This window comes from Apodemus sylvaticus, chromosome 2 (genome assembly GCF_947179515.1).
Source record: "Apodemus sylvaticus chromosome 2, mApoSyl1.1, whole genome shotgun sequence".
Lineage (NCBI taxonomy): Eukaryota > Metazoa > Chordata > Mammalia > Rodentia > Muridae > Apodemus > Apodemus sylvaticus.
Genome location: NC_067473.1, coordinates 128893997 through 129182354, shown reverse-complemented (window position 1 = coordinate 129182354; position 288358 = coordinate 128893997). Strand labels below are relative to the sequence as shown.

At 41.4% G+C, this 288358-nt stretch overlaps 1 protein-coding gene and 1 pseudogene across 11 annotated transcripts; both read right to left on the bottom strand.

The window, feature by feature from the left end:
* Positions 1-50769: 50769 nt before the first annotated feature.
* Positions 50770-267576, bottom strand: Mitf (melanocyte inducing transcription factor). Of its 11 annotated transcripts, none has more exons than XM_052174402.1 (10): positions 267323-267576; positions 135202-135451; positions 80965-81192; positions 79818-79901; positions 77764-77859; positions 70229-70346; positions 68041-68115; positions 63064-63139; positions 58542-58689; positions 50770-54466 (listed from the first exon to the last, which is right to left on the bottom strand). In XM_052174402.1, exons 1-10 carry the CDS (start codon positions 267424-267426, stop codon positions 54065-54067), a joined length of 1581 nt encoding a protein of 526 aa, XP_052030362.1. In that variant the 5' UTR covers positions 267427-267576; the 3' UTR covers positions 50770-54064. The 11 variants fall into 11 exon arrangements, with proteins under 11 accessions (XP_052030362.1, XP_052030365.1, XP_052030367.1 ...); XM_052174405.1 differs by having other exon boundaries at positions 68041-68097; XM_052174407.1 differs by having other exon boundaries at positions 81133-81192.
* Positions 267577-285476: 17900 nt separating this feature from the next.
* On the bottom strand, positions 285477-285600 carry LOC127679593 (uncharacterized; annotated as a pseudogene).
* Between the last annotated feature and the right edge of the window lie 2758 nt (positions 285601-288358).

The following is a 288358-nucleotide window of genomic DNA, read 5'->3' as shown; positions in this document are numbered from 1 at the left end:
CTGGCTTAAAACCAAACTCTCTAAAAATCTGAGCTGGTTTCACTTGCCAAGACAACCACTATCGCACTAACTATACATACACCTAAAGCAAGAATTCTATATTCTCCTGAAAAGATGTTTGCCATCTGCTAACAGTGATAGTCCCTATCATTGTAAGCAATGTATAAACTTAGCTTTTCACTTCTGGGCCTACTCAGTCTTTTCTCTGGCCAACAGTATTCTCTCCCATTTGGATGTGAGTATCATATATATAAAACATAAAATGGATAACCTGTAAGTACACAGCTCCATTGTACTAAATGGTTTTACATGCTGTGTAACTATTACCACCTTTCTAGAATTTTCCATCCTTGTTGAAAGAATCACCAAACTCATAAATTAGTAACTCTCCATCTTACCCATTCTCTAGCCCTCAGTAACCCCTCTTTTGTGATCTCTGTGGACTTACCCAGCACCTCATTAAAGTAGTATCTCTTTTATTTCTGTCTTTATTATTTCACTTTAGCATAATATATGTATTTCCCCTGTATGTTGCTATGTCCCCAAATTGTGTTATGTTGTATAGCTGACTAATACTCTACTTCCACTGTACTTATTAGACAGGTTCTCAGCCGTGCTTCTTCTCAAGGACACTTGTGCTGGTTCTCCTCCCTGCTACTGTGAGTAATGGTGCTGAGAATCCACACCAGCTTCTCTCTGAGAGCCACTTTTCATTAAGTTGGGTACACGCTTAGTAGTAGACCTGCTGGCCCACATCATAATTCTTTGTTTACTTTGTGAGGAACTGACAAGCTGTTTCCATGGCAGCTGTGCAAGCTTCCATTCCTATCATCAATGAGTAGGTTCTAATTTCTGCATATCCTTGACAATCACTCCTATTTTATTGTGTTTTAAATGATGGTTGTGAAGTGTTATCTCATTGTGTTGCTGATGTGAGATACCATTCCCTAATGTCTGATCATTTTTAGTAGCTTCTCAGCTGCTCTTTGAGTATCCTTTGTGAAAACGTGCCTATTCAATTTCTTTCCTGCAGACCCAGGGCCTCATACATGCATGGCAAGTGCTCTACCTCGGCTATACCCCCAGTCCATTCACCCACTTTCATTTTTTTAATTGAAAGTAATTTTTTAATACAATATATTCATTCCAAAACTAGAAGAATGGACTCTTAAAACACTACAACATTGGGGGAGGAGATGATTTTGGGGGTAAAGCATCTAATCACAAGCATCTCCAAAAGCCACGAAAAGCTGGAAACACAAGGGCACATCTGTAGTGCCAACGCTTAGGAGGTAGTGACAGAAAGACATCTGGAAGCTTGCAGGCAAGCTAACCTGACATAGTCAGCAACAAACAATAAGAGAGTCTGTCTTTTTTTTTTTTTTTTGCTATCTTAATCATTTTTTTATTCGATATAATTTATTTACATTTCAAATGATTTCCCCTTTTCTAGCCCCCCACTCCCCGAAAGTCCCGTAAGCCCCCTTAAGAGAGCCTGTCTTAGGCAAGGTGTGGACCAATACCCAAGGTTGTCCTCTGACCTCCACACCTGTGACAAAACATCTTTATACCTACATTCATACATCACAACATACATACGTGCATACACACACACACACACACACACAATTTTTGTAAAAGTATCAGAACTGCACATGTTCTGAATACTTGTACATTGGGCAGAGAGAAGGGATAGATTAAGCATATAACCAGCAATAAACCAGGCAATGGAACTATTTAAGACTGAGCCTATGACTAAATGCTCATCTTCTGATGTTGTGATGTGAAATGAGACCCAAGATTAATTCTAAAACATCTGTGATGCAGTATGGTATAACTTTCCTCAGGAGCCAGAGAGTCCAAATGTTGGATCTATAATGTCACCTGGAACAAGTGGCATTCTCTCTAAGCCCATAATTCATCTCTCTAATGGATCTAAAAGCTGTGCATGTCTTTACTCAGGGCACAATCTATAGAAACATTGGAAACAGTGGCTAGTACTGCCTAGACATCTCTCTCTTACTACAGTCATTCCAATGGAGTCAGTCAATTGGATGAGGAAAAGGCCATGACTACATAATGAAGATGGTATATCTTCAAGATGCTGGTTTCTTGATCCCCTCCTGACATGAGACAAAGGCTTGATAGCTTAGCCCAAATTTTAGGGCATTTTGTTTTCTGGGCAAATGTTTTCTCCTGCCAGTGGGATCTCCGATCACTCACTCAACAAGTTCAAGGCAGATCAGTACATGTTTATAAAATAGCCGCTGGGAAGTCAGCCGTCCTTTCTGGTTTTCAAACATGGACTAACCCTAAACCAGTGAAGAAAGAACCTTCACAGATATTTAAAGCCTCCAGCCATGAAGGAAAAGCTGGGCTTGGCCTTCGGAACATCCCCTGAGCTTTTTCTCTTTTCCTCTTGCGTGTGTGCTCCCTCACTCCTAATAAAAGTCTTTCTTCAACGGCTGATTCTGTCTGCTCCTATACGCTCGTGTTCAGCATTTCTCTGCCATTATCCATTGCTCTCACAACTGTCCCCATCTTTTAAGTGTTTAACTGGCAGAGACAATAAACCCAATCAAAACTCTTTATGTGGTAGCAATTCAGGGTGATATTTAGACTTAAAATTTTTTGACCCAGGAAAATCATTTTTCTTTTGAATATGTCTGAGGAATGTGAATGGCTCCATCCACAGATACCCTATCTCAGAGCATCAAGAAATGACTCTAGGCCCTATAGTGATAACTCAGTTGGTTTTGGTGAACTTGTGTTTAAAAAATAAGAATATAAATGTGGAGGTGTGTGTTTGTAATCCCAATGCTGGGAGGGGAAGACAGGCAGGTCCAGGCCAGGCAGCCAGCAGAGTCAACATGGTTTGTGAGTCCCAGACAAAGAAAGAGAACCCCTGCCTTAAAACCAGGATAGATGGGACCTGAGAAACACTATCCAAGGTGTCTTTGGGGTTTCACAGGCCACATAGGTACATATACATGCACCTCTACACAACACACACACACACACACACACACACACACACACACACACACACACACACACACAGAAATGATTCAATCATAGGTTTAGCAAAACCTGACAATATCACACAGCATACAGAAATGATATTCACCAAAATATTTTGTTATCTGAATTACTAATCTGCCTCCCAGTTTTTCAGTGATCAAATTTCTTCTTGCCCAACACATAAAATGCTGGGCATTTCCTGGACATGGGTGAAAGACAACCCTGATACCAATGGGCATCTACCATCCACCCTTGTGGGTAGTGTTGTAATAAAAGTTTCTCTCACCACACTTGCTGGCTGACCACCCTCCCCGAGGTGGTCGGAAGTCTTAGGAATAGATCTGCTACTCAATATAAAGAGTTTTGAACAAACGGTACATGTTCAAAGGAGCGGAAAGCCCATCATTCCCAACCACCCCCAAGAGACAGCATGACTTCAACTTTGTATCTCCTTCCTGTCAAACAAGACTCCTGGGTAAATTTTAGATGTCCACAACAAAGCAAACCCTCTTTAAAAAAAAAATTGAGAAGAGGAGGAAATAGGAGGAGGAGGAGGAAGAGGAAGAAGAGACAAGGCAGTAGATCAGCAATGATGCTTAATTGAAATAAGCAAACTGGTCACGTTTGTCTCTCTCTGCCTAAGCGTATGTTACAAAGGGCTTAGAATGCTGTCTAGTTCAACAGCACCCTCAGTGAGAGTGGCTTTGAGATGTCGTCTGCGTTCCTTGCTCAGGCCTGAAAAAGAAATGGCTGCATCCCCTTGCATTTGCTCTTAAAGTCATTAGCCTTCGACAGCACTATCATTTAAGAAATTTATCATCAGTGCTGTCCTTCGCACAATGTATTAGCGTAATACATTATAAGAACACCTCGCTCTGATGATGTATGGCTCCAAAGATGGCAACATCTGGGGACAAATGGGTCTCGGAATAGACGGCATGAGAGAATGAATGCAGAGACCCACCTGGGCAGTGTTGTTCTAAAATAGGTCAGGATTTGTTGCTCGCAACCAGCCCTCCACTTCTTGGCAAAAATCTTTCAAGATACTTTGATTTAAAAAAAAAAAAAACTTTTTTTATGACATTAAATTGATTTCTGATGACAAAGAAGGACAGTTTCTAAAATTAGTGGGCTGGTACATTGAGGGATAACACAGCACACACTTGATGATAAATTTCAATCATTGCTTTCAAGAAAACTCTAATTTAATCCACCTCTTGCTCACTTAAATTTTTCAGGAGATTCTCCAAACGAGAAGAAGGAGATTAACGTCTGATGTCTTCAAGGGTATTAGAACAAAAATTGAGCCACAATTAATTAGTCTCGACCAAAATCTGGCTTTCTACATGGCTGATGATACATTTTTTTTTTCTCAGAAGCTTGATTTTCCCATTTCCATTCTTCAAAGTCTGGAATGCTGCTCTCTCCATTACTTTGTCTAAATAGCAGACAAATATTTTAGCTAACTACAGAAATAAATCATTATGAACATTTAACCTCAAAGAAAGTTATAGCAAATAAAAATGCCTCTCTGGCCTGATTCATGCACAGGAGAGCCTTGTGCAGGGTCACAGACGTCTGGGTTAAAATGGGTTCAGAGCACCCACTTTACAAACTCCAAGGGCGCCTGGGGAACTGATCCCACTTGGTCATTTTACGCACCGTGCCAGCAAAGCTCAGCACTGAAGAGAGGCCTCAGTCCAGTTCACAGCCTAGAGCCACTATCAGAGGATGCTTCTTTTGCTGGAGTTGATCAATATTCTTTATGCTAAAGGAAAAGAAACGCCTTTGGGTATAAAACCTCATTCAGAACTGCATAGCTATAATGTGAGGGTGTTGATGTGCTGAGCTGTCTGAAAATCTTAATACAGTGATCTGGGAGAACATCATGTCCTTTCACTCCACGCTCACCAACGTGAACGTCTTTTGTCCTGGAATCCCTCCCAAGTGGTCACTTTCTATGACCCTAACAATTCTCTGTCTACAGGATGTCATGAGAGAGGAAACCAAGTCCGTACCATTTGTCTAGGATCCTGGGTGTGGTCTTGATGTCCTTCAGTCTGTCACCTCTTAGACTGATAGAAAACCACAAGCTAATAGTAAAAACCTCAACCATTACAAGAGAATCTGGATTTCAGTGGTCCAGAAAGAGACGGAAAGACACACAGGTCAGAATGACTGATAGATATGGAAAAGCAAGAGAGAAGAACAAAAGCACAAGAAACAGGTGGGAGAGAGAAATCTCTGTGCTATTCCAAGAGCTGACCGCCTGGACACAGAACCCTGGTTGCTGGAGTCACTAAGCCTGTTGCAGCGTTAACACAGAACAGGATCCGTCTTCCAATGTTAGTTTCCAGTCAGGAACTCGAGGGTCTGCAAACCTAGCAAAATAAAATAATGAATTAAAGAACATATCATGGCATTGCACAGTCTTCCAAAATTCTTCCCCCCCCCCACCTTCACTTTTATAAATAGCCAAATTGTCATTGCTTGACACTTTTACTGCAGTAAACTATTCTCCATTCTGTTACTGTCTCTTCTAACTTAGCAAACAGGACTTCTGCCAGCACAGTGGCTCATACCTAGAATCTCAGTACTTTGGGGGCTGAAGCTGGAGAATTACCTTGAATTTGAGGATAGCATGGGATATACAGCAAGTATGACCTTGTCTCAAAAAGCAAACAAAAAACAAAAGATAATGTCTGATCTTTCTAATGCAAATGACTATTTAATTAAGTACAAAAACAAACAAACAAACAGTTGAAGGGCTGGAAAACCATTCTGGAGTTCATACTTGTGGAAAAGGACAAAGTTGTGAGCAAGACAAACTAGACAGGAAGGAAACAGCAGTGGGTCTCGGGCTGGTCCACAGAACAACCAGTCCTGACCTTAAAAGTAGATACTTTTAAGCAACAATGTATCTCAGAATTTTGTTCCACTTTCCCATCCTTTAAACATTGTAGTTGAGCTAAGTTCACAGTAAAATAATGTAACTGTTGTACCCAGGACAGTCCCACCCAACAAGGGCATCTGCAGTTCCTCTCTCACTTCTCCACTCAACTGAATAAACAGACCAGAGGATCTAAATGTTCTAGAACTTTCCACCTCTCCTTTTCCTTTACATCTTTTTTTTTTTCTTTTTTTCTTTTGGTTATCACTGTTGTGAAGATTCTGGATTTGATAAGATAGGGGTGCAAGGAATTTGACTCTCTTCAGTAGGTTCTCATTCCTGAAAAGGAAGGCAAATGGCCCACTGTGGCCAGCCAGCTCAGAGGGCAGTGTGAAGCCAAGCCTCCAGTCCATAGCGACAAGACATCTTGCTGCCTCCCTCTGTCTCTTCTGCACATGCATCTCAAGGAGCTCTCATGGGAGAACCACAAAGATGTGAGCAAGACAAACCAGGCAGGAGAAGGAAGCAAGCGCATCGTGACTCGGTGTGCTCCGTGAACAACCAGTCCTGACCTTTGGCTGAAAGCTTCCTTCCTTCCAGCCATCACATCAACTGTAGATATATAGATGTGTAAATTGTTGATAAATGTCACAGAATTGTTATATCATTCCCCCAAAATATGGCCAACACAGGGCTAACACTCTTATTTTTCTCTCTTTCTCTGTTTTGTGTATTTCTATTTCTCTATTTGCTCTCTCTCTCTCTCTCTCTCTCTCTCTCTCTCTCTCTCTCTCTCTCTCTCTCTCCTCATTTATATACTATATCAGAGGGAAATGTGATGTCCACCTCATTTTTAATTTGTGGCAAGTGGAAGAGCATGTACTATGGGAAGCCATGCACTATGAAAATTAACATCAAGCCGATGTGGTTTTGACAGAATCCTAAAGGAAGAAGCAGGAAAATTGTGTATTCGTTAACGCTAATGAACATCAATCATCTATTTCATGTCTAGACTTGTGTCAGTCACTGGGAAATACAAAGAAGCTTTGAGATATTGTGTTTGGGGTCCAAAGGTTTCTCAGTGCAGCTGAGGAAGTGGCACAGACATACAAATAATGAGGTATGAGTCCCAGGCAGAACCCAGACCTGAAGTGAGGGGCAGACCAGTGTGGGTGGTAACAGTTGAGAAGGAGAAAAGAGGGGGATGCAGAAGTCTGGATACAAATGTAAGGTCTATATTACAGGAGAATACAGAAGTAGGGTGTTCTAGGAAGGCTAACAAGAACACAGGGATATGGACAGAAGTGGACCTTGTAAGAAAATGAAAGATAGGAAATGTATCTTGTTTCCAAAGATAGCAGGCGAGCAGTGGGGCATGGTAATTTAAATTCATATCAGCTCTTGGGGAGGCTGAGGTGGCAGGATTTTGAGATCAAGAGTTGCCTGGATAATATAGACAGTTCAAGTTCAAAAAATAATAACCTGTGTAGCAAGAAATTGCTCTACTGAAAACAACAAAAGCACAATTACAAAGGCAGGGACATTCAGGTGTATTTTAAACAGTTGACAAATGGAAGCCCTCCCTAGTACAAAAAAAAAAAAAATCAAACAGAGCAGGAGTCAGCAGACTCAGTAGTCAGAGGTTTATTTCCTGTGAATGTTGCCCTGCGAATGTGAGTTTAAAACAGCAGTAAGGAAGCATAGTTACAGTATAAGAAATCTCTGAAATTAGTGAAAAAAATAAGGAGAAATGTCATATGATTTCTACACTTGACGAAGGGGAATTATTTCGGCGATATGATTAGTATGTTTAAGGAGCCAACATCAGGGGCTGTATTATGAGATGAGATGAAATGAGATTTTTGCCACTCTGAGGTCATTGGAAACATCTTAAGATCTAGTGGAGAGCCCCAGAGGCTGCCATCTGCTTCTCTATTTTCCCAGTTCAAAACAAATGTTTAGAAAAACAGAAAGTTGTGGTTTGTGAAGTTTTTGTTTTTGTTTGTTTGTTTTGTTTGCCATGAGAAATGAATACGGTCATTCTTTTCTTCCACCCAAAAATAAAAGCAATAATCAAAAGCGCTTTTCTTAAAAACCACAGAGGCTGTTTCATTTAAAAAATGGCAGCAGGGACCATGTCATTCCAGGATGAAAATGTTAAGCCAAATCACACTTGAGTCTGGCACGCCCTTCAGATGTGCACCAAACCTGATCAGAATCAGTGAATTCTTTAATGGTATTTTTGAGAAGCAACCCAAGAAGACACAGTGAGATAAGATACTGAATCCAAAGAGACTTGACTTCATCCACTCAATTAGAATTGCCTCTGGAGTTTACGACGCAAGTCAGAGTCCTGTGTAGAATTTTGCAGTAAGAAATGTAATTAATTCCACAAATGTTCCCAATCTAAGGACCACAGACCCAGAAAACCACAGAGACTCTTATAAATAACCAGGTGTCTGTTCTGCACCATCAGCCTCCCTAGCACAGGCCTTAATGATGTCAGGCTGAGCATCCTGGGGGCCTTGTTGGGGGATAACCTGCTGCCATCGAGTTCTCACGGCTTACAGAAATCCCTGTGCGTCCTCGGTCCCAACTCAAGGACAACTGAATATCCAGGGATAAAATCTTCAGGCCAGTGAAAAACAAAGGGCTCCTCTCTCCCCTTGCTGCCTGCTAGCTGGCACTTCTTCCCAGCAGGCGTTCCAGAGCTCTGTCACCTCCCACCTCTACATCTGGTGCCTGAGTGGGTTTAGTCTTTCTTCCTCTTGATAAGGACTACCTTTGTGAAATCATTGATAGAGCTTTCATAGGTCTCTTTGAAAATAATATTAGAAACAGAAATGATTCTAGCTTTAAGCATGCATAGAGATGAGTCTCCACTGCGAACAAGATTTTTAAAGTCAGGGCCGGTGCTCCCAAACATGTGAATCTGTGCGAGTGGATTTCAGGTCTTGCAAACAGAGGGAGAGGATGCTCCAGTTACTTTTGTGACTTGAGAACAATCCCAGAATCTAGAGCTGTGTAGTAAGGAGGTTGGGTTTGGGTTTTTTTTTTTTTCCTTTCTAGTATCATTGATGAGAAATACTTTCAGCTGATGAACTGAAAATGATGTGACTCATTAATGACAATTAATTAGAGAAGTAGAAATGGGTTTTGAAAAGTGCAACAATAATAATAATACTGCCTAGCAAGTACACAGGTGGGATTATTTAGACGAATATGTTTTTAATCAGTTGTTTTAATCATTTGCTAATCTTTCATTATAAATACTTTATATGATAAACTCTATTATCTTTTCAGCTATTTTTTTTAAAAAAAAGAATAAGTGGTTACATGTTGGCTTCTTTTATATATAAGTAGTTTAATTTGTGGGGGGTGGGGAAGTGGGTGTGGGTGTGTGCCTGCTTATCTGTATGTGCCCCACATACATGGAGTGCCTACAGAGCCCAGAAAGAGGGTATGCGATGTCCACAGAACTGGAGCTGCAGCCATTTGTGAGTTTTGTGTTGAGAACCAAACCTGGGTTTTCTGTAAGAGCAGCAAGTACTCTTAACCACTGAGCCTTCTTGCCAGTTCTCCTGTTAGCTTTTTCCTTACAAGGTAAACATATTGGGCAGAAACAAAAGAAATCAGACATTTTAAAAACCATTCGTTTTCACTCAAAACAAAAACATGCCACACTAGTTACCACACAAAGGGGCTTTAGGTAATTTTTGCTGAAGAATTCCCCCCTGGCCTCTTATTTTCTACACACACACACACACACACACACACACGCGCGCGCGCGTGCGCGCGCGCGCAGCGCGCTTTCATAACTCACTAATGTGGTGAAAGGAAGGCACACTCTAAAATCATGTTTCCTGGAAATGAAACTCCCACTTCTGGCTCTCTTCTTAAAGTTATCATATCAGAATCTTCAGGCTTCTTGTACTAAAATACAAATATTATAACTAGGTAGCTCAAACTCATCATTCACCATAACCAGCGCAGATAAAAGTAGCTGGCATTTTCCCTCTATGGCACCAAGGAACCTTCTCTTACACATTCTAAAACTTACATCCTCTCTTGGTAAAGAGCAACACATGTTCATTTAACAATGGGCATTTCATAGGGTGGCTGAGAAGGGGAGGGGGTGACATGTGAGGAGAGACTCTCAGTGTGCCTGGTAAATTATAGAAGGCACTCAATCAACAGTAGCTGCAGCTGTGATGATCATTATTATTATAAATTAATATTATTACTAGTCCCATTAGCTAATGGAAAAGGAATGAGATCCAAGCTTTCCCAGTCAGAGAGGTGGAAAATGGAGAGATGATGGGGGTGGGCGTTTTGATGTTTCTGGTGCCTGGCTACAGGAATAGTTCCCTGGCCCTTTTGCTGGCAGCCAGGTATGACACTTTGGGTTGACCTACCACTGCCACAGCTGTAGACTGGTGAGCAGTCGGTTAGAGAATCTTCAAAGAAAAAATGTGTGAATAAACGCCTTCATCATTTCCCATGAGGTGTTAAAACTTCACTCCATCTGAGGTGCCTAAAAGCCCCCATTCCTGTTGAGATTTTGCATGCTTGTATATGTCTATGTCCATGTGTATGAGTACTCATGTGTGTGTGTGTATATCGTGTGCGCATGCGCGTGCGCCGCACGCGCGCGCGTGTGTGTGTGTGTGTGTGTGTGTGTGTGTGAATATGGGTATGGGTGTTTATGCTGTATACATGTAAATACTGGTGTATCACTTGTGGAACCGATGGGTTACTTAATATCTGCCTCTGTTGATCTCCACCTTATCTGTGTATGTGTTTGTGTGTGGAGTGTGTGTGTGTGTGTGTGTATGTGTGTGTGTGTGTGAGAGAGAGAGAGAGAGAGAGAAAGAAAGAGAGAGAGAGAGAGAGAGAGAGAGAGAGAGAGAGAGAGAGAGAGAATGTGTGAATAAATATGGTATGGGTGTCTGTGTTTATATACATTAGAGCCCATGGGTTACATGATATCTACCTCTGTCAATCTCTGCCTTATCTGTGTGTGTCTGTGTGTTGTGTGCATGTGCTTGCGTGTGTGTGTGTGTGTGTGTGTGTGTGTGTGTGTGTGTGTGTCTGTGCTTTATATATATTGGAGTCCATGGGTCACTTGGTACCTGCCTCTGTTGATGGCCACACTATCTCCCACTGAATTTGGAGCTTACTGATTGCTGAGACTCGCAGGGAAGCAAGGCCCTGGAATCCTGTCTCGCTACCCCTCATTACCTGGACAGAGCACTGCCACGCCTGGGCAGTACTTTACCCACTGAGGCAGCTCCCTGGTCCTTATCGTTTTTTTTTTTTTTCTGAGACAGGCTCCCTCACAGCTGTAACTCACAAGTAAGCAAAGATGGCTGACTAGCAAGACCCAGCTAACTCCAGCTCCTCCCCCCCACCCCCTGCTAAGATTACAAGCATGGCTTGACTTTTCTCTTGGTTTGGGGGATCAGACTCTGGTCCTCATGCTTGCAAGATAATAAGTACTTTACCAACAACCTTACTTTCTTCAAGTCTTTGGCAATTTCTTGTAAGAACAAAAGACAAGGAAGAGGAGCGGTCTTACCAGAGGGAAGGGAATAGAGCCGGCTTTAAAACCCAAAGTTACACTCGGCATACATTTCTGTAGGTGCCGCGAGAGAATTGGGCTCATCATAGAGGATGGGTGGTTGCTACTTCAGAGAAACGCTGCCATTTGTCCAGTGGTGATTTATGAAGAGGAGGATTATGACTGAGTCTTCTGTCTAAAACAAGCAGAGCCAAGCAGGACTTTCCCAAACTTTTGTTAGGGTTTTACGCTGTGACAATATTCTGACAGAAGGACCTTGAAGAAGGAAGGTCAATCTTAGCTCACAGTTTGAGTGTTACTATATGTCGTGGGGTGGGGGGGGGGGGTTAGGGGGGGGAGGATGGCCGGTCGCTGGGGGGGTGTGTGGCACAGTGGCCGGGGCTGGAGAACGGGCACAGTAGCAGGAGCTAGAAGCAGCTGGTTCAGCTGTGGAAGTACTCAGCTAGCAGGTACATAGTGACCTGCTACTCACTGCCTGTGTTCCACACAGTTCAGAACCCCAGCGCACAGAATGGCACCCCCACTTTTTAGTACGGGCCTCTCACCTCAGTTAACCCAATCTAGCATCTCCTTCCCAGGTATGCCCAGTGACTTCTCTAAGAGAGATGTCGCATCCTGCTGACAAAACAATGCTAACCATCAGAGCTGGCATATAGTGTCCCAAGTGTGAGACAGATCACTGCAGGCGAAGGTGAGTAAAATCCCCTTCAATATGCTGACAAGGAATCCCACTTTCCCTCATTTCTGCTTCTCACAAACCATTCCTTGGACTAAGCAAGTGCCTGTGTAACTGTGCCTGAGAAGGACTCCAGCTCAGCTTGGGCTGGTCTGAAATCTTATGCAGTTTGTCCACTTTTTTATTTTTTGATTCTGTAATCAAAGTCCATATTTGTCTCTTTTTAAGAGAAGGACTTTAGAATTCTCATAGCTATTCTTAGTAAAGCTGAGAGGATATTTGTCTAAAACGCAGGGTACTGAATCTTTAAAGCAACACGTTTTGGGAGGATATATAGGAAGACGAACATGGATTGACTTCTAGAGAAACAATATTTTCCTTAACTCCTGTCTGCACCTGAGGATTAACTGTGGAATTATAATGCATACTTAAAGGAGCATAGGGTGATTTCTGTGTCCCTCAACACATTGCCCATAAACAGTACTTTCTCAAATTCTAAGGTGGTCGCAGACAGATTTCTCTTGAGTTTGTTTATCTCCACACATGACCAGAGGAAATGGAAAGGCAGTGATTTTTGACTTCCCTGGAGGTAAGCACAGGGAAAGGAGATGAACTTACACCAGGGCACATAGTGTTCAGAGGCATCGTCTTCTCTGAAATCTTGCAGCAAATAAGCATTGGTTGTGTCTATAATCCCTCCAGTTTATTTTGCCTTATTAGCCTTGTAGATGCCCCCATATGCTGGTGATATGTTGAGGTAAGGATGAAGACTCTCAACTCCACTGGAAGGTGGCTAATAGCCACTGATTATACTCTCTCTGTTCCATGGATAAGTACAGGGCCCAAGGTCAACATGAGGCCTAGAGGAGAGAGGTAGTTTCTTCCCTTGGCAAACGGTGACTGGTGAAGGCCTGTGAACTGGAGCTAAGCCTGCTGTGCCCACTGGGGAGGAGATGCCCTTCCTGTAAATGGAGCCAATGCAATGGAAGAGAATACTTGGAACTTGACAAAATAAAGGTCCCTGACAGCAAAGCTTTGGATCCAGCCAACATTCAGAAACACAGCTCTCCAAAGCTCACCTCCCAGGAGAGTCAGGTGATTTCTTCTGAAGCCAGTTTCCGGGGGGTGAGTGTTGGGGGAGAGCTACTTCTACGCTGCAATAAAGAAGTAGTTGAATAATCCACTCCTACTCTTAAAAATTCATGTAAAATTTGCATTTCTCCTTCATAATATAGCCATGTTTGTTTTAAAAGAAAAATACGTTAAATTATTTACCTTTGAGCAGAGTTGACTTTCCAGGGAGACGTGCCATGGGTATGCAGTGTTTTTCTTACCTTCTTTATTACCGAGAGCTCACAGTTGGGGAGCCAGTTTTCAGTTCCCTGTTATGAAGTAAGAATGATCTTAAGCAAGGTTAGAATATGAATTTTGTTGGACACAAAGGAGACTGACTAGAGGCCAATAGATAACTGCTTAATGGTAATTTTCAGCTTCCTGATTTCAGTTTGGGTTGCATTTCTCTCCTCCAGTTCAGGATCCCAGGATGGATACAGTGTCTCTTGTGGTCTGTTTAGGAGCTTGGGCCAAAGGATGATTATTCATACAAGGATCTCTGTCCTTCTGTCCAAAATCTCCGACGCTTTAACCCATCTCTGTACCTCCTGCCTGCCAGACTGCCAAGCTAAGGTCTTCTATGGCAGTTCCCTCCACGTACACATTCCTGAATAAGTTTCCACAGGTCTCGCCTTAATAATTGTACTTCAATCATCTTTGGAGCAGAGGTTGTTTCCTTCTTTAGGGCTGAGATCATTGGTTTCCATGCTTCAGAGAGAAGGTGGTTTATTTGTTTTGTAGTCTGGGTTCTCAGATTCTATTCCAGCCGTCATCAGATTTTCCTGTCTTTGTTTCCTTTGCCTCATAGAACTGAAACACGGTGTCCAGACACTTCACAGTTAGCTAACATCACTTCTGAAATTTAAACAGGGCTTTAAAGTAGGCCTGGAAGATAGCTCAGAAGGTACCAAACAAGCAAGAGAACCTGATTTCTTTTTTTTGGGGGGGGGGTCAGTTTCAGCTTGATATTTCTTTTTTTATTATTTGATATATTTTTATTTACATTTCAAATGATTTCCCCTTTTCTGGCCCCCCTACTCCCTGAAAGTCCCATATGCCCCCTTCCCTCCCCCTGTTCTCCCACCCACCCCTTCCCACTTCCCTGTTCTGGTTTTGCCGAATACTGCTACACTGAGTCTTTCCAGAACAAGGGGCCACTCCTCCATTCTTCTTGTACCTCATTTGATGTGTGGATTATGTTTTGGGTATTCCAGTTTTCTAGGTTAATATCCACTTATTAGTGAGTGCATACCATGATTGATCTTTTGAGTCTGGGTTACCTCACTTAGTATGATGGAGAACCTGATTTCTAATCCCCAGTATCCACAGAAAAAGCCAGGTGTCACAATGTGTATCTGTTACCCCAGCCCTGGATGGAGAGGAGACAGGCAGATGCCTGGTATGCGCTAGCCAGTCAGCCTAACCTAACCAGTGAGCTCCAGGTTCAGATGAGGCCCTGACTCAGAAAGTAAGGTGGAGAATAATTGAGGGAGACACCTAACATTGAACTCCTACCTCCATGTGCATAGTGCACACATGCATGTTCAATCACTCACATACAAAAACACTTAAATAGCATCTTTACATCCGTTCATTTTAGTCTTATATCCAGCTTCCCATACTGGAGCTTGGGAGGAGAACCCTAAACCCTAACATGTCCTTTCAATGTATGGCCCAATCCTTAGGATTCAAAGAAGTCCCAGGATGGGATACGGAGGCAGGGCTGGGTAGAACTGCATTGCTCTACATAGGAAGCCAGGAGATGATTGTCCTTAGAAGGAGCTGTAGACAATATGCAAATGAGTGAAAGTAATCTGATTCAGTAAACTTTACTGAAATGCATGTGACTTGGTCCTAGGCCACAGTTTGCTGAGTTCTAGCCTAAACCTTTAGACACTCACCTCTACCCTGATGCTGTTTTGTTCTGACTGAGCTCCTTAATTATGTTTCAAAAGAAGTTGTTCCCTTTTTTTTTTCTGTAGATTTGGGAACATCAATTTGTGGCATCTTCACTGCTAAGCCAAAGGGTCTGAAACACAATCAAGGGGAGGAACAGCAAGTTGCAAAATCCAGTTCTGTGCTTCATGTATATACACCTTCGGAGGCAATGGCTCCGAACAGATTACATAGGCTGTCAACAATCAGGTATTGGGGGGGAGGAAATGAGGGGGTAACAGAGCTGTGGTCCAAGAGACTGGTGTCAGAGAGAGCAGCAGACCCTTGTCCCTGCAAACAACCTTGCCCTGTGTGTGGTGATAATTTGACAGGAGCATGGGATAAAGCCTTAGGACTAATATCGAGACATGTGTTCCCTTTGAGAGGCAGCCAAGGAGGGTTAGAAATCACTTGGACACTCAACGTCTTGAGTTCAAATCCTCCTCCCGCCTCTCCTGTTTGTGTTATCTCTTTAAGTCTTGGTTTCCACTCTTATGGATCTTCAGTGGATTCATGAAAAAACACAGACCATGAGGAGCAGGGCTGCAGAGCAGCTTTCAAATGTCCTTCAAAGGCCTGTGTGTTAAAGGATTGGTATGTAAGATGCTCTTCTTAGAAGGTGGTGGAATTTTGGAGAGGTGTGGCCCTTTGTGAGATCACTAGGTTATTGGACCATGCCCTTGCCAGGCCATATGAAATCCCATCTTTTCTCACTCTCTTTTGTTGCCTAGCCCTGGCATTGATAGCTTAATACTACTGCTCCTGCCAAGGTGTGCTGCCAAGCCACAGGCCCCATAAGAATGAGGCCAATTAAGCATGGATTGAACCTTCCAAACTTGTGAGTCAAAAAGAACCTTCATTCTTTATAAGTTGGTAACCTCCAGTATTTTGTTATAGTGATGGAAAGCTGACAACACAGGTAGGAATTTAGCACATTTTTTTTTGTTCTGGCTCTTCCATATGCTGTGTTGATGGGGTTCCCTGAGATAATTTGAAAACAAAAAGGGCTATAGTATTTCACAAGCATCAGAGTATAGCTGCTCATTCAGCATTTCCACTTTTATTAAGCAAAATGGTAAGACAGATTCTGTAATCAGCACATGTTCCTTTTTTTGCCTAATGACACTAATCTGTTTTTATCTTAGTCATTTAACTGAGCTTCATGATTATCCCAGGCAAGGGTTTAGGGATTTAAATCATTGGTTTGATGTTTTTGCTTTCAGGCATATTTGATTATTTATTAAAATCGATAAAATCAGCTGCATCAACTAGTTATTAAAACTATAATTCCTTTATTGTCGAACACCAGGAGGGCTGAAATAAATGAAAAACTGAAAACCACACATGACTCTTTGATTATGCAGCAAGTTTCTACAGGAGTGGCCTACATCCTCTGCGGTAACTTAAGCCCGTTCACAACAGTTAGTCTGCTCTAACTTTAGTCAATAAAGGACCAAGTGCATCAGCATATGTGCAGCTCATGTTCTGATTTATGCTTTAAAATAAACACACGTTTGAAAGAAGCAATGCATTCTGGTCTCCAGAAAGGACTAATGGAGAGTAGTGGCTAGTTCCTATTAACCCCTTCCTAGTTGGTATGTGCATGGGATTCCAGCCACCAACAAGAGGATCTTTTTTTCCCCATCTCTGAATGTAGAACTGGTGTAAACTTCTGTGGCTAGTGGACTATGGTGGGGATGATATTACCCATTGAGGTAAAGAGCCCAGCTGCTCTGGCTTCTAAGTCATCATGAGGAAGGACTTCACGGGCTCTGCACTCATGATGAGCCAGATGTCAAGCTCTTGAAAAAGCTTAGGCCAGAATACAAAATGATGAGATATTCTATGGAGAGAGAAGACCACACAGAGAAGTAGATTGCTGCAATGGTGGTCAAGTAGCATCTTCTAGTAGCTTCTAGCCCAGACCAACCTAGAAGTGACAGAACTGCCCAGTGAAACAATCAGCATTCTGGATGTACACCTTGTGAACAAAAACAAGTCAACACCATCTTCAGTCATATTCAGAGCTATTCTTTATTCAACAATAGCTAATGTAAATGGAGGAAAAAGGTAAGCACATGAACCCAGATTTCTCAGAACAGTGCTCAAAGTAAAAAATACCTGGTTGAAAAAAGTTAGATCTCATCCCTCATCAAATCCAACCCCCAACTGATCTATTTACGGCCCAACTCCCACACTAAAGGACCAGGGAACATCATGGGAGAGGGAACAGAAAGATCATAAAAGCCGGGGGACCAGGAAGTCTTCTCTGAGGTTGTGACTCCTAGAAATGGCAAGGAAGCTTCAACTGAGATACCTCAATGACATGGCAGCCTAAACAAGCCCTGAACAAGGATGTCACCATGCTAATGCTGAAGAGGATGTCTCGCAGAGTCCCATCACTAGGCAAAGAACTACTGCTATGCAAAGAACAGTGATTACCTGCAGATGACTGCAGGAAGAAGGAGAATTAGTCTCCCCAGGATGCCTCCTGGTGGATTACTCAGTACCAAGTGGTCAACCCCAAAAGCATAGACACACAGCAACACTAAAGAACTCAGCAGGTTGCATATTTCACAGATGTGTGCACATGCGCGCAGTGGATGATGTATACTTATATTTTAAACTTTAGAAATTGAAAAACAACAAAAATAAGATGCCAAGATGATTGAAGTAGTGACCATCTGTCTGTCAGCTCAGTATTGGTATTCCCCTTCAAAGACATTTCAAAAGAAAGATCTCTTCCAAAATCCTGCAGGAAAGGAGCAACATGAAGGGCTGCACAGCTCCAAAGACATGAGTTTAGAAGTAAGAAGTCTGCACTAGCTCTGCCCCTCCGTATGAGAAGATGCTGGGGTTGTGATCCATCTTCTGAGATTCTATACCATCACTAGAACAATGAGAAAGGCTGGTGACAGAGACAATACGAGAAAGGGAGGTTAATAAGATCATTTGGCTTGTATTTACAGGCTCAAAGAGGCATATGCACAAATGCTAAAGCATGATATCTGTGTATCATATCATATGCAATCAGAGAACAATACTTGAGAATGTAAAATATATTATATTTTATGCATATTTAAATTCTGTTTCATTAACTGGTCACATTCATTGCCTCTTCTATAATATTAATATTGACATTCAAATGATATTACTGTATTGTATTGTGTATGTTTGCTAGTCATTTTAATTGGAAAATGCCAAAGAAGTGTAATTTTGCCACCAATTTTAGCATTAAATTGTAAAAATTTGCATTTATTTGCATTTGTATGTGGATATTCCTGATTTTCTATATGTTTGACATGTGAATGCACTGCGAGTAGAAAAGGTGTGTCGCATCTCCTCGAATTGAAGAGAAAGTTGGTTGTGAACTGCCTAATGTGGATGCTAGGAACTGAACCTGAGTCCTGTGCAGGAGCATCTAGTGCCCATAACCACTGAGTAATCTTTCCAGGCCAATTTTGGCCTTTCTGCACTTGTACTATATTGCAAGTCATAGGAGATGGGACTTAACCTGCAGCTATTTTCTTCTCAAAGTAATGCTGGGTATTGTCCAGCTTTGTTCAGACCTCCAATTAAATTGGGATTTCTGGTTCAGAAAAGATTAGCAATCGTGCTCTATGAGGATGCGAAGAGAAACTAGCTATGAACCCTTACAGTGTCCCCCTTCATGGGATACTTGCGTAGTGAGTCACCTGATGTCTAGTTGTTCAACTGACAGCCAGAGGGACCCTCCCATGGGAGGTTTCATTACAGTGACACACCCTTTGAGGCTTTTGTCAGACCCTGGGTTTTGTCATAGCTGTCATGACACCATCCTGGTATTGGAACTGATGCTGTCCCATGTCATAAGCCTGAGGCAGGCTCTGGTTCTTCAGATGGAAGTGTAAATCCCAGGCAGTACTTCTACATGACACAAATTCCAACATCCTAATCAGGTGGCGTCCAGAGAGAAGTCCTCTGTCCCTGAGTCAAGGGAAGCTGGAACAGAAATCTGGGGCTGAGAGGTGTAGCAGAGGAAGTTCCCTGAGTGAGTAGAGTCCTTAGGAAAATGGACAGGGCAGAAGCCATTTCAGCATGGAGAGAAATAGCTAAATGGCTCTGTGACAAGAGATGCCTGTAAGTTTCAGTCTTGATACAGGCTTGATCTACAGTGCAGAGCTGGAGACCCTGTTGAGAGTAAATTAGCTACATTCTGGTATGAAAGACTCAAATTTCCTCTTAGAGTGAATGTCAAGGCCTGGGGATCAAATTCAGTAGTAGCCTGTGTGCAGAAGATACTGGGTCCATCCCCAGCATCAGCAGAAAGAGGAAAGAAAAAGACTAAGAAACAACAACATCTTAAGAAATCATAGTAGCTTTTTAGCTCTAAAAGTTGACTGGCACCCAGGTTGCTATAATGTATGCATAATAATACTTTTATGAAGTATAATTTGTAGCTTTTCTATCAGGTTTTCATGGTACCAAGACATCTTTTTGGGAAATTAAGACATCCTTCTGAACTATTGAGGCTCATCAAGGGATACAAACTATTAAGCCTGTAGTGGGAAATGAGAGGAACTGTCAGTACAGCTTGGTGGCCTTGGAGGTATTGATTAAGTTTGGCCACATGAAGAACTAACTTAGAAGTCACAGCAACTCTTAGACCCATGTTTACCATCTTTGTGTTTTGCATGGACATATACAGGACAAAGTCCAGGAAAATACAAAATAGCACTTCCAGTTGTATGAATAACCCAGCCTTTCCTCCTCTTGTGCAAAAGAAAGGAAAAGGAGAAAAAAAGAGATGCTTTTAGCACTGCTAGAAATTAAGTACCCAAGAGAAGAAAGAAAAATGGTAGTAAATATATAAAATCTATGCAAATTAAATCAGTATGACACCATTATCATCTGTCAAACTGGCAAATTAAAAAAATTAATTCCCAATGAAGGCAAAATAAAGACACTTTCATTCTACAAGACTAAAAGAATTTGTCACCAGCAGATACTTACTAAAGAATATATTAAGGAGTATTCTTTAACACGGAGGAGGATTCCAGAAGAAAGAACACAGATGCAACAAAGGCAGGAAGAACAAGGAAAGGTAAACATGTGGCTGTGTCAGAATGGATAGAAGATGTACAAGACAATAATGTTATTGTCTTGCTGGCTTTGGCTTTTGTAAAACGTAAGACTAAAATCCATGCATAGTATTCATTAGTAGGGGGGTAAACAGCCTTAAAATGGCTAGCGAGGAAGTTCATGAAGAGGTTAAAAAGATTAGACTTCCATAGTCGAAGATGGATCCATAATCGCGTGAATACCAAACAATAGAGGAAAAGTTTCACACTCTCTTTAACCTTCCAAATTGGTACCTCCCAAAATGATGATAATAATGATGATGATGATGATGATTATGATAATAATAATAATAATGATGATGATACAAGAAAAACAAAGCAGCATGGAAGGAGAATACACACTATGTCAACAATTGCAACAGCTGTAAATGCCTTATATGCTTTATTTTAAATGACAAAGATTAGCCAACTTTATCTCAAGAAAAAGAAAAACACAATCTTATTAGTACATGCTGATCTGTAGAAACAAAAACAGTGTGATGAAAATATGCTATTTCACAAAGGGGAAAACTGCATAAAGAACATGGAAGCAGTAAAATTAAAAAAAAAATGTATTTCAACTCCAAAATATCACTGGGATTGAAGACACAAATTTAAATAGGAAATACTTTTCCCATTATGAAATACAATGACTTTAAATTTGTTCACACTCAATAATTGCATGTTAAAATACAAGAGGCAAATGTTTTAAAAGAAAACCAGAAAACCCTGTAATGATTGTGGGAAAGCTGGTGAATCTTTCTGTTACTCACAGAGCAAATAAACAAAATCAGTAAAAAATACAGGGTATTGGAAATACCCAACTGACAAATTCAAGTTAAATCAGTATGGAGAATGCTTTCTCAAACCAGAGAACACACATACATTCTTTGTATACACACACACACACACACACACACATTTAAAAAGAATAAGCATTGCTGGGCAGTAGTGACATACACTTTTAACCCCAGAAGTTGGGAGGCAGAAGCAGGCAGATCCTGTGAGTTAGAGGCTGGTCTGGTCTACAGAGCAAGAGCAAGTTACAGGACAGCCATCTACATATAGAGAAACCCTATCTTTAACAAATAAATAGATGGATAGATAGATGGATAGACAGACAGACAGACAGACAGACCACTCCTGGGCATATACCCAGAGGATTCCCTAGCATGTAATAAGGACACATGCTCCACTATGTTCATAGAAGCCCCATTTATAATAGCCAGAAGCTGAAAAGAACCCAGATGTCCCTCAACGGAGGAATGGATACAGAAAATGTGGTATGGAATGCTACTCAGCTATTAAAAACAATGAATTCATGAAATTCTTAGGCAAATGGGTGGAACTAGAAAATATCATCCTAAGTGAGGTAACACAATCACAAAAGAACACACATGGTATGCACTCACTGATAAGTGGATATTAGCCCAGAAGCTCGGAATACCCAAGACACAATTCACATATCAAATGATGCCCAAGAAGAAGGAAGGAGAGGTCTCTGGTCCTGGAAAGGCTCCATGCAGTAGTGTAGGGGAATACCAGGACAGGGAAGTGGAATGGGATGGATTGGGGAACAGGAGGAGGGGAGAGGGCTTATGGGACCTTTGGGAGGGGTAACAAGGAAAGGGGAAATCATTTGAAATGTAAATAAAGAATTTATCTAATAAAATATTTACAAAAACACTACAAACAAAGATAGATAGATAGATAGATAGATAGATAGATAGATAGATAGATAGATAGATAGATAAAGATGACCACAATGAATACTGACACATAAGTAGAAAGTTCCTATAAATCCTAAAAGTAAGAATCTGTCCTCCAACTAACAGCAATAACATTGGAAAAAACAGCAAGCTCCATATAATCACTATTTATGGAATATATTTAGCTATGTCTATATCTATGCATGACGACAGTCCTCTTCGAAACAAACTTTAAAAGTTTGGGGCTGGGAACAGGAATCAGTGGATAAAAACCTGCCCTGCAAGCATGAGGATTTGTGTGTGGGGTCCCAGAACCCCCATAAAGCTGGACACAGGAGATACATGTGTAATCCCAACATCCTGTGACAAGAAGGGAGGTAGACATGGGAATCACCTTAAAGCCCATGGACCAGCTAGCCTGGGGTACATAACAGTGAACAGAGACCTGTCTCAAAAGGGTGGAAGGGGACGCCTGAGGTTGCCTTCTGACCTTGACAAGTTCACAGATAAAGGGGAGAGAGACAATTTTTTAAGTAAAAAGTTGGATAAAAATTGATATCTATAAATGAATATTCTAACAGTATGTATGAATAAAGTGTATGTGATTTGATGGCTGGCTGTCTTCTGTTTAAAAGAAAATTTAGTATTTCTTACTTATTATAAGTTCAATAAGTCTGCCTTCTTATTTGGAGACCATAAAACTAGTATGAGCAAACTCTCAAGAACTTTTTTTTATGTCCTCAATCAATAATTTCTGTTCTCACATAAGGGTCTTAGGCAGTTTGGTCTTCCTAAAAAGGTACAAATCCTTTAATCAAGAACTTTCTTTTTATGGCAATTGATACTCCCAAAATCTATCAACTTATCTGTTCAAGTGTATATCTATGAATATATACATATTTATATTTGTAAATATTTATTGACATAAGACTAGCAGTGGCATAATTATCTGCATATTGGATGCTAGTTAGATGAACCTCTAGTGTAACACAATGAAATCAAAAATGAAGTCAGCACAGGTGTGCAGCTTTACTCTGATTTGGGGTAAAGATCTTTAGCTACAAGACATGTCATATGTAAAGCTGAAATACATCTTTGAATTGTAATATATTTTCTCTTTCCAAATTAGGTAACCATAGCTGGTTATTATAAATAATTCTTAACTACTTAAGTATAAATCAAATGAGTTGGACCTGTGTTGGTTGGTCTACAAGATGGACATGAAAATCGAGGCAGCATCATGAACTAGAAACCCTGGACCCCTCAGCATAAAACAGTGATCACTCATCTTGCCTGAATGTTGGGCTATTTCTTTCATATGTGTTCCATATTTCAAGATCTCCAGCTGCAAGTTGCTCTAAAGAGAAAGAAAGAAGTGAAGACCATGGGTCGCACACCCAATCCTTGACTCTACGAGGATACCAAACTTGAATCACAATCCCAAGAGGTGTCTATAGGGAGACAAAATAAAATCAAGATGCTCTCTAGAAAGCAGGAAATGCTGGGCTACTGCTTTGTGGTATTCCCTCTGAGAGCAAGGATGTAGCTTCCATGCATGCAATCAGATCTTTAGAATCTTTAGAACACAAGAAACTTCCTTGTCATATTCTTCTAGATTATTAGTTCCATGAGAGTGAGCATTGTGTGTTCTCTCTCTCTCTCTCTCTCTCTCTCTCTCTCTCTCTCTCTCTCTCTCTCTCTCTCTCTCTCTCTCTCTCTCTCTCTCTCTCTCTCTCTCTCTCTCTCTCTCTCTCTCTCTCTCTCTCTCTCTCTCTCTCTCTCTCTCTCTCCTCTCTCTCCCTCTCTCCCTCCTTCCCTCCCTCCCTCCTCACCCTAGTACCTCTCATGCAGGCCTCAAATTCACTCTGAAGTCCTTTAAGGTTGATTAACCTTAAACTTCTGATCCTGATTTCTGGGATTACAGGTCTGTACTACCATGCCTGGGGTTGGGTAGTTGTAAGGATTGAATTCAGGACGTTCACCCTGCTGGGCAAACACTCTACTCAGCCTAGTTTCTCTTTCATTTCTCTATTTCCAGCCCTTAATAAGAATATCTTAACACCCATGAGGTAGATAATAAATAGTGGCAAAGGGAAATATTTAAAATGTAATTCAACAAAGGGAAAAAAAGAATGAAAAACAGAGAGAGAGGTGGGAGGCTTTCAAGTACCTGTGGTTTCTTTGTAATTATAGAAGGGATAAAGAAAATTAATCATTACAGTGAGTTATTTAGGCCTATAAAAGTGCTTACTTCAGGATTTTGTGGTATCATTGTTAGAAGGGCTCTGCCTCATCCTGCCCTGCCCTGACCCATCCCATTGTGTGTGTGTCCACAGAGACAGCCAGGCAGAAAACACTCATTGTCCAATGGAACAGACTAGCTTCAGTGGAGAACCCCCTCCCTGGCCTGCACACGCAGCAGCTCGGCTTCTCCAGGGCCTGGGAAAATAATGACTTGTGGAAAGATAAATAGCGCAGGGTTATTTGGCCATCGCACTGGGGCTCCAACTCTTTAGAAGTCTGCACTGACAGCAGAAACATTGTTGAGTGTCTAAATAATTTGAATGATATTAGGGGGGAGGCTCTGGTGAGTGGGGGGCTGTGATGGCTCGATGACAGCAGGCTGACAGTGGAACAGAATTTCGTGGGCTGAGACGATTGTAAAAGCAAACAATAGGGATATTGTCCTGCTGTTATTGTGTGATGCCGTAATTTATGGGTGAAATGGAATTTCCAACAAAATAAACAGACTTGAATTTGTTAACTAATACAGTAAGCAGAGAACAGGCTGTCGTAGGAGAAGGAATGAGACTGTTTTCAATGCTCCGGCTATTTGCTAAACAGAAATATGTTTATAGTTGGCAGGAAGCCTTGCCTTTGTTTCCACTAGCATCTTGACAATGGCCTTCTATCTTTAATCCTTAGCACAGATAGAAGACATAAGAGCAGAATACTGTGTATATCATATCAATAAACAGCTATGGTTATAGTTCCTGAAGTTCAAAAAAGACTGCCTTTCGGCAGCCAGGAAAAGCCTCTGTAAAAGTGACAGTGAATTTATTCTCATCTTTCGAATCTCCATGTCACTTTCACCATAGACTCTGTGGCCTTGTGAGGCCAAGATACTAAACCACTACATTCAGATTGCTTCTCTACCACCAATCATCTGTGATGCTATGACAAAGTACTGGCTGTCGGGAATATTATTAAAAAGTACCCACTTCTCTCCAAAGTATAAAAGGAGGTTAGTGAGCATGGCCAAGCCAGTGATAGATGACTGTCATTTAAAGGCTTCTTGGATTCACCTTCTACACGGAGGCAGAAGGCAAAGGATATACCTTACATGTCACTGATGTCACTCATGTCACTGCTGAGAATAGTATCTTTCATAGTAGGCAATAAATACATGTGAGTGTATGTATGTGTGTGTGTGTGTGTGTGTATATGTGTGTGTGTGTGTGTGTGTTTAAAAGAGACCACGTTCAATTCTTCTACAGGTAAGGTCTCTATTTAACTCATACATTTGTCAGTACAAAAAGAAGTCTGAGATAAAATGAGGCAGAGACATTTCTTCACAGAGATGTGGCAAGGGGACACATCTGCTGCTGCCTTCATCTCAGCAGCACACTGACTCTTCTAGGGTGTAAAGTAAAGTCTGAGACAGCCTCCTCGCATGGGCAAGCATCCCACAAAGGTGGGTTTCCAGAAGCCAGTGTGCATGTGTGATTGCTCTTGGCAGGCTGCAAGAGGACAGACAAGCCATCTGGGACTTCAAGGATAGCTTCGGACATAGATTTTCAGTGCCTGATCGTTTCTACCAACTTGTGGGATCCACTGAGCTGCAGTTTGTATGGCCAAAGTGTCCTGATGGACCTTTCGAGGAAAGCTAATGGGCAATTATTGATACCCGAATACACTCACATTCTCTTTCTCCTGCTTTGTAACTAAATAAACAACCTCTTAGAAAATGTCAAATAAATAGGCAAAATAAAATGTCAAATCAAAATTCTATGACCACCCCAAGTTCTAAATGAAATAAAAACAAAATATAGATAAAACTCCATACAAATTCATTTCAGGCAAATAAATATGCATCTTTCTATTTTGTCCTTACTTAATCATAAGCATGTTCTAGGGACAAAGATCTTGTAATTCCTACAGAAATGTAGGTGATTTGGTTGAGAGACATCACCACTAAGATTCCAGTCCATGTTTTTTTTTATAGGTAGTATTATATTTACCTTACCAAAAAAAAAATCCTTCTGAAAATTCACAATTTTAATATCAACTCTGTCCTTATTTACTAATGTATGAAACCTCCATCTGGGCAGAGCAAGTGACCATGGGACATTTTAAGTAGAAATTAAATAGACCTTTGGCTTCATGCCCATGGGGGGGGGGGGGAATGTCAGTCCTTATACAGAAAAACAGGCAAGAGATAAAAAGATTCCATTCTATCTATAATCCAATCTTCTTATGGCTGTAGTACAAGTTTCTTCTCAGCTAACAGAAGTCCCTGCAGAAGGTTTAAACAATCTCAACAATTTCATTATGTGAGCGCAGCTAAATTCAATAATGTAAAAGGGCCCAGAGAGGCTTCCCATATGCTCCGTCCCATAGCCTTTCCTTCCAGGGGAAGGCAGAGAACTTGGCTCCCTGGAAACTGAATCGACTCCAATTGCCTGGAGCACAAATCTTGCTTTGTTGACATCAACCAAGCTCTCCTGAGGACACACAAAGAAGAGAGGGAGCCATTAGAATTTCTCGTGACTCTGCTCTGAGCCAAATCCAGTCTCCCTGAAATGAATGGAGATGCTTGTTACGTGGCCCAAGAAGCTATTTTGTCCATTTGAAAATTAATTAGACCGTAGCTCCATGAACAATCCAAGGATGCCGTCCCAGTGTTCTTAGATGGATGACCCTGGCTACGCTCCTAATATTAACAAGTTTACCCTGCAGCAAAAACATGGTCCTCTGGCTGAGCCGGGGCTCGGTTCCTAATGCTTTCCTGAGTGGTAGCCAACTCCAGGCACAGTCTCACTAGAACGAAAGTTCGAAAGAGTTGTTAAAACTTTCCCATGCAATGGAAAAGTTGCAATGGAAATAAAAGATACTAGAAAGGAAAGCTGTTCTTTTCCTTTAAGATTTATTTTTAACTGTGTGTATGCATGGGGGGGAGGCATATGTAAGGGAGTGTGGGTACTAGAGGGGGCCAGCAGCACTAGATGCCTGAGGCTGGAGTGACAAGAGGGGTGTGAGCCCAGGGACATGGGTGCTGAGAACTGAACCTGGGTCCTGAGCTAGAGCAGTCTGCATTCCTAAAGCTAAGCTCTATCTCTAGGCCCAGGAAGGCTTTTCTTCTCAGGCACTAATTTATTTAATCACTTTCCAATAGGCATTAGAGAAAATGTTAAAATCTATAAAAACTGATGCCACTATCCACTTTTGATTTAAGTTCTGTAAGGGCACAAGTGGTGTGGCTCCTTATACTCTTAGCGGGATGATCGGGATACAAGGTAGGCTAGAAGCATCAAGCCTTTAAGATGGCCTTTAGTAACTATATATGGTGACATAACTAATATTCAATTAACTGCAGTGTACAGGTGAAAGCAGGGATAATAGAACTTGCCATATAATATGTAGAAAATAAAATTCCAGAAACTACCAGGAAGTAGAGAAGTGTCAGAAAGCACAGTCAACTTTTCAGGAAGTGTATTTTCAGTCAGGCAAAGAAATTGTCACCCTCACAACTGATTGAAGGAAGGACAGATTTCTGGCTCTGATTGAATGAGTCCATTGGCAGCTGGTAATCAATTATAGTCTCTCTCCCCTTGTGCTCTATGGCTCAAGTTCTGTGCAAGGCTCTGTCCTTCTGAGGCAGCTAGGAAGTCTGTGCACTATAGACAAACAAACACACAAATGTCAGTCAGGTTGCATAGACCAGCAAAGAAACAGGTGCTTAGCGAGTGACAGACAAGAGGGCTTATCCCTCTTCCCCCACCACCATCTTCCTTCTCTCCCTCCCTCCCTGTTCTCTTTGCTCTTTCCTTTCAAATTGGAAACATACTCATTTTATGACACCACCATCTCCTCAGAAAAGCATATACATTGTATAGCAACTATCTGGGAAGACATTGGAAGTCAACTTCAGGCTTATATACACACATGCACCCAACATATGCAAACATGAACACCCAGACATACATACACACACACACACACACACACACACACACACATATGCCACAAATTTGCACAAAGACCTTTAACAGTAATGATAAATTCCCCCTCCCCTACCCCTATACCAGGGATTCATATTGTTTACATGCAGAGACATCTGCATATATAAGCTCTTTCTGGCTTTCCTGATGTAACTAATTGGTTTTTAGACAGCTCTGCTTATCTTTTTTGATTTAGATTTTTCTATGCCTTTATATGATCTTAACAGTGAACAACCATCTTCCCTCCATCCCCTCAAAAAGACTTGGGTAAGTCCAGGCTCTTGAAATAAACAGAGTCAGAAATCACTGGGTGGTGCAGAGCATGGATGTCAAAATATGTAGCTCTGAGAACAGGGCATAAAGTAAACCCCTAACCCCTGTGCTATAGAAACTGATGAGGACTTACCTTGGGCTTTATAAGTCTAGGTTAAAATGCAATGCCTTGAGCTGAGGGAGAGTAGTCACATGGAGTAGTCCTCTGTGGAGCCATAAGACCTGTCCAAGAAGAAATATATTCCAAATGATAAGGTAGGGCCATCTCTTTACAAGCTATCTGAAACCTACAGGCCACTCTTACCTGCAAGGAGACAGGGTTCTGAGATCCTTGTTGCTTCTTCAGCATATGTTTTTGAGCAACCTCTCCAGGTTTGCTGAGATCACCCCTACTTTCATCCCCATAAACTCCATTTTTATTACATTCACTCCAAAGTCCCGTCTGCACGATTTTCTTCACCATTTTCACCTTCTGCTCAAACAAATACCACTTCCACTGAACACAATGAACAAGCACTCAAACAATGGGAGACCTCACATTTCTAGTTTCTGTCTTTCTACTCCAGGGTGTAGAGAAGAAATCACCTTCAGACAGTGAACTAGCAAAGGCTTACCAGGAAGTTCCATGGAGAAGCCAAGCTGACCCACAGCTCTGTAACATGCATGAACAGTTAGTGGATAAACCGGCAAATAGAGGTCCTCACAAGCAAATTAAAGTGGTAAACGGAAAATCTGAAATCAATGTAATAATAAGTCAGGTCTCACTAGGAACTTTACAGTTTTCAAAGAACGCTAAGATCTAACCTTGTCCCCACTGAACCTTACAATAGACTCAGAGAAAGGCCATTTGGATTATTGTGTCCAGACTACTTGGATAATGTATGATCATACAAGAGGAATTTTCTACAATTGTAGCTGAAAATGCACACTGAAGAAGCAGAGGAGTGGAGTGAAAATTTGATTTTAATATGTTTAAATTTTAAGTGTGTGTGCATGCATGCTTGGGTGGTGTGTGTGGGAGGGGTATGTGCGCATGCAGATATGTGCATCTGTTTGTGTATGTATGCTTGCATACAAATATGCATGCATGTATGTATGTATGTATGTATATGTGCATGTGTGTCAGTGTGTGTGTGTGCACATGTAGGCATGTGCATCTGTGTGTGCATGTGTGCATATGTGTGTGTTTGCATGCAAATGTGCATGAATATGTGTATGTGTGTAGGTGCATGCATTTGTGTGTGTGTGTGTGTGTGTGTGTGTGTATATATGTTTACATGTGCCATGATATGTATGTGGAAGTCAGAGACTCAGTTCTTGCCTTCCACTTTGCTGACATAGGGCCTTTCTTGTGGTTCATGTGGCAACCCCACTTGAGAATGTCCACAAGCTTCTGTGCTATTCTCTTGTACCCCCTTCCATCCCCACAGAAATACTGGGATTAAAGATATGTCTCACCATCTCCAGATTCTTCAGGTTACCAGGACCATGTGGCAACTGCCTTTGTTTGTGCTGCCTCTCCAGCCCCCAATTCCCACTTCCAGGTGGCTCAATGGGCTGGGACAAGTTGACCTAGTGTTCTGTCATTTACCTAACTAAAAAAAATTGGACTATTTTTGTGGTGTAGAAGCCACAAACTGACAAAATTTTATGTCCTAGCACTACCCTGTGCATTATGGAATCTGTTTCATGGGTGGGAGGGAAGGATAATTGGTAGTCAAAGAGCTCAGAACTATACAAGTAACAAGGAACAAGGTATTCCTTTCCCACCTACCCACACCCAAAACTGTGTGTCCTACAGACTCTGTTGGCCAGACTTTTTATCAGTGTTACAAACACTTCTGACAAATGGGTTAATGGAGGAAAAACTTATTTTTACTCATGACTTCAGTGATTTTGGTCCATAGTTGTTTTTTGCTCTGTTTCTAAGCTGTAGTAAAGCAGAATATCCAGGCAGAAGGCCGAGGAAGAGCCAAGCTGCTCTTCTAGGAGCTTCCAGAAAGCAGAGAGAAGTTCAGGAGGAAGAGACCATGGACAAGATCCACTATCACTACAGAGTATAACCCCCGCGCGGCCAGCTCTTTCAACCAGGTTCCACTCCTTATGTCCTGTATCTCTCAGTGATGCTGTCATGCCATAAATCCAGTGATGCATTGATCCCCTAGTAGACCAATCTCCTATCAATAGACTCACAACATGGACAACAAGCCTTAAGCACTCGAGCCTTTGGAGGCCATCTCATAGGCAAACCACAGCCCTGGCTGTGCCTCTATTAAGTGGCAGCTCCAATGGGAACACTGCTGTTCTGCTTACTCAGGTGGCCTTAGAACAAGGAAGGGCTCCTAGCACCACACAGGTGCTCAGAATCACTTGTGAATGAACAGCTCTGTCAATGAATGAGATTCATTGCAATCTTCTTCAGATTACAATAGAGAGAGAGGGTCCAGAGCAGAAGCATGAACTTTTCCTTCCGGGTATGTCCCCTAAACTGACACAGTAAAGAAATTCAGATAACATGAAAGCAAAGGCTATACCATAAGATATCTTTGGAAGCAAAGTTAAATACTCAATTAAAGTTCACATCATGCAGGGGAAAGGTGGGGACTGTGTAGCAAATGTGTTCCCATGCTGGCCCACTAGAGATACAAACGCTGCTGCCATCTTCCTCTAGGTGTCCCCACCTTTGGTTGCACCCCATCTCCTGTTCAGTTTTCAAGATTTCTTAGATTAGAAGCAATCCTGCATACGTCTTGCTACTTAGAGGCCAGAAGGAACTCACCACCTCCTGAGTCCTGTCTGCCTTCCTTCAGCCCTTGTGACCTTAAATGTCCCTCAAAGAATCCCCATAAATGGACTAAGCCATGAATTAAAAGAACTAGATTGAACTGAGGCAGGAGAATGAAAGTGTCCTTTAAATGCTAGTAGGCATTGCCTTTGGCATAACAAAAGGAGTTAAAACATAATTAAGATCTGAAGGCCGATTACAGGAATGTGTGCGATTATTTTTTATTATTTTCCCTCTTTCTATCTCTGCGATGGGATGTGATCAACCTCTGCTGTGCTCCGTTGCTTAGTAGCAGACAGTCAGAGTTTTAATTATACGCTAACATAAGCTAAGGAGCAGAAAGCTGCCTTATGTCTAATACGTATACATCAAGAAAGACATGTGACAGCATCGCAATTGCTTTAGTGCCTGATAAAGAGTGTCTCCAGTAGGGTTGTCATCAAAGGATCAGGAACAGAGTGGGAAAGTATTATTAACAAGGCTGCAACTCTATTTATATGTCCTCCATTGTTTGTGAGTTCTTGTTAGAAGCTAGAAATGAATTTTTATCCACTACTAATTTCATTGGCTCTTATTTTATTTTTTTAAAAGTCTGCAAGAATCAAAAGAAAACTTTCGTCAATTCCACTGCCAACCCTTTTCCTCCAGATAGAATTCTTTTTTGTTCCATCAAACTTGCAATTTCTAAAATATTATATCTTGCAATAAAAAAATTAAAGCATTAGTTCATTCATTTTTCCATCACTCAGCAGAGATGCATTCTGGGAGCAAATCCCAGAGGAGAACTCTGTCCTCATTGAGAATATATGTTAAGGGCGAAGAAAAGCAATCAAACAATAATAAAGCAAAGAGAAGATAACCACAGGCTGTAATCAGGGATGTGAAAAACAGGGAGTATATTGCACAAGATTAGGGTAGCTGAAAACGACAGAACATTCAGAATTACTTGGTTTAAATCGGGGCTAATCTATCACATTAACAGCATTTCTTTCACATTGACATATCTTTGGATTAATCAATGCCCTAGTCTATTTGGTTAAATCAAGCTTTTATGTCTGACCACTGCTAGCTATGTTGAATATTGATTTTGATTTTAAAAATATATTTTGGACTTTCATATGACAGAGGGTCAGACCTTCAGAATATACAAGGGAGCTGAGTAAATTGGCTACCATGGCATCTGTATTGTTCATTCTTCTCAATAGATGTGTTTTCACCTGGTGGTCCTTGATGATAGCTTGGGCTTCATCTGCACAAAAGACAAAGGCCATACATTTACATAGCCATGAAACTCACACCATGGCTGTAATGGAAGCTGACCTAGGTAGCCTTCATTCTGGGTAGTCACACACACACCTGGAAAAACAGTAGAAATATGTGACTAAGGAAAAGGCACTGAGTTATTGAATTTATTCCCATGCTGGCCCACTAGAGATACAAACGCTGCTGCCATCTTCCTCTAGGTGTCCCCACCTTTGGTTGCACCCCATCTCCTGTTCAGTTTTCAAGATTTCTTAGATTAGAAGCGATCCTGCATACGTCTTGCTACTTAGAGGCCAGAAGGAACTCACCACCTCCTGAGTCCTGTCTGCCTTCATTCAGAAGGCTAGCAGTCATGCATATTGTCACCCAGGGTAATGTGGCAGCATAATTGGTACAGGGAAAGCCAAAATATTTCTCAGGAGATATCAATTGAGATGACCTTAAAGAATGAAAAAAAGGGGGGGGGAGCTAGGGAGATACTTCAGTCAAAAGAGAAGTTGGTGCATAACCATGAAGACTTGTTAGGATCCCCATCATCTACATTTAAAAATAAAACTAACCAAAACAAATAGACAACAAAAAACCAAGCATGACTATGTGTGACTATGACCCCAGTGCTAAGGGAAGGAGGACAGAGAGGTAGAGGGTTGCTGAGACTTGGTAGCTACGAGCCTAAATGAAAATCAATACAAACTCCTGGTTCAATGGGAGATCTGACTCAAGGGAATATAAAAACTAGAGCAACAGGCTTTATCTAGACACCTCTTCCAGCCTCTGCATGGGAGCATGGGTGTGCAAATTCACTACACAGATACACACATGCATATATGTGCATGCATATACACACAAAAGAATGCAAGGGACCTTCCTTTATGGAGTTGGGGGAAAGGGCTGGAAGCGGGATGGATACTTACAGCAAACCATGTGCTCACAGTGTAAGCCTATCTTCTCTTTGCTATATTATGTATGCTACTATAAAGTTCTGTATGGGATGATAATCCCTCTTTTCCTATATTTTTATATTTTCCAACCCTCAAAGTGCATTATACTATGGCAATTTGAGTAATAAAAAAAAAGCCCCTCAAGTACTGTCATCCCATTTTGAGCATGTGGGGAAATGTTTGAGAGCATATTCAGTAGTGACTTGGTATTTGACATTTAAGTGTACACATATATGTGGGATTTATGGAGAGAAAGAGGTAGCCAAACAACTAAACATCTCTGCAAACCAGCATGTGTGGTATAAATAACATACCAGGTTCAAATAAAAGCACTTACAAATTAGGGTATTAAATCACAACCCACATTACAATAAAGTGATTTGGTTTGGTGTTCACCAGAACAGAGCTGACCGTATGGAACTAATGTGATGTTTTGTGTGAATGTCACATTAGTTATGCATTTGTTATACGATTTTCATGGGTGCCAGAATGTAATTCATTGGAATAAACAGAAGAACTGAGCGGCATCGAGCCTAATGCTATAAAGGGGAATTTGCCTTCATTAATCCCTCTCATACAGTAATTAATGTGACATTATATCCAGAGCATTTTCTTAATGAATATCTTACACTGACATCAAACAAAAGGAGGAATCAGTAATACTGTTTATTTCTGCGAATTTCCTGTGAACAAAGATCACTGAAGTGCACGGTTTTGTCTAAACATATCATAGGATGGCAGCTATGAAATCCTACTACTGACGACAAGGCAGTGTGGTTGGATATCAGAGCAAAAGTATTTCAAAGCTTTGCCTTGAGGCCCCTGGCCACAAAAGGCAAGGGTCTGACGTGGAGATCATTCCTTACTGAGCATCTGGAAGGAAAAACTCCAAGTGCATAAATGCCTTCTCTGAACTAACAAGATTTCTCACAATCTTGCATGCATTGAGCTAAAAGCCCAAGACCTAATCTGTGGCACCCTAGAACTCAGGTGTGTTCAGAAGAACTGGAATATGAGCATCAGTTTCAAGGGCATACACTATGCCCCTTTTATCTCTGTAACCCTAAATTCCTAACAGAATATTTGGTGCATATATATATATATATATATATATATATATATATATATATATATATATATATATATATATAATATTATATAGTACACATATTGAGATTTAATGTAAATGAATGCAACTGTTGTTTGCAATAAGTTCTGTTTACTAAGTTGCTCCTGAAGTCTCTCTCATTTGATGTGTTCAAAAGCCTGGCATATAATAAAATGTAAAGACAACACAAATCAGACTTACAGAGATATCAATGCCATATAGCGTTACATTGGAAATGCCCTACTTCTTACTGAAAAGTGTTGCAAACACTAAATAAATATGGTCAGTATGGGTTGCAATACACCTACATGAAATGTGCAAAAATAATGTTACTTGTCTTCTTTTTTCTAATCAGTATGAAGGAAGTGAAAACCTAACTTTTTAACTCAGGGTTCTCAACTCTTTCCTAGGGATATGTTTGTTTATGTTGGAAGGGAGTCTATGGAGAATAGATAAAGGGGAACAGAAGGCACCAGGCCCTCAATGTCAGCCTCTCTGACCTTTGTTATATCCCATACAAGAGATTAAAGATTGTCTTTCTCCTCTACATGGTCTTTGCATGATTGGTTGTTTCTTTTGTTGTTTAATTCCAGATATTTCTAAATGGGTAGTTAGGCTGTCTAAAGCTCCATCCCCCTGCCAAATATATTCTATTCTCTGGGTTCTTACTCTCTCCCCGTGAATCCAAGGTCCTTCTAGCAAGGCTTGCCTGTGCTGCACTGTACAACATCACCACAGCCTTGGTTCTGAACCTAAAATTAACACTAGGCATTGTGCATGCATTAAAAATTGCCAGCAACCGATGCTGGGAACCTCTTAGCTCAGATTTGAGATTTTATGTCTTATGATCTCCAGTGGTTTTACTGTAGATATAAAGCTACCTGTTCATACTGAAACAGCACTTTTATTATTGAAAACAAACACTTAATATTTTGCTGCCATTGTATAACATCAAATTAGTATATGTTTGTACTGTATTACATTAGAATATTTGGTTTGAAAAATTGCTATTTGAGAGGCTGACAAGGTACAAAACAAATAGTGAAATTTGGCTTTCAGTACAAATTATCATAATAATTACTGAAATGGCTCTAAGTGTACTTCTTTCAGTTTGTACCATGTGTTTGTTTTGAGACAGGGTTTCTCTCCATGGTTATCATGGAATTCACTTTATAGACTATGCTGACCTGAAACTCATAGAGATCACCTATCTCTGCCTTCTAAGTGTTGAGATGTGCTGTTTTCAACAATAGGGCCTTACCAAGATGTTATAGAGGTAATCAAGATTATTAGCAATAGCATGCAATCTTTGAGGGTGTCTATGGGACCTGATACTGGGAGTCTTATTTTATAACATATGCTATCTAGTTAAAATATTATTTCCTCTATTATATGGCAATTCCATTTAAATTGTTTTTATATATTTATATATTTTAGTAAGCCTGTACAGTAGTAGGCTTTCATAACTTTTCCTAAGATCTTCAGTATTAATGGTTCATGTTGCCTCTTTAAGCCTGCACTCCTAGTCTCCTCCCCACTTAATTCCTCTAGTTTAGTTTCCTATTTATCTCTTTATAGCTCTATGGTCCATTTCCCTTTGTGCATGTTCAGTGGGTGATTACGTGTTGGAGGGTGTACATGTACACATATGCACATCCATGTGGAAGCTGTAAGTCAATCTTGAGTTTGTTCCTTGAGAGCCATTCATCTAGTTTTCTAAAGTGGAGTCTCTCCTTGGCCTGTAGTTTGCTGATTAGGCTAAGCTGACCTGGTCTTGGGAGCCCTGGGATCCACCTGTCTCTGATCTTCCAGATTACACATGTGTGCTATCATGCCCGAAGATTTTTAAAAAGGTATTCTGTAAATCTTTGTTACCTGACAAGCATTTTATAGACAAAGCTCTCCCAGTAACTCAATATTTTTTAGATGACACTGAGACTCAGAAAGCTTAATTATTTTCTTCAGGTTCTACAGTAAGTCACCTTTTATCCCAAACTCTGTTTCTTCTGGGCATGGGAACTCAAATAGCAAAGGCAAAAAACAACCAATATTTGTGGGAGTTTCTTCCTGTAGGTAAAACCTATATACTCCAAATAGAATTATAAATTTTTAAGGGTTGGTGCTAACCAGTTTGAGGGTTTTATAAACTAATAATCTGCCAATATCTTCATAAAAAGCAACAGGGCCCTTGCCTGAAAATTAATAGAAGAATGAATATGTTCTTAATTAGGAAAAATAAGTATATTGTCTTAAAATAACACACAATCTGTTAAACTTAGTGTGGTTAGCATTTTGGAAAGCTCAGGAAACTTCTCTTATATTTCTTATTTTATCATAAATATATGAATGTCATGCCCTACACTATCATCATCAAGTAGAATTCCAGAGTCAATGGCTTAGTTGCCTTTAACAACTACTGTCTATTCACTTTGTGTAGATGCGTGAGTATGAATGTCTATATGAATGTTTGTATATGAGTAAGCAGACACATGTGTATTCAGAAAATAACAAGGCTAACTGATAGCTTATTTATAGAAAAAAATCAATTGTTTATACAATACCATTATTGATGATGCCCAACTAAAGTAGGTCTAATGTTCCCAGCTATGTACCATGATCTAAACATGACATGACTGGGAGAGCCTTAAATTCATTCTTTATTTCTGTCTGGCCTTCAACTTGACATTCTCTTTGCTGCAGTCTCCTGAGAAGTAGAGACATCAGCCTTGTACCACCAGACATGGCTCCAACCATTTTTTCCTTCCTTCCCTTTCTTTTGTGTGTTGGTGTTGTATGTGCATGTTCCATGTATATTTTCTTCTCCATGTGAAGGCCAGAAGCAGATGTCAGTTGACTGCCTCAAACAATATTAATTTCTGACACAAAGATGGACATTTTTGGGCTCTATATAATGACCAGTGAATTGTTAAATAGGCTTCTCTCTGCCTTCCCTACACAGAGATTACAGAAGCATGTGACAGGCCCAGCTTTCGTGTGAATCATAGGAATCTGAATCCAGATCCTTGTGCTTGAATGGTAAGTACTTTACCCACTGAACTATTTACTCAGCCCTAAAGACATGTTTTTAACTCAGCATCCTCCTTGGCTGCATCTGTAAGGACCATGCCCAGCCTGAAGTCTAGGGAAATTCTTCTCTAAACTTTAAAATGTCTGCCTTCTAGCCTAGAACAGCCTCTACATCATTTCTCTGTACTTTCCTGGCACATTTTAAAAATTAAGATTCAACTTATAAAACAAGAAATTCATGATCTGGAATGTACATTTCAGCAGATGTTATAGAGCCACAATGTCCTATAATCCTAGTAATGTAATTCCAAAACATTCTTATCATCTAGACTCAATTATGCAAATGCACTCCCAGATTTTCTTCCTACTTTGTCTCAACTCATATCTTGTATACTCTGAAATGTGATTCACTGTATCCTAACCACATTTCTTGTATCTATAAACAGGAATCTTCAGCAATCTGTCCTGTGCACATGCTCTGTATAACCTGGTAATATGTATATGTCACCCCTGTTTTGGCCCCAAATAACATTACCACCTTTGCTCCTCTCTGGTGAATGATTACATTCCCCCATGACTACGTTCTGCAAACACAAGCCAAGCAATCCAGAGTTCACACCTCCACATGCTCCTGGTAACTTTCCACTGCTCCAAGTGTCCCAAGGCCAGGCATTGGTCAAGAAGGGCTGAGTCCTGGATGCTGATCTCAAAAAGACTCCACAAACTAGCCAGCATGATTAGTTTGCCTCTCCTATTTGTCCTGAAAAGCCATGGTAAGGGGTTCTTAGCATCAATTCTGCTTCATAAGTGACCTTGGTAATTCCCACATGGTTCCTATAAAAGTGAGTGTACTTCCTTGAGACCATAACAACAAACTATGCTTTCAATAACCATTTTCCACTCATGTCTAACAATGTTTCAAGTTCTATAATAGACTATACTTTAAAACATTCTAGGCTTAGATTTAAACTCAGAGGTAGAACAGTTATTGAACATTTGCAAGGTCTTGGGTTCAATCCCTTGGTACTACACACACACACACACACACACACACAAGCTAAGTATAGTGGTCTATAATCTCAGTACTGAAAGGGGAGTCATGAGTTCAAGTCCAGCATGCCTTACATAGTAAGTTATAATTGAACCTGAGTTACATAACAAGATCCAGTTCAAACTCACAAACCAACAAATAATGACCTAGCAAGACATAAAACATAGTGCTGGACCCACAAAGATTCAATTAACACAAAATCAGGGACTATTACCATGAAATATCAAGCAGTCTAAGCTCTGCAGGGACATTCCTGTGTGACCTAAGGGATGTTAATTAAATTCTATGATACATTTTTTTTTATACTGTAAAGTGTTTAGTGGTCCTTGACATTTTCAACACACACCTCGTTTTTACAAATACTCTTACATAGCTGTTGGTGGGACTGGAGTGACCCCGACTCACTTTCCCTTATCAAACTCTGCCCATCAGCATCACTCAGCAGTGAGTACAGCTACTTTCTTTGGTTTTTGGGAGGTTTGGAGACTTTTGAACTCATACACAATAGATAATTTGCTACCCCACCCCTCTTGCAACTTTTTTTTTATTTAAGATGAGGTCTTACCAAATTGTCCAGGCTGACCTGAACTTATCTTCATGAATATTGGAGATTACAGGCCTACCTTCTGTAATCTGGCTCATTTTTTTGATATAAAATATTTTTACTATTTATTTCAAGTAATTTAGAATGGTCTGTGCTCTGTTGTAAATCACTGGAATTGTTATTTCGAATCTTCCTCTAAAGTTTGGGATTCTATTAAGAATACAACAGGCATCCAATTCACGTTACATAAATCGCCACATTGATCATTGGCTGAGATATTGATTGAGAACTTATTATGTGTGCAGTTCTTGATTAAATCAGGGACAAGAAGATGAAAGGAAATGAGGGGGCAGAATTGGCTCGTCCTGGGTGATCACTGGGAAGTATCTGTATCTTTCTGCACTCATAAGCTTCCTGTAGGGATGTCTTATTTAGGGAGGGAGTAAATTATTGAAGTGTGGTCCTCATTGAAGCTGGAGTAGAGAGAAAAGCCACCTACCTGTAATTCTGGCACTGGGATAAATGACACACCTGTAGCATCTCTTCCCATAGGAAAATTTATACACAAATAGGCAGAAGCTACCAAGGGGTGCTGTTTGCACTGAGGAGACAGAAGCTACAAAACAAGTTTCATTTTCAGAAACTGCCCTGGCTATAAGCTATGCCTACTAAGGACTGACTGTCTCTGTGTGTCTCTGTGACTCTCTCTGGTTCCCTACTCCACTGTCATAAGCAGATCCTCTGTGTGCTAGGCAAGCCCTCTACCACTAAACCATCCTGAACTCAAGAACTATCTCTGGGGAATGGTGAAATCCGGACTCAAAGGAAGACACACTACTAAAGGACCAATAGGATCATCAAGGACAGTGGCTTTAGGAGGGGATGAAGTAGGGGTGTCATTCCTGCCACTTCGAGGTTATTTTTTAGTTGGAAAGATCTCGAAAAGACCTGGAGAAACTGGACATAGAGAAAACACTGCAAAGATATCCTGAAACACTCTAGTCTCGGGATTCTCATAGCATATTGTTCTTCTGTACAAAACAGCCAACTTCTGGGGGGAGGAGGAGAAGGCTCTGGTTTTAGCAAGAGCTCATATATTGCAGACACTCAAACTGGAAAGGGAAAAAGCCAGCATGGTCCTCATATACCACAGCAAATCTCAGGTCTGGCAGTAGTAGCACTTGCACCGATTTCAGTCCTTCATGTGTAATTTTTGTTTTGCACAATGTAAAGACATATAATGCTCTCTTGCCAACAGTCTCTCATTTCAACCTAGGTATGATTAAAGAAAACCTTCAGAATCCAACAAAAGAAATAAATATTAAATACTATCATCGGTCTTTTATGATAATCCAAATAAACAGATAGCATCTGACGGCCGGCTTCACCCATCGCAGGAAGCTACGTGTCCCATGATTTTTGTTCCTCGCTATTACAAAGGAACAGCTACATCTCACAAGCTTTGTTTAGGAAACATATCCAGTCCATAGACAGCTTTTAAATTCTAATTCAACTATTCTTATCTGAGCTACAAAGGAAAATTTAATTTATTTTTTGCTCAAGCAGAAAAAAAACTCATTAATTTAGATTACTGACTCATAGGGGTAGTAGGAAATAGAGCAAATTATGAATTAATATCATTGACAAAAAGGATAAAGAAGTAGAGCAGAAAAAAGAAAAAAAAGGGACAGGGAAGAGAAAACCCTTATTTTTAAGTGCAAAGAGAATAATTTGTTTGTATAACGTGGCTAAACTGTCATAACAAAATATCTCAAGGCCACATCTTATTCAGAAACATTTCTGTCCTGGGCACGTAAACACACCCCAGAGGTGACCAGTTTGACAATATTCAACTGAGAACATTTTTTTCTCCATCTAAGGAGGCTATATTTGCTTTCAGCACACTAGGGGTAGGAAAGGGCTGGGAGCTGCTCAGATCCCACTGTGCAGAATTTAATGGAAAGGGCACATAAGTTGCAAAGAGGTGGGGAATATGGAACCCAGCAGTATGCTGTATGTTCAGCTTGAGTCCAGGGCAGTTCTGCACTAAATGGGGAAAGAATGGCATATCCAGGGACCACTGTTAACCTATTTGACTCTCTGGGCTTCCTATAATACTGCACTTGATCTTAGCCAAAAGGCCGAGAAGCGAGTGGCTCCCTATAATACAAAATACTATGTCATTCAAAACAGAAATCCACTTTTTCACGTGTAGATGTGTTCCCCAAATTATATCTGATTATTAATAATAATACAGTGCATGGATTCTCTCCAACAAAACATTCTATGGAAAACTGTTTGTTCCATCATTGCATAAGTACCAACATATATTCCTTGATTTTGCCTCTTCACTTTCAAAGCCTTTACAAAAACAGCCAACTATGGTCACCATCTGAAATGGACCAAGCTCATGGAATCTGTACAAAGTATCTGTTACAGATCAATTGCAAAGCTGTCCCCCATGGGCACAAGGTTTAATGCTCTGATGGCTTGTTCTTGAGACTCTAACTTGGGTTAGACAGTGAACAAGTAGGAGGCAGGGCCTGGATGCTGGGAGGAGGCACACTGCTGAAGAGTATCTCTTGTCCTTATCTCTGCTCTGTTGTTTGCACATGAACTGCTCTGAGGTAAGAACCTGCAGTCCTACACCACCATCTCTACCATGATGCTATGCCTTCCTGTTGGCCCACATCAAGGAGCTAGTCAACCTTAGATGGGAAATCTCGGAACTTGGAGCTTGAATAAATCTTCCCTCTTTTTTTTCCTAAATATTTTTGCCACAGTAATAGAAAAGAACAAACAGTAAATGAAGAATGGTTCACAAGTCAATCAGCAACTGGGATCCCATCACCATAAAGAGGTTTGTCCTGTGTTGCCATTTATTCATTAATAGATCAGTTGGCCTATTGACTCTCTCTCTCTCTCTCTCTCTCTCTCTCTCTCTCTCTCTCTCTCTCTCTCTCTCTCTGTGTGTGTGTGTGTGTGTGTGTGTGTGTACATGACACAAAGCTCAATTAGTGATCATAGGACAACTTACAAGAGTCAGTTCTTTCCATTCATGGTGTGGGTTGTAGGGACTAACTTCAGGTTATCAATCCTGGCTGCAAGCACTTTTAACTGGGGGCCCATCTCATCCGCCCTGTGTTTCTAATTATAGTTAAACTTCTTTAATGGGATCACACATCTAGTAGCTTCCATTAGCCAAAGTCTACTAGATGCGTGGGAAACTAGAGAAGGAAAGAATTTCTGTCTAGCTGAAATCAGAGCACTAGAGCTTATATAGTGCCCATAAAAGGGGAATACTGAGACAATTTTATGTGGCACATCTGCTTTATCCAAGACATAGTTCTAATAACGAGTAATTAACTAATTGATCTAATGCACAGCCGTACAGTAGCAGAAAGTTTGAAAGGACCAGAAGGAGACAAAGATTGCTGTTCTCTATGATCTCTTAACACAGGACTAAGACCTTCATGAAATCTCTGGGGTTCCAAGGACAGTGATATATAATAATGACCTTAAACATGACAGTGAACCATCAACTATAGGAAAAGGTGAATGCATCATCTTCTTTCCCAGAAGTAGAGAGAAAGAAACTTAAGAAAGATGCATCAGGGGCTGGGAGCTGCTCCAGAGGGTGGGGTACTTACTGCACAAGGGTGAGGAAGAGAGTTCAGAGCCTTAGCATGAAAGGCAAAAAAGGCGTGGCATTTTGCCTGTAGTCCATGCACTCAGGTGGCAGAAAACAAGGAATCCTCTAAGCAAGCTAGCTAGAATAACTGCAATCAAGGAACTCTGGGTTTAGTGAGAGAGCATTCTTCAGTTAAAGCAAGTAGAGCGCCATTAAGAAAGGGATATCCAGTGTTAACCTCAGATCCCCACACATGTACCTGCACATATGTATACCCACTTGCAAATATACTTAATGCAAGCACACATACAGAGAGAGGGGGGAGGGAGAGAGAGAGGGAGAGAGAGAAAGAACCATCAAAAACACTGAAAACAAACTTGTGTCCATTTGAAGATAAACTCAGCGGTCTGTAAGTTAATTGGTATGGACCATTCATCCTCCCAAGCGCTCATGTAAATGAACCGTGATGACAGGCTGCATGTAAACAGCTAGCTCCACAGCCCTAGCAAACAGATTCTCTTGCCCTCATACTTTCATCTATTTTTAAAAAATAAAACTACGCTCCTATTGACAATATTGTGGGAAAACTTGTCAGCCCTTGTCCCCTGATCACTCATATGAATATTTTATACCCAAATGACAAGAAGCCATTTGAACTTGGCTTAAGGAACAAAACAAAGAAAGAAAAGGCATCCATGGAAAAAGAAACAATGGCATGTGAAGAAAATGCAAATGGAGCGCTTCCTCTAGGAGACAGAAGGAGCACTTCTCTGAGTGGATAAAGCAGTGTCTGGAAGGACAAGCTCCAGAGGAAATGACTTTGCTTTCTCCTTGTGCTCTGAGCTTCTGCCTCAAATACCAAGAGAACAAGTTAAGCGCAGGAGGCTCTACCATTGACTCACATTCTCTGAGGCTTCACTCTAACAAACCATTGTGGGGAGGATGTGCAGGTGTAACTTGCTTTTAAGATGTCCAGGAAACAGGATATGAGTAAAGGAGAGGACTATGAGAAGATCAAGCTCCCAAGGATTTTGTTCCAGTGATCTTCAAACAACCCTAATTTCCATAGCTCCCCGCAACTCCCAAAAGTCTATTGAGATTTTGGATTAAATCATTCATGAAGTCAGATCAATCATGGTCTATTAGTCTCTGGAGACACCATCATAGACACCCAGAGGTGCACTTTCCTCCTCTTCTAGGCATTCTCAATCAAACTGACAATCAGGATTAACTGTCACACCACTCCTGGGGGACAGGATCCACCCCAGTTCAATGCAAACATACAAAGAGCCTTTCTATTTCCTATGCCCTGGCAATAACGAGTGGTCCAGGGTTAAGCATACTTGTCAATTTCCACCAGTGACACCAAGAGACGAGAAATTCCCCACTCCTGTTGATAACTGCAAAGGTGTGTTTTGGGACCCCTAGCCACTAAGTCACTGCATAGACCAGAATGGAGCAGAGGCGAGAGCAGGAAATCTCAACCAGCCATGTGATGTCATTCAGTTCTCCTCTGAGAGTCTCACTGCCAGGGCTGCTGTCAGACATATCATCACTTCTGGGTAAAACAATGGATTTTGGTTTCTGCTACATGCAACTGAATGCATCCTGAGGAGCCGGAAAGCACTGGAAATGGCCTAGGGGACAGTTCTCATGCATTCGGTGGCATGCACTTGGAAAGTCTTCTGAGCTAAGCTTGCTGCTTAGCTTTATTCATAGGGTCTCTATAGAGGGCTCCATTTCTGTGTGTGTGTGTGTGTGTGTGTGTGTGTGTGTGTGTGTGTGTGTGTGTGTGTGAAAGATAGAAAACTGTTTAGTGAAAACTAGCTGTAACAGAGGAAGGCAGGAATATAGTCAGGGAGATTCAATACTTTCTACTTCTGCATTTCCATCACCTTGTAGTTGAAGGCAGGCAAAGGCAAAACTCCCAAATATAACATCTGGGAAGGGCATTGTATTAGTCAAGGTAGACTCTGTCCGATTCTATTGAAATGGATAGTAATGGGCATCTGTTGTCATACCTGCCCAGAATGATCTTCTCTCCTAGAAGCATTAAGGTTCTCAGCATCGGGAACAACAGTCCCTTATTATTTAGATACTGCAGAGTGAACCTAGTAGGTTAGACACATGGCTCAGATCCATGTGTGTGATCATCTTTGGGCCTTGATGAACACATCCAAGGAGATGTGATCAGAACTAACACAGAGACATTACAGATGTAGACTTTGGCATATGAACCAAAAAAGGGATGCTGGCTCTCCCCTGTACTGCCAATGGTGACTTCACAGAAACCACCCATTGCAGAGAGAGGGGCAGAGTCAAAACAGCAGATCAAGGCCTTCCTTAGGCCCTAGATGCAGGCATCTGTGAAGTTGCCTATATCATTTACATAGGTTAGAGTTGGGTTTTTTTTGTTTTTTTGTTTTGTTTTTTGTTTTTTTTGGTTTTTTTTTTTTTTTTGGTCAAGTTGACACCTTTGGTGTCATCTGGAAAATAGGATTGTTGAAGGAGAAAATGCCTCCAAGATATTGGCCTGTAGCAAGTCTGTGGGGTTATTTTTTGACTGATGACTGGTGTGAAAAGGCCCAGTCCAGTGTGGGTGGTGCCACCCGTGGGTAGGTGGTCTTTGATGGTGTAAAAAAGCAGACTGAGTAAGCCCTGGGGAATAAGCCAATAAGCAGATTTCCTTTATGATTTCTCCTTCAGTTCCTCCCTTGAGCTCCTGCTCTGACTGTTGTGATCATAAAAAGAGAACGAGGTAGGAGAGTATATTCTATGGTGGGGGGAGGGATGGGGGGAGAGAGAAGAGCCCAAGAGAGAAGCTGAGAGTGAGAAAGAAAGAAAGGGAGGAGGGGCAAGAAGCCCCTTTTATAGTGGGCCAGACCTACCTGGCTGTTGCCAGGTAACAGTGGGGAGGGGCATACCTGGCTGTTGCTAGGTAGCTATGGGATGGAGTTTAGACAGAATCCTAACTCTGGGATCACTCAGTGATGCACTATAACCTATGAAATTACTTTTCCTCCCCAAGTTACTTTTGGTTGTGGTCTTTATCATGGCAATAGAAAACCAAACTAAGACGCCATGTGACTTCATTGTAAAACTCTGTTCTGTTGCTTAAGCCAAGTTCTTCCATTGCTGTTAATGTACTAGCAAAGAGTAAGTACTCAGAAAATATTTTTAAAGGTACGAAATGAAAGAATTATCTTAACACTCCTTATAAAGGGCTGGAAAAGCTATTTGGATATGCTTTCCTTGGTTTTGTTGTTGTTGTTTTGGTTTTCTCTTTTTCTTTTTTCTTTTTTCTTCTTTTTTTCTCTCTCTCTTTTTTTTAAACTATCACTACATAGCCCAGGAGCTTGCTACATCCAGGAGCTTGCTAGGTAGACCAGCATGGTCTCAAATGCATGTGATCTGCCTGTCTCTGCCTCCAGAAAGCTGGAATCATTAAGGGCATGACCCATCAAAGCCAAATGTCTTGGGTTTTAAACATTTTAAAAATATGAATGTAGCTTTGTGAACTGGCCTATATCCAATAAACAAGTGAACTTTGGAGGTATAATCTAGTCTATGATTGGTCTATTGGTATCTTTTAAAAGGGTATCATTGAAAATCATTTTAAACAATCAAATTCTTTGTAATGTCTTCCACTAACAACTGATTATAGCAACAAACCAATTATCCTGCAGCAAAAAGATCTCTGCTTTATGTCTCCACTATTATTTATTCATGTCTAAAATTCTAAGCAAAACACACTAGAAATGACTGATTTGTTGCTGTTGTCACTTCTAGAGAAGGTGGTGTCTTAGACTTGTGCTCAAGAAGAATTGCTGTTTTCACAGAAATGAAAACATTATTTTTAATCTATTATTTTTAAAGTCAAAAGTTGTTTAACCAGAATCATGTTATTTCTTTGGAGGTGAATAACAAGGTGAATTTGTTCTTTTAGAAGTAATCAATTTCTAATGACAGTGGTTTCTACTGATAAACTCACACTCAAATATAAGCACGCCTTTCTTAAGCAAATGGAAGAAATTATCGTCATTGCCTTCATATATTTTCTATGTAATTTATACAACTCATCATAATACTCTTTGGAACCATTAGCAGGTATTTCTGTCTGTCTGTCTCTGTCTGTCTCTGTCTGTCTCTAGCTCCCTCTCCCCACTGGCTAACTGGAGACATTGAATACTATTCTGGGTCTTGAAAACTCTCAAGGCACGCTAACATATTTTAGAATGTGAGAAGTCTTGCAGTTAGAGATAATCTGCTCAAATTTGCTTAGCCCAGCATTTCCCAAAGTTAACTTTCTCAAGATTAACTATAGCGTTTCACACCCCTCCATACAACCCCACCTCCAGACCCCCCATTCCTCAAAGCAACTTTGGGAACAGCTTGCAGAACTAGCTCCATAAAGCAAAGTTTGGGGACTCTGCTTTGGTGGTTTCTATCTCCACAGATTTTGCTGTCTGAATAATATATAAGGAGTTTTGAGTGACAATTGCACCCATTTGAATATATCTTCAACTGACTCCAAAATTAGAAGTTTAAAATGCAAATTTTCAGAAAGCAAACTGTCTTTCCCATTTAGACATGTTGCTGAAATGTATTTGATTTTGTATAGGCTCTTATCACTTGCCACCATATCCGCTAGAGGTTATGGGATCAAAAGACTGATAAATATTGAACACAAATATGATTAGTTATGCTTCAATTTTATCTACTTAGAGATCCCTGACAATCTTAAAATGATGACTACATGCTTCAGTTTGTTTATCTAGTTATGTTTGGTATATACCTCTTGAAATAATTGAGATAATGAAAGTGTCTTCATTTATCCTCTGTACAAGATGTATATTGTACACCTGTGTTGGTATGATCGGGAGGACACGAGATGCTTCAACTGTGCCTCAGATGTGGCAGCTGAGAATCTTCAAACATAATAGAAGCCAACGTCGCATCACTTGTCTTAAACAAGCTTTTCTACTTTAGCTACTTGGCTATGCATTAAATCTTGGCATACACAGAACAATAAAAACAGGGCAATTTTTGAGGTATATCTCTGCTGGCTGGATTATGAAGATTAGCTTCTTAGCAGATGTTCAAAGAAGTCATTGAATGTAAGCACAATCGAAAAAATAAACTACCCCCAAACCATTTCAATATCAACAGGAAATGGAGCAGACAGGATGTAGTCAACATACCACTTTCTGCTACATACCATCAGCCCACATCACAAGGGATTACCACATTTAATTCTCTAAGGAATGTGAAAATCCAGCTCCAAGCAAGGCTTATCATCAGAAAATGATATAATTATTCTCCTGGCAAAGGTGTACCTACAGAATACACAGGTTTGATGCAATTTCAAATTTAGAAGTTATTGGTATTGAGTATAATTTTAAATGGGATGAGTTGAATTTTTTTCTTTTTCTGTTCTTTTATTAAATGTTCTTAACTCATATTAAAAAAAATCCTGATTATGGCTTCCCCTCCCTCTATACCTCCCAGTTACACCCCCTTCAACCCAGATCATTCCCTTTCTGTCTCTATCATCTCTCATTGGAAAAGAACAGGCTTCTAAGAGAAAGTAATCAAATATAACAAAACTAAACATAATCAGATAAAGCCAAAACTGTTATATTGAAGTTGGACATGACAAACCAACCGAAGGGAATGAGTCCAAGAGAAGGTACAAGAATCAGAGACCTGATTATTCATACACATAGGAATTCCATAAAAACATTAAACTGGGGGCCATAACGTATACATAGAGGACTGGGTACAGACCTGTGCAGTCTTCGTGCTTAGTGCCTCAGTCTCTATGAGTTTATATGAGCTTTGCTTATGTTGATTCAGAGCGTCTTGGGTTTCTTACTAATTTTCTAAAATATTCTGACACCAGTTTCTAGAGAGAGAAAGGTATTCCCCTCAGAGCAGCCTATGTCTGTTTTCTTTTGCTTCGTCCATTCATGTAATTCTTACTAATACTAGAGACTGAACTTGTCTATGTTGGCTGAGTGTGACAATACTCTTGGCTTCACACAAATGTACGAATCTTAAACTTGCATTACTGTGCACTATGCACCGTTTCTTCTGTCACTATCCACACACGGAGTGATTTCAGCTAACCTGGGTAGTTTCCATGTTGGTAAAGAAAGTGATTAAGAGAATAGAAACATCTGCTGTTTACTGAGTATCTTGTGCTGTCAAGCAAAAATTCAGATAATAGTTGATTGGTCTTCCCAAGACCACCCTATGCTGGCTCTTATTGTCTCCAATGAAGACATCTCTCCAGTGGAGACACTGGGAAGATACATAGTCTGCTCAAATCACATAGTGAGAAAAGGCCCAAGAAGTCCAGTGCTAAGAAGTTGAGTGGGAAGTCCCACTTGGTCACTTTGTGGATCTAATGCATGGGCTGGCTTTGGACTGAAAAGACCACCTGGCTCAGCTTTCTACATAGCTAGAAACCAGGTCTGCATTAAGGTATTCAGAGGGACAATATTTCTAATGGAATTCCCCAAGTAAAAGTTTAAGAAAGACATGTCTGTGGATATAAAATAAAATCAGACAATGGCTCAGTTGGTAGAACACTTAACTTTTTTGTTTGTTTTGTTTTCAAAAAGCCCAAGGTCCAATCTCTAACTCCACATTAACTGAGTACAGTGAAGTCCACCTGAAGTCTTAGTAAGCACAAGGACAGGACAGGAAGAGCAGAAGTTTGAAGTCATTCCTGGCTGCATATCAAGTGTGAGCCTAGACTTCACATTCCATCTCAAAAAATACAAAAGAAAATAAAATAAAGCTATTCAAGTAGTATATGAATATCTGAGGAATGGTCAGTGGTGCTGGAATACGTATGTGTGTGTATTTGTATTTGTGTGTATGTGTGTGTGTGTGTGTGTGTGCCTGCATGCACGTGTGCATGTCTGAGTGTGTACACCTCAAGACTAAGACTTCATGTGCTCCCAAGGCGACAGTCAATAGACCAGCAAGAGGCAGAAACGGAGGTTGAGTACAGCCACCACCCTCCAGAGAGGAAAAGCCCGACTTTCACCCTACCTGCTTTTCGTTTTGCTCAGAAAATTGTCTTGATCAGATGGGATCTTCCTATTTTTGCACATACATTTTTTTTAGATATCATATAGTCATATTTCTATGGAAATATAAATAATTCAAATAATTCTGAAAAAGAAAGGCCTCAATTACTGTACATTACAATTTGAGAAAAAAATTAAAGTTAAGAAAGAGCTGACAGTCAGATCATAAGCATTATAGCAAGTTTCTGAAGTCTTCTCTCGTTCTCCAGAGGTTCGAACAGATTTTTTTTTATTTTTTGGGCAAGGGCAGAAGTTTAAGGTCTGGCTGGGGAATAAAGACCTGTTCTGTCTGACACTTCCCAATTCAAATCTAACATTTATCAAATGATTCATAAGTACTGCATTTTTTAACAAGGAGCTGGCGGGCTGGGTATATTAAGCATTCATTATTATAAATTTGTATTTTAAAAACCCAGGATCTTTTCAGTAAATATGCAAAGGTTTCTCTGACAATTTCTCTCCTTTTTAATAAAGCCACCTCTCCCTGAAATATTTTACATAAACCCCTTATATCTAAAGTGGATTTCTGGCATCTGGGAGTTCAAAGTCTCCCCAAATTCAGTTCAGGGGAAATGCTACATAATTATAGCTCATTTGAGAGTAAGTCATAAAGTAATCAAAATTGTTTCGAACCAAAAAAGTACCATCTTCAGATGACATTTAAGCTAAACAAAGAACTGCTGGCAATTAGACTTTTCTAGCAATTTCTTACTCATGAGCTGAGAGGACGGGGTATGCTATCATTGCTTAGAACGTTTACATCAGTCAAAATGGGTATTAACTGGACACAACTGGCCAACACAATGTGAAAAACCAAATGCTTTAATGAGGCTATGAAGAACAACAGTTCAATTATCTCATTGGATACATTAACATCAATCATAATATACAGTGCTGTGGACCATACAGAAAGTATTGCTGTACCCAACAGCGGGGGCTGTTATTGACATTACAGTAGCAAGTGTCCGCAAGAGACAGTCATTTGTTGTCTTTGTCAAGAAGTTGGGTTTTTTTTTTAATACTATTATCAACATCAACTTCTCCCCAGTGCATTTTTCCCCAGAAATATTAACAAGTTACATTCCTTTGTGCTTTGTTTTATATCTTTTAATGTCCTGTGCATTGTGTTTATTCTTATTGCTTTATTGTTTACAAACAACCAAACTGAACTGTGTCATGCTCTGGGTATGACCAGATTGCTTGTATAGTTTTTGGCAAAGTCAGAAGGTTTGGTATTTCCATTACCTTACCCAGAGGTGGGTGGGTAATTTTGGTATTTTGAGCACTCTAAATAAACGGAGGTCCAACCCTGAGACACAGTTCTGCACCCAGGAGTTGGGGAGTGGCAAGGATCATTCTCTCCTTAAAAACAGTGAGCAAAAACACTGCCTCTTGGCTTAACCAGTCCCTGAAAAAATCCACATTCTGGCTGGCACAAAAGAAATAAATAAAACCACTCCCTATGCTGCCGCCTCTGAATTGCCTGCCTGTCTCTCCCAGCAGCTACCTCTGACGAGGAAGGTGCCAGGGAAGCCAGTGACGGCATGCTTCGAGGCTACAGGCCAGGGTAGTGGTGCAGTATGCCATACTTTCTCTCAACAAAGCTTCCTAGAAAGTTGCTCTGCCTTGGCCATAGTCGCTTAGCCGTGGGTCAGTCAACTTTGTGAAACCTTGTTCAATTATTTAAAAAGGAAAAACGAAAATGTCAGAATCAGCTAAGAAAACCTAGCATCATAGCATTGCAATCTTCAACTTCTGCATCCAGCCCTCTTCCCCCCACCCCACATATAAATATGAAGAGAAAAACAGACAATGCTATGATTGTATCGGTGAACACTATGGTACAATTATCTTTTCATGCACATTTGCATTTCTATTCTAGGAAAAGAGTCACACACTTAAGGGAGTTGAAAGAATGGGAACTTATTTTCCCTACCCCCTTAAGTAATAAAGCTACAAGACTGGATAGCATCATCAGTGTTTCCAAAGATTTGCATTACCCAACATGCATGGGAACCGCGCACTTGACGACTCTCACCACGGCCATCCATTCATACATCTGACAATCACTGCTCTGGGATCTCTCCATCACCCATCACCAATTCACATTTGACATTTAAACACTTTAAAAAAAAACCCTCCTGAAAAAGGTTTCCTGATGAAAGAATTTGGCACTGTCAGTAAAATATATTTCATATTAAAAATATCTGAAGGGAAATTGGAAGCTCTTAGAATGTCTACAGAGGCACCATGCTACGTCTTCCTTCTTCACTCCCGATTCCATCTTGAAACTTTCTCCAGTTTTACAGTTCAGTCAGTGCTGGTCCAAAAAAGACTGCTGGGATTTTAAGGCACTTCATTCTGAAAGGATGTTTTATGCCACTCACGATTCAATCACAGGCTGCTACTGAGAAATTCCATTAGACAGCCTGGCTTGTACCAGTATGTATCACCTGCACAAAACATCTAGACTTAATACATGTAACTCTACAGATATTGCATAGGGCTATGCAAGTAGGTAATGCACAGAAACTAACTTTACAATGTTGCCACTTTGTCAAAATGTTATCAAGTAATCTGCCAATACAGTGTTTCTCTCTTTAAAAAGAATCCAGCTGGTTTGTTGAAATAAATCCCAATTGAAATGACCATCATGGGCATGGCAAATGCTATGGCTATCAATCTTCAAGAATACAGTTATTTTCATACCCTAGAAATGCATATGTAAGTATTTTTTCCTAGAAAGCCTGGTTGTTAATCTATTAATACTACACCTTAAATGTGTTGAAAAACAGTTTCAAGTGATAGTGGAATATACAAAATATTTGCAAAGCTCTCTTTGAACACAAGACCTTGCATAAAAGTAGTCTTTCTTGGGTATACAAAGAATGCAGAGAACCACCAGTGAGTTGTAAAAGTACTGAAAACTCACCATTTTAAGATGAATATTCTTACAAATTAATACAAACACTGAAAAAAATGATGATAATAAAGAATCTATACAATTAAAATGGCTAAAACATAATTTAAAAATAAAAATAGTAAAGCCAATTAGAAATACGCCCAGTTCAGCTATCTTTATCAAAAGCAAAAATGAAAAAAAAAGTGAAACAAACTTCCGGTGCTCCTCAATATTTTACTCAGAGAGGACATTCATTTCCATTAAAAAAAAAACCTTATGAAAAATTGAATTACACTTATGAGGAAAACTATAACTGTGCCCAATAAAAGCCAGCAGGTCAGATCTTAGGTTTCATGTCTTGTTCTAATAACTTCCTTCCATTTGGGTTAGCATAAGTTACATTTTCTAGCCAGACAATCCTCATGAAAATGACTGCTAGATTCGTCTATATATAATATAGTCTTCTTTTATGCAGTTTTCAGTACAAAGATGTAGTAATGCTGGGAGGGCACTGTGTCTTTAAGGCAGTACCAGGGAACTGACGCATTTATAAAGTGAGAAAGTCATGGATGTCTTTTCCACAGTTGTCGTCGTTGTCTTCTTCTTCTTCTTCTTCTTCTTCTTCTTCTTCTTCTTCTTCTTCTTCTTCTTCTTCTTCTTCTTCTTCTTCTTCTTCTATCATCATAATTATCATCATCTTTGTTTTCTTCTTTTGGTTGCTTTACATTCGTGTAATTAAACTTTACATGTTAATTTCAAAGGAGGTCACAGACAGACAAAGCTCACACCAAGTTTTCCCCTGAATGAAAATGGACAGACACTTCTCTGAAGCAAAAAAAAAAAAAAAAAAAAAAAATTCCCCTTGCTCAAAAACCTCACGCTTCAAGAAATCAGTTCACAGATACTGCACGCTGAAGGTACAATACTTAGGAGGCCTTTGGAGTTGTAAAATAGAATATACAAGTCTGGCTCACAAAATTCTAAAAATAAAATATATCCTGGGCTACTGATAAAGCACGAAAAATTCATATTAAAGGAAAATTATCAAGAAAACCTCTTCAGGTAAATTATAAAGTCTACTGAAGAGAGGGAGCAGTCTGTGCAGAGGCTGAACAAGGCAGGCCCGCTAACACGCATGCTCTGTTTCCTGAAGAGAGAGGGTGCAGTCTGCAGAGGCTGAACGAGGCAGGCCCGCTAACACGCATGATCTGTTTCTTCTGCGCTCATACTGCTCCTCCGGCTACTTGTTTTCGAAGCTCCTGGGGACACTGATGACAGCAGTGGGTCGGTGACACCAACAGGTGAGAGGGCATCGTCCATCAGGATGTCTTCCAAGTTAGAGCCCATCTTCCTGGGGATGTTGTAGGCCGGGCTGCTCTCCGGCATGGTTCCAAGGTTGTTGGTAAAGGTGATGGTACCGTCCGTGAGATCCAGAGTCGTTGTACATGTCAGGTCGGCCTGGTGCTGTACAAGTTCCTGGCTGCAGTTGTCAAGAACTGGTTCTTGCTTGATGATCCGATTCACCAGATCAGGTGAGCAGAGACCGGTGGATGGGATAAGGGAAAGTCCGTGCGCTCTAGCCTGCATCTCGAGCTCCTATGACAAAGTCAAAGTCAGACCATTAAGTAAGCTGTGTGCCAGCCACCTTTCACCACATTGAAACTGTGCAGTCAGTGTTGGATGCGGTTACCCAAATCCATGGAATATATATCTCTGTGAGTGTCTCTACCTACGGTTTTGGAGGCTAAGGAGAAGCTAACAAAGGGGACACTGTGGTGTTCTTATTGATGATTGGGGGGGGGGGGCTACATGTCGGGTGACATGCAGTGCTCTCTAGCGTTTGTATTCTACCATACTGTGACCTGAGACTATTTTTAATGATTTAAGTCTAGTTTCTATTTTTAAAACATCAGACCCAAGGACAACTATAAATTGCCAAAGCAAAGCTTGCTACTTTAAAAAAAATAAGTTCTGCATTTCCCAAAGACAGGTGGTATTAATAATATAGGAAATACCTTTTTAGATGGTATATATTTTATTATGCATTATAAATAGAAACACTCTTACAGATATGAAAAATCATTAATAAGACAAGGATAAGCACCCAAGTCTGACTGGCCATCATCAAAAAACAAAAACAAAACAAAACAAAATAAACAAAAATCATCTCTAGCAAATGCTGGCACATGTACTGTGGGGAGACAGGGATTGGTGGTGAAATGTGAACTCATACGGCTACCATTAGCAGCCCATGGAACTTCTTCAAAGAATTAGAAACAGAAGTACCATATGACTCTCCCATTCTAGCCCTGGATACTTTCTCCAAGGGTTCTATGTCAGCAAACACAGATGCTGGCACGTCCATGTCTGTGTGTAACTGTGCTGACCACAATGGCCAGGATGCAGCCAACCTAGATGTTGGTCAACAGATGAGCTAATAGGGAAACCACAATATACCTATACAAAAGAGCTATATTCAGCACTAAAGAAACACTGAAATCGCTTGCAGGAAAATAAATGCAACAGGAGATCAGTGAGTAAAATAAAACCAGCCCAACCCTGGAAGCTACTGTTCTCTCTCCTATATGGAATCTGGATTTTTTTTTAAAGCTTATATGTATGTGTAAGACATGACAACAAAAGGAGACACTACAGGGAAGGATAACGAGGGCCAATGGAAGGAAACTGGGTGGGACAAGACAGTAGTGGGGACGGTAGATATGTGAGCAAAATCTAGGACACATATATGAAAATGTCACAGGGAAACCCATCTTTTTGTACAAGACATATATAATAATAAAAATATAAAACAGGAGCTAACAGAAATATGCTGAGCAACCTGTAATATGACGGTATATAAACTGCTTAGGAGATACTTTAAGATTTCAAGGGAAATGGTGATGGTTTCTCAAAAGCCCCGGAGAGTCCCCTGATTTAGAATGAGTGTGCTACACTCATTTCAATCCCCATTTTCAATGAGACTGTGCGACATAGTTCTCAGACCCCCATTTCAGGGCAAGTGTGTTACCGTGTGTTATACACACTTCTGTCCCCAGTTTCTGCATGAGTGTGCTACACACTTTTCAGCCCCCACTTTCACACTGACTGTGTACATGCACACTGTTTGTTGCCTCATAGCACTGCAAAATGGGTTTCTGGAGAGACTGTAGTGACAAGGCTCTCATGAGCATTGGTATGGATAAGGTAAGGAGGCTTATCTAATCTAATGATAAGGTTTCTATAAACTGTGCAGTGTCTAGTAGTACATGTCGGGAGTCTTAAAAATCAAACAATTAGTAAGCTGTTTAGACATAAATACTCAATATACTGTTTGGGTGTGACCAAAACAGTAGGTATTTCTTCTGGGCTCAGGATGGGATGAAGAAGTTACTAAAACATTAATGGTACCAGAAAGTAAAGTTTGTGGGGTGGAAGCAAACGTTCTCCAGGCTCTGAATGAGCATCCAGAGTTCTGGGAAATGTGACCTACCTCTCTCTCCCTTGCAAAGGGAGACTGTTATCTTTTAATTCAACACAGAAGTCCTCATCTATAACATGAATACTGTCTTACCATGTATACTTTCTTACTATTGGCTAAACTGTGCTCCTAAGTCCATGGACTGAAGTCCTAGCTCCAATACCTCAGTGGTGAGCAGAGCAGCATACAGGATCTTTGAAGATGCGATGAAGGTTAAGATGAAGCCAATCCTGCTGACAGGGCTGATCTGCCACCAAGCCAGTGAGAAAACCAATCCCTGCTATCTAATCTGTCACAGTGGCATTAGCTAACTGACACACCCTGTAAGTCTGTGACTTTTCAGATCTCCTCAAGATGCCTTAGAACCATGTCATCCCCTCCCCTCTCTGACTTCTGATGAATCCCCATATTCCTAAAGTGAACATCAGGAATTCCCTACTGACACCCCAGTTCTTCTGCCAGATGTTAATGCTTGCCAGTGTTTGTGATAAAACAATATATTAAAATAAAATATAGGTGGAAAGCATGTCCTTTGTATAGGAAAAGCACTCTGTGCATGGCATGGCCTCTCTGCCTGGCCAACAAGTGTGGGGGAAACCATGGCTGGTCTGTGCTCCAATGTTTGGATCTGTGAGTGCCTACTCTGGAAGCAGCATGAGTCAGAGACACAGGAGCATACGATGCCACACATGTGTCTGCCTGCTCCTTCAGACCAGCTCCAGAAACAAGCTTCCCTAGGCACCACGCTAAAGCCGTGGGCCATTTAATAAAACAATTCCCCTGATAATAAGGCTTCCAGTTCTTTCTTCCATGAAGATTTCTGCATGCACCACTGAGACTGAAATGAAGGAAAAGCCCCAGGCCTTGGCTGAAAACACAGGCTCCTGTAACTCCGCACCAACACAAAGAGTAGCAGTGCAGTTCGTCTTTTCAAAAAAAAGGAAATTAACTGGGGGATATGCAACCATATTACTGTACTCCTCTGTATTCTAACTAGAAGTGTTTATCAACAAATTTAAATACTTACTTCAGTTTCTAAATGAGCTGTTAAGCCTCATGGAGAGCCCCAAGGCTTTATGGTATTGTGTAGAGCTTGCCTAATTAATGTTTTTTTTTCGTATAACCTACAAAAGTGGTAGCTGACCTCACAGTCAACAAAAGATAGTCAATGGGACACTGCAATGGAATTTTCAAGGCCAAAACTCCACAACATTCATATTTAAAATGAATATGTAAGTTTGGAACCTCAACAAAGCTTCTCCTTAGAAAATGTAAGCAAGGAAAATATCTAATAAAAAAGAAAAACTGTCTATATTTTAATCATTTAATAAGGAAATAATGTAAGCTACCTTATAAACACATATATTAAGTACCAGGTACAATATACCTAAGGCCATTTTATAGAAGAGATATTACATAAGACAAATAACAGATTAAAGGAGGGATAAGGAGGGATGGGGGCAGAAAGATGCTTAATTTACATCTAGCCTCTGTTTATCCTCCTGGATTAGAGGAGGACTACCTTCTGCCTCCTTGCCCCATACTGAGGATCAGTGCAGCCACAACCAATGTGACAGTGTGTCACTGTGTTAACTTACAGGGCATGTGAAGTGTTCAGGAGCACCGGGAAGATGAATACCATGTGTACCATGCACCAAGTGTACCATGATGTACACTCGCAAGCAGAGTGCAGTGTAGATTCATTCACACTGAGCACCCCTGGTCAGGAGTACTAACTTCTGCCTGGACGAGGCTTCTCTGATACCCAGACAGTACCTTATGACCTTCTTAGCTGTAAGAAGTGTATACATGCCTCTTATGAAGCTTGGAGGTCAGGGTAAGATAAAAAGTCCCCAACAAAAATGACAACACTGTAGGGGACAAGACACTTAACAGACTATAATTCAGAGGGTTGCCACAAAAAGCCCTTGACCTGGGCTCATCCTCTGGGCAAAGACCCTGCAAGCAAGTCAGATTTACCAATCTGCTCACATCGTCCAAGAGTGATGTCTACAAACGTGTCATTGATATTAGTTTGGAATTGCCAATGTTTTACCAGCAGGCAAACTCACAATTATGGGGCCAACAAACAGGAAGGAGTCCCTATATTAAGGCAGTCTCCAGCTCCTCAGGGCTCACTACATTGTCCTTCCTCTTGTCCTGAAATCAGTTAACATGGCACAGGGCGGATACCTGTACTCTGAGCAGCAGATGCCGGTTAGCATGCTCCAGCTTCTTCTGTCGGTTTTCAAGGTCCTTAGCTCGTTGCTGTTCTCGTTGCAACTTCCTGATGTAGTCCACAGAGGCCTTGAGAATTGTTCCCTTATTCCACCGCATGTCCCTGTGATAAGAAAAGACAATGGATTGTTTGGTTTTCTGGAGTCTAACTTCTTGAGTTCTTTATATATATTGGATATTAGCCCTCTATCTGATGGAAGATTGGTGAAGATCTTTTCCCAATTTGTTGGTTGCCGATCTGTCCTTTTGATGGTGTCCTTTGCCTTACAGAAACTTTGTAATTTTATGAGGTCCCATTTGTCAATTCTTGATCTTAGAGCATATGCTATTGGTGTTCTATTCAGGATAGCTAAAACTATTCTCAACAACAAAAGAAATTCTGGGGGAATCAGTATCCCTGACCTCAAGCAATACTACAGAGCAATAGTGTTAAAAACTGCATGGTATTGGTACAGGGACAGGCAGGCAGATCAATGGAACAGGATTGAAGATCCAGAAATGTAAATCAAAACAACCCTGAGATTTCACCTTACACCAGTCAGAATGGCTAAGATTAAAAATTCAGGAGACAGCGGGTGTTGGCGAGGATGTGGGGAAAGAGGAACACTCCTCCACTGCTGGTGGGGTTGCAAATTGGTACAACCACTCTGGAAATCAGTCTAGCGGTTCCTCCAAAAACTGGGCACCTCACTTCCAGAAGATCCTGCTATACCACTCCTGGGCATATACCCAAAAAATTCCCCAGCAGGTAATAAGCATACATGTTCTACTATGTTCATAGCAGCCCTATTTATAATTGCCAGAAGTTGGAAAGAACCCAGGTATCCCTCAACAGAAGAGTGGATGCAAAAAATGTGGTATATATACACAATGGAGTACTATTCAGCCATTAGAAACAATGAATTCATGAAATTCTTAGGCAAATGGATGGAGCTGGAGAACATCATACTAAGTGAGGTAACCCAGACTGAAAAGATGAATCATGGTATACACTCACCAATATGTGGATATTAACCTAGAAAACTGGAATACCCAAAACATAATCCACACATCAAATGAGGTACAAGAAGAATGGAGGAGTGGCCCCTTGTTCTGGAAAGACTCAGTGAAGCAGTATAGAACAAAATCAGAACAGGGAAGTGGGAAGGGTTGGGTGGGAAAACGGGGAGGGAAGGGGACTGATGGGGTTTTCGGGGAGTGGGGGAACAGAAAAGGGGAAATCATTTGAAATGTAAATAAATATATCAATAAATTTTAAAAAAGAAAAAAAGAAAAGACAATGGACACTTTCAGGAATTGGGAGTTCAAAGAAAATTCAATATTTGATGTATAGTTGGAAAGGCAATTGCAAATACGTAATGGCTAGATCCCATTAGGTGCTCACCCCACATTGGCTACTGGTCACTTATTTGGTATATACTGTGTTACTTTCTCCTGATGAACATTCTACATAAGGTGGAAACATTGTGCAGATGTTAAAACCAGTACAATAAAAATTCCATCTACATCACAAACCTCTCATTAGGCGAAACCAATTAATTTATGTACGTGGATTACTATATCTTATATATAGCTGGGACTATAAAGATTTAGTCACCAGTGACTAAGGATGAGAAGAACCAAAGTCCAATGAGAGCCCACTACTTGTTTATAGTTTGAGAACGCCATCTTGAATTTTTATCATGAATTAGGATGGGTATCATCTAACCTCTCTCTGCATCCATTTTCTCATCTGTGAAATAATGTCACTACATGCTTTTGAGCATCCTTGTAAATGAGTAATTGAATCAAAGGAGATGCTTTATATGAACTTGAGAATATCGATCAATACTGGACCAAGTACAGTGTCAAGTGTTTAACACAATAATGGCAACCGCCACCGTTAGAAACCTGGCAAGACACTGCCCTGGATTTCCAGTCTCAGTGGCTACCAACAGTGTGGCTTTCAGACTCATCATTATGGTCCCAATGTACTAAACATGGATAAATGCCAGCTTATCCATAAGCTAGGGTCATTTGGGAAGAGGAAATATCAATTCAGAAAATGCCTCCCTCAGATTGGCTTGCAAACACATCTGTGGTAACATTTTCTTGATTAATGACTGTGATAGGTTGGCCCAGACTATATGAGCTATGATTCCCCCCCAGGAAGATGGTCCTGGGAAATATAAGAGAAGAGGCTGAGCAAGCTTTGTAGAGCAAGTCAGCATTTCTGTATGCCCCTGCCTCAGTTCCTGCTTACAGGTTCCTGCCTTGCGTTCCTTCAGTGATGGACTATGATTGGAGCATGAAAGTCAAGTAAAACCCCTCCTTCCCAAGATGCTTTTTATCAATATTTTATCACAGCAATAGAAAGCAGACAAGGACAAAACTACACTAAAAATCTTTGAGTACCCCAGAACAAACAATGGAGAATAAACTACATTTATAGAAGTAATCTTTCCAATCCCTTTAGTAGACAATTGTCACAGTGATGACAATAGTGGTGATAAAATAAAAATCACTCTGAGGTAAATAGAACTGTCAACCCTATCACCTATAGTTACTAAGAGCTGATCAGAGTGTCACGTGGAATAGGTGAGGGGCAGACCATTTAAACGAGCCACCTGGTCACTGATTCTCACATGGGTTGCCTGAGGAACAAAACAGACATTCTCCAAGGAGAAGAATAGCTACAGTCCCCCACAGAAGTCCCCCAGGGTCCCCCAGTGTCTGAGCATCAAAAATGGCAGCCCAGGGAGGTATCCCAGCATACCCCGAGTAAGCACTGTGACCAATTCTCAAAGCTAAAAAATGAAAACAACGAAAGCTGTAGCAGCCAGCCAGAAACACAACTGTAATGGACCATGCCTCATACAAGCCACCAAAGAGAGGAGCCAGAGCAGGGCTTTCTTAAGCCAAGCTGTTGGCCACTCAAATCTCAAGACATAATTCTCTCAGATATGGGGGGGGGGGGCTGGCATGTGCTAACTTGAGACTCAATCAATTACGTTTCTTGGCTAAAATAGATTCAAATGTTGTGTTTTGGATATTTTAGAGAAAGCCTCTTTTTTTTCATGGGCAAGTATATATGTTCCTTAAATATATAAAATCAACTAAAGCACACTGGCTCAGGGGAAGGAGCTGGGACACTAAGTGTGTCTGTATTTCAGTTCCAAGGCACACTCCAAATACCTGGTTTAGAAAACTCATAGTGTAGTTTTATCTTAAGACAATGTCCACCAATGCAAACTCCCCATCAGCTCCTGTTGTACTCATGTAAGCACTGCATTACAGTGGAGGAGACATGTAAATCTAAGCTTACACGGGAGCCCCCTAATTTCATAATCTGTTACTGAAGAGATTTGCATGCTACAGTTTTAAAAGAATATGCTAAAAAAAAAAAAGAGGGAGAGCTGATAAAGAAGAGGAATTGGGAATTCAATTTCAACTATCATGCAAGACTGACTGTAGGAAATGAAGGTCACAGCCTTTAGGAGGATAAATTTGTGCAGCACAATGGAGAGGCTGGCTGACTCCAGCTAGAAAATGCCTCTCCTTGAAGCCTGGGAAACCAAAAGTGTTAGGAGACAGAAACGGCTGCACATTCATCAAAACCACCTCACAATAGGTAATGGTTTTATTTTATTTTGCTACAAATTCCCCGACAATAATGTGAGTCGTGAATTTAATAAGCCTTGAATGAACAATGCTTGATTGCATCTTTACTTTTTATTAGATAGCTAAAAGGTCATATTCAAAGGCTAATTTCATAGAAAGCCTGTGGGGGCCATTAGAATATATACATCCCCCCCCCCAGCTCTTCATCTCAAATGGGCCAATTTCTAATGGATAAAAATTGTATATTTGTTGACCAGTTTGCTGACGTAGCAGATAATGTGGTAAGAAAGACTTGAAAATTATCTGTTAGCTGTTATCTCCAAGAGAGGAGGCGGAGAGGACCAAAAACTGAAATGGAGATCAGCTGACTTGTAGTTTGTAAGAGGATTAACCATTGCTTTTCTTCCCCCTAGATTGGTAAAACACACAAAGAATATGCAAGTTTTCATAAAAACTACTGACCTTTCTGCCTTCCCAGTATCACTGAACTTAACATTCCCGGTGTCTGCTCATCAATGCCTACTTGGAGATGCTACAGAGTTGAGGTTCACACATGCCACACATGTATGCCTTAACAGCTTATTGGGACCTTGTTCTGTGACCATGAAAGCCTGCCTTAAGCCTGAGCAGCTCAAATTTTTTTGCCGAGTTCTCAGATTCTCATAAACCCTATTCCCCACATTCAAAGCTAACTAGTTCAGCGCGTATAACTCAGTACATTTCTCTTGAAATTTTAGTTTGGTGAAATTAAGCAGAGGAAATGCTTAGAAAAGGAAGCAAGGGGTGAGGGGAAGAGAGAGGGTTCTTTAATTTCTCATATGAGAAAACGGAAAGGTGTGAAAGTAGATGATGCAGATTAACATGCAATTGTACTCACGGATCATTTGACTTGGGGATCAAAGTACCTAGTTCCTTAATGCGGTCATTTATGTTAAATCTTCTTCTTCGTTCAACTTCAAGAAAAGAGCATGGGAAAAGGCCATTAGTGACTGTGGGGGCAGGGGCGTGGGCGCACATACACACACACACATACACACACACACACACACATACACACACACACATTCAGCACATCTCATTAAAGGCAGTGCACACTGACTTTACCAGCCAGGAGTTCGTAAACTTGAGCCTACATCACCCCGCGCTTATCTTGCCTTTTGCTATAAGAAGGGATGGGCTGCCTTAGGAGTGCCCTCACTTATGAAGCTCTTGGGTATGCAATTTCCCTCTTAATTCTATAACAGCCCTGAAGATCCTCAGCCATACATCAAAACTGGACACATCTGTATTGTACTTGTTTAAAGAGGAAAAAATTTCGGCTCATAAAATGTGTACAGATCTGTAATGACACAATTTAAAATGACTGCAGTAACAATTTAGCATAACTTGGGAGGCACACACCCGCTCCCACACAGCAGCAGAATTACTTTTGATGCTGAAATTTGAATTTTACATAATTTTTCTGGTCACAAGATATCACTCTTGTTTGGATTTCCTTTTACCACTTAAAAATAATAACACATTTAATTTTGCTCGGGAGATATATAAAAACTCATCTTCTAGCCCAGGACTGACAAAAATAAATATACAAGTTACACATGTAATTTTAGATTCCTTAGTGGCCATGTTAAACTAGTAAAGGGAAAGACATTAAATTAACTTTAATACTCCATTAAATTCATTTTCTATAAGCCATTATCATTTTAACAGGTAATGAATATAAAAAAATTAAATTAGAAGGTGCACATTCTTTTCTTCACACTAAGCTTTCCAAATCAAAATATTTTACACTTCAGCATATTTTTGGGTGGAATGCTAAGTATCAAGCCCAGGGCTTTGCACATGCTCAGCAAGTATTTCACCAGGCCAGCTCCCAGACCAGCACAGCCCCGTCTGAACTAACCAGGATTCGGATGCTCTGGGCATTAAATGGCAAGCAGCTCCCACACTGGACCGCGCACATCTATACCAGGCATCCTGCAAGCATCCTCATCCTGTAGTCTATACCCACCAGAACTATCATCCTCAGGGGATGATGACCTAATAAGATGACAGTAAATGTTTTCAGTTTACCTAATCTAACAAATAAATCCGAGTAAGATAAGGTCTAATAAAATGAGTTTACTTTAAGTGCCCTAATATTTTATTCATATCTGCCCCCTAATATTTCACGTGTGTAGATAACTAATGTTATCTATAATTTTCTTAATACAAATAACCATGTCTTCGCTGAGCAATTATTCCAATGATTAAATATAAATATATTTATTTATATTACATATATACACAAATATATCTATATAATGCTAATTCCTAGTATTAAGAGTTCTAGAAATATAAGAAACATACACAGAAATACTATATGACAGTAGATGGTGCAGATGAAGCGAAGTTTAGACACGAGACCTCACAGTTTTCAGCTCAGCTTCTCTGTACCTCAGGCTAAATGGTAACTTGCCTCATTAGTATTGACGTCCTCTCAAATGTCTAGGCTGGAACCCTGAAATCAGCTCCACACCATTCTTCCTCTCATCTTCTTCATCTATCATCTAATACCTTCTAATATTTCCTGACTCTCCTCTGGCACCTCTCCTGTTTCCTGCCGTGGAGTGCCACCCCTTGTCTGGGATATCATCACCATCTTTACTGGCACCGGTGAGTCCCACAAGCCCACGGCACCCTCTACCATTTGACCAGGGGGGAGGGGCTCTGCGAAGTCCCAAGTGAGGTCATGTCAACCTGAACCCCACCCCATCGCGTTCCATTTTATCCAAGGGAAAGTCAAGTCCTTGAGTCAAGTCCTACAAGGACCTGGTGGGCCTGCACTGCCCACATCGCCCTTTGTCCCCCTTCCAGTGTGACAGCATCTTCTCAGGCAATGGGCCTGCGCTCGTCTGCTTTGTCTCTACGATGCTGTCTGTCCCACATCCAAGGCAGATAGATATGCACTGGCCGTCTTCCTCTGCTATCCCCTCTGCCTAGAACACTCTTCCTCCAAACCCCTAAAGAGCCGTCTCCTCCTGTGAGCAGTAATTCAGGTTCACCTATATGAGTTCCCAGGCCATCCTATTCTAAGTGACCCATGACCCCCGTGCCTATTATGATGCTATGTCACTGGGAGCCACCTCTCCTTCTCACAGAACTCTGAATCTCATACGTATTATTTACCTATTATTTGTCGCCTTTGCATCCCAGGCAACCACACGCGCTGGCATTGTAAGCGTAACAAGATTCTCTTTATTAAAATATCCCACACCTGCCTTCTCTCACTCCCCTGCATGCCTCTGGGATCTCTTGTGTCAACGTTTAGAGATGCCACAGCTACCTTTTGGGTAGGATTTGCCTCTTCAAACATTTATTATAGAAGTGATGTGACATTATAAAACTTTAAAAAACAAAACACCCTAAAGTGTATGAAGCTAAAGGTCAAAGAAATTCTTACCATTGCTGGCATCCACATGCCCGGGCAGCTCTCACAGACAAGCTGCTTTCTAGATCTTGGCCAGTGGACCCACAAATCCAACTAGGTACATCCTTCTAGTGTGTCTCCTTTCATAATGATATCTATGGCTACCCTCCTTCTTCTCAGTGATCAGTATGTGGCACCTGACATCTGACTTGAACACGCCTACCAGTAGAAAACCCGTTTGTCCAGTTGCCCCAATAGAAAAGTTCCTTGTGTCAAACTGGAACTTGATAACTTGTAATGGTGGAAAGAATAACTAAATACCTTAAGGCATTCACTTGCATGTTTCAGCCAATATTTTCACAAGCTAAATCCTAGAAAGGGAGGCCGGAGTCAAGGTCAACAGGACCCTACTACGATTTACTTCCCAGGAGTCAGACAAGACTTGGAGACTATATTCACAGCATTCCAACTGAGAAATGAGCCCATCTGCAATTTACTGACAACATTGAGTGAGGGCTCTATGGGGACCTGGTTAACAGGATCCAACTTCATTTCCGACATCTCAGTTATGTGGCGCTGACACTACACCATTATTTTATTTCTGGGGAGTTTTAAGAGAAAGATGGACTTTGAGTAAAATTATTAGAAATCTGGGGGAAAATTTTAGGCTGCAAGCTCAGATCTTTAGTTTTAAAATGAGGAAAGCTTCTCTTGTGGGAAGGGAAGGTGGGAAGGGCTGTGCTGCAGCCCTGAGGGACATGGCTGATGTGGGTAGGTACCCAGGGCCTGCAGCCCTGAGGGACATGGCTGATGTGGGTAGGTACCCAGGGCCTGCAGCCATGAGGGGCGGGGCTGATGTGGGTAGGTACCCAGGGCCAGCAGCCATGAGGGGCGGGGCTGATGTGGGTAGGTACCCAGGGCCTGCAGCCATGAGGGGCGTGGCTGATGTGGGTAGGTACCCAGGGCCTGCAGCCCTGAGGGACATGGCTGATGTGGGTAGGTACCCAGGGCCTGCAGCCATGAGGGGCGTGGCTGATGTGGGTAGGTCCCCAGGGCCAGTAGCCCTCCTCAGTATTTTTCAGTACCCAGCATAGAGAGGTCAATATAATGTTCCCAGGTCAATGGACTTGAGAAAACTAGCAACAATACAGCAACACAGTGGCGAAATGGCTGGGAATTGAGAATTGAGTTACAACATAGAATAAAAACTATGTGGCAGTATTTAAGAAATAACATTAATTCTTACCACACACTGCTCAGGTAAAACTAGATAAATAGAAGGCTAGTAGCGGCAGAATGTGCACACTCTGGCTCTAGGCATTAAAGCACAGGGAGTTTACACTCTCTCTGTGCACCTAGCTCCCTAGGAAGGTCGGGGAAACAACAGCTACCTGAAAACTAGACGCCAGCTCCCGGCTCTTAGAGCAGAGAGGGGCTCTTCTCTCTCTCAAATCGAGAGCAAGGTTTCTAGACAAGACTCTCGGTCTCAAACTTCAGTGGAACAAACAGCATAAAAGGAGGCCCCGTGCTACTCCTCAGTTCTAGGCCCAGCCTTATTTTCACTGTGTAGTCTCTCTTAAATGTGTATCTGAAACATAAAGCCTTCCCAAACATTCTAATGTTACATCATGTTTTATAGTAACAGCTAAACATAATAAATTTGAAGGGCTACTTCACCCACGACAACCTTCTCTGTGTTTCTCTCCTTTTCTTTTGTCTTCTTTTTTTTAACCTTGAAATCTCATCGGAAAAGGTTATCTCCAAATTCCCTTTTGCTAATAGGCTCCAATGTGTAGTACTTATAATTGGGTAGTTGGGATCAACTCTCTCTCTCTCTCTCTCTCTCTCTCTCTCTCTCTCTCTCTCTCTCTCATATATACACATACATACCTACTACCACAAACAAACCAAAATAGTTCTTCAAAAATATAAAACTTTGCCTGGCAGTAGTGGTGCACGCCTTTAATCCCAGCACTTGGGAGGCAGAGGCAGGTGGATTTCTGAAGACCAGCCTGGTCTACAGAGTGAGTTCCAGGACAGCCAGGGCTACACAGAGAAACCCTGTCTCGAAAAACCAAAAAAAAAAAAAAAAAAAAAAAAGGAATATATATATAAAACTTTGCATCTCTCCTCTCTATATATCTCTATATACATATATATATACACATGTATATATACTCTCTGCTCTATCTCTGTACATATATACATATGTGTATATATATGTGTATACAGAGAAAACACATATGTAAATGTATGTATATTCTGAAATATATATATAAATGGATATAGTTTGGTCTAAAATAAAATCTCTCTGGAATACTCTCACTAAACCTTTAACAAGAGCGATATTATGTTTCCTGTGAAGTTGCTGGAATCACCCTTTTGACACACGAAGAACACTGACTTTAATGTCTGATGCCATGGACATAAATTAAGCAAACTTACTCAAGTTGTGATTGTCCTTTTTCTGCCTCTCTTTAGCCAATGCTCTTGCTTCAGACTCTGTGGGGAAAATACACGCTGTGCACGTGAATGAAGTCATTAGAAACTGGAACTTTGAGGGACATAACAATTTAAATTACAAAGCATCTCTTCTGAACATTTGAAACTTAACTCACTGGAGTCTAATGAAAATGCTACTTTTTAAATTACACTTTCTACAGGCTTCTGCCTCTTCTAATGCTACATACAAATGCCAAAGCTCTGCAAAGTCAGTTTCTACAAACCAGATGGCAAGCCACAGTACACCACATCCACACACTAGTACTAAAAAGAATGAAATAAATAGAAACTATTTGATGTCATATCATTTTTAAAATTTACTTTAATTTTAATGTGCTGTGTCCATGCACCATGCATGCAATGCCCAAGGTGGCCAGAAGAGGGCATCAGATCCCTGAGACTTGAGTTACAAGTGGTTCAAGAGTCACCATGTGCAGTATTCTTAAACACTGACCCCTCTCCAGCCCCGGCCCTTGATAGCATGTTCTATTACTCAGAGTCAAATTTTATTTTCAAATAACTTTCCAGTATTTTATGCCTTTGTAATGCAGTAACATGGAAACTGCCTGGGAATGTTTCTGAATCTGTTTTCATGGCCTCTGACTAAGTCATAAGAATGATTTGTTGTTGTTGTTTGTTTTGTTTGCCTTTTGAGAAAGTGGAGTCAGGTTCTGTCAGCAGCGACTAGAACAGGATCATGTCACGATCCTTGGGAGTAAGTATGTATTCACTACTTGTCTAGCTATAGAAGTGCAAGTTAGGAAGGGTCTAGATATATTTGGTGGCAATTCCATTTGAAAAATTGTATTATATTTTAGTGTTAAGAGATCTTTTTTTGTCATGTGAGAAAAAAATAAAAGTATTAAACAAATTGTACTGTTTATTGATTTTGAGACTTAATATACCATGTTAGTTTCCTTTCTAAAAACAAGATATATATATATATATCTCACAAATATAAATACCCATGTCACACTGCATTAAAATAGACAAAGAGAGGCTGTGCACTTAATGTAAATTAGTAAATATAATTAAGAGGACATTTATTACAGCCTTCTTGGTCTATGTAAAGCCACACTGTGAAGTTCATACCACAGTAAAGTTATCTAGTGACCTATTTCCAGAATGTAATCATGAAACACCTAAGTTCCGTGCATATGCATGAGTGTATGGGTGTGCAGACAGAATTAAAATTAGAATCTCCCAAATTCAGATGGTCAATCCCAACCATTCTCTCGATAGCTTTCTCGAATGGAAGGATAAGAAGGTTTGACTGTCCATTGCTCCTTTATGTTTTTTATCGTTTTGCTCCTGGAAGTTTTTGCTTATTAATAAATTATCTTTTAAGTCCCAATTAATACTTTCGGGAAAAACTGTTATTCCTATGTTAAACTTTTCTGAAATATTTTTTGTTGCAATGCTTTTGGATAGGACAGCAATCTTTACAACAAATCCATACCCCATATTCTCAACTCTACCCCCAATTCTGCAAGAGGCAAGAACTAAATAATAAAAAAGGATTTGGGGCAAGGACCATAAAACTCACCATGGTAGAATGCTAGTTCTAATACAGTTTCTGTCATGTTTTATTGGTCAAATGCCTCCCCTAAAGCATCAAACAAAGTGGCAAAATAGGTAATTTCACACTTGCCTCAAGAGCAAACATTCTGATGGCTTCATTTTATGATTTATTTCTCCTTCTATAATAAATCTCTTGCACATGATACAGGAAAAGGAGGAGAAGGCATCGAAAGATATAAGAAATAAATTCTTACTCAATCCCAAGTGAGGACTCAAATGGAAAATTCAAAGCAGGATCCCCTAACTCAAGTCTCCAGGGGCTTGGTAAACAAGATATACGGCGGGTAGGGGAGAAGCACTTTCCAGGGGAGAGTACTGCCTATAACCCTGTCCCAAAGGGCATGGACAAAGGCTCTCAGCAATCCCTGGAAACCAGCAATTTAACGGCTTAATACTGTATATTAAATTACTGTGCAGAGTCTCCGGAGCCACAGACACTGGAAACACATCCACTAGCTGCATAGCAAACATTGATGTTACACTGATAATGCTCCCCGATGGGGAAGAGGAGAGAGTATCATAGTAAGAAGCCTAAACACTAGGTACCTACCTGTGAGCTCCCTTTTTATGTTGGGAAGGTTGGCTGGACAAGAGTTGCTGATGGTAAGGCCTGGGGGTGGCAGGCCCTGGTTGCTGTACAGGTCGATCAAGTTTCCAGAGACAGGTAACTAGACACAGACAAGAAAAGCAATGAGTTGTTGACTGACTGCAGAGGTTTTTTTTTTTTTTTCTCCCCAATAAAACTCATACTCTATTCTGGGCTTTATGGAAAGAACACTTTGCTATATAGATTTTTAAAACCGGAAAGTGTGAGCATTCGCACAGACTTACATGATCTGTTTATACAGGGAGTAAAAAGAGCAGCCCCACTGGCTTCTGTCTGGTGGGCGCATTCCAAGCACGTAGGCCAGGTGTGACCTGCCGCCCAAAGTGGCAGATGTCCCATGGGCGCCAGGTATTCCTGTGAAATACAGGTCCACGTGTGGCTTCCATCAGAGGACTCTTCTCTTCCTCCGTCTTTCACATCTCCCTACTTTTCTCTTTTTCTCTTATAAAGAAAAGCAACAGCAAATATTTCCCTTTTGCAAAGTGGTGTCCTTAGGGCAAAAGGAAAAGCTGGCTTCCTTGAGATTGAAATTATTCAAAGAGCCACAAGAGGGAGCTCAAAGACTTTAATAAAATATTTTCAGCCTTCAAGAAAGGATTAAAGACAAGCCTTACTAGCTTAAATTACATAGAGGGGTGCTGCTGTCCCCTCGGGGTCTCCTGGGATGTTTTAAAGCAGCAAACTCATTTTCATTTTTTCTTGACAATGATGTCCCAGTCAGACATGGATTTCCTCGAAGCTAGCTGGAGAGGACGGTCACAAGTTCTACGCCCTAGAAATCTTTCTACCCAATAGCTCTGCGTCACGCCTTCCATCCAGGGCCCTCAGCATTTCTAGGCGATTTCAAATTATTCCTTGATACCCACATCACAACGCTTTGTAGATCAGCCTCCACTCTACCTGATCATAAGCTCTCTATTATGTGTTAGACAAGTAATTTCAGAAAGCATCTAAGAGGAATTAAACCATGGAGTGACCCAGAGATATACAGCAAGGTGGTACTCAGCATACAGGATGGGTCAGCTTTACTTGAAAACTTTGGTACAAGAAGGGCTTAGGATTGTTTTTACTTCTTTATAATTTTGTGATGTTTATACACACATTTATCTTTGGGATAATACCTAGATGCAAACATGAAATTTATTTATATTTCATTTACATCTTATACATATTTGGCCAAAAGATAACTATGTAATATTTTTTTAGTTCATCAGCATTTAATCTGTGACCTAGCTCATGCACTTAGGTACTAAACTCTAAGGCAGCAGGTTGACACTAAAAATGTTTTGGATTTGGGAGTTAACAAAACGGCAGAGTGGGTAAGACATTTGCTAAGGCTGACAATCAGAGTTCAATTCCTGGGGCCCCTGTATTGACTTCTAAATTGACATCTGACTCCCATATCTGTGCTGTAGCACTTATGCACCTAAACACAAACACACAGACACACACACACAACACACACACACACAATGTAGATGGGTAGGTACGAAGGTAAATGATAGACAGACAGATGGATAAAGGGTTGTAGAACTTTTTGGTTATTTTAAGTTTTAGATCCAGGAGATGGGAAACAGTTCAGTGGGTAAACTGCTCGCTGTTCAGGCATAAAGACCTGAGTTTGTATTCCCAACACTCACATAAAATCTGGGCACATATTTTTGATATCTCAGTGGTTGTTGGACAGAGAATCCCTGAAGCTTACCAACAGCCAGCCAGTCCAGCCTAATTGGCCAGGTCTAGGTTTGGTGAGAGACTGAGTCTCAAATATAATAGTTGGGAGACTTCTGATGTTGGTCTCTGGCCTCTGTATAAGCATGAGCTAAAGTCCTGGCTACTCTCTGATATGTGTGTTAGTAAGATTGTGGTGGCAGGCGAGTCAAGTGCGGGAGCCAGGCAGGTGGGCAGGTCTGGGGGAAATGAGTACTTATAGAATCTGCATAAACATAATACCCACACCCAGGCTGGGCACACATGCCAATGAATATGCACTGTGCTAATTTCAAATGTCCTTGGGCCACATTTCAATGCCTTCCAGCTAAGGCTCTGATAAAGGGAGCCTGATTATTAGCAGTCATTACTCTGAGAGGTTCTATTGAGAAACAGGTCACCTCAGGGTCAGCCTTGCTTTCTGTGTGTTTGATTTTGTTCTTGTTCAACTTAAGGGGATGTGAGAGGCCGTAGCATGTTTGCATAGAGCACTGAAAAGGGCCGGAAAGATGAAAGTTGCAAAAGCTACTAGGAACTTAAGTCTAGACACATTTCCCAGGTCCAAATCTTTAGTTTTAGAGAGACTTATGCCTGAGCATTAATAAGCCAAAAATGCAAATTAAAACTTGGAAACAGTTAGCTATAAGATTAATCCAGTGGCTCTAGAAACAGAAACTATGTGCGCCTTACGTCCTCATAAGCAAACTGGATGTGAACGTGGACTTCTGTTAAGATGTCCTCGTGTTAGAGGCAAATGAGAAACATGTGCAGGCACAACAAAGTCACAAATGGGCATAGTGACATATACCTGCCATCCAGACTTTAAGAAGCTAAGGAAGGGGGATTGGGAGTTCAAGGCCAGCAGGGGGCTACATGAGATCCTAGCTTAAAAATCCCCAGTCAAAACCAAGTGAGCCAAAGGAAAGCAAGTCTCTAGGTCATCAGAGAATGTACTTTGAAGAGAGGGAAGGGAAGAAAGAGGAGGAAGAAATGGGGAGAGGGAGAAAGAAAGGAGGAGAGAAGAAAATGGGGGATAGAGGGGAGCGGAAAGGAAGGGGGAGGGGAAAAGGGCAAGGACAAATTTTGCAGTTCTCTTTCTGGGTTAGAAAAATTCCCTTAGACACACTGTTAAGTTATAACCAGGTCAGAATAACAGCCCTGGGCTAAGAGAGGAAAGACACGCTCAGTTGGCTGATCTACTACATCTTTGCTGGACTTTCTATGCAGAGCGTTTATACCTCTGGACAAGATTTCACTTCCACACACAAGGGGCAGTGTGGACCCAGAGAGCCACAGTCTGGTCAGCCCAGGTGAAGACTAGATAAGGGTGCTGCTGCCTTTGCCCCAGCCACAGTCTTAACTGAGCGGACTGGTGCCTCTCACCACCAAGAGGAATATTTTCCCAAGCAAGTGATCACTGTAAAATGTTATTGTTTTTCTCTGTGGATGGGCCCTTCTCCATCTGAATATCAATTGCGCAGTTAACACAAGTAAACAGGGACTTTTATTCTTTGTTTGGGAGAATACAAGAGGGCCCTTGTGCCCTTGGAACAGTTACCTCTAGACCTCAGTTCCCTTAGGATAGCTTCCTTCCTACGGTTCTTTCCACTTTTTAAGAAGTCCTTAACTTGAAACAAAGCATTTCAAAGACTCAAATAATCAGCGAATAAAATGCCGAAACTAAATTTAACAGTCAAGTTCAACTTTACTGGGGTGGGGGTGTAAAATGGAATAGGCTGCATTTGGTCAGTTGTTCAACTTATAAAACTGAACCCCAAGATGATCAAGACCCAGTGGTGGTTCCTGCTTTGACAAGAGCCTATTAGGGACAGGCTACTTCTGGTGGATGAAAATGTCAAGTTCTCCCATCAAGTCAACTGCAGTTGATACAACACTTTACAGACAAGGAAACTGAGGCAGAGAGGTCAAATATCTCACTCAACAGTGCATGCCTAAGGGCTGGGTATGTTACAGCTCTGTGTAGGACCACTTGTGTAACATGTATGAGGAGGTCTGGGGTTCTACACACAGGATGGCATTTATTATTATTATTATTATTATTATTATTATATTAAATATTATTATTTATATTATTATAAATATTATTATATTTAAATAAATATTATTATAAATAAATAAATAAATAAATAAGTAAAATAAAATAAAAAGCACCTACATTTAGAGTCTGCTTCTAACCTCTACATAACGCTGTCTTTCTATCAGCAGAATTATGTCAGGACAAGAAGCCCTTGAGGTGGCACTTTGCCTGATCTAGCCTGTGACTGGAAGAGAAGCAAATATGGCAATGTGACCTTAACTTCTGAGGGTAGCTCTAGGATACTAATTACTTCCTGGTTTGGAATGGGTTCACCATTTCCTGTGGAAGATTGCTATGTGGGACTCTCCTTGACATGGCCACACTGCTACTCAACTGTGAGTTCAACTACGGTGATCTCTTCCAGGCTGTGAGTTCGAGGATAGAAAGCTTCCCTTTACAGCTCCTTTATCTTGCCCTGGATGCATCTATTGTTGACCTCAGAATTGAACCTAGGACCTCATGTATCCTAGGCAAATGCTCTACCACTGAGCTATGACCACAGTGCTCTGGATAGATGTAGAGAGATGCTGTCAACCTTGGGGAAAGTTTCTCAGGGCTGATTAGCTAAGGCAAGAACTAGACTTCAGTGTCAGTGTAGATGGAGAAGCACTGTATGCATTCTCGTCTATAGGAGCAGGTAGAGTCACATCAACTGTCTTTAGAAGGATTGGCCAAGCACAGTTCAGCTGGAAGCAAGCTGGTGCTAATATGCAAATCACTGTGAGGAGCACCATTGGTTATAAAGCTAGTGTTTCTAACACAGAGTTTGGAACGTTGTTGAGTCTTAATGAATATCAGCTGAATAAACCCACACAATAAAAAGTATTTGATCTTGCAATGAACAAATTACAAGGACTAATTTAGACAGCAAGGTTGAATACAGTTGTTTTCAAAGCTAAATGCTATTTACTCATTGTAATTTAAGAAGATAAATGAGTTAGACATAATTAGTAGCTCTTCTTCCTTTCAGATGTGGAAACATGGGACTTTACGACAGCAGGCAAGCCCACAGAATAAGGGTACGTCCAAGGAGCAGGGAATCTGATATTTTGTATGAATTTGAACAATATGCAAGAGGAAGTTAGTGGAGAGAACATTGGTTTGGATCTAGTGAGTTCAAAGTTCCCCATCACTGCAAATTTTATTTTAAAAATCAATGATAATATGAAGTGCATAATTTCACAGTACTTTTGCATGTGCCCAGGTATGCATTTATCAACCTGTCAAAAAGGACCACCTCCTTCCTCAGCAAAATCCCTTTGAGATGACCATGCTGTTGCTAGCTCAGACCTCAAATGTGCCTGTGTCTTTTGGTCTATTTTTAAATTCCCTAGTGGAAGCTTCCCACGGTGTCTTATTCATGCTTATCCCAGGATTCTGGCCACTGACAAAGCACAAGAGCATGAAAGGCAAGGGTCCCATGGGAGCCAAGGCGCACAAGGAGAATTTGGCACAGGCGCCTTGATCAGACCCACAGATCACGTGGTTCTTCAAAAAAGAAAATCACAGTTCAGGGCTAGAGAGATGGTAGGGTGGATAAAACTGTCCCATGTAAGCATGAATATCGGAGTCCCCAATACCCACATAAAAAGCCATGTGTGAGGAGTGATCTCGTCCTGAAAGCCCAGCACTTGTTCAGGAGGCAGAGAGAGATCTCCAAGGCAAGCTGGCTAGAAATCCAACCAAATCGGTGAGCTCTAGGCTTAGTGACAATCCTTGCCTCACAAATGAAGCTGTCAGAAACTGAGGGAGACTCCCAACGGCAGCCTCTGGTCTCCATGTGCTCACATAAGCCACCAGGACACACGTGGACACCACACAAAAGTGGCCACAAACTGAGTTTAGCTGGGCTGGAAAGAGATGCTAGCTTTTTAAGGGGGAAATCTTGAGATTTTGGGAGACACCACAGAAATTCAAAAACAGCTTGGACAGGATCAAAAAGAAATCGGTATATATTTGAAAACAACAAAAACAAAAACTGAATTAACTGAATTTTTGTGTTTGGTAAGTAAATAGGGGCTGCCTTGCTCCTGCCTGAGGGCATTTACTAGGAAAAGTTAGTAATTTTTTTTTTTTGAAACAATCTTAACTCTGTTGGGAGTAAAAAAAATCACACAATTCAAAAGTTAGCATTTTTGAGCATACAATTTCTGTTACACATATTCGTATTCTCTTTGAAACGGCACTTTTCTCCTTGAAGATGAGACTCCATACTCCCTCAGTACCCCCTTATGGCTTCTGCTTAATACAGGTTAGTCTTCTAGACAGCAGTTGTTGAAGAATGTGATAACTTACATCTTATTTCATGAACAAGTGAGCAGAGCAGGATCTGCTTACTGTCTCCCACAGGCTGCCTAACCCAGCGGTAACTCAGACAGCAATGGCGCCATCCCAACTCAGGCAGTAGCAACTAAAAGCAACTTCCGAATGGGACTTTTAAGTCTTTGGCAAGACAGGAATATAAATACAAATATAAGGCCCGAAATAGAATAAACTATATGGGCAAAACTGCAAGTCATAGAGGGAGAGGTGACCCATATATGCACTGTCAGCAGATGTAAATTCATGAGGACTGGCTCATAAACGCCAACTGGGGTCCGCTGTTCTGCGGGGGGAAGGGGACCTCAGCGGCTCCCTACCACCTGTGAATCTAGGACCCCACCTACAAATCGTATTCATGTTTTTAGGTCAAACTGACACAGCTTTGAGCAGCACAGGTCCCAGTGATTCACTGGGCTAAAGAGTTGGATTAATTTGCCAAAAGTGGAACCTTTTTATCAAAAGTGAAAAACGTTTAACAAAACTAAAAACTTTTTTCAAACATTGTATCATTTTATCAAAAGTGGCCTGGGAAGGTAGCTCAGTTTGATTTAGTGCTTGCTGCTGCAGGCATAAAGCCAGAGTGAGTCCAATCTACAGGCCCACCCCACCCCCTCAATAGAAGCCCCGCCCTGTTGGTACAGACCAGTGATCCTAGCACTGAGGGAGAAGAATCAGGCAGATCGTAGGGACTGTGGGCCAAAGAACCTCTCTGGACAGTGGCTCCCCTGCGAGGACCCCTCTCCTCAGAGTGATAATGTATGGTACATTAGCTGTGGTAAATTTCTAAGCCAGACAGCATCTCAGCAATGACATCCATCCAAGGTGGACATATGCTTTCCACATACATGGGCACAGTTTTGCATATACACCTGTGTACATGTATACTTGTACAAATACACACACACATACACACATGGGGGGAGAGAGAGGAAGGGAGGAGAGAGAGAGGAAGGGAGGAGAGAGAGAGAGAGAGAGAGAGAGAGAGAGAGAGAGAGAGAGAGAGAGAGCACCCGAGGATAAAGATCAGTGGCAGATTATTGGCATTGCATGTGTAAGGCCCTAGGTTCAGTTCCCAGCACTGAAGAAAAATACAAAACAAATAAAATCAAGACAAGGTTGCACTTCTGCACACAGAGCATAATTACAGTGCTCCTGATAAACTGAGCAAGCTTCTTAATTTCTGATGTCAAAATTACTTACTTCTTTCCTATTTGATTACTAATAAATTTCTCAAAGAATCCTTGTGAGTAAAGTCAGCTCTGGGGTGGGGAGGGGTGGGGAGAAGGGAATGAACAGAGAATGATCTCAAGATTTTCTTGGAAAACAAAATAAAAAAGGCCATCGGTACCGTATTTGCCATTTGCAAGGCTGGATCCATCAAGCCCAAAATTTCTTCATTATAACTTGATTCCAGGCTAATGATGTCATCAATTACATCATCCATCTGTAGATAAAAAGAGCCACAATGAGAAACAGGTGTAAGGCCACACCCAAAAGGACTTTTTTGGTCCTTTCTTACCTAAAGCAACAGAGTCTAAGAAGTAATTATTCTGTCCCCAAGTAAAATCAAGATATTACTGAAACCCACTCACAGGAGTGGATGATAGAAACTTCACTTAATAACTAGCATTTCAGCCATTAGTAAGTATATCAAAAACTCAGCCTGGGTGTTTCCCTCTGGTACTTTATCAAGGGGGAGAGAGTTGGTACCAGCCATTGTTCAGGTGTAATGATGAGAAGCAGCTTAAAGCCACACCACAGAGCAAAGCTGGGCTGTGATTCTGTTGAACACTTTACCCTAGAAAGATGAGCCAGGAAACCCCTCTTGCACAAAAGCTACCACTTCCCTTTTCCTTTCCCACAGCCTTCGAGAAGAGAAGAAGGAAATATAGCCAGCTGGTTCGAGGCCCTTGCATTCCCACTGGGCCCCCTGACTACTGGCTGGATTGTAGAGTCACTTGTAGGGAAAACACCTCCTTGTACAGGTGCCAGTGAGCCCGGTGCTCCCAGAGGAACACACCAGGTTGAGGTTATCATTACAGTTGTGGAGCTGACATTCCCACTAGATCAATTTTATTGCTTAAGTACCAAAACACCAGTTAGCATCATAAACAACGATGATTACACGCGCATTGCAGCAGTGACAGCGTCTGTGGAAACACTTCCATGTAAACACCGTGGCTGGCTGATTGGGTCTGTGCCTGGGTCTGAAGAGTTCTGTGAGGATACACAGTGAACTCTAAGAATGCCCAGGGCACCCCTGAGTTCATGTGTACCTCCAATTACAGAGGTGAGGTTCCCCAGCATGATGAGGACTGGGTTCAAATCTAATTTCACCCTCTTCCTGGATAAAGGGCAAAGCCTCCAGTCTTCAGAAAGCTCAGTATGCCAATCTATGGGATGGGGACAATAATGTATATTGTCTCACTGGGGATGGATGAGATTTCTGGAGAAATCTTTCAAATGACTGAGAAAATTGAATGTAGTAAACATCTAATCTAAAGAATGAGTCGTAGTAAGTGATTCCTCTAAAGAATAACTGGTGGTCAGATCTGAATAGAGCTAGTATACTTCATGTTAGTGTTCATCCCTAGGCATATCAGCTTTACTTGCAATAGATGACTTTTTGACTGAGTTGATGAATAGGAAAATAAGCTGGGGACATAGAAACCACGTTTCTTTATAAATTTTGACTTCAGTTTTCGGAGAGCAAAATTAGTGTCCTTACTGTATCATTAAAATGGTATACATTTACAAAATACATAGTATATATTTTAGTATACATACATTAAAATATGTATACATTAAAATAGTTTACATTTATATAAAAGCAAACAAAACATTGTGCTGTTTATATTATTTGTATCTGATATATCTGAATAAGCACATAAATGTATAAATAAATAAATGCTTCCACTTATTCAGTAAATAGAGTGTAAATAATGATCTTCAGATACTTGGGGAAGTGCTTATGAGCTATTATTAACTTACTGAAGTTTAATAATACAGAGAGCAGGAGGTTCCATTTATAAGACAATGCAGAGATTGACACAGCTTAGTTTAAAAAATGTCTTAGACGACTGGTCCAATGCTATACAAAAGATGCTGGAGATTTATGCAAATTAACTAAATCATCCTGCATTTTTTACAACAATCTATGTATATTTCCCTCTGTTTATGATTGTGGGAAACTTAAGGGGCACACATATTTAATCTTCTTAGTTGTTACCTAGTCATCCATGAGTTACTATGAAGAAAAGTCTGTTCATAGATCTTCCTATCAAAAAGTATCAATGGGAGAAAAGGAGGCTATGAAGTCATCAGGAGCTTTGATCGTACACAAATATAGATTCTCACTCATTATCAAGTGTTACATCCTTGGCCTGCCGGGTCATTCAGTACCTGCATGCACGACGCTCGAGAGTGCGTGTTCATACCTGGGCACTCACTCTCTGCCCTGCTCTGCTCCTCAAACTTATAAAATGCCTGCAGAAACAGAAGCAGAGATAGTCCATGACTTGGATTTGCAAACACCTTTCAGCAACACATTCACAGGACGTTAGTGCCATAGCAATGGGATGGATGGAGCTCTCAAACAAGTAGATGCTAACCAAGAAACACTATAATGGTAGGGGACTTGGGTGAAGGCATATGGCATATATGGGTGGATAAGAAGTGTTTGGTCTGGGCAGAGGGGAAAAGACTTAGTCCCTCTGGTGACTGAAATAAACCAAAAGTTATGGGACAGTCATTTGTGAACTCACATTAACACTTCCACATTTAGTAGAACTGTACTAAAATGAGACTCCAGTTCTCATATTTTGGAAATAATGGGCACCAAATTACAGCAGTGCCCTCCCCCCCAATTTTATTCTCCAAATTTTGATACAAAAATTAGCTTCAGGGTTGGAGTCTTGTCTCTAATCCAGCCTCTATCACAGCAGAGACTGGAACCAGGCAGCCATTCATTATGAGACTGACTAGAATAGAACGAGGCAGACATCCTTATGAGAATGACTAGATGCGGCAATAAGCCTTGATCTTCCTTTAAAAATGCCATACCATTCAAATCCACCCATACATGGTCTACGTGTTTCTCTTTCTCCAACTCCGTGAAACATAAAAATAATATCCCAGACATTCACAGCAAGCAGAGCTCCTAAGCCTCCTGCCGCGCACCTTTTCTATTTTTGCTTTTCCCTTTCCACCTTCCCCTTCTCCTGTCTGCATGCTCACTGCTTCGCAAATCAGAAGGCATAGAAGGGAAGAAAACACTTATCTAAGGAAGGGGATGGGAGTCACGGAAGCATCCTAGCCTCCACGTTCAACTTAGAGCAAGTCAGGTCTCCTGCCGTGTGCAATAAACCCAGTAGCCTAGTGCCAGTGACCGGAGGCTGAAACGTAAATGGTCACACCAGTAAATCTAGGACAGAGGCCGGTGACTATGACCAGGTGGACAGAAAACAGTCCATTGCTAAGGGCAAGAGGAGTATCCCACAGACAGTTAGCGGAATGTAAGAGACGGAGGAGAAGAGGAGACGTGAATTACCTCTTTTTCACAGTTGGAGTTAAGAGTGAGCATAGCCATGGGGCTGTTGGGTGCGCTGCTCCCCGGCACTGGTGGCATGGCATGGTCGCCAGGCTGGTTTGGACATGGCGAGCTCAGGACTTGGCTGGCATGTTTATTTGCTAAAGTGGTAGAAAGGTACTGCTTTACCTGGTGCCTCTGGGCTTGCTGTATGTGGTACTTGGTGGGGTTTTCCAGGTGGGTCTGCACCTGAGCATGGCCGTGGAGGGAAGAGAAGATAGCAGTGTTATTCTAGGGTTTCAAGTAGCTCCTCCTGTAGCATACATCGTGACACTGACCATTCGACCAGTAGAACAGGTTATCAATCCCCTGTAAGGTACTGGCCATTGTACTAAAAGAGAAAAATTGGTAGTACTGAAGTTGAAAATCTAAATCGCAGGACTTAGAGCTCCTAGGATCCAAGGTACTAAGTATCTGGTTTGACTTCCCTGATGATTAACTATACATTTCATTGTATCCAGGCGCCCTTCTTCTCATGGCTAGTTATTAAAATCTGTAAGTATCAACGAGGTGAAAATCTCCCCAACACAAAATCAAAACAACAAAGTTAAAGACGCCCAATTCCTTTTATCTTCATTTTCCTTGGCAAATAGAACAGCTTTCTGTTAAAACATACGTGCGTGCACAAAACCACACAACCATGCTCACACTCCCACCTCCAACCTCACACACACACTCAGAATCATACTCACAGATAAACGCACGCACATACACAAAAACTCCACACACACAAACACACACGAAATCATTAAGAACTGACTATAAAACTGTCATAGAAATAATCAGAAATATTGCCATGTTTAAACCCAGGAGTTATTGGTATTTCCTTTCATATACAAAAAATATGGAAAAATAGTATTCAGGGTTTTCATCTTGAATAGACTCGATGGAGGAAGCAATTCTATACAAAGCAGTTACATTCAAGTCAGTATCGCTTGTATGTGAGAGTTTTTAAAGGCATATTTATTAACAAACCAACACGGTATTTGCTGTCCTTTTCCATAAACACTACAGGGAATTAGAAATGCTTTTTTTTTAAAAACAAAACCAATGACATTCAATTTAAAGTTACTTTTCATCGACAAATGCAATTTTATCTTATCTACTCTAAACAAGAACTGGTGGGAAGAAGGCAGTTACCTAGTAGGCTAGGAGATAAATCTTACTGTTATTCACTATTTCTAAAACTATAGTAAACTACTTCTTAGGGCATCAGAAAATAAATAGCATTAAGGGAACTGATCTATCCTTATTTCAAATAGGGTCCTTAGTGCAATTAAAGATTAATTAAAGAGACGGATTAGCCCATGTATAAACCCTTGCAGTCAGGATATATATATCCGGGTGTGGATAGGAAGGAAAGCTCGCTCACCTGGTAGTGACTGTATTCTAGCATTTCCAGCATAGCAATGTTTCACCTTTGCAGACACTGCAGACCACTTATTCCTCTTCCCTCTACTTTCTGTAATTCCAATTCGAAGAGCGACCGGCATAAAGAAGGCACCATAAACAAGGCATCCCGAGGCACCGCCAGAGACGTTATCACAGCAGCACAGCTTATAATAACCTAAGCTAATTAGTTATGCATGTAAAAAAAAAAAAAGCTGTCCTCACAAGGGACTTTTTTTTTTTTTAATTCCTACTAGTTTGGTCTTAAATATTGATATCAGTTTCCCTGCTGGCTTGACGTCATGCTTTTTTTTCATAGATATAAAAGAACCTTTTTAAGGATGAGCTATCAAAGTCAAGCTCACTGTCAGATCAAGGCCAAGTCCCCATTCATCTTTCGTTCCAGTAGTATTAATGGACAATGGTGTTTCTCTTCCAGCAATAGGTTAAGAGCTGGATGCCCCCTTCAGAGGAGACATTGCCTAACAGCTACTGTCACACTTGAGACTTCCCTAACAACCAAATAACGAAGCCATGTGTGACTGCAAAGAGATAGACTTTTAGGGTGGAAGACACCCTCCAGCCTCACCGGCTTCATCTTCCACCCCAGTCTCAATGGACAGCGTGCTCAAAAGTAAGTGGAGAGATGCAGAGCCTGCCTTTTGACCTGAAGTCAGCAACTGGGGGAGCGCTCTCTCTCTCTCTCTCTCTCTCTCTCTCTCTCTCTCTCTCTCTCTCTCTCTCTCTCTCTCTTCTCTCTCTCTCTCACACACACACACACACACACATGGAAAGAGACACAGACACAGTGACCTAGGTTCATACTCACATAGAAAAGAAAAAAGAAAAACTTTCTCAGCTAATCCTCAAATTAGGAAGCACGCAAACTCTTACTGGAAACTGTGATACAATGCAGGGATCCACAGTCGGATGGATGCATGCCCCTTTCCATCTGTCCATCCCACTATTTACTGGTATTATATGCTAAACATGTATATCACAGTCCGTTCGCCATAAGCAGTCAGAATATAGATAAGATTTCTAGCTTTATAAAACAATTTGCTACCCCGGGTGAAGCAAAGGTAGAAAAGAGACAAGTCTATATTTAGAAATTAGGATAAATGCTGCTTACTGTTGAAATGAGCTGATATTTTAAGCATAAATATTTGCAACTCATTAATTTTGTCAAAATCCTGTGGCCACTGAAGTACTTTGGGCTGACCACCTCAAACCTGTCTGGCCTGACACGCACAATGAGTCTCGCAGGCATTTTCAGTTTTGTGAAAGGGTCCAGACGCGATAATGATGGGTACAATAGACAGGACCAAAATAAACATGAAATGAGGGCAGGAGCGGAATTTGCTTATTTCACTACTCCCTTAAAAAGAGACACGGCTGCATGTTTAAAAATAAACACCAATTCACTGGCGGAGCCCCTTTTTTAATGAATCAGAATGCCATGCTTTAGTAAGGAAGGGACTCGCTCGCCCCGGCTCTGACACAGAGGTCTTTACTACACTCAGGTTTGGAAGTAGAGGGAAATTTTCTTTGCAACATTTCTATCAGTTCTCTTGGGTTTTCAAATAAGTTAAGACGGCAGGGCTGAGGAGATGGCTCAGTTGAGTAAGACGTCTGGTCTCACGAGCATGAGGAGCTGTGTTCAGTTTCCAGGAGACACCTTTTAAAAAGCAGGCCAACACTTGTAATCCCAACAGCACTGGCCATGGAGGCAGACGGGTCTTGGACTCACTGGCCAGCCTCACCATCCATCAGCGAGTGCCCGCTTCAGTGAGAGTAGCTGTCTCAAATACAAACAGTGCATAGGAGCTGAGGAGGATGCTGAGGCTGACCTCTGACGTCCATGTGCTTACACAGGAGGAGCTGAGGGAGACGAAGAGAGAGCCTGAAAATGCTATACTGGGGACAGAGCATCAATAGGTATTCCCAGTTAGATACCATACACAGGTAACATGACTGAGGGGCGCAGCCGTGAATGAGGCAATAAGGAGAGGGCAGGCCCGAGGCCACTGGAGGCCACTGTTTCTCTGGAAAGGATCATTGGATTCAGGCTGCAACTGACTCACTGTATGGGCACACCAGTCTATACAGCTTAATTGCCCAGATTTTCAAAGGTAGCTGACAATGTGTAATTTTTAAGTGAGATTTTTTTAATTAAAAAAACCCAATGTACTATTTTTCATATAGCTTAAGACAAAGCAGACACACTTGGAGTGGAATCAGCAAGCAAACCACTGGGGTATGTTTTCTGTTTCAGTGTCTGTGGGCACGACCTTACTGGCATTCCTGATGGGCTGGGCTGAGAGGAGTTGCTGTTCTGGGAAGACAGTGCTCAAAGCTCACTGTTTCCTGGAAGGTCCCTGGGATCTGGGTGCCTGATCATAAGGTCAGTAAGGGAGCTGAGGACTCGACACCCGTGTTTAGACTCAGACAGCACAAATGACTAAGTCACTACTTCTCTAGGCCTTGAGTCCTCATGCACCAATGTGGATGATAAGAGAGTGGTTCAGCCTGTTTGCAGTGTCACGTGAGGCCCATCAAATATCAGAAAGAACAGTCCACAAAGCGTTGTCATAGGACCCTGTTAAGTTCTTCCAAATTGCTGTTTAGGTGAATTCCATCAATATTCACCAGCTTAGCACGATAATGGGAAACTTAAAAAGAGAAGATTACGAGCTAGCACCGCAATGATAACTTTCTAAGATATCACACTCTTCTATACCCGAGTGTGTGTGTGTGTGTGTGTGTGTGTGTGTGTGAGGGAGGGAGGGAGAGAGAGAGAGAGAGAGAGAGAGAGAGAGAGAGAGAGAGAGAGAGAGAGAGAATATACAGTTAGTTTTCAGCTTGGAAACACTTTGAGGGTCTTGAGTCTTCTGCTCACACTCTAAACCACTGCTGGTAGCACCGTCATGGCTGGGTTGCACGCCACCGTGATCAGGTCTAACCCTGAATGACCTGCTCTTCTCATCCTGAAGGTGCTGAAGAAGGAAGCTACACTGTTCTCACCCCTTCATACCATCCTTACATGGCTCTAAGGTAAAAGCCTGAACGAATAAAATGTTGTGCAAAAACTGAGTGTGTCTGAGCATTTGCAGTCTGAATCACAAGGCTACAGTATTGTACACATTTACCACACTACAGTATTTACTGACATTGTTTGCATTTCACACTAGCTATCCATGTGAAAATCCACAGGGTCTCACATGCCTTTGTTCTGGTTCCTCTCCTGCACTCCCGCCTTCTTCATTAAGATCATGAACTGATTGCAGAGCTGGAGGGAATGCCTTCCTGATGACCACAGGGTAACTGCCACTCCCTGGTGACACTGACAGCCCATTTCCCTCCCCATCACCAGTCAGTGTTAGATGGTGGCCACAGATACTGCCCACTGTGCTACCTGACTCCCAGACTCACTGCTGCAAACACAGCTCATTTGAACCAACATGTCTCTTCTTCTCCTTCCAACATTTGCTACTGTGAATTTGAACAAAACCACAAAAATTTCCCACAAGCCTGTCAGTTTATAATTGATTTTATTTTATTTTATTTTTCGTTCAAAAGGGCAACAAAAAATGTTAAGGTTTCGTTTACTTGTGTTTTGGGGGACAATTCTTCTTTACCACACACTCAAGACCATTCTACGCACACTGCTCTTTACATGGAAGTTTCCAAGGGTGGCCAATGTGCAATTATAACAGTGAAAGTTAGCTTTCTCAAGTGACCTGGGGAAAGTCTGAGAGAGGAACCTCAGAGCAGCATCTGAGCAGCTTTTCTAGGCAGATTCCTGGTGTTATAAGAGAAAACACCAGCCCAGAGTTCTGGGTCTGGTAGAGATAACCTTGCATTCTACATGATCCATACCAAAGTTTCCTTGACATAAAAAGAAAAAACAAGGGAACGCGGAGACAAATCCTGATATAAAGAAGAGTGGAAGCTGATGAAACCAAAAATAGAGAGAACCTGAACAGAGAAAGACTATAAAAGACCAAGTTCACCGAGCCTGGGGCTTTCCTCAATGATAGGGGTTTGCCCCCAAGCCTTCTGATTGAAGATGGATTTTGTATTTTTAAATAATGAGAAAACAAAAGAAAAATTATTGTGTTTCATGACAGCTGATGCTGGTATGAAATTCAAATGTTTTACTAACACACTCCTGCAGCTCATTTGTACATTGTCCATACTTTGTTTCCTGCCACCTCTGCAAAGCTGAAGATTAAGCAAGATACGAGGGAGGAGTGGCTAAGAGGAGCCACAGGGAGCCAATATCTGAAATATTTATACTTTGTCCCTTTATAGAAGGTGCCAGAATAAAGACTTCCTGGTGCATAGACATTTTAGCAAGATTTTAAGGAAGGAAAAGAAGGATCTTTATAAAGAAAAAAGATATACACCCAAATATATGCATATGTGCGTGCGATATACACATTTGTATAAATGGTTCAATAAATTTTAGGAAGTTAAATCAGCCGCTGTTCACTAATGCCATGTCACACTCTTCTCCTACTTCCTTTTAAATGGCAATTTAGAAAGAAATCAATATGCAATGGCAATCACTGAAAAAATGGTAAGACCAACAAAGCTAGCTAGATAGCTAGCTTTCTTTGATTTACTCAAGTTGTATGTGGTGTGGCGTGGTGTGTGTGTGTGTGTGTGTGTGTGTGTATTCAGTTTGTTAATGTGTTCCAAATATTGTCTTAACTGGATAAGTGCCCGTGTAAGAATAAATTACCCTATAAAGGATCAGAAACTCAAGACACTTGACAGGGTTACAAGCTGGGATCTTGTCTCACTGTCTCACCAGAGTGGCCTACTCTGAGACACATTTCAATGGTTTCTATTTGAATCTTGAGTTATAAGTGAATAAAGAAGGAAAAATTGACTGTTTCTAATCAAGCAATGTGAGCACAAGCCTTCTTCATGTGTTTAAACAAACATGGATTTGCATGCAGATTCATTGGTCTGGATAGTTACACATGGCCTCCTTTTTTATTACTCTCTAGGCTTCTGGACTCAGAGAAATGTGGTATAAGTACATACACAAGAATGAAGAACGTTTTGTTCCTAAAATCCTAACGTTATTCTAAGCTAGACTTGCTCTATGGAAAATTCCTAGTAAGCTTGCTTTCCTTAGGTAATAAACTATTTTAAAAAGTGTCTGTTTATGAAGTAAGAGGGATGCATGCTTTGGTTTTAGGATGAATGATATTTAGAGGCCTCACAAAAAATGTATCTGGGGGATTGGAAAGATGGTTCAGCAGTTAAGAGTGCTAGCTTCTCTCCCAGAGGACCCAGGGGTTCAATTCCCAGCACCCACAACTTTCTGTACCTCCAGTCCCAGTGGCCTCAATGCCTTCTTCTGGCCTTCCCAAGCACTGTATGCACAAGATGCACAGACTCACACTGGCAAAACACTCTTACATGTAAATGAAAATAAGGTTTTTTTTATAGTATATTAAAATTTTACTATATTAATTGTTATATATTAACATATTTATTATTAAATAAAAGATTTTAAAATACAGAGAACAGAATTTGTATGCATTCATTTACAAATGTCTGTCACGTTCCCAATAGTACATTTTATAATCAATCTTGTAGAGGTGTTGTGGATGGCCCTGGTGAAGCTTGTATTTTGGTGTTCATTCCACTTCCCCAGAAGGGATTGTCTGGAAATAAGAATCACTTACTCAGGTGACTTCTTGTGATCCTCCCCTGAACCCCCATGAATAAAAAAAAAAAAACAATCACTGGGCTAGTAGGCGGGACTTCCGGGTTGGACAGAGGAAGAGAGGAAGCAGGAGAGAGTAAAGGGCTTTTTGGATGAGAGCAAGAGAGCAAGATGTCTCCCAGGTATTATGGCACCAGAGGATTTAGATTTAATGTGGCTTACAAGATTAGGATTGTAGTTGTTGCACCCAGCAATTGAGTTACCATTGTTTCTAAACTAAGTTTGTGTGGTGTTTTCCTTCACAAGGGGTTTTGACTGGGTTCAAGAGAGAAAGGTACGGTGGCAAAGCTTGGTTTTGCCTGATGTGCACCTCAAAGGTCTCGGAGGTTGTGAAGCATGGGGCTGGTGTGGTAGCGACCTGGGGATGGGAACTTAGTGAGTTGGGTAGAGAGATTTTGGAGCTCTGAGTCAGAGAGTCTCCACGAGCTAAGAACAGGTCAGCAATTGCCCTGCAGTGTATGACCAGGCAGCCCACCAGGGCAGAGAGTAGCCGGGTATAGCACAGGAACTTGCCATTCTTTTTAATATTTCTCCCGCAGCAGAGTGGGTCAATTCAAATCACATGTCAAAATGAAGCCACTTGAATAATGCTATAAAATAGCCTTCAAAGTTTCTATGTATACTTCTTTCTTGTAATTGATTGAAACAGACTAGAAAGGCTGTAAAAACAAAGGGGATAAGGAAAGAAGCCTCACTCTGGGATCCGGTTTGTCTTTCTCACTAGCTGAAGTAAGAAGTCAAGCCCTGGAAGGCTATATATCCATGAGTATGTGGCACCACAAATTGGACTTAATGAATTTAATAAGAAAATAAAACTGGACACAAAGTTGGGTAGTAGAGAAGGGGGCAGTGTCCCTGAGAGAAGTTGGGGATATGATCAAAATACATTGTATGAAATTCTTAATAACTAAGAAAATAAACAAGAGGGAGAAAGAGCTTCAGTAGGATTGATAACATCAGAGTTGCTGAGTAGACTGCATGCAGAGACAATGCTCCTTGTCTGAGAGATCTCTCCAGCAAGAGAGAATAGCTAAGAGCCACACCTGAGGAAAAAGCAATACGTGACTTTTGAGATTGTCTTTATCAGCACCACCGAGCTCTCATTCTCAAAGCTGAACGGCTCATACAACATGTTAACAGTTTCCTCATGGAAGGAGAGATACTTTAAGAGAAACACGTAACACAGCTCATGTTTTAAACTTCATTTCAAAAGTTTGCATAGTCATTGAATCTGTTTGAAAATTATATCCTTTGAACAAGGTAATTTTGATAGCTAAAAAACCATATAAATAACTATTAAGATACATGAGAACACGTATGTGTGCATTTAAATCTACAACATATGCTACCTCTTTGTAAACCCCAACTTTGCTTCATAGAAACTCATTCTGAAATTCATTTTCAGGGGAGAAAGCAAAGATTGTGGTCTTCCCTAAAGAAAATACCTTCAGAGGAACTCTTGTGCAACACCTGGTTGAGTCTTCTGCTGCTGTTAACATAAGACAACTTCTGAATGAATACCCAAACAATTCCTAAAGAGATCTGATTTTTGACAGTTTTAGTACCTTGGTTTAGGTTGTTGCCATCAAGAGATATTCATTTGTCCCCCTCCCATTCCTGGATTGCAAAATACACATGTGCACTAGACTGCACATGTGCAAACCATTGAGGGATGTTGTGAAATGCAGAGTATGCATCCATAGGTGTGGGGCAGAATATGGCTCAACATCTGTACTACTAACAGATTGTATTATTCCAACAGAATGTAAGCTTCCAACAGATGCACATGCAGTTCATTTGGGGAAAACACTATATCCTGACCATAAGACTTCCGAGGTTTTCATCTGAACTCTTGCTTCCATCAGAAAGTTGTATATTCTCTATTCATTTAACAAAAGACTTGCTTTTGCCTTAGCTAAGAAGCAGGAAACTGAACTTTCAGAAGGTGTTTCAGAAAAGGACCCAGTGAGTCTGTGGTGTTTAAATGCAGGTCTGAAGTTGGAAAGGACTGGCCTATCAGCAGGAGGAACCACCCAGGCAAGGACAGAATCCTCAGGTGTAAACATGCCTCACGTGATGTAACCACAGCAAGAAGACTCAATCCACATTCTTTATGTGGTACCCACTTGACCACAATCAGTGTGTTTTCTCTCTTCCATCCTGACTTCTGAGCCTGTTTTGTTAGTTCCTTCTTCACATCTTATCCATGAAGGCTCAGACTGGATTTCAACTGTCTACACTCACAGCTCTGGTGATGCAAGCCAGTCTTGTGAATATAAAGCACCTATCATAGACCTCTCTGAATTCCAGACTCATCTCTACCTGTCTACACAGCTCACAATTAGCATGCCCTCCAAGTCAGCTCCTCTATTTCAATAGTGGGATGGTTGAAACACATTGTACTGCTGCTGCTGCTGGTAGTGGTAGTGGTAGTGGTAGTGGTGGTGAGTTGGGGTGGTAGTGGTACGTATTTGTGTTTTGTACTAGGACTGAGCCTAGGCCCTTACTCATGCTAGAGAAACATCACTAGATCACTGAGTAATACCAGAGCCTTCTTTTCTGGTTTTGTTAAAAAAAAAAGGGGGGGGGGGTGGATCTCAGTAAGCTGCTTAGGCTGGCTTGGAACTTACTCCATAGGCTGTTAAGCCTTAACCTTGGAATCCTCCTGCCTCAGCTGCCTGAGCAGCTGGAGTTATAGACACGCATGTGCCACTAAGGTTTTATGGACTTTGCTGTTTTTTATAGGTCAGAGGTCTTCATATTCCAAACAACTTGATGACCTTTGACTCCTTTCTCCCCAATGTATCTACCATATATATAGCTCATCGATAGCTGTTGTCTATCTTGAGGATATACTCAGAATTTAACCAAATTTTACCATCTAGTGGGACTACCACCTCCATTTGTTATCCAGATGACTGAAAGTATCTCTTGGCTCCTCTACTTGCTTCTGGCTTTGACCTTGTACAGCACATATTCAGTGCACATCAAATTACCAGTCCCATCTGATCAACCAAATGGGTGGAACTTGCAAATAGAAAGGAAGATAAACTGACACTAAAGCACAGTATTACATGGGAAACATCCCCACAGCTTCATGGATTTGAAAACTCAGTCCCCAGATGATGATATCATCTTGGGAGGTTGTGGAACTTCAAGGGGCAGGGAGGCTGAAAAAGGTGGGTCATTGCAATGTGGGCCTTGATGGTTAGAGTCCAGTCTTACTCCCTACTCTAACAGTAGACTCTGTGGTAGGCCATGATCTAACAAGGCTGTTCTGCACAGAGCTATCTGAGCTGCTATGTGTTCCTCTCCCTGAAATGTGCACCCAAAGCTAACTCTTTCCTCTTAAGTTGATTCAGATTTTGTTACAAAGATGATAAATGTGACTAACACACATACATTTGTCTATGTAGCCATCACACTGTTCAAGGAACAGTAATTTTAAGTTTAAGACTCCCATTAGAGCAAAAACTATATCACACACACACACACACACACACACACACACACACGAGTTAGAGTAATAATGAGGCAGTGCCTAGTTGAGGTGTGAACTTGTATATTGCTATAATGGGGTCATACTCTTCACTGTGGAGGTACTTGGGTACCTGTATACTGTTAGACATTTAGTGGCATCTCTGGTATCTTCCCTGTTACATGCCAGGAGACTCATACCCTAATCCCAGCCCAGCTGGCATAACCAGTGATGCCTCCAGGAACTGACAGAAGCCTCCCAGGGAAGGAATACAACTGTCCCCATGAAGAACCAGGGCACAGAGGTGGGCACTACATAGTCATCGAGGTCCTTATTGTATAGACCTGTGGAAGAAGGTGTGGAAATTCTTAACCTAAGTAAGAACACAACATCAATTTTAACAAGTTTCTACATATGCATGGGCAAAATAAAATCTATTGACAAATCACTGAGAAAGCTTTTCAATGTTGGTCTCTGGGTGCTGCAATTATAAATAAATAAGGTTTTATTTGTATTTATTATTTTATGTAATATATAAAGCACAAATTTTGTTATTTAAAAAAGCTACAAATCCCACAAAAATAAAAGCCTATAGATCGAATAAATAAAAAGCATATTCAGGCAAAATTCTTTTCGTTTGAAACTTTTACAAATGATATACTAAGCCAGGAAACTGTTGTTCAGCAATAAAAACTGCCTTGTTTCCTTTTTTTTTTCTTGAAATATTTGATCAGATTAAATGGGCTCTGCTATTTATGAAATTTCTAGTCTCACATTCAAGCACAGTTTACGTTTGTCTAATACTTGACACATTTTTCTGTTTTTGAAAAGGGCTGTGATTACGTGGTTTCAATGGTGCCCTTATAATGGCCCATTGTAAGGGCCAGAGAGCCTCCCCCTCGTTAAGGGAGTAGCCGGGGCAGCATCCCACGTGCCCCAACTTCTCTGTGCGCTCCAGTTTAGCACGGCCTCAGCATGGCAGACGTCTTTTTGTCTTAATATTTCCTCTCAAACGAGGCCATTGTTCACAGTTTATCGGGTATTAGGACCGATTATATCCAGGCAGCCGAGCTCTGCCACATAAGGACTGGAGCTCTTAAGGAACTGGCAGTGGGCAAGTTTGTCACAGAGGAAAACATTGCCTTGGGCCTAAGCAAAAGGTCAGTCAACGAGCCCCTATCAGACATGAGAGCTGAAGGCTACTGGTTTGAAGGTCAAGTCCACATGAGCTAAAAATTGGCAAAGAGGAGCCACGTCGTAATAACAGCAGCTTCAGGGCCTGTGTCATGAGACTGAGGGGTCTTGGCCTCGGAGGAACTGCACTGTCTTTGGCAAGTCCTAAAACCAGATTTATACATTGACACTTCATAAACAACAGCAGCAGGCCAGGAGCACCATTTGAGGGTTCCAGGCACTATACCGAGGCTTATGAAGGCCGGAGCCCCCCCAACCTAACTCATCATTTTCTACAGCTGGGCACTGTTCCCCCTGCATAGCAACTTGAATAAGGTAGCGACTGGGTAGATAAATGTATGTATGCATAGTAATTACTTCTATGATCTTTGTGACAAAATCTGAGTCTACCCTGATGAGTCCATTCATTGTCAAGATAAAGACACCCCGTAGGCGAGATGGAGTCAAACTGGACAGGGCTTAGGCATCGCTTTCTCTCTATCTAACTCAAATATCACAGAGAGGATGGGGGAGGGGATGGACTGATGGGCAGAAAGCATGCATGCAAACTTCTGACTTGATTTTTTTATGTGCTCAGTTAAGGACTAACTATGGCTACTGAAAGCGTGAGCAGGGTTTCCATTTTGGAAGGGAGTTCATAAGAAACAGCACAGGCCAGATCAATAATGAGGCAGGGTTACATCAGCACAGTGGGTTCCTACACCACTCTCAGTGCTGTTAAGTCTTCAACATAGCCACGGAGTGGACAGGTGCCTATGCATTAGGCAATCTTTTTTTAATTCATTTTCTATTCTCTTGTTTCACAAAATGGCAGCATCGTACTTAGTTAACACAGCCCACCCATATCCCTACCACAAGCATAAAAATATTTGCATGCAGCTTGCTATTGCACACCTCATACTGTATGGGTTTTGTTTGTTTTGCAGGCTTCTAAGAGAGTGTGGTCATGTGCTCCTAACTGCTCTGGGTTTCCTGAGATCCCTGGAACCCGTCTGTCCTAATGTTACAAGGAAAATCAGTGGGATTTGCCCATAACGATCTTACTGATCAATCAGGAGACTCTGTCTCAGCTACAAAGGACACATTTTCAAACATGTAGAGAGTACAGAACTGAGTTGATAATGATTTTCAGATCAAAGCAGTGTTCAAAACCAGACCTTCCTCTTTCAAGAAACATGTCCAATGCTCTCCATGTACGCCTTATGACAGCTGAAATGTCCTAAATTGTGAACTTAGTTATAACTAGCACAGCTTTTGTTATCTCTCATAACAAACAAAGCAAAACAAAGACCAGACACATGCACATGTAGGACTGCACCACTTGATCCATTGCCTTCTCCAAAGCAGCATCTCAGAAAGATTGTCTTTTAACCATAAAAATGTATAAACATAGGACACAGCTACAAAAGACCAGTGTACAGGGTTGACTGTGTGCATATGTGCAGTAAAGGTGGTGCTCACACTTAATACCAGCAACAGGAGGCAGAGGCAAGCAGGTGTCCATGAGTTCAAGGACAGCCTGGTCTAGACAGTGAGTTCCAGAAAAACCAAACCAAGCCAAACCAAACCAAAATGAACCAAACCATATCAAGCCAAAATAAAACAAAACAAAACATAACAGAAAACAACACCCCCCCAAAGACAAGGGAAGCATAGTAGCAGCAACCAAGACTTGCAGGCTAAGAGGCTGTCCTCCGGGCTTTCTGTAGATTTGACTATTGGATTCTTCTACAGCCCTGACATATGAGCACTATTATTATCCCCTTTTCTAAGATGAGAAAACTGAGATTCATCCCCAGTTCCTTGACCAAACCCTGCTATGCTATAACAATCTAGAGAATTCATATCTGAAATATAATTTTGCTGGTTTTTAAGTAGCTTGGAGAGATTTTCAATCATTACATGCTTTATTATTTTCTTTAGTTCTTCATTATAAATAAGCTGTCTGGACCTAGCCCACTGGCTTTCCCTGGTAAGTGTAGCTCTCATGTCTCATCAAAGAAGCTTCTTTTTACAGCTGATGGAAACCATTACAGAAAAAAATCACAACTGGACGAATCGCAAAGAACAGTTAGCTAACTGACAGATCTTGAGGCACCTAAGCCCAGGCAGTATGTCACAATTATTATACGCAAGGCTCTGGGAACAGGGAAGAAGAGGAAGCAGAAAGATTGTAAGAGCCAGAACACCAGGACAGAACATCCATTCTGGGGATGGGGACTTCTATACATAACAGGAAGTCTGCACCAATGGAATATCAGTGACATGGCAACACAACACGATCTTTACAATACTATTAGTTGATATAAAGATGCTGATGAGGGAAATGTCATGAGACCATCTCTGTTGATGAAGAGCTACAAGCAATTAATGGCTCCTGAGAGAGGGAGAATCAGTTTTCTTTATGGTGGTCAGCCCTTAACAAATATGCATATGATCAACAGTAAATGGATTCAGAAGGGTGTATTTATGCATACATATATATGTATTAGCAATAATTGAAGGAGTCATGAATCTGAGAAGGGGTGGGGAAGATATGGCATGAGAAGGAGGGAAAGAGGGCAGGAGAAATAACGCAAATAGTGTACCCATGGGGTTGGGGATTTAGTTCAGTGGTAGAGCAAGCACAAGGTCCTGGGTTCGGTCCTTAGCTCTGGGGGAAAAAATAACATACCCATGTACAAAATTCTTGAAAATGCTTAATTAACTTTACTTCACAGAAACATTACTTTGTTGGGACTGCAGCTCAGAGGTATAGGCCAGACTGCAGTTTTAGAGCTCTTACCACAATTCCTAGCACTGCAGAAGGCAAATATTGATGAGTTTGCTGGCAAAGGTTTTTTATCACATTATCTTCAAAACTCTCAGTAATCACTGAGCAGTGGTGACACCCACCTTTGATCCTAGCACTCAGGAGGCTGAGGCAGGCAGATTTCTGGAAGGTTAAAGCCAGCCTGCCCTACAAAAAAAAAAAAAAAAAAATACAAAACCAAAACCAAAACAAAACAAAATAAAACAAACCAAACCAAAACAAAACAAAACAAAACACCCTAGTTCTAGGACATCCAAGGCTACACAGAGTAACCCTGTTTTGAAAAAAAAAAAACCAACCAAACAACCATACAACAACAAACTCCGAGTACTCTGGAGGATCCACAGCTGTAACAGCTGTACCCCTCCTTCATTTGTGATTCAGTCACATTTTCTCTGTACATTTCTTGATCCTCTCTGTGGACAAATTTCAATTTATTGTAAAGAACAAGTGTTACTTGTTACAAACAAACAAACAAACAAATGAGTAAGCTTTCTTTGTCTTTCAAATACTATCCTCACCATTAACTCAAAGCTGTACCAAAAGAACAACAGTCACCCTAGCCAGGAAGGGGTCAACAAAGACTGACTAACAACGGAGAAGGTCAAAACAGCACATGTGCTCTGTGAGAGCTGCCTCAGGACATGGAGTAATTAAAGGATGTCAGCTTTTCTTCCCTTTCTTGTGGAGAAGGTCGACAGGGAGCAGAATCTTACAAGCTCAATAGCAATTTTTGTTAGCCCAGTGCATCTAAGTATCATGAGATTTCTTTTGTTTTAAGTAAAGGTTAAAATATTGTATACTATAGTGAAGTCCTTTATGAGAAGAAAAATAGGCCTCTGTGTCTCTGAAATACCAGATGCCATATTCCCCACTGAAAACCACTATTAAAAAAAGTGGAGAAGAAAGAAAACTCCAGATCACCCTCCTGTTAAAACAACAACAACAAAACAAAAAACAAAACAAAAAACTGCCACACTATATAGCTTGGTAAGATTTTTTTTTTAAAAAAAATAGAGCTGGACAATAGTATAGTAGTGTGGTACTTACATGTATCCCAGCAACAACGCACACATACACACATACACACATATATAAACACACACATACACACACAGACACACACAGACATATGCACACAGAAGAAATAAAGTGGGGAGGCGGAGGAAGGGAGGGAGAGAGGAAGGGGAAAGGGGGAAGAAGAGAGGTCTCAGCGTTTTAGTAGCTTCCTGATGATGTTATATTTTAAATGTAGCAGACATAGAGAATTTGCTGAGTGAAAGAAAATAAGTGTCATTCTGTCCCCAAGGGACTGACAATTGAAGGACTAGATCCAGGATTTAGTAGAGGCTAACTCACCTAGAATTGTATATTTAAGACAGTGGCCTCAGCCTCCAGCAATTTTGCCCTTCAAAGAAGGAACAATGGGTGCTGATAAAAGACATATCTGGTTGTCAAAACTGAGTGGGGATGGATGGGTTGCTACTGGCATCTAGTGGGAGAGTACAGGGGTGATGCCAAATATCCCACATTGAGAAGACAGTCTCCAGCAGTAGAATTCTCTGGCCCCACTGGCAGTAACACCCTGGTGTAGAATCTGATACTGGCACACAGAATGCCTGTTCACCACCTCATTCTTCTTAGAGGAAGATTCAAGAAAATGCACAGGACACAGACACTCCAGGGCCAACTGATACAGCTTCTTCCTGGATCTGAAGCTGAGTTAGTCAAGGGCTATCTCATCATCCATCTTGACAGGCAAAAAAAAAAAAAAAAAAAAAAAAAAAAAAAAAAAACTTTTTGTCTTTTGGAGTAGAGATGCTATCTCTATGAACAAGAGATCCTAACTTCAAGACTTCCTATCAACAAGCCCTGCACAGTAACAGGAAGTGTGTGTGCATGTGTGTGTGTGTGTGCGTGTGCGTGTGTGTGTGTGTGTGTGTGTGAGAAAGAGAGAGACAGACAGACAGACAGACAGAGAGGCAGAGACAGAGAGAAAGAGAAGGATGAATGTAAGAGGAAAGAAAGAAAGAAACAAAGAAACAAAGAAAGAAAAAGGGAAAGAAAGAAAGAAAGAAAGAAAGAAAGAAAGAAAGAAAGAAAGAAAGAAAGAAAGAAAGAAAGAAAGAAAGAGAGAAAGTTACTTTCTCCAAAATTGAGCATATAATTGGTCATATAACAGGCCTCAACAGATATGAAGATTGAAATAATCCCATGCATCCTATCATATCATCTTGGATTAAGGCTGATCTTCAATAATATCAAAAACAATAGAAAGCCCACACATATGTGGAAGCTGAACAACTCTCTATCAGATGATAACTTGGTCAAGGAAGAAATAAATTAAAGACTTTTTAGAATTTAATGAAAATGAAGCCACAACATACCCAAACCTAAGGGACAAATGAAAGCAGTCCTAAGAGGAAAACTCATAGCTCTGAGTGTCTGCAAAAAAGAAACTGGAGAGAGCACACACTAGCAGCTCGATGGCATATCTGAAAGCTCTAGAACAAAAAGAAGCACATATACCCAAGAGGAAAGAGTAGATGGCAGGAAATAATCAAACTCAGGGCTGAAATCAACCAAGTAGAAACAAAAAGAACTATACAAAGAATCAACCACACCAGGAGCTGGTTCTTGGAGAAAATCAACAAGATAGATAAAGCGTTCCTTAGCCACACTAGCCAGGGGGCACAGAGAAAGTATCTAAATTAACAAAATCAGAAATACAGAGACAAAGTGTGGAGAAGAGACTGAAGGAAAGACCATCCAGAAACTGCCCCCACCTGGGGATCCATATACAGTTACCAAACCCAGACACCATTGTGGATGCCAACAAGTACTTGTTGACAAGAGCCTGATATAGCTATTTCCAGAGAGGCCCTGCCATTGCCTGACAAACACAGAGGGTGATGCTCTCAGCCAAACACTGAACTGAGCACAAAGTCCCCAACAGAGGAGCTAGAGAAAGGACCTAAGGAACTGATGGGGTTTTCAGCACCACAGGAGGAACAACAATATGAACAAACCAGTACCCCCAGAGCTCCCAGACATAACCACCAACCAAAGAGTACACATGGAGGGACCCATGGCTCCAGCCACATGGATGGCAGAGGGTGGCCTGGTTGGACATCAATGAGAGGAGAGACCCTTGGATCCCTGAAGGCTCATTGCCCCAGGCTAGGGGAATGCCAGGTCATGGAAGCGGGAGTGGGTGGGTTATTGAGAAGGAGGAGCAGGGATGGGATAGGGGCTTTTCAGAGGGAAAACGAGGAAAGGGGATAGCATTTGAAATATAAATAAAGAAAATATCGAATAAAAAAATAAAAAGAAAAAAGAAAGAAAGGAAGAATGAGAGAGATAGAAGGAGGAAAGATAGGCTGACAGATAGATAGATAGATAGATAGATAGATAGATAGATAGATAGATAGATAGATAGATAGATAGATAGATAAACTGATTTAGCAATTCTATACAAAAATGCTAAGCCAGGCCCTGAATGACCCAGAGTGAGAACAACAGTCAAGATGTCTCTAAAAGCATACCCAGCTATGACATTTGTTACTGTGGCGTCTTTTGGAGTACTAAGTAGATTCCCAGGGCACACTGTGCAGCCAGTCTAGCCAAAGTGGCGAGCTCCACATTCACTGAGAAATTCTGCATCAAAAAAACTAGGTGGAGGTCAATTGAGGAAGCCACTCAGCATGGCACTCTGGTGTGTCCTGGTCATGCCCTCGCTCCGTTAAGCAGCCTCTCACCCAGGTCCACATGAGCAACCTAACTAAGCGTAGTGGGTTTAAAAGATGTGGACGTGATAGGAGGCTTGCTGGGAAGGAGAAACATCTCAGTGGATGAAGGAGTGGGTGACAGAGGATAATGCGGCTGGGCATGATTAAAATTCATTGTGTACATATATGAAACTGTCAAAGAATACAATAAATCAATGTACAAATTAGAAAATTATACTTCTACCATAAAATAGTTTTCCATCAAGATAAAATAATGTTATTTTCATCTCTAACTTACTATCTTTTTATATAAAAATTGGAACCACAATTTGATAATTTTTCTTTTTGGCTGAAGACCATACCTCCATTTACAGAAGTGGTAAATGTGTTTCTTTAACAACCTTCCTTATAACTAGGGAATAGCACATGACCCACACTCCTCCACCAACCAAAGGCTCACACTGAGCCCATATGCTAGACTGTAAGGCACAGGAGCCAGTGGGGACAGCCAAAACAATATTCTTGGTGCCACAGAGTAGCAGAGAAGGCTTCAGTGGCTGTTCTCCGGTCCACTTCTGCCATGAAAAGTTAGGAACTGATCTCAGCTATTTATCTCCAAGCCTATCTTCCTATCCACCTAACAAATATTCTCCTTTAAATGTATTTTCTTCAAAATAACTACAGTTGTTTATTATTGCTAGCTGTCAAAATTTATTTTCTTCAAAATAAATACAGTTGTTTATTATTGCTGCTTTAGGATTGCAGTTGATTCTATAAACTCATACATTATTATGTCCTTAGTATGTGTTCTATAAATGTGCATATTTAAATATATATGTGCAAATAAAGGGTCTTATGTATCTAAATACATAAAATTTTAAAAAAGGTTTCTCAATACACCAAATATAAAAGACCAGTAGCAGTAATTCATTTTCATGCACTAAGATTCCCTAATACAACAAGAACCACATGGTATGGTTGCTTTTTCTTATTACACCTTATTATAATGTATGCTTCTTGAGTTTAAATGGAATATCCTATACACACTAGTGTAGAAAAGAATTCCTCACTTTTGGAAGCCCTAAAATAAAGATTGTCTCATATTTCTTCACAATGGAAACAAATGAGATTCTAAAAACATAAGTTGTAAAAGCCAGAAGTACCTTTGCATAATTTTGGTATAAACTGTGATCAGCCATGTTTGATTATATTTATATATTGCACAGATACTGACTACAGAGCAGAGTTCACTGTGATGTGAAGGGGCATATATCCCCAGCTTCAGCAGCCAGTGGCACTTCCCATGACTGGCATGGTCCCTGGCCCACAGCCCTTGTTCCATGAATACCTACTCAAAGGCTGGGTTCATAAGTGTCCTGAGTTGGGGGCTGGAGATATGACTCAGCGTTAAGAGCACTGACTGCTCTTCTGAAAGTCCTGAGTTCAAATCGCAGCAACCACATGGTGGCTCACAACCATCCGTAATGAGATCTGACACCCTCTTCTGGTGTGCCTGAAGATAGCTACAGTGGACTTACATATAATAATAAATGAATCTTTAAAAAAGCAAACAAACAAAAAAAAGTGTCCTGAGTTGACTTCTGTTTTCAGCAGAAGCCCCTCCCATTTCCCTGGATTATCTTCTTAGAGTAGAACTGATCTTAGCAGTTAAAGGGGAAAGTCAAGAAAAAGCAAGGTCTTGGGCTGAAAACAGTGTGTGCTTGGGCTTTACCAACCAGGCAGCTCTCACAGTAAACCCAGTGCTCACTGACATTACACAATGATGCTATTGGCCCAACACTTCAGCACAGCAGGAAAGCATCACTATTCCTACTGCATAAGTGGGCAATGGAATCCAAAGTAAGAATTTGTACAAAGACACATAATACGGACACAGTAGTGAGTACCAAGTTCATGTGTGGAGAATTTTCACTGAGTGGACCAATGAAGTAAACTCTCATGAAATATCGTTTATGTTGATGAGATCATTGCACAGTTTTTTGGAGATTTTTTTTTTTTAAATTCTAACCGCAAGATTCCATGGATATGCCCATGTATATGGAGAATCAATATCTTGTCTACATGTCTGTCTAGTAAAGGGCTAGGAGAGGAGGGTAACCATGATGAACATGAGGAAGGCCATAAAAACATTTACCGAGAATATTCATTTTGGTGCCATTTCAAAGAGAGAGAGAATTCCCCTTCTTGTTTAAAGTGCTGTAATCCCCCACGTCACAGTTAGTAAAACTCAACATCAAATCTCTACCCTAAAGCTGTTATAGCTTTCTGTTGTCCTGAATACAGACAGGTTGAGTAGACACCCCATGCAATGATTCGGGGGTTTTGTTTTATTACACTATTAACACATTTGTTAGGGCTATGTAAAACTACTGGCTTAGTTTATACACGGTGACACCTATGGAACAGTGACTCCCCACTCTATTTAATGGACTGTGCTATTACCTATAGCTAAAGGGAGCCCATGGCACGGTCACACATGGGATGCAGTCAATCACTACACCTGATGACAGAGCATCTCGGGGGCTGAGGGCTGAGTCACCTTCATGCCACCTCAGCTATACACCATCATCACTGCTCCATTGCCTTAGCTGCACCTCGACAGTCTGCGAAGACTTAGAATTGCAGATGTGAGCACTCAAGGAAAAATTTGTCTCCTGGAGGAAATTGTGGCATAAGCTATAAAACGCAATAAATGACATGCTTTCTTCATTGATTTAGACAGAAATGTCATTTGAGTATTGGTAACTGTTCAGAAACAATGTTGAAAGCTTTTTTTTTTAATATCTACAAACAAAGGCAAATGCTGATGCATGCAAAGTAAAATGCCCCCTTCTCTTTCAATTTTATTCTTTTGACTTTAGAGTTTGTGTGTATTTTTGGCACTTATTTCAAGGCTAATGGAAATATAATTAGATAAAATATAATAGCATATGTGACATACTCACGTTTAAAAAAGTGTCCAGCAATACAATATAGACTTTCTGTTGGATTGTTGGTAAGTAATGACACGAACAATCCTATGAATATCTTTCTTTTTAAAACTGTTGTCCAATATATAATTAGTACTGATTATTTTAATGTTTGGCCCTGTGAGATGACACAGCAGGCAAAGACACTTGCCACCAAGCCTGGTGACTGGAGTTCATTCAATCCCTAGGAGCCACAAGGTAGAAGGAAGAGAAGTGTCTCCTACAAGATGTCGTCTGGCCTCAAATATTTACAAAGATTATTCTACTTACACTGTCACCCATAGAGGAGCCAACTACCCCTTTGAGTCATCCCATTTTCACAATCTGATGCTACAATTTTATGGTACTTTCTAACAATTTAAAAAAAAAATTCAGGAGCTAGGAAGACATCTCAGTTGATAAAATGTAGGCATGAATGTTCAAGCCCTGTTTTCCAGCATTGCCATTAAATGCCTGTAAGCCTAATGCTGAAGAGGCAGAGATCTGAGTCTCTCTGGATTCACTGGCCAGCCAGCTGAGCTGAACTGGTAAGATTATGGTTTAATGAGAGAACCGTTCTTGAAAATAAGGTGCAAAGAGTAGATGAAATCAGATATTGACCTCTGACTCATGAGAACGTATGCATGTGCACACGTGAACACAAACACGTCCAAATAAAGTATATCACACACAAATATGTAAAATAACATAGGGTAAGGGAAAAGAGTGAGAGAGAAGTCAAAGCTGTATAGATAACACAGAAGGAAGTACATGAAGCAAACACACAGTGAGCTCCTGAACAGGATTCTTCTAGTGTCTTCCGCTGAGGTGAACCTTGTTATTGTTTTTCTTAAAAGACTTTCAACTTTTTTTGTTTTAATTTTTGGAATTGGTGCACAAAAATAATAACTTACTGTCCCGTAAGACAAAAAGTTTAAGTCTTTTCATGTTTGCTTTAAAATAAAGATGAGAGGAAACAAGAATACCCTTGCTCCTGCATGCAACTATCGACCCTCTCCTAAGCAACTCTCATGCAGAATGTGCTTGGCCACCATCTGCCCCACAGGTGTATGCACTTAGAATACTCATTCTGTGAAACGTCTGCTATTCTGTGTGGTTTTCCTTTAACCCGATATAAGTATTGGCCATAGGAATGCTTGAGCCAACATGTTGCTGCCATCTAACATCAGCGAGGGTTTGTCCACTGTGATCCCTGTGTAGTTCATTTTCTCTCTGTTCTATGAAATCTATCCCTTCCTAGTGGATGCTGAAGGTGACTGACATTTATTGTAAACCTAACTGATGCTGGGGTGACTATTCCTGTGTGTCTCCTTCAGAGTGGCGTTAATGTCCAGACCCTGAAGTGGAATTGCTAGCTCCTGGGACAGTACACAGAAAGCTTTGCTAAATGTTGCCAAATGGTCCCCTAAGGGGTTTTTAATGAAGATCCTCCAGGCAGTATCTGAGGGGTCTGTTCTGATGTCCCTATTCTCACCAAATATGTACCAGACCTAAATTCTGCCGGTCTGCACAGTATCTGGTTATAGCTTAAATGTAAGATTTCCTAATTACTGAGTTGGGGTTTTTTTGTGGCAAAGTTGAGCATTATATTCTTTTTACACACATACACAAACACACACACACACACACACACACACATCCAAATACACTCCACAGCTTTCTTATTGCTACACAGGGGTTCTAATCCCTTGTCTGTTGTTCATGCTATTGATATTGTTCTTCTATAGACCACTTATTATTTAAGTCAATATTTTTAACATGACCTCCCAGAGATCAGTTAAAAACTGAACAGAACTTAGCACCTGGTAAAGAAGATTCCCCATGTCCTACTGCCATCATCAAAGGCATATTTTCCTAAGGCCTTATTTCATATTAAACAAGCTTTATCAAGGATGTAATCCCAATTTAAAGAACTGTTTGTACAAAGGAACTAACTGTGATACAAATCTGTTTTTTTTCCTTTTTTATTATATATTTTTATTTTCTAAATTCTTTTTTTACATTCCAAATGATTTCCCCTTTCCCAGTTCCCCCTGCCCCATATGTCCCATAAACCTTCTCTCCACCCATTCTCCAATCACCTCTCTCCTTTTTCTCTGTCCTGGTACTCCCCTACAATGCTGAATCAAGCCTTTCCAGGATCAGGACCCTCTCCTTACTTCTTCATGGGAGTCATTTGTTATGCTAATTGTGCCTTGGGTATTCAGAGCTTCTGGGCTAATTAATATCCACTTATCAGAGATTGCATTCCATGTGTATTCTTTTGTGATTGGGTTACCTCACTTAGGATGATATTTTCCAGATCCAACCACTTGCCTAAAAATTTCATGAATTCATTGTTTTTAATTGCTGAGTAGTATTCCATTGTGTAAATATACCACATTTTCTGTATCCATTCCTCAATTGAGGGACATCTGAGTTCTTTCCAACTTCTGGCTATTATAAATAAGGCTGCTATGAACATACTGGAGCATGTGTCCTTATTGCATGCCGGGGAATCCTTTGGGTATATGCCCCAGGAGAGGTATAGCAGGGTCCTCCGGAAGTGTCATGTCCAGTTGTCTGAGGAACCGCCAGACTGATTTCCAAAGTGGTTGTACCATCCTACAACCCCACCAGCAGTGGAGGAGTGTTCCTCTTTCTCCACATCCTCACCAACACCTGCTGTCTCCTGAGTTTTTAACCTTAGCCATTCTGACTGGTGTAAGATGAAATCTCAGGGTTGTTTTGATTTGCATTTCCCTAATGACTAATGATGTTGAGCATTTCTTACAGTGCTTCTCGGCCCTCCGAATCTTAAGAACGTCTGTGACTCTGATTATTGCCTACTCCTTGTCTCCAAGGAGAAAAATAAATCCAAAGTGGAATTACCAGATAAAAAGATGTAAAATCCACTGAAGTCACTTTGTCAGAATCCCAGAAAATTACACCAGCTATATAACATGAAAAGCCACAGTTTGTTTTCCCACATCAATTTAAGAAACTAAACTTCAGGGTAATAAATGAACCACAAATACAACTATCAAGGTGGTGAGTGAAAGAAAAAAATTACATTACTTATTTTCATATTATGTAATGTTATATTTTGATTGTGGATTTACATACTTGAGGAATGTGTATGAGTGCTTGCATGTATCTGGGCATACAATCAGTGGGTATTTGTGTGTTATACACGTACATGGAAGCCAGATGTTGATACGAAATGCCTTTCTTGGTGGTTTTACCCTTCCTTTGTTGAGGTAGAATCTGTTGCTGGACCATGAACTCAATACTGCAGTTTAGCTGCCCAGGCTGCCCCAGGGATTTTCCTGTCTCTGCCCCCTGAGTGCTAGCATCACGGCAGACAGCATACCTGCCAGGTTTTAACATGGGTTCTGGGAATTCAAACCTTATTCTCATGCTTTGGCAAGAACTGCCTTACCCAATGATCCCTGCTCTTGGCCCTGGTACTGTTATCTTACTAGAACTTATTAAGAGAGTGATAAAGCAGGGCGGAGGTGGCACACGCCTTTAATCCCAACACTTGGGAGGCAGAGGCAGGCGGATTTCTGAGTTCGAGGCCAGCCTGGTCTACAGAGTGAGTTCCAGGACAGCCAGGGCTGCACAGAGAAATCCTGTCTCAAAAAACAAAAAAAAAAAACAAAAACAAAAAAAAAGAAAAAAAGAAAAAAAATCCAAAAGAGAGAGAGAGAGAGAGAGAGAGAGAGAGGGAGAGGGAGAGGGAGAGGGAGAGGGAGAGAGAGAGAGAGAGAGAGAGAGAAGAGAGATGACTTCACTATATTGATTAAAGAGAAACTTTTTAAAATAAAACAGGTGAGAAGATAGTGGAAAATAAATTACTAGATTGAAAACTTCAGACAAGGGTAGCGGTGATATGAAAGACTGTTTTTTATTTCCAGCTTCATGAGGGAAAGCAGGAAGTAGAGCATTTTGCAACTTCTGTGGAAACAAGAAGCCCTTCCAGGGCGCAGAGATTCAGAGCTCATTTGGGATTTTTTTTTTTTCCTTGCTGTGTGACCTGGTATAAAATCTGGTCGTGACCTCAAAGCTGTTGGGATGAAGGAACCAACCACACCGAGACCCTTTCTATTACATTTCCAAGACCAAAAGACAAAAGGTGTGGGTACAAATCAAGAGATGACCTCAAAAAGGACTTTAGAAGGAAAAAGGTCTGGAGATTTGGTTGGTTTCACCAGCTCCTAAGACAACACCATCAAAATAAGACAAAAACTGTTTGTTCCTCATTTTAGTACTCATGTTTACGGCTACTAAACCTCAGCCTATCTGTATTGGAAAACTCCCTTTAATACCTTACAGAAATAAGGATGGTTTTGTTTGGCTTGTTTAGGTTTGGTTTGGTCATCATTGTTTTGTTGGTTGTTTTGAGATAAGACACTGGATGACCTAGAAGTCACTATTTAGTCAAGGTTGGCCTCAGACTCACTGAGATCGGCCTGCCTCTGCCTCTCCACCTCTCTGCCTGCCTCTCTGCCTCTCTTCCTCTCTGTCTGCCTCTCTATCTGCTTCTCTGCCTCCTGAGTGCTGAGATTAAAGGTATGTGCCACCTCACCTGGCTAGAAATATCTTATCCTATTCACAGAGATCTGCTTATTCTCAGGATCAAGGACTGTTTCTGGAAAGTTATTCTCAGAGTTAGAAAGATCAGAAGATAAATAACATTGGAAAAAATTCCAATTCTCTCTCTCTCTCTCTCTCTCTCTCTCTCTCTCTCTGTGTGTGTGTGTGTGTGTGTGTGTGTGTGTGTGTGTGTGTGTGTGTGTGTGTAAACAAGCATGTGTGGATCAGAAGTCATCATCTAGTGTCTTTCCTAATTGCTTTTCGCCTTATTTCTTGAGTCAAGATCTCTCACTTGGCCTGGAACTGACAAGTGTGTCAGGCTGGCTGTCCAGCAAGTTCCAGATACCTTCCCGCTTCCCAGCACTAGGCACAGAGGCAAGAGCTGCCACAGCCAACTTTTGTGGTGATGCTACGGAACCCAACCCAGATTCCTACAGAGCAGACATTTTATTGACTGAGCCTTCTCCCTAGCAAAGTCACCTTTTGAAAAGATAGTCACTTTGGTCCAAGTTCACTAAAGCAGATTGTCTACCTAAACTTAAGTATTCAAAACTGAAGCTTCAAGGACTTTGATTCACTGAGTCCACTCTCTACATAATACCAAATTTTTCATCAGCAATTCGCAAGTAGATCATATAGAAGAAAGTATCAAAGACAAAGTGCAAATTCTGTGGTTAATGGACTTCCTGGTTGCATTGATTCTCAACAGAATGCAAAAGAAACTCCATGGAGAGGGAAGGGTCTCTGGAAACAAGCATTGGAATAATACTAAATCCACAAACAAGGAACATTTTATATCTATCATACAACATGTGCAAATTAACTCACATTGATTCAAGAAACCTAAAACTGTTCAGTTTCTACAAGAAAACGTAGCTCTTCATGAACTTGAGTTAAGCAAAGGGTTTATGTGACACCAAAGCTAAAATTAATAGTAGAATTCATCAACGGATTGGGTTCTATCCTTGTTGACAACTCTTGCTTTTTCCAAAAACATGATTAAAGATGAAACTCGGATGAAAAGAAATATATAAAAGACATGTTTTTGACAATCCAAGACAAGGGAACTCCAACAGCCTACTTTAAAAATAAGCAAATGATTTACTTCATTAGAAGATCTGCAGAGGGCAAGTAGGTGCTCAAGAAGGTGGTCTACACAACAGTCATTAGAGATGGCTAAGTACAATCCCAGTGAAATTATAGTCCACTCCCACCAGTAACACACAAACCTATCAGATGGTAGAAATGGCTGAGTTCAGCAAGACTATCAGATGTAAAGAAAATGGATGTTGTATGCAGTCTTGTGTATGACTGCTGATAATATAAAATGAAGTGGGGACTCTTCTTCAAAAGTTAAAGAGATTTCAGTTATACTTCTGGACTACTCCACTCCCAGGTGTTTACCCCAAGAGAAATGAAGGATATCTTACAAGTATCTGTTGACCTAAAGCTTAATTTACCATCTTCTAGTTCTAGAAACAGGACCCAGTATCCACAAGAGTGAATGGGCAACCAATGATGGGGTACCTCTACATAGAATTATTTAATAATGCAAGGGATTAAGATATTACTCTGTACCATTACATAGCTGAATCTCAAGTAGATGAGACTAAGTGAAAGATTCTAGAACCCTTCTAAAGTATGTATGTATATATATACACACACACACACACACACACACTTCCCACTCCCTAGCACTAGGCCCAGAGGCAAGAGCTGCCACATATATATCCTATATATTAGGATATATATATATATATATATATATATATATATATATATATATTCTAATCTACAGTGAAGTACGTTGAATCAGGAGTTCACTATAGACAAGAGAGAAAATTTGAGCTGGGAGGGAAACATGGGCAAGAAAGAGGTACCTTGGTCATCACGATTATTTCACATTTGAAAACAATAATAACAATAGTGATTATCAGGAATGTGCTAGAACTTCCATTCATATGTATTAATCATGAACAAGTACCTACTCATGAGGTTGACATGTTTCACTCTCCTTTTAAAGGGGACAAAATAGGAAAATATCTCTTATAGACAGACCTCTCTGCCTGCCTGCCTACCTGTCTACCTGTCGGTCTATATGTCTGTTCCAATAGTGCTGTCATGACTATATAAGAGGCACTAGGAGAATCCTAAGAAGGAACAGAGACAATATGGACATAGACTGTCCTCTCATGTCTGTAAGGACAGAAGCAGCCAATGTAGAAAGCGTGAATGCCTAGTGACAGTGATACGGTTTCAACTTTCTCTTCCTGTATTTAAACATTTGGACACCTGAACTAGTAGCACTGTTTGGAGGGTTGTAGACTTTTGGCCAAGTAAGGTCCAGCTTAGGAACATGGAGGGACTTGAGGTCAATTATAGTGTATACTTCAGTTGTCTTACAGCTTCCTGATTCACACACTCCTGCTGCCATAGACTGGCCCATTCCTGCCACCATGCCTTCCCTACCCTAATGGATGAAGTAATCCATGAAGCACAGAATCAAATGAATCTCCTCTTAACTTGTTTCCATGATGAATTTTATCGCAATAACACAAAGAGTCAAAGACCATAGTCATGCAAGCACTACTATTCTATGAAAGGGGAGAGTGAGAGAACGAAGCAAGGAAGGCCTCACAGAGAAGCAGCAGTTGGCCTGGTCCTCATTGATAGAATAAGATCTGGCCAAGTAGGAGACTACAGAGATGGCTTCTAAATTTAAAAAAAAATAGTTAAGTAAGGGGCACATGGCCTTTCTGAGGATGATTTCAGGGTGGTTGAAGATGGATAGGCAAATAAGCAAAACCTAAAACTGATCACCTCTGTCAGATCAGCTTTGGTGTAGTTAAATGTGGGTCAATGCAAAGGCAAGGAAGAGTTAAAGATGGCCTGGTGGTTAAGAGCATTTGTGCTCATCCATGACCTCAGTTCAGTCTGAGTCCCCATGACTCAGCAGCATGGGATCTAACACCTCTGGCCTCTGCAAGCGCCTGTACTCATGTTCAGACAGACAGACACACGTATATACACATGCACACACATACAAGCGCACATACATGCACAGGCACAGGCACAGCCATACAAGCACAGACCGAGAAGCATAATTAAAATTTTAAATAAAATATTTAAAAACTAAAAAAAAAAATTAAAAAGCAATGAGGTATTAATTCTAAACTCAACATTTATGCTTTGTCTCTTGCGCACAACTGTGCCCCCCTGTGCCTGGACCTCGCATGGCATATAGTAAGTTCTCAGACACTTTAAACAGGGACAGAAATTCATGAGAAGTGACAAACAAGATGGCAGGTCATCCCTGCAGTGTCACTGAGTGGCAGTACTCACATGAATGGGGAGGACAATAGCAGTCAGTGACATCCTAAGTGCTGACTCTATCCATCCATCCATGGACATTGTATCCCAGCAGCCTCCAGCAGCCTCTGCTCAGCAGCATTGCTTTCCCCAGGTAGGAAAACAGGGGCTCTTACCAATTAGGTCGTTTTGTTTCCAAGATCACCCCAGCACCAGGGAACAGCAGGATAAGAACCCGAGCCATCGGATCCCTGTGCCACTGTCTCCAACGCTGCCTAAACACTTGCCAAACCAGGGTGTAGCACAAGGCCACCCATGCCTCACAGAAAGGAAGTTTCTGATTACAGCCATAGCAGATACTGGGAAAGATGACTGACTAGCAATTAGTTAACAACCAAACTGCACCCCTTCTGCCTGTTACTCATTTTAAAAAGGCCAGATGAGGCCAGGTGAAAAAAGAAACTCCCAATGACAAAACTGCTACCTGGCCAAGTAGCATGACTGTCCTTAGGGATGATGACTCTTGGTGTTTCCTCATCTGTGATCTGTTTGGAGGTGTATTTGCTCTGTGTGTCTGGGAATGCTTGCGAGTTTTTCAACAGCAGTGTTGGGATCTGAGCTCAAGTCCTCATGCTTTCCCAGCAAGCTTGCTTTCCATCCTTAAAAGTGGGCTGGGTTTGGTTTGGTCTTGTCTTGTCTTGTCTTAGTGGTAGTTGAGAAGGATGGAGTGTAGTTGAGTAGGTCCACATTCTTATCTGTTCTCCATCATGACCACCCATTGGCAAGATGGCTGGTCGAGCATAGAGGAATATCAATCATCCAATAGAAAACTCACACGATGACCCTGAACTCCTCGATTCAATATTCTAAAAAGGGGGATTCTGTAGTCTGGGACCTATGTGGAATTTTTGTAAAGCTTCAGATAGCAAGCCATTCTCGAGTTCCAGATCTGGGCCCAGCTAGCTTTATGTTTAAGAGCGGAGCACCCAGAGATTAGCTAGCATGGAAATCACCAGCCTCAGATACAAACTCCACCCACAGAGTAGAGAAAACCTGCTTCTGAGCCACACACCGAGTTCTCACCACGTGGCTTCACAGCAACTGAGCCTCTTTAAGCAGGACACTGTAGTTCCCACACTCTTAGAAGGCTGAATCCACAGTTTAAAACTTCTACAAATAAAGCTAGAAACAATGACATATAATAGAAAATAGGGTTGTTGGATTTTTTTGTAAAAACAATAAAATAAAGCAATATAATTTATTTTGATTTTCATATTTGAACCAATTTGAGGGTGTTTTCACATTTTCTCTAAAAACAAAGTATGCATTGAAATGGTTCAGAGGCAATTTCGAGTAAATAGCTTAAACTGTCAATGACAAGAGTTAATAAAACCCAGTCAAACACAAAGCCCTGAATGTACACTGAACCAGGACAGCATTCCAGTCTAGGCATGTAGCTCCCAACTGCACAGTAATTAGAAGTAGTATTGTTGTCTGATGATCAAAAGAGCATTGTATACATAGAGTCAAAAAATAGCCACAGGCTGGCTTTCAAAGGGGTCTATTTTAGACCCGAGTAACCTATGAGCCATCAGGGTAACCCTTGCTGAGGGGGAAAACACTGATCATTCCCACAGCCAGGGCAGCCAGGTCCTTCCTCACATGAGAAAACCAAGGGTGAAGGGTGGAGAGTGAGTGATGGATTCAACTTCCGGGATTTTTCTGAGCCCAAATGAAGTTTCTGTTTTCCTGGAGGTTCTAGAGATACAGTCAGGTACCAAACATAAACAAGAAGCACAAACTAGACCGAATGTAACTAAGTCTGCTGCTGGCTGCTCTGGCTTTGTGGGTTTATATAAATGGAAAATCTGAGTGAGCCTGAGAGTGAGAGGCTGAAAAAAGATCTCTCTCTCTCTCTCTCTCTCTCTCTCTCTCTCTCTCTCTCTCTCACACACACACACACACACACACACACACACACACACACACACGGAGGGGAGGGAAGGGGAAGAGGTGAAGAAGGAGAGAAACAACACGAGGGACATAGTGTAGAAGTAAGGTCCAGTTTCTCCTGCCAGGAGCCACACTCATTTTTCTTTCTAATGTCCATCAGACATGTATCTAGTAAGTTACACCACTACCTTTGCTACCACCTTGCCTGACTGGACAGGGCTCCTTCTCCCTTTGGACTGTCACTCTGGTGTGCAAAATTGAGGGCAATTCCCAGTACGGACTACTTCCGCTTGTATGGTACACGTATTGTGGACTAAGAGTCAGATCTCACCCACACATGGAGAACTCAGGGAGGGGAGGCCTCAGTCAACACTTAACATGTGTAGAAGAAGTTTAAAGTACTGGCCAAGTTTTCTTAAAGAATCCTGAATCATACGGGCAAGGCTATTTTAATGCCAGTTTCAGAATACTGCATTAGTTGATTTCTTAGCCTGGTTATAACGTACATAAAAATATGGAGTTACTGTGAGATTGGGACTAGTTAGCTACTCTCAAACATGAAATGTTATGATGAGTCACAAGAAGAAAAAAGAAGACAACAGACCAAGTTCACTGGTACAGGCTTTACTCATTTTAAATGCATTCTGACAGAGATGGTCTTAAAGAAAGCTAAGCGGTGGGGCTGGAGGGGAACCGCTCATGGCCGAAAGGCAGGTCAGAACACAATGGTGCCCAGGCTTCCTCCATAATTGGAAAAGACTGTGCCAAATCTATGAAACTTGTGGAATCCTCGGGAGGACAGAAATAGTGAAAACTTCACCTTAAAAAAGAAATTATATTCTGCTAGGTGTGGTGGTATTTAAGATCTCAGCCCCTGGGAAGCCAAGGCTGGAAGATGAGAAGTCAAAGGGCATCTTCAGCTCCACCTAACAAGCCCAAGCCCAAGAGCCCAGCCCACTTTCAGGAGTCCTTGTCTTAAAGGAGCAGGGTGTAATAAGACCTAAAATATTTTCATTAGCAATAACACATTATTCATATTTTAAACTACTCTGAATAAAGATAAGTGCTACAAATTGTAACGCAGAAACTAAAGTCTACAAATATTGTAGGCTTTTCCAAAACTAAATTGATTCCTATCACTCAATCAATAGTTCTTTTATGAAGCTGGTTGAGAGGATACTGGTTGAGCTTACTGCAAATGCCCATCTCAGACACACAAAAAAATTATGCTGGGTCTGGAGAAATGGCTCAGAGATTGAGTCTCTGCTGCTCTCCTAGGGACCCCTGTTCTCTTCCCAGCACCCCTGTTGTGTAACTCCAGTTCTAGGAGATCTAACACCTCTGACCTGAGGGCCCTTGTAATCAGGTTCCTTTCTCTCTCTCTCTCTCTCTCTCTCTCTCTCTCTCTCTCTCTCTCTCTCTCTCTCTTTCTCCTCTCTCCACTCTCTCTCCTTCTCTTTGTCTCTCTCCCCCTCCCTCTCTCTTTCTCTCTCTCCACCTCCCTCCCTCCATCTCTCTTCTTGTCTGTCTGTCTGCCTGTCTGTCTGTCTCTCTCTCTCACACACATACACACACACACACACACACAAATTGTTTTTAATTAAAAAATAAATCTTAAAAAGTTAAGCTGAGGCAACCTCCATCCAGAGAGTTTAAGGATCCTCACACATATCTCATTTCACCCTCACAAGTTGGGGCAGGGGGAGGTGTTTTAAAATTAAAACAACATTTCTGGGAAATGTTGCAAAGGGTTGCTTCTGATACTTAATAGAATTTCAACCTACCTCTCTCCCTGGATATAATTTTTAAAAAAAAAAAAAATCTTCTAATTTAGTAGGGAACAAATTCAGGAATTTTAGATAGAACTGTGTAAGAACAAGGCGAGACTTCCTCTGTGGGAGGCAGGGCTGGGCACAAGTGTTCATTCATCTACTGTCTCTGGTCCTGTCAGCTCTAGCTCCAAAAGAAGGTCACTGACTTGCCAAGTCAGCCAGTGTCACCTCATGAGTCAATCAGGTTGGGAGCAGAGAACAGGATGTGGGAGGTGTTTAGTTAACAGGGCCAGGAGAGAGGCAAAGAAACTCCAGTAATTGTGCCACACATTTTTTGTAAAACTAATTAATGAGATGCTCTTGAAACAAATGGGGAGTTAAAAACACAATATGGGCAAGATCAGTAACAGGGACGTGTCACAATTCTAATTTTTCCACAGAAAACGTATTGTCAATGCAAAGGGAAGGGAAGGGAAGGAGGGAGGGAAGGAGGGAGGGAAGGAGGGAGGAAAGAAGGAAGGAAGGAAGGAAGGAAGGAAGGGAGGGAAGGAGGGAGGAAGGAAGAACAGAAAGAAGGAGGACGAGCAAGCCAGCTGCTGCAGGGTGGGTAGGGGAGCACTATCTGGGAGCAGAGAAGCCCAGCCTCCCACTGACATTGAGGCAACCTCTCCCCCCCCCCCCCCCCGCCCCCAACCTTCTTGAAAAATCCATCACTTCCCTTTCAACAATGATCAAGTCCTTTTTGCATGCAAAAGCCTTGAGAGGAACCCAGTAGAATGGCTATCATCAGATCTATCAGAGTCCTCAAATACAGAGAGAAAAGAGGGAAAGCATACTTACTGGAAGAGCTTTCTGAGGGAGTGGGGTGGAGCTGGGGGTGGGGGGGGACCCTGAAAACTCTGCAGGGAGGCAACATTCCGATGTAAATTTCACTTAAAGTCAGTGGCCTGGGGCTTGGCAGTTAAGAGCAGGGGCTGCTCTTGCAGGGACTCAATCCGGGATGGATTTCTAGCATCCGGTAACTCACAACATCTAATTGCAGTTTCTGGGGATCTAACAGCCTCTTATAGCCTCCACAGGCACTGGGCATAAAATGGTGTACAGACATAAATGCAAGCAAAACACCCATATACATAAAATAAAATAAAAATTGAACTCACTGAAAATCAGGTCTCTCAGTCTCCTGGGTATTTTTCTCCCTTTTTTTTCCCCTTACACTAATGGGCCCAAAAAGTCATGGCTCTTACAATAACAACTTGCACAGAATCCAGAGGATACAATTCTCTCACAGGAGAATTTTCTCTCAAAAGGTTCCAAAAGAAATCTTCTATCAAAACAGCCTTTAAGTGTTTCCGAATGGACACTTCGATGAAGAGAGATAGCTGGCTCTTAAAGGCCTTTTCAATGACCATGCTCAGATCCCATCAAAAGGGAGCAGCAGGTCCATGCTCTCTACATGTTCAGACTCACTGAACTTCCAAGTCAAGCTATGGATGCCCTTTGTCTAGCTTTGTCTTTCCAGGGTTTCCCACTGCTGTGGGGATAAAGACATTTATCATTAAGTTGATTTATAATGCTCAGGATTTGGTGCTTTCTGACCACCTTGGAGAATTTAGCATCTTCTGACACCGCAGGCACCAGCTTTGCCCAGTCTCTTGGGAGGAGTTTTCCACCAGCTTCACATCCTTAATGTCTATGCCTCTTTCAGCTCCAGAGTCCATAGGTGATCGCTTCTGCTTCTTAACTCTTCCCCTCTCTGTTATATATTCCCTAACACCTTCTTTTGTTGCTTTTTGCCATTTAGCCTAACTTTTATTGGTCCCTCAGCAATTTGGATGGAGGTAGGGGTACTGAATAGGTGGCCATCTCCTGACTTACCAGAGATCCCCAGGATAACAAGGTGGTTTTCCTCACCTTTACATTCCTAGTATACAGATGTTCATATGATGATTTGTGGAAGAATAAATGAAGAATAGAATGAATACATGCTTGTTTCCAGTTCTTCTCCTTCACCCCTCAATAATTTTGCAGTTGCACTTTCTTCAGCCTGCTTTGTGTGCAAAGACCACGTCAAGGACCAACTCAGTGGTCCTGTCTAATCCTCAGTTTCTTATGCATCTTTGGCTCTTCTCATTTTCCCATCACCCCAGGCTCTCTGTGCGCCTGGGTTCTACATGTCTCTGACAGCTCTATTCTCTACCCTATGCTCTGCTGGTGGCTTCCAAAGTCCTAGGGTTCATGTCCTCTCCTGCAACACTCTCCACAACAATCTTCCTAGACTGAAACACTAATTATGTTGCTGAGCCCAAACATGCTGCTGGAGTTTGACATGGCTCTAGAGCCAATGGCTTTCCCTATCCTATCCTCAAGGTCTCCACATTTCTAATTTCGCCTCTCTTCTCATCAGTGTTGCCCAGTAACAGTGGCTTTCAACCTTCCTGATGCAGATGCTTTAATATAGTTCCTCATGTTGTCGTAATCCCCAACCATAAAATTATTTTTGTAGCTATTTCATAACTGTAAATTTGCTACTACTTTAAATATTAATGTAAATATCTGATATGCAGAATTATGTGACCTCTGTGAAAGGATCATTTGACCACAAAGGAGTTTTGACCCACAGGATGAGAACTACCGCCCTATAGTAAGTGTCTGTCTGTTCTGTATCTGTTCCTTCTTGCCATTGGGACTTTGCCCACATGTTTTCTTTGGCTTAAAATTCCATTCTTGTATTTCTTTGCTAAATTGAAGTCTACCTACTCTTCCCATGACAAGAAAACATGGAGGAGCCTTCTCTGACTCTGCATATGGATCGCTAGTACTTGCTCCATTCTCTGCATAAAGGTTCCTCATCACAAAGGTTCTTCTAGGCTCTGCACATAAATCTTCCAATCACTAGCTCTATGGGACTTGCCTGCCAGATAATCTGCAACTACATACTCACTTCTGTGATTATTTGAATAACATTTATGTCCTCTGTTTCCACTGAGTTCCATAACGTGACATCAAAATCTATTTGATATTTGTATACTGAGTAAAAGAATGTTGCCCTCATACCATTGGTAGTCAATAAGGATTTGTTTGGTACATTGACTCATCAAATGTATTATGAGAATCAGTAGAGAACGGTCAGCAAGACAACAGACTTACCACGAAGTGCATCCCTTAGCTATCTGTGAACAAACAGGCATAGCTATATCTGAAAGCATCCTTATAAAAAAAAAATAAAAGGTGGAAGGCAGAATTTAGCTTACAAGCATTGCTTGCCCAATCTTGGAAAATACCTTCTATAGGCTCTGCTATATTCAATATCCTTCTATGTAGAAATACCCACCAGAGCACTCCCTCTTCTCCTTCCTTGTCATATAGCATGGTTCCATTCATTGTATCCCTTATTTTATTTTTTTAAATTATCCAATAGTGTTCTAATTTATTCTGGAATCAATACTTTTATTGTCTAAATAATTTCGATCACCTCCCTACCAATTCTATTCCTATAAAACCAATGGACATGCACCAGCTCCTAGAGAAGTCTATCTAAACATCCCTTACCTGCTTAAAAAATAATAATAAATGTGCAGCAGAGAAGCAAAACCAATAGTTGTTGAACACTCAACATCTATTGCATCTGGCACAGCGCAAGCATTGGCTCTATGCAATGTTCTCATGGTCTCAAGTCCCACTGCCTGGCTCTAACCTACATCTAGAACACACACTCTAACCATCTCCTTGTGCTGCATGTCTTACCCTAGGATTTGGTGACACAACCCTCCGTCTTCTTCAACATTAGACCCTCTGGGAATATAAGCATGACCTTCACCTTGTGAAGCTGAGCTGTGGCTCCTCTGTGTGTTGGAAAAGCAAGTGTCTTCATGGCTGGAGAAATAAAAGCCACCCACCCAGTCTTTCCTCCATACCCAGGACTGTGCTTAAAGGCAGCCAGCTCAGGAGCGGGCCTTCCTCCTTTACATGTTAATTCATTCATTTCCTCAACTGTGACACTGGCTCAGGTGTTTCTGCTCTAATTCCATCTATACAGTTCTGAAAAAAACAAAACAAATCCCTGCAGTGTTGTGTAAGCATTCTAGCCTATGAAAGAAGGGCATACAGAATCAAGGGAGGTTGGCGGCAGTCCCTCACAATGGCATGGAGTTTTGTAAGCAGAGCACGGATAATAGCAATCAGTAACCCCTAAATCATCAGCGGCTGGTTAAACATCTACCTGCCTTCCTAGAGGGCCTTACACCCAACACTTGCACAGTCCAGACACCAAGAAGAGCTTGCAGTGTACATATGGTTTTCAGAATCTGATCTTGTATTCTGCCACCGCAGGACTGCTTTGTGCCCACAAAGGGAATACAAAGCTCACAAAGACAGGGCTGCTTGCTCTGAAGCCCAGGCCTGACTGAGCCCACAGGAGGAGCAGGCATTTTATGGACACACAGCCAGCTAAGATTTCCTCTTTATGATAAAGCTTATCCCTGGCTGCTCTCCACATTAGCATGTTATAACGAATGCACCCACAAGACACTCGCATGCCACAAACACGACTTTCTGATTAATCAAGACCACTGCACAGTAGGCCACATGCAAGAGGATCGATCCAGCAGGTCAGTTTAACAGATGATGAAGCTGAGGCTCACACTGAAATCTAGTTAGAGAGTATGTCCCCTGTTTAAGGCTAAGGATAGAGCAAGGAATCTAAGGTAGGTGGTGCAATGCCACATTTTGAATATGGAAAAGTGTATGGTATGTGGGAAAGAGGGTAAAGGGAGGGAGGAGAGAGATGGAAGAATAGATACAATACAGCCACTAGAAAGTTATTCTTCAAGGCTGAGAAATAAGGGGGCAGGCTGAGAAGATCACTGAAGAAGGAAGCCTTCAAGGAAAACAATGGTCAACACAACCCAAAGTCTCACTTAACGACACAACAAAATCAGTGTGTGCATGTAACCTGTTAGCATATAACTAAAGGTAAAGAGAAAACTGTGCATGGCGTGCAGCACAAAGGAGCACTCCAGGCTGGATTGTTTCTGTATAAAAAAAGTTAAAGAATGTTCTGGTGACCATGAATTGTACTAGAGATATGGTTTTACTATACAGAATTAGTAAACCTGGGAATTAAAGAGTTAAATGGGGCTTCAGGAGACGCTGCCCATGAAACGGTGGCCCCTGGGTTGACAACCGGTCACCCTTCCTTCCCTGAAAGTCTATAAAAATGATAATGATCAGGAACATGGGAAGGGTTAAGATTTCAGTAAGTGATAGTCTGTATTAATTTTATTATAGTTAGCAAAGCATAGTTAGATAAAAATAATTAGGATGTTTCAATGTAAGTGAAAGAGACTTTCTGACTCACCTGCAGTCGCTCTCAAGGAGAAATGGGTGACTTAGTCCACAGGGGAGCTCATAAACGCACCACCACTCTTTATCTTAACAACTGGTGCGTAGAGCTAATACTCAGTGCAAACCTGCTGCTTCTGTGGAGACGTTTTAAAGTCCTTGGTGCCTTTGTCTTGTCACTGACGCAACTTCAGGGGTTGGAGGTGGATGCCCCTTAAGGAAAAAGGGGTGGGCTCTTCCCATGTCAATGGTGGGAGGGAAGTCTCATTCACCTGGACCAGACAAGGAGACAAAGACCCAGAACTTCCCCAAGGTCACACTTGAGGTCCTAGCTGAGGCAGGGCGTGCCATAATTTGTGTTTGACTTCACAGCTGCAGGAACAGTAGTAAAGCAGTGACATCTGCGAGATCCACAGAAGGCTGTAGCCTCGGGTCTTATCTCAAGGGGACTATATGGTGAAAGTAGAGCAAACGGTTCTAGAACAAACAGAGGCCATCAAGTCAGCACTCCTGACAACAGAGCACTCTGGGTGACACGCTTCTAGAATGGAAGACAGAGGGGAGCAGCTAACTACAAACAAAAATGTTCAAGCTGTGTATAAATTACAAAGAGATGGCGGTCATGGTTGGGTAGCATTAGAAGAAAACACAGAGAAAGAAACAGACATGAGTGAGGACGAAGCGAGACAAGTCCAGAACACAAGGCTCACACGGCACATATAGTCAAGATGGGAGGAAAACAATTAGCTGTGCTTTACTGCATAAGAAACATACTATTGACATTCTAAGCCAAATAACTTTGAAAACTCTCAGAACACAGACCATTTGTCTCCATTGTCTGGCTGGTTCTACACCCTAGGCCCTAGGGCTTAACCAGAGGCAGTAATTAAAGGTATTTTGAATCTCTACTTGTAGGAAAATAATGCTTTAAAAGGCTAAACATTAACAGGTTCAGGCATGATCATTCATATTTAACATGAGTTCCAGAATCAAGGCGATGGCTTCTGGGCTTATAATGAAAGTTTAATTTCTGAACCAGCAGCATTTTGATAGTCCAAAATTTCTATTATTTTCTCTTGAAAATTTAATTCCAATTTTTACTATGCTCCCCAGAATTTTCTGTGTGTATTATCTTGTTTGCTGTTAATTATCAAAACAACTTTGATAACCTCAAGGTAAAGGGTGCATTATGTAGGGAGGGAGATTGAAAACTATGGCCAGGCATCTGAAAATTCACCTTCCACAAAACTTACTGTTTTGAGAACCGGAAAAGCCAGGTGCTTTCTAACAATGAAAATGTCCTTGTTGCTGAAATGCAATTCAAAGTAAATGACTGGAAAATCTTTTAATGGGTCTTGAAGATTGCTCAGCAGGTATGAGGAGCTACTGTATAAGTGTAAGATACTGAGTTCAAATCCCCACCACCTATGTAAAAAGAACTAGGCATACCAGCCATATACCCAACTCCCCCGACTTCCTATTCTTCTTAATAATGTGTGTGCAAGGAAGAAAGACAGGAGGTAAGAAAACAAGCAGTGTGTCGTGGTGGAAGCAAAGTATGCAGCATGGCTCCCTGGAGATAAGTGAATCTTCTAAAGTTCTATCAGTGACTCCAGAGCCCAGGCAGGAGGATGGCTCAGTCTGTGAAGAGCTCGACATGCAAGCATGAAGGTCTGGGTTTGATTTCCAGTACCCACATAGAAAGCACAGTGGCATGCCTTTGTGATCTCAGTACCAGGGAAGCAGAGACAAGAGGATCCTTGTGATGAGACAGCTAGCCAGCCTAGTCTATTCAGGGAGCTCCAGATCAGTAAGAGATCCTGTCTCGGTAAAAATAAAAAGGATGGTGTTCTGTTCCAGAGGAACAATACCCCAGGGTGTCCTTTCTTCATCGTATACACACACATGTATATACATCCATACAGACAAGAATGCACACACACACACACTTCCATAAAGAACCAAAAAAATGTCAGCATTAGAAAGAACTGGTCTCACTCTGGCTGTGGCACTTCTCAAGTTCATTAAGCAATCATTTTCCAGAGAGCAAGCTATGCTGGCTGTGTGTCCTGGACCTGAAGGCAGAGAACGAAGACAGTGAAGTAACAAAGAAAGAAAGAAACTGTTGTATAAGTTAGCATTCCAGTGACAAGGAAACACCCTATTAGATAATAGTCACACATCTGTAGAAAGACCCTTGATAACAGAGAGCAGACCAGATGCTGTCCAGAATTTTTTTTTTTAAAAAAGGTGATTTTGTGTTATATTCAACTAAATATATATTTTGAATGGATTTCCAAAGTACAATCTTAAAAAAAAGAAAGAGTTTCCTATAAGGAAGTAGTAGCTTTTTACAGGAGAGGAGCAGGTGTGAAGATGCTAAGGTAGATAAATTTATCAGATGTGCTTCTTGATCCATGGAGGATACTAGGCTTGGTGACCCTGATGTAAAGTACCTACTCGAGGAAGCAATGATAAGCCCACACTTGCTCTTTTCCTGTTGATTTGTATTTTGTCAAATATAGAAGTGTCTCCATTTAGGAGAAGTATGTGAGTAAAAGCTCTACAGGATTCACAAGGTGTGTGAACACAGGGATTCATTTGCCTTTTGCAGCTCTCTCAAAAGCCCAGTGGTTTCTGTAGTGAAAAAGTACAAGTTTTGGAGTTTCTTATTACCCTCGTGTCATCTACTCTAAATTTGAAAGGTCTCATCTATTTTTCTAATCAACTTTGCATATTATGGATTTATCCAAAAACATTCTAATTAGCTGCTGGGAATTTGGCAGCATCTGCTGGTCAGTTCCACCTGGTGCTGCTGGTCTCTACTGCTTCCTCAGACTCTTCTTGCTTTTGCCTGGTGCAGCCCTGAGGGTGGGTGACCAAGGATCCTTACTTCTAAAGGAGCCCAAGAAGCCCTCTGGGAAAGAGACCTTGGTGGACTCTACTTCCTTCTCTTTTCAGTATTGTTGAAAGAGCTCCAGAACCTACTTTGGAACAGCCCAGGAGATGGGGGGAGGGGGTAGACGGAAGGAATCTGCTATTTAATGAGGCCCCAGGTGATGCAAGGCCTTTGTGTCCCTGAACAGGCTTCCCGGAATCGCTGAGATGGGACTGGCTGTTAAGCCCCGAGCACCTCAGATTCCATTCAAACTGAATGGAGGAGTTTTAGCAAGGATTCAGAGTCCTTTCACAGTAGTCAGTCTTCTCTTTCTGAGTAGGAGAGGCCCCAGGTGCCACAGAAAAAGTACACATTTGCCAGTGTTCACGGTAGCCTCATCAAGATTATGTCAATGAATAAACTGAGAAAATTTCACTCTAAGTTTTTAAAACAACCTCAAAAAAAGCTACCAGGAAGCTGAAATGAAATTGACAATGACCTGAAGGTTGACTAGATATTATTTTTATGTCATAAAAATGCATGTAATATATTTATATAATTTGTATAATAATTATCACACAGACATACAAACACACAACCTAGAAAACCCTGAAATCTGAAGAAAACAGTACTTTTTCTCTCTCGAAGCCATGGCATCGGAACGTTTTTTGCTGTCTTGGCTTCCATGCTTGTAAGAGGACTGGGTCTTGGTAGGCTCTTGGAATAACAGGAAGGCAAGCCTGTCCACAGTGCACTAATCCTAACACAAGGAACTCATTCTTTGCACTAGAAATAAGAAGGTACTTAACAAAATAAATTATCACCTTAGGTTAGCTATTTCTGGATTAAAAATGGTTGAAAAAAGCCTTGGGATCCCTGATGAATAAGAAAAAGACCTATTTTATTGAATTATGGGCTGTGCTGAAAATTTCTTAAAAGTCTCTCAAGGGTCAGTGAGAAAAGCAGTAAACATCATGCATGCATCAAACTCCATGCAAAGCAAAAGGCTTCCAATGCCTTTCCTGTGAAGTGAGCCATTATCCAACATCCATTATACAACAAACCAGAGATGACGTGACATTTTCTGACTCTTCAGTGTCTCCTTGATGCTAAGCGCACTGACAAAATGTGCATGTATTCCTTACAGTTCAGACATCTTCAGCATGCACTATGAAAGTGTGACATGTGTAGGTTGGCCAGGAACCTGGCCTGAGAGCATGAGTAAGATGTGTGACTAACAAGTCAAGAGCTGCCTCCACACTCATGGCTGAATGGAAGGCGCTTGGCGCCTCTGCCGAGGGTGTCTCTTCACTGCTCTCTCCTACAGAAGCTGTTTAAAAAAAAGAAGAAGAAGAAGACTGAAAATGGCATCCGGGAATGATGTGTGACAGTGAACGTGGGTCAAAATTAAGAGACATAAACTAACAAGTAAATTGTTTCTGTATGGGCAGGTGTAAGACAGCAGCTTAAGGGTGATGATGATAATTACTGTGTTCCGTGATTTCATAGATATAAGTCACTGGACATGGGGAATGTACATGTGGGTATGCAGGTCTGTTCTTAAGTGTGTAAATGTTCATGAGTGTGCAGGAATATGCATATTATGTAGGTACACATGCATGTGTAAATATTTGCAGATGCCAGAGAGTAACCTTGGGTTTTGTTCCTCGGGGGTCATCCACCTTGTTTTTTGAGACAGAGTCTGACACTAACTAGAGTTCACTGCTAGGCTGGCGGGCCAGTAAACTCTAAGGATCTGTCTGTCTAACCTTTTTCAAATGGGTTCCTGCTGTTGCCTACCTCACTATCTGGCTAGTGAGTTCCCAGGGTCCTCCCATCCCCACCTCCCATCTCCCTATAAAAACACTGGGAAGAGAGATGCATGCTCCTTTGTCTGGCTTTTCATAGGTTCTGTGGATTACAATTGACTCTGGTTCTTCCCCTTGGCATGAAAAACACCCTGCCCACTAAACCATCTCCCCATTCCAGTTACTGGAAAGCTTCTTTAAGGATCAAAACCACTTTGGCAAATAAATGTACTCTTTCAAGTGAAAATTTTATGAGATCTAAAACCAGGTCAAGTCATTCTGGTAAAACTTAATCTCCAAACTACAATATGTGGGAGACATGAAATATATACCCAAATTTGAGGACAGTGTGAGGCTCATTACAAAGACAATGAAGGGGGTAAGTTGAAAGGTTTGCAGATAATTCTCATGTAAAATAGTAAAATAATAACATTCTGAATATACTGGGTAGTGTAAAAATATTGAAATTAATTTTGTCTGTTTCGTTTTATTCTTTCATGAGGACTCAAGGCTCTGAAGTCAGAGCTTGGCTCTCCACTCACTTGATGAGTGATACTGCCTGGGTAGATTCTTCATTCACCTCTCAAGACTCCCCAGAGCAGACCTACTGCCCACAGTTTACAGATGAGGATACCATGGTCTAAGGAGAACACAGCCACGGTCCCTCAGTGTGTTACTGGGCTCTGGCAAACACTGATTTTTCAAGAGCAGCTCTGACTGTGGCCACATCTCAAAAGGTAATGGTAAATATACCACTTAGCATGGGAATTTGACATTCAGGGTATTACTTTCTAAACAGTTAACTACACATGCTATGAGGCTGTAATCACAAGGTCTTGTGTACCCCAGAAACCCAGTCTTTGGAGATTAGTCTGTCTGCCATAAATATCAGCAAGTATTTAACAATACAAGAAGACCATTACTGCAGCTTGCACCAGTCAAGGATTCGAATTAAATTCCATCAAACCACACTGAGGTGACACACTTTGACAAGCTCCTTACATCCAACCCCCCCACCTCCCGGGAGCTTACATTTTATTTTATTTTTTAAGTTTGCTGCCCCATTCTTTCCATCAAGGCAAAAAGAGAAGGCCCCATGAAGTGCTGAATAGGGTAAAGGGAAAGTGCACCCGAGTTAATAGGTGACATGGATGAACTCTCAGAATCTGTGAAAACACAAAACCAGGAGGGCGCATTTCCCTCCCTGTACAATCTTGCTTTTGTTGAGGAGCCAAGTCCCCGTCTTGAAACGTGTGGGCAATACATCAGCAGGCATTATTTTAAATCAACCGGTTTTATAAAATAAGCCAAGAGTTGAAAGAGGCAGGACTAATTACCAACATTCCTTGATGAATTACTTGGCGGCGTGTGCTAAGTCAATGTACGCCTGTGTCTTGATCCCCAATTTTAGCCTGTACTTATTTCCCAGGAGGTAAAAGGAACATGTGGCTAATTAAGGCGCCAATCTCCACAGCCAGAAGTACTCAAAGGTAAGATTTCTTGGGGGGGGGGGGGGGGAGACAAAAGAAAAGGTTCTTTGCCTGGTACTTATTAATCTAATTTTTACTAGTTCACTAGAAAAACAGAGTTGATCTTGTCACCTTTAGGCAGTGTGAAAAATGTTACATATTTGTAAGTTAGCCAATAAGAACTTGTTAAGCCTTTCCTAACTGGCAGGAATGTCTCTGGTTTGTCACTTCTAATTAAGTCTCAACGAAATTTCCAGCCTCTAAATTTTAATTATATAAAAACCAGGGCCAACAGGGGAGATTACAACAAAGTTATGTATGCCACTGTAAGGGAAGGAGCTATCCGAATTGTGCCTTTTATTTTAGGCCTCTTTACAACACTAAAATTATTCACAACCAGATGATTAGATTCATTTTGCTCATTTTTAATTGCCAGGGTCCCTGAACCTTTTTATTTTGCTTCTAGGAAAACTCCAAGAACTATGTGATGAGCGTGAATCTGACAGACCTACCCATAGAATGTGCTCCTCAGAGAGTAGGAATTCACCAAACTCTTAGGTAAAATATGTTAAAGACACCCACTTCAGTTACATAAAGTCTACATGAACCCAGTCTCCTAGGCTTTGTGTCTCATGTATGTGTGTGCATGTGTGTGGATATCAATGAACATGTACATGCATATGAAGGCTAGCGGTTGACATGAGACTGCCAGATCTATACCTTATATTTTGAAACAGGGTCTCTTGGACATGGGACTCACCAGTTCAGCTGGGCTGCCTGGTGCTATGCTCCTATCTCTGCCTGCCCAGAGCTGAGATTGCAGGCCTGGGTGTGGGGAGCAAGCTCGGGTTCTAAGGTCTGCAAGGCAAGCATTTCACCAACCGAGCTGTTATTCCAACACCATAAAATCACAAATCTAGTTTAAATAAAAATAGTAGCAAAGCCTTTAACTACTATTATATCCAACCATAGCAACATGCCCAAGATCTCCAGAAGGAACAGTCTACCTTTGACTCATCTTGGACTATCTTCTGGTATTATCAATTAAAAAATTTAAATCCACGTATATGAATGAAATGTACATACATTCACTGTATGTATGCCTACCTGCACGCCAGAAGAGGGCATCAGATCCCGTTACAGATGGTTGTGACCCACCACATGATTGCTGGGAATTGAACTCAAGATTTCTGGAAGAGCAGTCAGAGTACTCTTAGCCACTAAGCCATTTCTTCAGTGGCCTCTGCCCTCTAGGTGTTAATTAATTTTAAAAATAGTGATTAAAGGGCTAGAGAGATAGCTCAGTGGTCAAGAGCACTGAGTGCTCTTCCAGAGGTCCTGAGTTCAATTCCCAGCAACCACATGGTAGCTCACAACCATCTGTAATGGGATCCGATGCCCTCTTCTGGTGTGCCTGAAGACAGTGACAGTGTACTCACATAAAGTAAATAAATAAATCTTTTAAAAAATAGTGATTAAAGCAACTCTCTCTAGAACATTCTATGTTAACTGTATCCTGGTTTCTGTGCTTTCTATACAGCTTCTCACATAGTACTGTAAACAAGCTCTGACAAGCTGGGAGATGCGTGTGGGATGCTACAGTTTTCAAGTTTAGGCTGATACTCAAAAAAGCAACAAGAAGAGACACATTTGGAATGAGAGCCAATATTCTAGTACTGATTGCAGCTATAACCTTGAGCAAAGATGCCGTACTAATTTACATATTTTAAACACAAATTCCAGCCATTTATTTTAGTAGGGTGAAGTTAAATTTAGATTTTGCTTAGATGTGTCCAAATTCTCTCTTCTTTTAAAGCACACTTACATCCATGAGCAGTCTTTCAAGCTTATCTTTTCTTTAACTAAGATGAAACAGGCAGAATTTCTGAAGGGTATTGTGAATTCCTTGTGCAATAATATAATTATTATTACAGTTGATGTTCACTTAAAAGCAAATAGAAAACCAAGCAGATCTGAAGTTCTGATTTTAAGTGCTAGAGCAATGCCTAAAGTTCTGATACTGAAGGGAGGAGAAACAGCAGCAGCAGGGGCAACAACAAAAACGGGACCATGACTTCAGGGGGAAAGGGGAAGTGAATAAAAACCATTTAGTGATGCACCAAAGCATCATTGAATATAACGACGGATGAAACACATGAGCTGGAGTAGGCTGAGCCACTGAGACCCTTAGAATATAAAGATTGCAGCTTTATATCTCCAGATGTTGCCATAGGAACCTCCTTACTACTGCCCTTTCACTCATAATGACAGCTCAGTCACTAAACCAAAAAGTATCATCACGGTCAGTGTGCTGAGGCAGAATTCTTTTTTCTTTTCTTTTTTTAAAGATTTGTTTATGTACTTTATGTATGTGAGTACACTGTCACTCCCTTCAGACACACCAGAAGGGGGCATCAGATCCCATTACAGATGGTTATGAGCCACCATGTGGTTGCTGGGAATTGAACTCAGGACCTCTGAAAGAACAGTCAGTGCTCTTAACTGCTGAGCCATCTCACCAGCCCCCAGAATTCAACATCCTAGGTTGCATGTATCTTGGAGACTAGGGAAGGAAATTTAATTATTTAACAGAGAAGGCCCTGACTAATCCTCAGTGAAAATCATGCAGCTTTCTGTTGAGTCCAAGAGATTCCATGCTTATTTCTCTCTGGCTTCCACTTTACTTAAAAGCATTGTTAGTGGTCACTGAGACATGCTTGGAGAGAGGGCTCTACAGTGCAGAGCTCAGGATGTGGGCTTAACAATATGATCAGAGGTCAGAAGCAATCTCTGTATGCCTGGTTGCCTACCTAGGCTAATCCTATATATCCACAGGGCTGTTAAAGAGAATAATGAGCTAAAATTTGCCAAGTTATCAACCTGTCACCAGATGTGTCTACCCAGAAGCCAGTGAAGCCATATTGCCTCCCTCCATGTCATCAAAGCCATTCCTACCAATGTTATAAGCCATAGCCAGGAGGTCTGCAAAGGATGTGTGCTATGGGCTCATACATGGACACATTACTTGAGGGGTTGAACATGGCTATCTTTTTCTCTAGAAGCTTCTTGGGCTACTCAATCTAAGAAAGATACAAGCTACTATAAGTAGTCAACTTCCTGGGCTCAGATCCTGATAACACCTCACCCTTTAATGACTTTACCAGGCCTATGTAAGTCCTCCATGCCTGTCCATGCATCTGTTAAATGGGGGTGCTAACAACAACCTCACAGAAGAGATTGGAGTAGCATCCTGTATCCATGGTACTAAGTACCATGGCCCCATGCTAAACTCAAGTGTGATTGTAATGAGGGATCTAGGGGAGACAAAGCCCAGCCAGAATACAGAAGCCATCCTGGCCAATGTTCTTGAAGTGCAATGAGTGGGGGGGGGGGGGGAGGTGTTTCTGAGGACTCAGCAGCAATGCTGTTCACCTCATTACTGAGACCTTTCATGTGTTCCATTGATTGTCTCCACCTTCTGTCTCACTTTCCCAAAACTTGAACAGATACACTAACACTGCTTTCCTAACTGTACACCTGTACACTGAAGCTGTGAAGAGCAACAAACAACTGTGGAATCTATGGTGTGTGTGTGTGTGTGTATGTGTGTGTGTGTGTTTGTGAACACATATGTAGAGGATGTTGGGAGTACTGTTCCATCACTCTGCATTTTCCCTTTGAGACACTGGACAATGAGAGACAATGGTCTCTCGGTGAACCTGGGGTGAAGCTCACAGTTGTCACCCTGTCTCTGTCCTCCTATGAGCAGGAGTTACTGTCATATACAGCCACTCCCAGCTTTGTATGTATTTTCTTTGTATGTATTTTTTAAACTTAGATCCACATGCTTGTACCTCAAGCATTTTTGCTCTCTAAGAACCAATTTTTTTTTTCCCTTAATGGTATGATGCTACCCTTGTTGAGGGTATGAGATTTACATCCTTATCAAATTAAAGGGAAATTACATCCTGGAGTTCACTAAACTACCCCCTCCCTGGTATTGGCCCTCACCCTGAGACCCATCCCTTAATACTTTCCTTACAATATTGCCCTTACCCCAACTAGTAGGGAACTGTGATAAACGGAAGCAGACTGAATCCTCCTTCGACACAATAACATGAGAAATGGTGAATTGGCACCTCCTCTCACACGAGACATCTGCAGGGACTCCAGGTAGATCATGGAGACAAACTAAAGACCCATCTACTCTCAGATATGCTGCTGTGGGGTTGACATATTCTCTAGGCACAGCTGCTTCCAGCCAGCCCCAATCTGAAGACACCAAAGAGAAATCTAAGATTCTAATCAAAGCCTTTGGCCCCATTAACCCCCAGGTCACACAAAAACAAAAACAAAATAAAAACAAAACAAAGCAAAAACTGGCCTTGAGGTCATAAAAAGAGAATCCCATCCCCCTCCCCCACCCCCCCCTTTTTTTTTTTTGCTGATATCACCAGGTAAAAGTACAACTAGAGCTAATGTTTCTACAGTTTGAGAAAAATAAAATTAATTTGTAAGGCTAGATATTTTGTTGTGGATAGTAATGTAATTACTATTGTTGTGTATGCTTACATAACAAATGTAAACAGGGAAGGCCTTGTCTAGCAAACACTGAGTGGCTAATTACTCATCACAAAAGCAGTGGAGACAGAGACTATGAGAACGGGGATATGGACTGTGCCCTTTAAGATAGCTCAGTGGAACACCTTCTTGGGCTAGCCCTGGCAGCAACGTCCTATTCACAGGGGTTCCCAAGCAACACGAGGCATGAATGACTCCCAGGTGCTGCCAGAAAGATGGCACTTGCTCACACCAGAACCATCAACTGTCTGGAGACAATGGAGAGAGTCCGCACTCAGCCCAGAGAAGAGTAGGAGATTGTGAAATCCCAAAAGCGGACACAACATAGAGGAAATACCCAGGGCCATATCTACATGCCCAGCACGTCCTATTCCATCTCCTTAAGCTGTGCTCCTATGAAAGGCAATGGTGGCACTGGAGAGAGAAAATGGTAGAAAGGCCATTGTTCCTACAGGAACCAAGACAACTTAGAAGTCATGGCTTCCTGGTGGATTTTATCTCAGCTGTGGAAATCTGATAACAAGTGCAGTCTCCAATTCCTAAAAACCACTAAGTGGGTCTTAAAAATAAGGAAAACTGGGCTGGAGAGATGGCTCAGCACTTAAGAGCACCGACTGTTTTTCTGAAGGTCCTGAGTTCAAATCCTAGCAACAACATGGCGGCTTACAGTCATCCGTAACAAGACCTGACACCCTCTTCTGGAGTGTCTGAAGACAGTGTACTTACATATAATAATAATAAAAACAATCTTAGAAAAAAATCAGGAAAATGATCTTATGGGTAACAATGAACAAGTCTAAGACTCTCTAGGGAAATAAAGTCCATGCGGAAAGGGGGTGCAGGGAGGGGCTGTTTGCAAAAGAAAACAGAGTTTCCTTCTCCCACTAAACAATGACATGGTTTTAAGACATAAAATTTTATGCAAAATCACAACCACCCCAATACTTATAAACCTCTCTGAAATGGAGGTTTATGTATGTCACACTAACTGGCAGCTTAAGTGTGTGAATATGGAGGATAACTCAAATGTAACAGATCATATCTTCTGCAGACAGCTACATATCCCAACTCAGGAGACCAACACAAGCTGACCTGAGATGGACCATGTCTTTCCTGCCTTGAACATCCACTGTGATGAGATTCAGGTTTCTCAATACCAGCTAAATAAATCAGGATCTGGTTATATATCATGCGCAATGCAATAGTCTATTGTCAGCATTCATAAAAGTTTCTGCTTAAATGTGCAGAGTACTAATGAGAGAAACACCCATAAATGCCCAGGCGAACAGTCTGCAGCATGCAGGGTCCTAGAAAATGCATGCCTAGGTTTGATGAACAGAAAACATCTCTAATTGGTAAGCAATTTGCCCAATTCCTGAGATGATCTGGAAAAAAAGCCCCAGAAATATTTAAAATGAATTCCTTCAAACTCAATAATATACTAAAGTAATAACTCAAAGGAATTCTTTTTCATCTATCAACACTTTCTCTAAAACAGAGAAGAGAAAATTTAATATACAACAGAAAGAACAGCTAGCCTTTTGATCCTTAAATTAATAGAAAGAAGGGAGAGAGTTGAGACAAGGAGTTTACAAGTTTCCCCACAGAGAAATGAATATAAATTATAAACTACCATAATGCTCTACACGCCTGGGTCTGTGTAGATGACAGGGAATTAAACTGAAGAATTTGACAATCTCAGAATAAAGTAGCAGCTGCTCCAATAATCAATTGCAGATAGAGGGATGAACCAGTGACAGGAGAAGTTCAGTGAGTGTGCGAACACCAAGTCCATCCATCTGTGTGTGTGTGTGTGTGTGTGTGTGTGTGTGTGTGTGTGTGTGTGTGTGTGTGTGTATGTGTGTGTGTGCGCACGCGCAAGCGTATGAGTGTATGTGTGTCCATCCTGACTGTGGTACTTTTGTAGATGTGAGACACACCATGGCTAAAGGTCTGTCCCTGGTGATTCTGATTTTGTTTAGATCAAGTTCAGCCACAATTTTTATGGCTCATTTGTTGACAAATTCTACCTATAGAAGAAAGTGCCCAGGCCCCATAAACAGTTCTTAGCAAATTTTTAATTCACAATTTGAAACACAGAGTGTGCACACAATTGTGTATCACTTTTTATGGTAAAGAAGCCTTAAGTTTCCATCCCAGATTGTTAAGCTTGTTCTTAATAAAGGAAGTCAACACCTCATTAATGTGCAAATACCCACAATAAATACTCCACAATATCCAATGTAAAAATCAACATAAGGATTAAATGCACCTCATGAACAATGGCGTGTACTGAGGAAGAAATGATGGGAATTTCCACTCTCTAATACAAATTCCAATGAATCCAAAGTTTTCAGATGTCAACAATTTTTAAACATGCTTCATAGAGTTCAGTTGCTTAAGTAAAATGCTGCCAGAGAAAGGGATTAACCTGAAAACACTGTCAAAACGAGTAGTTCAATCTACTGATAGTGGGTTACTGGGGACAGGACTTGGTGTGTTTATGAAATTTAGACTTTGGCCTTTCTTCTAGCATGTTTGCAAGAACACAGTGGAAAATGGAGAGACTTACTGGGCACTCTCCACTTCCACAGCTGCCTGCCGTTACTGAGAAGTAGGTATGCACTGGCTCTGCCACTCAAAACTATAAAAATGAAATCAGTAATTTATGAAAGCTATACTGTCATAAAAACGTGTTCAATGTAGTATATCACAGCAGAATGCATACAATTAGCCTATGTTTGCATTGCTAATGTTTTGAAAATATATAAAATTGCCAAAGATTAAACAAATCAACTATTTCTCCATAACTATTTACTTCATGAAATCGTGTTCTATAATTTAAAAGTCACGAAAGAGAAAAGGAAAGGAGAATGTGTGTGTGTGTGTGTGTGTGTGTGTGTGTGCCTGTGTGTGCCTGTGTGTGCCTGTGTGTGCCTGTGTTTGAGCTTGTGTCTATGAAGCCTTTCTCCATCCAATACTCCATACTCTGTGCTTATACAACTATTTTTATAAAGTGTGAAGTCAAATGTTCTCAAGGAATCACCAACAGAAAACTTGCCTTAACATTTATGTTTGAATGTCTTAAAATATTACCTCAGGTGAATGAAGTCCTGTTTTAATTTGGTCTTTAGCTTAAAAGTACCTAAGGTTGTCTAAATAGCTATCAGCTCCCTGCAGCCTATTAGACTAGCAAGTCCTTCTCATTCAGGAGACATGGGTGACTCTCTTATACAGCCCAAGGAGATACCACTATTTAAGACTGTCAGTTAAACAGAGGTAACAACTGTTGAGAGCACAATAAACAAATTTAACCAGTGGCTCTTTTGGCCAGGTCATGTCTTCTAGCTTTAATAACTTATTTTTGCTTTAACTTAGGGCATTTTTCTGGCACTTATTAGTTGTGGGAAGATTGTAGTTCAATACAATGTTGCCAGGATAAGCAGAGTATAAGGGAAAATACATAAATTATTCAAATTATTTAATATAGATGTTAATTGTAATAAGGCTATAACATTCTAAACGTTTAAAAATTAAATACATTTTTGTATAATATTGAAATGATGTTTCCACACATTCATTTTGTGGTAAATTCTCCACCACCCCATATAACTACTCTTATAGAAAAATCCATTTCAAGTAAATATACTTCAACTTCAATACAGTTAAGTAGTACCTTCAAATTTGATGTAAACCATTCTACTTAAATCCAAGTCACTGCCTCTAAATATTCCTTTTTTAGTTAAAAAAAAACTCAAGATTATAGCTTATAAAACAGATATTCTTCTTTGCAACTTGTTATAAAAGTCTTTGAATAAAGTATAAACAAAACGACCATGGCTCTTGCAAACAGAAAACAACGATTAAATCTGTTACAACTTAAATAGGGACAATTGGCCTTACTCAAGCAGAACAGAGAGATTTCATGTAGAGTTTATTCTGCAGCCAAAAGTTGTTTTTACTTGACAGGGGATGGCAGAAGGATAAAAGAGTCATAATTGTGGCAACAATCAGGATTTTGGTCATATTAAAGTAAAATGTTATGTGGAACCAGTTGGGTAACTTTGCTTTAGCAAAATTTCAACTGGTTTCTCTATCAAAGAGTTCTACAACAAGGTCATTAATTTTTTTTAAATCTTTGGAAATAACTATGTGCTGCTTTAAAGCTAGATTTTTAAAGAATTTCTTTCCTCATGGAAAAGATCACAGACAGATCCTGAGTGTGGCACGCCGCTCCTGCTTACTTTAATAATAAACTTTAAGTAGGGGAGATGGAAGGATTTTTTTTTTTTTTGAGCACAAGGGTAAAAGCAAAGAAGAACAATGAATTTGCAGCGTGTGGAGTTCACATTGCTTAATGAACAGGAACACTTGGCTCTTCAGAATGGCTCAATTGGGTGAATGGGTAAAAAGTAAATATAACATGTACAGAAGTTTCCCTACCTCTAGTCTGTCTCAAACCAGTCATATTTACAAATTGAAATGTTTATGAAACAGGGCAACTCCCCATGTGGCATGGAAGACAATGCAGGAGAGAAAGCTCTCTGCTTAGACCTGGGACAACTTCCTCTAGTAATTAGGAAGCTATGTGTCTCTGCTAGAAGGATGCTAACAAGCTCCTGCAGTTTCCACCCTAGCAAGAAATCAAAGAGACCCAAAGCAGACAGCTCGCTTCAGTAAAGGGATTATGAAGTCTGGTTATTAAGGCACAGACAGACCGCTTGACCACAGTTCTCTTTCTGAAGAGACTTTCTAAAACAATTAGCTTCTAGGGCCAGCAGGATTTGCTAACTGAAGAGCAAAGTGTGGCCCAAATGCATTTATGAAGACATTCTATACACAAGTTTCTAGAAGAGGACTCTTTCAGGTAACTCTGAAACCATTTCCAAAAGAAACAAAGAGGAATGTTCTTTGTTACAACAAATATCAGATCCCATTTTGGATTGTACGTGAAAATGTTGACTATTTCCACCATTCACAGGCTACCATAATATTTGCAATTAGTTCAAATACTTCTTTTAAAATATAAAGCCTTATAGGAACCACTAGAAGCCATGCTTATGAATAAGACTAATAGCAATGCAAGCAAAGACACAGTCCAGTGAATGTGTCACCTAGGGTGTGGAGAAGGGACAGGCTCCATCTAAATACAAGGGCAACACTCACATACCTTAAGGACTTCCATCGGCACCTGGGTGGCAGAGGGAAGGGTGGTGGGCACGCTGACGTTTATGGCTGGTGTCTGACTCACGGCCACTCTCTGTTGCATGAACTGGGCTGCCTGCAGCTTCTGCTGCTGCTCCCTGCGCTCCTGCTCCTGCATCTGCTCACGCATGAGTTGTTGGCGTAGCAAGATGCGTGATGTCATAGTGGAGGAGCTTAACGGAGGCTTGGAGGCCCCAGAATGCTCTGCAGAACTGCTGTGGGGAAACCAGAAGGCACACAGCATTTAGTATCCTGATGAGACCCATCACCTGCATCGCGGGGTACCCTAAATGCCACCAAACTAGGAGGTGAGTCTGCACAGATATAATCAAGGCACGGCATGGCACTCCATGTAATTGAAAATCAAGAGGTTACAGGATTCCAGTCATTAGGAGTTAAATTAAAAGAAGTCTGGCTGATTGCATCTTGGGATTTTTATCAAATCACTTATTTCTTTTTGATACTTTATGCCACCACGGTTTATTACCACTGAATATAATGCCAATATAACCAACAACAAGGAGCCATTGGTCTTAATGGCATGTAACACTCCACAGATAAAAACAAATTACTTGATTTGCTTTTTTTTTTTAATTGCTCAGTCTAAACAACCAATGACTCCTACATGTTATCTAAATTCCTTGAGGATGTCTAATATGGTTGCCAGTAAGGAAACACTGTTACTGGAAAAGTTTGGAAGACAAGAGATGACCCAATCATTAACAAAAGAAGCATATGGACCAGATGTGGACACTGCATCCTACCCTTGTCTGAAGACAAGGGGACAAAAGAGAAGCTTAAGTGACAATAACCCAACTCTTCTTCCTGGTTTTCTTTGTGTGTCTTTCCTTATAACTCGTCTGGGCATCCCCATGGCGTGGGGGTTCTCTCTTATCCCCATCAGGTCTACTTCTAAAGGCAGGGGATTCACTCTGTTTGTTCACTGTTATCTGACAGGCTTAAATGGCAGTCAGTAGGTAAGAATAAAAGATTTTCCTACTTTCCCTAAGTATGGCTTTAGACTGCTTATCCTGCCAACTCTGTGCTATGAACAAATAATAAACCTCTTTCTGTCTAAGTTTCCATACCTGGAAGAGATATATACAGTTTTTTATCCATTTATAAAAGTGACAATGTGTTATTTGAATATCTGCCGCAGCACTCATATCAAAAGTCTTCCCTCCTAAGGACTGATGCTGTGAAGTTTAAATAAAGCTTCTAATCTCCATGTCCAGTGAGCATCACCCCAATCAATGTTTATGCTTGCTTTTACTACCATCCAGTATGGGAAGCAAACTTAATTATAATTATTCAGATTTTTGTGCAAGCTTATAATAAAAGATTTTAGCTTCTATGAAGAGAAAAAAGATGAACATTTGGGTCTATCATGCTTCGGGGGAGGCATCTGAACTTATCCTCCCTCTTGTTTACAAGCCCCAGTACTGTGTTTACCTTCCTACCAAAGACACAAGTCCTGAGGCCCCTGGCCATCTCTGTGCTCAGTCTGAGGACGAAAACACTGCACACATGACCGGATGTGCTATAGGACAAAGGTCTGCATCACAGTCTCCTGTCATCCCCAAGAGACCCTAGAAGCTTATATATTTTCTATACAGAAAACTGGCTCAGTAAATTGTAATAAATCATAAAATTTAATTCCATGTATCTACTAAAATTCCATAAAAATAAAACTATTGATATGAATAAAACTATAGAATAAAATAAATTTTTACTCAAGGTGGAAAATATCTACGTAGTATCCAATTTTTTTAAAAATACATTTGTGACAGAAAACATAATTAAAATGTATTATTATTATTATTAAGCTTTAATAAAATTATATCCAAAGGCTAAAAATAAGTTATTTATTTTGTTTCAGAAATTGTAATTGTCCAAAGAAATCAAAAGTGGAAAAATTCACATATATAAAGGCTTTTAAAGATTTCAAAATATCCTAAATCACCTATTTTTTGAAATAGGAATTCAATAACATATTACATTATTTCCTTGAAAATGCAAAACGAACTTCGAAATAGCATACTCGGTCAGTAAGTATAAATCATAAAGCCAGATTCCAAAGTGGATTTACAGGCTGATTCAGACTTATAAGCTCAGCATGCATGTGTAAATCCACAAAGCACCTAGCAGGGAATGTATGGGGCAAGCACACTTGCCCGAATGGGGATGAACTTAGGAAAATCAATTTTCTTTTACCTTTTCTTCTTTAAGCTATAATAATGCCAAAGTATTTTTTTAGTGGCAATATCTATAATAGACACTAACTAAAGAAAATGACAGGTGATTAAGTTCACCACTAGGAGTCAAGAAAGGAGACTAGAGCTATCAGACAATACTTCAACTATAGGAAGGGACCACAGTTCTGAGTGTCTTCAGTTGCCCCCCAAACCTAAAACAGCCTTCTTCTGTTTCCCCCGGCATTCCCTATAGACATACAGGGAACACTGAGCAAGCAGCACCTATACTTTGCTTATTATTTTAACATTGTATACTCATTCACACAATCAAAATGTTCCCTAGTCATTGCTCTGCTAACTTAAAACCACCTATTCACTAGCACAGAATCTGCTAAAATGAGCATCAAGAGAAAATGTATTTCCCATTTTAGAGTATGTCTTCAAAGCTCAAATGTACTTTCCTAAACCAAGAAAGATTGGAGATAGCTATTTAAAAATAAATAAGTCGTCTTACTATTCAGAGCCTGTCAGGTCCCAACATTCTCAGAGAGAATGATCCTTTTGATAAAAACAAGAGCAAACCTTTGTGCAGGAGCAAAAGGAGCTGTGGCATAATCGTGCTAATTAACTGCACAGGACAAGTCACTGGCTGCAATACCAGGGGGAAAATCCTTTCAATTAATAGTAAAGCATCCCAGAGACAAATTAAAATGACTAGTTAGCAAGCCCACTAAGGCTCCATCCCTCAACCACAATAACAACATCATTTAAAGTATCTTCTATAATAGTCTGTCAGGAAAAAGTAATGCTGACCTATACAATAGAACAGTGCAAATACTGGGAAACCACATTAAAGAAGCAACAGCAAACAAGTTTTATATTTATATAAACAGAATACAGCTTAGCTAATTGACAGTCAAACAAAGGCTTCTAAAGTGGTTAGTGCAACAGAACTATGCACACGCACATGCGCGCGCGCGCGCGCACACACACACACACACACACACACACACACACATACTCTCTAGGATATTTCCACATTGTGAGACATGACTACCAGATGCTCAGCCTGGCTCACCATCTTTTGAGTGTCCACTTCTCTTAGAAATAACTGAATCCGTAATTATCTCCTCATAGACAAAGACCAACACAATTAGATTTTACTCCATTTGCAAGACAAGGGAGTCCCGGTTTGTGAAAGACTGTGTAAGAGTTAGTGAGGAATGGAAGTTTATATAAGGGATATTCCAAGTGGCCAGAATGACTGCTTTTAAAAATGAGGACTTACAGACAAAGCCACTAATGACATACGTGGAGAGATGTCCAATGTGTCTAATTTTAATTGCTGACTGAGCTTTCATCCTTGGGCCCATGAACCTGAGCTCTAGCTAGATAATCCTAATTCTGTGAGCACGATTCCTTTTAACCTGATTATGTGAAGTTCATTGATTGACCAAATAGCTATTGCTAGGTGTTGGGAACACCTAGCTCCCAACCCCATGACGAAAGCCCTGACCAGATGAATTCTTCCCAGATGCCTCCTGATGTCAATTATCTTGACTGCTAGATTCTGAAGGAGTGCTACATGGAAAGGTGTACCCCACTCCCTTTAAAAGACAAGCCCACAGGCATGGCCACAAATGTGCTGACACCTCCCTGACCCTGTAGCCCAACAAGTTCCCTGAGTGTGGGACTTGCTCTGTACTACTCAAGGAGGAGGGCCACAAAGTGGACTTAGGTCTCCTTCAGCCACTGACGAGGAATGTGAGCTTTAAGGAGCCATTCAGCCTCCCTGGGTGTTCCCCAAAACTACCCATAGACACTGTGGAGACAGAGCGAGTGAATGTTAAATTGTTCAATGCAGCGGCTGGAATACTGTATATGGGCAAGGTGTGGGACCCTCCACGTGGCCTCAGTTCCCACACCTATTGATGAATTTACATTTTTAGCTTTCAAAGCCTCCTCCTCTATGATGGTAAAGGACTACTAGACAGGGTTCTAGTAGTACTGGGCATATTCCTAAGTCAAAATAGTTTATCAACCACTTAAAAGTATCAGTAAGATACTGGAGAGATGGTTCAGCGGTTAAGAGCAGTGACTGCTCATCCAAAGGTCCAGAGTTCAAATCCCAGCAACCACATGGCAGCTCACAACAATCTGTAATGAAATCTGATGCCCTCTTCTGGTGTGTCTGAAGACAGCTACGGTGTACTTGGATATAATAAATACATAAATCTTAAAAAAAAATAAAATCAGTAACTCTACCAGCATCTGACCAGCACCACCTGCCAATCCCTTACCAGATAGTGATGCCAGGACCTCATTGTAAGACCATACAAGTCCATCTCTAGGAGTAAAACTGTGAGATGGAACATGCCAGTCAGCGATCATAATTTGGTGTCAAATACTGAGGTTTTCCTTCTCCCTTTTAAACAATTTTAAGTCAATAATTGAACTTTTTCTAATGGCATGGTACTATTAGACATTTGGGACACTGTGGAGTCCAAACTGGGTTAGGAGATTTGTGCTTTTCATTTGCACACACAAGAACCCTCAGCCATATAAAATTCAAACTTGACATTTTTACTTAACCAATAGCAAGAGTCCAGCTGGTAGGTAGAGAATAGAGAGAGCATTTAATACTCTCCATATTCTCTAAGCTGGACCACCAGATACCAGGTAACTGTAAGCTTAAAAACAATTAGATCAAAAGTCAATGGGACCCTTAATTCAGCTTATAGTACATCACATTCTCAAAAAAGTAGACAAAACATGATAACGTCAGACTGCAGGGAAAACAACTAAAATATTCCATTATATACATTGATCTCACCTTTACTTCCTATTTGTATAACTTAGTACATTCAGCACATTACTACAGTGACATAGTCATGTCATCGATAAAGTAGGGCTATGCTGACAAGATTTCCTTCAATCAAACTGATGAGAAGGGATAAAAAACAATGTTGAAGCTGCACAGAGGTGGCGCACACCTTTAATCCCAGCACTTGGGAGGCAGAGGCAGGCAGATTTCTGAGTTCAAGGCCAGCCTAGTTTACAGAGTGAGTTCCAGGACAGCCAGGGCTACACAGAGAAACCCAGTCTCAAAGAAAACAAAAACAAAAACAAAAACAAAACAAAGTTGAGAGACCTTTACAATTAACACAGAGATGATGCTCTTTCAGGCACTTCAACACCGGACTGGGTTGAGGTTAGGATCTTCACTGCTTCACAAGTGTCTCTCACTTCTATGTCTTTCAAACAGGACTGCCAGTCTCTTGTTAACAAGACACCGCACACCCGAACCTACCCTCCTAAGAACTTACCACTTATTCTCCTATTCTAATTTATACTTTATCCCTTTATAAAACTAAATACTATTTTTGCTTCTTTGGAAGATCCCCCACCCCCAACATCTTGCTATCTACCTAATCTCTGTGAATGCTTTGAATGATACACAATTTAAAGCTTAAATGCTAACATCTACAAGTAAGAGCAAGCATACGGTGTTTGTCTTTTAGGTGCTGGATAACCTCACTAAGGTTTCTAGCTCTATCCACTTATGTGTGAATTTTATAATTTCATTTTTCTTGACAATACCAGGACTGGGCTACACCTTTTTGAGTCATTGGCCAAAGGGGTCCCACAGATGCCTCCCCCAAACAACACTATAGGCTATTGCCAGTCTGATCAGTTACACTTCACAACCTGACAGTAAGAGCATATTGCCAAAGCATATTTTCATGTCATCAAATATGGAGAGTTTGAGTTAGTAATAAGCTGGAAGCTTCACCCGTACCAAGTAGCATTAGTAGGACTAGACAGTGTTGTATATGCTACCAGAGAAGAAAAATCATCATCACTCTCAATAAGCTGCAAACCCTGTAAGCGATAGCAGAGACCTGCCTATACAGCAGACCAATGGAACAATAGTGACACCATGTTATCAGAGTAACCAGACACTTTTAAAATTGGATATAAGGACTATTTCATGAGCTAAAACTCCTATATGATACTACTGAGTTGAGGCCAAAGGTGTTAGATATTCTCAGACAGAGTTAGAGATGATTGTGAGCTACCTGACTTGTGTTCCAGGAACTCAGGTCTTCTGCAAGAACACTCTTAACCTTAAATCATCTCCCAGACCCTCACTCTTCAATTCATGCTCACTCTGTCCAATGTGGAATCTCACTCATACCTAGCTATGAGCAAGAACTTTTTAGCCAGGCAGTGATGGTGCACACCTTTAATCCAAGGTCTTGGGGGACAGAGACAGGAGGGCCTCTGTGCGTTTGAGGCCAGCCTGGCCTACAGAGCAAGTTCTAGGATAGCCAAAGGTACACAGAGAGACCCTGTCTAGAAGAAAAGAACAAAAACAAAGAAAGAAGAACTTTTTAAAGTTGTAAAGTCAACCTATAGTTACTGACACAATTCTTCGGTTATAAAGCATGTTGTCTCTTGTCTAGATAGCATTGTACTAGGTTAAAGAATATTTAAAAGCTTCATGTTACAATAGTTTAACAATCACTGCATACTTAGAATATATCCACCAAGACTGAAAGTTCCTAACGCCAGATTGAAACCCATATGGAAGTGCACATTATCATATAAGGATTGGTAAATGGGTGTAACTGATGCAGTAGAGAGGCAACCTCACAGGCAGCCATCAAGGCTTACTGTGCCCACCCATTAATCGTGGCTCACTCAGCATCCTGTGCCACCACTAATTTCACTTTGCAAAGCTAACATCCCTTCCTCTTAGCTCACGGATGCACAAGGCAGGCCTAGCTAACTAGCCTATCTGTCCTCTGGCAATAGGATCAGAAAGAGGCCTACCGTGGTACAGTGGGTTCCATGTCTGACTGGAACTGTGGCGGTAAGGTAACTCTCCTTGACAACCAGAAGTCTGGTAGGAAGTGAACCTTGAGTTTTATGCATCTATCTCAGACTAGAAACAGTAGTGTGAAGTTTTAAGAAAAAAAAAATGGTACCAAGGACTGCAGGAAACAAAGAACAAAAGGAAAGGAACTATGTCTAGATAGCACTTAAAGGGATCAAGCCATTCCCCCACCCCCGGCGAAGTCTGTGTAACTATGGACTACCCCTAAACACTGGTTCAGAAAGGCCGGTCCATCTCTACTTTAGTTTAAGTTTGTTTGATATGTTTTAGAATTCCACAACTGGGAAATAAGAAGATCACATACCAAAGCTTAACCAGATTCAAATCTATATAATAATTTGGTGAACATCTGTCCAGTTAGAATAGGCATTTAGAATAGAAGCTTGGAAGCTTCACATTAAATTTTAGAGCATCAGTATAGAATATATCTTATGCACTTGTCCACTACCGAAATCAAAGACCCCGTAACAGGATTAGAACTAGAAAAAATATGGAATAGTACTCAGCTCAAACAAACAAGCAAGCAAACAAAACAAAATGAAACAAAACAAAAAACAAACCTGAAGTTAAAATGTCTGTAGGGGGAAAAATCAGTGAACTTAGAGTGTGTGTGTGTGTGTGTCTTGAATCTGTGTGCATTGTGCGAGATCACACAATCTCAGGAAATAAACTGCATCTTCTTTCTCACATATGAAATCTAGCCAATATTTATATGCAAACAAGTGAACATGTGGATAGTGTACAGTCTGGTGTACAAGAAATCTTAGCAGCTCTCTAAAAGGAAAAAATCAACATTTAGGCCAAAACAGTTCACATAACATGGTAGTTATGTATCCCTTATCTAAGGTGATTGAAGGGGACATGGGTATCTTCCAAATCTGTAAAACTTACATTTATACACACATGATAAGAAACCTTGAGGGCAGAACCAACTATGCACATGAAATTCATTCATGTACCCCTTACACATATAGATTAGAGGTCATCTTATATAATAGTTTTAGCTGTGCCCATTTTTAATGGCAATTTGTCAAAAGAGGTTAAGTGTGAATTTTCCCTTATGATATAATAGTGCTCAAAAAGCTTTGGATTTCAGAGCACTGCAGATTTTCAGGTTGAGGATGTTTAACCTGTACTCTCTTCTTCTGGCTTTAGCTAGTCACATTGCTAGCAGTATTACCCAGTTTTCCACGAACTATGATGACTACATGCCTAAATCTGGCCAATGATGCTTAAGAAAGAATGTTAGGTGGTAGTTCCAGGAACTGAATGGGCACTTGCCCTTGAACCTTCTGCCATGGTGTTTCCTGTAATGTGGCTGTACTGGATGGAGTTCTGGGAGTCATTTTGGACCATGAAGATGGGTAGGAACTTAAAAAATCAGGTGGTATTTGAGCCTTTAGACATGGGGGAGCTGGTTCCACTGACAGTGGAGATATCACATGTTTTTTTTCCCCTACACTGTACACTTTTCAACATGCAGCAAAGAGTAAATTTGGTATCGCTCTTCTAACAAACACTCCACTTCATGGAATCATTGATAACAGAACCTTAATTTTAGGGGAACTTTGGTCAAAGGATAGATATGCTTGAGTCATCTAGTGATGAAGAACTTTGAGTCCTAGGGATAACCAATATTTCTTTCATTCACAGAAGAATTTCTCTCCATTTCAAGTTGGAGATAGTCCCTACCATCAGTGAATCTATGCAATGACTTCCTCCTCCCCAGACAGGTACCACATAGTCAACTGTGAATTAGACTTAGGGAAATACATCTGACCAAAAAAAGAAAAAAAAATGCAGTATCCATGGGAACCACAACCCATTAAAAGCTCACCACTGTTAGTTAGTGGTAATTCAGAGAAAGAAGCTGGGAGTGACTCGGCAGAAAACCAGAGGAATAGACCAGGTTACTGGTCAGTTCCAGTGAAAATATAGCAAATAAGACAGATAAAAGAACACATTTTGGCTCCAGCATGGTTGGAGTCCACTCCTAGCTCTGTCACATACTAGCTGTAAGACCTCAAGCAGGGTTTGTACCTACTGAAAGCTTAGTTTTTCCATGTGCAAAATGGCAGTGGAAGAAGGCTTTTTGACATGCAGTAGCTATGAAACTGCCTTAGGATAGTTAGGTGCTAAGTGCTACGAGTGGAGCCCGCAGATAATCTGGACAGTGTGCAAAAGTCAAGGCAAATTATTTTACATAGTGTGTGTATATGCACATGCATCTTTGTAAATGTGTGTGTGTGTGTGTGTGTGTATGTGTGTATGATTTGTACATGTTTCTGTGCTGGAGTATAGGCACGTGAATGGCATGGCAACAGAGTAGGGGTCAGAGAACAACTATGGGTATCAGTGCTTACTTCCCGTCTTGCTCGCGACAGGTTCTCTTGTTCTCTACTGTACAGGCCAGGCTAGCTGACCCATAAGCTTCCAGGGATTCTCCTATCTCCACGTCCCACATCACCATAGCAACTCTGAGATTCCAGAGTTCATGCCAACAAGTCTGGCTTTACCTGAGTGGGAGGGTCCTGACCTTAATTCCTTACCCTTGCGCTGCAAGTGCTCTACCCACTGGACCATCTCCCCAGCCCAACACTGCACTTTAATCCCAGAAAAGGACATTTGCTGAACATCTCAATAGCCCCCAAATAGTGAAAGCTCTTGCGTTATTTTCAAGGCAGACAAGAGTCTAGAATGCTCCTTTCTATTTTGGTGTTCACTGGCTTTCCTGGAAGGAAATACACAATTAATTCCCAAGCAGGGGGAAAAAGTTAATAGCAAACAGCTCAGCACACAAGTTTTGTCAAAGACTTTGCTAGAAAATTCATTCAGAGAATTTGGAAGGATGCATATCTGTGTGACAATATGTGTGTTAACTAAGGAAATATTTAAAATTAAGATTCATTTGGGGACAAATTTGGGTCTGTCCTAATGCTGCATCTGCAAGGCAAGTTTGATCCAGTGTCGTCCCTCAGTTTGCTTAACATCAGAACTAAAAACGTTTGTGGGTTGTAGGTACATTCCTGCAGAGCATGATTCACAAGGAACAGGCACCATCTTTCCAACCATTATCTGATTTACAAGGCAGAGATTTATCCTCAAAAATTTCAGCATAATGGTATTTCAAATGCATAATTATATGTACTTTGTTCATAAAATGCTCTATCATTTTAGAAAGATGAATAATTAGCTGTTTTAATGACATGTGGGATGAAATGTACAAGGAATCTATAAAAGCAAACTTCAGCAGAAATAGAAACCATTTTCAAAATTACCCTTTACAGGACCTCTTAAAGACCCGTCAACTGCAAATGATGGACTGTTAGCCCACACTTCAATTTATGGGAATTTCATTTTTAAGAATCAAATTCTAAAAATAGTTCTGCTACACCTGGTATTTTTCCATTCTTCTTGCTGTCTTCAAGCACACCTTCACCAGCTATGGAACAAATAGCTTCTCTGACTTAATCAGAACCCCTCTCCTGACCCAGGAACAATCAGTAAATAATTATTAAGCTCCAGAATTGGTGTTTGCATACGTTAATCTGCCTGAGAGCAGGTTCACTTGGAGACCCAGCTTCCAGAATTGTTTCCTAATCTGAGGGAGTAATAGCGAAAGTAGAATGTAGGTGCCGGAGGGGAAGGGGTCTTAACTACTTAGTCTGTCTCCATTTGGTACTCCTGTAAAACTGCTACTTCATCTTGTTCGGTATTTCTATGACCAGGAAACTATGCTGATGTCTGAGTGTTTTGCTCTTGCCATCAAGAAAAAAATTAATCTACAAAAATACAAATCGGAACATTTTACAATGCTACTGCTACTATTTCATGGTCAGGGAATTAGCCCCCCCCCCCCACACACACACACAGAGAGAGAGAGAGAGAGAGAGAGAGAGAGAGAGAGAGAGAGAGAGAGAGAGAGAGAGAGAGAGAGAGAGAGATCTACAGTGTTTACGGCAGGGCAGTTTGGGGAAATGTGACATAGAGCATACATCTTCCTAAAAAAAAAATGCCTTTTTATTCATAACAAAACTGTGATCTATTTCATAACTATGCATCAAGCTCTGCTCTGCCCTAACCCATCTTTCAAACTCAGGATATTTTTCCTGCCATTATTAATGACCAAAACTCCATTTTAAATGAGAAGGCTCTGGTTTGGATCCCTCCTCCCCAAATGAGCTCTTGCCCCTTATCACGCCCAGTCACAAGAGCTTAGCGCTGCAGCTGATTAAAGCCACAGCTGCAAAGTGCCAGCCAGTATTTCTAATTCCCAAGCCTTCCTTCCTCCATCAGAGAATGATCCGCTTCTGTTAAGTGTCCCCAGAATTATCTCCAGAATAAAACTTCACTTACAGATACAAGCTTTCAAAGGAGCAGGGAATGAGCATCTCAAATCTAAGCGCCTCCATCTTTTTTCCTTTAAGGTGTTCTGCAAGCCCTTGGCGAAGAGTGAAAGTCAAAGTTACTTCTGGCACCGGCTGTGTCACTAGGGGTGGCTCCTGATAAGGCCCTGGAAACTCCAATCCAAACACAGCTCCACGCTAGAATGGAGCCTGGTGTCTGTCTGCAATAGCAGACCTGCTTAATCCAGTACCTATGGCACCTGAGGGGCAAAGCGCTCCTTGCTCTGCACAGGGGGGCAGGGGACACTCCTCGAGCAGTGACGGTCAGAAATGTATGCAGCAGACAGGCAAGCTCTGGCAATGCTGACTGGACCTTCCCCAGCTTGGGCACCAGTTCAGGCTTGCAGGGGACGCACGCTTGCAGGGGACATATGTCATCGGAGAACTTGAAAGGAGAAGGAAGTCATGTACTGGTGGATTTTTAACGCTTACCACACTCATAGAAGTGGGCAAGGAAGGTTATATAGGAGAGTAACTGCCATTTCAGCTAGAATACACCAAACAGCCTAGCATGAATCTGTCTATTTTGAAACTATCCACACAGTTTTGGTCACTGGACAAGGAGCACATTCTACAACTAATAGGCCACTGATGCACACAGCTTTTCTTTACCCTTCCACCTACCCCAGGAGGATGAGAGATTTGCTGTCCTCGGCCTGGTGGAGGAAACACATAATTTGATTCTGCTGGTTTACACCTTCAGAACACACAAATCTGTAGGCCAAACATCTGTGTATTCTTGACTGCCATCTGATCAATTCTGAATACGTCAGTATACAAGAAGAAAAAAAAAATAGTAATACGTGTCCTCAAAGAGAAAGCACTTTAAAATGCAGACATGACAACATCAGTATTATCAAATATTTATGCTATAGGCTCAGAACACCAGAGCTGCCTGACAGAGTTCTGAAAAGAGCCAGGTTCTCACTGTAACAATTCAAAGGTCACAACAAAGACATCTGACACTGACTAGCTGTGTCCCCTGGGCAAGTGACTTTGCCTTTCTGTGTCTCAGAGATTATCTCCAAAACTAAAGGAACAGGAACGCTTGCTGCTTCCATACCTCATAATTCTGCAATGTAATAAAATTATATTTTGTAAATGAGCCTCCAATAATAGAAAATATTCAGCTCGGGATTTTAGTCAAAGAAACTCTGTGTGCTCCTTGTCCATTTATTCTTTTGTCTACTCTTCTGCTTGATAAATACTCACTGAATAGCTACACTAGTTCAAGTGTACAAATTCTTAAGATGTTATAGTCCAGTGGGAAATACATATTAAATAATCCTATCAGTCCATGATTACTCATATGGAAGCTGCTATAAGGAGATGAAACAGTTACATGAAGTCAGATGCGGTTTTCCCTAGGCGAGAATCTCTGGGTTGAGGCTGGAGCTGGGGAGGGGCACTTAGATGAGTCTTTCATTTAGTTGATGACAGCACCTTAAAAGCCTGAAGGGGGAGGGTTAGCAGGAAAAGTTGCTGAATGTAGAATGGAAGACAATCATGGTATGATGAAACCCAAGCAGTAGTCAGGCCAGACCATGCCAGAGCTGTCAAGCCAGCGAGAGGGGTCACCGATTTAGTCCCTGGGTGAGAATGAAACCACCAAAAGGTTTTCAGTGGGGAACTGACCGAGCTCACAGTGGGATTTTATATCTCGTTGCTATGTAGAGAACCAATGAGAAGACAGGCACTATAAGCTACTACAGTGGCCCCAGTAGGAGGTTCTAATAGCTCAATGAAGACAGCTCTTGCAGAGCAGACCCAGTGAGGAGGTAGTGGGTCTGTGCAGAGTTCTCATTTCAAGCTCTCTACTAGAATGTAGACCATAATGGAGCCTCTCATGTAAACACCTAGCCAGCTACATTTACAGTTGCCTTGGGAGTATAGAGACTCATTAACAAAAAAACAAACAAACAAAACAAAACAAAACAAAAACCCAAAAGTTTTCTATTTAAACCTTAAAAATGACACCCACCAATGATATTTAAGTTATAAATGTTTCTAATGTAGCAGCAGAGGATGTTTTCGTGTACAGGTTAGTTTTATTTATGCCTATTTATATGTTAATGTCACTGAAGGCTAAGGTCTTAGGTCTGGAAATCACAACAGCTCTTCAGAGTCTGCTGTGAGGCAGTGCCTTATGCAGGCCTTATCCTTGGCCATTACTGTCTGGTTCCCAGCCCAGCACTGTGTGACATGAGGCCGTGACAACACCCAGTACCACGTGCATCATGTCAAGTGTATAGATGGAGACCACCGGCCATAAACCAGGCATGTGTGTGCTTGGAAAGGGTGTGCAGTCCCACCATGCTCAATGGGAGATACCTGGGATTGCTTGCTTTTAAAATGGTGCTTCAACATTTTATGGTTAAAAAAAATCTGGCTCCATATGATTGAGGGCTCCTCCATCTCAGGGTGGTCCCTGTGCTGTCTGCTCGGATCTCAAGGTCCTCACACCTGATCACACATCAGAGTCCACCCCTATGTGTGCTTTTTGTTTCCTTGTGCTTTTGGACTTCCCCACCTGAGCCTAAGAAGTTTTATTTTGTATGTGTGTATGACTATTCCTCAATATCAAATGCAAATCTCACTTTATTAAAAGTATCCAGCAAAAAAACAAAAAACAAAAAACAATAATAGCCCAAAGAAGTTAAGAAAGATGATTCCAAATTAGGGAAAATCTAAGAAAGGTGCATACTTTTTTTGGGGGGGGGTAAAGCTAGTGGTCAGTAAATAGAAAGAAGGAGAAAATTAAATTGGACTATATCCCTGGTGAATAGGTGTATTCGTATATAAGTCACTAGCTCTTTCTACATATAGGGACTTTCCTGGGTCCTGTAAAAAGATAACTGAGAAGTTATGCCTCTCCTCTTTTGAAGCAGCCCCACAGAGGTTCATTCTTGGTGTTCAAGAATCCATGCTTAGATACCACCATTTACTAATTCAGACATTTGTGCAAATGCACTAAACTATTTCTACCCCAGTCTCCTCACCCATCAAAGGGGAAGGTATAATTGGCTGTCTCAGTGCTGACTTAAGCCAGGAATGAGATAATGCAACCAACATGTTCATGGTCGTTGACCCATAAAAAAAAAATCAATAGAAAAATATCCTGTACAGTTCTGACTATGGTCAGCAGCGCCTATTTTGGGTCAACGCTGACCCACCTAGAGAACAAAGGGAACAGAAAAGAGTGAGAGAAAATATCAAGAAAAAGATGCAAGACAGTAAAAAGAGGTAAGCCTTAGCATGTGAAGCTCTGTGAAGGGTTATGCTTTCAGAGGATCCAGTCAGATTCTATCCCACCTGGATACTACCTTAAGCTACGTTAAGTTATTTCATTGTTTAAGGTCTAAAAGTGTGATTTATTAATGATTACCCACAAAAAAAGCTAGTCCCTTCCATTGGCTCTGAAACACTGACCATGAAAGCCATGGGGTCAATTCCAGGCACTTACTACAACACAACACTAAATGTTTCCCTGGTCGGTTCAGCCAACAGCATGATCTGCCTTTTCATTTCAGTCAAGCCACTGTCCCCAAAGACTCATTCCATTTAATTACTTCCATATATGTTTAAATAGAATTACTGTTAAAGGACATGTGTACAGTTCATTTGTGGTATCGTAAGATTTCTATGGTACTAATGCTCTCAAAGAAACTTCATGGGCACAGGACTGGACCAAAGGTTGAGATGAATGTGCATATGTGTCATTGTCTATGTATCACCTATGCAAATATCCCCAATACAAAGACATCTCACAAGTCATCACCCAATTAATTATTCAGTAAATGTCTCTGGAGCACCAACCGTGTCTACTAGGATGAATAGCTCATGGTTTGATGGTCAGTAATTTCTTGAAATGAAACCAAAATGTCTCAGGGGCTAGAAAGAAGACCCAGTAATGAAGGAGTGCTGGCTCTCTGCTGAGTAAAACCTGGAAAGCCGGTTGTGGTGATGCACACCTTTAATTCCAGAACTCAGAAGGCAGAAGTAGGGGGAACTTGGGAGTTCAAGGCCAGCCTGATCTATACAGTGAGTTCCATCCTGACCAGCGAGGGTTACGGAGTAAGATATTGATTTTAAAAGGTACTTCTTGAGCTGGAGAGATGGCTCAGCGGTTAAGAGTACTGACTGCTCTTCCAGAGGTCCTGAGTTCAATTCCCAGCAACCACATGGTGACTTCAGACAGTATGTATATGCACTTATATATATAAAGCAAATAAAAATGAAAAATTAAAAAAGTGCTTCCTGCCCAAGCTTCAAGTTCAATCTTCCTGCCCAAGCTTCAAGATGGCCTAAGTTCAATCGCCGAAGCCACATAAAAATCCAGATATAATGGCAGACATGTGTATTTCCAGCACCACTTACGGGAAGACAGGAAGTATAGACAGAAGGGGCCAGAAATTCATGGACCAGTTAGTCTGGGGTTCACTGTAAAGAACCCGAAATGGATTCCCAAAAGCTTCCTCTTACCTCCACATGTGTGCTGTGTCACATACGTGTCTGTACACACATGCATACATGCAAACACACAGAGAGACAGATATACACATTGGGGTATTAAATATAGTCTTTAATATTATTTTTAAAGGGTGCTTGATGCACAATCATGAGGACCAGTTTGGGTCCTAGCACCCAGCTAACAAGCCCAGTGACTTCTGGACACCTGTAATTGGAGCTCCAAGGACCCTGGAGACAGGAGGATCTCTGGGCCTTGCTGGCTTTCAGCATTGATGGGAAAATACAAGTTTCAGATTTAAGCAGCAACTTTGTCTCAAAAAGAATATACAGTGACAGGGGATAGTACCCAATGTCATTTTGTGACTTCTACCCATATGTGCATACACGGGCATACATATTTACACAAATACATACACAAAATTAAAATTTTATTCACATTATGTATATGCATGTGTATGTGTATGGACACATACACATGAATATAGACAACTGCAGAGCCTGGAAGAAGGGATTGGATCAACTATAGCTAGAATTACAGGAAGTTGAGAGCCACTTGATGCTAGTATTGGAAGACAAACATGAATCTTCTGCCAGACCAGTATGCACCCTTAATTACTGGGCCATCTTTCCCACCCCACAAATAAATAAGTAAATCTTGTCAGCAACTTCATTGATACATTTATATAATCTATATTTGTGTCCTGAGTTTGTACACATTTGTATATGCATATGAGTGTGTATGTGTGTGCACACATGCAATATTTACTTGAAAACTATATTTAAAAATGAGTTGAAAGCATGTATGTAGAGTGAGTAAAAACAAGAAAAAGCAAAATAAAATTATTATGGTGTTGGAGCAACACCCTGCCTACCAATTCATTTCAAATAAGAGTTATTTCTCCTTGTTTTAAATTGCAGCAAGTCGACTAGAGTCATCAGAAAGTGCGGTGACCTTTCAAAAGCAGGGCCTTAGCTAAAATGGAATTTAAAACAGTCAAGGACCCACGCGACAGCTACCTTTTCCTAGGGTGCTAAACTGGGATGTTGGCGGAAGAAAAAATCCAATCACTAAAGAGATGAGATAAGAGTCTTCACTTGCTATCCTGTCTAAACTATATCTCAAGAAAAGCAAAGTTATGCCTTTATCAAAGCTCAGGATTCTTATTTTATTTGGAGATTAAATGATCACTATCCCCAAAGAACACACCTTTCTCCTGAAAGTCATTGCTCTTTTTAATGAACTTCCCAGCCAGACAATAGTATCTGAGTGTTTACTGTGTGCCATAAGCTACAGGGACCTGACCTATGACTACCTATTGCACACAATGTAAGACTTATCTGCATCTACAAATGCCAAGTTGTTACCCCAGCCAATGTCTCTCAAATCAGTATCTGTAACAAAAAAAAAAAAAAAAAAAAAAAAAAAACCCAAACCAACAAAACAACCAAATAACAACAACACCAAAAATATTCTAAAAATACTGGTGTCAAGAATCCTTTCCAAAGCAAATAAATCAATGAGACTCTTCAAGGGTCTGCCGTAAGACTCTATTTGCAGAAGGGCATCCTTAGAGTTCCATACTGGAACCATCGATATACAATATACCATAGCTAGAGGTTGAAGAGGCAGCTCAGCAGTTAAGAGCATTGGCTGCTCTTCCAAAGGACCCAGGTTTGATTCTTAGCACCAACACAGTGAGTCACATCTATCTGTAACTCCAGCCCTGGGAGATCTGATGCCCCCCTCTTTTGAGTGGTTATCTTCTTTTGGGTTTGATGAAAGAAGGTAACTATCTTGCTTTTTCCCTCCTGTATTGGAGTTTTCCTCCTATTATTCTTTGTAGAGCTGGGTTTGTAGAAAGATATTGTGTAAATTTGGTTTTGTCATGGAATATCTTGGTTTCTCCATCTATTGTGATTGAGAGTTTTGCTGGGTATAGTAGTCTTGGCTGACATTTGTGTTCTCTTAGAGTCTGCATGAGATCTGCCCAGGATCTTCTAGCTTTCATGGTCTCTGGTGAGAAGTCTGGTGTGATTCTGATAGGTCTTCCTTTATGTTACTTGGCCCTTTTATCTTTCTGCCTTCAATATTCTTTCTTTGTTTAGTACATTTGGGGTTTTGATTATTATGTGATGGGAGGTATTTTTGCTCTGGTCCAGTCTGTTTGGAGTTCTGTAGGCTTTCTTGTATATTCATGGGCATCTCTCTCTTTAGGTTAGGGAAGTTTTCTTCCATAATTTTGTTGAAGATATTTTCTGGCCCTTTAACTTGTAAATTTTCACTCTCATCTATGCCTATAATCCTTAGGTTTGGTCTTCTCATTGTGTCTCAGTCCACTGCTAAATTCTGTTTTATTACTCCCTCCCAGTCTCTTCCTTTATACATAACCTCTCTGGATTTATGAATTGTAGCTTAGTTATCATTTCTTTAACCGTTATTATCTACATGTAAGTGAATGGATAACACAATTATCTTTTTGCATCTGGTTTACCTCAGTCTGTATAATTTTTTTTCTACTTGTTACCATTTGCCTGTATAAGTTATAGTGTTTTGTTTCGTTTTGTTTTGACAACCCAGTAATACTCTGTTCCCAGTTATATATAGAATAGTTGAATGAAAGATAGTATGTACATGAGGAAAATGAAATAAATTTAGTACTCATGTATGAAGTTCCCAGAAGAATGAAACAATGTACTGAATATGAGACAATGTCAACTCTATAATATATGAAAAAATGTAGAATATAGTTTCTATTACTTTATTTGAATAAATTAATTTTTTATGTAAATAAAACCATAAAGCCTTAAAAAAAGAAATACAATGTAGATAAAGTCCTATATAATATATTTTGTATAAGTCATCTCTACAGAAGGCAGGAACATACTGAAGGACATGAGCTCTTTTAACTGCTGAACAAAACTTGCTTGTACCTTTTAACTCTGTAAAGTATCCACTACATATTCTCATAATATGTTTTGAATACTTATGAAATCCTTAGGTCATTCAAGAATGTTGTAAAAAAAAACTCAAAAAACACCTTCAATAGTCATCAACGGATGGATCTCTCTTGCTCCAACACCAACAAGCTTGAATGCTGGGAAATCCTTCCCATGGGCCCTCCACCTTGAACACCTACTGACTCACACATTGTGTCATTGGGCAAGACTGAGACTGGAACATTCTGTTTCCCATGGCTGACACAAACCACTCTATCAAAGGGACATGTGGAAGAGGACTGCCCAGAACACTCCACACTCTCCGCCCCCTTCCTAGTGCTCCATACAGGTTGGTTCCTCCCCACTTGGATATGAAATTTGTTCTTGTTTTGTTTTGTTTTGTTCTGTTTTGTTGAGACATGGTCTCTCTACATAGCCCTGGTTATCCTGGAACTTAGAGAGATCTGCCCCACCTGTGCCTCCAGAGCCCTGGGACTAAAGTTTCTGTAGGTCTCTGTCCCACTGGCAAGTCTTCATTGACTATTCTTCCTAAGGCAGAAACATCTACTTCTGGATTAAACTGTTTCAGTAAATGGTGCTGACTTCTTCCTTTGATAACACTTAGTCAAAACTGTAATCATTTTAGCAGGCAGAATCTTTTATGTTTATCTTATCCATATGTATTTACACATGTCTATTTTATTCTCAGTACCTGGCAAATAACAAATGCTGGATAAACATTTTCTAGGCTGATTGGAGGAAGGCTAGACAAATGGCTGACACAAATGAAAACCAGTGAGCATAATATATGCTCATGTAGACACTTTAAAGCCCCCCCCTTCATTGTCGATGAAAGACAGGAGTATGTTTCAGGAGCTGGAACTGCAGTTCTATTGAAAGTGTCCCAGCATGACTAGGGGAAATTTTTAATGACTACCTCTCTGCAGAAATCACTGCTCAGTAGCACTCCATCACGTTTATCTCTCCCTATCTTGTTTCTATTTCTTTCTTCTTCCAAGAGCAGATCTTGCTGCCTCAATGATATAACAACTTCCTCTGGAAGACAGCTAGCTCTCTGTCCCTGGCACTCAGAGAAGCCCTTCAAGACTGAGAAGATGATTCAGAGGAGAATCAGGTTACTGCAGGTAAATCTGACGGACAGATATCCCAACATTATTAAGAAATTGGGTAAAGGATGCTTATGTAAACAGCTGGAGGCAAAAAAAAAAACCTTAATGTTTATAAAAACATCTGTTCTAAGCATACATAAAAAGGCAATGCACAGACAGGGGTCTCACAGTGTGTCTGTAGGGAATTTTTAAGCAGGTAATGAGAGGATAAATATTTAAAATAGTAATTTGGCTCTTTTCTTTAGTAATAAATAATCAGATTAATCCCCTAGCTCCAATACTCTCATTTTCTCTCTTAGGGTTCACTTCAAAAGAAGTTCCTGTCCAGGCATCAAAGGCTGGAGTGACTGTCTACTCTTAGTAGGTGGCCATGGGTATTTGTAACTAGCACATCACAACCTGTGTAAGCAAAGAAGCTGAGACAACAGAAAGTTGGTGGTCCTGACGTAACTGTGCTATTGGATAATATGAGAAATTTGATAAAATATCATTTGCTTTCTTTATGGGGTAAGTAGAAGCAGGAAGCTGTTGTGGAGGGGTCAGTGATTCACAGGCTGACTTAATAGTAGAATCTTATAATGGTGAACCTTAAAATACAGCTCTTTCCTCTGACTCTTAACTCACTTAAAAGGAAAACCATGGGCTTCTCTTTTACTGTTAGCAGCTTTAAAAAATGATTTAAAAAATAAAAAAGTCTGCCTATAATCCCAGCACTGGAAGCTGAGGCAGGAAGATCATGAATTTGAGGCAATGAGGAGACTGAGGAAAGGGATGAGGTAGGTGTGTGTGTGTGTGTGTGTGTGTGATTGATGAAAAGAAAGGAAACTAGAGGAAGAAAAAAGAACACAGAATGCCCCTGGCCACCTTTTAAGGGCAGCAGAGCCAAAATGGGAGGTGTCCCTTCATCAGTACCATCTAGCCCAGCAGTTCCTTCTAAACAAGAGAGCAGATACTGCAGGGTTTTAAAGTACCCTAATATTTAGCCATCAAAGGTGGCTTCACAAGCAGCCCTGGCTGTGGTCTCAGTTGCTGAGGAAAATGAACACACTTTCCTCTGCCCCCTTCTCTCAGTGACATGTCAGGACATCAGCAGCAGAAATGCTCCTAAATCTTATATAATCCATATGAGGTGCTGTTAAGAGATGGAGAGAAAGGAAGAAGGTCACCTGGCCAGATAGGTCTTCTCACCTGTGTGTTACAAGCTGCCTGCCAAACAGTGGTCCTTCTATCAGCTAACGCTTCAATATATTGAAGGTGGTGCCGCGAGATCACAGTGGAGCAGCAGCAGGGACATCAAATACTGGGGACATCAAATACATTCCTTGGTGTCTGTGGTGATGCTGCATGTAAGCTGACCTCCAGCCTTGTGTCATGTATAGATGCACAGCACCTGATATACACCAATGGGAGTAACAGTCCCACGGGAGTAACACAAGGGAGTCCATTACTGACTTAGGTGTTCCTTCCCATTTGCTGTAAAGCAGTGTGCCATGAAATTTTAGCAGCAGCCTCATCAGACTCATGCTGACTGTGTTTCTTGGTTGGATCAGAAGGCCCTGTGAAGTGCCTGACCAGTGCCCATCCCCTACACTGTTCTGGCAATGATGCGACCACTACTGTTCACTGTATAAGGCCATATCCATGTGCAGAGAGTTGAGTGGAGAGTAGAGAGGGACTGGCTCTCACAGTTCACGATGCTACAGTAGATGATGGTTGGAAGCCACTAAATCGCAAAAGCACCAGTTGTTACAAGATGTGTGGTCAGGAACTGAGGCCGTGGTTTCAACCATAAGCAACAAATCTCTTAGCGGCCCACTGTTTTTATAAACACATTAGTAGCTGTCTCTCAGCTGGACTCAAATTCAGCACCATTGTGCCAACTAAGAATATAAGAATATACTACATACTTAGTCAATGTGGACCCAGAAGCATGCCTGCCCCCTCCACCCCCCCCCCACATGGCCTTCCCTGGGCAAGTCATTTAATTCCTAGAGATAAACGTCATACTAAAATGAGATATGGCAGGAAAAGTACTTAGCAGGGTGCCTGGAAAATAGCATCCACTCAGTGCTGCCTAAGGAACGGGAACTCTATTTCAGGATGCAAAGCTGGTGCTATACAAAGAAAGAACTTTGCATTCTAGAACAAAGAAAAAAATCATTATTCAAAGACAAAAGTTAAGATGTTTTTTAAACCGGATATTTGAAATGACTATATGTATCCAAAATATATGTAAGTTCGAGAAAGGGCCAGTGAGGACAGAGAGGTAGCTGAGTTGTTAGGAATACCCGATGCTCTTGCAAAAGAAGCCCTGGTAGGTTCTCAGTACCCACAAAGACACTCACAGCCATGCATAACTCTGCTTTTACAGATTCGGCACCCTCTTCTAGGGGCCATGGGCATCAAGAACGATTTAGAGAAAATACACACATGTATGCCATACCTTTATGCACGTAAAACTGAAATAAAACTAAAGAAAGGACTAGGTGTATGTGTGTTTCAATAATCCTAGTGGATAAGCAAAAGCCACAACAGTGGCAACTTCTGCTACCATTTAAGTAGCTGCCTTTTCAATGGCTGTCTCAGCTGCAAACTAAATTCTAGCAGAAGCCTTCTGCTTTGGTTCTGTAAGTCAATTATGCTTATAATTTATATTTTTATTATATGAACCTAAAACTGGAAGCCAAGTGGGAAATCTTGTCTTAAATAGCAAAATTAGTATGATTGAAAACTAGTCAAAACACCACTCTGGACTGTGTACATTTGGTAGACCTCCTTACTCCAAATCTGTGATAACAGTCAAATTTCCCAATTACTTGAAGCAGCTCAAATATTCTCACTCCTGTTCTAATGACATCTGCTTCAGTTATGCTGAGCAAACAGGATTTAAATTGGGAAAGATAATATTTGCACAAAAATCCTTCCTGTCTGTTGATTAAATCCAATCATTCATAATAAACTGGATATATATCGGCTCTCTGTACCTAATTCACACTCTAGGGGGCCCTGCTATAATCAAGGCATATATTTATGTTGATAGTAAAAGTTAAAATAACCAATATTTTAAATTAACAGTCTGTATAATTTAAACAGAGACAAGTCAGGAAGGAAAAATGCATCTTTGTTATAAATATTAAACCTTACACTCTTTATCTAGTGCCTAGCAAAGCTGTCCATCTCTCCCATTAATAGTTATTAAACACTGATACTGTTCAGATACTACAGACCAGGCTGAAGGTATGGAAATAATAATTATATTGATCCAAGTTTATCTGGCCCCCAATAGTAAAACAATGATTTGTGTCTAAATAATAATAGCAAAATCATGAATAAGAGGTAGAAAAATAAAAATATTCTTATCAAAACTCATAGGCTCAACAAACACTTGAGCACCTGCTACAGCTTAGGTTCTAGTTGATATGCCTGGTATATGTCAGAATATTATGCCATGGATATTAGAGTTTTAACAGCAATGTTTAGTGTTAATACTAATCATTGATTGGTTTAAAGAAAAAGCTTGGGAATTGCAGTCTATAATTGTCACTACCTACAATGATACTGCTATTAACAAAGAGATCATCTTCCTAATACTGGGTCCAGTCATCATTTCTTGCTGTGTTATTAGGAAATTGGGAAAACTGGGGGGAGAGGGTGGGTAAGTGAAATCGTATCTCTGGCTCATCTTAAAGATAAGAAGGAGAAAGACAGGGGCGTAGAGAATTCCTCAGCATACTGCCACAATGTACCTCATGTTTGCAGATCACACCTCACAGCGATTGAATCTCTTTACTTAAAGGAAGTGAGGAGCAGGAATAAAGGAGACTTTCCAAAAATGAATACGTGAATGGAGCCCAGAGCTGGGCTCTGCTGCTCCACAACCCACAGTCCTCTGTCTCACAGTTACAAAAGCCACTCAAGGATCAAAAGAGTGAAGCAGTTCTAAAATTAGAACCTGGGGCTGGAGTCCCTTCATTCCTGACCCTAACCCAGGCCCCACTGGATTCCTGCATTCCGTGAAGGCATGGACCATATCTGTTCAGTTTACCACTCCACTCCCTACACATGAACTACAATTCCATGCCAGGGAGACACTTAGCACCCACTGGGCAATGTGTTCAATGATTAATTCATTAATGTTGTGCATTCACAGTCACCTGTAGCCAGGATCTGACTTTGTAAAACAACACACAAGAGTTAGGTAGACTTCCCTGAATATTCATAGCGAACAAGAGTTAAAATAATGGCAGTTACTAGACAGAAACTAAGAAGAAATACTGCTTGCCCTTAAATCACCCACTTTAAAGAGAGACTGGGAAAAATGTGAAATGTTTTTTGGTTTTTTGGGTTTTTTGTTTGTTTGTTTATAAAGCAGGCTGGATTGCTTGAGGAGCCTTCCCTCAAGCATCAAAATTCAGTCCTGGGACCCACATTGTTAAAAAAAAAAAAAAAAAAAAAAAAGACTACAGAATCCTGCAAGTTGTCTTCTGACCCCTACATGCATTCTATGCTACAAACACACACAAATAAATAAAGTTTTAAATATAAATAAAAGAAGTCCCTGTACCTAGGACACAGTTTACACATGTTAATGTGGAAAAGTAGGAGAAAATGAGTGATTTGAGATGGGTGTCTCAGAAAAGCCTGATCTTCAGAGAGTTGGAGTGTAACAGAGTCCTCTGCAAAGATAGTCATGAGCGAGGGCTCCTAAGTGCGCTGTTCAACATGGTCTCAAATCTGGACACAGTGACTCCACACTAAGCAGCCTTGGAGTCACAGGCTGAAAGGGGCCTTTCAGAATCCTTTCATCTCAGGACGGCATCTCTGATGCTAATGTGTCTCAGCCTCTCAACACTTGCCCTTTGTTGTGCAGGAAGCTCAGACCTCTGGTGTCCCAGATCACATACATACCTTGTCTGAACATTTTCTTCAATTTCATTATACTCACTTTACAGACTTGTGTTTGTGTCTAAATACTCCCTCAAATTATATTCACTATTTGAAGCATTTACATTGTTTCTAGAAGCAAAATCAAGGAACTTAGCAGGGGAATAGCTGGAGTCTGAGAAACAATCGGAGAAATGAAGAATGTGCCAGAATCTTTCAGGAGAAACAAGATTAAGCATGGCCCAGAAATAGTGACCTCCTGCACAGTCGAGGAACGCCAACAGCTATGAAGAATTTCAGTGTGATAAAACAGAGCCATACAGGGCTCTGACACGGTGGCAGGCAAGCTCAGCCCTAATCTTTCTCATTCACTGTGGAAAATGAGTGTGACTTGCAGATAGGATTCCATACCGGAAGTGTAGGGTCCTGCCAAGGAGGACAGAGAGCTTCACAATGGAAGTGACATGCAGTGGTGCTGACAGAGCCTGTAAATGGGGCCTCTGCCATGAGGAGAGACCCCAAGCCTGTGAGGACAGAATGTGAGGGGAGCCTAGCGGGGCATGGTTTAGTCTCTGAAGATCCCTATGGTGACACTGCCTATGTTTGCTTATGGGATACACATTTAGTTAATGGTTGGGTTTGGTTCGAATCCTTCTAATTTTATGATGAATTATCCAAAGGCATTCTCTGAAACAAATTCCCTGCTAGTGATACACTACATGGAACTAACTTTACAAGACTTTGGGGTTCATGGAAAGGTTTCCTGTTTTACCTGAGGGGATGGGGGAAATTAACACACAAAGTTTAGACGAGCTGGGTAATATTTAACTATATTTTTAATTTACATGTTTGATCTTATTTTGCAGGTAAAAATGTCTTATCAAGGCATTTCCAGCCTTCAACACTAAAATATAATATTGTTATGCACAAAGTCTGTGCTCAAGAGCCACACAATTGAGTTTTTTAAAAAAATCTACTAAATACTTTAAAAGTAGTTTATGACTGGGGGCTTGAGACATAGATACCTAAGCAATTAAGGGCATATTCTACTTGGAGAGAACTCATTTGGTTTCTAGGACCCACACACACCACTCTCTATGCAGAGAAGCTCAGCTTCCTGGAACTCCAGTTCCAGGTATTCCAAAGGCCTCTTCCAGGTTCTCTGTACTTATATGCACACACACACACACACACACACACATGCACACACATGCACACAATTTAAAAACTAAAATCTTTTAAATAAGTTTTGTGGTTTTGTGTTGGGCTACAATACATTGAGATCTTTGACTACATGTAGCCTATAAACCATGATCATGTCACAGTGCTTTCTGGAACATGACCCAAAGAATCAGTGCTATAAGATGTATACTTCAGGGGCTAGAGAGATGGCTCTGTAGCTAAGAGCACTGGCTCCTGTTTCAGAGGACCTACATTCTATTCTCAGCACCTACTTGAGATTCACAATGGTCTATATGTCCAGAATCAAGAGTCCAATGCCCTCTTCAGGCCTCTTCAGGAACTGGGCAATACACACGCTGCACATAAAAGTAAGTGTTTTCAATGTGCATTTCAAATATGGACATCATATAACTCGTTTTATAGAGCTTTTTAACTTTGTTAGCATGTGTTTATTATTGCGTCTTAAGCTGACCAGTCTAGAATGTATATAATTTGTTTTCTCTAAATTATTTGCTTTTTATGAATATAATGAGTATATAGTGTCACCAGAACCAGAATGTGAACAAGGACTAAAGGAATTCAAAAAAAGGGAGGCCTGTGGTCCATGAGAACACAACAATAGGCTCCTGTAACTGATCAAGGCTGATCACCAGGACAGGGAAAAAGGTACTGCCAATGACAAAAGGAAACACCCTGCTCACAGTCACCCACCTGGGGCTGGGATGGAGCGGGGAACTGAGTACGAGATAGCCTGTGCAGGTACAGAAGGTGCAGGGGCTGGAGACAAAGGCCTCGTAACATTTTTTTACTTTTCAAATGCTATTGGACCAAAGAATGGAGCAGGCCAGAGATGCTGCCAGCCGAGCTGTGATACAGACAACAGTCACACAGAAAACATGTCTGGCCTGAGGTGGCTCAGCTGATGAAGTGCTGGCCACACCAGAGTGAAGTCTAGGATTTGCACCATCTGAACCCATATAGATATCAAGAGGCAAGGGTTGGGAGTCTCTCAAATTTTCTAGACTGGCTGACTAGGTGAGCACTGAGCTCAGTGAGAAGCTGCCTAAATGAACAAGGCAGAGTGATCAAGAGAGATTCCCCAGTATCAGGCAGAGGCTTGCATACGTGTGCACTCATGCATACACATACCATGTGTGCCTATACAACGTGAGCACTCATACACACAATGCACACTCTACACCACAGACATACTCGGAGGAGGAGGTGTCTCCCACACAGAACACAAAGTCCTTCCAAGTCTTTGTGAACGTTAAATTATTAACCAAAAGTTTTAATGAGTTTATGGACAGCTCTTTCAGTTTATGGGACACAGAGCATGAATGAACAAGTCTATCACACGTGCCACAATATGTGGGTCAGTGTGTCAGCAATTAAAGGTGAGGAGGGATTGGGTCAATAAAATGAGAATTATCCATACAGTGGACCATGGCACACTAGTCAGTCACAGCTATAATGGGCCTCTGTAAGTCCGAACAAATGCTGAATGAGAAAAGGAAATCAGAGCACTGTCATGTGATTCCAGGAGTTGAAAGGTCAAGGCACAGTTTAGGATCGGATCCATTGATGTGGACTATAATAAAAAGCAAAGGAATGAGTGGGGCAGTGTTCAGCAGGGTGGCTTACTCAGTGGGGAGTGTGTCCTACATTTAAGAAGATGACATGTAAACAAGCAGTCATTTCACTATTCTTTAGTAAATGGATGAGCTTTCGATGCTTTTCTAAATGTAAGACATATTGAATAATAAGACAGGTGTAGTAGCTCACATCTGAAACAGGAAGATTGCCATGAGTTCATGGCAACCAAGGTTAAATACTGAATTCCAGGCCAGCTTGGACTACAGTGTGAGACCCTATTAAAGAAAAAAAAGGAAGGAAGGAAGAAAGGAAGGGAGGGAGGGAAAGAGGGAGGGAAGGAGGGAGGGAGAAAAGGAGGGAAGGAAGGAGGGTGGGAAAAATATATTTAATCCAGAAAGGGGAATAAGGATCGAGAGAAAATGAGATAGCAAGAGTCAGTCACTAAAGGCATTAAAAAGGACAATAATGGCATCATATAGCTACCTAAGATACCACACGTCAAATTCACCTCATCTCCCAAGGAGCAGCATTCCTCGTACCTATCTGGTAATAACCAAAACACACCTGTGTTTCATCAGATTCTCCATTATTCTGACATGATTCAGCTCTAGCCTGGACTGCTGAACTACCCAGCCTGTGCCTAGAGAACCTTTCCTAGGCAGGGGTTTGCTGTTCTCAGGAAATTAATGGCTCACCAATAAATAGTGAAAGAATTTCAAATGTTTTATTTTGCCTGCCAATCAAGAGACAACCTGCCTCCCTAGGATTAAAGATTCCAGTCAACAAGCGCAGCTCACGCAAGTGCTAAGTCTAACTGCGCATGCTCACTGCGCATGCTCACTGAGGTTTCTCTCTTGCCCCGGAGCACCCTTCTTGTACTCACATTGTTTCTGCCCCAATGTGTCTACACTGTCCAGCAAATAAGACAGATATACAAACCAGCATGAGTGGGGAACAGAGCAACACATCACCCGGCTGAGTGTGTAAATTCATCCAAAGTCTTTTTCAAAATGGTTCTTGTTATCTACCCAAACTGGACAAGAGTGGAGACGTACAAAACCACAGCAGAGTTCAGAACCATAGATCCGCACATGGCATTGCCACCATATCATGGATTACTATTACTGTCATGTCCTAGTTTGGGTTTCTGTTGCTGCAGTGAAACTCCATGACTTTAAAGCAAGCTGAGGAGGAAAGGGTTTCTTTGGCTTATACGTCCTTCCATATTGCTGTTCATGGCAGTTACCTGGAGGCAGGCACCGATGCAGAGGCATGGAGGGGTGCTGCAGATCAGCTTGCTCCCCTGGCTTGCCCAGGCTGATTTACTATAGAACCCAGAACCAGGGATAGCACCACGAAGTCTGGGCTTGGCCCTCCCTCATTGTTCACTAATTAAAAACATGCCTTATAGCTAGATCTTAAGGAGGCATTTTCTCAGTTAAGGCTCCCTCCTTTCAGATAGCTCTGGTTTGTGTGTCAAGAGGTAAATTCATATACATACAGATGCACAAAATATGCCACAAGTGGTAGTACAGACGGCATGATTTGGTTGGCATAGTTAAATAAAGCTTGGGCTAACCTTTGATTTACATAGTTAAATTCAGGCAAGCATTAAAGTACTGTTAGAAGTCAACACATGATAACCCGGGAGTTCAGATCTCCAGCACACACATAAAAGCTGGGCACGGGCAATATGGACCTTCAATTCCACCTGGGAGGCATAGGGCAGACAAGAGTAGATGTTTGGAGCCCACTGTGCAGACAGTCAAGCCAAATCACTGAGCTCCAGGTTTACTGAGAGATCCTGTCTCAAGATATAAGGTAGGGAGCAATTAGGGAGACACGTGATATTGTCCTCTGGTCTCCATCCACATCCATCCACATGCACACGTTCCTGCACACATATGTATAATCCATCCATATGAACATGTAAATACAACACACACACACACACACACATACACACACACACACACACACACACACACATGAAATGAGGAGAGAGTAATGAAGGGTTCCAAAAGGATGCTGTCTCAGAGTGGGCACAGATAACTTGCTGAAAATTATCAGGAAGTGAATATAAGATTTGATTACTTTGTAAGATACTACGGTTCAAGCTGGAGGGATGGCTCAGTAACCAAGGCCAATTTCTGCTCTTGTGGAAGACACAGGTTCAATTCCCAGAACCCACATGGCAGCTTACAACTGTCTATAACTCCAGTTCCAGGGGACTTATGCTCTCTTCTGGCCTCCAGGAGCTCATATGTAATGCACAGACATACACGCAAGAAGACACTTATACCCATAAAATAAAATTTAAACACTGAGAAATGTTTTAATAGAATGTAAACTAAAAGTCCTTTCAAAAATACCTTAAAATTCATCTATTCATCAAGATCATTCCTTGGCAAACCTTGCTTACTTCCTGAACCATAACTTCCAAATATTAATTAATCTCTTTCTCCTCTAATGTTTCTTCTTGGTGGACAAATCCTTCTCACTTTCTTAACAATAACCCCTTACTATTAACTGATCTGTTTTCTTCCAATACCCCATGCTCATCAAAGAATTATAACCTAAAGCTAACTTTTTATTTTCTTGGGCTTATTTATTAAAAGACAGTGAGACACCATGCAGGTCCTGTGTTGAGGATTTCCTCTAAGGTTCTCAGGAAGCAAAGCATTACTTTACCTAAGCAACAAATATCTTATGGCATTTACACAATATTTATAGAATTTAAATAGCTGGGCAGTGGTGGCATATGCCTTTAATCCAAGCACTTAGGAGGCAGAGGCAGGTGAATTTCTGAGTTCCAGGTCAGCCTGGTCTACAGAGTGAGTTCTAGAACAGCCAGGGCTATATGCAGAAACCCTGCCTTGACAAAAAAAAATTAAATCACATATATTATACCGTCAAAGCATTTCTTTAGATGTACACTGAGTAGCTACCATCATCCAATTATATTATTTAATTGCCACCTATAATCATTCAAATTCTCCTTTCCTTGGTGTATGGTTCTATAAGGTAGGAATGTATAGTCCAGTAACCATTATCCCCACAGTCAAGGTATAGGACCATCACTCCCTTGTGCTGCCCAGAGGTAGTCAAGTCTCCCCTGAGTACTATCTCCCAGAAACCATTAATTAGTTTACAGAGCTGAGGATGATTTGAACTACCCATCCTGCTGCTTCCAAGTTCTGAGTTGTGGAATTACAGGTATGAACCTACACACTTGGTTTATGTGGTGCTGGGGATCGAACCTGAGGCTTTGCTACCTAAGCGCTCTACAGACATCTCCAGCCTCTGGAATCAGGTTTGTTGCCTTGGCAAAAAGATTTGAGAGTTCCCCACAACAGTACAGATATCCAGAGGAAATCTAATTGCTGATTAGATTTCCCTGGAACCATAACTGGTTGGTCATTTACAAGGGAACGTGCATTCAGGATGGCTTCCAGTCTCGAGCAGTTATAGAGCTGCTATCCGTTCTTAAAGACCGGGGGTTTCAGGGGAGGAGTGTTTGCAAGTGACTCAACCGAGGTGATGCTTAGTAATGATAAAAGAAATGGCGGACATGAAAACTATAGGAAAGGTCCACCTCACCCAGGACCAATAATATCCAGCTTGCAATGTATTCTCTTTAGAGATGATGAGTGACATTTTCAATGTTGAGCGGAACGGTTCATCATGGGAGTAGAGCTCAGAAGCATCCACTGAGGCAGCTTTTACATGGCTCCCTATTGCCACGCATGACCCTTGCAGCTGAATTGTCACAATCTTACGTCCTGACTTATGTGTACAGTCTTCATCATTTCTGTGTCAGCAAGTAACATCGCTCAGTGACCACTGACTTTTATCTGACCTAATACACACACATCTGCGATACCCAGGGAAGACTACCTGACACTAGGGGACTCTGTGACTATCCTACAAAAAGAGCTACTTCAACAATTATGCAGAGCAGTGGCTACAGCTGCACTTTTTTCTGTTGATTTAAACATAAAAAGCATATGTCTGAATCCTCGTGGGCAGAGTGCCCAGATCACAATGTTTTTATGAGATAGAGTTTTGGGTGTCCTTCTGCCAAGCTTGGGCCATGGTAGGGCCAGGGTCATGGCCACGGGAAAATAGAATGACATTTCAGGGTCATAACTCCCTATACCCACCACTGCATCAACAGTGGCTCAAAGCCTTTAAGACAAGAGCGACAGGAAAATTTCTTATGCTCTAAAGCCTTCAGTAACTCTCTGATAATCCAATGCAAATTTGTGAGAACCTCTTCTTTCCAGCCTTTTCAAAGACACTTAGTCAGAAGCAGTAGTACAAAATTTAGGTGCTTATAGAAGGTACACAATGGATCACCGTATTTAGAATTCCCATACATGCTTCATTTTAACCTCCAATAACAATGCCCTAACTCTCATACCATTATGGTGTCCTTTTTCTAAGTGAAGAAAATGGAGTTCTGAGAAATTACTCATGAAACAGTTTTCTACCCAAGGCATAGTTGAATCCATACCCTCTGTCCTTTAAATTACAATTCACAAGTAAATATATCCATCTCTCCACTCATTCAAAAAATATAGTATTGCTAAATCCATCCACAGAAAGAAATAAGAAGAGCACATGTTCCTTGCCTCTGGGTAGTCATTTGTGAGAGTTATCAGCAACAGGATATTCAGATCTTGGATCAAATACTTTTCTGAGACTCACAGAAAAACCACACTTTCCAGACAAAACTCATGCATGCATAATCAGGATGAACTCACTGAATATTTGCAGTGGAAGTTAGTATTCCCTGGATTACTTGAATAGTGACAGTATACTGCCAGGAATTCAAAAGGGAGACACGTTTTGAAAACTGAGCTATGCACTGAGGCTAAGATGGAAGGAGCTTGGACCTTTGATGGGCATTCCAGCAAGCAAACTCCAGGCAAAAGACACGATGAAGAAAGACCAGTGGAACAGGGAAATTGGTTCCAGGCCACAGACATATCTGAGGCATGAGTTTCTGACCTGTGGAAAGGATGTGGTGAGGAGCAGATAAAAGGAACTTCATAGCCAAGCTCCTCCCCTCTCTCATGACCTGTACTCCCAAAGGGAAACTATTCAACCCTCTGTTTCCTCATACACAGAATGGAAATAAGAGTCTCATCCACAGGCTGTGCCATGGCACAGGGAATAATTGATGTCTCACATGCACTTAGAACAGATATTCAAACTTAAGAATCTGATACATCATAAAAACCATTTTTACCATTAAAAACACCATCCCTATCATCAGCCTCATCACCAGAAGTTGAGGCTGGCATGGTCTCACCAAAACTACCTCTTCCCTCCTATATTCAAAGGCACTTTACCAGCATCATTTCCCAGAATGTTTCCAGGTACTTATTCTCATCAGTACTAAGGCGTGAAGTGACAACTACAAAAAAGGAGAATTACAAGTCTTTGGGAGTATCCGTGACAGGTTCTTTTTAAACACCAGTATCTACTCTTTATGAGAATGGATTTCACTATTAAAAGCTAATGAGATGTCATTGATTATGTCAGTAACATCATGTCCATAAGCAGACTCAAGAACATGAATTTTTTAGAAGACTTTCCATACTCAATTATCAACGTGTGTTGCCATCTGAGCATACCACGGGAAATGAGAAAACAAAATGGCACAATTGTCTGTTCAATGTTTCTTTACTGTGACATTTTCAGTAATAGTGTGTTTTCAGTTAACAGTGGGATCCAAGGGCTGACACCAAAGCCGGAATCCATTCTGGAGTGCTTCAGGAAACACATGAAGGATGATTTATTTGAACTCTGCAGCCATGATGACACACAGACCATTTATGAGACATTGGCTCTTTCAAATGTTCCATGGCCAGCCAATATCTGCCCAAGCAATACTGCCACAGGATGTGTTAGGGAAAAATGAAGTAATGAGGAGACATAGCCATTTCATCTTCTCCAGAAAGGTTGGTTTTCTGCCCCCTCTCTTTCATCTGTATGGGCATGATCTGCAAAACTTGCCATGCCCCCTTGCTTCAAAGCCCATACATGGAAGGGGTATGTAAGGAGTCCACAGAGCCTCTCCAACCAACTGACTGTTGTTCATTCACCACCCTTCCTCCCTCTTTATATATGAAAAAAATTAGAAAAATCTGATGTTCTAGGGCAAGGAGAGGAATCTGGTCCTGACATAGGAACAGAGGGAAGGGGTAGCCATGGGGTAAAATTTCTAACATCTCTGACTTAGAATGTGAGGGAATGGGCTGACAAGCTGCATAATACACGATGATGGGAATGATATAATTATAAAATACTAATGTCTTACCATAACCAAGCAAGGATTCCTTTAAGGAAGAAATTCCCACATGTCTTTTAGAAAACCAGGTGAAGTCTCAAGACATGGAGCCAAAGCAATCTTTGAGATGCATTTAGAAAAACTAGAAAAGCATGCATTCTGAAGCAGGCCTTGTCCTTCTAGTACCAGTCATATGTGAAGGAAGCCAACTGCATGTGACAAGAAAGAAGGCTGCTCACCCCATCAAGAGTCCATTTATCCCAATAATTCTTTTTACACTTCTGTTGATGTAACTACAAAGTATGAATACAGTGATTACAATCAAATAAGGCTCCATCCTCACCATCCCTGACTTGCTTCCCTCTGCATAAAGGGAGAAAACAAACTACGGAGTTAGAGCAAGGGAGATGTGATATATATACCATGAAGGCCTGGTCTTTATGCTTATTTGGTCTTCCAGGAGTCCCTCCTTCTGCAGTGTCCTAGAAGCCTATCACAAAATGTATAATATTTTTTCCAAGGTGTATACAATGTCCTCTATAAAAGAGTGTGAAGATGTGAGCATGTTGGAACACTAGTTATTCTTCTATATGTGTTAGATTCTTGCTCAGAGCTCACAAGTTGTCTGCTAGAAGTCGGAATAAGCAAATGACAAACAACAGAGAGAAAACACAGACAGTTGGCCTTAGTCTCGCTCTCACACTCTGGGACATGACCAGTAAGTGGTCAATCCCAGAGGATAAACTCCTAGTTCACTACACTAGTGACTAGCAGAGACTCTTGAGCCCTTTCTTGGATGACAAGTCCCCAGGATTATTCGTAGTTGACCCTTGCTAAGTGTAAAACCTGTAATCACCACCACCAAAAAAAAAAAAAAAAAAAAAAAAAAAGACCTTATGGGTAGGCCAGTGGCACAATAGATAATGGCCCTGACTATAGATCAAAGGCAAGGCTTTACCCACACCTGTAAGAACATAGCTTAGTGATCTCTGTGGAGAAGCTTGCTATTCTTCTAAAACTATTGATGTTCAGTCATTAATTGCACAAATATTTACTAAACACTTACCAAGGGCCAATGACCAGAGTTGGCCCAGAACATAAACCAGCAGGAAAGGTATGGCCTTCAAGGGGTGAAATAAGTTCACAGACATGGTCCAGAGGGTACAAGTCCAGGCTACCAGATCAAAAAGCCAAGGCTGTATAGAAGCATGGTTATATGTAGTATTGACATCGGAGGCCTCTCTCCTGACAGTCTTCATGGAGGCAACATGCAGAATAAAAGAGACACCTCAGGCCAGACTCAGGATGCTCTCTCCTCAAAAGGGAGTGCTCTACCCTTGCTGCTGTCCCTCTGGGCCATAGTGGCCCTCCCTAGATGTCTGCACAGTTCACTCTATTGTTAATTCAAAGCTCTACTCAGAAGAAACTCCAGCGTTGAAGCTTAACCCATTAACCTCAAGTTAAAGAGAAACCCCGTCTTGTTTTTTCCTGACAGTACGTGATCTCTGATACTGCATGTATTCTTGTCATTTTATTTTTTACTGCCCTATCCATAAAACCAAAGTAGTAATTTTCAGGGATATGCTGCATAGACAAACTCACGTTTAATCAGTCTTCATAAGGACCAGAGAAGTAAGAAAGGGAAGGAGGGTGAAGGAGGGAGGGAGGGAGAGAAGGAAGCAGGGATGGGAGGCAAGAAGCAAACCACACAATTACAACTGAGAAAACTTGAAAAAATAAGCACACACACACACACACACACACACATCTCCAACACTTGAATGGTACTAGAATCAAGTACGCTAAAAAAGAGGTCACAGGAAAAACACTGAAATACTTCCGAACTTACCAGGCAAAAGTACATAAAGTAGCTTCATGAACAAATCTGTTTTCCTATTTTTGCTTATTTATACTCATCTCAAAAGAGACTTAAACACACTTTATGGAAAGAGCATGCAGTGTCCCAAGATAAAAGAACAAGGGCAGAGAGTAATAGTACTGATGAATGGAAGGTAACAGAGGAGAAGAAAGGGAAGATCTCAAAAGGAGCCTAGGTGGCTTTCACGGTGAGTCCCAAATTGCTTTCTAAGCCAGAGGACTCATGAGTCCTGCATCTTGCAGGATGAGGCAGGGGAAGTTGGCTAAAGTGACTGAAGACAGCCTACTCTGTTTTTAGGGAGAGGGCACTACTTTCTGACTGTACCCCAGAGTCACCATGAAGATAAGAGTTCAATGTGGCCAGACCTGGTATTTGAATAAGTGCTGGTCAAATAAATACACTGGTGGAAAGTTTCATTCCCATGTTCCCGTGTTTTTCTCTTTTGGGTCTTTTCCCCCCCAATGTGTGGGTCAAAGCAAACATGTCTGTGGCCATAAAGAGGAAGGAGATAGGATCAGTTACATGACTAACTATGCCCATAAAGCAGAGGGCCAAAGCTGTGCAGGAGCACAGTTATTTGTGGTATTGAAGCCAGAGACACTTCTCCTGACAGTCATAAAGAGGACCTCATAAAACCCACAAGGCAGGCACCACAAAAATCAGCATTATCAATCCCTACCTCCTGATGATCTCCAATGGGGGTGGGGAATAGTGCTATATGCAATTTAGTTTACATGATGTAAGTGGTAGGCAGGTAGGAACAATCTCTCAGGCATATCTCTTGATCAAAACCTCTGTTCATCTGGATGACTTCAGATACAGACTTTGCAGTCTATGTCCCTTAAGTGATTATTTTTAATACTTATAAAATTCTCAAGCTTTCCTTAAATGTTTCAAATGCCACACTCTTGCTCCCTATTCGTGGTAAGGTATTCAGGAAGAACCTCTTTCTTTGAGACTACTTGAACTTCCGGTTTTGCTGGCAGCATTTATAAGAACTGAGTTGCACTGTGACCAAGGTTAGAGTCCCAGACAGGGACTTGCAGCTCATTATTTCGTTGTATTTTGAGTTCAAGGCCATTTTCCTGACTGGAAAGCCCATCTGGTAAGGGAGGTGGATGTGGAAAGCGGAAGAGCTTGGCAGGTCTCCAGTTACATGCCAAGGGAGAATACTCGGGCAGAGCTGAATGTCTCCACAAAACTCATATCGTTCCCTGTCTGTTCCAGGTCATGAACTAAAGCAGGGTGGAGTTTCATACCACACAGGGATGCTTCCTGTGAGGCTGAAGCAATGAGTGATGATGGGGAGGCTAGCTCCACACTGAGCTCTTGTCACAACCAGAACAAGCACAGCTAAATTTCATCTCACTCACAGGCAGTCCGTTCTACCACAGTACTGTTTGGGAAATGCACTGTTCCAACACAAGTCTCTGAGAACAGCAAGATAATTACTCAGTGAATGTGTGCTTGTCCACAGAACCATGTGGTGACCACAGGGAAGTACACCCATCAGGCAGTACGAATGCACACCAAAACCACATGCCAGCTGCCTCAGTTTAGCACATGTGGTATACATATACACACTACACCCAACTTCTGATAAGCTGCCTCATATGGCTTTGTAACGACTCATCTGAGCCACATTCATTGGCGACCCCTCAGTCATAGACAAGACCAAGTACCAAGTTTCTTGTGTTTGGTGCATTGTTTAACCTACTAACAACCATAAATACAGCAACTCTTTTTATTAAGCTCCTATTGTCTCTTTAAAAAAAGATTTTAAATATTGTACTTCTAGTTTGATAGATAAATTATCTATGCCCATCTATGCAACTGCATCATTTTGCACAGGATGGTGACTTTAAAAATATGTGTATGGGGTTACAGAGCGATGGTTGAGTGTCTGTCAGGAGCCTATTCTGCTCTTGCAGAAAAAGAACCTACGCTTGGCTCCCAGAGCCCACATCAGGAGGATCATGGTTGCCAATAACTCCAGAACCAACACTCTCTGACTTCCATGACTACCTGAATGCATGTGGTTCGGTATGTATAAACTCACAAAAGCACACACACACACATACACACACACATGAGCAAAACTAGTTTTTTAAAGTGTGATTCACTAGAGCACAACTGAGTGAACTAGGAATTTATAGAAAGTATTATTTTAATGTGAATTTTGCTAGAATGCAAACTCAACCAAAAGCTATTAGCTACAAATGGGCACCAGTTCAAGTTTGTGAATTCATTAACTCCATTTAAGAAAGAACATGTTAAATAAGCTTATAAATAAGTGGACTCTGTATCACAAAAGTCTCATCTTCCACATAGCATGTTTGCTCACTGTAGGAACTAAAAGCAAGCAAAATACAAAACAAAACAAACAAACAAAAAATCCACCTTGCTTATCATCCCCAGGCGAACATTCTCAACTCTGCTTCTGTTCCTTTTCTGTGTGTCCTGCTGTGGACAGTGTGTCTTCAGTGGTCTTTGATGGTGGCTTAACCCAGCTTTACAATCAAACTGCTACTTCTGAGTGCAGTAGGCTCTCCTGAGACGAGAGAGGCACGTGACCCACCTGAGCCGCCTCTCAGGATTAACTGAGCAGCTACTACCTGTTCAGGCTCTGTTAGAGAAACATGAGTGCTCCATTGAGTGGGCCCTAACCAAGAGGATTTCTTAGTTTCCAAATTTGTTCTAGCTGTAACTTTTTTTCCTCTTAAGATTAATTACTATTTTCATTCTAGTTCTAAGATTTGTTAAAAATATAAATTATATAAATAGCACATTCAGAAAAGAAAATGGACTTGTATTGTTAAGCTTCTGCAAATTACAGCTTCGACAATTGCCTCCTGGCCCTCTGTCTGCCATCATCTAAAACATTGTACCACCAAAATTAACTACATAAAACAAAGCTGTATCTGAATATTTTTAAGTAGTAAATACATACATTAAAAACATCAGGATGACTAACCACTATTTTCCTTCCTTTTTTCATCTTTCAGTATAGTTATTTTGAATGTGTGTGTGTGTGTGTGTGTGTTTGACTAAAGGCTATAGTAAATTGTATGGAAAGATACATAGCTATGGACATATACACAAATATTAATATATGTGTTTGTATATATTATAAATAATACAGAAATATTATATTTAAGCCTGATTATCCTTATTCTGAATAAGTTAAATGTTCTATAGATGACACACACAGCTCAACATAAAAAGCTATGTGGGATTCACCCCCCCCATATTGCTTTTAGATGAGATCCTAAGAATTAAATAGAAATAAAGACTGCGAGATGATGTCAAAAAAGGCCAGAAGGGTTGGGGATATAGCACAATTGGCAGAGTGCTGGCCCCGCAAGCACAAAGCTCTAGGTTTGATTTCCAGGATTCATAAACTTAAACTATACATGATAGTACAAGGCTGCAATTCTAGATTCAAGAGGCAGAGGTAGGAGAATCAGAAGTCAGGGGTTCAAAATCACTGCCATTTATATAGTAGATTTGAACACACCTTGGGCTACAGGAGAGCCTGTCCCAAAAATAAAAATTAAAATACAATAGCACCCCATATTTGCCAGCTGTGAAATTGCACTTGATTTCTCTCCTATTTAAGATCATGCTGCTCAGTCAGTCACTGTTGTGGTCTAAGAATGGTGAAGGAAGAACTCTAGGAAATTACAGGGTTACATCCTGTGCCTTCAAGTGTGGCCTCTGTATTTGATGCTATGACTTCTCTGAGTGAAGGCAATGTCTCACTATCCTAACAGTATCTGGGTGCGTGTATGGCTTTCTGTCAAAATTCCTGCCCTTTCAAAGCATCTTTGTGTATGATAAGCTGGATGTATGGTTTAGCTGAACCAGGCCAGAAACTCTTGCAGATATTGTGGGACTCCCCCTTGTGACTTCAACAACTTTCCTAGAGTGGCGGTGTTTGAGAAGTTTCTACCAAAGCCTACCTTACACCTAAGAACAGGGAAGACAGGCCATTCTTCTTAAGGACAGGTAATGACAAGCCGGGCGGTGGTGGTGCATGCCTGTAATCCCAGCACTCTGGGATTACAACATCTCAGAGGCAGGTGGATTTCTGAGTTCAAGGGCAGCCTGAGTTCCAGGACAGCCAGGGCTATACAGAGAAACCCTGTCTCAAAAAAACCAAATCCAAAAAAACAAAAACAAAAACAAACAAAAAACAAAACAAAAAAGACAGGTAATGAGCATGTCCAAGGTGATCTGAAGTCACCCTGAGCATAGTAAAATGTCTCTTTGCAGTTTCCATTCCATGATCTGCCCCCATTTTGTGCCTCTATTATCAGCCTGAGAAAGCTTTTCAACTACTGACCAGATATATCTGGCCACTGAATTAGATACATCTGTGATCTGTGACACTGTAAACACCTAAGAACTACTGATACTCCAGAGAGTTGAGCCACACAACTTCCCATGGTCCTTGTTAGCACAAGGTCACAGGACCCAAGGATGCAAATATTTTCATGTGAGACCCTCAGCACTAGAAGGTCAGTGTTTTACTTTGTTAAGGTCCTTATGAAAACGTCTTCATTTGTTAAAATATCAACTGAAGCTCTCTAACACATTTTAACCTGTCAATCTCTGTAGAAACCGTTGGATATTTACAGACATGAGTTCCCTTTTGAGATACTGGGTATCAGTCAGTGGAATCAAGCTTGACCTCCCTGCTGAGCCTCAGTTCAGATGCCACTGCCATTTGAATAAGCCATTGGGTACGGTCATGTCTCGGGTCCATTGCTGGAGAGGAATTCGGGACGGAGAACATTCATCATGGCCAAGAATGGACCCAGGCTCTTCTATTGAGAAAGTAATTCAATTGATTACCCAGTAGAATGTCAAAAAAAGATACAAGAAGATAAAATCCTTGGCTGTACTAGACACCGGAAAGGGGGAAGAAAAAAAAAGCCACAAAATGAAAACTGCCTTTCAAACATGGTTATAGTTAAGCTATTTAAAAAAAAAAAATCACATGATTTTGTTCCGAGCACTATATAATGAAAAGGAGCATTGACATCCAGTGGGAAAGCCACATTTTATGATCTCAGCAGTAATTACTACAAAGCTCATTTGTAACAGTGTGGCCAACCCTCACTTAGTCTGACCCCAACAGCCAACATCCTCTGAAGTCAGAGCTAAGGGCCTTAAGGTCATGTTTAAAATTATTATAAGTTCAAAACAGAAAAAAGCAAACTGCCTTCCCATTGACAGGCGTATGAAGGTTTTTTCCAGTATGAGAGAAAAGTTGGAACCATTGCTCTATGTCGCAAAACACCAGTGGTCACCACTCAGCAAACCAAACCGTGGCTAAGCTCATAAAAAAAAAAATCAAGTAGTGTGCCACACTAACAAGAAACTGCCTTGCAAGGGACATGAGGCTCCGCTGGCCATCCCGACCACTCTATCTCCACACTCCAGCTCCACGTTTATGTGCAACCTCAGAGTCCCCTTGCTTTTCATCACTCAAGCATCAGACTCTAAAAATCAACAGGAGCTGAGGCCAGGAAGCAGGAACCCCAGAATATGCTGGGGTCCAGTAAACACCCTTCTCACTAAAGAAATCGGCAACTTAAACAACCCATGCAAAAAGCGACTGCCCAGCCCTTCTCTGCCATTTATCCAAAGGAGAAAACAAAGTCAGACTTACCCCGGGAAGCCATCCCATAGGCTGACACAGAAGAGTGGCCTGTTGACCAGATACCTAACCTCACTGGGCTTAATCTTCCTGTCCACCTACTAACCTCTGTGACTGCCTGTGCATCTGGCTTTTGAAAAAGAACTTCTGCAAATGTATGGTGGATGAGTAATTGTGGCGACTTCATAAAACATGCCAAGCCCATCACTAGGAAGGGCAGTTTCATTTACTAACTGCATTTTTGTGTGCTTTTATTTATTTTCTTTAGTGAAATTACTGGGGGTTTTTTGCTGATGTTAATTCCCTGTCCTTGTCCAAGAGGCAGGAGGCTGCCTGTTTTGTGTATAAGTTTTTCTGGCTCTCTGTCAGCAGGCAGCAATGTTGAACTAATATATGAAAGCATGGCTTGGCAAACAAATCAACTTTGATTTGGAAATTTTATACTCCTACTGTTTTCCCATGTCCTATGAAATAGCCACTCAACCCTCTTCTCTCTTCTTGCATTAAAAATGTCAGTATTGTCAGACTACATCAAATTCTCATTGTCTCTCCATGTGATCCTTGCTTTAAAACCTGAGCACTCACTCTATCCTTACAGAACTTTCTACGTATATATCTCCTGGAGGTACACACACACACACATACACACACACACACACTTTAAAAGCACTAAAACTCTAGAGACTGATAAGTATTGAACACAACAATATCCTAATCCCAGATATGAGGGTAACAGGGGTCACATACAATAGAATATTCTCACTGAGATCAAAGCAATATCTATAATCAAGCACATTAATATTTCTGCTAGAAAACATGAATATTCAACTAAGTGGGATAATAAAGACTATAAATAACCTTCTGTCATCTCAGGTTAAGGAATTCTGCCAGAAAACATTTCAGAAAGAAACCTCCTTCAACATTTTGGGAGACCTTTCAATTTCAGAACTGTGGATTAAGGATTTCTAACTTACACTTTTGCTCAGTAAATTAACAAAGTTTTGAATTCTTAAACTGTTTTCATCACATACATTCATAAAGGGAAATTTTGACAATTCAGACAGAATTAAAGCTACTATTGTGCCCCAAAGTGCAGAGAACTAAAAGCTTTACTCATAAATATATCACATACGTCCTTTGAATACCAGCTTGGCCAAGTACACACACACACACACACACACACATGCACTCAGGCATGCACATATGCACACACACAAATACACATGTATACATGCACATGTATACGCACTCTCTCACACACACATACACAAGTAAATACCACTCTAGTTTTCACACAAGTTAAAAACAATGGTTGTTCAAGAACACATCACAAGGCATAGTGCAACTGTAGTGGTTTTATGTTGGTGCCATGTGGATACATGTTATTGGCTAGGCTCCTCAGCACCTTTAAGACATTTCATAGGGGAAAAACAAAAACAAAACTCTCTTTTATTGAGTTCACAAGGAATCAGAGATAGCTTTGGCATTAGAAGCCAAAGGTCTCCATTCTCTGACTTCCCTGCAAACAGGATGCAGACAGGCCTTAAGCTCAGTCACTCAGGTAAGTCAGAAGCAGCAGAGTGTCATGTTCACTGGCAGGGGAAGAAGAGACCATAACTAGGAAGCTTCACACCAGGGTGTGGCTATGTGGCATGCTGCCAAGGTGGCACTAGGAGAACATCAATAACATACATGGTGGTCTGCGTGTCCATGGAGAACATGTTATCCTCAGGGGCTCCATGTTACTGCCTTGCCCCTCACTGCACATCCCCATATTATTCTTGGGCTTCACAGGGCTCCAGGGCTTCTGGGAATCCTTTAATAAACTCTCATTGGGCTTACTGGGAGAGTCCAATTTAAGATATAGCTAAGAAATCTGATGGCCACAGAAGGAAAGTTCTTTTAATGAAGTGAGGCAGAGTGAAACAGCACATGAATCTGAACATGACCTGAAAGCCAAAGACTGCAACCTCCAAAACTGACTCCCATTCCTGAGTTTCATTAACTGAGTCTGAGCCCAAGGACAAGGGTATTGTATTATCTGTACCCCTCATAGCTATAAAATAACTACTCAGAATAAAGAAATACCATCTTTGATATGGTCACTCTTTGCCCATTCAAACACGCCCTGAGAATCTGTGATCTGTTACACACTCAGCGAAATACAAGTTCACAGGGCTGATAGGTTTAACAAAGGATACTATCAGGTGTCCAGTTCAATCTGAGGTTCAGAAAAATTATAAGCAATTTTCATGGTAAGCTTGTCCCAGATTTGAAATATACTGTGCTTAAAATCCCCTGTTCAGGTTATATTTATACTAAAATGGTATTTAATCTATAATGCAGATTTTATTGCTATCAAGAGCTTTCCTACTGGGTGCTCCACAGAGTAGTGGAGATGCTGGCTGGAATGGCTATCACAGACCTTTGCATATGGTGTGACCCAGGAAAGGGCTGTGACTGGAGTGAGGTTGGTGACATAGGAAATAAAGGAAAGAGTGTACTGGAAGATGGGACGGCAAAGGACAGGAAGTCCAAGAATGAAATCTAAAGGAAAGACCAGATTACAGAAAATGAAACAGCCCATAAAATGGAGCACGTCTTGGCCTAACCTACTGTACAGTAGACACTCTTTACTGAGTTGCCAATTCCTTTGCAGGACCAGATTGCATGACCCTGAATAAGAGGATTCTTTGCCTTGCCCCAGCCCAGCCCTATCCTGGAGATGGAAAAATATAATAAGCAGGGATACAAACTCATCACCAATGGTTTCCTCTTCTGGAAAACCTGGCAGCCACTATCTGTCTATGACCTCAGGAGAGACTGAATGAGGGACTGTCCAGCCCAGCTCCATAGGAGTCATGAAAGAGAACAGGGTAGCAGTGGGGGGCATGTGTACTTTATTTACTTGCTTAGTTGTTGAGGCAATTAAAAACAAGTATTGGCAAGATCAAGGACCAAGCAAAACCAAGGTCATTGCTGCTGATGAAATGTAAATTAAGACACTTGTTCTGAGGAACTGGCTGGATCCTAGAACTCTGGGCATGCGCGTGCGCATACATGCACACACACACATATCATACATACATACATATATTAATTCATACATATATAAATATGGATAGGACATTCATACATATATACACACATAGTTACATTCATTTATACATATATATATACATAGATACATATACATAATACATTCATTAATATATTCATTTATATATATATTTAACATATATACATTCATACATATGCATTAATATAAACATATATATTCTATATATATATTCATACATATACACAGATACATTCATACATTCATACATTCATATACATACCCACACATACACACACCACCCCTATGAGCCCTGATCTGCTCTGACTCTGGCTGAGTTTCATCTGTATTCACCCTTCCCTGTTGCCTTTGCAAAGCCCCCTCTAGTTATACCCACAGACCTCCAGATTAACCTTTCTAAAGCTTGCTTTTTGCCCTGTTATTCTACCATTCCCACACAGACAAACTTAATAAACATTTGCTGACTGAGAAATTGGCAGGTTCAAGTTGAGCAAACTGTACTAACCTGGCACATAGTAGTAAAGAGGGCAGGCAAAAAATTCAGACATCCCCAAACATGCAAGGTAGCTCCCTAAAACACCCTCATAAAAATGAAATCATAGCCAGGTTGTCAAGGAACACGTATAGAAGTACATCTTGAGGATCTGGGTGAGTTACTTACTGAGAGATGCTTACATGAAATGTTACAAAAAATAGCCTAGATTAATGTCTGCCCTCACAACCAGCACCATAGCTGCTTCCGGATCTAATAAACCTTTCTGTGCATGGTGAGGAAAGAAAAACTAGTCACATGTAACACAGCAAAGGAAGGAAGTGAGAAAGAGACAGATGAGAAAAGAAAAACCAAGCCAACTCTTGGATGTCTTTGAAACTGTCTGCAAGTGTCCTCCTTTGTGCTGACTCTCTGGGAGGAGGTGTATCATCAGCCAAGGTAATAAGAGGTGGGGGTATGCAAGTGCTGACAGCTGCCAGTTCCTCCTCCCTACCCTGTGCCAGGCATCATGCCGACCTGTACCTTAGGTGACTTCATGGGCAGCACCGCAGCCAAGATTTACAGCAAGCACTGTGCTGGCCACGGCCTATGCGTCACCTCATCTCACCCTCTAGCAATTCTGCAGAGCTCAGCAGTATTACTCCACTGTCCAGAAGAGAGGAGAGATGGAGAGAGGACAGATAACAGGTCTTGTCTCCAATTCCTTCTGAGTTCTAGGATAAGGAAAGACCAAGAGGTTAAAAATAAGAGGATGGAAGTGCCTTGTGGGACTATCAGAAGGCTGGGAACATAAAGGGTAACAGATGCATCAAAGGTTACGACAACGTAAGACCTGCGAGTCTGGGACAGTGGGATGGAAGTACATTAGAGCATGTTATGATGACTTGTCACTTCATAACTTTAATTTTGCTAGTGTTGTGAAACTTAATCTGAATATGTTTTCAGATATCGAGGTTTGCCAAAGGGGTTGCAACCCATAGACTGAAAACCACTGTTTTAGAGCAATGTAAGGAACTCCAGCTAAAGAGGCACATTTAGTTAAGTTCTGGGTTATATGCTATAACAAAGCCTAACTATAACAGGGTAAGAGTCTTTATTTGCTCACACAATGGGCAAATACTAAGCATCTGCTATGTGCCACACAATGCTTGTGCTGCTCAGGGTTCTGAAATGAATAAAGAGGTAAAAGTCTCCACCTCTATGGAGTAATAGGATAGGGTGAAGAATATAAATAAACCCAATAAATAGACTACATCATGTTAAGGGTAGCAAGTACTGAGAACAATAGCAAGAAGCATCGAAGATCAAACTGAGGCAACTAAGGGATGAAGGGATGGGCGTGTAGCCCGGAGAGTAGTTATGGAGCAATAAGTCAGGGTATGGTTAGAGGTCAGCTCTGCTAGGCAGAGAATCCGGATGGGATGCGATACTGCTGGAGCAGTGGGGAATTCAGTCCAGCTGAGGCACAGACATATGCCAGCAAGATAATGGGTCAAACTATAGAAGAATCTTTAAGCCATTGTACACCCATGATTTTTCAGCTTTGACAGACCTGAACCACTTGTAGAATCTGGAGGAATCAAAAGGGCCCCCACTCTGCAAACTACATTCCCCAATACCACTTTGGGCTAAAGACAAACACCTCTCGGACATTCCAGCCTAGACAGAGCTAGAACTTGATCCCACAGGTGAGCGCAGTCCGCACTGAACCAAAGCAACACTTTCACTTTAGCTATCTCTTGGGTGCTGTGCAGCAAAATGGAGAGCAACATGGCTCAGGGCATGGCAGGACTTCCCCCGTGTGCGAGGAAGGCCTTGTTCCAATGTTCTCATCAAAGCCAGGCGTACTGGTGCTCTAAGGGCTGACCCCACATTTATGAGCTGAGACATATGTCATCTGCCACACATGGTTAGATACCCGATTGCATTGGGAAGATTCTTAAATCCCACAGTCAGGATATTCATCATTTGTTGTGTGTAGTAGCAGACAAAATAGACATGGCCAAGCAACCCATGGAGGGCATCCGCCAGTTTGTAGTTTCATGTGCGTATGTTCATGTACATACACATACACATATTCACACACTTGGGTTTATTTCATTTGAGCTAAAAGAAAGCCAAAACTGTCTGTTATTCTGTTACTGCCAAAATCTCAGTGCACAACACAGTGTCTACCACAAACTACATGCTCAATCACTAGCTCTCGAATGGTGAAAAAAAAAAAATCCAAAGAGCCTTTTTGGAACTCAGTCTATAACTCAGAATCTTAAATGGTGGGTCATCAGCCCAAACAGGGTCACATAACAAATGTCTGGTACAAGAAAAAAGTCCCAACGGTAAAAGGTTTCTGAATGCACAACAACAAACTGAACTGAGGATAGTGTTTCTGGCAGTGATCGCCCACAATAGAGCATGGAACATCACCACAGTGAGTGTGGTTGGCATTGCACATGTCCTCCTGCCACGTGATACCACGGAATGCTGCTCACGTTTGAGACCACTGTCTTTATGAATTGTGAGGATTTTACTGTACATACACAATTTTATAAGCATATGGTTTAATTATGGAAAACAAAGACTTGTAATATATTTCACAGATCTTCATCAGCATGTATCAATTTACATATCTTTGAATTGTATTATATTAGAATATTTGATTTTTAAGGTTTGTGGTTTGAGTCCATGGCTTGAGTTTCTTTCTTTTTTTAAAAAAAAAAGTCAGTCAATGGAATAACAACAAAATTTTCAACAATTTCTAAAATGGTTCTGCCATTTTATACTACTTGTATTCCCAGCATGGATAGTCATAAAGTCAAAATATAGACTGCCTCTACAAAATGGCTGAAGATGTTCTGTGATCTCTAGTGCCACAGAATCAGCCAAGTTTTAATTTTTTATATAAAAACATGCAACAAAATCAACTAACTAGTATGTGAATTCTTTAGGTCTTTAAGAAGAATAGAATTATATGTATACAAAAAATCATTTTAAATAAACTTCTTTATGATTCATTATCAACAAATGTTTGGTTTTCATATGTATTTTATATGCCTGTATAATAGAATCAAGTAAAAAAAATTCATGCAAAAAGAAATTGTAAATAGAAAAAACTTGAGGACTTCTTGTCTAGGACCTAAGTGGATCTAAATACCACTTTAACAGAATAACTGCTAAAAATAAAGGGATGGGTACTTTGAAACACTACTAGCATCTGAGCCACAATATTCTGTATTTATAATCCATCTCCATGTGACTTTAAAACTTATACCACATTCCTGTTACTGTAATACTGACTACCCCACCTCCATACACACCCCACAAGCTTCCTAAGTTATCTCTAGCAATTGTTTACTGAGTCACAATCACAGATTGATACTTTATATCAATTATAATTCAATATGTAATTAGAAGTAGAAGTGAATTCTCAGAAGCATGAGATGGAAAACAGAATAGATCAAGTAAGTATACAGTCCTGAATACATATCACTAGGCGAGACTCAAGTGATTCTTTGCTTGCTCTAAGTGCTTATGATGACTCCTGGTTTCTCCTATTGTAGAACAGGTTCATAACTAGTCCAATGAAGTCTGTGTATGCTACATTGAGGACATACTCCTAGAACATACATACATGCACACGTGTGCACACTCCCACATACACACACACACACATCACTTGAGTCCATCCTTTAATTCACTGCCAACATTTTGTTCTCCAGCTAATAATGAAACAATTTCCTTTCTGCCCCCTGCTAATTCCTAACCTCCACTTATATGACCCAGCAAGAAATAAAATTAGCAGGTCTGTGATGCTTGTGATGTCAGACTCTAAAGGTAAGTTAATACCTGATTAAGTTTCTGATTAAAATCAGCCAGGTTTTAAACACAGAAATCAAATCAGATTATTGTTCATTTCATCATACATTTTATATTGAGGAGAATAATTACCACTAGATTCACCTATATAGAGAGTAATTTTTATGTCCATCTGAGATATGGTTTCTTTATGACTAGAGTCTACATTTATGTGTCTGAAGAGCTACAATCGCAAATGTGTTATGTAAACTAGAATGGTAAAGTTTCTAACCCCTGCTAAGTGTATGTACACTTCAGCCACAGAAGTGTCCCTATGTCACTTCCAGGTGACTTAGCCTCATCTACTTAAAGCTACCTTCTACAATTGACCCAAACTTTAATTAGGCAGAACCTATAGGCAAAGCTGTCATATTACTCTTCTGGGATAAAAGTAGGTTGTTCTTTTTATCATTAAAATAGCTGCAGATTAATGAAGGATGCTGCCTAATCTTCTTAAATTATTCATCTTAAAATATAACCTTTGAAACTATACACACATAATCCTGCAATCTCTCGTCAAAGCTCCTTAAGCCAAGGAGAGTTAATGATTTTCCCAAAGACCAGGCAATGTGCATTCCAGAGGGGAGCAGGCTGCACTAGCATCAGCTCCCACTAAGCTGGCGCTGGGGCCTAGCTGGAGTCATAGCTTGAGGTCAGTTGCACATGAAGGCAAAGATAGTCTTAGTTAGAATTCTCATATGCATTTCCTAGAAGCAGAATCCAAGACCAACACCTTGAAGCTCCCTGGCTTCCATGCTGTGGATTCATTGTGTGTTACACCAAACATGCCCAGACCTAATTTAATGACAATCAGGAGTTCTTTGGGGTCCTCAGCCACTAGCTTAAAAACTTGGTTTTCTGCACATCTGATAAATTGTCTGATTACTGGTGTGGCACTACAAGTAATGTAAATGTCAAGAAAGAGATAAGGAGGAAGGGAGAGAGAAGAGGAAGACAGAGAAGAGGGGAGGGGAGGAGAACAAAGAAGAGGAGTTACTACTAAAGCATACACAAGAAGGAAGGATATACTTATGAGAGGATGAGGAAAACTTACTAACAGGTTAGTCTGAGGGGAGCTTTCTTATGAACGTGAGACACCCATTAAACGTGTGATCATCATTCTATCTCAAACATGTAGGCATCAAAACACATTGCTCTCAAAGCACCCCATTCTAGTGCCATCTGTCTCTTTTTTTTCCTGAGTGTGGCACTCATTCTATCACACTGATACAGTCCTCAACCAGAAAGAGGAACAGAGGAGGCCTGCCTCTAGCCCTATCTCAGGATGCAAGGGAAGAAGCAGTCCACCCTTGACTGTTCATCTAACCACTCAGGATTATCAGTGGAGATAAAGAGTACTGCTCACAGTCCCCAGAAACCAACGGGACCTCTCAGCAGCCTGGTTCACAGCTCTGGAAAGCTCCCAACCCGGCACGATGGTCAGTTTGTTGTGTTTTACCTCAAGATGACTGGAAGCACCATTCTCTCCTACACTGTCAGAGACCTTCCTAAACTCAATTTATTCAGGCAGATATCATAACACATGCATACACCATAACACACAGGCTCCTTTGCACTGATCGACTAGAACAAGGCCCAATAACTTGTTCTTATGCCACAGTTTGCACCTCAAATGTCTCCTAAACACCCATGTTTTCAAAGCCCTGTTCCCAAGAGTGATGCCAATAAGAAGTGATGGAAACTGTAAGAGATAAGATCTCCTAGAAGGTTGTAGGTCATCGGTCACATGGTCTTGAAGGGGAGTTTGGGACCCTAGTTTCTTCTTTCTCTCTTTTCTTCCTAGCCATGAGGGTAAGCACTCTGTTTTACCATGCACTCTCACTGTGGTGTGCCAGCAGAAGTCCAAAGCAAGGGACCACTCCCTCACAAATCTGAGTCCCCAAAACAAAGAGCCAAAGTAACCTTTTTCTTTCTATAACTGATTTATAGCAGGTACACATTTCAGCAGGGAAAAGCTGACCGACACACATGCAGGAACAGAACTTCGTGGGTGGGACATGGTGTGAAGGTTTAAGCCACAGAGAGGAAGCACATTGTAATTTGAAATAGGCTAACAAAAGATACTGGTTGCAAGACGAGATCTGCTGGGAAGAGACTAAGAGAGCCTTAAAGACCACAGAAAAGGCAGACATAGAACCATTAATTACCTGGTTCTGAGGTAGGGTTTGTACGAAGGCCTTCTCTCCTCAGCTGTAAGCCTCATCACTGCAGCGATGCTTCCTCTGTGGACCTTACTAGACTCCATCCTCAAAGTTGCCAAGAAAAGCAGCTGGTCATGGGAATTTGTCCTAAACAAGGGACTCTGCCACATCACAGCCCAAGGAGTGTTATCAAGGGAAGCTGCTAATACTAGCTACAACCTTGGGCAGCATGCACTGCAGGAATGGGAGGATGCTGAGAGCCACACCCACTGTGAGAGCTAGGAGATAAAGCCACATCTATGGCAGGAAACAAACACTGGCCATCTTTCCCAGGCTTCCAGAGCCACACCATAGAGAATTCAGGAGTGCTGCAGAAGCCAAGTGTGCGTGCACCGAGATGGAAAGAAACCATCTTCCAGCCATGTCGCTCCACCATTCCCTGATGGACTGAGCACTCTGCCATCTAATAGCTCCAGGTCCATCTGACTCAGCTGAACACTGTACTATCAAAAGGGTCCACACCTATTTCTATAGCTCAGATAGTCAAGGATGAATTTGGGTCTTCTATGTTTTCCCCATTTTTGTGTGTGTATATTCATTTGTATATGTGGTATGTGAGTGGTATACATGCACATATTTAACCCATGTGATAATCAGTGGTCAAAATCAAAGTCAGGTGCTTTCTGCACTCACTTTCCACATGGGCTTGATTTTGTTTTGTTTTGTTTTTTTCTTTGTTTTTTGAGGCAGGGTCTCTCACTGAAACTGGAGCTCACAGACTGGCTGCTCAGAAAGTTCCAGGGATTTACCAGTTTCTATTACCTCTGCTCTGGAGTTGTTGGAAACACCACTACATGTGGATATTTACAAGGCTGCTTGAGAACCAACTCACGTGGGCATCTTATCAACAAAGTCATCTCCTTAAACCCTCAACTTGGATCTTAGAGATAAAAAACTAGTACATAGCCTACATCAAGCAACCACCTTCAGTTCTAAGAGTCCATCACACTGCAGACACGCATGCATGCCACAGATATTAACACTTTCTTTTGAGAGTTTCCCTCATCGCTGGTGATGAAACTCATCCCGTGGGAGGAGAGCTGTAGAGATGTAAACAGGCCAGAATAATGCAACCACTTGAGTCAAGTGTGGAGCTTCTATGCTCTGGTCTTCTACCAGACTCTGAGTTCATCCCAATAGCCATTGGCCACAATGCTTTCCAGGTTGCCACAGTCACTGGCAGGGCCAGTCTTCTGACAGATGCTGACAGACTTCGGGTATTACATCTCTAGCCAAGCTATAAGTAATGTGCTCATATGTGACCCTTACTTAGCCATTCACATGGCTGTTGTAACTGTTTTGAAAGAGGACAATTTGAGGCCTGCATGTGTTCAGGCTGTGTCAGCCGTGGCCTTCTGGCTATGCTCTGGTCATCCTGCTAGCCAAAACAGGGGCCAGAGGGCATACTCTGAACCACAAACAATCCAGTGTCTGTGAGTGCTTAGGAAAGCAGCATCTGTGATCTCATACTGTTACAAAGGGTTCTAAAAGCAGGAAGGATCCAAAATAAAGGCCAGCATCAAACATTTATGTTCAAGTCCAGTGTTTGTGAGCACAAATGTCTCGCTTTCTAGAAAACACACATCTGGGAAGACCCTGATGTCAAAAGGAATTCCAAAAACCAAAACTCATGTTTACAGAATAAAGAAATCATCATAAACAACTGTTATGAGCAATTTATAAGCTCCCAAAATTCACATATGGGATCCTGACCGCCCCCCCTCCCCACATACACACCAAAGCTAAAGTACTTGGCAAAGGGGGCTTTGGCATTATCAGGTTTATATGGGGTCAAGTGTAGAAGGCTTAGGTAGGACCCGGACCTACTCCAGAAGAAGACATAGATCTGCCTGCACTCAGCAAAGGCACTGTGAACATGCAGCCAGAAGGTAGGTAACAGTCAAAGAAACACGTTCTCACTGGGAACTAGGTCTGTGGGCACCTTGACCTTGAACTTTAGATACCAGAGTCAGGGGGAATAAATATTGGTTACGTACGCCACCTGGCTTGGGATACTTGTCAAGGTAGCTTGGGCTCACTATTACAAAATCAAGGCTAGAAGACAGCTCCATGCTGAACATAGCATGAAACTTGAAGTCACAGAAAAATTAAGGAAAAAGAAAATGTTAACAGATATACCTCAGAGACACCAGCTGATGGTACTCAGGTGAGGGGAACAATGGGCTTTACCCAGGACAGTAGACTTAGGGGGACAAAAAAAAAAAAAAGGAAAATGAGGAAGTCACCAGGAAAAGCAAGCAAGTGGTCTGTGTGGGGGTGGGAGTGGATGAATTCAAAATCTGGAAAATCAATTAGTCATGATTCCATAGTACACAGCAAAGAGGGAAGCAGACTCTGAGCAGAACCCCCTCGGTGACTGTCACCTCTGCCTCACAGGCTAAGTTGTGTCCCTGTGGCTGTTTCTCAGCTTCTCATTTCTCTGAGCTTGGTAGGTCTTTTTCCTCCATTGGAATGAAACGTCTACCAAGGCAGAGATGTTACTTTGTAAACTTTACTTGCCTAGTATCTAATATGAAACCAGGGATAGAAAAAGAAAGAATGTTGGGGAATAATGTGTTTCTTGATGAATCTAACAGCAAGTACATCCTAGAGCAGGCAGCAGGCAGCAGGCAGCTCTTTGGATACAGGGCTAGGAACCCATGGACCAGGAACACAGTTTAGACTTGGTGAGGCATGTCTGGTCTTTCTTTATTGCATCTTCTTGTTTCTTGATTCTTCAATTTCAGATGACAGGGGAAAATGCTAAATATAAAAGTCATTCTTATTTCAGGGTTATTCCAAGCCAGATATAGGCAATACTCTGATAAATACAGTATTAAATATACATTCAGAATATAACAGAAAAATATTTTGGTATTATATATATATTTTATTATTATAAAATAATAATGTTATATAGTATGATATAGAATATATATTTATATATACATATGTATACATTTATATACATATACATACAGTTATATATATATACCTATAATCAAGCTTATATATGTGTGCAAATATATATATAAAGTTTATGTCTGTATTTAAATATATAATCAAGTATATGTAGATTTTATATATATACATATATATATTAAAAACTTTAAGAATACAACATACTCTTTCATGGGCTTTTCCCCTATTCTAAATGGAGAAATCAGGATCCTTCTATTAACCTATATAGTTATCCATCCCCACCCCAGTCTAAGCTGCTTTGATCCTACTGGAAGAAACAACTTAACTGAAGGGTTTAGGACAACAGATCACAAAGTACGCACGCTGCGGGGCCAGAGAGGGAAGTCACTGGGATAGAGACTTAGGGTTCTACTCTCATGGTTTCCCATACATCTTACCAATTAGATTTCACATTTCAGCAACCTCATTAGTTTTTTGGGCTTTATGACTCAGGCTTGAGGGGGAGGGGACAGCGCCCCACAAAACAAAGGCTTCAATGTCTCCAGAGCTGAGAAAACCCCAGCTCTGTCAGGGCAGATGCTATTTATATCCCATTTAGTGGCATGCATGCTCTGGAATGCACTCCTATGCAGAACCTAAACCAGTTTTGAATTCTGGGCTTCAACAATGAGAAAGAAGCAAAACTGTGGGAAGTTGGGGGGTTGGGGGAGGGGGCATCTTGTTCTTAAAATATCACCAAGTCCAGTGTCATGTGATTGATAAACCAAGTTAAAAACCTCCCAGCATTGACTCACCTTTGACAAGACAGTATCCTGATACAGTGAGTTTGGAGTTCAAATTAGTAGAAAATAAAGACTAGGAAAATATCCAAGGATGAAAGAAAAAAATTGTGGTAATGCCCATTTAATTTTACTTCAGAGTACACAATGAACATACACACTACACATACAGAAGAACAGATAGAAGCATTTTTATTGACTGAGAATATACATGTCCTATAGTCACGGTCTATCATGCTTACGCTTTCTCCTAATACAGAAGCGCAGAGTTCTACAGGAGCGAATCGTGCTGCCCAAAACAGAGGGTGCCACGCAGCTAGGCAACCTAGCAAAGCTTGTACAGTGATGGATTACGACAGCCTCCGTAAGGCCTGGCCACCACCGGCCCCGTGCATGGATCCCAACCAAATTAATTCTCTCTTGTGCCAGTTCTATCACATCCCCCAGGTTCACAAAGAAGATTTACCAGGACATCAGAATCCAGAAGGGACTGAACGTTTTTTGTCCTGGCAGAAACTTAAAATAGAGCTTAAAAATAAAACAATGAGAACGAATTTTTAGCTCTGCAGAGCTCATGGTTTCTAGAAATTGCTTTTCTAACTGAAAAAAAAAAGTTTCCTTCTTGCTGTCATTACTGCATATGCGTTATGGGTTACTGTGAAACTAGCTCTGAAATCCAAAGAATCTAATTCCATACTTGATGATGGATTCCAAAATCAACCCTCAAAATCAAAGTATAGTTTGGAACAGTGCCTGAGCACATTCCTAGTAAGAAGTCCCCAGAGGCACTCTGCTCAGCAGAAACAGACATGAAACAAACAGATATATATACACTTCCCAGCAGCTACATTAAAAAGGAAAAATGAAATGTAGGTAAAAATCATTGTTATTAATATATTTAACCCAACATGCCCCAAATACTACTTCAACATGGACCCATATCATTCATAAATGATTAACAAGTGGCTGGTATAAACAAGGTACATCATATATGTGTGTATGTGTGTGTGTGTGTGTGTGTGTGTGTGCTTCTATGTCTGTCTGTGTGTGTCTGTATGTGTGTGTGCGAAGTTGTCAAAAGTATGAAAATATGACAAATTAACAAGATACTTCACATTTTAAACTATAAACCTAAGAAATCTGCTGTGGATTTTACTCTTACAAGCATAATTAGGGCTAGCTGTATTTCAAGGACTCAGAAGTCACCTGCTACCATAGCAGACAATGTAAGTCTTAAGATTACTCTCTTCCAACACAAACAGTTCTGCTTGCAAGGGCATGGTTATTGTCAGGAGAAGCAGCTATTTCGGGTGTTGTCTGACTCCTTAAACAAGCTCCTACTCTGCCTTCTCTCTGACCGGCCACACCGCGGCTCCATCTGTTGTAATGGAACAAGCCTGGCCCAAAAGAACTACCAGTTTCTCCAGCAGACATGCAACCACAGCAGGAAGTTTGTCCTGGCTTAAGCAGTTCCAAATGGTGACCTTCTGAACCTGGTTTGTTCCAGCTGCTACATCTGGACAGTAGCAGGGCTTAAATTAGTGTGTCTTTTGATGTAGCATCTTTGCAGAGAGGAGAAAGCAAGGCCAGCCTTGTTTAGGATGGGCCTTTGAGGAAGGCTAAAGGAGACGCAGCTAATACTGAGGAGGCTCTGTCCTTTACAGGCAACTTTTCAAAGTTGCTTTAACCATCTGACCTCAACTCAGTAAGTACAGTTGCCTTTCCTGAGTATTATAGTTATGATATCCATAAACACATATTCCATTTTTCTCAAAAGCAAACCTTACTGAAATTTTACCCTAATAATCAGAATTGAGATGGAGTAAGCAATTGCTGCTTTTCACTTTAAAAAGTCAATCTTTGAACTTTTTTATAAGCCTATAAACTTATAATCATATTTCGTATTTGTGTGTATTGTTTTATGTGTATATGTCCTCTGAGTTCATGGACATGTACACATGTATAGGTAGATGTGTTGGCTGAGGGCAACATTGGGGTGGTATCATCCTTTTCTCAGTCTACCTGCATTTTTGAGACAAGGTAACCATCTCCCCAGCCCATGTTTCAAATAGTTTAGCAAATTAAATAACTATTGATATGAAAAATAATGTCACTTCCCTTAACAGGAAACATGTTCTCTTAATTATATGCTGAAGAGGAAACCCAGGATTTCATACACTCTTAGGCAAGCATTGAGTTATACCTATTCCCCTTCCTTAATTTAAAAATAGATATTTGACCCCCTAAAAACAATTACAAAGTAGTTATTAACATATCCACATAAATTTTACTTAAATTTAGTGTGTTCCAAATGGAACACAGAAATCTAACTCAAAACCTAGACTATGCTCACTTGACAAATAGAAATGCCATGCCTACTTTGTGTTTTAGGGAAGTAATATAGAGATAATCATGGCTTCTCCCTGATGTAACAATAAAAGATGTGAAAAGCATCACAAAGATCCCTGTAATCTTTAGCTAGATAGCAAGCAGGTGGGCTTTCTAGGGCTGGCAAAGAACGCCTAGAAGAGGAAGAACAGGTAACCAAAGAAGGAGGTCCTCTCAGAGTTCACAGAGAGTGGGAGATAGATGTTCAACTTGCAACCTGCCACAGAGGAGAAACCTCATCAAAGCTGAAACAGTCAGGAAGCCTCCAAAAGGCAGAAAAGTATGGCAGGGCTCAGCCTGTAAGCATAAGAACCCAAGAGTTCCATCCCTAGAAGCCTGGTGTGATGACACAAACTGTAATCCCTCTACTGGGAAGCAGACGTGCAGATGCCCGGGGCTTGCAACCCAGACAGCCTTTCCTCCTTGACAAGCTCCAGACCAGTGAGAGATCTTGTCTCAAAAAAACAAGGTAGGATGAGAGCCAGAAGACAAAACCGAATTGTCCTCTGCTTCTACGTGTGTCTACACACACACCACAGAGACAGATAGACAGACAGACAGACAGACAGACAGACAGACAAAGAGAAAGAAGGAAAGAGACAATAAGAAAAATAGAAGGTTAAACTAGGCATATAGCAAGATTACGATAGATCTAATCTCAAAGTTTAAAAATAAGCCTGAAAACAATTAAACTGATCAACAAGCAAATTAACTGATCACCAGAAGGAAATCAACATTCCTTAAAGAGAGAGAAAAATTCAGACTCACAACAGAGTTGGTATTCTCAAAGACTAGCTTCCAATGACAGATTACAAGCTATAAGGGAATGAAAAAAAAATCAGCTCAGAAGGATAGAGTTGGTCAAATGCTAGACTGCCAGGAAAGGCTCCTACTCCTATTCTATTCTATTCTATTCTATTCTATTCTATTCTATTCTATTCTATTCTATTCTATTCTATTCTGTTCTATTCATTGCTGTTTGCTATGTGTTTCTATATGCCTGAGGTTTTAGTTTCATGTTAACTTATAGTGAATATCTATTTTTATAACTGTGGAATCTTGCACTACACAAGTTTACCTGAACCAGTTATGCTAATAGCATGATTGACAATAAATGCTTCTTTGCTGAGGGAGGAGGTTCTGGAATCTGAGTACTTAATACAGCTCAGATCACAGAGATATTCTTTGAACTCTAATAAAAGTCCCGGACATCAAGCTCTGGCGGGCTTCGCTTGTTGGCCACACTTAACATGTCTTAGCACACACTGGTGTTGAGGGAACTGAGTGACCCCCATGTGATTCAACGGAGAGAGGATGCATGGAACCTTGCTCCATGTTCTAAATACAGTATTAGAATAGTATCTGGTACATCTCTTGTAATAGCAGCATCTAGATTATGCAAAAATGGAAATAGTAGTTTAAAAATGTGAAATGAGGGTAAGTGAGACGGCTCAGAAGGTAAAGATGCCTGCCAGCGATCCTGATGACTTGAGTTCAATCCCCTGAGGTCACAAGGTGAAAAAGGTGACTCCTAGAGGTTATCCTCTGACCTCTATGCATGCACACAAGTGTACAACACACTTGCACACGCACACACACACTCTCTCGCTTAATTAAATGTAACGAAAGTATTTTTTAAAATGTGCAATTAGAGAAGACTTACTAAGTGAACCAAACAACTAATTCGTTAGTCACATACAATATCCAACAAAGCGAATACCACGAGGCATTGTCAACAACCAAGTCTGTCCAAAGAATGCAAGTAGCAGTCCAGACATGCAACAGTCTGACCAATGGCATAGTACTCTTTTCTAGTTTCCATGAGCTGAACTTTCTGCAATTTCCTTTAAGGATGAGGGTCAGATGAAACAAAGGTGAACCATATTGCCTTTGTGCAGCTAAAGGAGACACCAGTGCCCTCGGTGAGTTACTGTGGTTCTCAACGCGTCCACAGAAGAGAATGAATTTGCCAACCCTCTTGCATCTTCTCATTTTTTTTTGTTCATGACACCTATCCAAAAAATAAAAACAAAAAGTACTCTTAAACTCAGTGCCCCACCCAACCTGAGATCATGAACTCCAATTGTCTGTCAGTCAATCTCTACCAAAAATACTACTACAGTCACCATTCCTCCTTCCACGAGAGAAATAAAGTCTTTTCCCTCTATAGGAGACTCAAATGTCTGGGATCTGATGAGATCCAAAAAGCTGCTAAGGGTCCTGGAGAATTCTAGTACAGGACTAGAAAACCTTACTTTCCCCACCACAGCAGGCTGGACTGCAAAGAACGTTGGTCTAGGCCTTCCACAAGGTGAAACCATCAAAAATACTCTTACAAACCTGAATTTGTGCATGGTGATGAGAAAGAGAATTATTTTCATGTCCTAATGTACTCAGACACAGCAGTACTTCAAGGGAGGAGAAGTACATATTCCACTCGGTGCAAACACATAAAGGAAGAACAGGATTGGGCAGAGCCCAGGCTCACTGTACTGATAGGTAGATGGGTAGCCCCCTTCCACTTGACCTCATCTTTCCTTAGCGACCTCACTGTGTTGCTAGTGGGCCACAGTAACATATCTGAATAAGGCAGCCATGCCTAACTCTGGCTTCTTCTCTGCGGAGGTCAGGGAAAACTTTCTTCCATCCTGAACATTTGACACTTAGTTTTCCCATTGTGGGAGGCATCACAGTGATTTTACATGTGTCATTTGAGGCAAACAACAACAACAAAAAAAACCCAACTGACCAAGTTATTTACATGCACAACCCAGTTCTTAATCTTCACAGAATTTTTTTCATCTGATATTCTTTTTATTAGGTTTACATGAGAGATAATCATTTCACAAAAGAAAAACATTAATTCCTGTGTTGCAAGTCTATTAACTTATAAAACAAAGATTTTTTTTTGTTATTTTTTTGTTTTTTTTATTTACATTGCAAATGATTTCCCCTTTTCTGGGTCCCCACTCCCCGCAAGTCCTATAAGCCCTCTTCCGTCCCCCTATTCTTCCATCCACCCCTTCCCACTTCCCTGTTCTGGAATTCCCCTATACTCTTGCACTGAATCTTTCCAGAACCAGGGGCCACTCCTCCATTCTTTTTGGACATCATTTAATTTGTGGATTATGTCCTGGGTATTCAAAGTTTCTAGGCTAATATCCACTTATCAGTGAGTGCATACCATGATTGATCTTTTGAGACCGGGTTACCTCACTTAGTATGATGTTCTCCAGCTTCATCCATTTGTCTAAGAATTTCATCTTCACAGAATTAAACCAAAGAATGCTAATGGCTTGCTCTGTGGTTGGTAGTGCACAGAGATAGCCCCTCTATTATCACAAATACCTTGTTTAAAAACATGAGAATTCTACTGATAGCTCACAACATATATTTGAAAACTTGGAGCCAATCTAGGCATTAAATAATCAGAAACTCTAAGAACAAATATTAGCCATTGGGAGAAAAATCAGGCTGCGAATATCAAAAGCAGACAGGACCAAAGGAATCTCAGCCGCGGAGGCAATGAGAACATAATGAAGGTGGCCTCCCAAATACACTTCACCTGGCTGCACACCAATGTCTAAAAGTCAGCATTCTCCAAATATCTGCTAACAAGGAGAACCCCGCACCAGTGTGCCCTTTTGCCTTCCCAAAGCGTTTCTACAACCATGGTCATTTTTATTTTCATGGCACTATCCCTATGAGATTATACCATTCCCATTTTAGACAACCCTGGTAGTGTCAAGCACCTTGGATAAGGTCACAGTGCTATTTCGGGACAAGGCTAAGACTATAATTTACTACACTCATTCTTTCCGCAACATTGCACGATTTAGCTTATTGTTCCTGCACCGTTTCTATTTTTAGTATTGCCCTATTGGTTACTGAAAAGTGTCTCTTGACCTAATGTTCTACTCAAAGCAACTGAGGTTACCAAGGAACAGAAACCCACTGAGGGGAATGTGAGGAAGGAAAAGTAGCCAGGAAACAGAGGGAAATCTCACAGTAGTTCAGCAGCAGGAAGGAATATGGCTGCAACCCTGGGGGTTAGGACTGAGATTAGATCAGAAGCAGAGGCCTCCTCGCCAGCATGCAACCCCATGGCCATCAAGCTGTGGTGCAATTAACTCTGCACCTTGCTTTGCACGGCTACTGAGTATACATTCTTCATGGCTCATACAGGGTCCGAGGTGATTATCAAGATCTTACAGCCCTTCCTCTTAGTTACGTGCTTCACAGGTGATGAAGATATGCATCTCATCATTCTCCCTCCCAAGCATGGTCTTCTGAGTTGACTAGCAACGCAGAAGATAGGGCAAGCTCTGGACAAATGCCCACTAATTTGATTATCTGTGGGTGGGGAAGGGCGGCAACGAGGCTACAAGGCAGGAAACCATTCTGGTGACAGATAGCCATATGCTGGGCCATTGAATCAACATTCTAGAAAACAGCAGAATGCTACCACCATATAGTCATCTGCACTGCATTTAACCAAGAACTTTATTTTATGCATGAGAGGATTGGCACTACATAATGACTTGAATATGGTGGCACAGAAGTGGTGCAACTCTTGTGCCCATAGTCCCTATACCCAGGGTCTCAGAACCAAAGATTTCATCATGAAACTGACCATCAAGGTTCTTTGCTCAATAGCCAATGGTATAGCTCTCCTTACATATCATGTTACCTTGATACATACATGATAGCTCTACCACAACTCCAGTGTGCAAACACTCATAAACACCCTACTTTTAGATTATAAAGTCTCACCACCAGCTGCTCAATAGGATTATCAGTGCTTTACCTCAACCCCATTCAAACCATCCAGATCTCAGACAGAAATGTTAGGGTTTGGTGCTTTTTGTTTGTTTGTTTTGTGTGTGTAAATGCTGTATGTGTCTGTGTTTGTGTGCACAGGTACAGTCTCTTACTCAGCCTGGATCTTACCAATTAAACTAGACTTACAGGGAATTCTGGGAATATACTTTCATCCCCAGGGTTTTGATTACAGACACAGGCCTCCATGTCTGGCTTTTAGTGTGCATTCTGGATAATCTAAATTCAGGTCCTCAGATTTTATTGACTGGCCATTATCTCCTGCCTGAAAGCAGTATTTTCAATGCTCTCCTGTTCCTTTTAATGTGCAAACATAAGAGACACTAATAGACCTTTCAAATCATATATATATGATATATGTATATGTATATATACATAGATATCTATATATGGGATTTTAAAGACTGTTTTTTAAATGTGTGTGTGTGCATATCTGTATGTGAGTATGGATACGTGAGTGCAGCTTCCCACAGAGGTCAGAGGTATCGGATCCCCTGGAGCTGGAGTTGCAAGCAGTTGTGAGTCACTGGACATGGGTGCTAGGAACAGAACTTTGGTCCTCTGCACGAACAATATGTGCTCTTAGGGGCTGAGTCACTCTCCAGACCCACGCTCTCCAACTCTTGCTCACTCTGCGCACATGTGGAACTGCACTCAAACACAGCTGCTGGGCAAAGGCTCTGAAAATGCCTTCTCGACAGCAGAGTGCTCTGTAGACAGATTCTGACTACGTAGTCTGCACGATCCCTAAACTCTTGACCCTTCTGCTTCAGCTTCTGGAATGTTGGCTTTGTAGACATGCACCATTATGGCCAGCCTACCAATGTGGGTTTCTAAGCCAAGAAAGACCCTAAAAAACTTAGAGTAATATGTGTTCTTTACTGATTATAGTGTTGAAATCGTATCTTTTTAGAGTTATAAAGAAGGTTCATCTTTTGACCAAAAGATCAAAACTGGTAGGAAAAAAACCAGAAACCCTATTCTTAATACAAGCTTTGTTGTTTAATTTTCAAAGTTAAGCATCAAGCTGTCATATAAATCTTTGGGCTACCCAAGCTCATACTGGGCAATAATAAAATGATTCAGCTTGAGGTAGAGTCTGAGTGGAAGTCTTATATGTAATCCCATGTAAAATGTGTCAAGAACTGAGTGGAGAAACTTAGCCACACTTAGTATAAAGTGTAAGTTGGTGCTTAGTAAAGGGATGAGCTGGCCAGCAGACGTCAGAGCCACCGAAGCCATTTATTTCTGCACATGGACAGCTTTCAGCCTCAAAATCAAATCATGCCACAAGATGATTTTCAAAATCTGTCCAAAACTTTTGAAAATGATATCTAGTACTTCTTGCTGGTCAATAGTAAATTCATGATGGAGGTCTGAAAGTAGACACATTTTCTTACAATAAATATACAATGCCCATGAAAGGAAAGGGAAGCAGGGGAGGCAGGGAGCATTAAGAATGGTCACTAACATGCCCCGATAGCCATTCAATCAAAAATGACAAGGAATGGAAACTGAATCTCTGTGTGTCATTAGGGTAGAACTGCCATCATTTGGAGCAACCAAGAGCTAAGCAAAAGAAATGAAAAGAAACCCATCAAAGAGGACCAGCTTATTTAATTAAAATAAGTGGTTTTGGAAGAATGTTGAAAAATATCATCTTAAGAATCTCAGAATATCAAAGCTAAGGTGTTTTTTTTTTTTTTTGAATTTGGTTTTTTTCAAGAAAGGGTTTCTCTGTAAAACCATGGCTGTCCTGGAACTCACTCTGTAGACAAGGCTGGCTTCGAACTCAGAAATCCACCTGCCTCTGCCTCCCAGATTGCTGGGATCACAGGCGTGTACCACCACCGCCCTGCTCAAAAATAAGTTTTAATCTGTAAAGGATATGAGGAATTTTTCTTGTCAATAGAAGTTTCATCTTCTAGAGATATATATGAGCTAAGGCTACAGGAGGCTTGAGACAGACATGCCCAACTATTGCTAAAAGGCCATACGAACAAGGAAGAATGAATGAAACTAGCCCTTGAACAGAGCAAACTACAGCACATCACCCTGTAGCAAACAACTGCATCCAGATAACACTGCTCGCCTGGTGCTCTGCTGTGGACCACAGCAAAAGTCTTCACACAGCATCGTGTTTTAGAAAGAAAGGCCCACTTGGTTTGGTGGTGTTTATACGTGCTCGCATGATGCTCAGGGCTTCATTTTCAATGCACTAGCTCCATAACATCACACCTTAATAGAGCAACAGCCTTTTAAGAGGATCATGTGATAAACCAGCTGGGCCCAGTGTCTAAGATGTACCTGATTATAGACGAAGCAGCTGGGAGTTGCAAACTTAACCCCTGAATGTACCAAGCTATTATTGTTCAGAGAATTGTTGCTCTGATGTCCTAAATGACACTGCCACACTGCCCAATGGACTAATATAGGAGAGATCAGGTAAGAGGTCAATGACACAGCAGAACTGGCTCCAGCATACCAATTTAAACACCTGCGGCTCTCCTCAGTAGACATGTCACAGGATTCTACTGCCACATAATATACAATACATGGTATTTAGGTGGCACCTAAGAATTGATAAAATTGCTGTATTCTGAGATGTAGACTTCTGAGAAACCTTCTCAGTCACTCGGGGACTAACTCCAAAGTCCCTAGAGTTCTGTGACTTCTGCTCAGTGCTCCCAGTTAATTTACAAGAGAAGCTGACAGGACACAATAGAACTTTATGCCATTAGTGGTAGGCATAGAAGAATTTTCCCACCCCTTACATTCCTTATTACATTCACTCCCCAAACCTCATGTAGTACTGCTGCTAAATGCTTACTTTACTTTCTGGGATGCCCTGGTTACAGTATATCCTTAAAGTCACCAGAGCCCCTCGGTCAGACTCACAGAGCCACTTACCCGCTCTCCCCAGATGTTTGTCACAGTCCCTGCTTCGTTTCACACGTCTCTGTTCAGCTCTCCTCTGTACTGTTGTCCAAGTGAACTTGTCACATAGCAGGCATGTGAGTCACATCCTCCTAATCCCTGTTACTCCATAACTTCTGGAAGGACTCTCCATAGCAGGTAGGGCAATACTCTAGATCCCTACCTGGATGGTGAAATTCCTGCATAGTGTGCACTCTTGCTGGTTTCCTAGTCTCCTCCCACAACATGCTCCACCAGGGTCCCCTGCTTGAGCGGCACTGGCCTTCATCTTTAAACACACCATTTTCCCCTACCATCTGAAAACTTACTCTTTGTACTTGCTTTTATCTTTTTGAAATATTCTTTCCCTAACCCTTTTTTACAATAAGACCTCCTAATTCTTAGGAAGACCTTTGTTAGACCATAACTAGACCAAATCTTCTTATAATACAACCTATAACAGATTTAATGCTATAAATTGATAGCTAATATCCATTACTGAGTTCATATCTATGACTCCTTCATGGACTGAGAACTTCAAAGAACAAAAACATTGTCCATTTTAAGCAGAATTGCCTGTTCCTCCCACTTTCCCTGGAACAAAAGCTATATGTAGCTGATACCCCAAAGTCATTATTAAGAGTAGCCCACCTGACTCACAGAGGTTCCAAACTGGTCTAATACATGCTTACTATCTAGTAATAGTCATCAATGAATGCCCAGAGTCATTGCCCAGTCACTATATCAAATTGTTACAAAGTAATGGCTGAGTTATTAATTAGTATAAATATCTTAGGAAAATATACCCTAATACTATTCATGACAGGGTCTTATCCTTTATGCACCAGGCAAGACCTCTACCACCTGAGCTACGTGCCCAGCCTAGTCCACCCCAATGTTCAACACATATTGTTGTATGAATAAAAAACAAGAGGCATACTAGGCTGTTTTCCAGTGTACCAGATCACTCAGCAAAGAGCAACATCACAACTCCCCCAACTTCTGTGATTGTATTTGGTAATAGAATCACTGGGTTTGCCTACTAAATAAGCAGTATACAAGATAGACTCCAGAGAAGCATCATGGTACCCATAGCACTACAAAGTAGGTCACCAAAAGATTAACTGCTTTGATGAGGTCAGTGCCTCAAAGGCTGTAGAAAGAACATTGACCCAAATAAAGGAATCAATGTGGTTTATCTACCACAAAAAATTCACCATGGAGTGTTCTCTCTTAATTACTGCACTTAGTAAATGAAGGTATTGCCCATGTGCATGTTGAAGACAAGCCAGTGTCATCTAATTGAGCCATGGGGGTAGAATAAAGGAAATTACATTTTCATTTATTAATAGACTTTAATCAACATAAAAAGTTTTTGCTTACCAACTGTCCTTGAGAAAGGAAAGACAAAATTAAAGAAAGGTCATGAAAGCATCTTCTTTGGACATTTGCCAGTATTTGATCATCAATTCCATCAAAGCAGTAACCGGCCATGTAGATTATTCTTTAACTATACATCTGAATCCCCCATCAATCAGACTGAATAAGAGATTCTCAAGTTGCCAAAGACCAGAAAATAATATCCTCAGCTTGCATTCATTCATAAACTGGGGTTCACAAAGCCACACAGGGCCACATAACAGAGTGTAGTTTATTCACAAAAATTTCCCAATGGTAAAAGATTTCCAAATGCCCCATGGGTAAACATAATTCTAAATGAATTTTATACTGAACCCATGGTGTTTCTGGCAGAGCTTTCTAGTGTTGCATCATGAGACTGCACTGCAGCCTTGCTTCTGAACACAGGGTGGTGTATACTTCACAGTACACCTGCCATCACCCCAGGCGACACCAACAAACACAGTCTACAACCTCAGCTCAGAGTTGACTGTGTTTTATGGTTTAAGCTGTTTGATTAGACAAAGCTCTGCTCTGTGGAAACACAATAAACACAATGGTTCAACTTTAGAAAACAGAGACTTGGAATATTTTCATACCATTGCTCCTCCCCAGCAGAATCAAATTAGTATCTTTTTTGGATTATATTGTGTTTGAATGCCTGATTTTTAAAATTGCTATTCTAGTTGATAACTTGAGTTTAAAAGATCAACAACAACAAAAAAATAAATAAATAAAAACAAAAAACATTCAGTGAGTTTTTGCTTGGGTTTCAGAGAACCATTGTAAATGGATCTAAAGAAATTTCTGCTATTTTATACAACATACTGAAGCAAAACATTAATAGCATTGATGATTATAAAATCAAAACACAGATCAACTCGGAAAAAATGTTCATATGTACTGCAGTGTTGAGTAATCTGCCAAGACTCAATTCTTTATATAAAAATAAACAAGCATATCCATTCCATTATTTTGTAAATTTGCTTTCATTTTAATAAATTGCAAAAATTATATGTGTACTAAATAAGTTCCATTTCGATTTACTATTATTAAATATTTGATTTGTGTATCTTTGCTCTATGCTTATATACAAGGGGTCATTTCTACATCCCCATATATAAGGAGTTTGTTAAAATTTTATCAGTCAGTGGCTACAGAGATGGCTTAGTGGTTGAGAGCACCATCTGTTATTGCAAAGAACCCAGGTTCAATTCCCAGCACCCACATGGCAGCTCTCAACTTTCTGTGATTCCAGTTACAAGGGATCTAACACCCTCACAGCAATGCACATAAAATAAAGTTAAATAAATCACACACACACACACAAATCATCAGTCAAAAAGGTTCTGAATGAAAAATGTTTAGGAAACCAGGACAAGGAAATATGTCATTTCATCCTTCCCGTGGCCTCAGAGTCCCATTGCACATCAGGAATGTAGTAAAAGAAAAGGCAGGTAGAGCCGGGCGGTGGTGGCGCACTCTGGGAGGCAGAGGCAGGCAGATTTCTGAGTTCGAGGCCAGCCTGGTCTACAGAGTGAGTTCCAGGACAGCCAGGGCTATACAGAGAAACCCTGTCTCGAAAAACCAAATGCAAAAAAAAAAAAAAAAAAAAAAAAAAAAAAGAAAAGAAAGAAAAGAAAAGGCAGGTAGTACCTCCAACAGTCCAGTAAAACCATGCCAGTTAGAGGAAAAGCTGGCCCAGCCAGAAACATCTCCCCAGGGACTTCCCCAAGAGAAGCAGACCACTTAACTGCTGTCCTTGAGTTGAATCCTAACAGCAATCTCCACAGCATGATAATAATCTCCAACAAAGAGCCAGACAGGAAAGAATGAGTGTGACCATCTTCAAAAGGAAGCTGGGCATCAGAATTTCCTGTGTTATTCATTTTACTGACTTACATTTTTGCCTGTCTTAATTACAAAAGGAATCAGACCAGCAAAAATCACCATTCTGATTTCAATGTTCATAGGTTCATCAAGTTTCCAGGAAAAGAGCCACATCTCTAAACCATTAGAATCATGTTATTTGCAGAAAAGCCTCTTAGAGAATAAAGGCAAGAATTAAAGGCCTTATCGAGTGAGATAGCCTTCCTTGATCTCTGACGTCTTTGACAAGACTCATCACAGTCATCAACAGCTGCAAACCCAGACTATAAAGTAACTTAGGTGTGTGTGCATATGGGCTTTGTGCATACGGCTTTGAGGATCTACCTACAAAGGCCTGGAAAACTGTGACCAGGCATACAAACTCAGAAAGGATTAAATGTATGCTTCTGGAAAAGAAAAAGAACCTTCAAATTATAAATGGAGCCTTGATTTTCCAAGTTATAATTTTTTTTCTTGTCATCAGTTAGATTCTTGGGCTGGTACGGGAAGAGCTGCATAGCAGAGTATTGACTGGTGTGTTTGAGGCCCTGGATTCAATCACTAGTACAGGGGAGGGTAAGACATTAGCAAAGTCCAGACTGGAAAAAGAAAAAGAACAAAACTAAACAAACAAATAAAACCTGGGAACTGGAGAGATAGCTGAGGGTGTTTATTGCTTTTCCAGAAGACCAGAGTCTAGCACTCACATCAGATGGCTCCTAACTGCCAATAACTCCAGCTCCATCAAGCACCCTCTTCTGGTCTCATGGCCACTTGAACACTTGTGGCATATTCTCATACAGACACACAAGCACACATAGACACATATACTCTCACAGATACACACACATTTATAGTTTCACAAATACACACATAGTCAAATATTTATTTTTAAAAAAATATTATTTAGAAAAATACTATTAAAAGAACAAGAAAATGGCTCACTCTAAGCTTAGTGCTACTCAGATGTATACTTGCAAAATTTATAAACGAGGATTCCTCATAATCAGTCTACAATGGGGAGAATAGATTGAAACTCTCTATCTAGTCATGCATTGCTGACTGTTACCTTTCATGCTTTAGTAGTGAAATGCTGTGAATGACGTGACTATGTGATGGCATAAGGGGAGAAATGACAAATAATTAATATAAAACAACGATTAAAATACATGAACACATAATGTTCTTAATTACTGCCAAAGGAGAGGAGTCAGCAGGTATCTGTGACATCACCTCAGAGAGCATCACCTCAGAGAGTCAGGACACAAGCCACTATTTTTGGTCCAAACCAAATCCGTAAACAATCCAAATCAGAGGGGACCATAAGGAATGAGCTGAAACTATCAAACTAGTACTAAAACTTTAGTTAAAATTGTGAACTATCATCAAGATTTTAGTTACTTTAAGGTTTTAGTTACCATGTAAGTAAGAAGCAAAAAAATTGGAAATGGGAAAGATGTGGAGAAAATATTTAGAAACATGGCAATAGACAAATTAGCTTTCCAATTCAAACTGTTTAGCTAAGAGAGCAAAAGTAAATAGTACACCCATTAAAAAGTTACAAGGCAAAGTTATGTCACTAGCATTGACTCAGTTTTTCTCAGTTGTTTAAACAAATGAGTACAGAGTCAGCGATGGAGCCCTGTATCTTCTGTCTCTACTGAACAGACAGCAAGTGGCAACCTCTATTGAGAGTCTAACCTCAGAATGAGCAGCACACACCTGTGTTACAAGAATGCGCTCTCTCCTCTGCAATAGCCTGCCTGTGTGGCTTTCAGAAGCAAAGCATGTACTTCACAGCTTTGTGAATTCAAGGGACATGGTGTGGCTCTGCAGTCTTGCCTGCAGCATGCTGACCCTCCACTCAGCAGATCACCAACATCTATACGTTCCTTGGCCTAGAGCTCCCATGGACGGCAATCTCTGACCCTCTAGGCCTCTCTGGAAGTCTGTAGAGTCCCATGGAAAGCAGGAGCTGAACTCAGATGTTAGGATCAAGGAAAAAGTCTTGCTTGTCTTCAGATCACAAATGCCAGCTCACTATGCACATGCACGTCTCCATCCTATGCTGCAAATGCCAAATCTGAGAGTGGTATCAAATACTGGTACCCACTCCAAAGAAAAGTAGGCATAAGGATGCATTGTGTGTCAGCCATGAAAGAAATATTAAATGGCAGGAGCAACAGGAGACAGTATGGTACCTTATAACAAATGCATGCTGGTTTTTATAACTTCACAAAGAGTTCCAGATGTTGGCTATCCTATGAGTGAAGCAATCTAACTGCTAAGACTCAGCATTTGAATTGTTAGAACTCTTCAGAGGACACAGAGTGGCTGCAGAAACAGTGGTGTGTGGTCCAGAAGAGTGAGTCCTTCCCTGAGCACAAGGAAAATAAGGAAGATCTGCCTATGGGCTGCCTTTTCTTCAGACAAGAATGTAAATAAAACTGTAAGTACCAGTCTTGCTTCTCCATGATGAACATGTACTGCAAAGACAGGGACTTCCCATAATTTAGGAAACAGTTCACCTCTTCCTCACTGTGGGAAATTTTCTGGTTAATGAAATAATGATGAGTTATTTTATGAACTCAATAGAGTTCATAAAAATAGGAACTGTGGACACCAGACTTGGTTTTTTTTTTTTTCATGATTTAAAAGGAAAATTGTTACAAGTCAAAGCCTTCAAATCACCGTTTTAAGGGGTGTGGATGCATAAGCCCATCTGTGCTGACTTTCTGTCATTAAGGCAAATTCTATTAAAATAGGCACCTTAAATTTTTAAATCATTTTTATGATTCTAAATCATTTAAAGTAATTTTATTAAATCCAATCTCTTGGTAAGTTGATCACACATTTGAAAAGAAATTGATACTTTGTGATATTTCCTACTAACACCACAAATCATTTCATACCAAGAGAACTTGTGAAAATCAACCTGAGACAGAACCCATCCCACCAAAGCTTCTTCCTTCCCTAAACCTCAACCTCAATCTCACGGTCTCCTGAGGAACAACAGTCCATCCCAGCTCTAGTTCTACAATGGGAATCACAAAACTACAATTACACACAAAGTCAAGAGAAAAGACAGAATGGACGCTCCAGAATAGGAACCACTGTCACGGCCAACACAGACCCTCACAGGAAGAGGCCGGTACAGTTCCTCGAGCAGCTGGCTGATAAAACAGAAGTTGAAAGCAAACCCACACTAGTGTGGGATATCCACCACATGGGACATCCGCCATGTGGGACACTGTTCCTTATGTAAGCAGTCAGAGCTGACCAGAAATGAATCTGTAAAAAACAAGTGGTTAGTGATTGTGGATGACCGGTCCCTTGGTTGTCTTCTGTTTCCTCTGCTTGCCTTGTCACTCTCTTTGTGACAGTGTCTCTTCGTAGACAAAGTCACAGGACATCAGTGGAAAAACTTGTCAAAAACTTACTTTGTTTTACTTCTTGAGGTCTCATGAAGAAATGCAGCACTTTCAGTGAGTCTAAGCATATTAATGAGAAAAGATGGTTCTGATCCTACTGTTTTCCCCAGGGTCCCACTGCCCTAGGACAGGGTTTCTCAACCTCAGAGATAAACCCATCTCCATCCAGAAATTCTCTATTGTGGAAGGTCATGTTATATACTGTGAGATGTTTAGAAACATCCTAGTCACTGCTTACCATGTGCCCACAGCATCCTGCATCCATTGTTACAACAACCTGAATCCCTTCAGATACTACCAAGTTTCTTTCAAATTAAACTTAGGTGAGATGTACCACTCCACTCAAGCCTCTGTGACTGTTTAAGCCTCATCTCTTTATATGAAAAGTGCGTGGAAGACCAGTTTCATCAAATGATGGGTGTATTGATTGAATTATAAAATTATAATCCTAATAAGAATAAAGCTAATATTTACTAAGATCTCATTTATGAACCAGGTAGATGAATTGTTAAGTTGATTTCCACCAACCTCACAAGGTGTGGTGTTTCTACTGTCACAAGATCATGCATGTGCCAACTGCCACTGCCAAGATTCAAACTGAAAGACTTCAAGGCCCTTCCTTGCTTCTTATTTACCATATCCCTACATCATAGTCAACCAGCAGTGCAGTGTGTTACTGAAGAGACCTCAACGGCTAATCATAACCTTCCAACATCATTCACCTAGCTCTTCTCCCAGAATGATGAGTTTAGTGTGCTTTTCTAGGCTGCATGAAATCTAGAAAGATCTCTCAAAATCCTTCTTCAAAATATATCATAACTGTCTCTTTTCAATCTTCTAAGGACTTCCTCCTGCCAGCTCTGCTGAGGACAGCTCCCACCCCAAGATAATCAGAGGCCCCAGTGGCCTAGCACTTAGCAGCATGTTACTAGAAACCAGAGCATGAGTGATATGCGCCTTACATGTTACTTCTCATGCCTTAGGTTGTAACAGAAAGACATTGCTGGTGATTGTAAATTATCATCACTATAGGGGTTAAAACAGAATTTCCACTGAGGTACTCTTTCTTAAATCCTAAATTATACCTAATGAATTGATCTGCTCATATTTAAGCTATTTAATATGGTTTTTGGCCACCATGGTGCATCATACGCAGAAACAAACAAACACTGAGTTTTCTACAGGGTTTCAAGGACTTCACTAGGCCGATCCACATGCAAACACTCCTTGTAGCAACAATGTATATGGAACGAGCATTCAAAGGTAAGAAACAGAAAAACAACTCTGATTCACATGGAAAAACACAAAGCCATGGGGAGAGGTACATTTCTTATGATGTAGGTTTCTTTATCCTCCTATGATGATAGGCACCTGTACACTAGGCTTCTCTTGGTAGTCTCCTGATTTGTAGGACATACCTCTATTTTCTTGTTTGTTTAGTTTCTCTAAAGATGTTGGTTCCCAATCTGGATGCTGAAGACTTTTGGTTATTTGGTTTGTGGTTGTTTTTACCATTTTTGTTTGAAACTGGTTCTCCTTTGACAGCTCAAGCTAGCCTCAAACTCAAGGTCCTCCAGCCTTGTCTTCTTTAATGCTAGAAGCACAGGTGTGCACCACCATACCTGGATCCACCACTACTTTAGATTCCTCTGGCCATTGAGAGGCTCATTTCAATACACAGTTTCAATAAAAATGGCAAAAACAGTATGGAAATTCTAAATCAAAGAGGAAAGGAACTAATTAAAGCCACCTAAAGCCACCATTACAAAGTGAGACATATTGATCACTTCACACACTCTAGAATGGCTTTGAAAAAGTAATTAAAAATACATTAAGTAAAAACAGACGATAACAAGTGTTGACAAGGCTATAGAAAACATGGAATTCTAAGACATCATTATAAGGTGAAAAATGATACAGCTGTTAGGAACGTTTCTCAGAGAGATGAACAGCAAGTTACCATTATAGCCAAATAATTCTACTTGGGTACAAAGGTTCACACCAAAACTTGTGTAAGAATTTCTGTCATAGCAGCACTATGCATGCTAGCTAAAATAACAGAATCACTAAACATGTCATCTGAGGAATATAGCCAGCGTGCCCTGCCCCAGCAAGGGGCTACTACTTACCCAGGAAAGGAGAAAGCAAATACTGTAAGAAATATGCACAGAATGTGGCCTGGGAGACATGCTATAGGAAGGAATCCACGCATGTAAGATCATAAATTGTATTATTTCAACTACCTGAAATATCCACTGGGCAAGAACACAGCACAGGAAGCAGAAAGTGCAAGGACAGGAAACAAGACTGACTGACTAGGAAGTGGGACAGGTCTTGCTTCCCAGGACCGGGTTCTTCAAGAGTTAGATAATGGTGACGGCTCAGCAGACATACTAGAGACACTCACTTTAAAATAATAAATTGATGTTATATGAATCGTATCTCAGTTTAAAAGGATGCTAACATTTGGTGTATGGTACATGCCTGTCATCCCAGCATTCGAGATGTAATGGCAGGAGGATGGAGAGTTCAAGGCCAGCTTCGGTTAAAGGAGACCCTAGTGGAGGGGATGAAAAGAGGAAAGAGAGGGGGATAGGGGGAGAAAAGGAAGGAAAGGAGAAAAGGTGAGTGACGGATGGAGGGAGGGAAAGGATGTGAAAATAGTATTAACTAAACAAGAAAACACTCAGCACAGACATTCCATGGCATTGCTCTGTGAGCACGGAACAGCACAGGTTCCTTCTGTGAAAACCATCTTCCTGGTACCTTAGGTACCAGGGCATGGAAAGTGAGAAGCTCACCAGAGAAGTCCTACACAACAGACCACTGACCCAAAGAGATTAAGCAACTTTAAGTGCAAAGAACCACAAGAAAGACCTAGTGGGTGTATGATTGAGCAAGTAACAAGATAGCCAAGCCAAAGGAAGAAAGGAAAACACCTCCTAGGAAAGAAAGGCCAGGCGAGTGTCCTCACAAACTTTGGCTGGCTCTCTGATCACTCTGGGAGTGTTAATACAATAGTTAAATGGATTCTGCATTCCTGGGTGAAGAAACCACTGTAAATCAGGATCATAAACAAGCAAACACTCCCCAGGTGACAGACGCAGATCAGAGTCCCTTCTCAGCCATTTCCTATTTGCAACAATCCCCAGCTATGTCCTGCTCATCTTCCCTCTTTCTGTCCCCCACACCTTCAGTTCTGTATCCCCTCCCACATACACACACCACTGGGTTCCCCTGGAGCCCCAAACAAAGCGCATATCTGCTTTCTCTAAGTACATGCTCTCCAGGACAAGTTTCGCACCCCAGCTAGCCTATGGGAATAAAAAAATTAACAACACATGGAGAAGCAGTCAAATCATAAGAAAAATGATAAGAGCAACCAGCACCATAATTATGCCAACATCTATCATTTGATGAAAGGTTATTAGATGCTGAGAGCAGTGCCGTTTCCATATATGATGCTATTTCTCACACCAGCCTTTGTGATACACCTCTGTGGTCTTCATTTTACATGTGAGGAAACTGAAACTCACAGGAGATTAAGTCACCCAACTCCCTTAGTCATACCATGTAGCCAGCCGGCATGTGTGCACAGCAGGGCTAAACTCTTCGTGCCCAGGTGTGAGAGGTATTCTTGATTGCCAACTTGACTACTTCGGGAATTCACTAAAACTCAAGAGACAGGATATACCTATGAGGGATTTTCCTTTAATTATTTGAATTCTCTCTCTCTCTCTCTCTCTCTCTCTCCATATATATACATATATATATATACATACATAGATATACACACATATACACATATATACATGTATAGACATATACATGTATTTATTTTTTATATAAGTATGCATGTATATATGTATATATAGTTTATGAATTTATATATACTAAGTATGCATATATATACATATACACATATATACATGTACATATATATGTATTATATGACATGTACACACACATATATATACATGTACATATATGTGTGTGTATGTATATATATATATATATATATATATATATATATATATATTAAGTTTATTCCTCTAGATAACCCTCACTTATATACCTGCCTAGTTCTAATACAGCTTCCTGCCCACACCAAGAACAGAAACAGGAACTGTGTGAGACATGTTTATATCCCCTATGTTTTGAAGTCTTCTCAAGAGCTATGAGATATGAAGCTCCTCTTTACAGCTGGGGAAACTGAGGCAGAGTGAAATCAACAGCAAGCATGAACATGAAAGCTCCAGGCTTGGAAAGTCACAGGGCTAGAATCAGAGCTGTGGGATGGCTCTTTCTCATCAGTTTGGATGGTTATTAATTAAGAATTGAAACGATGAGGCACCATTCTATCTGCGGTCCATGTAAAGCCTGCAGAAAAAAAAAACAAAATGCAAAACTGATGCTACTTCTGCAATTATCGTGCTAATCTCTGCCTCACAGTGCTGGGAGTCCTTGATGCATATCACTACTTGTCACCTCACACTGACAGCTCATAAAGATGCAGATAACCTCGCCTACAAGTAAGAAGTGTGGACAACTTCTACCAAAATGGGCTGAAGAAATGGCAATTTAAGTGCTCCCAAAACGTAAGCAGAAAGTATCAGTACCTGAAGACTGAACACAAATGCTGATTTCAACCAAAGAGGTCTATCCTGAGTTCTAGAATACAGACTGGGGATGTAAGTCTGGGGTAGAGTACTCTCCAAGCATGTGCAAGGCTCAGGGTTCAGTGCCCAGAACCCTAAAAATAAGTAACAATATAAACAAACAAACAGCACAGAGAGAATATACAAAAACAGGAGAGAGTGAACTACAGTCCTGAATCCCCAACTGCTCCACCATGACCCTCCCCTTCAAAACCCCCACACAGCAGCAACGGAGCTCAAACGCTCTTTACTTTTTCCACTGAATCTACCTACCAAAGGAGAAACAACTCTTCTGTTAGGCCCAAAGGACTGCTCTTTTCCCACAATCTAATCACTCCCCAGAAATCACTAATGAAGAATCTTTAGTATAACAGCAGATATTTGGATAAACCATCATATATGATTTGTGGATATTGCCTTCCAAGCAAAACACACAAACAAACAAAAAACTCCTCTAAGAAAGTACAGTGTGTACAAGTTTAAAAACCAAACAACAACAAAACTACATGGAGAAAATGGCTGACAGCTGAGACCTCTCTGTGCCCACACTCCGGTGACAGGGCTACTGTACAGCTTCACACTTAGATAGATGTGCCACGAAATTGGTTTGAAGAAAGGCATACAATTAGATATGCTTTGTTTGAATGAAAATACCCTACAAATTCCAGCATACTGCTATTAGAACTGTTATCAGCTTACACATAGGGACAGATGGACGGCTTTCTCTCAGCTCCTGCAGTTCTCAGGTGTTAGAAAGAATCCTGAGCAGAAGTGACTTCTCCAGCGGCTCCTCTGTCTGCTTGAACTGGGCAATTCCTAGACATCACTTGCTGTGGCAACTAGAGAAGGTGGGATGTTGAGCTTATTGTTAGGGAACAGATGTGGCCTAAGCAAAAAGCCAGTCTGCCCTGGGTTTTGTTTCGGAGGAACAAAAGAGATTTAAAGGGACTGTGTGGAGCCTCACACATGCAGTGCATCCAGGTGGCCCAGAGCCTTTACCACCAATGCCATCTCAAGAAACTCCTACTAAAAGCAAACAGATAGACAGCAGCAGTAACAGTAAGACCTTCAGATTAGGTTCTATTTTTAGACCAAGGCCATAAACCATAGCCTCAAATAGACTGTAATAAAACCCAATCTTCAAATACAAAAATTTAGATTTCCCCCCAATACCAATGCATTTCATTTATGATGTAAGTGACTCCTGTTCTAAATAAATGGGCAAGGTATGCACATGAACAAAGCTACCAGAAACCACAGATATTCTAAAAGTGTGTGGGTCTAGAGAGATGTCTCAGTGTTAGGAGCACTGGCTGCTCTTGCAGAGGACCTGGGTTCCCTTCCCAGCATCCACGGTGGCTCACAACCGCCATGATAACTCCAGTTCCAGGGGATCTGATGCCCTTTTCTGGCCTCTACAGGAACGAGGCATGCACATAGTGTACAGACATACATGCAGGCAAAACACTCATACACATAAAAATGAATTTTAAATTCAAAATTAAAATATATAGTTGTATATTTATATTTTTTAAATCCTCTTTTGAAATAAGACTGATTTACTATAGCCATGTATGGAAAAATCATTTTTTAAATAAATGAAGTCTTTTGTAACACAAAGAATGAAGGAATACACAACATTCTATATTTTCTTTAATAATCAGAATGTTCTACATTAGGCTTGGTTTAAAGAGGTGGATATTTTAATAACATGCTAAATGACATCTGCTAAAATACACTAATGAAACAAATGAAAATGTTTCATTTGTACTAGTGTACAAATGAAAATGTGTTACTGAGGGTAGCAGAGACATCTATGCAAAATACTAAATATAATAAATATAAACAAAAAATGAGCCAAACAGACTGCTCCAGGGCTGTCCCCCGAAAGAAGTTCCTATGCTCTGTGACCACCATTATCACACATAGATGATCAATGGCAAGGAAGCCAAAACTGTGGCCTATTCACACTTGTGTAGCCTCTGTAACCCACAGCAGCAGAAATCACAATCTAGCTGAGTGGTAGCACATGCCTTCAATCCCAGCACTCCAGAGACAGAGGCAGACAGATCTCTGAGTTCAAGGCTAGTCTGGGTTACAGGCAAGGCCTACATAGAGAAACCCTGGAGAGAGAGACAGAGAGAGAGAGAGAGAGAGAGAGAGAGAGAGAGAGAGAGAGAGAGAGAGAGAGAGAGAGAGGGAGAGAGAGGGAGGTCATAACCTACTGGTACATTCTACAGCACAAACAAATCTCACAGACTCTGCTACATCAAGGAAGCCATTGAACAAAGAACAAATACCATGGAGTTCACAACAGGGCATAAATACATCCAGTGACAGAGTACAGCCTGCAGTTAGTTTCTTCCTGACTGAGAGGCGCACAAAAGAGGTGTCCACAGTGATGGAAGCCTTGCTGCTGTTGATTGGAGCCATGACTTTGCTATTTTTCTATGTGTGGATGCATCTTCATGTTTGTCTGTTATGTTGACAACTGAACTAGCAAAACTTAAAGACATGGCAGGTGGCTCTCAGTTGTCTTCACACACTGCAAAGGCAAGCAGACGAGCCACAGAGCATCGGCTACTCTTTAGTAGGCTATCTGGCCAAGGCAGTAAGGCAGTAAGTCACCTGGCCACCTGGCCCACTGTAAAAATAAACAAAGCCTTAATAAGAGGTCACACTTTTAATTATAGGCCTGATGCCAGATTTGTCAGATATAATAACACACGCCCTCTTTTAATTAAACAAATCACCTAAATAGATACTTGTAAAAAATGAAGAAATATAAAGGATGCTATACTGCATCTTCTCACAGGAACAAGAGCAGATGGAGAGGCCAGCTACCCCCCCCCAGGAGCCTTCTCAGGTGGGGCCACTTCAGTGGAGGCCAAAAGCTGTGGAGACTGAAGTGAAGTAACTAGAGGAGGGAGCAGAGGTGATAGCTGTCTGATGTCACTGCATCCTACATGTCACATGTATCCACAATGACCTGGTGGGGTGATGTCAATGGCCTGAATCCCCATTTGGATACAAGCATTGTGGATAAAATGATGAAATTCCTATGCTATTTCTGTGGCTAACTCAATAGGTGTTGCCTAACTACAACCAGAAAATACTCAAAAGTTCCTGATAACGACAGAGAGAGCTTTATAAAAACAAACAAACAAAACACTGTAACTAAACACAAAAAAATATTTTCAGTGTCAAGTGTACAGAGGAGCTAACTGAAAGTCATTATTATGAATACAATACTGAGATTTGTTTCTAGTATAGCCATGTTTTCTTTTTTAATGATGGAAAACTGTTCTGAGAAATACATTGCAAGAAATACTGTGCTCTAAATATGGTTGCTACATGTACTGCAATTAAGATGGCTCCAGTGAGCTGGATATAGCTGTCACTTGGGAGGCTCTGCTAGTGCATGAGAAATACAGAGGGGGTCACTCTCAGCCAGCCACTGGACTGAGCACAGGGTCTCCAAGGGAGGAACTAGAGAAAAGACCCAATGAGTTGAAGGGGTTTGCAGTGCCACGGGAGGAACAACAATATGAGTCACCCAGTACTCCCAGAGCTCCCAAGGACAAAACCATCAACCAAAGAGTACACATGGAGTTATCCATGGCACCAGGCGCATAGGCAGCAGAGGATGGTCTTGTTAGACACCAAAGGAAGGAGAGGCCCTTTGTCCTAGACGACTTGATGCCATAGTGTAGGGGAATACCAGGACAGGGAAGTTGGGGAGGGTTGATTGAGGAAGGGGAGATAGCTTATGGGATTTTCGGGAAGGGGGAAACCAGGAAAGGGGACATTTGAAATGTAAATAAAGAATATATCTAATAAAAATTAGTATAAAACAAAAAAATGGCTCCAGTATCACCAAGTGATACAGTCTTACAGGACCACTGCCATATATGGGGCCCATTACTGACCAAAGCATCCTTGGGTTCCATGTGGTTGTGCTGTGTGGTATGAGGCTCTCATATCATGTATAGATGAATAAATAAGAAAAGTAACTTCTGCTGTGTATTGGGTTTTCTAGTAAAGCACACTTGAAACACATCACACCAGATGATGTTACTTCTCAACCAGGGTCATCCGCAGCCCTGAAGAATATGTTGGCATATCTAGAGAGATGCCATGGACCACCCCTGCTTGGTGGGATTTAGACTGACACTAGATAGGGATGTTTTGTGGTATCCTCTGACACACAGGACAGCCACCATCAATAAATAAGTACCTAAGGCAAAGGATGAAAGTTTTGAGGTCAAGAAATAGCACAGGATAGCCCAGATGGGCCAAATGCAAGGATTCCAGAAGGTCCATTAGCACCTTAGAAATGTTAAAGACTTGAGTGAGCATGGGGACAGGAACAAACCCAGAACAAAAGCAGAAAGCACAAAGAAAATCCTTTTTAAATGGAGTTAAAATACGTGGTGCTATTTATTTCACGAGCTGGAAAAATAGAACCATCTGAGTCTATCAGTGGCAACTTTCATGAATAAACTGTAATCAAATCATGCTGTGAAACATTCTGCAGCCAGAAAAAAAATAGTGAGTTTTAAAAAAATTTAATTAAAACATAATTACATCATGCCCTTCCTTTTCCTTCCTCCCTCCAACCCCTCCTATGCCCCCACACTCCCTCTCAAACTGATGGCTCTATTTATTTGTTTATTGTTTTACAAACACACACACACACACATACACACACAATCTCTTTACTCACTGCATTGGGCCTTGGTTACCTTCCTGCCCTGAGCATCTCTGGTATGGTTCACAAATTATTATCAATACATATACATTATATAAACACACACATGTATGAACATAGATATAACTACAATCTACTGAGCCCATTTGGTGTTGCTTGTGTGCCTATCACTTTGTGGCTAACCACTCTGTATTGTATTCCTGGGTTTAAAACTGAGAGAACATCATGGAAGAAAGGGTGAAAAGTTTGTAAGAGCCAGTGAGCTGGGAAGTCTGTGTGAGCCAGCTCCAAAATAAAGAGGGTCACTGTGCACACAGCCTGAGCACTCTCCCCTAAAAGTCCAGATGCATGCGCTTCTCTCTGGCCATGGCGTTCACATGCGGGGGAACTGTTGGCACAAAGCAAACTGTCAACGCTAAGTTCTTTAAAAGAACAGGATTTGAGAAGAGAAGGCAGGAAGACAGCTTACTTATAAAGGCCCTAGAAAGTAAACTTGGGCTTAGGAGAGGGAGAGAGGTCACAGGAAGAGGAGAAGGCAGCACATGAGAGGGTGCAGGAAAACATTCTGTTGTTCCCCTTCTCACCAGCCAGTGCTGCTGTTGGTCAAGTTAGTGCAGGAAAGCAGGGAAATAAAACCAGGAACAGGGCTCCAAACATCTGGCTGACAGTGTTCAAACATCTGGCCAGTGGCTCGTGGTCAGGCCCCACAACAAAACAGCAAGGCTGGGCAGGCCCGCTTTGGCCTTGCTGTCTTTCATTTTCTTCCACTACTCATTTGACAGTTCTGCACTGGAGATCGGTAGGATTGAGATAGCCACACCACGACAAAGAGACACTGCCTGCTCTGAATTAAAAGTCTCCTCTGGGCAACACAGATCTGTCTCCCCTTGAAGATCAACTCTCAGCATACAAGATCCTCCTTAACTAAAGCTCATTTCTAGAATGTTCTCTCTGTTCCCTGATCCCAGGAGATGAAGGCCTCCTCCAGGTCTGCTGACTGTTGCTCAAAGCTTTAGGCCATGCTTCCCAGGTCCTAAGGCATAAATAAAGGAGACACAACATGCAACACACTGGCATCTCTAATAATGCACACAGTTATACACACACTTGAACACTGTAGTGGGTGTGGCTGTGATAAATACACAGTTACTATGTTTCCTACATACTCTGGATATAGGAAGCCTACCTTAGGACAAGAAGGTTTACAAGATTAAAGATCTGAAAACTTGGGACAGTTTGAACTTTCAAACAGCCAAGACTACTTCTCCTCTCCTCTCCTTTTCTCTCTCTCTCTCTCCATTTCTCTCTCTCTATTTCTCTCTCTCCATCTCTCTCTCTCTCTCCTCTCTCTCTCTCTCTCTCTCTCTCTCTCTCTCTCTCGTGTGTGTGTGTGTGTGTGTGTGTGTGTGTGTGTGTGTGTCTTAGCATGTCTGTGCTTCTTAGCATGTGTGGGCAGGTGCACATGCTCATATGCCCATACATGTGGAATGCAAAGGAAGACGTGAGCTGGTCTGTTCTATCACGGTCTGTCTTATTCCTTTGAGAAAGGATTTCCCTTTGAACATGGAACTAGACCGTCAGCCAGCAAGCCACACTGGTCCACATATCGCCACTCCCAGAGCACCGAGTTATACTGTGAGTCAGGGATTTAAGTTGGTACAGGGGATCTTAACGAGGTCCTCAGGCTAGCAAAACAAATGTTCTTATTCACTGTGTCAGCTACTTTACTGTTGCTGTGATAAAACACCATGACAAAGACAGCTTTTGGAATGAAGCGTTTATTTGGGATTATGGTTCCAGAGTGCTCAAGTCCATAATGATGGGGTGAAGGCATCAGGCAAGTATGGAGAATAGAGCAGGATTCAGAGTGCTCACATCTCAAACCATGAGCACAATGCAGAGAGAACGAGCTGGGAGTAGGTTGAGGCTTTCTGCTCTCACTGCCATGCCCTAGTAACACACTTCTTCCCACAGGCTACACCTTCATACCTCCCACAACAATGCCACCAACTGGGGGCCAAGTTTTCAAATGTTCCACCCTTTAATACAATTTCTCATGCTGTGGTAACCCTCCCCCCCCAAACCATAAAATTACTTTGCTGCTACTTCATAACTGTAATTTTGCTACTGTTACAAATCATAATGTAAATCTCTGATACAGGACCCCTGTCAAAGGGTCATTTGACCTCCTAAAGGGATCGCAACCCACAGGTTAGAACACTCCTCCACTGCTGGTGGGGCTGTAAGATGGGACAACCACTTTGGAAATCAGTCTAGTGGTTCCTCAGAAAACTGGACATGACACTTCCAGAGGACCCTGCTATACCTCTCCTGGGCATATACTCAAAGGATTCTGCGGCATGCAATAAAGACACATGCTCCATTATGTTCAGAGCAGCCTTATTTATAATAGCCAGAAGCTGGAAAGAACCCAGATGCCCCTCAAAGGAGGAATAGATACAGAAAATGTGGTATATTTACACAATGGAATACTACTCAGCAATTAGAAACAATGAATTCACAACATTTTTAGGCAAATGGCTTGATCTGGAAAATATCATCCTAAGTAAGGTAACCCAGTCACAAAAGAATACACATGGAATGCAATCTCTGATAAGTGGATATTAATTAGCCCAGAAGCCCTGAATACCCAAGGCACAAATCACATAACAAATGACTCCCATGAAGACGTATGGAGAGGGTCCTGATCCTGGAAAGGATTGATCTAACACTGGAGGGGAATATAAGGACAGAGAAAAAGGAGGGAGGTGATTGGAGAAGGGATGGAGAGAAGAAGGTTTATGGGACATATGGGGAGGGGAGATACAGGAAAGGGGAAATCATTTGGAATGTAAACAAAGAATATAGAAAATAAAAATATTTTTAAAAAAGAAGAAGAAGAAGAAGAAGAAGAAGAAGAAGTAGTGCCCTAAAGCCTCTCCCCATTCCCTAGCCAGGACCTTTATAGTTTGTTGCATAACAATTCTCAACTTTTCCTGAAGAGGTCACCCTTGGGTCCCTGGGTCCTTTACTACACAGAAGTAGGTTTAGATGGTTTGCATATGAAAGACTGACAAAACATGAATGTTTTTCTTGCTTACAAAATAATGATACATTAGCATACTATTAATCCAGTGCCAGTGAAAGAGACTAGGAAGATATATTTATCTTTCTGAATTACAATCTCAAAGAACTCTACCCTCAACCCTGTGAGGAGATGAACAGCTTGGGGAGCCCTTCAGTGGCTCTGGAACCTTCTTTGACACCAGAGCTGAATGACTGTTGTGGAAGCTGGATTCCACAGTCCTCTCCTGGGACTGCAAGGGCAGGCGCCAGTCACAGCCTTTCCCCTTCTTTGCTGCTGGCTTGAGACCCACCAAAACCATTCACATCTGAAAGTTAAAGCGTCTACATTTAGAGTATGACTCACAGGATAGAATCTGTTGCCTGCCAGACTGCAAAGGGAACAGGGAGTGTCAGTGTCGGGCTGTGTTCCTATAGAGACCTGTGGTCACAACATAGTCTGACCTAAGACAGAGCACTGAAAGGCTCTAAAAGGTGACTCCAGAAAGTGGGAAGAGCAAAGCTTGTGGATAGACAGAGGACGTGCTGGGGGGAGAGGGGCATTAGGGATGAAAAGAGCCTTTTATTTCCAACACACAAATACAGAGGCCAAGAAGAAACAAAGAAGCAAGAATGGAGGGATGGAAGATACAATACCAGCTGCTTCCTCAAACACGTATGTGTCATAAGCGTATGACACACAGAGCAGATGGAGGAGTATTATTTGGGTGGAAGCAAGGAGACCAATAGGGGGATGGAGAAGCCAGAAGGTGGCATTTAAGTAATATGAGGGAAGAACAGTAATATGCCAATGTTATAACAAGACCCTTCATTTTACAGGACAACAAGAAAATTAATTCTAAAGCTTACTGTGGCTAGCACAGGAGGATGGGTCCCAGGACAAGAAGGTAGCCAGGGAGGCCTGTGCTCTGAGTTGCTTGCCCACCTTTTAAAACTACATGCAGTCGTCAGTAGCAGACTGAAGGGGCATGTGAGCATGTATGCCTATGAACTATGTTCAGTGTGGGAGTTCAGGGTATACAACTCCAAAGATATCCCAATTTCTAAATAAGGCACTTAAGTTAGTGCCAGGAAAGGAAGAGAATTACCTAAAATTGAGATTTTAAAGAAAGTGGGCAGCAGGAAACTTTCCTATCTTAGTCACGTTTTGCTTTATTTTGCTGTGTATGTATATGTGTGTATGTATGTGTGTGTATGTTATATGTACAGTATATATGCAAGTGTGTACACATGTATGTAAACTCATGAGTGTACAAAAATCAAGGAAAGTAAGATATCCTGCTCTACTCCTCCGCATTACTCTCTTAAGACAGGTTTCTCACTAAACTTAGAGCAAGTCCAAAAAGCCGGCTGATGCCCCTACCTCTATCCCACACAGTGCTGAGGTCACAAGCACACATAGCCATGTTGGACTTTTTATGTGGGTGATGTGGAACTCAGATCCTCATGCCTTCAAAGCAAGTACTTTTAACCACTGAGCCATCTCCCCCCATGCCATTCTTGACCATTTGTAGACTGCCAATGTAGACTAACAATGGTTCACCATTGTTAAATAGATCCACAACACAATAGTGGTTCTAGAGCCTTTTCATCTTGAAAAATTAAATGACATACATTCATCATCAACTTCAGTAGACAGAAAAACAAAAACTGGAATCATGCAGTGTCTGTCTTTCATGATCAGCTTATTTCATCAGCCAAATGGCCTCAAGATTCATTCACATTATAGCACATATCAGGATTTCCAATCTTTTTAAAGACTGACTAATATCCCACAGTGGATATAACACAGTGTCCTCATCTGCTGGTTGCTTTTGCCTGCTGGCTATTGTGATCAAGAAAATGGGTGTTAAATCTCTCTGACTTGCCAGCTTCAATTTGCTTGGATTTGTGCCCAGACCTGAAGTTGCTGGATCACGTGGCGGCTCTATTTTTAGTCTTTGAGGAATCTTGATACTGTTTTCTATGGCAGTTGCTCCATCGAATGACCCATTAGCAGTGCACAGGGTCCCAACTTCTCCGAAGCCCCACCAATGCCTTCTCCTTTCTGCAAACATGGTAATTAACCTGATAGACACAAGGTGGCATATCACCATGGCTTTGACTTGCATTTCTCGAAGGACTAATGGTATTCAATTACTTCACTGGCCCGTGGCTGTTTCTAGAACATGTCTGAATGATCTAGCCCTTTGTGTAATTTTGGTAGTATTATTGTGCTTCATTGTATTGTTGTCAAGTTTTATGTGACTTTTTGCTCTTTGTTTTGCATGTGTGAATGCATGTTAATATTCATTTATGGATACACAGATGTGTGGAACTCAAAGGTTGATGTTGGAGTCTCCCTTAATTGCTTCCTATCTAATATTGAGGCAAGGTCTCTCACTGGAGCCTAGAGCTCACCTCTTTTGCTCTTAGCTTGATGCTAAGAACTTCTGCACCTACCTCTCAGACACTGCTATTGCAGATGGCCACCCTGCTTATCCAGCAAACACTATCTAGTGAGCTCTCTTCCGAGTCTCTACGGCTCTCTGTAGAGTCTTGATCGTAGCTCTTCATCCAGTACATGATTTGTACAAAATTTCTGTCATTTTCTGTGGTCCCTTTGCTCTTAGTGAACTGTGTCCTTTATGAATAAATCTTCCAGGAAGTCACCCCAACATCATTTAGGGTTCTCCTTAGTTTTTTCTTCGTCATTTCTTGTCATTCAGAACCTTCTAACTTTTGTGTATAGTGTAAGGTAAGGATCTAGTTTCAGTCTTTCATATGTGGGTACACATTTTCCCATCCCTGCTCACTCATTAAGAGGTCTTTACTTTATTGAGTGCTCTGGGCACCGATGTGAAGGAGCACTTGACTCCTGGCCTCTCTCTTCAGGTTCTTTGGTCTGCCCATGTCTTTACATCAGCTCCATACAGCTTTGATTTATTGAGGTTTACAATGCACGTGGGTAGGTGGGTGGGTGTGCCCTCCAATTTTGGGCTTCATTTCTCAAACCTGTTCTGTGTCTTGTGTAAAATATAGTTTTAGGCAACGCTATCTCAGAGTCTGGTTTTTCCAGGTCCAAGCTGGTAACTGTCCTCTTTCCATTGTCCACACGACTAGAATGCAGAGGCAGGGGCATCAGAATTCACGAGCAGAGCCCAGAGTTCTTCCTGACTCAGCGTTAGGTGAAAAGACTCAGAGTATGGCGGCTTTGTAAGGCAAGGGAACTGAGGTTAAGGGCACAGATCCTAGAGTCAAACAAAGCTGGGTTCCGGGATCAGGGCATAAAAGTTTGCCACAAGCCAGAAGACTTGAGTTTGGTCACGTGGATGGAAGGAGAGAACCAGCTTCCCAGGGTTATCCTCTGACTCTCATACTTTTGCTGGGACATATACGCACCCCCTCTATATCATATACATAAACATGGCATCATCATCAATAGATAAACAAATATTCATTTGCTTAACATTAGTTTCCTCATTTTCAAAATGGAGACAATTGCAGCCGCCACTCTCCAAATCTTCAAAGGGCAAATGTGATGCATGCGAGTGATGCCACAGTGCCACTCCTTATGGAGGAATAAGCACAGTGCTTGCCCAGTGCACTGAGCACAGCACTTACCTGGAGCACTGAGCACAGCAGTTACCTAGAGCACTGAGCACAGCACTTACCTAGAGCACTGAGCACAGCACTTACCTAGAGCACTGAGCACAGCACTTACCTAGAGCACTGAGCACAGCACTTACCTAGAGCACTGAGCACAGCACTTACCTAGAGCACAGCCAACAGCTGGGAACTTGGACCACCATCCCATTACTGGTGCCTTTCAGTAGTCATGACTTCAATTTTATCACTAGTGCAATTTTTAAAGAATAAAATGAAATGTCAGGAAGGCCAATGCCAGATACCAGGAGCATTCCTGAGCTCAGAAAGACAAAAGGAGGCGACTCAGGGTAATTTACACTGTCTCCAGGAAAGCTTGCATTCTCAAGCACAGAAAGCACACGGAGGAGGGGAGAGCCACTGGCCAGATGTACACCCATTGTAGTACTGTGTAAGTTCAAAGATCAAACCACGGGAGACTTTACAAGAAGGCGCATGAAGAGAACAGACTGTTGTGGCCAGTCAGACCTGTCAGCCTTCAAATGTCGATCTGGGCTTTTTTGTCCATCAAAGGGCAAACTTCATAAGTAACCACTGCCACGAGGGACACCTACCAGGTCACCTGTCCCCTGATCTGAGCTGCGGAGAACTCTACCCACATCTGCTGATCTTGCAAGCCCCCTGCTTTCTCCTAACATCCTCCTTTTTAGGTGAAGCTCGCTCCACCAGAGGATCTGACCGACCTGTACTCCAAGGCACGAGTCTCTTCTTCCATCAGAGAAAGCAGGTAACAGCTCAGAACAAAACGCATATCTGACTGCTAAGAACAGTTTGACATTCTTCTTTTTGCTGTTCTGATATGTCTTTTAGAAACTCACTTCTCTCTCTCTCTCCCTCACTCTCCCGTGTGTGTGTGTGTGTGTGTGTGTGTGTGCTCTATCACCTTCCCTCTCTCTATCTTCTCTCTCTCCCTCCTTCTCCTTTAGCCCTCTAAAGAAATAGGCAGTCCTAGAAGATTTCAGTAGATGTCTTGACAGGAAGCAAGATCACCAGCAAACAGTGGATAAGAAATCAGTTCCTCAGGACTGCCTGGAGTGAGCACACATGTGAGCTAAGAGGCCTGCTCTGCTGCTTCTGGCTGCCTTTGTCCCTTACAACAGAATTGCTTCTGAACTGACAAAGCTCTAACTCTAAAACAAAACTTGTAAATAACACATACTTCTCTGGATGGGGTACTTTGAGTCTGTTGGCCCCAAAATCTTGAACTTCAAAGGGATAAGATCATATATATGAGAAACAATATCATTCAAAGTGAGTTTGTGGTGGTAGAAATAACTGTTACAAGAAATTCAAGATTTTGCTCCTGGGAGCAATAAACATTGCCTGGATGCATTTCTTCCCCTTCCCTGTGTGAGATTAAACTATATCTGTCCTACTTGGATACACAATCACTTCTGGAAGGGCACTTGATGAGACATAATAAAGACCTTAGACTTCAGAAACATATTTCTTTCTTTTCTTGGTTTTTTTTTTTTAGTAGAAAAGAGTTTATTCGGGGCATGGGGAGGAGAGTCAAGAGAATAGTAGAGGCAGAGAAATGCAAGGGAGGAAAGAGAGAGAGATAGAGAGAGGAAGAGAGAGAGAGAGAGAGAGAGAGAGAGAGAGAGAGAGAGAGAGAAAGGAGTAGAGAAGTAGAAGAGGCCGGCCATGAGCACATGGAAGGGGTGGGGGAGGGGTGCAGGAGCAGGAGGGGGAGAAAGCAGGAGTAGGAAGGGAAGAGCAAGAGCAAGAGAGGAGCCAGAACCAGAAACTTACTTCTTAAACAGAGCCCAAAGAGCTTTATGTTCCTTTATGTCAACAGCCCATAAAGCATTAGAAACAGGTACACGTGCATCAACAGACAGCAAGAAAAGTCATGCAAGTGACCAAGATCAGCAGATAATGGGCAAATGCTGACAAAGCTGTGCTCTTAGGGATTCCTTATTCCATTCTTTTCTACTCAGAAAATTACTCATGTTCTAAACCTATGTTTGGTAAAGAGCAGCACTAGAATAACCTTTTTATCCACATTTCCCAGAGTGCACTGGTTCACCTCCTCCATCAAGTCTCCTCCCACTTCCAAAAACACTAAGTCTATAGTCAAACAAATCTGAGACACAAAGATACCTGTGATGGTTTGTATGTGCTCGGCCCAGGGAGTGGCACTATTAGGAGGTGTGGCCCCGTTGGAGTAGGTGTGTCACTGTGGGTGTGGGCTTTAAAACCCTCATTCTAACTGCCTGGAAGCCAGTCTTCCAGATGAAGATGTAGAACTCTCAGCTCTGCCTGACCGTGTCTGCCTGGATGCTGCTATGCTCCTACTTTGATGATAATGGACCAAACTTCTGAACCTGTTAAGACAGCCCCAATTAAATGTTGTCCTTATAAGAGTTGTCTTGGTTATGGTGTCTGTTCACAGCAGTAAAACCCTAAGACAATACCCAAATTTGTTAGTCACTGACATTTCAGAACTTTACATTGTAATTGTATAGAAGGCTGGATGAGAAGCCACCAATACAAGTTAAGGACTTTTATGACCTGGTATCTATATATATAACATATATGTATGTGTTTGCTAAGGAGTACAGACTCTGGACTACCAATGCCCTGGTTAAGTGTGGTTAGCATCCCAGCCCTGGTTAGCATCCCAGCCTTGGTTAGCATCCCAGCCTTGACTGGGCAGTGGTAGTACATGCCTTTAATCCCAGCACTCAGGATGCAGAGGAAATATATGAGTTAGAGGCCAGCCTGGTCTACAGAGTGAGTTCCAGGACAGCCAAGGGCTACACAAAAACCTTATCTTGAAAAACAAAACCAACCCAAAACATCCCAGCCTTGGTTAGCATTCCAGCTCACCCACAATAGCAAGCAAACTCAGGAAGAAGGCAACACTAACTTCACCCAGTTAGTAAATACAAACACTTCAGGTAAACACAAGACACTCAGATAAGGCTGGATGCTATGGTGTTTACACACTTGGTCTCAGCTTCCCACACTTACATGATTAGAGAATTTCAGGTCGCATCAAACATCCATGACACAAATCACTATCCAGTGGAATGCTGACCTATATTCTGACACTGTCTCATGTATGAAAGGAGAAATGTCTCTGGACTTGTGGACCTGTCTCTTTTCTTTCCACTTGTCCAACCAGGGTTCACTTTCTGGTGTGAAATGCCAGGTGCCACAGGCATGAGGAAGCTAGCAGTCAACCTTGAGTGCTATTTTCCAGGGTCTGTCTACTTGCTTTATTGAAACTGGTCTCTCACTGGGATCTTGAAGCTCACCAGGACCTGCAAGGATCACATCTGTCTCTGTCTCTGCGATGTACACATATTACCACGCCTGCCATTTTTACATGGGTTCAGTAAGTTAAACTTGCTTGGTCAAAAAATACTTTACTGACCAGTCTTCTCTTCAGTTCCTTGCTTAGCAAAGATGGTCTCCATTTTGACCATGCATCATGATGGACATGGTATCAAGCCAAAGGTTTAGTCTGGTTCGCAAGCCTGGGCTTCCCATAATGGATTTTTTCCATCACTTACAGTCCTTACCTCATAAAAAGTAAGGGAAAAACTTTTTTCTTGTCACTAGAGTTTAAATTACAAAGTGGAAACTGTGATGTAATTTAAGAAAAAAGCAAAAAATCAGTAACAGAAAGTGTCTCTTTTTTAACATAACATTTATTACATTGATTACATTGATTGATGCACGCATGCCACATATATGCATGGAGGTCAGAGGACAGCTTGTGGGAATAAGTTGTCTTCATCCACTATGTGGGTCTTTGGGAATTGAACTCAGGTTGCCAGGCTCAGTGACAGGCATATCTATCCTAGGGAGCCATCTTGCTGGCCTGTCCCCACCACACCCTTTTTGGTAAACAGAATGTGATACAATTGCTAAAGGCATGAATTTTAACATCCTAGAGATCAGAGTTCATGCCCTAGTCCTTCTTCCTAGTAGTCACATGACTTTGAGATTATTATCTACAAGGCTGACATGCAAGATGCTCTAGGTCTACGGGGCTGTTCTGATTTAATGAGATCATGTGGGGAAGGCATTCGGCACAGGGTCTGGCACCCTGGAAGCTTCCATAAATGCTGGCTGCTGCCAATAAGGGCTTCTGTGGCTGCGGCCACTGCTGCTGTCACTGTTGTTATTCCAGGAACACGACTGCCCTAGCACGCTGTGACTCACAGCTCCACTCAGCCTGCCCTGCTCAGCCCTCCTGAGGAATGTTCCAGGCCCTCACTGTTAAACAACCTGAAACATACTCTACCAACAGCCCCACAGCCAAATGTTCTCAGCCAACACGAAGCCTTCACAGAAGAGGCAAGACAGGAAGACGCATGCTCTGTGCTAATAAAGAAACCTTCTGGCCCAGCCCAAACAGACAGCAGGCTTCCCCAAAACAAAGAAACTGCCTCCATGAAACTGGATTCACATACCATGAGAGTCCCAAATCACCTAGAACCCCTCGTCTCTAAGGACCCAACTAGTGAGTCCCACGGTAGAAATGGGGAGCAGCTTCTGGGGCAGTCCCCTGAATCAGGGACTGTCTCGACTGTCTCCAGCATGCTGGACTTCTTCACCAGGACACTCTCAGCTCAGAACCTTGTACTTTCAGAACCCGCTGGGATCTCACTTTTTTGACTAAAGAATCAAAACACTTCTTAAAGAGCTCTGATGCCTCTGGCTGAAAGCTCCCTCTGTAGACAAATGTCTGCAGTGAGGTCTCTGACAGCAAAGAGGACTAACAAGCTGTCAGGCCTTGGAGACAATACCCGCAAGCCAAGAAAGGCAGGGTTCATTGTGGAAGACAAACAGCACGTTGTTCTTTCTCACAGATCTGAGAAGAAGAAGAGTGGGTACAAAAAAAAAAAGAGAGAGAAGGAAGAGAAACAAAGAGAAGGTGGGGGAGACAAACTTCTGCCCAATGGCTCCTTTTGTACAGACCACAAAGGAAAGGACAGAACTGAAATGTGATTCTAGTAAATTAACAAAAGCCTTTCATCAACTCTAACAAACAGAAGCTTCTAGATAAACCCGTGCCATCACTTCCTCTGATGTGTGTGAAGGAAGGGAAAAGGAAAGAAGGCAGCAGAGTGAAATTAGGAAGAAAAACAAATGGACAAACGTAAAGTCCATCTTTATCCTCACTCTGGTACACCAAACTACTCTCTCCAACTCTGGAGAGGAGTCACAGAGAAGCTGGAGAGACAGCAGCTTCCTGCAGACTTCAGATCAGGACCCAGCAATTCAGAATAGTCGCTGCATCACAGGCTGTTTTGACATAGGTGGCCCTCAAACTATACTTCAGACAGCACTGCATTTGGATGTAGAGAATGAATTCCATGGATCATTTAAAATCAGAACTTTGTAAGTAAGTGGAATAAGGTATTCTGTAGTCCCACCAGGCGTGGTGGCACAGGTCTGTAATCTCAGCATTTTAGGAACTGAAGGTAGGAGGATCAGAAGTTCAAGACCTTCCTCAGCCACCAGGCAAGTTTGGGGCTAGCCTGAGCTATAAGAGATCCCCTGTCTCAAAAAACTAACTATATAAATAATAAATAAATAAAAAGCATCTCATAGCCTTAGGCAAATAGAGTAAATGGAATCTTGTTATTCTTTGTGATACTAAAAACAATAAAAACAGACTTCATATTTAACAAAGGACAGTGATACAGATCCATATGAACACTGTTATATATACATGTATATATTTAATACACATACACATACCAACAGGTATGTTGGTATATATAAATGAATATATAATACACATATACCCATAGGCATGCTGGTATATATACATGTATATATACATTAGTGTATGTGTGTATGTGTGTGTGTGTGTGTGTGTGTGTGTGTGGTCATCTTCGACTAAGCAACTTAAATAACCTAAGGACCTTACTTTCCTCTCTACCCACCCAACAAAATCCTCCAGCCAATAATAACGGGTTATCAGCAGACTGTTTGCTTCATACTGTGGGAAATGCAGAAGGATCGGTAAGAAGGGCAAAAAGCACCCCAGCTTCCTTCTGTGTCTGAACATCCCTACGATGCACGAGGGGAAGCTGTGTCTCTGCCTCCAAGCCAACATTCTTCTTGTGCCTGGGAAGACTACTCATGAATTTTAGTGGACTTCTCTCTGATGGGTCGGTCAGGAGTATTCTCACTGCTACTCAGGAAAGAAGGACCAATAGTCTTTTCCATCTCCCCCAAAGCATGTATCAGACAAGCGATGTTTGGCTCTGTGTTGAGGCAATGACTTAATGTCCATGTTCTCTTAAGAGCCTGAAAAAAATCTGCCTGGGATGGAATCTCCCTAGGTGTTTATCATTTTGATTGTAACTAATTCTGATTGAATGTCATTCACTCCGGCAAGTAGCAATAAAGGAAAACCAAAGCCTACAAGAGAGGATCTGTGGTTACTTGGCAAAAGGTCAAAGGTAACTGAGAAATAAAAGCAGACTGAGAGTACTCAATAGAGGAATGATAAGAGAAACAAGGAATGGCTGGCCTACAAGAAAATAAACTTTCATCACAGTGAGTACTGTGATGTGCCAACATACCCTAAAAATTCATGGCACGTGCTCAGACTTAGAAATCAGGAAGTCCTGAGTTCGAGTCATAGTTTGTCACTGAGTACACAGTCCCTGTTAACCTCGGTGCTCTCATTTGTTTGGTGGAAGAATAACAGTCACTAATGGTGTTGTTGTGGAGATAAAACTCGATAATGTGCACAGGGTGCCTAACATAATAAGCACTCAATAAAAGTCAGCCACCATTTTTCTAGTACGAGGGTCAAGTGTGTGGGTGTGGATGTAATTTGGCCTTGGCATCTACTGATTAACTCTCACGTTAAAACATTAAGAGCTGGCGAGGCTACAGCCTAGGCCTCAAAGAAGTAATTAAGAATGGCTCGTGTGTTCTTTATAAATATCAGGTCTATAAACACTTCTGTTGATTATTATAGCTGACTGATAACCTTCCAGGTCTGGGCCTTCATGCGCAGCTAGTCATGTTTTGCCCTGAACATGGCAGGGTCTGCCATTCTCTGACATGCCCGCAAAGCCCTGTGCTATAGTAACGTGTATATCTGGAGTCTACCAACCACTGTCTAGGGGTGCTGATGCGTACGTCCCTAGAGTAAATAAACCATGATAGCGTCCATGTGAAAGCCTCCAAAGAGATCAGTTGCTCTCAGCGTGTGTAGGGTTCTAGTAGATCATGTGGCTACAAGTACTGCCATCACCACTGTCTCCACCCATCTTGGACCACTCAGCAACCTCAACAACCCCTGCCTCCATGCTGTCCTATGGCTTCCATTCCATCCTAGGCATAGCTCCCAGAACATCACAGACATTGACAAAGCACAGACTTCCCTCAACAGTCATCAACTTGTTTCCAGGTTGTGATACACTCAATGTTACCATGGTAGGGCATGTGATTGTCCCAACATTTTTAATTTTGAGATAGGGTATGATGGCTCGTTGTATGTCAACTTGACATAAGCTAGAGTCATCTGGGAAACAGAGTCTCAACTGAGAAAATGTCTCCATAAGATCTTGCTGTAGGTAAATAAAGTAAATATTTTCTTTATTACTGATTGATGGGAAAGAGCCCAGCCCAGTATGGGTGGTGCCATTCCTGGGCTGGTGGTCCTTGATCTATAAGAAAGCAGGCTGAGCAGGCTGAAGAAAGCAAGCCCATAAGCAGCACTCCTCCATGGCTTCTGCATCAGCTCCTGCCTCCAGATTCCAGCCTTGTTTACTTACATTCCTGTCTTGACATCCTTTTGACTATGAGGAAGTTCTCAACCTGTGGGTCATGTCCCCCATAGAGATCACTTATCAGATATCCTTCATATAAGATATTTACATTGCAATAACAGTAGCAAAATTACAGTTATAACATAGCAATGAAATGATTTTATAGTTAGGGATCTGGTGATTTGTGGTCAACCAGAAACTGTATTAAAGGTTGAGACCCAACAGACTGATACAGAAGTGTAAACCAAATAAACCCTTTCCTTCCCAACTTGCTTTAGGTCATGGAGTTTCATCATAGCAACTGTAACCCTAAGACACAGAACTTGCTGGCCTAGAACTTGTGATATGTGTATGTGTCTTTTGTAGGCCTTGAACTCACAGAGATCTGTCTGCCTCTGCCTCTGCCTCTGCCTCTGCCTCTGCCTCTGCCTCTGCCTCTGCCTCTGCCTCTGCCTCTGCCTCTGCCTCTGCCTCCTGAGTGCTGGTGTTAAACGTGTATGCCACCACACCCAGCTCCAGATTTTCTTGCAACTACATATAAATCTAGTTATCTCAAAGTATCTATGGAATTGTTAAATGTCTGCAACCTCAGACTCATGAATTCCATTTTTCTTCAAAAATTAAATTTATATGAACCTTCTTAATGCTCTCCATTGTTTCTTACCACTGACAGAGCCAGGTCCCTACTGACTCAGACAGACATCCTGTCAGGCCTTTCCTAATTGCAAACAAATCCTTGATGCCTTCACACACTATACACACTGTGCACCTGCATACTGGGGGTGTCTCCAGTTGCCCTGGAATTCCCCTCTAGCAGCCAGCACGCAGTTTCCACCCCCTCCTTGACAATATCTTGCAGCATACATTAACCCTTCCTCATTTTACTTACACTCTGAGTGTATCCCACACATCCTGTCTCCAGGGTGCTTCTGGATCCAGATGTGATGCTGGTGTGCCTACTATACAGCCATCTCTGTCACAGATAAGATTCAGGAAAGACAGCAAGCTGTTCTGAGATGTTGCAGAACATCTTCAAGGTCATCCAGTATAAGTGGTAGGATCTTGTCTAACTCACTGCTCTGTCTGTTGTTCTTCTGGAACCAGACATTAGTTATCTTCTGAACCACGGTTACCTAAAACAGTCACTTTCAGAATTCTGGGTCTATTAGCTGATAAAGACTGTCTTGAATTAAAGTGGAATAGGGAACAAATATTTGCATCTTATAATACTGATATAATATTAAGTAATACTACCTCCAGAACAAATAAACATGCATTCTCTCTACTTTTAAGCACAGAATAATTGTATTTTTCATAGGGACAAAAGTCAAGGGTGGGACATTTCCCATCATGCATCCCCTGCTTTGACTTGCATAGCACTTGGTGAACACCCAGTGGAATTTTCCATATTTGTCCTGGACTTAGGTCTGCTGAAGGCTGAAGAATAAGGAAGAATTGAAAATATATTTAAGAAAAGAGGTTGTCTTTTGTAGTCAAGATTATTATCAGAATGAGAAAAGTTGTATTTAATGTTTGTAAAGACAATTCAGAGTTACATGTGTTTGAAGGGCTTTAAGAAAAGCCCAGTCAAACTTTATACAGTTCTTCACTTACACATTAAGAAAAAGCTGCAACTTGGGATTTACAGCAAAGTTGAGAACAAATGTGTTCACTGAAACTGCTCACCCAAATTATTAAGTTCTTCTAAATTCTCAAAAGTTACACATCCCTCCATCTCTTCTAAATTTCAAAAATTACACATCCCTCCATCACTTGACCAAAACCTGGCTGACGCAAAAACAGCGGCACATACCAGTCTCATCTCTCTCGCTCTATGCTACTAAAGACCAAAGTTTACCCAAGATACCAAGATGACCATGGTTGTATGAGCCCTGACAGACACAGGAGATGTCTTCTGGAGGTGGTTCAGAGAAGTGGATTTTCCAGGCTGCTGATGTCACTTATATTTTTCCTCTTCTTAAAGTGGATGGGATGCCACATTCCCATCACCAGGTAATAAACATTAGCTAAAAGCCAAGAAAACAAATTCTATGCTGGTTCTGCAATGGTAGAGCCACCAAATTGCAGTGATCGTGGACCCCTGGGCTTCTTGTACATAGAAAACTGGACTCCTTTTATTTGCATACACAGCTGTTAATTTGTTATTACATGTCACAGATAAAAATGAAACCCAGATTAATATACATAATCTGCTCCAGGCAGGTCTTCTCTTATAGCTGCATTGGTAACGACTGTTCCATCACCTACGTGTTCAAAGAATGTCCACCCTCCTCAACCTGCCTCTCCCAACACTCATCACCATGAACAGCTCCATTGTTCTACCCACTTGCCCAGGTGAGAAACCTAACTGCATCCTTTCTTCCCACTGTCTTACCAGTGCACGCGCAGCCAATCATCCCAGCTATGACCGTCTCCCTGGTACCTCTCCCTTATACCCACTGTTCTCCATCTCCCTGGCCACTAAGAGTGCCCTGCCTGCACTGCCCCTGACTGGTTCTGTCACTACTGGTACTGTCCCAGTGACCTTTCAGAAACATGAAAGACTCCATCTTTCCTACTTAAATCTTTCCTGTGTCTCCCTCTTAGCATTGGAACAAAGCCTATCACTTTAAAGGTACTCCAATTTGGGGCTCCCATCTCAATAAACTTGTATTTATCTTTCCTCCAAGTGCTAGTCTTCAAACAATGTCATACTCTAAAGATATCTTCATATGCCTAAAGGAAGTTCTCTTGTTCAAATAGAGGGGTATAATTGTTTTATTTGATTTATATGGGTTTTGTTTTGATCAAATGTATATCTGTGTAGCACATGTGTGCTTGGTGCCAAAGAACCAGAAGAGAGTATTGGATCCCCTGGAACTAAAGTTACACAGATAGTTGTTAGATATACCATGTGGTTTCTGGGAACTGAACCTTGGTCCTGTGGAAGAGCAGCCAGTGCTCTTAACCACTGAGCTGTCTCTCCAGTCCTCTTAAATATTTTTGGTTGTCTTTCTCTCTCTAGAACACATAATTTAGGAACTCCAAAGGCCCTTCTACATTGCAACTAAGGTATCTAGTACTCAGAGCTTCATACTCTTGCATTTCTTTGCTCATTCGATGGCTGGATGCAAGTCTCCCACCTCTCACTAAAGCATAGGCAGCTCCCCGTCAAACGCTAGTCCAGTGGTTCTCAACCTTCCTAATGCTGCGACCCCTTAAGCTCATCATGTTGTGGTGACCCCCAACCACCAACTTATATCCATTGCTAATTCATAATTTTGCTAGTGTTATAAATTGTAATGTAAATATCTTACATGCAGATATATATTAGGTGATTGCTATGAGTCATTTGACCCCCAAAAGGGTTGTGATCCACTAGTTGAGCAACACTGCAACAGTCAAAACTATAAATTTCTCAATCATGATTCAGCACTCTATATTCTACTTGCTTGCTCGCTCACTCGATTGCTCTCCCTCCCCCCTCTCTCATTTCTAAAATGAAAGAGGAAGCTGAACTTAAAGACATATTGCAAAACAGCGTAAAGGTCTACATATAGTTGTGGTAGTGACCTGAATGATTAGGAAGGAAAATGCTAACAACACTTGAATCCTTAGTTATCCACTTCCAAAGAAGCACAGCTATCAGATACAGATGGGACTTAACATTGGAAATTTAAGGTATGTCCTTATGAGTTCAGCCCCAGTGAACATAGGAAATAGATACAGACTTGACTTGAAGTATATGTTCACTTCTTATGGCTTTTGGAATTTTTCCCATTGTTTCCTATGTAATTTTCCATGAACAAATAGCTCTATACCTAACATTGATCTTTTGATCTTTTGTGACTTGTAAAATTATACATACTTGATTATAGTAAGTCTTCCATGAGATACTTTTCAATGTATCTAAGGGGTTCATTTGGGTGACTATCTCACTAGTTACAGGAAAAAGCAAACCTCAGTCCTCGCATCCACTTTATCATATTCACTTCAACATAGTGTTGGGGGCTCTATCTTGAAATGTAATGCTGTACACAGCATTGTAATGGTAGGCATGGAAACTAAAATAGCAATTATAAGAAAAGTCTTAGACATACTCATGACTTACTTAATGAGAGGGTTAATCTTCATTGCCAACTTGATGGGATTCAGTCATCTAAGAGATATGCTTCTGATTTTCTGCAAGGGCAGTTTCAGAGAGGTTTACCAGAGGAGCAAAGACCCACCCTGAAAGTGAGCAGCACTATCCCATACACTGGAGTCTTAGAACGAATAAAAGCAGGAACAAGTCAACCATCTCTCCATCCCTCTCTGCTTCCTCACTACAGATGATCAAGCTCCAGCTACCACAGTTTTCTTTCCATGATGAACTGGACCTCTACAAACCACCTACCCAAATAAACTCCTCCTTACACCCTTAGTCAGCTCTTCCATGATAGGGGAAGAGGAATGGATACACAGAGTAGTCCATGTTCTAACCCTTGGCTACACATCTGGCACACACCTCCAAGTACCGATTTCTCACGAAGCCTTTCATGATCATCCCATATTCTAAAATGAAACACATAGATGCTAGCCACTTCTTCATGGCTGCAGTGTGGTGATGGAGCCACACTCAGGCCTCTCAGTCATAAGGAAGACATTTGCACAGCATTTAACACAGACCAGGAGCTGCTGTGGGCACTTGACAAATTCTAACTCAGTCAAGCTGCAGGAAAAGCATATGTAGCTATGTTCTTACTATTCTACATGGGGAAAGAATACATGGTACAGGCAGTGACTAACAAAAGGTGGCCAAGCCAGTAAGCCACAGAGTCTCCTGTAAAGTCCATTACACAACTGCCCACTACTGTATCCGGTGTACCATCCCCCTACAAAATAATAGCGAGAGGGGATGTGCTGTTCACAGTCATTAACTCATGAAATCTTCATCCTAACTTCGAAGGCAGCTGGTGTTTTTATCTCTATTCCACTTCATGGATGATAGCTCTGGCCCTCAAAGAAGTGAACTGAGGAACCGAGGGTCACCCAGGTAACAAATGTCACACGAGAAAATATAAAATAGCAACACCTGGGTTTCACTCCAGCCTCTTGCTGCCTCAATTTTCCCCCCAAAGCATGAATGGCTGGGAAACAATATATATCAGATTTTCCAGCTTTTTAAACATGTTCAGTTCATATACTTTAGGCTGTGACTATTAATATATCCCTTTGAGCTGATCTTCTGAGATCCAGTTTACTTCAATGCACTGGAAAACAATGGAAGCCTCCTCTACACATCAGGCACACCCAACTATTTTCATCAATACTTAAGGCATTACATTTCAAAAGTGAAGCCCACTGCTGTTATTTTTTATACCTTCAAAAATCCTGATTTTGTTTCTTTTTTCTACTCTGGAGAAATACCCATTTAGTTTTCTATCTCCACCCTCTTAAATGTTTCAATCAACAAGTCAAAACAAACCCTGCCCATGCCCCTGCCCCAAAGAAGCCCTCTATAAAGCCCATTAAGTACTAGAAATGTTTTCTCTATTCCTTTTTAGTTAAGTAGAATAGCGACACAAACAGCATTAAAACTCACTTTTGGAAACAGAAGTAAGGAGCAGAAACACAGCTATAGTTAAATAAATTGATAAATCACAGCCTTGCATGTCAAGCCCACACCAATAAAAGAATGCTTATTTGTATGATTCACTAAGTTCTGGTTTGTGCCAAGACAATCTTAATAAAAATGCCTAAAAGCCACAGACTGAGTCATACAAGGGACAGAAATCACATCACCTATATCCTTGGATAATATCCCAAACTGGTAACAGTTGTTAGCTAGGCACAGACATTTCATGTAAATAAGTAAGAGAAAACATGAAATTTGCCTTTCTACCACCCGATCCCCTGTCTTTAGAATGGCTGATTTAATCCACAAGTATTTCTACAAAGCCTATCTGTGCTCATACTTGATCTAACCTTTGGAAATACAAGGGCAAATGCAATAGCTATGAGTTCTGGCCTCATGGAGCTAGAAACCAGACCTTGAATATAGAGGAACACAGAGAGAAATAAAAAGTCCAGGATCCATCAAGGAGGATTATGGCAGCCCCAGTCAGAGGAGGGATCAAGGAAATAAAGAAGCAACCTTTATGCTGAGGGTGATACAGAAGAATAAAGGGCAGGAAGAGGAATGCCAAGGCCTGAAGTTTAAAGGAAAGGTAAAGCAAAGCCATGTGGTAGCAGGCAAGAACTCCTGCGTGTGAGCCAACTAGATCAGAAGGCCCCTCCTTTCCTGCCCTCAGCTTCCCACCCACTTGTGACAGTACTAACAAATAGAAGTAGGTACCTCCTGAGCATCACCACAGGGGCAGCTCCCATGTGGAGACCTGGCCTCATCCTTTTGAGAGTCACAGCCCTGTAGCCATGATCACTCTTCTCATCCACATCTCACGCTTGTGTATCAGCCAGAACTCTGCCAAAAGACCAGTCTGGGAGAGCAGACTCTTACCTCTTAGAAATCTGTTCCAGAACCCTTGGCCTAGAAACTCTAGAAACTCTAGGCTTCCCAAGAAAAAAGCCAATTCACAGAAGAAGAGAAATGGGGTGAGTCTAACCTTAGATGACATGACTGGGCTCCACGGGACCCCTGACAGTTGTCACTGAGGCCTGAAGACATGGCAAGGAGAAGGAAGGACTTCTCCACTTGGTACTAATGAACTGGCTAGTTATGATGCCAATTGGGCACCATCTAGAAGGGGCAGCAGAACAGCAAAGAAAGCAGAAGAAATGTTCTGAGAGACAGGGAGGACCAAGATTCCCCAAGGATATTCTAGAGTAATAAAAGATGGCCCCTATGCTCCTTCCAGAAAGGGTTAATTACAGGCCCTTGATGTGCTAAACAGCATGATGCCAGTTTGGGGAGGAGCCAAACTGCTCAGGGCTACAGAAGAGAGTCTGCCAGGTCCTGGCACCTCTTACCCTGGGTGGCACTGGGGCTCAGTGGGTGTTGCAAACAACTTAATGAATACTAGGGGAAAGATGTACCTGAACATCAACTATGGCTAAGGATCTCACAGGCCTCCAACTAGCCACACCTTCCTTCCCTCTCTCCTGAAAAGAGGAGGGTTCTGCCTTAACCCAGACCATCTCCTCCTACTCCACTTCTGAGAACCTTTGCTTGCTTATCACTATGTCCCAGGTGATAGCTCAGTGTAAAACACAAAACTTTAAATCTACCTTCTGTGTCCCACAAGGCGCCATTAAGGTTACAGATAATGGTTAAAATCTTTGATTCCCCACAAATTTAGTCTGCGAGCAGGCTTTAGCATCCACATATAAACCTTCTTCATAATTTGCAAGGTTTTTGATGTAAGATGTTTATAGAAATATTTTTCAAAAATTAAAAAGAAGGTGTAATAAAATCATTTACACATTAGTGCCCAAGCTCTGCATGCTTAAAGTAAAATGCAATCAGCTGTGTATATAAAACATTCAGCATCCTGAAATTAGGATGAGGATGCTGATCCAATATAGCTGGAAGATCGTTAAAATGAGCACTGTGTTGCAAGAAGAGGAAAAAAAATCAAAGCTCAGATGCTGAATACAATTGCCTCTACTGGGGACAAAGTCATAGCTTAGCTGATCTCCAAATTTTTGGGGTTTTTTTGGGGGGGGGCGGCATCCTATCCCAGTGCACATGTGAGGACAACTGTGGGAGTTGGTGCTTGGCTTCCACAACATGGGTCCTGAAGATCAATCTAGGGTGGACAAACTTGGTGGCAAGTACCTCTACCCACTGAGCCATCTTGTTGGCCCCTAATCTGCAAATTCCTGTACCATTGCATCCCATCACACCAGACCACTGTCTATAGTAACAACCCTGTGAGTCCCCAGACTTACATTGGCTTTCCATTCACAGTAAGTAAAATGGTAAGACTTAACAGATGGTATGTATGGGTCAGCGTCTGGCCAGATCACATTTCTCCTCTAACCACCCCTGCCCATTTCTGTACTTCTAACACTTTTCACTCTGCTCAGCCTATGGCATGGTCACAATGTTCCTATAGAATCAGTCACATCTGTTCAGGGGCCATGTCCTTACCCCTTGCTGTTTGCTGGACTTTTCCTCTCAATGCCTCCAGGGCCCATTGCAATCTTCTTGAAGCCTTTCTTCAATTGCATTTTCCTATGGCATCTCTCCATGTCCACTCAATTTTAAATGATAAATCACTATAAAGCTCACCTCTCTTTCTCCCAAATATTTATGACCACTTGGCTCATATATATATTTGTTTCTATATGTATATTTAGTTTAACATGCCAACACACACACACACACACACACACACACACAGGAAAGTTTCATGGGTAGAAACATCCCACAGGTTAGCATCCCACTGTATTCTTGACACCAAAATAAATGACTAGCACAGGGGAAATCCTCGATGTAAGACTCCAACAGCTGGTTCCATGGATTGATGGATAGAGTCAAAACTTGGCCTAGATCCAGAGAATTCAAACATTGTAAATTGTCTGATAGTGTGTGGCAGCCCTTGGGACACAGCTTGTGGCATGGGTGTCAACTATCATCATTACACAGCTACTCCCAAACTGACACTCAGTGAAATCCTGCATGACAGTCAGTGAGCTAAGGAATGGAGTGCAAGAAGACTTGTCAAGCTAACTCCTGGGAGAAGAAGCTAGCAAGCTGAGGCGCTTTAATCACAAGTGAGATGTTCTTCTATATACAGATATGGACGCTTCCCTGTACAATCGCAGCCTGAACAGGGAAAGAGGCGTAGACCGGACTACCCTGGACATCTTTGAAAATGAGGACGGATTTCAAAAACTTCCTGGCACAAGCCAACATTTGCCATTAAGTGTCTGAATGGCTGGCATAGTTCAACTTCCATGCATCAGGGTAAATATAAAACATGAAACTTCAATTATAACTTAATGACAGATATAAAAAGGAAGAAATTAAGCATGGCCAAAAAAATGAAGCAGTAAGAACCAAGAGTAGATATTTAAACCACTTAATATTTGGCCTGCCTATCTGGGGGAAAAATAATAACATTCAGCCAGATCCAAACTTACATAAGCAGGTATGTTCTTTCATGTTTAAGAAGCCAATAAAGGTTTGATTCCAGGCTCCATCTCATCACACCAGTACCTGAAATAGCCAAGATGTCTACCACAAATAACCTGCCTGGGCTTGAGACACACACGCCAATCCCAATTGACAAAAATAAAATACCTGAGCCTCCAAATGCCTAGCTAATTTCCATTATAGCTTAGAGCTTTCTAATCAAACACACATAACTTGAAACACAGCACAGTTCTCTATGCCTGCTCCAGCCATCCCAGAAGCCCCGCTGATGCAGAGAGCAGGCTACCCAACCAGTTCTCCACACATCTCCTAACCAACAAGGGCACCCCACCACACTTTAATTCTTTTGCTAGAGTAGTAGGATTGGTCTCGATAAGTTCTAAAGACAGGTTATTTTTAAATGGTATTAACTTCACAAGGAATGGCTTGTTTAATTGTTCTTGGTGTTGCTGTTGTTTTAAGTAGCAAGAGTTATTAGCTATGTTTTAGCGTTGACTGTAATTTTAATGCTTTCTTTTAGGATTCTTGGTTTCTGCAGGGAAGTCTAAGATGGTGACAGGCCCTCTCAATCAGCTCTGTGTGTGCTGTACTCCATTTGGGGAATCTTCCCTGGTTACAAATGGCACCCTGATGGAGAGTTATTTGGTACCATTCAAAACCATTAAGCCTATTAACTGTGACTTAGCCCAAGTCTACTAAACAACTACCATCTCAACAGGAAATGAAGTAACCTGGCTTTCAAAGTTACTTAGGCAAATACCCAATGTCAATGATGCCTCACAAGAGGCCTCTCATGGTATCTTCCTGCCCAGTTTATTCCAGAGGCCTAGGCATCAATCACATTTAATGCATTTTAGTTGGATGAAGTGAGCAGGTAAGAGGCTCTCTGGCCATCTCATACATAAGAGCAGCCAGTGCACAATAAATACTTAGGAACCAACATGAAATACATCCTGCTTCATGAATCTCACTTCAAGAGTGTGTATCCTACACCATCAGCAGTCACACATAAAAGGGGGCTTGCTGTGTGCATCTGTATCTATTTTTGTAACATTTAAGTAACATGTTTACCTCAAACTGTGGACACTTCCAAGCATTTGTTAATGCTAACCTCATACTTAGAACATTACATTTCTGAAAATAAAATCATTCTCCTTTTTTGTTAAGTTCTCTCAAATAGTACCCTCCAAGAAGCCACTTCTAATTTAATCTATTTCTAATCCACTGAGTACGTTCAATTCCCTGGGACCTGGCTTGACCTGCCATAGACCATGACCTTATTTATTCTGCCTCTTGTGAGTATCATTTCTTGCTCTAGAGCCATCAAACATGAAGGGAGTGAAGGCAGGAACATTCATCTCTCCAGTGTGCACAGTATGCTCCGGGAACACTGAACTCAAAGGATCTCAGTCTTGGATGCGACTTCTCTGAGAGTCGCCAAGTAGTCTAATAGCTTCAAGGCCAAAGCCACTCAAAAAATTAGCTTCGGGTGTAAACAGAATGAAATCATTCCAAGATATTAGCCTAACCACTAGATGTGTTTATTCTTCTGCTTAGAAAACCGAGCCAACCCTAAGGAATGGCATTGTTCCCCAGCTAGGTGACTCTGAATAATGAGATAATTTCCTTCAAAGGTGATGAGCTCTTCAGGATTCTCTGGAATGTGTATCTACATTATAGGACATTAGCAGTCTCCTTTAGGTTAAAACTATGCCAGAAAATTTCAGAATTTCATGCAATACGCTATATCTAGTATTATATATTATTAAAACACCATCCTCTTTTCATAATAAATGTTATTATGACAGAAAATAGTATATATTCCTATATACATATACATATCACAAATGAAAGTACAGAGTTAAGTTTTAGTTTCAAACCATGTTTCCAGATTTAGCAAATAAAAATATAGGCTATCTATCCATTTAAATTTAAATAAGCAATTTTAAAATCTAAGTATGCTATAATACTTGGCACAAAAGTAAACTGAAAAAAAATCTCTGTTAAAAATTAAAATGTAACTGGACATCCACTATGTAGAAGAGCAAAAATATTCCTCGCCCACAAATTCTACTATTAAGTCTTAAGTTAAAAAAAAAAAAAGCCAAGCATCTCAGAACATAGCATAATCCCACGTACTCAAGAGGTGAAGGCAAAAGATGTCCCAAGTTCAAGGCCAGACTAGTCAACATACTGAGTTCCAGTCTAGCTAGGGCTATATAACAAGATCCTAACACACACACACACACACACACACACACACACACACACAGACACCAAAGAAAAGCATATAGCAGCAAGTGTATTTTATAAAACACTAATTTTCAGATAAAACAAAATCCCAGTCAGACAGCATTCATTACGGTACATTCTAGAAAGCCCAACACAATGAGGTTAAGGAAGATGGCTGAGTAAGGACTACTGAGAGTGAATTAAGTGCCAGGTATTGTGTCAAACCCTCTATGCATATAATCCCATGCAGTATCATCTTCATTGTTATCATTCTACAGATAAGGCAGTTAAGACACCAAGAGAACACACTGCCCATTGTCACATAGCAGTAGAGCAGGCATACAAACCCAGGCAAGTTGAACAAGAGGGCTTACGTGCTTAGCCACCACCTCATTTAACAGGTGAAGGAACAGAGGGCCCTAATCATCCCTCTAGACTCAACAGCTACTTACCAAAGCAGCTGGGATTCAAACCTCAAATAAGCTGACTCCTCAGTTCTTACAGCAACAGGCTACTGCCTTTTGCCCTTACCAATCATGTGAAATGGGAGAGGCAGACTCCCTGGTCAAATCTGCAATCTCTAGCTGTAGTGATGCTTTATCTTGCTAGGAGTCCATATCATTCAGTCAGCTGGATCTGGACTCTATATATAGACAATGCTGGTCTGGATGGGGACCTTGGGGAGATTTTTGTTTGGTGGAGAAACTGATTGCCATTTCTGTACCAACACATCTCTTTCCAGTATACCACTTCTCCGATCTCTGTCAGTCTTACTGCCTCAAGGCCGGTGCTTGCTCCTCAATGAAAATGCTAAGTGCCAGCAACAACAAGGAACACAGGCAGGAAAGCAGTCACAAAAGCCGTCTTCAAGGTTCACAAGATCTGAGACTTTTCTTCTTTCTTCACAGGGTCATTCCATACAAAGTATGGGGAAATGTCTAGAACTTTTCCTGGAGCAACTTTGCCTATGGAGTCACCAAATGCTTTATTGTAGGCCCCCTGTGCATGTAATGCAAGCATATGTGATGCAAAACACGAGCCTTATCTGCGTATCTAACATCATCTTCCAACTCCTGTCATAGAAGCAAGCCACCAGCCTATAAATTGTCTGGAGGAAAGAAATGAGTATGGGACAAGATAGACATGTAGAATGTTGATCATTGACCCTATCCAGAGCTCAATGAACAGAGGCTTCCAGAAATCAGAAACCATGCCTGCTTAACTCACAGACTATTCCCAGTGCTGAGTACACAAGAGGCTTCTGACTATGTGATGAAGGACTCAGTAGATGAAAGAATGAGCAGTCACTAACTGTTAGAGTAAGCAGTAACGCCATCCTCACTTCTGGCCTCGTTGACTTCAAATCTGTAGTGGAGTTTTTTACCCTCTTGTGATCAACCATCTTCATGGTGGCACATCACATATATCTTGTCATTTCTCACACACAAAAAAAGGTTCATCTAGAACAATTGTCCTCAGCCTGTGGGTCACAACCCCTTTGGAGGTCAAAGGACTCTTTCACATGGGTCACATATCAGATATCCTAGATATCAGATATTTACATTACAATTCATAACAGCAGCAAAATTACAGTTGTGAAGTAGCAATGAAACAACTTTATGGTTGGGGGGTCACGAGAACATGAGGAACTGTATTAAAAAGTCACAGCATTAGAATGGTTGAGAACTGCTGATCTAGAACCTTCTTAACCATGACATGAGATGTATGTAGCCACACTCCAGATCCACACTCCAAGTGGCAAGTCCCTTGCCGACACAGCTCTGGCCATGCTCAATGGACCTCTAGTCACACGGCTGGGCTTCTACCCAGAATGCTTTTCTCTCATTTCATGGGCAATGCCCTTTCAGTGATAAAGTCAGGCTCACTTCTGCAAGGAGACTTTTCTTCACATGCTATGGTCCCGAAGAAGAACTGGACTTTCCATCTTTTAGACCCAAAGCAACAATTACAGATTTCACATCATCATATTTCTGCCATGGTGAGTTGCATGAAAACAGATCCAGTGTCTTCAGGGCAAACATTTTAGCCTTGGCCTACATAGTCCAGAATGCAACAAGTATAAGTGATCACATGTCCCATGTATAGAAGGGATTCAAAGAAAAAGGGAGAGACTGTGGATCTCATACACTCTTGATATCTTCCTCCTCTTGAGAAATACTGACTAAGCCTACTGATTAAGTTGTGCATATATGTGCAGATATATCAAAACAATCCGAAGGTGAGGCCAATGGCGTATGCTGCTTCTCTTGCTGTTGTTTAAGCCAACACCCGCTGACCCACAAGTCTCACAGAATGTTGCTGACTTGTAACAAACAAAGAAAGCCTCAAAGGTAAAGAAACAGCATAAGAAACCTCAGAAAGAAAGCTTCTGAGAGAATGCCTGGCTTCATCTCCCCAAGAAGTGGAGGGGCAGAAGCTGGAAGCCACAGAGGACCCTGGGCAGGTGAGAAAGAGCTTCTCATTTCCTGCCAAGGAACAGCATGTGCCTTGCCCAGTCATTCCATCCCTGATCTAGGCCTTTCCTTTCACTGGATAAGAGAGACTAACTCCTCATAGACACTAACAAGGTCCCCCAGTTAGTTAGGAAACAGCTGATTCTACAACCAGGCTTCCCAATGCATGCATGCACTCAACATTTACTCAGGAATTACTAGGTATACCATGGTGCTATTTGTGGGGATAAAATAAAGCACGCACGATCACCAATCTAGTGAAATGAACAGTTCACTTGATGTTTAATCTATAGTTCCTCTTATGACATCCATAATCTCAATTCAAACATCATTGCCACTATCAGAGGAAATGCTACCTAACTATATACAGATCTCAAAGCAAAAAGAGGCTCAAAGATAATTCATCCTAAGAATCTTGAATTGATGCTTAATAGTTCTTACGATAATCAACTACTATTTCATACTCCTAAGTTAGATCTCTGATTTTAAAACCAAACTACAGTGATTCAGTGAAAGCCAACAGCAAAGCTCCCATCCCCAGCTCATAGCAAACACTCAAGGAGCACACATGACTTCCATCCGCAAGTCTGTTGTTGAACCTTGCTTCCCACCCGCCCCTCTAAAAAAAGAGAGAGAGATGGATTAGTGAGAAAATGAACTGTGAAAGGGAGTACTCTAAAATCTGAAGATGTCTTAATCAAAAGAAAAAATTTCAAAGAAAGCAAATGTCCCAAGATAGAAATATTTACATATCTATAATTTTCACTTTAGAGTTTCTATTTTGATTCTGTGGAGTAAACATGGTATTTCAAATGCACATTGGTTTGTGTAATTCCCAAGCACCAAGGAACACTTATTTCCATAATGATTTTTGTTTTTTTTAAAAAAAAGACATATTCTGATCTTACTTTAAACAGGACACCAGAAAACAAAACTAATTCTGTAGACAAACAAGTCTTAGCTAAAAGTCATTGAAATAATCCAAATAGTTTCCATTCCAGAGAAAATAGTAAGTCAGCAGTTTGCAAATGGATGCTTTTTCTAAATACACGAAATAAGCAAAAACCTCAACACAGGAAAGTGCGAATGCTGAACCCTTCCATTTCTGCTTCCATGGGGCTCGGTTCAATCAATAGAGCCTCACAGGGCATGGCCATCCTGTATGCTCACTCCAGGTGGCGGCCACACAGCCCTCTCTCTCCAAAGCCTGGGGAATTCCCAGGACAGGTTTTTGGAGCCACCGCTCAAGCCACCAAACAAGAGGTAAGAGAGACCGAAGCCCAGCAAGCAGCTATTAGAGGTGGGAGTAGAGAGACAGAAGAACAAATGAGTGCCTGAGGTAAACTAGGGAGAGAGCAAGGGGGTCAGAAGACAGCTCTCCTCAAGGAGCAAAGGCTCAAAAAACATCAGTAAACAAATGAGAACTTTCACCTCAAAACAAAAACAGTCTGGAGCTGGCAAAAAAGCATTGAGTAAAAACACTCTATATAAGGAAACTTACTTAAGAGAAGTTGTCAGAAACTCTTTACCCGGGAGAAAAGACGGGTCCAGTGGTCCAACCTGTAAGATCCTGAGTGAGGAGCCAGGCTGGGGTTACTGAAGGTCAGGCCAGAGCTCCATCCTAAGGGCTACATTATCTCTGGAGTAACAGAGAAAGAGATTTGAAAGTTGCCTTTTGAACTCTGAGACAGAGAATTTGCTTCCAAGTCCCTAACCTCCCTAAGGACTTAGAAGGACAATAATTAGTCCAGAAAGAAGCAAAATGAGGAAGTGGTATACTTTTACGATTTCTTCTAATTCCTAGCAGCTGTAATTTAAGAAATCTAAGTGACATCAGCATTTCTGTCTGAGCCAGCAAAGATGACAGCAGTGTAAGTGCAGAGTCATCTCTGGGGGGAGAGAAACCAGGGGGCGACTGGGGAGCACATTGGAAAACGTGGAAAATTAATTCACTTTGCAGTGAATCACTTCCCCAGCTTCCAACACCAGCAGTGCCAAAAATAACATGAGAAAAAGTGGGAAAGGAAGCGTAAGCACTCCAGACCTGATCAAATGAGCCCTAGAAACTTCAAAAAGAGTGTTCACTGAAACAAGTGAACTCAACATTTCTGAACACAAACAAAAGCAATCCAGCCACTTCTAAGCAACATGAGAAAAAAAAACCCTAATATTAAATAATGATGTCCTAACACACACACACACACATACACACACACACACTCACACACACTCACACACACACACACACACTAGAAGCAGTAACTAGGATATACTCCCTAGTTACCATGTGTGTTCTTATGCTCTGCCTAAGTCTGTATATTACCTTCTGAAGAGAGGCATAGAGTCAGTTCCATGGTCTCTGTACTCTTCACCCGTAGAGGAATCAGCTGGTAGAAAAATCACTTACATGTTTTCAAGTTGTCTTCATCTTAGGTTCAAGAACAGACTGGAAATAGGTCTGAGGTCCCAAGGTAAAGGCATATTTGATACCTACTCAGGCCAGAATCAGAAGGAAAAAAAACCAACCATGCTAAACAAGAACAACCAAACAACCTATGGAAGAAAGGCGAAAACACTCACCAGGGCCACCCTGGCCCTTTGGCTGAACATAGAGTCCACACAACCGGCTCAGAAAGAAGGTTATTATGGAGATCTCACTGCAGTCCTTCAGCAGAAGGCTTACATGTGCCTTCTCTCAACACTGAGAAGACTAAATTAGAGATAGAATGATAATTAATAGGAGCCTTGGCAGCAGAAGCCAGCTTCTTTAGCAAACCTGTAATTGCTGCCTGCTTAAAATGACAGGGAACTCAGCCAGGAAGGAGGGAGGTGCTAACGATGGTAATCTTAAAAGGTAAAAGATACTTTACATCAACAGGTTACTGGGCTCCCATTCAAAAGTGTGTCCTCATCTATAGATTCAGGGAATGGGGAAGACAAATAAGTGTGACGCGAGTTGTACAGGAGGATAAGAGATCATTCATACTTGTAAGGAAAAGACACAAAGGTAAACGGCAAGAATAGATCTCCCCTCAAGTCCTCCAGTCCCAAAAATATCATCAATTGCCTATTAGATCATGAAAACAATGATCAATATGTACAAGATGCCATACTACAAAAGAAAAGATTCAAAGATGCTTTGAAGACATCTAGTGCTGAGCTATGTTAATGCAGCCACGAGCGAACGCTGCTTAGACATGAAAACAACCGGCCTTGTTTGCAAACTCTCTAAGAAAAAAAAGGTACATCGCTCTGAGGTTTGTTTTTTATTTAAAGAAAACAACCAAAGATCTCTGACAAGGAAAAAGAGGAGTAGCCCACGATCTCATTTAAGCCTCCAACTCCACACACGAGCCAGCCCACCATACTAACAAAGCAACCACCAAAACACTCCTCTAGACAATATTTCCAATAGGTCCATGGCTGTGATAACACTCCCCAGAAAGGACCAAAGCAATGTACCTCAACCATCTTCAGATGCCCAGAGACACGGAGAGACAAGTAGTCAACCTTCTGCCATGGAGAGATGTCTGTGGAGATAAACCAGGGCAACAGGAACATAGTTTCATAGTGAGTAATGCTGCCCAAAACTCTTCATAAAACCAACTTGATAGGTGCAGGAGTTTTTTTCATTCAGCTCTAGCTTTCCACAGTGCTGTGGAGAACTCCCCGATGGCTCTCCAATACCAACTGATCGCTATTACAAGGCTAAGGGCCTTTAATGAGGCTTAAGACACAGCCCAAGAGTCCCTATTGATAATGTCTCCCAGAAGGCTTTAACATTTCCCGTGGGAGTTAAAGATATGTGGCAGATAAGGGCTTGAGAGCAAGAGCTCTGGAAACTTGGACAGTTGGTGTTTTCCTTCACACGTGACAATAAAGTCCCTTTGAACTGTCCATCTCTCTCCTCTCCCACTATGCAGAGTAGGAAGGTTTGTGCATCTGAGCTATGGATCCTAACTTGCTTGGGGAAACCCACTAAGTACATGGCTCCCCATTAAAGCCATCAACTGGGCAGTTTACAGCTTCTTCCTCTCTGTTAGATCATTACAACCTTTTATTGAAAATATTTAACTCAATGCTTTGCAATGACTAATGCGCTTAACACCCACATGTCAAGGCAGAAGTTAGGCTCATTACACAACATTACGATGTTTCAAGAACTCTGGCATGTCAAAGATAAACAGTCCAAAAGGGAACACAGTGGCTACAACTTTTTGAAGGCACACAAGAAAAGCAATTAACAAGTTTGGTGGGGGTGGGGAGAGGAGCAAAATCAGTGAAAAACACCAAGATGTTAGGGAGTACATGTCCAGTGGTGAACTCAATGCTGGGGTATGTCTAAAAGGCTGTTGAAGGCATCAGAATGCAAGACTCAAAGAACACTTTAATAAGTAATGGCAGAAACCAACAACTTACCCACAATGCCCTTGAGAGTGATTATGGAGCCAACATCCTATCTTCTGCTACCTTTCTGGGAGCAATCACATCCTATCTCCCCTTCCTTCTTCAGAAGCAGCTTGGAAAACAAAGGGCTTTTTATCTTGGAATGCTGTGAGTACCTTTAATACATAGATCTATTTATCTTGGATTCAGATGTTCAGCCACACCCTGAGTTCTCAGTCTTTACTTCATCAGAAACCTAGTCCTCTTTCCATTCCAAAAACAATGAGTTGTCACCCCTGATCACACCTGACACTCCCTCTGAACCACAGCATCTCCAGCACTCACTCCGAGACATGATGGAGAAAAAGGTGAGCACCCAAGTTGGGACAGTCTAGGGTTAAATCTGGATGTCATCTTTAAGTGACCTAACATAGCTAAGGAAAAGAAGATAGGCAAGCCTTCATTTCTTCATCTATAAAATGCCAGTCTCGTGGCAGAATTATACTATACAAAGTGTCTTAAACATCTCATATCATACCTGGTGGATAGTAGATGACTTGATGAGTTTAAAATTCACTTAGGTAGCAATTATTTGGTCCTGATAGTTCATTTTCTAACACAGAATAGTGTAGGAGAAAAAAACACAGGTAATCTTTCTCACTCCAGGACTACACACACACACACACACACACACACACACACACTTGTATAGTAGTATATTACCCAAACACCTAAGAGAAGGCAAGACAAACTACAACCCAAGACTCCAGCCACAAAAAGAACTTTATGAATGCTAGACGAGGCTGCTATTGCTATTAGTGATGGGCTTTTCTATTTTCTTGTTCTTCTTAAATTGTGCATCTAAAACCAGTTCCTCCCTGCCTCCTTCTAGAAGAATCCCCAGCGCTTCTAACAAGTACTCGGCTAATGTTTACTACAATGGCAGCTGCTAACTTTATCATGCTCGAGGAAATCAAAATCACTACCTGTAAGCTCCAGGCCCTGAGCAAGCTGAGCCTGGCCACTTCAGCTCGATCTTTACCAGCATTTGAAAGGCTCCATCTGCTTTCTCTTGGACTCTTTGGTAAAGACCTCATAGCTTCTCTGTCTTCCCCACCCCTTCCACCCGGGACTGGACTCTCATATCCCAGCTACCTAAATAAAGAACAAAGGGAACTATACCGAACTCAAAAGTGCAATACCCAAACAGAATATTAACAGTTTAGCAGTGACCACCATGTTTAGAGCAAACAGGCCAAATGGAAGATTGAGCTCCTTCCTTTGAGCTGTAGGACTATAGCCTCAAGAAGAACATTTTTAGCAAAGTTGATTCTCATTATTCATGGGTTCCTCATTTTCAAATTCAGTTAGTAATTAAAATTTATAATCACAAATATCAACATCTGCATCTTCCTTGTAGTTATAGACATGTATAGAATAGCAAGAAATCCAAGCATCCAAGCAGCCCAATGCACACATTTCCCGCTGAGGTCAAACGAGGTGTAGGCCTGCTTCCCTCTTTCCATGCTCATAGCCCACTGTAGATAAGCATCCTTTCACAGACTGTCAGTGTACTTGTGTTTTTGTGATGGTGACCCCACTACTTAAACAGATCCAGGCAAGGTGCGGGGGCTGAGCCACTGACTTTCTTGTGCTGTTTACATGCTAAGGAGGCTGCCAGCTGGGAAAATAGCACAGGTAGCAAAATAAGCATTACTCAGACATGGGATACAGTAGTATTGGTCAGGTCAATGTTAATAAGTCAATAATATCCATAAAATACACTGTCTTTAAACAGAAACACATAAAAAAACAAAGCTATGCATTGATTGGTCAACAAAAAAAATTTGGGACCAGGTACTCTCAGGAAACTACCTCATTATTGCCCCAGGGATGATTCAATATTCACAAATGTGATGTTTTTAGTGATTTTATAGAACATGACCACCAAAACTAAGGAGTGCTGGCTGTAGTTTACTGCCCCTCTTGGCACCAACAGCAACAGCAATTCTGTCTACTCATTTACTGTACGGAGGACTGTAGATACCATGTTAGCACTGCTGGCCCAAGAAGGTAATTCTATTATTACTCCTATTATACAGGAGAGAAAACGTAGGCTCAGAAAAAAAGTCTAACAAGGAGGGTGTCTAATAAGGGTAAAGTCTGAAACCATTTCCTCCAATTTCTCAGAAGAGCCCTTTGAACACACCCAAAAGGCTTTATCCAATTTTGTTCAGGGTCTTCTTGTGGTTTTAGTTTTGGAAACAGACTCTTATATATCCCAGGTTATACCAAGAACGGCCTTGACCTTCAGATCCTACAGCTTCTGCCTCTGGAGAACTGGGATTGAAGATGTATGATGTACAGCTGGTTTTAGCTAGTGCTGGGGCTCGAACCCAGTGTTGTGTATGATGCATGCTAAGCACACACTCTAGCAACTAAGTGGCATCCCCAACAGATTTTAGTTATTCTTTATTCAAAAAAGATCTGGTGACTACTCAGAATCCTGGGCACTTGACATGCCCAAAATTCTAACAAATTCTCTGTTCTCCTACAGGCTCAGTGACAAAAAAAGAAAGAGACAGAGAGAGGAGGGGAAGGGAGAGAGGGAGAGAGAATGAAGAGAGAAGAAAAGAAAGAAAAGAAAATGTGACCACTAATCTATTTATAAATACAAGGAGCTTGATTATTTTTAAAATAAGGCTTTCATGTATAATGGCTTGCCCTCAGTACAAGGAGGATACACTCAGTGAATATCATTTAAAGTGATTTTATTTCTACAGGAGGTGGTGTAACCACCAAGCAGGCTCACTTCTTAATTAAGTCATTAGCCAGCAAGTCCATTGGCCAACCAGTTTTCACCCAGGCTTGATCATCATTTCCTTATGCACAGTGGGTTCAATAATTGGAAGATATACCCTCACCTAGAAGAGCAAAATAAATACACCAAGGATGCTACAAATAACTCCCAAATCAGAGCAGGAGGCATATCTCTTAACATCCACCCATCTATGCCAAGTAAAAAAAGGAATCTACCCTGACGACTTCCAGAACAACTTTCCCATCACTGCTGCCTGCCTCTGCCTTCTGAGCCCCTAACTCTGCATGTAGTCACCCACTCTTCTCACGGAAGGTCCAGGTTCAGAAAACCATCAGACACAATGGAGTGAAGCAGCCTTCCTCAGGCTCCACCCTCTCCTGGGCCAAGGAATTCTCCAAATGCATTGACTCTGACCCCCCAAAACCTGTCTCTGGCTCTGTGCATCTTTGTTCCAACAACATTAAAAGAAAAAAAAAGCTCACATTGCTTATGTCCTTATAATACTCAGCATTGAGATTGTTTCCCTAAGAAACAAAACTGCACTAGTTGGAATGCCACAGCAAGGCTGCAACTACTCTGAAAAAAAAAAAAATGCTGGATTTAAGGTTATAGAGCAGGATCCTGGTAGAAACTCAGTGTGTGTGTGTGTGTGTGTGTGTGTGTGTGTTTGATAAATCTATTTCCGCTCCTACATAATAACAGCAGATAGTTGAGGGAAGAAGTGTGAAAGCCTCTACAACTCATTCAGGACTCGTATGGTCTCAGCGTTCTGCTGCACATACCCATACACATTTGAAGAGCAACCATTCAGGCTGTGTTCAAACTACAGAAGATCCAGTTGTGACTTAGGTACTTATCAACAGCTGCTGCAGATGAACATTTCTATGGTTTTCCGTCTCCTCCACTTCCGTGCAGTGTTCACTGCATGACCCTCAATTTTCATTGCAAAGACATGAGCGGAAGGAAGCACAGATAGCCCAGACTGCTGTAGAGGGCAAGGATGGCCAATAACCTGCACGGAGTTAGCAGCAGTTACATCTGGCATACAATGAAGTTTTCTGTTCTGTTTTTGTTTGATTTGGTTTGGTTTTCTGAAATAGGGTCTTGCTATGTCCTCCACATGGACTAGAATTCAATATTCTCCTACCTCAACCTCCAGAGCTCTGGCAGCATGGCTGTACATCTCTACGCCTGAATGTGCTGTAACCTCTCTCTAGTTGTCATGTCATTATTTCACAAAATCAAGGAAACGAGGATCCTGGTAGCCAGGAACATGGCTGGCTACTAACTGATGAAGGCTTTTGCATACTCTTAGGCTGCAATGAAACTGTTCCCCTAAGAAAGATAGTTACTACTCAGGTTAACTCCTTTCTATTTCCTAAAGACTAGGTTAACCTTCACTTTCAGGAGAGAGCAATTGTGATGGTCAAGAAATACAACCATACCTGTGTAGGACAGGGATATTTGAAACTCAAGTTTCTAATCTCCTAAGGCACATAGGAAGATAAAAAGATCCTTAGGTTTGGGCATATGAAGTCTACTGATTGATAATGGATAAATATGACTACGGAAAAAGACGATGGTTTTAACATGTGTGACCAGAGAGCAGGAACTCATCATGGACAAGAGTGGATAGGGACAGTTAGCAACAGCAGGAGTCTATGCAGACAACAGCAGAGCACTGAGCTTCCATGATATTGCACAACTCCAATTAGTGCCTCTTCTTGTGCGTTCTCCACCCAGCCATGCTCTGTAATTATGATGAAAGGAAACATGTTGATAAAGACAAAGACTGCTTGCTGGCGACAAAGGGTAACAACGCCTTGTATGTAAATAGCTCGTGCCTGCCTTAAATATCTCCCTCTGAGGCATCCCGCCATTCCCCACTATTTGACCTGGCTCAACTCTCAAAGCTCCTAATGCTGATTATACAACTTGGCCTTGTGTAGGGCCTTTTCTGTGGACCGATTTCTCTTCTTGACTGACCTTGGTCATTCCTTCCCTATTGTGGTATCAAAACTGAAAAGTCATTTCAAGTTAAAAACCTAACTGATGATACGTGTGAAGGAAACCAGGAGGGACTAATAGCCAGGATTTGGGCACACCACTACACTCACATTTTTCTTTACATTTCTACATGTGTATATGAGAAAGTTCATTTGTATACAGATATGTATGTGTGGAGGAATATGTATGCACATGTGTACAAGTGCATGTGGAGGCCGGACTGTGATCCCTCAGGTGCCATCTACTTATTGGGGGTAGGGTGGGTGGGGGGGTGCTCTTTGGCCCGCAGCTTACTAAGTAGACCGAGCCCTCTAGCACACAAATGCCTGGATCCACCTATCTCTATCTTCTAAGGCTCAGTTACAAACACACACCACCACACCCTAATTTTTACATAGGTTCTGGGGACCAAACTCAGATCCTCACACTTAAGCCGCAAGCATTTACTGGCTGAACTATGTCCCCACAACCTACAAATCTGTTAATTCACAATTTACCCTATAACTTCATGCTGTGTTGTTACCCATTTCTTTTTTTTTATTCGATATAATTTTTTATTTACATTTCAAATGATTTCCCCTTTTCTAGCCCCCCACTCCCCGAAAGTCCCGTAAGCCCCCTTCTCTCCCCCTGTCCTCCCACCCACCCCTTCCCACTTCCCCGTTCTGGTTTTGCTGAATACTACTTCACTGAGTCTTTCCAGAACAAGGGGCCACTCCTCCTTTCTTCTTGTACCTCATTTGATGAGTAGATTATGTTTTGGGTATTCCAGTTTTCTAGGTTAATATCCACTTATTAGTGAGTGCATACCATGATTCACCTTTTGAGTCTGGGTTACCTCACTTAGTATAATGTTCTCTAGCTCCATCCATTTGCCTAAGAATTTCATAAATTCATTGTTTCTAATGGCTGAATAGTACTCCATTGTATAGATATACCACATTTTTTGCATCTACTCTTCTGTTGAGGGATACCTGGGTTCTTTCCAGCCTCTGGCAATTATAAATAGGGCTGCTATGAACATAGTAGAGCATGTATCCTTATTACATGGTGGGGAATCCTCTGGGTATATGCCCAGGGGTGGTATAGCAGGATCTTCTGGAAGTGAGGTGCCCAGTTTTCTGAGGAACCGCCAGACTGATTTCCAGAGTGGTTGTACCAATTTGCAACCCCACCAGCAGTGGAGGAGTGTTCCTCTTTCTCCACACCCTCTCCAACACCTGCTGTCTCCTGAATTTTTAATCTTAGCCATTCTGACTGGTGTAAGATGAAATCTCAGGGTTGTTTGGATTTGCATTTCCCTAATGACTAATGAAGTTGAGCATTTTTTTAAGATGCTTCTCCACCATCCGAAGTTCTTCAGGTGAGAATTCTTTGTTTAACTCTGTACCCCATTTTTTAATAGGGTTGTTTGGTTTTCTGGAGTCTAAATTCTTGCTCCTCTCAGTTTTGCACTGAAGCTGGAGCTCCTATCTCTACCCCTGTCATACTACGCTCAGGATACTAAGCTAATGGGTTGCAAAATTGAGACTTAAGTTCAAGTCTACCTTTTCCTAAATTTAGACTTCCTGGACTGATGGTGAAAACTCTTAACCAGTTTATAGTCAGAGCAGATGAGGGTTCTTTCTCTGGAGAAGTTCATTTGGCAACAACAGCAAAAACACATAATCCAAAACATTTGGGTCTAAGTGGATTAAACACAGGCACAGGTTACATTTCTGGTAAATTCAGAGTCTGGAACTTTCTTAGGAACTTAAGTTGTCTGACCCAACACTGGCCCTGTCCTTCCTTCTTTACAGCCCCACCCCCAGCCTCAACCCCCAATAGGAGGAATGAGCAGTGTGCTGAGGTTTAGAACAAAGAGGAAGCGTCTGCAATGTCAGGGCTTCCTTGTATGCCATAGAAAGGACACTGGCTGAGCCCAGTCATTCCACCTCTCTGTTTTGGAAACTCCCACACTCTACAAACTGTCTGGAATTCATTAGAGATGGGAAAACAGGCTGAAAGTCGTATTTCACGTTTTATTCAGCAGAAGTTTTGTGGAAAACAATTCGGTCATGTGGACGTGCCCCAAACCACCATCACCCTGTTTCTCAACCCAATCTCTCAGTCAAGTGACTTCGGACTGCTTCCAGTTCCACCCTCGCAGAGCTGGGAAGAAACTACCCCCCCATTTCAAGATTGGAGCCAGTCCTTAGGGGAGTAAAGATAGGTGAACTTCAAGTCATTCGGAAAGTCCCACTCTTGGGTAGACCTGTCATCCATAACCCTGGACTTTTGTGCCATGTAACCAACAGTTTCCTTTTCTACTTAAACATGATTAATTTGAATGTTCTGTCACCTGACAGAGGTCAACCATGTCATTATACATTATTTAGAACCAAAATCTTTGCAAGTTTTCTATTTCAAGTTCATTGAAAAAGGTTACCCTCTACCTCTGGTTCATGGTTTTCAAAGTGTGACCTCTACCCCAAGGCCTCACCAGAGCAACAGTTACAAACTTGTTTAGAAATGTGACTTCTCCAACCCTATCCTGGGCTACTAGATCAGAAAGCAGGGTGGAGCAACCCAGGTGCCCTGCCCCCCCCAGAGTGTGGTCTACTTGACTGATGCACACTTACTAAAAAAAATCACTGTTTAAGTACATTCCCATCAATCTCTCACCTCTATGTTATATTATTCTTGGATTGCTGTTTCAGAAATTAAAATAAAAATTATGGAGTGTTGATGTATTGTCAGATCCAAGATAATCAATGATCACTGATAAAAACCATTACCTGTTTGTTTAGCTGAGGAAGGAGGGTAATTCTCTCTAGAGCATTCTTTACCAGAGCTACAGAAATGATATGGCAGTACCCATGGAGATCTTGGGGTCCACTTAGGGTTCACTAGCCAGCACATCTCTGAAACTAAGGACATGGGACCAGGCATTGATCATGAAATTCAACTCTAAGGGCTGACCATGTGAGAGGGACTGAATATGGGAAAGAGATTGTTCACAGGTGAAAAGAGATTGTCCAACAGAAGAAGTAAGTAAGGGAAGAGATGCTGGCCACCAGGGAAAACGAACTGGAATGATGTCAGGTGTGTGGGATCAGGAGAGACAAAGAGGGGTTACAAGGGAAAGACTCTCCAAAGCCAATGGAGTACCGTAGAGTATCACTGAACCTCCCCTTCCCTGTGCCTCCCGGGGGCCCCCATTGCTGCAAAAACTCAACTAATTGTTTTTGTCACTCAGCTTCCTTTAAATTGTGCATTTCAGTGACTTTGCTGTGATGACCAAGCAAACCCAATCAGCGCTCTCATTCACTTCCAACTCAATAGAAGCAAAGCTTCTACCTATAATCCGCATCCCTGGGGCTGCATTCCAAGCTCCTGCCATTCCCCATTTGCTCACCCAGCATTTACCTAGACAAAATATTATTAGTGGAATGACAAGGGGAAATTACCATGCTATGATGAATGATGCAAGGTGTGGTTCCAAAAAGTCTGCAGTCTGACTGTCCGGGACACTGCCGTCAGTGGCCAACCTCTCAAATTACTCTCCACGTGTGTTTCCTCGCAGCAAATGGGCAGACATGCATGTCACAAGGAACTGCACCAGCTGCTCATGGTTGTTGGGCTTGCTTCACCCAGGCTATTGTAAATGCTTACTTTAAAAACAGACTTTTCAAGAGTGCACTGCTGAAGTCACCCTATTCCTTTGTAAGTAAAGGACTCTTAACTAACTGGTCATATTATCATAATTGTTCTCAGTCATTCTCAGCCAAATGCATTATGAATTGGTTTGGCTGCAAAGGGTTCTACTGACCAATGCCAGGGAAAAGCTGGTACCAGTGTAATTCATTTCACATTTGCTGAAAACTGAAAGATAAAGGTAGCTGAGACTCGAGCAACTTAACTGTAGAGTGCTGTCTCTGCTAGTTTGGAGAGACCTTGGTCATGCATGCCTAAAGAACAATGGGGGCCACATGTCACCTAGGTCCTCTGTCAGACTTTTCTTGGATGGTTTTGGTGCCTGAGTTAGATAAGAAAGCCATGTTTGTGATTCTTCATGTAAAAGGGCAGTAAAATGAGTCTGTTAGTTTGTAAGTTCATAGATAACCCCAGCCATTACATCAAATAGATCTCTGCTTTATAGCTTCTTCCAGACAAGCCACACTTTTCCTGATGAACATATACAGTCTGCAAATATACGCTGTGCATTTTTCCAATAGGGCAGGAAACCATGTTTTCCAATGATGTCCTTGATCAGATGGAAAGTGAGGGAATGTGTGTGGATGATTCAGCAAGTGACTCACACTGGGGAAGGGGCAGGGTAGGGGAAGGCGAAGCCCACACAAGTCTTCCTGAAATTGCTCAATGAGCCACAGCTTCTTATAGAAGAACCAGACTCTATCAGTGCCTTCCTCTAGAGCTGAACTCACTGATTTAGATTGAAAATATTTGCTTTCTCATGATGCAGGATCTTTCCTTTTAAAAGCTGCCATTCCGAGTGTATGTGTGAATGAAAGAGCACAGCTATTGAAGTCCAAATGATTTTTGAAAAATATTGTTTTTAAAGAGGCCACGTTAAGAGCTACCAGTCTCTGGACTTCAGTGGGCAAGAGCTGGGAAACGCGTGGGAAGTCAGCTTCTTTTCTCTTCTGCACCAACCCCACTGCTTCACGTCTGGAGGCATGATCTGGTGCTGAGGCTCACAGCTGGGAGTCAGAAGGACAGGCAGGTTTTATAAAATTTGCTGCCGAATCCTCATTTCCTCAGGCCTTACCTTTACACCCAAAAAATGTAACCCCTGGTCCAGCCAAAAGTCCATTCCTAGGCTAGGCAGTGTCAGATGTGACTTCAGTGCAGACAAGGGGGGAAAACACACAGAACCAGACCATTCTGAAGGAAATCAAAAATAATAAAAAGCAAGACCCATCTCCAATCTTAGTCGGAGGTTAATTTTATAAAGACAAGCATGAAACTTGACTCATCCAATACTAAGAAAAAAAAAACCTCAAAACCAAGCTATAAATACTCACAACACAGATTCATGTCTATTGTCCATCTGCTTTTACATCTTACCTTCAATCAGTCCTAAGGAGGCATCCAGGGAGAGTTCTATTTACCGCCATCCTGATGGTAGCTGCTTTTTAAACATACCTTTTAGTTTTGTAGAAACATTGCAAAGCAGTTGTTTTACTCAAGAAAAAACATGAAGTTCAGAGAGGTTAAGTAACTTGGTCAAAGTCACAGAGTGGTAGCACCTTTATGTCAGGCTTTCTCCATTCATTATGCCAGATCTTACTTCAAAAGCACTTCTTTCATGGTGCCTTCCCTGCCTATGGGACCCCACAAAGGCTGCTTCATTCTCAGTTACACTCTACCAATAACACTCCACTTAATTTTCACCGCAGGTACCAAAACTTGCCTTGTTCAACTCTTTGGTTCATTATTAACTTAAAGGTCCCTACTTCCAAGAGGGGAAGCACAGTGCTAGTAAAATCCCTAGCTGTCTAATTTACATTTCATCCCCTGCAGCCAGCAAGAGCCCCAACAGAGTAGAAATGCTTAATAAATAACTGGTGTAAAGGGGGAGAAAGGAATGGGGGGATGGATAAGAAAAACAAACACAACCAAGTCCTTTGGGCTCCAGAACTATGTTTCTTCTGCTTGATGTGACTGAGTAACTGATAGGGGCCGGGACTTAGGGGACCACAAGAGGGTCCTCATGAAGCTGAGGCAGGACTTACAGCCCTATGACTCTTTTCTCACCAAGCATTTTATTCCCCTCCCCCAGAGCTCCGCTGGTCAGCCCACCCTGACCCAGTCTACTATACTTCCAGCTCCAAAAGAAAAACCATTAACAATGCTACATCTGTTGTGCCTATGGGTTGGGACCCCAGCACTTAACACTTGAGAAGTACCCAGCAGTGATGAGGAAGGAAAGGAGACTCGTTGCTGGAATCTCAGGACAAGGGTTTCATGTAAATAACTGCAGGGATAACCCCTTCATCCTCCACAACGTGCTTGACTCAACACAGAAGAAAACACTGGACAAAGAATCAAGGGACTTGTGTTTATGAAGCAACCTGGAGAAATGGACTTACTGGTGATAAAAAGCCAAAGTGAGCCTTGGGAAATGCTGGCCCCAGAAGCAGAGAGGAGAAATTATAGTGGAGAGCCTAGCCCTATAGTCTCAGCACAGGTACAGACTTTGTGTCTTGGTGTAACTTTGCTCCTCCAGCCACACAGTATTAAGACACAGAAAACTCTCTAGACAAACCTTAAACTCACTGTGTTCTAATACTGAAAGCTTGCGATTAACAGTTATTGTCTCTGATTTGCCTTCTTGATAATTTCCTCCAAACAATCCACACTTGGAGAATGGCTAAACATGTTTTTATGATTTTCTTCAATTAGAAGAACCTAACAGTACAGCACATTTTATGCTTGCTACGCACATAAGCACACACACAAAAACAAATGAGACTCTTTCTTGTTGTCCTTGACAGCTGACCAAAAAAAGAATAGTAACCAAGGATTTTTTTTATCCTGTTATTTATCCTAATACTACCAGTTCTGAAACAAAGCAGTTGGAGAGAGAAATTTAGTAACTTTGATTTGTCCCAAGATACATTTTTTTACACTGAGGTCCTATCCCTGACAGTAAGCACATGTGACCTGTTCTAAAAAAAGGATATTTTCCACTTCTTGCACAACTGGAGCAGATCTAGACATCAGCTTGTGCAAACTGCACTGCAGACCTCAAAGGAAATTAAATGTACACACACTTAAAGAAACTCTATAAATAGCAGCACTCGGGAAGAGGAAATCTCCAATAACAGGCAAAACCAACACTTAGACTCCCACTTTAATCAAGTGTTCTGTCTAATCATACACAAAGCTCATCTGCATAATGAGGCTGGAACATCTGCCAGGTTGAGGCATCTCAGTCTTGTCTATTTTGCTTCTGGTTCTATAAGAGCTAAGTTATTGGCAAGAGAGGGAGACAATGCTATGGTATAATTTTCCCAGAAAAGAAAGCTCCTATCATTTATCAAAGGTACTACAGGCTATACTATGGGCTACACTAAGCATATATGCATCTTTTTGCCTCTGTTTTAAAACTTACACGGGTTTCAAGAAGATAAGACCTATTGGTCCCATCTATAGGTAAGTTAATTGAGATTCCATGCGAGTAGGTATCTTGAAGCCAGATGTGCTTGCTAAATACCCAAGCCATGATCCAAACACCAGCATGGTTCCCTAAACCTGCCCACCTGCACCCACCCTTTGCTAGCACTGAGGAGCAATCCCCTCAGGCTATCTCATGTCTTTTCGGCTGTTTGAATATTGCTTCACTTTGAAGGTCAAACTCAAATTCCCTCATTCACTCATAGAGCCACTGCCCCACACCATACCAGTTCCTCTAATAAATCCGCATTGCTGATACCCACAGCAGGTCACACTCTGCCTTGTGTGGTCACTGCATGGGACATGTGTGCTAAGCCTCACCCTACTGGGCATTTTGGCTGCAACTTTAGAGTCTGCATAATCATGCACACTACCTTGTACAGGATAGCACATGCTAACTGACAAAAGTCTAGGGGTTCAACACGACCACCTCTGTTTAAATCAGAGTCTATTTAGTGCTTGGTATGCCTCAGTTTCCCTTGGTAGAAAATAAGTGGAAAATAAAAATGCAGATGCCTGAGGCGGACCTGAGAATTAGTGGAGTCGACACAAGTTATATGTTCAGTAGAGTATCTGGCATATCGTCAGGACTAGATAATTTTAACAACATAATTAGTAACACCATTGTTCTTAGTTCTTAGCACCTCTTTGGGTTTTTGGAAGATTAAACATATCTTGTCTTTTGGTTGTGAGCCTTAGCCTGAGCCATCTCATAAGCCTGACATTAAGTATATCTTCTTCCTGTAAAAATCCTCTGAACAGATTGGCCCATGACACATACTAAGTCTCCATTAGCCATCTTTACTGTATTAATTTTGGTGTGCTCAAACTTTAAAAACACATGCTGATTATGGATTTTTATGTGTGTGCTGATGCCCCCTCTCTCGGTTTTTAACCTACATAAACTGTTATCAGATGGATCAAAAATGTAAAATGTAAAAACAACTGAACACTTTGTTAGAAGGAAAGTAAAACAGAATTTGTAAGATTGAGGAAGTTTTATTACATAACAGCACTTGCCTTGGAGAAGTGAGCCACCCTCTATTAACTACAAACACATTCCAGAATGTCAGAGCCCACTAAGGAAGAAGAACCACATCTACTCATGTTTGCTGAATGACGCTCGACCGTGTGCCAGCACCAACCCAAAGTTAATGTCACTGTTAATTTTCTTTCTCCAGGAAGAAGGCTCCTATTTGCTCCATGAGGAAACTAAGTTTAGAGATCACCAGGCCTGACCAAGGTCACCCAGATAGTTAGCCCCCCCCCCCAAAAAAACCCACAACGACAGAGCAAGGCATTCAGTCTTCACGCCAACGGTGCCCTGACAGATCGGAAAAGAAAAATCCAGAAATGAAAACATCTAGAAAATGTCCAGAAACAAACAAACCAGAGTTGGGAAGGAGAAGGAGAGGGAGGGAGGGATGGGGGAAGAGAGAGAAGAGGAAGAGAGGGGAAAGGGAAAGATTGAGATTGCCTTAACAGTTTTGTTTTGCTAAGCACAGGTTATTATTTTATCAAATACCACAAAAGCCAGTGTGCTTGTGACATGTGTGGGACAGGACAGCCCATCTTTCTCTTTATCCCACAAGCTTATGCAAAGTCCACACATCTCTCTTTGAACCCACACCTGGCACTGCTGTAGCATCCCATCTTGCCATGATTAACTTAGCACTCGCTCACATTCACATTTCTAATCTGCAGGAAATTTAATACTGTCTGAAACAGCAGTAAAATTTGTAGGCGGAAACCAGGGCCCAATGAAACCGGTTCCTAAGCCTGCCCAGGAAAAGAGCATCAGCAACTACAAAGCCTTAGGCTTCTGCAGAGCAAACCCATCAGAACCACAGGCCACACCGCTGTGTCCAAAAGACCAACAGCCCACTTGCCCCCAGAGCTCAAGAACAACTCTGCCTTTCCCTGGTGTGACTTGGCAGTGTGTAAACCTGGGTCCACTGTGATTGTTTCCTCCGTGACCCACTGTGGAGAACTCATTCCCAGAAAAACACCATTCATCATGAGGGTCTGTTCTGCTGGGTCTCTTTCTACGACACTTTACTGGTCAGTCTAATCAAGATGAGGCTCACAGAATCTAGGTTCAGCAGCATATTTGAAATATGTGAATATCTGGGTTGAGCGGCAGGGAAGAATATGGAAACTTATCCTTGAAGAAAGCCTGCTGGGAATTTATTTTAAAAGGAACACAATAGTGACTACAAAAACAAAAAGCAAGCCTTTGTGGCCGACTGAAGGAGAGTGCCATGTGTGTCCAACAAATATGTCCTACCAGACATTATCCTATACATTAGACAGCCCTTTACAGTAAAGAATCATCTATCTCAAAATATCAAGAGCCCTGTGACTGAGTGTCCTAAGCTCTGGGGACTTCACAGTTAACAAGACAGAGAGAAATCCTTACCACCTTGGAGCCCTGAAGTCTGATAATATACATGTGTGCCTGTGCGCGTGCGTGCATGTATATATAAGTGTGTATATATTCAAATTACACTATAAATTACAACATTAATGCTGTGAAAAAACACAGCTGGATAGGGAAGACTGAGAGTTTGGAGGGAGAGTAATTATGAACACATGGTCACAGAAGGCCACACTATCCATATGATAAGAATTAAGGGCACATTGAAAGGAAGATTAGGAGCCGGGTGGTGGTGGCACATGCCTTTAATCCCAGCACTTGGGAGGCAGAGGCAGGTGGATTTCTGAGTTTGAGGCCAGCCTGGTCTAGAGAGTGAGTTCCAGGACAGCCAGGGTTACACAGAGAAACCGTGTCTTGAAAAAAACCAAAAAGAAAGAAAAAGAGAAAGGAAGGAAGGAAGGAAGATTAGGAGTTGGTGGGGTAGTGAGTACTACAGTTGTGGCTGTCTGGGCAAAAAGTGCTCCAAGCAGAGGCAGGCACAATGGATGGATATCCAAAGGTAGAAGAGCCTGGGCTCTTAGCATGATAAGCAGCAAGAGATAAGAAGGTCAGAGCTGAAGGGCATTCTGACACATACGCTGTCTTGTGCCATTTGAAGGACTGAAAAGAAAGAAGAAGGAGGAGAGCTGTAGAGGGCTTTGACTGGAGAGGACAGCATGATCTAACTTGAGTTTTAGCACAGGACCCAGGCAATTCTTTGCTGTAGAAGCTGTCCTGTGTAGTGTAGAGTAACTAGCACATCCCTGGAATCTACCTGCTAAAGGCTATGCACAACTCCCTCCCACGGTGGTGACTGAGGGTCTCCAGAGGGGTTTGTTCTCTGATTTGGGGTTTGTGTGTATGTATGTGTGTATACATATTCAGATGTATGCACAGGTACACTGTGTACAGAAGTGTGTGTCTATGTGTATGTGCATGCATGTGAAGACTAGAGATCAACCTCAGGTGTCTCCCTCAGTCACTCCTCACTTGGTTGTTTGAGAGTCTGTCCTTTTATCTGTAACTTTTCAATTCAGATAGGTTGGCTTGCCACAAGCTCATCTTCCCCTCCCCAGTGCTGGGATTACAACTGCCAAGCACCATTCCCGCCTTCTTCATGTGGGCTCCTCCTAGAAAAGAACTCAGGCCTTCATACTTGTCTGGCAAGCACATTACTGACTGAGTCAGGTCTCAGTCCTAAAAAAAAAAATCAGTTAAATAAGAATACTGTGGCGCTAAATTTAAAATGTACTAAAAAGGGCCAAGACTGAGAATGTTAAGAGACTGCTGCAATAACTCAGGCAAAAACTGACACTGACTTGGTCAAATACAGCAGAGAAATAGGCAAGAAATGGGTGAATTCTGAAACAATCTAGACCAGTGGTTTTCAACTTCCTAATGCTGGAACCCTTTGATATAGTTCCTCATGTTCTGGTGACCCCCAGCCATAAAAATATTTTTGTTGCTATTTCATAACTGTAATTTTGCTACTGTCATGAGCCATAAATGTAAATATCCGATTATGTAGGATATCTGACATTTGACCCCTCCAAGTGGGTCAGGACCCACAGGTTGAGAACTGCTGCTGGAGCCAGTACAATGGATAGATGTCCTTGTTACAAGAATCTGCAAATTTTCATTACAACTTTTTCCTAGCCAGAACTTTAGGGGTGCCCCAGCAAAGACTTCAAACTATAATCAATGAGAAGGCCCTGAACCACATTTAACGTCACACAACAGATGTCAATGATGATACATACCATTAGGACAACTGTCAGTAGTATAAGGAAATGTCACTCACTCCAGAAACGCATTCACAGATTTTATTTAACGGGTTTATTTCAAAGAGTGTATGTCTATTCCATTCTACCTGGCACCTGCTGCTCGTACCCATGTGTGAAGCCGCTTATGCCCACATCCCCACATTTTTCCTTCCCTGTGCTAGCTAGCTGGCTACAGAGGACACGTGCTCTTGTGCGCCATTCTTGCTGACTGTGAAAAAGAATAGAACCAAATCCTTCTACATGAGTGTCAGGGCACTCATTGGTTTTCCCCAAAGGTACTTTCCTCACTCCTTCAAACTCATTTAATGTATCAGCCAACATCAAAATGATCCAAAGAGCCCAGTTAATTCATTCTTTCAGCAACACACACACACACACATACACACACACACACACACACACACACACACACACTCCCCCTCATTCTGGCCTTGTAAGCATTTGCTTATAGAAGCAAAAGCAGGGACTGCTCAGTAAGACACTGGTCCCTTCAGCCACATGCAGATAAAGCCCCAATGCACACAACCAACAATGAGCCTTACAGTGTCACTCGCAGTACCCAATACACCCCATCTACGTTCACATACAAATAGCCATTATGAAAAGATGCCACGAGGAAAAGGCTGAGTTGATGCATCTTGATGCCTAACACATTTCCTTCCACTCTGCCACGAGCATGTGCAAAAAGCCCGCCTTAGCAAGGGAGCCAGGGATTCTGCTCTTCCCAGAGTTCGTTCTCATTACTGGACTCAAGGTCCTGCCCCAGCCCTGAAGGAAAGTAGCCTGGCTCCCCTTTCCAGCAGAGTTATGACCCAGCCTCCTCCTCCCCAAAAGCAAGGATTCCACCCACTCCTCAAGTCTGCTTCCCTGGCCCCTGAAGATGAGGCCCTCTGCCCCTCTGCGGGGTGGGGAATGGGGGTGGGGACCTTACTCATCTAGACCCTAGACAATTGAGGCACCAGGTGATGATGCTTCCAGTGTTAGCCTTACATCATCTCACAACTGAAAGGGTGGAAATAAAGTCACGTATTCCAGTGACTATCCCTGTTCTCTGTAAACACTACACATAAGAAACGCTTCAAGGGTCCAGAGTGACCAAAGAGAGTAATAACCAATTCTGCCAGGCAAGTAGCAATGGAAGGTGATGGGAGGGATAAGGACACTGCAGATGTACCAAGAGTTGGGAGGCGCCAGACTAGAGAGCATCTCCACTCCAAGCCCAAAGTTCTTGAAGTACCTGGAAAATTAAATGTGTGTAGGTGCCAAGCTATCATTCCCAACTACCACAGGCCTCTAAGGTAGCTTCCTTCCTTCCTTCCTTCCTTCCTTCCTTCCTTCCTTCCTTCCTTCCTTCCTTCCTCCCTTCCTTCCTTCCTTCCTTCCTCCCTCTGTCCCTCCCTTCTTTCCTCCCTTTCTTCCTTCCTTCTTTTCTTATTGCATTTGCAAGGACTTCCATTCTAGAGAGCTTGCCCAGCTAGGGAGACACGCCCACCCAAAACCTGCGCCCCCCCATCACCTCCTCCCCCCCTCCCCCCCCACCCCGTGCTGTCCTGTGGCAGGTGGAAGGTGAAGCCCAGGTGAACTTCACCTAGAGGCCTCTCTGAGTAGTATCTCCCAGAGGGGCTGGACTACAAGGGAAGACCTCCAGGCCAGTTCATTGCTGTCCTGGAGCATCAGATCTCCATCCACCCCAAACTCTCCTTCTCTAAGCCCCTCAGCCTACTAGGATCTTCAGAAACATTCCTCTTGGTAGCACCAGATCACCGTCCCTGTCCGGTGCTCCTCCTCACGCCGGGTACCGCCCCAGCCCCCATCCAGCTCAGCAGCTGGCATCTGCAGCCAAGGGTCCCTATGCCTGGATGAGCCATCCCAAGAGACTCGCGGTGTCCCCAAAGTGCCATTGTCAGATGCCCTGGGATGCGAGCATGTCATTCGTGAGCGGGACCCTAAATGCCAGGGGCCAGGTCGCCCTGTACCCCAAGGCAAGGGCACGGGGTCCTTGTCCCAGTGCTATCCAGTCTGGCTGTTCTCCTCCCAGGTTAGCGGGCGCGGGGCCCACGGGCTTCCTGCCGCGCCCCCCTCCAGCTGTCACCACTCACCTGCTCTTCAGAGGTTGACTTTTGAGTTCGTAATAGGTTTTGGGTTCTTCGTGAAACTCCTCCCCGACTTCGAAATCCGCCACGATTCCTGATTCGGACTGCATGACTCCCGTTTGCCCGCCTTCCACTGCTTGGGACTTGGACCAGAACCCGAACACCTGACAAAGATGGGGGGCCTCGGGTACCCCAAGCCGCGCGCCCCGCGCAGTGCCCCACTCAGCCCGCTAGCCGGCCGCCCGCCCCGGCGCGGTGAGTTTACTCTCACACCAGAGCGGGAGGGGCCGAGCCCGGTGCGCCCTGGGATTTGTGGTTCCGCCTGGGCTGAGCATACCAGCTCTCCAGGATCTCTCAGCTTCCGTCAAAACTACAACTCCCAGAAGGCCAAGCCGGGGAGCGGCAACGTGGTGTACACCGATAGTGCAAGTCCTGTTTGGATTCCTTGTCAATGTCAGCAGCTCCTCTCCGTGTGTCTCCCGTTTGCCTCAAGGATACTGACCTGGCTGTTTAATATTAATAAGAACGGACTCAGCCTAGGCTTCTATTGTCCCTCCTGGTTTAGACATCTGTGAGAACACGCCGAGCGTTCATTTAAAAAAATAAAACTCTAAGGGGTTTTGGCACTAGAAAGTTTTGGTCAGAGTTAAAGCTCATTTTAAAAATAAAAAGGCTTTCTATTCGTACTCGAGCTCTTCTGGGCTAGAGCAACACATCATTTTGTCCTCTATTGGAACAGAGTGTTGGAAACTTCACTTTTATAATGAAAGCGTTATTGGAGGAGTTGTTCTTGTGCGTTCCTTTTCTGGAATTCAGGCTGGGCTCCCACAAAACTTCATCAGTTGAAAGGCTCCTTTCCATTTATCCAATTAGTCACCTCTAATCTAAAGCAGTACTTGACGGATTCAGTTAATTTTAAAAGGCACCAAGTTACCAAACAGCTTCACCACCGTCTGCTTTCAATTTCTCAGTTGGCTGGGAGTTCAAATGAGATCGTCCTAACTCTGCAAGCCTGTGCAGTTTCAAGGCAGTCGGCTAGGTGATGTATTAAATGACTGAACTTTAGCTCATTTGTACGTCCAGACCTGTCTTCTGGTTAGTTCCAGCAGGACTCGTCATTTTGTATAAAACAGCAACGAGTGCTTCGAGACATCCGTGTTAAGGGTGGCATTTTATGATGATAGAAATTCCTAGTTCTTCTAAGAAATCCTGTGCAATCTTAGACATGTCCACTTGATTCCTAGAAGCCTTAGTTTCCTCATCTATGAAAGAAGAGATTAGGAAACCTGTGTGAGATGGTGTTGCAAGGTCAAAAGTAAGAAAAAAAAATGACTTGCAATTTGTATACACTAGGGGCAAGCAAAATGGCTCAGTCAGTAAATGTGCTTATTCGCAAACATGGCAACCTGCAATTGATCCTCAGGACACACATGATGGAAGAAGGGAACTATTAACTATTGAAAGCTATCTTCTGACAGCTGAATGCAGGTGCAGACATACATAATACAAACATAGAAGGGAACTATTAACTACTGAAAGCTGTCTTCTGACAGCTGAATGCAGGTGCAGACATACATAATACAAACATAGAATTGTTTAAAAGCTACCCAATGATCATTAATTTTGACTTTCGGCTATCTTGAAGACATTCTTTACAAACTTGCAACTCTTCTGTGTATTTTCACTATCAAGAGATAATAAACTAAATGATTATCCTAAGACGTCTACACTGATGGTCAGGCATCTCCTTAGTTACCCACTCCTATACTTTGCCTCACAATGAAGTTTTTTTCTCTTTTAATTTTATATCAGAAGGATCACGAATAGGAGTGAGTGACTGAGACCTGAGAATTTGGTGAAAACGTATTCTGCATTGAAGTAGCAATAACCAACATTTTGTAGCTGAATATTATTCTTAAAACACATCTCTGGTCCTTCACTATAACAATAGCATGACAGGGTATCTGAAATCACCCTTAAAGGCTTCAAAATGTTCACTGGTATATTAACTACTAGAAACTAGATTCAGAGGGGATATTATGGAAGAGGAAAAGCAAACCAAGAGAACAGCATATGTTTAGACTCCCAACCTCATCCAGGTTCTCCATAATCAGTGCTGGAATGTGGGAGCAGCAATGGATGGGCTTGGAACAATTCCAGAATTTGATGAGGTGTGAACCACAGATGCTAAACATTGTGCCGAACAGCAAGTTTTCTGGCCCAATGTCACCCCCGTTGAGAAATGCTGAGCCTTTTCATTGACTGAATCTCTTGGCCCACTGGGAGGTTTTGTTTTTTGTTTGTTTGTTTGTTTGTTTTTGTTTTTTGTTTTTTGCCTGAAAGAAGCTATGTACCTTCTTCTGAGAACACACAAATAGAAGCACACTGTGCCCAATTGTGGTCTGTTGGCCCTTGGAAGGCTGGTTGTCAAAGACTTGTATCAGAATTGAGGTTTAGAACTATAATGAGGCTTGGGATATGATGTAGTTGGTAGAGCCTTTATCTATGTTACATGAGGTCCTTGGTTCAATCTTCAACACTGTATAAACCAGTATGGTGGTATAATCACATAATCACAGCACTTGGGAGACATGGATTCAGGATGGTTAGAAGTTCAAAGTCATCTGTGACTACATTGGGAGTCTAGGGCCAGCCTAAGCCTAAGAGACAGGTCTTTTAAAAAAATCCTATAATGGAACACTCCATGTCCCTCACTCCTTACATGGGACAATGAACGATGTCCCAGACCTAAAGGATCATTCTTAAAGCGAAAGTAAAAGTGAGAAAATTCAAGAGTTCATTGAAGTACAATTTCCAGAGAACTCTCTGGGGTGTAGCCCTGAGCTGGAGTTGTCTTAGAACTGCACATCCAGCTGCTCTTTCCTACTCTTGCATCTTTGCTTTGTGCTCATTCTGCTCTCTGTTCAGAAAACCTTCACAGGATCACCTCTTACAGTGACAGCTGGCACCCTGTGCGTGTGGGTGTGTGGCTTTGTCCTGACCATTATAGAATCCCATATTTTAAAATAATTGTTGATTTATTGACAATTTCTTAAGTTTATATAATATATTTTGATGAGAGTAACCCACCTTTCCCTCTCTTATCCCTTCCCACTCCCCCTGGAACCCATCTTCTTCCCCATACAGCCCCCTTCTACTTTCAAGTCTATGTTTTTGGTTTTGCATTGTTTTTGGTTTTTTGTTTTTTTTGTTTTTTGTTTTTTTTTTTGTTTTGTTTTTTTGTTTTTTTTTTTTTTTTTTTTTTGGAGCTCATTGAGTTGAATTAGGGTTTACATATGCATGCATGTAGGGTAATTTCCTGGATCCTAACCAGTTTACCAGTGGCTCTGCCCCATATAACCTCATGCTTTAGTCATAGTGATTCCTTTAGGAATTGACATCGGACTCTACCACCACTTTTTCCTTAGAGATTTTCTGCTCAGATAGTTCTGATTTGGGAAGTCTGGGATGGAAGAGAAGGAAAAATCTAGACGTACTGACCCACGGTTATCCAGGGAAGCTAAGTGAAAAGACAGGGGAGAAGGACATAGAAACAAGCAGAAGAGATAGAATAGGGAAGCAGAGACCCAAGACGTTTCCACTCCGTGCTCCAACCAGGTCTGAAGTCAGGAGTCTTTGGACTTCCCAGACAGATGAACACAAAGCGTTTCCTTTTCATTGGAAGTGTTTACTTGACCCAAGTGGTACCACAGAGCTTGGTGTCGTTATTATATAAATTCTCTTTGCCTTTAAGTGGATAGTTTACTATAGACTGCCACACACTAGCCCACATAACAAACAGTTGTTCACCTGATGGTCAAGCTAAATAGTATTCATCAATGAGTTAAAATCTGGAAGCTGATAGTGCTTAGAAAACAGGTGCTAAATCAATAGCACTGCACATTTAAACAGAGGACCGTGCCTATCAGATGTACAAAGCAACAATTAGAACTTACAATTATCGTCATTAATGTTACCTGTACTTATGTAATGCTTTACATAGGCTCATCACATGAATTTCTTACTGCAACTCACAGAGACATTGCATGGCTGGATAATCAAGGGCCCTCCAGGTTCCAAGGTATACACGGATCATGCCATAGTAGTGAGCAGGGCACAGCATCGGGTGTTTCAGCCACAACACTGGATAGCATTTAGTCTCCGTTCTTGTGAGACTCACAGTCCCGAGGCTGTCTGTCTGTGGCAGAGCTAGCTCATCAACTGTTTATAACGTGACTACCCAGTGCCAGACACCCTGGGCACCAGGTAGGCATGAGGGAAAGACCAAAGATACGTATGTAGTCCATGCACTGGGGTCATGGCTGTTGCCTCTTCAGAAATAGGAAGAGACATAATTTAATGTTGTGAGTATCTAAGAAAACAACATCCACTGAGGGTTGGCATAGTAATAAAGCATTCTTAGAGGAGTTGTGACTCATCTTTTTGAAAGAAGAACATGAAATATTCAAGACCACAAAAACTAAATGAGAACCAAGCTTCGAGGTCTGGACAAAGGTAAAAATAAGTAAGAAAAATGTGTTATTAACTCCACAAGGATGCAAGCAGACAACCAAGAGATTCAGAAATCCTACAATATGCCATTATAGCTTATTTTAAAAATGTATCTTAATATTTTACTGTATATCTGACAGTGTACCATATACATACAGTATCCAAGAAGGCCAGAAGAGGGTATCCAATCCCCTGAAATTGGATTTATAAACATGTGTGAACTGCTGTGTATGTGCTGAGAATTGAATTCAGGACCTCTGGAAGAAGAGTCAGTGCTCTTAAACCCTGAGCCATCTCCCCAGACTGACTATTTCTACAGCCTTAATAAACAAATACCATAAATCAAAGGGGAGAGAAAAACTGCCTTCAGTTTTTAGAGATCTTGAAGACATACATGTTAGGCATGTGATTTAGACTTCAATTTTTAAAAAAACAGAGAGAAAAATGTGTACCCCCTAAAATACTGTGTGGAAAGCATTTCAGACTTCACTAAAACAAACTCATAGACCAAAACTGAATAATGTGAAGAAAATAATTATCATTTTTATCATTAGCTCTGATAATAGCAGTATGCTTTTGTTACTGATTTGTTTGCCTTCGCTGGGGATGGAACCCTTTGTAATAGGCAAGTATTCTACTACTGAATCACACACACACACACACACACACACACACACACACACACACAAACAAACAAACAAACAAACATTCTGTTTGTGCTCACATATGTGAGTGTGAATAAATGTGTAGGGGTCAGAGTCATTGTTGGATAGATAGACCATAGATGTTCTCAGGCAACATCCTCCTTGGTTTTTGAGACAGGATTTCTCATTGGAATGGAATTCACCAACTAGGGCACTTGGGGATTCCCCTGCTTCACCAGCACTGAAGTTATAAGCACAATCCCATCATGCCATTTTTGGGGTGCGGCAGTTCAGCTCTCCAAGCTTTCATGAAAAGGACTTTAACAAAAGAAAAGATCTTTCTCCCAACTCACTATGTCACTATGACCAAATTTTTTGTGATGCCAGGCAGTGGTGGCACACGCCTTTAATCCCAGTACTTGGGAGGCAGAGGCAGGCGATTTCTGAGTTTGAGGCCAGCCTGGTCTACAGAGTGAGTTTCAGGACAGCCAGGGCTACACAGAGAAGCCCTGTCTTGAAAAAAAGAAACAAATAAACAAAGAAAGAAAAAAGAAAAAAAGAAAAAATATATTTTTGTGTAAGAAAGGTATCTATCATAATGGCTTTTCAGGGTCTTCTACTTCATTTATTACCCTTGGGGGAAGCACACACCAAAAGGTGCAAATGTAGAGGTCAGAGGACAGTTCCCTGTAGTCACTTATATTTCTACCCTTAGGTGAGTTCCACCAATCACACTCAGATCATCAAACTTGTGTAACAAGCTCTTTTTATTGGATAAAGAATCTCCTCAGCCACTCAGTGTTATCCAGTGTTATCGATTTTTTAAGTGAGTAGTATTTCTGATAAAACTAAATTAAAAAGCATATATTTCCCAAGAAAACAAAAAGGCACACAGGAAGGTGTGGAAACAGTTTTGTACATGGTGTGTTTGGAGAAAAGAACCAGTGGCAACTTCCTAAGGTAGGTTCAGCAGACAGAGACTTGTGAAAAATGCACAGTCTCTCTGGACCTTTAAGGAATGCAGCAGACAGAGCCCAGCATGTAAATCTGCCTGTAGGAGCAATGGGTCACTTATGCCATGATAGAACTGGGCTAGGGAGCTACCACCAAGGTCACCATTGGACAGTAAACATCAGTTTGCACCCCAAACAGCAGACTTTTGAACACAGAAAATAGCGACAATCACAAAATAATTTCAGTATGCTCCCCACTCCTTCACCTCTCTACCATCCAATCCAAGGTCAATGCTACCTTTGATTGGTAGATCAAGGTTTTGTGCCCAAGTCCTAACTTGAAGGGAAGCTCACTAAGTTTCCAGTACCCTTTTTCCTTCACACCTTCAGAGAAAATAAAGTGTTTTAATTATTTTGCTATCTATCAATTATTTAATGCTACCAGGAATCACATTTACAAAACCCCATAAGTCTACCCAAAGCTTACTCATTTTATACACAGAATTTAATATCTTTTGTTTTGTTTTAATTTTTTTGGTTGTAGACCAGGCTTGCCCATTACTCATAGAGATCCACCTGTCTCCGCCTCCTAAGTGCTGGGATTAAAGATGTGTGCTCCCACTGCCTAGTCAGAATTTAATCTTATTCTGTATTTGAAAAAAATGTTCATACAAAATATGTTCCATGGATGAAGGAGAGTATCCAGGTGCCTAAGAAGAAGCCCCAGTGGGGAGGGGTTCAGTGGCACAATTTCCATTTCTCCCAACATAAGGTATTTCTCTGTTTGCCAAGGCAGGAGAGCCTGTGCCAAGATGTGCCCCAGGAAAACAAATGAAACTTCACAGTAGTCAGAAATAGAACATGAAAAACATGTAGGTAAATAAGTTCAAAGATGTAAGTTTGTTCCATGGCTTATTAGAATTATTTAAGAACACATCCATTGCATTTTTTGAGAACTTTATCAAAAGTTTAGATCTTCTTTCAAAAAAAAATGTCAAGTGCACATTCAAAATGTCATCTGGAGCCTCAGAGCTACTGGGGACAGCCTTGTGCTAATCTATCAGTAGGGAAAACTGACCCTCCCTCCCTTAGAAACCATCAGCTGTCCAAGATTTGGGAGTTTGGGGTGAGGGGTAGGAGCATCTGATCCCCTCCCCACTGCATGCTGAAGTCTTGACTGACTTGATCTTAGTGTGGAAATAGCAAGTCAGACTACAGGAAAACATAGACCAAAGGAAGGCACCAACATGAGGCTAAAAGTAAGGCTAGTAAAAGAATGTGTGTGTGTGTGTGTGTGTGTGTGTGTGTGTGTGTGTGTGTGTACACATACATGTATGCATGTAGCAGCAATTAATGAAAAAGCTATGAAATTAAAAATAAGCAAGAAGGGATATACAGGAGGGAGGAATGGAAAGGAGGAAGTGATGTAAATATGTAATAACCTAAAAAGAAAAGAAAAATAAAGAAGAGAAAAACCCAAAACGAGGGATACAATGTAAAGTCTGAGCAGCTTGGGTGTGAGGAACTTTTCAGAAACTTTCATCACCAGCAGCCACACACATATCTAAAACATTCCAACCACTGCCTCCTCTGTGAGCTTTTTGGAGGCTGGGAATTATGTTTGTGGCTGATTTTCAATAGGTGTTTCTGTACTTAATGAATAAATTGACAACAAGCAAAAAGCTTGTCCCCTTCCCATGACTGTGACAAAATGTCTGATACAGTTTGCGGATGATATGGTAGTCTACCTAAGTGACCCAAAAAACTCCACTAGAGAACTCCTGCAGTTGATAAACAACTACAGCAAAGTAGCAGGTTATAAAATCAACTCAAGCAAATCAGTAGCCTTCCTATACTCAAAGGATAAGCAGGTTGAAAAAGAATTTAGGGAAATGGCACCCTTCCCAATAGCCACAAACAGTATAAAGTACCTTTGGGTGACTCTTACCAAACATGTGAAAGATCTCTATGGCAAGAACTTCAAGACTATGAAGAAGGAAATGGAAGAAGACCTCAAAAAATGGAAAAACCTCCCATGCTCATGGATCGGCAGGATTAATATAGTTAAAATGGCCATTTTGCCAAAAGCAATATACAGATTCAACGCTATTATACCCATCAAAATCCCAACTCAGTACTTCACAGAGTTAGAAAGAGCAATTCTCAAATTCATCTGGAATTACAAAAAACCCAGGATAGCTAAAACTATTCTCAACAACAAAAGAAATTCTGGGGGGATCAGTATCCCTGACCTCAAGCAATACTACAGAGCAATAGTGTTAAAAACTGCATGGTATTGGTACAGTGACAGGCAGGCAGATCAATGGAACAGAATTGAAGATCCAGAAATGAACCCACACACCTATGGCCACTTGATCCTCGACAAAGAGGCTAAAAACATCCAATGGAAAAAAAAATAGCCTTTTCAACAAATAGTGCTGGTTCAACTGGAGGTCAGCATGCAGAAGAATGCGAATTGATCCATCCTTGTCTCCTTGTACTAAGCTCAAATCCAAATGGATCAAGGACCTCCACATAAAGCCAGATACTCTGAAGCTAATAGAAAAGAAACTGGGGAAGACCCTTGAGGACATCAGTACAGGGGGAAAGTTTCTGAACAGATCACCAATAGCATATGCTCTAAGATCAAGAATTGACAAATGGGACCTCATAAAATTACAAAGTTTCTGTAAGGCAAAGGACACCATCAAAAGGACAAATCGGCAACCAACAAATTGGGAAAAGATCTTCACCAACCCTACATCAGATAGAGGGCTAATATCCAATATATATAAAGAACTCAAGAAGTTAGACTCCAGAAAACCAAATAACCCTATTAAAAATGGGGTACAGAGTTAAACAAAGAATTTTCACCTGAAGAACTTCGGATGGCAGAGAAGCATCTTTAAAAATGCTCAACTCCATTAGTCATTAGGGAAATGCAAATCAAAACAACCCTGAGATTTCACCTTACACCAGTCAGAATGGCTAAGATTAAAAATTCAGGAGACAACAGGTGTTGGCGAGGATGTGGAAAAAGAGAAACACTCCTCCACTGCTGGTAGGATTGCAAATTGGTACAACCACTCTGGAAATCAGTCTGGCGGTTCCTCAGAAAACTGGGCACCTCACTTCCAGAAGATCCTGCTATACCACTCCTGGGCTTATACCCAGAGGATTCCCCACCATGTAATAAGGATACATGTTCCACTATGTTCATAGCACCCCTATTTATAATTGCCAGAAGCTGGAAAGAACCCAGGTATCCCTCAACAGAAGAATGGATGCAAAACATGTGGTATATATACACAATGGAGTACTATTCAGCCATTAGAAACAATGAATTCATGAAATTCTTAGGCAAATGGATGGAGCTGGAGAACATCATACTAAGTGAGGTAACCCAGACTCAAAAGATGAATCATGGTATGCACTCACTAATAAGTGGATATTAACCTAGAAAACTGGAATACCCAAAACATAATCCACACATCAAATGAGGTACAAGAAGAAAGGAGGAGTGGCCCCTTGTTCTGGAAAGACTCAATAAAGCAGTATAGAACAAAATCAGAACAGGGACGTGGGAAGGGTTGGGTGGGAAAACAGGGGGAGGGAAGGGGACTGATGGGACTTTCGGGGAGTGGGGGTCCAGAAAAGGGGAAATCATTTGAAATGTAAATAAATATATCAATAAATTAAAAAAATGAAAAAAAAAAAAAAGAAAATGGAATCCCTAAAGCCCCTTTAAGAAAATATCCCTAGTGGTTTCAATTTCAAGGTCCCATCTGATAAATAAAGGTTGGCCTCAAATATGCGGGTCTTTAGAGATATTGATGCAAACCACTGTTTCTTTCTGTAATGATGACAATAACACTATAAATGAAAGTATAATTTTTTACTAGGTCATCTGTCGTGTTCACGCGCTCATCTGGTAAATATTGATGGAACAAAATAACTGACTTTTCTGTTATCAGGACTCTCTCCCAGTCCAAATTGATTTATCAGGATAGAAATTAGCCTGTGTCCCCTGGGCACACTGCAGACAAGGAGGCTTCAATCTCTTCATTAAAGCAAGAGACAGACGTGTTAGCACACGCTACTGGGTGATTTGGAGAAGTGCACTGGAAAATAACTGGATGGAACCTACTTAGCACTTATTATAGGAAATAATCAGAAGCAGAAATAAACCGAGATGCCTGCACACTTCCTGTTGTGAAGGTCACAGAGACAATCCCCAGGAGATCTGATGTTCCCATTCATGCTAACACAAAAAGCTGTCAGGAAGTTTCAAAAGCTAAAGATGCATTTGTTAGGTCACAAATGAAAATCTATTTATTTTTCTTTCCCTGTAGGGTCCAGGGTAATAATGAATGCTTAATGTCTTCAGGAATAGAATGCTAAAATAGCAGGACCTAGGGGGTAAAGGTCAAGAACATTGACTACTAGAGTGCTTCCTGCCTAGGAATAGGTGGAAGTTAGGCGGAGGCTTACTGCCGAAGAGCTGAAATACCATGGGGACCAGCAAATGGTCAGAGCTAATATCGGCTAATATTGTAAGATACACAGAATATTTCTTGGCATTTTGAACAGCATTGCATAGGAGTTTTGTAAATGAAATATATCTGTTTTTCATTCACTTAACACATATCTGTCATATCTGTCCAGTATTTACATAACACTAGTCACAATCTGAGAAAGACTTGTTGGCAGATTGAGCCAACAGATTCAAAGTTTGTTCCAATTAGTTAAATACAAAGAGACTTTTAAACAGATACCAGTAGTCTGGCCTCTTTTTCTGCATCATATGGGGCACATCAGCTGTGTTTGAACACTGGCTCTGTTTACATGACCTTGATTGAGCAAGATATGTAAATCACCTCAATTATGAGTTGTTGCTGTTTTTAATTGTAGAATAGGATTGGTGGAACCATATTGATTGTTGAGAGGAACAAATAAGTTATAATATTAAGTGAAGCGACATTGTTGGCTGATTTTATATATCACCATCTGTGGTGGTTTGAATGAGAATGGCCCCCATAGGTTCATATATTTGAATGTTCGGCTCTAGTTGGTGAACTGTTCGGGAAGGATTAGGAGGTGTGGCCTTGTTGGAGGAGGTGTGTCACTGGAGTTGAGCTTCCTGAAGTTTCAAAAGCCTACTCCAGGCCAGTCTCTCTTCCAGCTATACACTGACACGACGATGTAAGTTCTCAACTACTACTCCAGTGCCACGCCAGCTTGCCTGTCTACTGCCATGAGGATCTTGGACTAACCTTCTGACACAGTAAACAAGCCCCACTTAAGTACTTGGTGTCTCTTCACAGCAGTAGAAAGTAACTAAGGCACCATCCTTATTGGGTTGTTATTCTAGATTTGTCAACTCTGCTTTCACTTCAGGAAAACTGTGTACTACATGTATGTTAATGGTACACATAGCTTAAGTCACTAACTATTTTTATTGGGACTGATGATGGAATAAAAAACTTTTACTTCCAAAGTCACATGTTTGCATTATTGTTGTTTATTTTAGAAAGGAAATCATGTAGCACAGGCTAACCTCGAGCATAATATGTAGCTGAGGCAGGCCTTGAATCTCTCTGGTCCTCCTATCTCTACCTCTTAAATGCTGGGAATAAACATGTGCAAGACCATGCTAAGCTGTCTCAAAGTCACATGGTATACAAGCTTAATTTCATTAATTATATATGCCCTTTAAAATCAGGGAGAAAACAATGATATTTAAACTATCACTTAGGTCAATAATAAAAATGGTAAAAGTTACATGAAAAATATTGATTGATTAAGGATACTCTTTGTGCTTGATATATGACTTTCTGGGTAGAATTGTCTGTGAGCCCTCCAACAGCCATGAAAACTACATAACTTAAAAAAGCTGATCATTAGGTATGTGTTTATCTCCTAACTCATCAAAACCTACAGCATTTTTTTAAATAAAAAAAAACTTTTTATTTTTACTCTGGATGTATTATTTTAATTTGTGTATGTGTGTGTTTGTGTATGTGTGTACGTGTTTGCTTGCACATATGTATCTGTGCCACATATGGGCCTGTTGCTTAAGGAATCCAGAAGACAACATCCAAGTCCCTCAAACTGAAATTACAGACACTTTTGAGTCACCATGTGGGCATGAGTAACTGAACCTGGGTCCTCTGTGTAAACTCATCAAATGCTTTTTAAAATGCTGAGCTCCAAATTGTACAGCTTTTTCTATGCAAGTGCTATCAAGTGTTTGCTTAAGAAAGAATGAAATCCTGAAAGAAATTAATTGGAGAGAGAATACAAATTTTTTAAAACATTTTTAAAAATGTTTAATTTTAAAAATTAAAAAAAAAGGAAGGGAGGGAGAGAAAGAAGGGAAAAAAAGAAAAACAAAAATCTGGTTAATTCTTATTAGAAGTTAAGAGTAAGGGAGATCCAGAAATGAAAATCAAAACAAAAGTCAGAACACTGTTGGCCAGAGTTGGTTCATCCTCTGTTCCTTTCCCTTTGCCAATGGTGAACTGCCCAGGCCCTGTTCCAAGTGTCAATCAACAGAATCTAACGTCTCCTGGTTAGAGAAGTAAGCTGCTGACCCAAGCTGGATCAGTAAACTTTTTTTCCCTGTAAGCTGAATCTCCCGCGGAGGAACCCTGGGAGAGAAGGCCATTGGAGCAGAGTCAGCCAACAGTTCTGCCCTCCCCCTCAAGAACGACCCAGAAGATCCTGCTGAGAGTTCAGTCAACAGGCTCTGCTTCTAGTTCTTCCCCACCAGGAAGATATCCAACTGTGCCTTCTGGACTCTGAACTACACGATATTCTTCCAATTAATTCCAGTTCTTGCTAACTTCATGAATGTTAGTGTTTGTTGCCTGAGCACCACCAATAAAATCTTAGAAGTGTATCCATGGAGAGAGCGGGCATCTAGGGCCCACCCTTTGACATCTTATTCAAAGCACAGATGCATACACAGGCCCAGTGGTGGCAAAACATCTGGCTAAGTCCTAGGGGCTCTTTGTGAGAGCAATAAGATCTGACATCCATCTTCCCTCAATACAATACAAAATGGCTAATAAGCAGAAGGTCCTGTCTCGTGAACTGATAAAAACCCCATCCTGAAAACAGGACCACGCCATGGGTGTTCACTAAAAGGTGCTTGTTAATCTGATGTTTCCTAACTGATAAAAATCATGCAAGTTGCCTAAGACAAGCTGTTAACATTTTTTTTTCTTTCTGAGACAGAGTTTTTCTGTATAGCCCTGGCTGTCCTGAGGCTCACTCTGTAGACCAGGCTGGCCTTGAACTCAGAAATCCGCCTGCCTCTGCCTCCCAGAGTGCTGGGATTACAGGCATGTGCTACCACCGCCCAGCAGCCTTTAACATTTTAAAAGCTGAAAAATACTGTTTACCCTGTGATTCTTCTTCGTAATTTAAAAGCACAAAACGGGGAAGCAAAAGGCCCAACTGGGAACCATCCTACTATTGCTGTTTTGCTAAATGGTGTTGTTTCTTTCCAACTGCCTTCTAAATATGTAGGTTGATGCCCATGGAATTAGCACCACTCTCAACTTTGGCCAGAGAAACCCACTGTGAAACAGGCAGCAGTTAGTGCACTGACTAATATTTGGTCAGAGTCAAGCTCCGGGAAGATGTCAGAAGAGAGGAGAGAGAATGTAGGAGCTGGAGGAAGGGGAGGAAGGCTGGGAAGGGTTGGCTTCTGGGCATAACATTGCCGTCATGCTCATGAGCACCTGCTGTTCTGGTTACCCACACAAGACCTGTAAACCAACTAAATCAGTCAATAATCCAGCAGGCCACAGGAATTGGGATGTGGAAGGGGTGGTGGGTGTTTGGAGCTAGGGAGAGAAAGAGCAGAGTTGGGGGTGGATAAGAGATGATCGCAACACACTCTATACACAGGTTAAGATTTCAGTAAATAAAAGATCAAAAAAAACAAATGCATAAATACTTAAAATGCACTATTATATTTACAATAATAGGAAAAAATGAGCCAGAGTTGTGTTCTTTGAGCTACTTTTTCTAAGGAGTTATCTGGTAGAAGACGAGATATCAGCAATATTTTAAAGAAACATTTCAATGTAATCTAAAATATTTTGCAGTTTAAACATATCATTCTGAGGTAGGTACCAGGTTCTGAAGAAGGGAGTCTGGGAAAAAGTGTGGGTAGTCCACCTCAGCTGGAGAAAAACAGGAAACTCCACTGCTCCTGTTTACATACCTATCAAGGTAACTATAAGTAACAGCTATAAAGTAAGTATTTCAAAAAGCTAGGGGGGGAAACTAATACTCTTATCATAAAATGTGCAATCAGTATTTGAGGAAATAGACATAACCAGACTTAAGCAATATGTAATGTAATATATATTTATTTATTTATTAAGATACCTCATGATATCCCATAAACATACAGAATTTTTTTTTTTTTGAGACAGGGTTTCTCTGTGTAGTCTTGGCTGTCCTGGAACTCACTCTGTAGACCAGGCTGGCCTCGAACTCAGAAATCCTCCTGCCTCTGCCTCCCAAGTGCTGGGATTACAGGCATGTGCCACCACGCCTGGCCTACATACAGAATTTTTGATGGTCTTACATAACAATTAAAAAATATATCTAATTAATAAAATTTTTTAAAAATAAAATTTAAAAAAATGTTTGAGATAGAGTCTTACTATGTAGACCAGATTGGCCTGAAACTAATAAAAGTTTTTGCTTCTGCCTCCCGAGTGCTGTGTGTGCCACCACACCTGGATAAAATAATTTTTGAATGCTTAATATCTCAAATCATCAGAGAAATACAAGTTAAAACTAAAATGAACTAGCTGTTTACCTCATCAAGAAGGATGGCCAGCAAAAAGACTAAACATAGCAAATGTTGTCTGTGTGGAGAAAAATTGGACAATGTCTTCAGGAATGTCTTCATGGACATAGCATGGAGGGTCCTCTCAAGATTTTCAATGAATACTTTAACAATCTAGCATCCTCCCTCTGGGTTGATATGTATCTAAGTAATGGAAAAGAGTGTCAATTAAGAACTGCACTGTCATGTTTATGGTAGCTCTGTTCATAAGAGCCAAGATCCAGAAGCAATCTATGCGTCTATCCCCCAGATCAACAGACAAATGAAATGTACATTTAAGTTAGGCATGGTAACACAGGGCAGTCATCCTATAAGTCAAGGCTTGACAGTGAGATAAGATGATCAAGGGCAGTGGTGGCACACTCCTTCAATCCCAGCACTTGGAAGGCAGAGGCAAGCAGATCTCTTAAGTTCAAGGCCAGTCTGGTCTACAGAGTGAGTTCCAGGACAGCCAGGGCTACACAGAGAAACCCTGTCTCAATAAACAAAACAAAACAAAAGATCAAGGTCAAGTGTAGCCTGGGTTACTAGGAAGACACTCCTCTACCTAACAAAGCCAAGTTTAGAGATTATAGCTCAGTGGTACAGTGGTTGTCTAACACACACAGGTCCTGGGCTTGAACCCAATAAATACCACAAGATAAAGTGGTATATATACACAATAGGACACTATTCAGCCTGAAAAGGAAAATGGATACCTGTCATTCAGAATTCCTGGGAGCCTGGATGAACCGGGATGCACTGTGCCAGACAAAGTAAGTCAGGCATGGAAAGAAAACGCTATGTGGCCTAAATACTTAAATGAAGAATGATTAAAAATCTGATTTTTTTTTCTTTTGCAGAAAAGAGAGTAAATAGTTGGTCACTCGAGCCTGAGGAATAGAGCAAGGGTAGACAAAGAGATGTGGATCAAAGAGTCAGCCCTTTATTTCTTCCACCCCTCCTTGCCATATTTGATTGTCTAGTCTTCTCTCTATAAGTAACGCCTCTTTAAGTCCACACTCTTATTCAAAATGGCTGCTTGCATCTTATGTCCCCTTGGTTCAAAACATAAGTCTACACTGAATAGTAAGCAGTGCCTCAGTTTCAAAATCACCACAGTAGTGGGGGGAACCCGATTAATACAAATGCATCTTTGGAGTGGACAACCAATAATTAGTCCAGCTCAAGACCCATGCCACACAAGGGAGTCCCCCACCCCCCAACACTGCCTGGAGAACCAGAAACCAGAGGCTTGGATAGACCAGAGACCCACAATACCAAACACAACCAGCAACAAGGAAAAGGAGGAGGAGGAGGAGGAGGAGGAGGAGGAGGAGGAGGAGGAGGAGGAGGAGGAGGAGGAGGAAGCCACAAAATGATTCCTAATGATATTCTGTTATACTCTAGACAGGAGTCTAGCATGACTGTCCTCAGAGAGGCTTCACCCAGCAACTGTTAGGAGCAAATGCAGAGACCCACAGCCAAACACTGAGTGTAATATAGAAATCCTTCGAAAAATGGGGAGGAAGGATTATAGGAGCCAGATAGGTCAGGGACACCACAAGAAAATCCACAGAGTCAACTAACCTGAGCTCATAGGGGCTCATAGGGACTGGCAATCAGGGATTCAGTACGAGCCTCAGCTAGGTCTTCTGTATATATGTTAGTGTTGTGTGGTTTGGTGGTTTGGTGGAACTGCTAACAATGGGAGTAGGGGTTACCTCTTATTCATTTTTAAAACTTTTTATTGGTTCTTAGTGAATTTCATGTCATGCACTCCAATCCTACTCATATCCCCATCCCCTTGAACCTGTCCTCCACCCTTGCAACCTTGCATCCTTGTTATCTTGTAACAGAGAAAATAAAATTGTGGAAGCTATAGTGCGTCACACTGTGTCCAGCAGTATACCCTTTTATCTGTACTTCTTTGCTTGCAAATGTTTCTTGGTCTGGTATAAAGCCTCTGGCTTCTGCTACTGTATCAATATAGGAACCTCACTGGGACTCCTGTGATTGCCCTGTGTCATGGAGATCCTGTAGTTTTTGGGTCTGTAGGACTGGCCCCTTCATGCACCCCAGCTGCTCATTGAGGGAGGAGATGTTGGGGTGGGCTGATTCAAAGCCCTGGATCAGGGTCTGGGAGTTTTCTGAGGTGGACATCCCACTGGCTCTCCCCCTCTCACACACTCAGGGTCAGCTCACTGGCAACCCTGCAGCCAAGGCCAGCTCTACCCTGCTGCCCAGGCAAGGTTCAAGGGTCTGCTCTCCCCGAGTGTTGCAGCCTATGGTAAGGGACAAGATCAGAGCTCTCCCACTCTGATGACCTCAGGCCTAGCTCTCTTGCCTGCTGTAGGTGGTAATAGGTACATGGGAGGGGGATGGGGGGACGTCTGTCTCTCATCTATGTCACCACAAGATAGACAAGTGACAGACCCAGCTGTCCTAAGCTGTTGCCCTTGGGGCTGGCATACTGGTGCCCCTACCACAAGGGTCAGCTCTACTGTACTGCCCAGGAGAGGTATAGGGTTCTACTTCCTGGTGAGAAGTAGGACAAGCTGTCCTGTTCTCATGACCCCAGAGTCAGGTCTCCTACCTAACACATGTGGTGAGGGGGGAGGGAGGATGGTTCATGCCACCTCAAGGGAGGTGAGTGTCAGAGCCAGCTATTCTACACTCAAAACCTCAGGCCTACTCACCCACAACTCCCAAAATGTGCTGGTTTGCTCTCCTGAGTATTGCTAGGAGTAGGGTCAGCTCTACTGCTCTTCTGCCCCAAGGGCCAGCTCTTCCACTATACCCAGGTGAGAGGGTTGTCTCAGGAGTGGTCTCAAGGGTGCTACATCCCATTCATGCATTATAGAGAAAGGCAGGGATCATTTCAATCATGGCTTGCTCCCCAAGGCCTGCATGGTTCACTGTATGATGACAGTTGGTCATCTCAGGCTATCTCTCTGTCTGGGCCTCATGGCACTGGTCAGATGGGCATTTCAGTCTTGCTCCTCCCCTGGACATGCCTGCCTAACTGTCCCCATTCAAGAGTATACTGTCTTGGACTCACTACTGGGGCTTGCTCCTACCCAGGGATAGTGGTGGGGGTGGGGTCCTTCTATTCCCTGGCTCTCTCCCTCCTTGTGCGGCACCAGACTGATGGCCATCTTTTTGCAGGGAGTGTTAGGCTAGTTAGTTATTATTTATATATTCACAGGTCAGAACACTGAACGCTGAGCCTAGCCCCTAGTGTGACATAACCTGTTCCCTCTCTACCACCTACTGAACCACATATGACACAGCACTCACACCTGCTACAACTCTAGGGATGGATCTCTGTTTCTTTTGCCTGCTTTTGGTACCTTTTTCCTCCTACTGAGTCGGCTGTCTCATCCAGCCTTACTATGAGGGTATGTACCTAGCCTTCCTGCAACTTATACTCCATGTTTAGTGTATCGCTCTGGAAGGCCTTCACTTTTCTGAAAGAAGTGGATAGGGAGGAGATGACTGAGAAGAGGGAGGGGAAACTGCAGGTAGAATGTAATATGTGAGAGGAGAATAAATGTAAAAAATGTAAATATGGAATACATCATGTGACTGATGACTCAGTCCACGGAGGATGAAGTCAAGTGGTATAAGCATGGCTGCCATGGTTTAGTCCTGTGTGCATCTGGGGAAAGACAATCAATAACATGGGCCCAGAAGGCACCCAGACAGTATCCAAGTCTACACACCAAGCATACTGAACTGAGAAAGATGGGTCTTGGTTTCCATGTTCCAGACCCAAGGAGAAGGTAAGTACAGAGAAACAGGAGTCTTCTTGGTGTCTTCTAAATCAAGCCGAACCTATAGCCACGCGGCTGGAATGCTAGATAGGAGAGTGTCTTAGTCAGCGTTTCTATTCCTGCACAAACATCACGACCAAGAAGCAATCTGGGGAGGAAAGGGTTTATTCAGCTTATACTTTTACATTGCTGTTCATCACTAAAGGAAGTCAGGACTGGAACTCAAGCAGGTCAGGAAGCAGGAGCTGATGTATTTCTACAGAGGGTTACTTATCTCAGCAGACAAATGTGTTAAATGCAGCAAGTATGTCACAAACAGGAAATTCATTCACACATGTATAATGCCAGACTCCAACAACATCCAAGGATATTTTCAACCTGACATCCAGTCAGCCTTTGATTTGTTTGTCAGTAAGGTGATAGCTCTTGCAATGACTGCTTTAAAAATAAACACACCGTGGGTGGATTCCTTAAGGCAAGGCCTGGACTACAGAACATGTGTGGGAACTAACAGGAGGCTGGGAAGGAGTTGCATCACGATTTTCAGGTGGTGAAGCACAGCTCATGTTACTAACTGGCGTCCAGCAATAGCAAAATGTTAGACACGGCCCCATCTTGTTAAAATCTACCTTTGTGCCATGTAGTGACCTGTGCCACCAAGGAATGTTCTACGTGTGGGTCCCTGGTAAGAGCTACCTCTGTGCTGATTGAGAACTTCACGGCTGTAAAATTAGGTTCTAGTGGGTTATGTGTGTTTCACTGGGATTGGGCCTGTGGTGTGCTGAGTGAGCTCAGAAGGTAGAACACAGTGGCAAAAAACTTAATAAATAGAATAATTAAAAAAAAAGAGCTACCTTTGGGTTTTTTCAATTGGTTTGATATTTTCATGAACACACATTGTTATATAGTCTCTACTAAGTGGCTTTATGCCATGTAAGAAAGACATTATCTAAATAGCAAAATTCAGAACTCATCACCATTTGGGCCATTGCAAATGGGCCATTTGCAAACATTTGTGTGAATACTATTTAAACTGTTCTTGACACTAAGGTTACAAAAATGAATCCTTGTCAATGGCAGTTATCTAAATCATTTCACAGCTAGCCACCTCTAATCATTTCCTCCAGATCCTGGAGGGAAGACTGATCCCACTGATGATCAAGATGTTCTGAAATAAAACTCAAAAAAAAAAAAAATAAGAAAAGAAAAAGAAAGAAAGAAAAAGCTTTTGCTAAGTCATCCAGTGGTAACTAGAAAAACATAAGCCATGAGCTACAACATTCTACAAGTTTAAAAATATTCTTTTTCTTTTTCAGCCTGTTCAATTGAATTTCACTGTGAAATTTCCTTGTGGAGTTCTTATCTTTCTAAAGGGGACTCACTCATGCTGCAGAGGCAACAATGCCTGTCACAAGAACCATGCCCTGACCATATCCAGAGACCAATGTGCAGTTGCTCCTTATATGGGGAGGCTTGGGGCTCTGTGACTTTGAGCTCTTAGCTCCATACTGAGGGGAGTTCCATTCCCCAGCCTCTGTTGCCCTCTGGCTGCCTGGTAGTGTGGCCAAGGGACTCACAGGACAGCAGTGATTACCAAAAGGAGGAAGGAAGTCCTAGGGTTTTCTGCACCGCATTATGTGACACCTCTCTGGAATCAGGTGCCTCTCTGTAGCTCTGGTTGGGCAGGACAGCCCTCCCCTTCTCTTTTCATCTTCATTCCTGCAACTTACCGCCATTTCTGCTTCTGAGAGATGGTCCAGATTCCCTGAGTTTGGGAACAGCTCTCCTCTCTTTCTCCTAGGCTGGTATTAACTAACATCCCCCTGTTCCTCCACTCATGGCCTGCATTCACCTTTCAGTTCCTTCTCTGACAGGGTAGTCAGCTCCTTGTGTTGAATCACCTGGGGTCATTATATATATATATATATATATATATATATATATATATATATATATATATATATATATATATATATCTTTCCTGAACTCTCAGTGGTACAAAGACAAAAGTACAAACACATTCAGAAGTCAAAAGGAACAAATAAACACAATTATAATAGCTGGGTAAATCTGATATGATAGTCCAATTAGTGTTTACGGAAGGGAACCTTCAGAGTTGCATGGTCACTGAGCTTGCCTAAGACTCATTATGGCGTCCAGGTACCACTGTCTTCTGGGCCTTCCTTCCACCTTCAGAGCTTCTTAGGCACTTCCACTGTTAGTATGCTCTAGTTAAACTTAAGGAAGAAAGTTATTAAGTTATGGTATTTCCCTCTGTGTCATGCTGTATCTCTGTCTCTGTCTAT

Bases quoted from the DNA above. Each gene is read 5' to 3' on its own strand.
- Mitf (XM_052174402.1), bottom strand. From the start codon at position 267,426: ATGCAGTCCGAATCAGGAATCGTGGCGGATTTCGAAGTCGGGGAGGAG. The intron at 79,902-80,964 runs GTAATTCACGTC...CTGTTTCTGCAG, and splicing joins ACTCCAACTGTGAAAAAGAG to GCATTTTATAAGTTTGAGGA. The intron at 58,690-63,063 runs GTGAGTACAATT...TTCTTATCACAG, and splicing joins ATCCCCAAGTCAAATGATCC to GGACATGCGGTGGAATAAGG.